The sequence below is a fragment of the Phocoena sinus genome, chromosome 3 (genome assembly GCF_008692025.1).
Source record: "Phocoena sinus isolate mPhoSin1 chromosome 3, mPhoSin1.pri, whole genome shotgun sequence".
Lineage (NCBI taxonomy): Eukaryota > Metazoa > Chordata > Mammalia > Artiodactyla > Phocoenidae > Phocoena > Phocoena sinus.
The window spans coordinates 66,316,968-66,605,325 of record NC_045765.1 but is presented as its reverse complement, the minus strand read 5'-3'; the positions used below and the strand labels follow the sequence as shown (position 1 = coordinate 66,605,325).

The following is a 288,358-nucleotide window of genomic DNA, read 5'->3' as shown; positions in this document are numbered from 1 at the left end:
AAAATACATTAATAGGAGATCCAGCCTCCTTTATTCTCAAGTATCTAAGTATTCAGCCTAATCAGAAAGCCTGAACAATTTCACACACACACACACACACACACACACACACACACACACACTACTTTCACTGGATAAAAACATGTAGAAGGGTTCAAGTCCTGCCACTGTAAGAGTCCAAAGTCAAAGAAGACCAAAGGTACAAGTTTGCCGAGTTATATTATTGTGATTGTACTGTTATTCTAATTATCATCATCATCATTATTTTACTGTTGCTGTTGTGATGTTAGATATTAAGAAGATATAAAAAGAGTAGTTGTTGACAGGAGTTGAAAAAATAAGTTCCATTATTCTTCTTTGCCATATTTAGTTCTCTGAGCCAGGTAGCCTTTGAATGGACAATACCTGAAGGAAGAAATGTAATTTATTATTTTAGATAAATAGAGGGCCTAGGAATAGGGAAGTGGTTTTGCAGTGATGGGAACTACAGAATGAGAGAGGTTTAAAAAAAAGATGCAAGGAACTGTAATCAGGGAGCCAGACAAGGCATGGACTCCAACCTAGAGGGAAATCAAGACAGAGCCCCAGGAGCCAGTGAGAGCTCGTCTCAGATCATAGAAGCTAATCCTTAAGGTAAGACTAGGGAAGGGGTCTCTGTTAATGATGAATGTCCCATTCTGCCATCCTGACTAGGCCTATGAACGTGGGCATGTGCAGGGAATGACGGAGAGATTTTTCTTCATCCTTTTCGCATTTGCAAACACAGCTTTTCTTGGCTTACACATTAGTAATCCATAGTCCACTGAATACTGTATTGGTATTTGACCCAAGCCCCTAACCATATTCGTGATACGCAACACCAATTATGGGGTTACTGGGAACACTAAATGTTCATTTTTCTCAATTGACGCCACATCTACTTTTGAAGTAAGAAAAATGTTGAGAACAAAAACAAGGGCCCTTTCTGAAACTAACAATGAAGGGCATTCTCATGAGGACAAAAGCAGATGGAAGTGAAACTTGGCTGATAATCTGCTCTCAGCTTATTTTAAGGTGCTATCCTTGAGCATTTCAAATGAAGAGTTGACTTTTTCACAGCTCTTTGAAAATCGTTACTGGACTCTATTCAGTCCCTATTAATTCGCCATGTAGCATTTTCACCTCTGCAGTAGTAATCTACACTGAACATATTGAAGTATCAATATATGCTATGCATTTGTTTATGTACAATTGCTACAAAATAAAGTTTATAAAAACCTGGGTTTTTTTCTTTTAGATTAAACATGCTATCTAGTGCTTCAGCCACACAACCCTTCTAAAATGACTTTATCCTTCAAAACTTGAAAACAAGTATATCTAGCCTTTCCTAGCAATGAGAAAATTCATTGAACACATAATAAAAAATTTTTTAAAAAGTCTGCTACCACTAATGACATATAATCTACTTCATAGCTTTCTTCAAACAGTTCTGAAATTTAATGGGATATAAATACATATACATAAATAAATGAACAAATAAATAATTAAATAGAAGTTAGCAATATAAATGAATAAACAGATAACGTATAAAATAGACACTGTCTGCATGTTATGGGAAAACCAGGGCGATAGCTTAGATTCTGTGGCACTGCGTGTGATTACAAGAACTCAGGTTTTGAGTGCACACAAGATGTTTGAGGAGGATGGAGAAGGATCAGCTTTACTAGTATGCAGAATGGACCACAGCCCTTGAGGGGAGATTCTGGGTGTGTGAGGAAGCCTTTGTTCTCAAAGAATTATCCACCCATTTGCTGCTGGTACTTAGGATAACACTGCAAATAGACTCATTGGGTTTCAGGCAAGATTTTTATTTATTTTTTTAATGTTTTGCTCATACTACACTGACCGTGTTTGCAAAGAGAAATTGCACATAGTTAAACAACATGCACATGGTTAGACAGTCAAATTGCTTAGAAAGGCTTATGCTGAAAAGTAGCTACTCTGTGCACTGCTCATCTCTTAGATCTAACCCCAGGGAGAACGAAATTTTAACAGTTGCCCTTTTTAGTTCTCTTGATTTTTTAAATTAAATAATCGACCTCACTCTTGCCTATTTGGTCAATGTTGACAACCTCTATTCTGTTCCTGCTGTCGTAAGTGCTGATTTCGCTCAGTCCCCACCACCACCCATCTTGATAGCTACAACAGGATTCCTGGCCCACTAGTTAGTTACAACCCGGGAGGGCAGAGCGATCACTCATTTTTCCCCAGGCCTTCCACTTCTTCTTATTTTTAGCCCCTCTTCTCTTCCTGACCTTAGTCTTCCCTGCTGCACGGTCACCTCCTACACAGCTGCAGCCTCCTGTGCATGTTTTCTAAGCTTGGCGTCACCAGCCAGCACTCCTCCATCCACTCTCCTCTCCCAGAAATAGACCAGGCTTTTCTCTGCCTCTTGTTCTACCCTGTTGTCTTTACCACTATGGGCTTTTATTATGGTCGTGTTTACTACCACTTTAACAGGAGGTAAGAAGGGGAGGAAGGAGGGAAGGAAGAAAGAGGAGATGCATGTATTTTGAATGGGCATTTCAGCCAGGGGTTCTCATAGCAGGATATATGCATTTTTCTAATGATGGGTCCATGCATTCAATCCATTTTTTCAAAGAGGTCTGTGATACCCCAAATTTTAAGCTTAAGGTTCTTTCCTCACAGAGTTAAAATGCCTAACATGACCAAATATTCAAGGAGAGGAAAAAAAACATTTAACTATGTTACTTTCAAAGTGTAGATTTCATACTCACTACATCATTAATCATATTGGTTTCTTATTCAACATACAGATTCTTGGCCTTACTGAATTAAATAATCTGGACGCGGGCCCCTCAAATCTGCATGCTTAACAAGCTTGTGATATAATTTAATATTAATACTAATTTATTTTATTTATAAGTGAGTTGATGTAATTTAATATTAATAATAGAAACACATGATTTATAACATTTATGTACTTGCTATACATAAACATTTAATATGTATTATTTTAAGGCAAAATAATAGATGGTAGGTCTCTTATCAAGGTTTGGAATGTAGAATTGAAAGAGAAACATGTACCTTCATTATGTGCCTTTTAACATAATATGCTATATGACTGGAACTCTTGATTGATCTCATTGAAATATTTGTAAACTTAAATATTTTTTCAAGCAGCAACTGATTACATACGTAATCCATCAAATGCTGAGGCAGCTGAAATTTGCATTCAGTAATCACACACCATAACTTCTGCTAATTACCACGTTCTCAGCCTCCTTTCATAATTTCTACAAGTTTATAAATATCAGAAATTGAGCTTGGTTTTTCATAATTTTTCAACAAGAATTTTTAAACTACTTCATATGATTTTTTTCTCCTCCGTTTTCAAATTAACTTTACAGTGGCAAGATTTTTAGTTCCAGAATTTTGTCAGGTATAAAAGTCAGGCTAAAAGGTCAGTCATTCTCAGGTACATTCGATTTCATTTTCTAAATCATCTTAATGTTCTAAGCTGCTTAATCCTCAAACTGTCCATGCAGCTTCCCTTCTAAAATGCAGCCGTTGAACAGAAGGAAAGAACAATGCCAAAATGACAGCATAAAGATTCAGAGGGATGGTTTGCATAAAACTCTAATTGGCACTTTATATGACATTTTAAAGGCATTAAGTATTTCAAAGTCATTAAGAAAATTGTTATTATTGCACAAGTCATTTTAAAAGAATAAATTTACCCACTAGGCTATTAACTCCTCAGTATGAATATCCTTTGAACAGTGAATAATCCATAGTGATGTTCTTACACTTTCATACTGTAATTAGAATTAATAACTTAAATTTTACAAATATTGTCTCTAAATAAAATTAATACAATGTATCTTGTGAAGTTGTTCCTTTTTAGACTTGGACATCAGCATTTTCATGAGCATGATGTATTTCCTTCCCATATGCTTTATTATTTTTGAGTTAGAGAGGAATAAATAAACAAATGATCATTTTTAGGGCAATCTGTAATCCTGACAAGTATAAAGTTCTGTCAGTGTTTCCCTTCTTTCAAAGGTGATTCCACAGAGTTGCTCATTGTTTGTCTCCCATTTTCATTTAGAATACTTCTCTGTTCCAGCTTCATCGGCTAATTGAGTACTCACCACACCACAGATGCGATGTGTACAGAAATGCATTCAAGAAAAGATTAAACCAGGAGGTTGCCAATTTGCAGTTGGACTTTAACCTGCTTGCTTTTAATAATGCTTGAATATACATCCTAATTTATAGACTTGGTGTGAATAGTATTAAAACTTCCTGACTATTCCCTTGCACTTTGAATGTTCACTGACCTGTGAAGATAGCCAAGTGGATAAACTTATACTTAGACCCAGCAAATCAGAGGGCTATTAGAAATTGAGCTAATCTCAATTTTTTCTTTTAACTTCATGTTACATATGTATTGATTTTTTTTAAACTAAGAAGACCTGAAAATAAAAATGACACACTTAAACTGACTTTCAATTCTTTCTTAATGAATTGACAGTGATGGAGTCATTAATGTATATCCTAGTCTGCCTGTTTTTACATCCTCAATTTCACATTTTCTGGTAGTCACATGAGTTATACTTGGCTTGAGCCCCAGAAGGCAAAAGAGAGCCTCTGAAGGCAGAAGGCACCAAAGAAGAGGGGCTCTAAGGGCTGAGATGTCAGTTCCTGCCATTCCATCCATCTTGCTCTGTGTATTCTTTCATTTGGACCTTCCTTGAAGAGTGTGGTCAGCCATGTCCAATGTTGCCACAAAGAACAAGGAAGATTAATGCTAAAGGTTTTTCTGGTTTGGGTTTTTTTGCTTGAGGCAATTAGAAGCCACAGATAACCTTGTGAAATCAAGTCCTGTAGAGAGGTAAGGACATAATTCAGATGCCTGCTGGGTGAATAGTGAAGGGGAGGTGAGGAAGTGGGAAACAGTGGTGGAGGTGGGCTCATCTGTCAGGAAGCTTAGCAACCATTGCTAGAAAGTGAGCTCCTGGGGCCCCTTACCAGGGAGCCTCCTAGAGTTGTGCAGTGTACAATCTGAACCAAGTCAGGCAGGGACCTAGTACCCGTAGCTTTTATTCTTTGCCACACTGAACACAGAACATAACTGACCCTTCATGAACGAACTTAATGAATGTTCCTTGAATGACATCCAAGAAAAATGTACCCAAAAGAAGGAAGAAAAGATTCTTTACCAAGAATCTAGTGATGAAAATGAAAAGAAAATCATGTTTCTGTTTTGAAGATTATACCAAGAATCAATTCAATTTTATTTTGAGAATTAGGCAGAGTCAGAAGGAAACATAATGATAGTAATAATAGCACAGCCTTATGTTGGCATAAAGCTTGACTGCTCATGAACCTTTTTTTTTTCATATTCGCTGTTTATTTCTTTATGGAAAAGTGCAGCATAGGAAATTTAGGAAAGAACTCTAACCTAAAGAACGTTAAAAGTGAAACAAAAGGTAGGAAAAGAGAAGGTAGGGAAAGTTCTTAAAACAGATTTCCAACAATATTAACTCATGGTGTTGTGTAGTAAAAAGAAAGATTGAATTGACACCCAGGAATAACCCTGGGAGCAGAATGGATCAGAGAAGCATAGCGTATATAGCCTATGAAATCGTCCTATGTCATCACAATTTCATGTTAGTCTGAAACATGAAACAGCTCTGTGTAGCCTCCTATGCTCCCCGTTTAAAGCTGGACAAGAAAGCAGAAATTTGGGGAGGAATTCAGAGAAGAGCTATAAAGCTTATTAATGACTAAACGACTAGGACCTACTGTGACATTTTCAAAGAAATAAACTTTCTGTAAATCCTTATTCATTGTTTCAGAATTCATGATGATTGAAGTAATGTAACTGCATGGGAGAGGGGCTGATACCAATCATTCCAATGATGATTATTCTATAAAAGAAATATCCAGACTTGGCTGGAAGATCTTTGTAGCAGCAGATCTTCATCAAATGTTCTTTGGTTTACCTAGTTTAGCTTCCTTGGGGAAGCACAGAATCTTGTGGTGGTTAATGACTGCAGCGGGGATAGAATAAAAAGAAATGGGCCGACTCACTTAGACTAAGTAAGCAACGGAGGAGTTAGTTTAAACAGAGGTTGTCAGAGGGGGATTTGGAATCTACTTCTCTGGAGAGTTTTAAAAATAGGCCAGGCACTCATCTCCCTGGGATGGCCTCCGCCTGCAGAGTAGCTAGAGGACAGCTACAGCCCTCTTGCGTTCCCTGCCACCTCTACCCATAGCAAGGCGACAATATCTGAGGGGGCCTCCGGGCAGGGGAGCCTGCAGTAATCCAGGCTCGTTTCTAACTAGAGTCCTTTCTTACCACATGGCCACATGGAACGACAAGTATATAAGTGAGGGTGAGGTCTGAATGTTCCCTGAACCACACTCTGTTAGCATTACCGAGACAGGGAGTTCTGTCCGCCAGCACCGTCGGCTGAAAAGCATGAAGGACACCAGTTTGTACTGAATGGCAGTGCTCTGTTGGATTTCATTTGTTCCACTGTTGTGTGTGTGTGAAGATACAGTAAGTTACACTAATTGGAAAGGAATTTCTGTTAAAAATCTGGAAAACATCTGGGGAAAGAACCTTCATGTTTCTCGTGAGGTTAGGTTCTTATGTCAAGCGTTTGATTCTGACATTAGATCCTAACATTTAGCATTTGAATTTCCTTGGGTCTGAGACTTAATCCGGATTGTTGTCTCTTGCTAGCAGATGGGGGTTTTCCTCTTAGAAAATGAGCTCCCTTCCAGTCCCCTAGAGCTACTGGGTCACGGCCAGCTTCTCACAAGAGCTGAAGAGACAGCAGAGCTGACAGGCACAGGCAGAGTTAGCTTTAAATGCCATGCACCCCATCATTTGGTGGGTGGGTATTGTTGCTAACTGTGCTTCCCCTTAAATAAAGAAAGTGGTGAGTTGCCAAAAAAAACAAGGATGTTCCATCTTAAGGATTAGGCTGAATTCTTTCCAGAGAAGCACCTTTTTTTTTTTTTTTAAGATGAATTTTATCCTAAAATATTTTCCAAATTTATTCAGGCACTCTATCCAAGGAAAATAAGCATTGTGCCGTGTAACTATAATCTTTAGAATTAGCACAACCTTCTCTTAACAAAGGTCTATCTTTATTCATCAAGTGGTCTCTGATGGCCTGTGTGGGGTGAGGTGACTGCCAAGGTCACAGCTATGCAGGCTGCCCAAAGGAGACACTGGATCTGGTGACCTACCACCTAGTCAATTTACAAACAGGTGGTAAAAATAGGATTTTGTTCTCTTTTAATTGTTCTTTCCTCAATGCCCCTCATAACTGCTGCTTTTCTGACAGGGCAATTTTGTTTTCTTTAGGAAAAGGAGTCTTCCCTTTACCTCCCAAATGCTAAGTTGATGCCCTTCCCCAGAAGTCTTCCCATTAATTAAGTTGGCCTGAAGGTCATAAACCGTGATCGATTTGGAGGCTGGTTGCTGCAAGGTGCTAATTAACACCCCCAAAGAGGAACAGTGTCAACAATCAATAGAGAAGAATAGAGCACTGGTAGACTTATGGCTTTGATTTTGAAAAGGTATGGGAATGCCCTGTGATGTTTTCCCCCATACTCCTTTTGAATGTTAATGCTTTCTTGAAGATGATTTCAGACACACTGCTAGGATACTGCCTCTACTCGCTGAAGCAGAATCCTCTGAAGAGTTGCTGAGGCAGAACCGAAATCATGGCTCGCCTCAGAGAAGCAGCTGTATTGGCCGCTAATGATGCCTCACACAGAAAGAGGATGCTCCTTTAACTCGGGGTGTTAATGGGAAGTTTCTAAGCCTGAAACAACAGCTTTAGCTCTGGGGTGTGCCATCAGCTGCTTGCAGCTTACCACTGTCTACTGCTTTAACACAGCTTGGTTGGGAAGAATGGAAACTAAAGAGGCTTGTAACTACCTGTAACTGTTCCACCAGGAAATGGATCAAGTGTTTGTTCAGCCAGATCCAGGTATTTCACCAAAATCTGTATCTCTGATGGGCTAATTAAACGTTTTTCTCTAACTTTAAATATATGCATGAGCCATGATCGCATGGATGCCTTCTGGATCCAAGTTCTGAATTTAGATCTAGCTGTCAGATAAAGTCTAATTAAATAGTTGCTAGGTAAAGTTAATGCGAGCGGGTGAAATGTAACGATGCCTTTATTTTTAAAGCATGCTTAAGTTTATAATGCTACAGATACTGGATAAAGAGTAGTAAAACGCTTTTTTCTTTGCTAAGCTGCAGTAAATTATTCTTGAAAGCTGTTTGCCCATTACAATATATTTTTTTCTGTTCACCTAAAACATCCAGCCTTCCAAAATGTAACAGGGATGTTCTAATTTGTTTACAAAGGATCACAACCCAACAACTCATAATGATGGTGCTGACCGTCCCTGCTGTCCCTGGGCGATGAGCAGTATGCAGCCCTAGCCTTTTGAGGTATCAGCAAGCACTCTCTTTCACTAGGAAACACACAAGGGAAAGAAAACTGAGTAGAACAGTAAGGTTTATCGTTTGAAGTTAAAAGTTCCGGTTTGCTAGTGGTGCCTTTTGATACCCCCATTTACTGACTGGGCTCTTGCACGGTATTTTTCTGTTGTTCTCAGCAAGGCTGCAACCTTGCCCTGCAGTGCCTTTAAAACTCTTTAAGCAGATGTTAGGAGGAAGATGAAGATAAGGAAGGAAAACTGAGGTTAGGACTCAGGCTGAAGACAAAGGTCTCCTGCTGACCAGCATGGTGAAACAGGTACAACAGGGTTTACTCGCAAACCCAAGCAAACGTGTCTGCAGGCTGACTTTGCAGGGATGGGCGGAGGAAACAGACTTTCTGGTGCAGTAGTGGGGGCTGGCAGCAGTTCTGAAACTGCCTGTTGACATTTGTAGCTGACCACATTCGCTTGTCTTTAAAATCATTATTTATGGACCTTCTACTAGCCTTGGTCTATTTTTTGAGTGTTCAAAATAATTTTACTCTTAACCATCCTGTGAATTCGGAAGCATCAGGGATGTTGTATTGGAACAGGAGTTCTGTATTTGGAAAAGAGGAATATGGAAGTAGCCATGTATTTATGTGAGCTGAGAAAATGGTGTGGGGGGAGTCATGGTTAAAACGCAGGAAGTACTTAGAAAGAGCCAGGAAGTCTTTACCTGAAGGTCTTGGCTGGCCACCAAGAGGGCCATGAATTCTTTGAATTTATAGGAAATATTTTGCATCTTTGCATATATATCCTGGAATGCAAGTTGCTGTTCACTGGATTCAGCCACAGAATTTCCAAAAGAGATGAGGTGGCTTTGGTGGAGGGCTCCCAATTGTGGGAGGAGATGTATAATAGGGTTGATGGGATGCTTAGACGTCTGGGGTGGCTGGGTGGGATGGAGGGTGGGGAGTGCCTCCAGACACTCCAGCTATACAAACAGCCATGCAGCTGAGGCTTCCTTTAGCTCAGAAAGTCGACAGTGATTCTTTTCTGCGTCAGTCTCAGGATATGTATTACTTCAATCATTAAAAGCCAGGTTAACATTTCAACAGCCAGTTTCAGAACGGCTGCAGGATAGTGCAGCCCTTTGAGGAAGGTCGTCCCTGACAGTCGTTGCAAATTCAGTCCCGCTTACGTAGCCAGTTCCCTTCCTGTTACAGTCTACAGATGGGTCTCACCACGCTGCCAGATAAATATAAACAAGGTACACAGGATGTCTCTGTGGGACAAAGTATCCTGTCCGTCATGTGTGAGTGTACACTGGACAAGCCTGTGAGTGTTCTTGTTCAATGGATGAACTACTTTTTACATCTACTTTTGAAATTATGTCAAGTCATATAACTAGGTTTGTGGCCTAGAAGTTTCAAAAATTAGGTACAGCAATTATGTGGTTTCGGAGTACTTAAAATACAGACTGCATTGTTTCACTGTACCTTGTATGCCATTAACAGCTGAGGGATGACGACTTCCTACTGATTCCGACATTCTTTTGGGGGACGCTACTCTTTTGAATTTTATGATTTGGGGTGGTTTACTTACAATCTCCATTCCTGCCTGGAAAATTAGAAATAAATCTCACTTTGCACAAAAATCAGTTAAAGAGAAAACAGTCGCTCATCATCACCTATTTCTTGAACACACACTATGTGCCAAGCAGGACTACACACGTACTGCATAGACTGCAGCTGTTATTGCAATTCATTGCGGGAGGGAGGGCGCCTGAGTTGAGGACCACAGAAGTGAGATGGTGAAATCAAATGCCTGTGTGTGGTTTCCCAGGACAAGGGGACAAATGCACTGAACTGATTCTGTTGCTGCCACTTGAAAAATAAGAAAAGAAACACGTCATTGTTTTAAGATAGATTTTCTCCAGATAAAGTATTTTTTCTTACCGTGAAATTGTAAAATAAGATGCTAATGAGATGAAAAGTCTGAACGACCCAAGCTTGAGATGGGTACGTGTTGACATTGATAGTTTCCATGTAAGACAATGGGATTTAGGATATTTTAAATGACTACCCTTCCCCACCAAAAAAGCAAGATAGGTAAGAAAGGATTGACCCCTTAAACATAGGGAGGGTGCTTAATTCTAGCTGATTTCTCTATTTTGGACCCATCAGCACTGAGGCCAAAGAAAATTTAAAAAAACAAACAACTACTTCGTAAATCATGAGCTTTATGACTATTAAAGTGTCATTGTGACCCAGACTATTTGTGATTCTTTGAAACAGGATCTATTTCAAACACAATGGTCTGACATCCCAGTTAGGCTGGATGACGTGGGCTTTTTTTCCCCTCCTCTGTATCAGCCAGCACCTCCAAGTTTGAATTCAGTTCCCTGGACTCTAAGGGGCCAGGGATTTGCTTCAACCTCTATTTAGAGAGCCAGTGACCCCAGAGCAGCAAGGAATTCCTCAAGGACCTTGTTGTTTAATAAGGGGAAGTTGACGAACACCGTGGAGACACGTCCTGTAATAGATGCTGCCACAGGATGCAGGTGAAATGCTGCTGGGGACAGAGCAGGAAGCCCTGGTGCCTTGCGTGAAGGGAGATACTGAGGCTCCACCAAGGAGGTGGGATTTGGTGTGGACCCCGAGGGAGGGAGAGAAAGCTGAAGGTGGGAATAGGGCGAGGAGGAGGGGATCAGGCAGAGAGCATCATGTCTCAAAGCTCAGAGGTGGGAAACCTGGAGGTGTTCAAAGTAGCAGGTGTCAGGTAGAGCTGCAGAGCAGACAGAGTCAGGATGCTTTCCTTAGGTGTCTGCAGATCAGTTACGTGTAAGTTTGTTTTTGTCCACTGGTCATTTTACTCAAAACCAAATGTGATTTGATCTTTGTTGTTTTTTGAACTTATTTTGAAAATATAGTAATACCTTAGAAAAATTCCACTGTCAGAGTATATGATCTAATTTGTGGTCCAGAAAACAAGGGTATTGGGTCCATAAGGGGGTTAATGGGTGGGTTAGGGTCTTGGACATGGGAGCACGTGGGTTTTCTGAGGGGAGGAGCGGTAAGACTTGAGCTTAGAATGATGAATCATGACGCAGTATAGAGGAAGTATGGGGAAAGAAAGAGAGGGCTTCTTTGCAAATTAACTAAAGTGAGTGGCCTATAGTGAGAAGGACCATGGCTGGGATGGACTGCTCACACAGGGCTTCGTGACTAATTCAGGGTGTATACACTTTGTGAACATCAGAGTCCAGGGAGCTTGGTTTGAGAAAAGGGATGTATTATATGACTTTTGAAAATGGCATCTTTTAACTAAGGTTTCCTTAGTCCATATTAAAATTAGACTCTATTTCCTGAGCACACACAAATGGACCCAGCAAAGGGAAGACAGGTATGCTGCGTGTTGGGGGAAGCCAGTCAGGATTAAAATACTGCCACGAGTAACTCCGGTCCTTCTTGTACTTAAAATAACTGCCTTTTATTTTTATTAACACTGATGATGGTTGTGTCAAAATCTTTCAAAATAATTTACTCGCCCAAATTCCGCTGTTCATCTAAAAGAAACATTTCATTTTTTAGGTAAAAGCAATCGTGAACATTTCCTAAGAATCATTTCTACCCAAAAGGGACATTTTACTCTAAGACAGACATTTACAAAATTTAGAGGTCTTTGAATATTTTTGTACTGTGGTGGCCAAGTGATGACATTTATTTCTATTTCTGCATCTTATTATACTGATGCTTCCTTTAACTTAAACATGCTGTTGAGCTTTCCAAATCTGTAAATTATTGATTAGCTGATTGCAGGTTTAAAATCAAGCAGGCTTTTCTAGGGATTTCGATCAGTCCCAGGCAAAATTGTGAAACAGTTGTCATTTCTTTCTGGATCTCTGGATCTCCATCTCCCTTTATAACCATCTCCTGCTCTTCTCATCTCTACCCAGTCTCCTTTATCCTTCCCCAGGACTCTCCTGCTGGACGATCTGCTCACAGTACCCATGTCTGCTTCCCACAAGTCCTTTCTAGCAGCCCCTCGTTCCCGGCAAGATATTCCTTCAATTTCCTTTCTATCTACCACATTTCTCCCTCCTTCAAATAGGAACAGTATTCAAAGACAAATCCCTACTAATGTGTTAATGTGTCACTTTCCTTGATAAAATACTGCAATTTAATAGAGACCTTTGATGATTTGACCAAATGAAGTTATTTTAATAGGAACTTGGGCACCACACAATATGCTGGGAAGGGAGAGGCTTACAGTTTATAAAGATTTGTAGAGTTCTCAAAATGCTTTCATCTCTAATTTCTCCTCAATTTGGTATATCCAAAAGGGGTTGATGGTAAAAGGGTCAGAGAATAAGAGTATATATTTATATTTTAGCAGGCCTCTCAAAACACATGACTAGGCTACAAAGAGGGTTAACCATATCCTTGCATCTGCCTTTTAATCAGCATAGGGTGGTAAAATTGCAAATTAAAACTGAGTTTTAAATCATTCTAGTCGTGGCTTCCCTGTGAAGAAGTGAGACCCCAGACTTATTTATAGGGAGATGTGGGTCATAATTTGAATTGAGATGACTAGGTTATTTACTGGATCTTCTTGGAATGGTTCCCCTCAGTGCAGCCCACAAATGAATTGTGTACCCATTCTAAAACCTGAGTTATGGGATGAGCCTAGAAATGATAAGATGTTGAGCTAGGAGACGAAGACTTGATACTTTGCCTCGTACAAAGGCCAAGGCTGGAGAAGACTGGTCCAGGGAGTCATGGCAGCGCTCACTGAGTGGAGACCAGTGGTGGGAAGGGAGGGACTGAACAGGTATTGCTATACTAGTCAGCCAGCTTACGGCTAGGGAGTCATTAACACAGGCTCACAAGGTTCTGTACCCAGTTCTCCACTGTTTCCATTGAACTTCACAGACCTAGCAATCTTTATGTTGTAAATGTACACAGTTAATGGTCCTCATTTTTCTTCTATTTCCCATTTGGATTAGGTAGTGTTTTCATAAAGAACTTCCTGAAAATGCATACCTGCCTCAGCTGTGTTGAGAACAGACAAAGACAAGGGCTCTGGCTTCATCTGGGCTGGAGGGAAAATGGACATAGAATGGGATTTTAGTAAGCCAGTGGGGATGGCAGGGACCAAAGAGAGGGGTCCTCAATAGGATATGAAAAGACAAGAGGGAACATGGTAGGTACTGCCTAGGCATCTATTCTTCCATCACTACATGGCTTTCTTTTGGCCCAGCCCTTGGAGAAAGTTTAGAGATTCCTTCTTTTCTCTGAAAAATATGATGGTGAGCCTAGAAATAAAGTTGCCCGTTGGCGTTGACTCTTTCTCCTTCCCTTTCTTTATTCTGCAGCTTCTTCAAGGTGCAGCCACCATGATCTCAGCAGGCTGATGATGGAAGAGAAGGAAACTGGGAGACCCTGTGCTCCAGCTTCCCTGGACGATGGATGGAGGACAGCCTATCCCTTCACCCCTAGTGCCCCTTGGGAACGTGTCATCAGATTCTAGCATGTCTCTGGAGCAGAAAACCACATTTGTTTTTGTGATTTTGTTGTTTATTTTCTTGGGCATCCTCATAGTCAGGTGCTTCCGGATCCTTCTGGACCCTTATCGGAGCATGCCAACCTCGACCTGGGCTGATGGACTTGAAGGCCTGGAGAAAGGGCAGTTTGACCATGCCCTTGCTTAGCAGGACAGGAGCAGGAACCCATCCTGAGGAGCAGAAATGCTTCATGTCTTGGCGCAGGACTCTCTTTAGTCAACGTTCTCAGCAACTCACATTTTATCCGTATCTGGTTCTAGAGCCACAATTCATTTATTCGGTGAACTTTGGAGGATATTGGAAATGGAGGTTTATATTCTTAACCCAAAATAGGAAGGTTTAAATTTCAATATTTACTCAATGAATGAATGTTGAATGTGTGTGATGGTGCAACTGAGAACATCTATAGTGACTTTGCCTAAAATGAAGCCCTACCGGACCTGACCAGAGAAAAAGACTAGAAATGATCTGAGCTGAATCTGATGGCAGGGCCAAAAGAGGCTTCCTTGTTCTAATCATGTCTCCCAGTTTGTTTCATTTTCATGGGAATCTGGGTCCTGGGCAGAGAATGAGGAAGAAGTTGCTGAGTGGACCCAAAGCAGGTACTTGTTTTCTCCTAAAGCAAAGAGCACTGAAAGGCAATAGGAATGCTTAGAAGAGGTGGTTGATCCTTGGAAAATATGGGTGAGGATGATATCATTTTACTTTTCAAATAAAACTGAATTCAAAGGCTTACAGAGGTTGAAAAACTATTTACCAGGCCAAGTACATTCTGGGTATTCATATTAATAACATGCATAGAGGTAACTATACATAACCTGAATTTACTTTCTTTGCACAACTGGTTGAAATAATAGGTTGCAAGTACTGCTTCAACGTTTTTTTTTAAATAAAAAGTTAATTGTTTAGAGGAGAAGACTTTTACAGTCTTAAGAGGAATGTGTGTTTATGACTGAATAGAAACCAAATAAAATTTTTCAAGAAACAGAAGCGTCTCCTCTCTTATTTCAGCGCTCGGGAGGCAGAGAGTGGCATCGAATACTGAGGGCTAACTGTTCTGAGAAAGAGAGCAAAGCCCACAAAATGTCATGTAATTCATCCCTCTCCCATTTCAGGAAGGGCTCCCACAAATTTTTCTGACACGTAAGACCTATTCTAAGCACTGTTTAAGTCCCCCCAAAAGAGAGATATGAAAACCTCTTATTCCAACTTCTGTACTGATAGGAAAAGCTTGCATCTAAACTCCTTAGGTTGTATTTATAGTCTATGTCTTCTAATTTTCTCCTCAGCTAGCCATCATTTTTTACATTAAAAAAAGTTAAAAAAAACCAACTATGCCTAAAAAGACAGCCCTTAGTAAACCAGCTCCCTTGTATCTCTCTCTCTCTCTCTCTCTTTTTTTTTTTTTAACATTTTGACGGTCCTTCTGCCCAGATTTCCCCCCTCCCCATGTTCCCTCTTGATTTTTTTCATTAAAAAAATAACAGCTTTATTAAAATATAATTCACATACCACAAAATTTAGCCTTTTAAAGTATACAATTCATTGGCTTTTAGTATATTCACAGAATTTTGTGTGACCATCATCACAATATAATTTCAGAATTCTATACGCACCAGCAGTCACTTCCCATCCCTCTTTCTCTCAGACCCAATAATTTCTAATCCACTAATTTCTAATCTATGGATTTGCCAATTCTGGACGTTTCGTACTATTGGAATCAAAGAGTACATGGCCTTTTGTGTCTGGCTTCTTTCACTTAGCATGTTTTTAAAGCAGGTTCATCCATGTTGTAAAATGATCAGTACTTCATTTCTCTGTATGGCCAAATAATGTCCCGTTGTTTGGTTATATTACATCTTGTTTATTCATCATAGATCATGGTAATCCGTTGGCCAGTCTAAAGAATGCTGCTATGAACATATCTGTACACAATTTTGTATGGATATGTGTTTTCAATTCTCTTGAGTAAATTCCTATGAGTGGATTTGCTAGGCCATATGTTAATTCTATGTTTAACTTTTTGAAGAACTGTGAGATTGTTTCCCAAAGCAGCTGCATTATTTTACATTCCCACTGGAAATGTATATACGTTTTGATTCTTTTCTTAACTCTTCCCAACTACTCATATTTCTTCTTCAGCTATAGAATTTATAACTGAACACATCACTTCAAGAATGAGCCAGGTTAAAAAGAGAACCACTTCACAGTTTCTTCATGCTACAAGTTAATTGATGCCTTCAAAGATCCTTTGCTTCTAGATCTAAAACAAAACACTGATGCTGATCTCTGATCATCCTGTGCTCTATTAAGTCACGTGAGTATTTTTTCTGTCTTACTATTACATCTGTCTTTAACCCACTAATTATAAAGTTATCTTTTTTCTTCAAGTGTACCATGTCGTGTAACCTTATTTAATTTTTTTCCTATTTTTATGGGGAGTCTATCCAAACCCATTCAGGTATTTATTGAGCACCTGCTTTGAGCCTGACATTTCTAGCACTGGAGAGATAGGAAAAGTGCAGGGCTAGTTCTTGCTCTTGAGTAACTTTCTACCTTATTGAAGAGCTGAGAAATGCAAGAAGACATGTGTCTGAATCATTGTTCAAATGACTGTGGCAACCTATGGTTCCTACACCATCAGCATCATCTGGGAGCTTAACAAAGATATACGCCCCCACACACACTAATTTTAGTATAAAAGGTGCATATGATCACAGTAAAATTGTAGAAACAATATGGAAAAATATAAAGTAAATAGCAAGAGTCAACATTCTGCCTCCTTAGTTCATTAGAATAGATCGCCTCAGTTTCTCTTCCCTAGAGATTGATTCTGTAGAGGTGGATCAGTGAACAAGTGCTTCAGGAGATAGAATATGGGAGAGACGGATGTGGGCCCAGATAGTCAAGGAAATGTACCAGGAAATAATGGCTCAGGTGAGGATGGTACATGTTTAAGCGCTTGGTATAAAGCTTTATGCAATGTAAGTTATTATTCTGAAATAAATTCTACCTTGACCTAAGAGGATGGACGTGTTTTAGATACGTGCTACGGAAGAGAGGAGGGAAAGCCACAGAAGAGGAGAAGGAGGTGTGGCTGTGGGGCTTTTAGGCAGGAGGGCAGCCTGGCTGAGAAGACAGCCAGAGGGGTAGCTGGAACTCACATACGCAGGATGAGGGTGGAGCTGAACATCCAAAGGTCCTAAGAGTCAAAATGAAAGTGATTTCTTTCTCAAGAATCCCTGTAGGTTCTTGAGAAAGAAAACGACACGAGGAGTGGTGGTCAAGGCCGGTTTCAGTACCCTCCCTCGGGGCCACGCTAGGATCTGCTTCTATAACGGGAACAGACTGAAATAGCCCTCCACGAGGCTTCTGAGAATACGACTGCCAGTAAGTGCCACAGGGCCTCCCAAAGCCTGCTCTTCTTTCGTTCCTCCCTTTATCCCCCTCTCTATTTTTGTTTTCCCTTCTCAGATTACTGCTCCTTCTTCAGCCACCCCCTCGCTGGGTCCCCCGTTCTCCACCCTCCATCGTTCTCCACGCTCCATCGTCCAGAGCAAGAGACCAGAACAGGTGGTAAAATGCTTTGGGCTGTTCAGGGTAAATTGATCCCTCCTGTGAGAAGTGCTAACTCTCTGTTTTAATTACTCAGGGCTAAGGTCACAGAAGCCCTCTCTTTCCTGGCTAAAGGAGTTACACTGCAGCATTTTGCCTACCTTACAGGATATTTATAATGAGTGCAGCTGCCCTCTATCATGTATATCTGCATCCCAGGATGACAAAAATTACTTTCCCAAGGTCACTGTAGAATAGAGCTGACTTCTGATTCAGAAAAATGTGGCAAACTCATTCTCAGTCTGGGCTCTGACTGGTTTGTTCTCCCAAGAGACCCCAAGTTCTAGATCAACATTTCTCCCTCCAAGAGACATCTTTATTAAAGCATCTTAAATACTGTAAAGTAAGTCGAATATGGGGTTTGAAGGAGATTAACTTGACTCCTGCTGTTAAACTAATGAACATTCCAAGTGAGATCATTCTTTTACTATATTTAAGGGTTAAAGCTGAAACAAAATAAGCAACAGCTTTTAGAGGCAGAAATTAGAGCACATACTTATGTATGCAGGAAAAAAATATGTATTCAAGTTCGTTTTTTATTGAATTCATTTCATAGTGTTTTTTAAAAATTGTTTAATTTTACTTATTTTTTATATGGCAAATTCTTAATAGCTATCAAATTTATACATATTAATGTATATGTCAATCCCAATCTCCCAATTTATCACACCACCACGCCCCTCCGCCACTTTCCCCCCTTGGTATCCATACGTTTGTTCTCTATATCTGTGTCTCTATTTCTGCCCTGCAAACCAGTTCATCTGTACCATTTTTCTAGGTTCCACATATATGTGTTAATATACGATATTTGTTTTTCTCTTTCTGACTTACTTCACTCTGTATGACAGTCTCTAGATCCATCCATGTCTCTACAAATGACCCAATTTCATTCATTTTTATGGCTGAGTAATATTCCATTGTATATATGTACCACATCTTCTTTATCCATTCATCTGTCAATGGGTATTTGGGTTGCTTCCGTGACCTGGCTATTTAAATAGTGATGCAATGAACACTAGGGTGCATGTGTCTTTCTGAATTATGGTTTTCTCAGGGTATATGCCCAGTAGTGGGATTGCTGGGTCATATGGTAGTTCTATTTTTAGTTTTTAAAGGAACCTCCATACTGTTCTCCATAATGACTGTATTGATTTACATTCCCACCAACAGTACAAGAGGGTTTCCTTTTCTCCACACCCTCTCCAGCATTGTTGTTTGTAGATTTTCTGATGATGATTATTCTAAGTGGTGTGAGGTGATACCTCATTGTAGTTTTGATTTGCATTTCTCTAATAATTAGTGATGTTGAGCAGCTTTTCACTTGCTTCTTGGCCATCTGTATGTCTTCTTAGGAGAAATGTCTATTTAGGTCTTCTGCCTATTTTTTGATTGGGCCGTTTGATTTTTAATATTGAGCTGCATGAGCTGTTTTGCATAATCTCCATAATCTGCATAATCTCCAATATTTTGGAGATTAATCTTTTGCCCGTTGATTCATTTGCAAATATTTTCTCCTGTTCTCAGGGTTGTCTTTTTGTCTAGTTTGTTGTTTCCTTTGCTTTGCAAAAGCTTTTACGTTTCATTAGGTCCCATTTGTTTATTTTTGTGTTTATTTCCATTACGCTAGGAGGTGGATCAAAAAAGATCTTGCTGTGATTTATGTCAGAGTATTCTTCCTATGTATTCCTCTCAGAGTTTTATAGTGTCTGGTCTTACATTTAGGTCTCTAATCCATTTTGAGTTTATTTTTATGTATGGTGTTAGGGAGTGTTCTAATTTCATTCTTTTACATGTAGCTGTCCAGTTTTCCCAGCACCACTTATTGAAGAGACTGTATTTTCTCCATTGTTTATCCTTGTCTCCTTTGTCATAGATTAGTTGACCTTAGGTATGTGGGTTTATCTCTGGGCTTTCTGTCCTGTTCCATTGATCTATATTTCTGTTTTTGTGCCAGTACCATATTATCTTGATTACTGTAGCTTTGTAGTATAGTCTGAAGTAAGGGAGTCTGATTCCTCCAGCTCTGTTTTTTTCCCTCAAGACTGCTTTGGCTATTCAGGGTCTTTTGTGTCTCTATACAACTTTTAAGAATTTTTGTTCTAGTTCTGTAAAAAATGCCATTGGTAATTTGATAGGGATTGCATTGAATCTGTAGGTTGCTTTGGGTAGTAGAGTCATTTTCACAATGTTGATTCTTCCAATCCGAGAACACGGTATATCTCTCCATCTGTTGGTATCATCTTTAATTTCTTTCATCACTGTCTTATAGTTTTCTGCATACAGGGCTTTTGTCTCCCTAGGTAGGGTTATTCCTAGGTATTTTATTCTTTTTGCTGCTGCAGTGGTAAATGGGAGTGCTTCCTTAATTTCTCTTTCAGATTTTTCATCATTAGTGTATAGGAATGTAAGAGATTTCTGTGCATTAATTTTGTATATTGCAACTTTACCAAATTCATTGATTAGCTCTAGTAGTTTTCTGGTGGCATCTTTAGGATTCTCTATGTATAGTATCATGTCATCTGCAAACAGTGACAGTTTTACTTCTTCTTTTCCAATTTGCATTACTTTTATTTCTTTTTCTTCTCTGATTGCTGTGGCTAGGACTTCCAAATCTATGTTGAATAATAATGGTGAGAGTGGACATCCTTGTCTTGTTCCTGATCTTAGAGGAAATGCTTTCAGTTCTTCACCATTGAGAATGATGTTTGCTGGGGGTTTGTTGTATATGGCCTTTATTATGTTGAGGTAGGTTCCCTTTATGCCCACTTTCTGGAGGGTTTTTATCATAAATGGGTGTTGAATTCTGTCAAAAGCCTTTTCTGCATCTATTGAGATGATCATATGGTTTTTCTTCTTCAATTTGTTAATATGGTGTATCACATTGATTTGCGTATATTGAAGAATTCTTGCATCCCTGGGATAAATCCCACTTGCTCATTGTGTGTGATCCTTTCAATGTGTTGTTGGATTCTGTTTGCTAGTATTTTGTTGAGGATTTTTGCATCTATATTCATCAATGATGTTGGTCTGTAATTTTCTTTTTTTGTAGTATCTTTGTCTGGTTTGGGGATCAGGGTGATGGTGGCCTCATTGGATGAGCTTGGGAGTGTTTCTTCCTCTGCAATTTTTTGGAAGGGTTTGAGAAGGATGGGTGTTAGCTCTTCTCTAAATGTTTGATAGAATTCACCTGTGAAGCCATCTGGCCCTGGACTTTTGTTTGTTGAAAGATTTTTAATCACAGTTTCAATTTCATTAGTTGTGATTGGTCTGTTAATATTTTCTATTTCTTCTTGGTTCAGTCTTGGAAGATTATATCTTTCTAAGAATTTGTCCATTTCTTCCAGGTTGTCCATTTTATTGGCATAGAGTTGCTTGTAGTAGTCTCTTAGGATGCTTTGTATTTCTGCAGTGTCAGTTGTTATTTCTCCTTTTTCATTTCTTATTCTGTTGATTTGAGTCTTCTCCCTTTTTTTCTTGATGAGTCTGGCTAATGGTTTATCAATTTTGTTTATCTTCTCAAAGAACCAGCTTTTACTTTTATTGATCTTTGCTATTGTTTTCTTTGTTTCTATTTCATTTATTTCTGCTCTGACATTTATGATTTCTTTCTTTCTACTAATTTTGGGTTTTCTTTGTTCTTCTTTCTGTAGTTCCTTTAGGTGTAAGGTTAGATTGTTTATTTGTGATTTTTCTTGTTTCTTGAGGTAGGCTTGTACTGCTATAAACTTCCCTCTTAGAACTGCTTTTGCTGCATCCCATAGGTTTTGAATCATTGTAAGTCGTCTCTAGGTACTTTTTGATTTCCTCTTTGATTTCTTCAGTGATATCTGGGATATTTAGTAATGTATTGTTTAGCCTCCATGTGTTTGTGTTTTAACGTTTTTTCTCATAGCATTGTGGTCAGAAAAGATGCTTGATATGATTTCAATTTTCTTAAGTTTACTGAGGCTTGATTTGTGACCCAAGATGTGATCTATTCTGGAGAATGTTCTGTGTACACTTGAGAAGAAAGTGTAATCTGCTGTTTTTGGATGGAATGTGCTATAAATATCAATTATATCTATCTGGTCTGTTGTGTCATTTAAAGCTTGTGTTTCCTAATTAATTTTCTGTTTGGATGATTTCTCCATTGGTGTAAGTGAGGTGTTAAAGTCCCACTATTATTGTGTTACTGTTGATTTCCTCTTTTATAGCTGTTAGCACTTGCCTTATGTACTGAGGTGCTCCTAAGTTGGGTGCATATATATTTATAACTGTTATATCTTCTTATTGGATTGATCGCTTGATCACTATGTTGTGTCCTTCCTTGTCTCTTGTAACATTCTTTATTTTAAAATCTATTTTATCTGATATGAGTATTGCTACTCCAGGTTTCTTTTGATTTCCATTTGCATGTAATATCTTTTTCCATCCCCTCACCTTCAGTCTGTATATGTCCCTAGGTCTGAAGTGGGTCTCTTGTAGACAGCATATATATGGGTCTTGTTTTTGTATCCATTCAGCAAGCCTGTTTCTTTTAGTTGGAGCATTTAAGCCATTCACGTTTAAGGTAGTTATCGATATGTATGCTCCTATGACCATTTTCTTAATTGTTTTGGGTTTGTTTTTGTAGGTCCTTTTCTTCTCTTGTGTTTCCCACTTAGAGAAGTTCCTTTAGCATTTGTTGTAGAGCTGGTTTGGTGGTGCTGAATTCTCTTAGCTTTTGCTTGTCAGTGAAGCTTTTGATTTCTCTGTTGAATCTGAATGAGATCCTTGCTGGGTAGAGTAATCTTGGTGGTAGGTTCTTCCCTTTCATGACTTTAAATATACCATGGTATTCCCTTCTGGCTTGTAGAGTTTCTGCTGAGAAATCAGCTGTTAATCTTATGGGAGTTCCCCTTGTATGTTATTTGTCATTTTTCCCTTGTTGCTTTCAATAATTTTTCTTTGTCTTTAATTTTTGTCAGTTTGATTACTATGTGTCTCAGCGTGTTTCTTCTTGGATTCATCCTGTATGGGACTCTCTGTGCTTCCTGGACTTGGGTGGCTATTTCCTTTCCCATGTTAATGAAGTTTTTGACTATAATCTCTTCAAATATTTTCTCGGGTCCTTTCTCTCCCTCTTCTCCTTCTGGGACTCCTATAATGTGAATGTTGTTGCATTTAATCTTGTCCCAGAGGTTTCTTAGGCTGTCTTCATTTCTTTTCATTCTTTTTTCTTTATTCTGTTCCATGGCAGTGAATTCCACCATTCTGTCTTCCAGGTCACTTATCCGTTCTTCTGCCTCAGTTATTCTGCTATTGATTCCTTCTAGTGTATTTTTCATTTCAGTTATTGTATTGTTCATCTCTGTTTATTTGTTCTTTAATTCTTCTAGGTCTTTGTTCTTTAATTCTTCTAGATCTTTGTTAAACTTTTTTTTTTTTTGCGGTACGCGGGCCTCTCACTGTTGTGGCCTCTCCCGTTGCGGAGCACAGGCTCCGGACGTGCAGGCTCAGCGGCCACGGCTCATGGGCCCAGCGGCTCCACAGCATGTGGGATCTTCCCAGACCAGGGCACGAACCCGTGTCTCCTGCATTTGCACGCGGACTCTTAACCACTGTGCCACCAGGGAAGCCCTGTTAAACATTTCTTTTATCTTCTCGATCTTTGCCTCCAGGGAAGCCCTGTTAAACATTTCTTTTATCTTCTCGATCTTTGCCTCCATTTTTTTTCTGAGGTCCTGAATCATCTTCACTGTCATTATTCTGAATTTTTTCTGGAAGCTTGCCTATCTCCACTTCATTTGGTTGCTTTTCTGGGGTTTTATCTTGTTCCTTCATCTGGTACATAGCCCTATGCCTTTTCATCTTGTCTATCATTCTGTGAATGTGGTTTTTGTTCCACAGGCTGTAAGATTATAGTTTTTCTTGCTTCTGCTGTCTGCCCTCTGGTGGATGACGCTATCTAAGAGGCTTGTCTCATTTCATAGTGTTTTACTGAAACAGTGAAGCTTTTATATTATATTGATAAATTTGGTTTGATGAGAAATTTTACTTGTCCACCATAAATCACCTAAAAAAAACTTGTAGTTTGAAGAGGTCAGCTTTCAGAATTGACATGTAAACATATTGAAACACAATTATTTTCAAAAAATATTTTAAGCTCCAAAGCATTGAATAAATTCCACCTGATTTTTGAGATCAGAGATGTATGTCTTCTGAGACAAATTATGCAAAGGGGGATGTCTCAATTATTGATTCATCACAAAGTGCAGAGCTGTGATCTCCAGAAAATATGCTCAAATCCCTATATGTGCATATATAATGTGGATCAAACTGGCCCACGCCAGAAGAGGTTAGTTATTTGCTTGTTTTGAGATGCAAAAGAAGGACCATCTAAACTTTGTGTCTCCTGTTACTTAAAAGAATAAATTAATTCTTTCCAGATAGGTGTCTACCTCTTCAGGAGCAAGTCCTCGCCATCCTTACAGCTTGCTCTGGCCTGATGAGTCAGCATCCAACCCTTCAGCCAGTCTGGGGCCCTTACCAAAGTCACTTTTTAGAATAGGATTCCCTGATGAATTTATAATAGAATGGAACTTTTGCTTCCAGTTTCCTGCCATAAACTACACTTATGTCTTGTCACAACAAACACCACAAGATATTCTTATATAATTCCATCCCATAGACTTTTCCAGTATCCTGATTGATGTGTCTATGCTTTAGCCTCAGAGAGATTCCCTTAAACCATCTTTCAAAGGGAATTTCCACTTCTTTTCTTCTAAGATTCCCATTATTTTCTTCTACGCCCTATTACATTCTTAGAGCTCTGAATTTTAGCCAGCTTTTAAGGAAGCAGTTCTTCCTGGATTCTTTGGGGTTTTCAAAGCTGGAAAGAAATGCTGCTGTCATCTATTTGACCCCCCCCTTACTTTTCATATAAAGAAATAGAGAGGCAAAGAGGTCAAATGGCATACCCATAGTCACATCTCCACCCATAGTTGTGTCATCTTACATATGTGGTGTGTGTGCACATGAATTCAAACAGAATGAGCAGTTAATAAATCTATGAAGTGAAAAATGTCCTTTTGCTAATTGACATGAGAGTTATTCTTAAATAATCTCTTTTTTCTTGGAGGGGGGAATACACTTGTGTGTTTCTTAAAAACAACCCTATGGGGCTTCCCTGGTGGCGCAGTGGTTGAGAGTCCGCCTGCCGATGCAGGGGACACAGGTTCGTGCCCCGGTCCGGGAAGATCCCACATGCCGCGGAGCAGCTGGGCCCGTGAGCCATGGGCCGCTGGGCCTGCACGCCTGGAGCCTGTGCTCCAGCCACAGCAGTCAGAGGCCCGCGTACTGCAAAAAAAAAAAAAAAAAAAAAAAACACAACCCTATGGACAACATATTTTCCTTTGGGATATTCCCAAGCTCCAGTTTAGGCGTCTGGACAACCAGAAGTATTTCCAGGTAGATTATAAAGGATTCCTTAGCAAAGATTCTCTTTCTCTAGACAAAGGATAATCAATCTAGGATAAGCCTTCAAAGTTTCTTTATTTCCAAATAGACCTTTGAGCTGTTTTTCTTAGCTGAAGAGACCCACCAAGGGAGATTACAACATAAAGTTCATAAACGCTTTGGATTTAGTCCTGTCTCTGGTTTATCAAAGAGATGTCTGGGTCCTCTTAGGACATAGATAGAACTTCAGAAGTTATACAATGAAGTATTTCAAGTTTGAAATATCCTTTTCTGTCATGCATTTTTTCCTAGTTTCCTCACTTCTTTCCTTCCCTCTGTTTTCTGATAAGTGGAGTTCTGGAAAGAGCTTAATACAACATTATATTCAGTACTTCTCTGGTATGTGAATATTTCTTCAATAGTCACAACAAACGGCTGCCTGACTTCTGCCTCAACATGCCTGACTTCTTAAGGAGTCCATTTTGAGCTTGTTCTGTTTTATATAAAATATTTTTTAACCTACTATAAACTTGTATTTTGGCAATTTTCACTAATTGGACACTTTTTTTTTCTTCTGCAGTGACAGATTTCTAATATTCTTTAACAGGACAACCCTCGAGATATAGCTATTGTTGAATGAAAATTCTCCATGGATCCCTCCTCGTTTTGCATGTCTTTCCAGCCAAGTCACTGACAGCATTTTTTTCTTTTCCAAGATGTTTGTTTAGAGATCATATCTCCTTTTCCCTAATAAGATGGTTAGGCAGATTTGCTTGTAGCCTATTATAAAATATTGGGATTTCCTAACTCGGGGTTCCTCTCCTATAAGGCAGCCCACTGTGTGTGCAAGCATTAACTGGTCTGATTTGCATTGCCCTGTGGGAACTGGGCTAAGAAACTGACACTGGGAAGTGTTGATACTCTGGGTACTATGATTGCTGTGAGTAATGAACTTCTACCAGCATCCATGAAACTATGTCAGGCTAACATGTCAGCTTGAAAGTATGGTCAAATTTCATCTCCTTCAGAGTTTTTGACAGTTACCATTATTCCCCGAGGATAAAAAACTCCACTTCCTTCAACCACCCTTCATCTTGTCATACGTTTTGAATCATCTCTTGTTCTTATCAAACATTCTGGATGCTCTTCAGTTTAACTATGTCCCTGCTGCATAGAAAGGAAAATAATAGCCCATATGTGGCTAAAATGAGTAAAATCAAATTATGATTTCATTCTGAAAAGCACATGTTATAAGGCAGCCCAAGATGAAACCATCTTTTTTGCCACCACATAACTGTTGACTCATACCAAATTCACAGTCAGCTGAAACTCTCAGGCATTTTTATCTATACCAAGGTAGAAATTTACCTATGCCATGTTATGTCAAATGTTATGTCAAATGTAAATTCCCATTCTGCTCTTGTACAGTTTTAAAATTTGCATCCCAGTCTAAGAATTTAACATTTCTCTTTCTTGATTTCATTGTATTCCATTTGGTCCATGATTCTAGGCTTTTTATAATCTGATTCCCTCACTATCATATTCATTGTGCTCACCATCTTTGTGTCATCCATACGTTGGTTCAGCAAGCCTTCTATATTTTTATCCACATTAATGCTAAAACTTTGAATATATCAGAGCCAAGTAGAGAGCCCTGGGCCATGCCACAGAGATCTCAATGCATTTTAGGAGTTCAGTTGGCAGGAGTAATCATAAGCAATTGTCCCCTATGGTAATCTCCACAGAGATGTTTAACTGAGGGGAAATCTGTGAAGCATGATGACTCATTCAAGTCTGCAGCAAAGCTTCAGAAGACAGTGAAGCCATCAAAATGATATTTGCATAACTTTCAGAGTGCAGCTGAAGTGCTATGGATCCAAATTGGCAAATGGGAGTCACACAAATGGCAACAAGAGACTCTACATTTACTAGAGCTTAAAACTCATAGGCAGCGAAAAGACTTTTAGCTACACCCACCTCTCTGCCCAGCACTGTAACTCTGGTTACACATAAAAATAATCATGCAATATCCACCGGAGAAAATTCTTCCTGGTGGCAGAGATCATCAATCATATATTAATCCACTTGAGATAGCACAGAATAGTGAAAGAGCACACATCTGGCAGCTTGGGTTCTTTACTGTCCTGCAAGGAGCTGGCTGAGAGGCTTTTTAAAGTCCATTCATTCCTCTAGGCCTCACTTTCTTTACTTGTAAATTGAGAAGTTTAGACTAGTTAATCTCCAAATACCTTTTAGTGCTAAAAAAAGCATTTATAGCTAGAAATTTGGGAACCATTTACTGAACACAAATATGAAAGAGACTTGAAGAACTTAGATAATATATCTCAGGTCCCATGGCCAGTGTGAGGCAAAGTGAGAATGTGAATTCAGTTTGCCATGGAACGCTTGCCTATCTACAGAATAGCCCCAGGAATCAAACCAATAGCAAAAACTATAAGTAAGACAAACTCTAGAAATAGAAATAAGGTTTTCTAGAAATACTAAATTGAATCAACATACTTCTGTTGTTGTTATTATTATTTTTAAGAAACCACCTGGAAAAAAGATTTTATGGGCCAAAAAGGGGCCTTTCACCGGACTGTGAGGTTGACTTAACATACTAAGTTTTGCTTTGTTTTGGATACTCAGCCTGTTTACATTTGGCCTCCAACCCTCATTCATTTTGTGACCTTGGGAAAGTGACTTAACTTTTTTTGTGTGTGGTACGAGGGCCTCTCACTGTTGTGGCCTCTCCCGTTGCGGAGCACAGGCTCCAGACATGCAGGCTCACTGGCCATGGCTCACGGGCCCAGCCGCTCTGCGACATGTGGGATCTTCCAGGACTGGGGCATGAACCCATGTCCCCAGAATCGGCAGGCAGACTCTCAACCACTCCACCACCAGGGAAGCCCAGGAAAGTGACTTAACTTTTGTATACCTCATTTCTCATCTGTAAAATGGGCGTGCTATTAATAACATCTTCCCCACCGGGGTTTTTACAAGAACTAAATGAGAAGATGAGACTAGTACCTGACTAACAAGCTTTTGACAAATATTGACTTGATAACGATTTCAATGCAGGAGGGATATTTTACATGTGTACCTCACTGAGACACTAAGTTGTGTAAATATGCACACCAAACACAAAACTCTGCCATTAAAAATTAGGCTATTAAGGGCAAATTTTATAAAACTGTGCTTTTGTGATTCCAAGTTCTGGATAAAATGAAGAAATATCCAGTTAAAGTAATGATTAATTTGAGCTCATTACCTAAAATAAAAGCTTTATCTTTGGAACTAGTTTAGACCTCTAGGCATTGAGAGACAAGTTTTCTCTTTTTCATTCCCAGAAGTGCTCTTTGATCATACAAATTTTTTGCTTTACATGAACCAACTTTGAAAATATTTGGAAGCAGAAAGGATTCACTCTCAGGTTTCTTATCATTGCTTAGCTGGTGACCTTGGTAAAGTCAATTGAGTTCCTTCATGTTCCCCATAAAATGGAAGTAATAAATGGGACTATTTGGCAAATAAATCAATGATCTTTTAAGTGTGCAAAATCTTGCCAAAACACATTAAATATCAAAATGTGTATATTTGAAAATAATTTCTTTTATGGCCCCAAAAGAAATAGATTAAGCACACATTTTATTGATAAAACAACACACATGGCACGTGAAATGCTACTTCATAGTCCCCGAGTAATGTATTTAATCCTGAAATATTGGAGAATTTTTTGTGGATGTTCTCTAGCAGTATAATCCCTGCCCCTTGCCAGCCTGCCACCCCCTTCTAAGATAAGTAGAGATTTTTGCAGCTATTTTTAGTTTTAAATTAGTTTTAAATAGGGAAAACACTAATCTTGTGATTACCCTCCTCACAGAATTCCAAGACTGAGTTTTCATGGAGGCGACTCTGTTCCTCTGAGTGGTCTGTAAGTGAAGTTTCAAAGAATACCCAGCTAGTGAGTCCAGGAATGAAACTATGTGTTTATTTAAATATCTCACCAAGGAGGGCAAAATATGAGAAGGATATGTCCTCTAAGTTTTGCAAAGGAATTCTTGGCAATAAATCTTGTTGACTCTTCAGAATTGGATAGGTCTGCTTAGTACGTTGGACAGTTTTCCAGGATATCAGGTTATTGGCCACAGCTTTTGGTGGTGAGGTTTCTATGGGGTAAACACCTTTTGGGAGAAATCTATGACTGGTGCATCCTATAGGATGTCATTGTGAGACTGCATAGACTAGCCCCTGTGGCCAGCTACTATCCTCCCCTAGAAACTTTTCTCAGAATGTAACTTCTCCCTTATGCCCTGGGAAACAGCTGCCTGTGCTCTTGGATTGTTCTATATTACTGAGTCATTCTCTATCTTTGCTTACCTTTCTGGGTAATTTAAATTTAAGAAGTGAAAGTGTCCAAATGCTACAAGATCACATTTTGCATTAAGCAATTAATTCATTCATCAACATACATTACTGAGTGCCTAATGGCTATCGGGCATTGTACTAGGGCCTCATTAAGTTTACAGAGATATATAAAAGTACCTACTCTTGAGGAAGAGACATTCTAGTTGGGAAGCAGAAAATGGTTCAACTTCTATTTATTACTTTTTGAAGAAGCTAACATTCTGATAAAATTTTGCCCAAGATGCCCCTTAAGTTTGATTTGTTTCAATTTACTTTCTAGAAACACTATTACTCTCCATTAGTTTTAAAATGAGTATAATTTAAAAACATTTCATAAAATTCAGTAAAATGCAACATATGAGTAAATGTTATTGAAATATATAAATGTCTTAAATGATGTCTTCAGATCTCAGAACTACCCAATGTTTTATTTCTGGAAGTATCTTTAAGATAGATTTAGAGAAAACACTTGGATTTAGGCCAAATGATGAACCATAAGTTCTAGGAAGCCAAATTAAATCAGTTAAATGATGAATAGAAAAAGTTATCCAGGTAATTCAGACCTCTTCTCCCCCTAAGGAAACAGTGCTAAAGTCTGTAAATGGAGAGAGGGTTGATACTCAGATCAGCCGATAGATAAATAGTATCCACAGTACCTGAAATCTCTGCTTAATCTGATGATAGGAATTATTTGTAATCATCTTTATTGACCACATATTTCCTAGTCAGCACACTGATTTAGACATAACAAATACTTAATAATTATTTGTTGCATAGAAGTGAATTTAATTGAGGTAAGTGCCCGAATACTTACTTATCCCTGTGGCCACTAAATACTGCCTGTGATAAACTTCCATACTTTTGACTCTTAAGGTCAAAAACATGAAAGACCTGTTAATGTCTTTTTCTTTCTTTCTATCCAACCCCTCCCATTTAAAAAATTATTAGTAAGTCCTCTATGAGGGAATTTTGTGTGTGTGTATGCAGCAATTTTCCTCAGGGCTAACTCTCATTTGGGGAATAAGTTTTACTTTCTAACCATCCTTTGAGCCCCATGTAAAGAACATATTTAAAAATAGAAATATATTGGTGATTTTGTCTCTTTTAAGCTTAACTCATCTTATACAAAATTTCTGCTTTTGAAAAGTTACCCTACAACCCTAGTTTGAAATGGAGTTTAGTATAATAAACATTTACTTAATAAACCATACCAGGACAGAAGAATTGGATGATGGATTATCATACATTTAAACATTCACTGGCAAAAACTAACCAACTCTTTTTCAATTTAACTTGACTGGATCTTTTTGGCTGGCTGCCCTTCTGTACTCAGCTGAACTGGCACTCCTCATATTTTAAAGAGACACATGGATTTCCAAACTTAATCTTTAAATTCCTAATAGCTTGGTCTCTGCTAAAATTCACTAATTCCCTTCTGCTTGTTCTAATGAAAGGAAAGGCTTAGCAAGGAGGGATGAAATTATTGTTTTTGTTAAAAAAAATCACTAACAAACCTTGAAAGGAATGTGGAGTCTTTTATTCAAGGAGACCAAAATGCATTGGATTATGGCTTATATTTTTTGCCCATTCATGCATCCATTTTTCTCATATTATAGATTCAAAAACCAAGGTTTCAATTTGCTATGTCATATTCCTTTGTTCAATCATTTTTTTGACAGAAATGCTTAGAGAGTTTCCTGCGTGGATGGCATTTTACTGGATGTACATTGAGTCAGATAGCATCATTGGCTTCAAAATGTTTAAAATCCAATAAGGATCACAAACATACAGCAGGTTACAGACTGAATGTGGGCAAAGAAGGATGGACTTCTGCTGGTTGGTCATAATGAAGGAGGTGACATTTATCTTAGGTCTTGAAGAATAGATGGAATTTCAATAAGCAAAATCAGAAGAAAGAGGAAGGGTGAATGATGTGGTATAAAAGGAACAAGACTGGAAAGTGACAGATCTGGGTTCTGGAAACTGCCAGAAATTCACTTCATGGGCTGTAGGACATCAGGTTCTTCATTCATAAAGTGAATAATTGGGTTAGGTGATCTCCGCCTTCCCTTACAGTCCTATCATCCTATGACCATGGAAAGACATAGAATTTGTATGGATGGTCTGGAATGAGCAGTAATCAAGATGAGCTGGTGTGTAGGGGTTCATGTTGGAAGAAACGGTAGTAGGATTTGGTCTTGAATATCAAACTGAGGAGACTACCTTCAACAATATTAACAATAATGACGTGGTCTACTATTAAACAGTATTAGATTTTTGTGTGGAAAAACAAAAACTTCTGAGTCTTCTCCACCCATCGGTTGTCATTCAGAAAAACATCCTGAATGACCTGATATTTACATTAGGTTTTGTTACTCATCCGTTTGTTCTTCCAGTTATGTATAATCGCTTCAGAAAAGTTTGGTTGCTTTTTGCTCTTCTCAGAGAGGAACTGGTCACACTGGTGGGTAAAATTCAGGTATTTGGGATCTTTAAGACACAATGTTGGCATCTCAAAGGAGGAGCCAACCCTCTTCAGTGGCATCAGGAACCCCTCCTTCTATCCTGTATTTACACAAATAACTGGGTTTTGTCAACAGATTGGTGGCTTTGGGGACTCATAAAGGATGTATTATTTCAGCTTATAAAATATTTGCAAAGGATAAATTTTTCTGAGTCAGGCTTATTCAAGTTAAAGTAATTGAAGAGCCCTTATGGAGATGCCACATGACCCCTCCCCCAGCTCCTCTTCAAAAAACGAATAAGATTTTTCCAGCTAAGCAGAGCTTCATCGTGCTATGCAATACCCTGTTATCCCAAGACATCACAGCTAATATGTGAAGGAGGAAAAAGCTGGGGGGCATAAGGTTAACAGCTGATCTTTCAGCAGAAACTCTGCAAGCCAGAAGGGAGTGTCAGGACATATTTAAAGTGATGAAGGAGAAAAACCTACAACCAAGATTACTCTACCCAGCAAGGATCTCATTCAGATTTGACAGAGAAATGAAAACCTTTACAAACAAGCAAAAGCTAAGAGAATTCAGCACCACAAAACCAGCTTTACAACAAATGCTAAAGGAACTTCTCTAGGCAGGAAGCACAAGAGAAGGAAAAGACCTACAATAACAAACCCAAAAGAATTAAGAAAAAGGTAATAGGAACATAGATATCGATAATTACCTTAAATGTAAATGGATTAAATGCTCCAACCAAAAAACATAGACTGGCTGAATGGATATAAAAACAAGACCCATATATATGCTGTCTACAGGAGACCCACCTCAGACCTAGGACACATACAGACTGAAAGTGAGGGGATGGAAAAAGATATTCCACGCAAATGGAAATCAAAAGAAAGCTGGAGTAGCAATTCTCACATCAGACAAAATAGACTTTAAAATAAAGACTATTACAAGAGACAAAGAAGGACACTACATAATGATCAAGGGATCAATCCAAGAAGAAGATATAACAGTTGTAAATATTTATGCACTGAACATAGGTGCACCTCAATACATAAGGCAAATACTAACAGCAATAAAAGGAGAAATCGACAGTAACACAATCATAGTAGGGAACTTTAACACCCCACTTTCACCAATGGACAGATCATCCAAAATGCAAATAAATAAGGAAACACAAGCTTTAAATGATACATTAAACAAGATGGACTTAATTTATATTTGTAGGACATTCCATCCAAAAACAACAGAATACACATTCTTCTCAAGTGCTCATGGAACATTCTCCAGGATAGATCATATCTTGGGTTAAAAATCAAGCCTTAGTAAATTTAAGAAAATTGAAATTGTATCAAGTATCTATTGTGACCACAACGCTATGAGACTAGATATCAATTACAGGAAAAAAATGTAAAAAAATACAAACACATGGAGGTTAAACAATATGCTACTAAATAACCAAGAGATCACTGAAGAAATCAAAGAGGAAATCAAAACATACCTAGAAAAAATGATAATGAAAACATGACGACCCAAAACCTATGGGATGCAGCAAAACCAGTTCTAAGAGGGAAGTTTATAGCAATACAATCCTAATTTAAGAAACAAGAAACATCTCAAATAAACAACCTAAACTTACACCTAAAGCAATTAAAGAAAGAAGGAATAAAACACCCAAAGTTAGCAGAAGGAAAGAAATCATAAAGATCATATCAGAAATAAATGAAAAAGAAATGAAGGAAATGATAACAAAGATCAATAAAACTAAAAGCTGGTTCTTTGAGAACATAAATAAAATTGATAAACCTTTAGCCAGACTCATCAAGAAAAAGAGGGAGAGGACTCAAATCAATAAAATTAGAAATGAAAAAGGAGATGTTGCAACAGACACTGCAGAAATACAAAGCCTCATAAGAGACTACTACAAACAGCTCTATGCCAATAAAATGGACAACCTGGAAGAAATGGACAAATTCTTTGAAAGGTATAAACTACCAAGACTGAACCAGGGAAAATGCAAAATATGAACAGACCAATCACAAGCAATGAAATTGAAACTGTGATTAAAAATCCTTCAACAAACAAAAGTCCAGGACCAGATGGCTTCACCGGTGAATTCTATCAAACATTCAGAGAAGAGCTAACACCCATCCTTCTCAAACTCTTCCAAAAAATTGCAGAGGAAGGAACACTCCCAAACTCATTCTATGAGGCCACCATCACACTGATACCAACACCAAACAAAGACACTACAAAAAAAGAAAACTACAGACCAATATCACTGATAAGTATAGAATGCAAGGATTCTTCAATATATGCAAGTCAATCAATGTGATACACCATATTAACAAATTGAAGGAGAAAAACCATATGATCATCTCAATAGATGCAGAGAAAACTTTCAACAAAATTCAACACCCATTTATGATAAAAACCCTGCAGAAAGTAGGCATAGAGGGAACTTCCCTCAACATAATAAAGGCCATATATGACAAACCCACAGCCAACATCATCCTCAATGGTGAAAAACTGAAACCATTTCCACTAACATCAGGTAGAAGACAAGTTTGCCCACTCTCACCACTATTATTCAACATAGTTTTGGAAGTGTTAGCCACAGCAATCAGAGAAGAAAAACAATCCAAATCGGAAAAGAAGAAGTAAAGCTGTCACCATTTGCAGATGACATGATACTGTACATAGAGAATCCTAAAGATGCTACCAGAAAACTACTCTAGCTAATCAATGAATCTGGTAAAGTAGCAGGATACAAAATTAATGTACAGAAGTCTCTTGCATTATACATTAATGATGAAAAATCTGAGAGTGAAATTAAGAAATCACTCCCATTTACCATTGCAACAAAAAGAATAAAATATCTAGGAATAAACCTACCTAGGGAGACAAAAGACCTGTATGCAGAAAACTATAAGACACTGATGAAAGAAATTAAAGATGCTACAAATAGAGGGAGATATATACCACGTTCTTGGATTGGAAGAATCAACATTGTGAAAATGACTACTACCCAAAGCAATCTACAGATTCAATGCAATCCCTATCAAACTACCACTGGCATTTTTCACAGAACTAGAACAAAAAATTTCACAATTTGTATGGAAACACAAAAGACCCCGAATAGCCAAAGTAATCTTGAGAAAGAAAAATAGAGTTGGAGGAATCAGGCTCCCTGACTTCAGACAATACTACAAAGCTACAGTAAAGAAAACAGTTTGGTACTGGCACAAAAACAGAAATATAGATCAATGGAACAGGATAGAAAGCCCAGAGATAAACCTACACACATATGGTCACCTTATCGTTGATAAAGGAGGCAAGAATATACAGTGGAGAAAAGAGAGCCTCTTCAATAAGTGGTACTGGGAAAATTGGACAGCTACATCTAAAAGAATGAAATTAGGACACTGCCTAACACCATACACAAAAATAAACTCAAAATGGATTAAAAACCTAAATGTAAGGCCAGACACTATGAAATTCTTAGAGGAAAACATAGGCAGAACACTCTATGACATAAATCACAGCAAGATCCTTTTTGACCCACCTCCTAGAGAAATGGAAATAAAAACAAAAATAAAGAAATGGGACCTTATGAAACTTAAAAGCTTTTGCATAGCAAAGGAAACCATTAACAAGACAAGAAGACAACCCTCAGAATGGGAGAAAGTATTTGCAAATGAAGCAACTGACAAAGGATTAATCTCCAAAATTTATAAGTGGCTCATGCAGTTCAATATCAAAAAAACAAAAACTCTATCCAAAAATGGGTAGAAGACCTAAATAGACATTTCTCCAAAGAAGATATACAGATTTCCAACAAACACATGAAAGAATGTTCAACATCATTAATCATTACAGAAATGCAAGCTGAAACTACAATGTGATATCATCTCACACCAGTCAGAATGGCCATCATCAAAAAATCTAGAAACAATATATGTTGGAGAGGGTGTGGAGAAAAGGGAACCCTCTTGCACTGTTAGTGGGAATGTAAATTGATACAGCCACTATGGAGAACAGTATGGAGGTTCCTTAAAAAACTAAATAGAACTACCATATGACCCAGCAATCCCACTACTGGGCATATACCCTGAGAAAACCATAATTCAGAAAGATTCACGTACCACAATGTTCATTGAAGCTCTATTTACCATAGCCAGGACATGGAAGCAACCTAAGTGTCCATCAACCAATGAACAGATATAGAAGATGTGGCACATATATACAATGGAATATTAGTCAGCCATAAAAAGAAACAAAATTGAGTTATTGTGTTGAGGTGGATGGACCTAGAGTCTGTCATACAGAGTGAAGTAAGTCAGAAAGAGAAAAACAAATACCGTATGCTAACACATATATATGGAGTCTAAAAAAAAAAAATGGTCATAAGAACCTGGGGCAAGACAGGAATAAAGACACAGACCTACTAGAGAATGGACTTCAGGATATGGGGAGGGGGAAGGGTAAGCTGGGACAAAGTGAGAGAGTGGCATGGACATATATACACTACCAAACATAAAATAGATAGCTAGTGGGAAGCAGCTGCATAGCACCGGGAGATCAGCTCAGTGCTTTATGACCACCTAGAGGGGTGGGATAGGGAGGGTGGGAGGGAGGGAGATGTAAGAGGGAAGAGATATGGGGAGGTATGTATATGTATAACTGATTCACTTTGTTATAAAGCAGAAACTAACACACCACTGTAAAGCAATTATACTCTAATAAAGATGTTTAAGAAAAAAAAATGCTGGGGGCTATAACAGTTTAGACTTTATCTGATGAGCAGAGAGAAGTAAGTTTTTAAAATTTTTGAGTAGGGAATGGTTTGATTTGAACCATTCACTAGGAAGAATGATTTGGAGAAAGAACGCAACATGGATGAGGGACATTGGAGGAGGGAGATTGTAGACAGGGAAACCTGCTAGGATACATTGTAAGAAGCTTGAACTAGAGGATAATAATAAGACTGAAATAGAAGATATTCAAGAAATATTGAGGAGGAAGACTAGAATAATCTAGAACAACACAGTTCAATAGAAATATAAAGTAATCCACAGATGTAATTTAAATTTTCATGTGTGCACATTAAAGTAAAACAAAAAGAAATAGGAGACATTAATTTTAATAATATATTTTACTTTGCACAATATATCCAAAATATTGTCATTTCACCATGGAATCAATGTAAAAAAGTATTAAAGAAATATTTTATGTTCTTGTTTACTGTACTAAGTGTTCAAAATGTAGTGTACACTTTGCACTTACGTCTCATCTCAATTCAACCTAGTCACATTTAAAGTGTTCAATAGCTCCCTGTGGTTAATGGCTGCCATATTGTTCAGTGCAGCTCTAGAATGACAACAAATCATACATGAACTGGAACATGGAAGAAGAGAGGAGAGAGAATCTGAGGACATGAGTCTAAAGGAAGAAGGAGAGAGGCTCCTTTATTAAAACTGGACATGTTAGAAGATGCTTGTGGTTGGGGAAAAAGAGTGGATCTAGAGGACGAACAAGTAATGAGTCCATCATTTTGACTTGAGGGTTCCAGTAAACAACTATAGGGAAATATGGAGCAGGCAGTTGGAAAGGCAGGGTTAAAATTCAGCATTGGAAGACAGAACTCAGAATGGAGATACAGACTTGGGAACTGGTTCTAAGGGAGTGACAAATGGAATGGTGATATTCAATGGGTTACCTAGCACAGGGAGAGGAAAGAGCCTTGAGAAATGCTGCAATTGGAGGGTACAAGAAGGACTGCAATTTGGTAAATGAAAAAGGGTCACAGCAGAAGCCTGGAAGGAGATCCAGGTCTGGCAAAGCCAGAGGGAGGGGCCAGTGCACTGGAGCCTACCCAGGATTCAGAAGGCACACTGGACTGGAGGGAAATGGAAGCACAATAAGAAAGTTTTAGTAAGAAAGGCATGTCTTAAGTTTGAGTTTCATTCTGCTATTCACTGACTTTAGAGAAACTACTGTCTGAATTTCCACTTTCTAATTGTAATAATAAAATAATAGAAGGTAAGACATATTACTTGCTTCCTCTCCTGCACCAAATACTGTGCTAAAAGCTTTACAAACATTATCTTATTTAGTTTTCACAAAAGCCCTTTGAAATAAATTTTAGGGATTATGCTATGATAGAGTATTATTAGACGATGATATGGCCAAGGGATCCATTTACAAATTATTCTAGACATCTTTCTTCTTAATGAAGCTCTCAAGAGGTAGACAGATGTGTATGGGGCATGGAAAATAGCAGATTGATAAATTTATTTCATGTACTTACATGTATTTTTTTATTCCCCCCAAAAAACACTGCTTATATCAGCTTAACAACATACTTTCTTAGGATACTGGGCACACTGATGCCAAAACACCAAGTTATTGTATGAGGGTTGATTCTGAAAACAACTTTGCTGTACTAATTTTGTCTAAACTCTCTTTGGTCAGAGATCTAAAAAATGTCCAAGACAGGGGAAAGACATTACACTTTAGTTAAACTCCGTTAAACTTGATCATTCTTACCTTGTGTTTGGCATAAACCTCCTGTGATCTAACTCAAGATCCCGCCTCCCCATATCTTCTTAAAGAGATTATTGATCTTCAAAAAACTGAGCCTAAAATAACATTGGTTTTTTCAAACCAATAATAGCCAACTTTTTGTGCAAGTTGCCAATTTGGAAATATGAGCTATGATTTTCATTCAACCATAGCAAAGTAGTCAGCACGTGTACTACGTACCAGGTATTCTATAAGATGATCGTGAATTAATTACTGTAATTATCCCAAGATTCTGTGAATTAGATGCTATTATTATCCCTATTTTATAGAGTAAGTCTAGGCAGAGGACATTTATGCTATCTGCTCAAAATCACACAATAAGTAAATTGGAGAGTGGGATTCAAAAATAGTGTGGCTTTAACCCATAAGTTATATTACATTTCAAATAGAGGAAATGGATGTCTGAAATGCACAGAAACTTTCTAAAAAGTTTAGGCTGCAATTTAAGAACCAGTTATAATTTCTTAATCAAAATCACAAGCTAATTGGAAATTCTGTCCTTTCGTTATATCAATGCTCATTTACTTAGCATCCATGATACAGCATAGCAATGGAAGACGTGGTCATGCATAATGATAACACAGAGTTCTTGCCCTTGAGTTATCTATAATCTAGTTGTGAAGACAAAACTGATGCACAGATCATTCAGAGAGCAATAAAAGCATGTAGTTAAATGCTAAGTCAAGTGGTGCGTAAAATCGTATACTAGACAGGCAAGAAGAGAGAGAAGGCAGAGGGCCAGTGGGCTGGGAAAGACTCTCAAAGGATTTTAAATGATAGAGAGAAGCTGGATGAGGAGACAGGATAGAAGGATATACCTGTCAAGAAGATCAAGATGAAGATAAATGGAAGCTCTTTAGCACTGAATAATATTCCATTGTCGGGATGTACCACAGTTTATTTATCTGTTTACCAACCGAAGGACATCTTAGTTGTTTCCAAGTTTTGACATCTGCTCAGCTTTTCTGCATACCTAAAACAGCTCTAAAAAATAAAATCTATGAAACATACCAAAAAAAAAAAAAAGATAAATGGGAGCTCAGGGAGGGGAATGAGCATGGTGTGACAGTTTTTATTCTTCATTGCTCTCTCATCTTCTTCATCTTCTCCCTCTATCTCCCTCTCTCTGTACACACACACACATTCATACATAGATACATGCTTATGGCTCTATGAGTGTGTATGTAGGTAAATAGACATAGGTTTACTTCCAAATAATACTTGTCTCCCACCAGTATTAAAATGTTTCTGATAAACTCAGAAACGTGATATGCTGCTGGATGATGACAATCTATAATTTTTAAATCTGCATTTTATGGCTAACCCATAAAATGAGAGGGCATGAGGAAGAAATGAGGTATTGGCTGCCCCTGACTAAATCCAACAAAACCATCCTCCTTTCAGAAATCAGGGACAGGTCAACACCTACAACAGGAAGATGTTTATATTAAAAAAAGGACTCTTTATATGGCAAAATTGATTGTTTTTGATTGACACCATACTTTAGTCTTACTTATACACATTTTTGGTTTATCATTGCTATGGGCAATAGAGAGAAAATTGCTCTGTAATATTATCCCTCTGTGTTTGACAATAAAATCTAAGAAAAATAAAATATTCCTCCAGTACAATGAGTTAGGTGACTGAGATGAAAATTCAGTTTTATAGGTTGAAGTAAAGTTGTGAATCATGGGTGCTATTACCAAAAAGCTAGGTTTCTAAGACCAGGGTAAGGAATTCTTATATAAAATTCACAATGTCTTCTGCTACCTTGATTGTGTAAAACAAAGGGACCAACATTTCTGTTCTGTTTGTTTGTAATTTTGACACATAGTAAATTGGATTGGATTTGCCACAGGATTTTTACAACTGGTAAAAATATATTACTTTATCTTTACCTCAAAACTGCTGTAGTTCACAGATTTGGACTTAAAAACTATCTTTTCCAACATCAGTTGAGTATGATATTCTTGTTGTTTTATTGTGTCTTTAACAACATCCATAAGCAGTTTGTGGACGAGTAGCCATAGCTGTATTCTGCAGATGTACTCAACTGGGCCAATGAAATCTGTGAGTTCACTGACATGGTATAACCAGGGGACAAAATTGATTCTCTCCTCCTTTCTTTTACAAAACCCATCATGAATTTATAGATGTGATAAAAGGCATCAGCAGTAGCATTATTTCTGGTTCCATCCATAGGAAGTCTATCTGTATGTGAGACTTCGTGTCCAGGTGTGTAACCAAGACAGTAGCTTCTTGGAGTAGGTACACATATTCTAGAATTCGAGTCATCTTTCCTTTAATGTTTAAGTAAAAAATTCATTGACTCCTCTTTTCACATATTGCTGTAAATGTGAACAATATGTGAAATCTCTTCTCAGCCTTTCACTTGCTGTTGGGCCCCTTTCTTCACTATTTCACTCTGCTTTACACCGTCTGAATCTCTCTACTAGCAAAATACCTTTGAGTCTAGGCTATGTGCCTAGCAGATTTTCTGGAAGGACTTCAGGTGTTAAAGGAGAGTTATATAAAATATGCAGCATACTTGACCGACTTTAACCTTCAATGTTAGACAGGTTTGTTCTTAAACTTGATCATTCCTACTGAGTTAATTTTTACTGGTTAAATACTTGACTTTGTCTGCAGTCTACTGTCATGTTGCTGGGTTCCCCTCTCTTCATTCAACTCTTTGTCTCTCTTCATCTTGCTAATCCTTAACACCCAAATTCCTGTTCACTTCTTCTCTAGAATAGTTTATGTATATCTTCAAGTAGAAGAATATTACCAAGTATGGTTACACTAGGCTCTGCTCTGAAGACCTAATCTTCATCATCAAAACACTCCTTGATACTATTTATGTGGTTAACTCATACGTTTAAAATGTTTTTCTAAAGAGTAATATATGCTGAAAATATTACAGAAGAAATGATATGTCTGGAGCTTGTTTCAAAATAATCTGAGAGAGAGAAGTAGGTAGAGGTAGACATGAAACAACAGTGACTATAGGTTATTGTGTCAGTATTGTTGTGTTGTGTCAATGTTGATCATGACTGTTGAAGTTGGGTGATGGATACAAGGGGTCCATTATATTTTTCACTCTACTTTTGTATATGTTTAAAATACTGTATAATAACAAGCTAAATTTTTTCTACCTGATATATATAAATATATATAATATATAATTTATATATCATCAGTTAAGATATACTATAGTATATAAAATATAATATATACTATATAATTAATAATTCTACTATATATAATTATAATACATATAATTAGTATAAACCAGTCTAAGAGATTAATAGACAAAAATTGGAGGATGAAAGCAAATACTGGATGAAAGACAAACTTAAAGGCACACTACAAATGTTTCAAGAAGAGTTGCAATGATAACAAACATATTAGTTTGTGCTACTAAACAACCAATGGATCACTGAAGAAATCAAAGAGGAAATCAAAAAATACTTAGAGACAAACGAAAATGAAAACACAATGATCCAAAATCTATGGGAGACAGTAAAAGCAGTTCTAATAGGGAAGTTTATAGCAATACAACCTTACCTTAGGGAACAAGAAAAATCTCAAATAAACAACCTAACCTTACACCTAAAGCAACTAGAGAAAGAAGAACAAACAAAACCCAAAGTTAGTAGAAGGAAAGAAATCATAAAGATCAGAACATAAATAAATGAAATAGAGATGAAGAAAACAATAGAAAAGATCAATGAAACTAAGAGCTGGCTCTTTGAAAAGATGAAGAAAATTGATAAACCTTTAGCCAGCTCATCAAGAAAAAAGGGAGAGGGCTCAAATCAATAAAATTAGAAATGAAAAAGACATTAAAACTGACACCACAGAAATACAAAGGATCATAGAGACTACTACAAGCAACTGTATGCCAATAAAATGGAAAACCTGGAAGAAATGGACAAATTCTTAGAAAGGTACAATCTCCTGAGACTGAACCAGGAAGAAATAGAAAATATGAACAGACCAATCACAAGGACTGAAATTGAAACTTCCAATGAACAAAAGGCCAGGACTAGATGGCTTCCCAGGAAAATTCTATTAAACATTTAGAGACGAGCTAACACCTATCATTCTGAAACTATTTCAAAAAATTACAGAGGAAGGAACATTCCCAAATTCATTCTATGAGGCCACCATCACTCTGATACCAAAATCAGACAAAGATACCACAAAAAAGAAAATTATAGGCCAATATCACTGATGAACATAGATGTAAAAATCCTCAAAATACTAGCAAACAGAATCCAACAACACATTAAAAGGATCATACACCATGATCAAGTGGGATTTATCCCAGGGATGCAAGGATTCTTTAATATTCACAAATTAATCAGGGTGATACACCACATTAACAAATTAAAGAATAAAAACCAAATGATCATCTCAATAGATGCAGGAAAAGCTTTCAACACAGTTCAACACCAATTTATGATAAAAACTCTCCAGAAAGTGGGCATAGAGAGAAAAATACCTCAACATAATAAAGGCCATATATGGCAAACCCACAGCTAACATCATTCTCAATGGTGAAAAGCTGAAAGTATTTCCTCTAAGATCAGGAATGAGACAAGGATGTTCACTCTCGCCACTTTTATTCAATATAGCTTTGGAAGTCTTAGTGACAGCAATCAGAAGAAAAAGAAATAAAAGGAATCCAAATTGGAAAAGAAGAAGTAAAATTGTCACTGTTTGCAGATGACATGATATTACACAAAGAAAATCGTAAAGGTGCTACCAGAAAACTACTAGAGCTTGTCAATGAATTCAGTAAACTTGCAGGATATAAAATTAATACATAGAAATCTGTTGTATTTCTGCACACTAACAACAAAAGATCAGAAAGAGAAATTAAGGAAACAATCCCATTTACCATCATATCAAAAAGAGTAAAATACCTAGGAATAAACATTCCTAAGGAGGCAAAAGACCTGTACTCAAAAAACTATAAGATACTGATAAAAGAAATCAAAGATGACACAAACAGATGGAGAGATATACCATATTCTTGGATTGGAAGAGTAAATATTGTCAAAATGACTATACTACCCAAGGCAATCTACAGATTCAATGCAGTCCCAATCAAATTATCAATGGCATGTTTCACAGAACGAGAACAAAAAAAACCCTTAAAATTTATATGGAAACACAAAAGACCTGGAATAGCCAAAGCAACCTTGAGAAAGAACAACAGAGCTGGAATAATCAGGCTCCCTGACTTCAGAATAGACTATAAAGCTACAGTAATCAAAACTGTATGGCACTGGCACAAAAACAGAAATATTGATCAACGGAACAGGATAGAAAGCCCAGAAATAAACCCACACACCTATGGTCAATTAATCTATGACAAAGGAGGCAAGAATATACAATGGAGAAGAGACAGTCTCTTCAATAAGTGGTGCTGGGAAAATTGGACAGTTACATGTAAAAGAATGAAATTAGAACATTCTCTAAACCATACACAAAAATAAACTCAGAATGGATTAAAGACCTAAATGTAAGACCAGATACTATGAAAACATAGGCAGAACACTCTTTGACATATAGTGCAACATATCTTTCTGCCTCTACCTCCTAGAGTAAGGAAAATAAAAACAAAGAAATGGGACCTAATTAAACTTAGAAGCTTTTGCACAGCAAAGGATATCAGAAGCAAAATGAAAAGACAAGCCACAGAATGGGAGAAAATATTTGCAAATGATGTGACCTACAAGGGATTAATCTCCAAAATATACAAGCAGCTCATACTGTTGAATACCAAAAAAACAAAAAACCCATAAACCCAATCAGAAAATGGGCAGTAGATCTAAATAGACTTTTTTCCAAAGAAGACATACAGATGGGCAAAAAGCAAATAAAAAGATGCTGAACGCTGCTAATTATTAGAGAAATGCAAATCAAAACTACAATGAGGCATTGCCTCACACTGGTCAGAACGACCATCATCAAAAAGTCTACAAACAATAAATGCTGGAGAAGGTGTGGAGAAAAGGGAACCCTCCTACACTGTTGGTGGGAATGTAAATTGGTACACCACTATGGAGAACAGTATGGAGGTTTCTTATAAAATGAAAAATGGAACTACCATATGATCCAGCAATCCCACTCCTGGGCATATACCTGGAGAAAGCCATAATTTGAAAAGATACATGTACCCCAATGTTCATAGCAGCATTATTTACAATAGCCAAGACATGGAATCAACATAAATGTCCATCGACAGAGGACTGGATACAGAAGATGTGATACATATGTACTATAAAATATTACTAAGCCATAAAGATGAAATAATGCTATTTGCAGCAACATGGATGGACCTAGAGATTATCATATTAAGTGAAGTAAGTCAGACAGAGAAAGACAAATATCATATGATAACACTTATATGTGGAATCTGAAAAAATGATACAAATGAAATTATTTACAAAGCAGAAAGAGACACACAGACGTAGAAAACAAATGTATGGTTACCTAAGGGAAAGGTGGGGGGAGGGATAAATTAGGAGTTTGGGATTAACATACACACACTTCTATATATAAAATAGAAAATCAACAAGGACTTACTGTATAGCACAGGGAACTCTACTCAATACTCTGTAATAACCTATATGGGAAAAGAATCTGAAAAAGAATAGATATATGTATATGTATGACTGAAACACTTTGCTGTACACCTGAAACTAACACAACCTTGTAAATCAACTGTACTCCAATATAAAAAAAATTTTGGAAAAGGCACACTAGAAATATTTTAAGAAGAGATGCAGTGATAACAAATGTATTATCTTCCAGTGCACAAGAAATTATAACAAAATTTAGTGGCTAAAAACAACAAATATTTATTATCCCAAAGTCCTGTGGGTCAGGAATCTGACCATGGATGGATCACGGTCTCTCACAGGGCTGCAAACAAGTTGTTGATTAGCACTTAAGTCATTTCAAGGTTTGACTAGGTAAGTATGTGCTTCCAAACTCATTTATGTAGCTCTTGGCCGGTCTCAGATCCTGACTGATTGTTGGCCAGAGACATTAGTTCCTTGCCCACGTGTGTCTCTCCACTGGGTAGCTCCACAACATGGCAGTGGTTTTCTTTAGAGAGTGATTAAGAGAGCAAATTTAAGGTAGAAGCCACAGTCTTTTTGTCACATAATTTCAGATGACATGCCATTGCTTCTGTTATATTCTGTTTGTTAGAAGCATGTCAATAATCCAGCCCAGAAGGGAGAGGATTACATAAAGTTAGAATACCAGGAGGTGGAGATCATTGCGGGCCGTAAAGGAGGCTGTCTACTACATTCTGCACTTTAGGCCCCAATAATTCACATTCTTCTCACATTCAACATGCATACACCCCCTCCAAGGTCCCCAGAGTCCCATTCCTTAACATCATCAGCTCAAAGTCCAGAATCTCATCATCTAAATCAGGTCCAGGTATGGATGAGGCTTCTCAGGTGTAGTTTCTGTTTTTTTTTTTTTCTTTTTTTTTTTTGCAGTACGCGGGCCTCTCACTGTTGTGGCCTCTCCCGTTGTGGAGCACAGGCTCCGGACGCGCAGGCTCAGGGGCCATGGTTCACGGGCCTAGCCGCTGCGCGGCATGTGGGATCTTCCCGGACCGGGGCACGAACCCATGTCCCCTGCATCGGCAGGCAGATTCTCAACCACTGCGCCACCAGGGAAGCCCTCAGGTGTAGTTTCTTAAATATAGTTTTTTGTGTGAAATTTTTCTCAACATACGGACCTGGGAAACTAAAGATCTAGGTTACCTGCTCCTCACACACTCAACATATAATGGTGAAATAGACCTATAGGATAGCCATTATACACATTCCTAGTCAGAAAAAGTGAAAAATGGGAGGCCACAAAGGAGAATTTGATGCAGTGTAATTCTGAAATCTAACTGGGAAAATGTTGGAAATTCCTTGATTAGGCCCAGCAATCATTCTCTGTGGCTTTTGACGATGCCCTCTGGACTTGTATTGGCTGGCTTGGTCTACCATAACAATACCACAGGCTTGGTTGCTTAAACAACAGAAATTTATTTTCTCAGAATTCTGCAGTCCAGAAGTCCAACATCAAGGGGCCAGCAGTGTTGATGTCTGGTGAGGCCTCTCTTCCTGGTCTGCAGACAGCTACCTTCTTGCCATGTCCTCACATGGTCTTTCCTCTCTGCATGTGCAGTGAGAGAGAGAGATCTGGGGTCTCTTCTTCTCAGAAAGATGCTGTTCCTGCCCGACTAGGACTCTACTTTCATGACCTCATTTAACCCTCATGGCCTCCTTAAAGGCCATATATCCAAATATAGTCATACTGAGGGTTATGGCTTCAACATATGAATTTTGTGAGATATAATTCAGTTCAGAACAGGGCTCTCAATTCAGCCTGCTGAGTCACCCTTCCTTTTTCATGAAAGATGTCACATTTGCTGATGAGTAGTTTTCCCAGCCTACTTTCTGATATCTTGGGGGACCTGTTTGCCTCTTTGTACTTTTAGATTGTCTGTGTCCTTTTCAACCCAAGGTGGCATGGTACATCTTTAATCTCAAAGGGACTTTTGTGTGACTGAATAATTCTCTGAGGCCCTACTTTTCATCTTACTAAGGTCCTAATAAAAGATTTTGCTGTCATATCCTCAGCTTCATCTCTAGACCAAGGGCATAATATTATGTCTTTGGTATTTTTGTCAAAAATGCACAACTGAATTTAATCATGAGGAAACATTAGGCAAACCCAAAATGAGAGACATTCTACAAAATAACCACCCGATATTCTTCAAAAGAGTCAAGGTAATGAAAGATGAAGAGAGCCTGAGGAGCCATCCCAGATTAAAGGAGACAAAAATGATGTGACAACTAAATACAGCATGGGGTCCTTTACTGGATTCTACTCCAAAAAATGGACATTAGGGGAAATCTGGCAAAATCTGAACAAAATATGTAGATTACTTAATAGTATAGTCATTTAAGGAAGCTGGATGAAAGTTATACAGGCATAGTACAATACTATTTTAGAAACTTTTTTATAAGTGTGATATTCAAGATAACAGGTTTTTTTAAAAAAAAAAACTTTAAATAATTTACCAAGGAGTAATTATACAGAGAAGATGTAAATTTTAAGAGTGTAGACTAGGAAGTAGTTAGTAGTAGAGGAACTGTCAGAAGAACAAGCTAACAGGTAAAACATATTACTTAGCCATTCCCAACTATTCCAAATTTTGAGGCCTCCAAATTGAACTAATTGTGGTCACGAAAATTTGGTCTATGTTGAGCATTGAATATCTCTGTTGATTTTGTTCATTTTATTTATGTTTTATAGATAGAAATGTAAAGATACAAAGATAGAAATCTCCCATCCCATCATTTAGATGTCAATTCAATATGTATAAAATTTGGGACAGATTACTTATTTGTAGATCATTTATCTTCATAGCTATTAAATAACAAGCCAATAAATATATAATATTACATATCCAAATAAGCAGTGATGGCATAGCAGAAAAATGTCTTATCTCTGTAGGTTTGAATGCTGGAATGCTGTTATGTTAGTGGAATGTCAATATGACAGTCTTATACGAAATGAGACAAAGTGAAACCAAGAATCCCCATATCTGGAACCAGGGCCACAAATCTAGCCTTAGGACTGGTTATTCCAGGGGCACTGAAGATGGAAACTTGTGTAGCATGTGGGTGGAGACAGAGGAAGAAAATGGAGCTCTCCAAATTAAATTGTCAACGGAATGTGTAACTGAGGCATAGTTTAAGTTTGTGCTGACATTCATCTCCAATCTGGTGAGTCTGCAAAACCAAAGGCATCTCTAGACAGTCTTGATTCAAAATTGAAGCCATATCATATGGGTTAGAGCAATACAGACTATCCAGTTTAGCCAAGTGGGAAAGCATGGGATATGAATATGTTAACTCCCAGAGAATAATAGTCAATAAAAAAAAGGGTATACAGGGATAGTGGAGTATAGAATAGTCATTAGCACAGTTTTTATCATCATATAGTTTCCGGTGCTGCCCAGTGATGTGAGGTTTGGAATGATAATTAATTCTGATCCTTGGTTTCAGCATAGTACACCCTACCTCATACAGTTACTATGCACATTAAATGAGGAAATGTATATGTCAAGAACAGGGCACAGAGAAAGCATTTGACAAATGGCAGCCTTTATTTATGTCATGATAATGATGATGATGATGATGATGTTAAGCCACGTCTAAGCAGACTGGTGTTCTGTGCAGAGGTGTCCCACAAAGACACTGGATAACAAAGCAGCTAAAAGGATGAAAGTTGAAAGCACTTTCATGACAATTTGTTAATATTCCATGAGTAAGGGCAAAAGTTATAGCTAAATAATCCTTGGAAGTTTCAGGGTTCCACTCAGACACTACAGATCCGTGGCTGAATCCAGAAAGACTATTTCTGGTCTCTCCACCCATAGGTAGAAGTGGAACTAATATGTTCATTTTATTGCTCAGTAAATGAAGATAATTCAGCTACAACTGTCTTTCTCAACAGCAGCACTATAGTTATTTTGGGTCAGAGAATTCTGAACCCTGGTTCCCTGAAGAATGAGTAGGTGGGAAGAATGAAGTAACTGGCAACTAAGGGACCCCGAATATGAATTTATTAGGCTTGTGTTTCAAAGGCATGGAATGAAGTTCAAAAATATAATACTATTTTCTACAATTAAAATATATCTTCTGACTTTGAGTCTTCATGCACACAAACAGAATCATAATTTATTTTAGGTAAACTCAGTGAAAATATGGTAATTTCTGATAATCCTAGTTTATAATGCAGGCACACGCTGGATAGAACTTCCTCTTTGGCTTTTCTCCCTTCTCTTCTCCCTGGATCTGAGCCTAAGTTGAAGGACTGGGGTGGGTTAATAAAGAAATTTGCTCCAAAGCCATGCAGTATATTGTTGGGAAGGAAGCCATTTGCTTCTTAGTTCTGATGTGTTTTGATCCTATGCAGATGTCCTTTGAGCTGTTACTAATCTGCTTCGATTTTCAGGCATATCTCATGTTTTACCACCTGCCAAAATGCACAATTTTACAGTCAGATTTTACAATCATTAGACTCTGCCCAGGGTTTATTTATTTAGAAGTTTGTGGCGTTGCCATGGTCTCTAGTTGTCACACTACATTTTCCTTAGCCCAACCTCTAGGCTTCTTTTGGTCTTCCTTTCCATGTCCTAGTTTTTCTCCCCCCATCTTGAGATTCAGGGTTCAGGGATACTCAGAGTCTCTCACTGCATCCCTAACACTGCCTCTGACCCATCTCTGCTCTATTATCTACAAACTCTACTCTCATTAAGGACACTGGCTTGGTGGCTACTCCTAGAGTTCAGACTGGACCTGTGAGGTATTCACTTCTATCATGATGGTGTCAGGAACTTCTCTATGCAGTAAGCCTCACCCAGGATGCAAGAGATGTGTCCCTTTTGTTATCAGAAATCAAAATTTAAATGACAATTTCACTGTATTTTTCTCCATCTTCAGGTGTGGGGTGAGAGATGGGGAAGGGGAGGGGCAGGGCACAGAAACAGACAAAAGTCTGTAGGTTCTTGCTTCTCTTCCAGATTTTCTCTCTTTTCCTGCACAGCTCAGATGGTTTTCTGTTCTGAGGGCAAGGGTAGAAGCATGCATGAGCTTTACCAGATTGTTTTTCCTTTCAAGACTTTTTGGTCATACATTACACCTGTATCAACGCTTTTGAACCTAGGAGGCAAGAATTTGGAGTCTTTGCTCTCCGGCCCTATCAGAGAATAGATCCTAGGTGAATGACAGCCCTATATCTCAAGACCCATCATGGAATGGGCACAGGAGGAAAAGATGAATTGGTATCAAGTGATTCCCCTGACAAGTGAATATTGTTCAGGTCTAATGCGGCTTCTAATAGAATTCCTTCCATTCATAGCTCTGCTAACAATAGCTTGCAGGGCACCCTGAAAAGCATTCTAGCATCTCATACACTCCTCTGATAGAGCACCACCAGCTCTCCTTGGAGGAGTATTCTGATTTCATTCATTCCACGTGCATTCCCCTCTCCGTCATCCAGTTCCTGTTGTTTCACAGACTGGAGACGTCCAATCTTCCCTTCATTTTCCTGGTTCTTATCCACAAGACATAAGGTCAATTTCAGCTGTCTCATGACATCTTTCCTAAGCATCTCTCTTCTTTAACTAGCTAAAACTTAATTCCTTCTGTTTTCAGTTGTTTAGGATTTGTTTCATGATTGTTACATATTTTCGCCTACAAGAATATGTCACTTGAATGTAGTGATCATGCCACATACTCTATTTATATGCTGTGAATTGTTTGTTATAGTGCTGGTACATAGTAGATGCTAAACACTGATTCATCATTCTACACTGGTTTAAAAAGAAATATGGAAGTCTAAGCAGTGTTGTCAATTGTTTTCTAAGTTTCAATAACAGTTTGATTTCTGTTTCCTGGAGACATAAAAGGCTTCTGAAAAACCAAAACTGAATAAAGCCAATTTCCTAAATTTTTACCTAATGATTTACAATGAAATAATGATCATAGATATGACAAGCATTTAAAATTTCCAAGGAAACAGTCTAGTTTGCTTCTGTGTATTTCATTACCATTTTTCATCATGTTATGCTGTTTTCTGAGTCAGTTATCCTTGCCATTTTAAAGTTCTCTTTACAAGACATGGGTACAAAAATATGTTTAATAAAGCAAAGAAAGGCCAGTATAGCATGAGTATAGAGATTGGAGGAACAATTAGATATGTTATTAATACCAACCATAATAATAATTTCTCAGAATGTCTTCCTTGTAGGTAAAAATAACTAAACATTCCAATGAATAGATGAAAATTATGTTCAATTATAAAAAGAACTATATAATTGTATTATTATTCTATTATTTTTGTCTTACTAATAAGACGTGATTTTGTCAGTATTACATCCGACTATTCATTCATTCAACAAATGATTATTAAATACTTACTACTTGCTAGGTATTGAGGTTACAATGATCTCTGCCATCACAGAACTTAAAAACTGTAGTTTCTAATCCTGTTGACCAATTTTCTATGTCAGAAAGGACTATAATTGGATGGATTCAGAGACTGTTATACAGAGTGAAGTAAGTCAGAAAGAGAAAAACAAATATTGTATATTAACACATGTATGTGGAACCTAGAAAAATGGTACAGATGAACTGGTTTGCAGGGCAGAAGTTGAGACACAGATGTAGAGAACAAACGTATGGACACCCAGGGGGGAAAACCGCAGTGAGGTGGGGATGGTGGTGTGATGAGTTGGGCGATTGGGATTGACATGTATACACTGATGTGTATAAAATTGATGACTAATAAGAATCTGCAGTATAAAAAAAACAAACAAAGAAAATACGTTTTTTCATGCTTTGCTCCTTTTTCTCTTGGTGCTTGACATATCAATATTGTATGTAGGTGTGTTTATATCTTGGTTAATTTTAATAAACAATATTGTGTGGCACTGATAGGACTCTTCCAAATTACTGTTTGTCCTTTTTAGCTCAAGCAAGTGTTGTAAACTTTGACTACTACTTTTGATCTTTTTTCCCCCAGATGTTATCTGTTAAAAGAAATGGCAATAAGACTCTAAAAAACTTCGAGAAAACAACAAAAAAAAGAAAGGACTATAATCAAAATAAGAATTTTTTTCAGGTATCTTGTAAACTCCCTAAATAGCTCTATATTTGTAAACATTTTTAGAAACTTTAAAAATATTTCATGAATATGCTTAAAAGTTAAAAGAGCAATAGAATTTCCTAAATATATGACTATTTTAAATTTTGGCTTAAAATATGTATTTGCTTTTTAACTTCTGGCCAAGCAGACACTTGTGATTTGTGTTGAAAGAGGCAACACAGTGACTTATACTTTTCAAAGATAATTGCCCCTATGGAAGACTCTAGAAGAGAAGAAATGATGCTCAGAAATTCAGGCTCACAGTCACCTGAATCAAGAGCTTTGTTTTAATATTAGCACTTAGAAGATAAACACTAGCAGCCTCCAAAGAGGTGAGGTTCACTGGATACCATATGACTTCAAGTGGGAGGACAGAGAAACTACTCAACTGTTGAGAAGCAGAGGCAAGTAAACATTTATGCCAGAAATGTACACATTTACCATCATAACATCACTCCTACTCAACTGCCTTGGTAGATAAATAGACATTCTAGAGTCCTCCCAGGAATATGGCATTTGTAGGATATTATTTTACTTTAAATATTTTTCAGTAGGATGTGAAAGAAAGTCTCTATACAGACAAATAAACCAGATATCTAATAACTCTTTGGATAATTTAACAGAGCCCTACCCAACATTCTTCATGGCCAGAGACTGTCATCTGACAAGGCTAGAATATTACCAGCATCTCTGCTTTTGTTGGTATGCTGTACTATGCTAATGTCTGTGGTGCTTTGTTGACCTGGGAGAATATTAGTAAATATTAGAAATGCATCGATACCCCATATTCATTTTGACAAATGAAATACAGTCCTGGAGGGAAAAACGGGCCTTTGCAGTTCCATCTTCCAGGCCACTACTGAAGGCATGGTGAACAGAATCCCATTACCTCTCTTTTTTCCTTTGCTAGAAATGGCACATAAATTGCCAGTCACCCTACTAAAATTCAAAAGTAACCCAACAATTAAAATGTACCTCTGTTTAGAAAATATTAGAGCCCAGTTGCTCAGCTTTTTTTCTACTTCAAAGCTGAACAATGTATTTTCAAACAGCATTCTCATTAGAGGAGATTTTTGTAAGCTTGCTTTGATTCTTTGCCTTTGATTCTTTGAATACTCAGTTGGTTCCTGCTCAGGTTATTTTAGTTTGTTTAGTAACGCTCACATTATGATTTTCTCAGTGTAGGCAAAAACTTCTATTAATTAAATCACATCAATCAATTGCATCCATCTCAATTACTTCTGAGACGTGATATACTAATAACTGTTCCCTTTAATAACTAAATTAAATGGGTCATGAGTGAAGGCTAAACCACTTGAAACATGACTGAGTGAGGAAAATTTACCACTGGAAGGGGACTAAAAAGTAGAGGGATTTTTCTTGAAAATATAAATGCTGGTTAGGTTCTTTGGTGGGAAGTATTAAAATATCAAGTTACAGGAGCCTCAACATGGCCAAGAATATTTCCTTCACTGCAGCCCCAGAAAAACAAAGGAGAAATTCCTAATTCACATGGGGTGGGGGGTATTCTGCATTTCTCATCTGATTTGAATGGAAACACAGGTAGTTTTTTTTCACCCAGGTCTTCACTTTTGCCAAAAATCTTAGATTGGAAGAAAAGCACACTGTAAGTCAGGGAAAAGGAAAAATATTTGAATAATCATTTTCCATTGTGTAAGTTGTTATGAGATTCTCTGTTTTTATAAGAGACACCACATAACATAAAGTGAATAGAAGAGAAATTGCCAAGGGTCTCAGAAGCCCACCCCAGAAAATGTAAAATGAGAAAAAAACCCTTGAAAACTCTCCTAATGTATCTCTCAGGATTGAAAGAACTATAAGTATTTTAGGTCTGCACTTCTGATCCCACTTTCCTTCTAGCCAGTCAACAGAATTCAATAATCAAATTCTCCGAAGGATGCCAAAGGGTCTGACATAATTCACAGGGACAGTTATTGGAGTTACTGCTGGGAAAAGGCAGAAACTATAGGTGCATCTTTGTTGAGTCTAGGTCTGATTCAAGACCAGAGGAAAGCCATAAATGCATCAGGCCAAGAAGACAATTGTATGTTTTCCCTTCCTGTAGAGACAACTGTAGGTCTATTAGACTTCCACAATGTCTCAAAGCAAGTTTCTGGATTTTATCTCCCATAAATTCCCTTCCTGAGACTCATAGAGCAGCCCACATTCAAGAACAAGGTGCTGTATAAAAACAAGATTTAATTAGGGAGCCAGGAGGTGGCAAAGATTTAGCATTATGCAATCAAATTAAATATTCTTCTGAAGCTTTTTGTTTTCTTAACAGCTTAGCAAAGTTACTCGGAATATAATAAATCCAATGGAGAATAAAACCAAGTGATTAATCGGTAGTGGCAAACTCTATGACCTTTTCAGAGGGTACTTGGTTGTCCATTTTTGTCTGAATCCATTCCAAGAAGAACTAACTTCAGCAATAATGTGGAAAATCATTTGATCCAGTGTGAAAAATTCAGGGTTTTGTTAGAAAGAATCAAATTGTGCTTTTATGTCTGAGAATCTAGGGAGTACTATTTCAGTGAGTTCTTTACCTTTAAAAATTTTAAGTGTCCACTGTGGACTAACTGGGAAAGCACTGGGGTCTAGTTCTAGCTTCATTCATTAATTTCTTTATTCATTTACTCACTCACATTACTCATTCTTTCTACAAATACTCGTTGGGAATTACTATGTACTAGGCACTAGTGATACCATATTGATCAAAACCAGCCTTTGTCCTTCAGAGCAAGGAGGAAACATGACACAAAATGATGACTATACTCTAAAGTTCTTTAAAGGGACATGATGCTATGACAGGACACCTCAACTAGTCTGGGCACCAATGGAAAGTCTCCTTGAGGAAGCAAGGTTTAAGTTGAGATCTGAAGGATAAGTAAGAAGAGTTCACTATGTGAAGAGGAGAGAAGAGCATTCCAGGTAGAGGGAATAACATATACAAAAGCCTTAGGCAGGAGAGAGCATGATGTTTTGGAAAAGGTAAAGAAAGCCTAATGTGATTGGAAGGAGCAACAACCCTCAGAGTTTAATTCTTGGTTTTTAAATATCATGTATCAGTAAGCAAAACCAGGACTCACTGGAAAAATGGCCAATTCCAGGGCTAGGGATGGGAAAGTACAAGATGAGGCAAAGAAATCTTGCTGTCAGAAAGTAAGGAAGTGCTCAGAATATAGAGGGGGTCTTGTCAAAATAACACTGTAGCAAAGCCAGCTTTAAGAAGCCAGAATGCAAGAGGGAGGAGATATGGGGATATATGTATAGCTGATTCACTTTGTTATAAAGCAAAAACTAACACACCATTGTAAAGCAATTATACTCCAATAAAGATGTTAAAAAAAAAAAAAAAGAAGCCAGGTCATGAAGCAACCTAAATGCCCACCAACAGACGAATGGATAAAGAAGATGTAGTACATATATACAACGGAATATTACTCAGCCATAAAAAGGCATGAAATTTGGTCATTTGTAGAGACGTGGGCGGACCTAGAGACTGTCATACAGAGTGAAGTAAGTCAGAAAAAGAAAACAAATATCCTATATTAATGCATATATGTGGAATCTAGAAAAATGGTATACATGAACTAGTTTGCAAGGCAGAAATAGAGACACAGATGTAGAGAACAAATATATGGACACCAAGGGGGGAAAGCTGGGGTGGGGGTGCATGGTGATGGGATGAATTGAGAGACTGGGATTGACATATATACACTAATATGTATAAAACAGATAACTAATAAGAACATGCTGTATAAAAAATTAAAATTAAAAAAAGAAGTTCCATTTGACCAATTTCTGGCAATTTGAGTATTAAAATAAGTAATAATAGTAGCATATTATAAAACAATGAATAAAATAGAAAATCATGAGTCCATACTGATACAATTATTATGCACAAATAAATGTAAAGTTTGGTAATGAATGAGATATTTACATAGTCTCAAATTACCTTCCTACAAAATATTTCTTAGTTACAAAGGGAAGAATACTTTACGATGGAGGATCTTGGCAGACACCACCTTGTTATCAAAATTAACAACAATAGTAATCATAAAAGTAGAAATTGTCTGCTATTTTAAAGTAATCAGTGAGAAGAAAACAGTTTCATTTCTCCAATATGCACAACCGTCATGAAGAAAAACTGGACCAATCCAAACGAAGGGACATTCTCCGACATAACTGGCCTGTGATCTTCAAGTTTCAAGATGATAAAAGCCAAGGAAAGCATGAGAAAATGTCCCAAGTTGAATGAGTCTAAAGAGAGGTGACAGCTAAACAATATTTAACTCCAAATTGGATCTCTGACTCTAAAGGATATTATTTGGATACTTTGTAAAAACTGAATGGGATGCAAGGGATGAATGTGATATGAAGATTTTGATGGTTGTGTAGTAAGTATGCAGGTGAATTCTCTGTTCTGAAAGAGTTCATGTGATTAGGTTAAGCCATTCAGATAATTTCTCTACCTTAAGGTCAATTGATTAGTAACCTTAACTATATCTGCAAAATCCCTTTTGTTGTAAAACAACACAATCATAGGAGTAACAACAGGGGGCAAAGATTGTGGGGGTCGTTTTAGAATTTTGCCCATCACAAGATGGAAGAGAGAAATGTATTTGAGTCTTCTATCAAACAATATATGTAAAGAAGGGAAGGTGAAAATCTGCTTCTCAGATTCATGAAATGGGCATTGGGAAATTCTGGACTATGACCTTTGAGACATCTTCAGCAGTGAAATTCTTTGATTTGCCTTTATTAGGCTGTAAGAGCAGGTGCAGTATGTTTCTGATTTACTGTTGCATTCCCAGCACTTAGCTTAAGGACTGGCACATAGTAGATGATCAAAAATGTTGAGGGTATGAAGAATAAACTATGAGTGAAGAATTAGCTATGGCAACCAAAGATTTATTTCCTTATTTGACTAACCAAAGTCTACAGTGCTGGAGGGAGGAACGCTTCCAAACTCATGCTATGAGGCCACCATCACCCTGATACCAAAACCAGAAAAAGATGTCACAAAGAAAGAAAACTACAGGCCAATATCACTGATGAACATAGATGAAAAAATCCTCAACAAAATACTAGCAAACAGAATCCAACAGCACATTAAAAGGATCATACACCATGATCAAGTAGGGTTTATCCCAGGAATGCAAGGATTCTTCCATATACACAAATCAATCAATGTGATAAACCATATTAACAAACTGAAGGAGAAAAACCATATGATCATCCCAATAGATGCAGAAAAAGCTTTCAACAAAATTGAACACCGATTTATGATGAAAGCCCTCTAGAAAGTAGGCATAGAGGGAATTTACCTCAACATAATAAAGGCCATATATGACAAACCCACAGCCAACATCGTCCTCAATGGTGAAAAACCAAAACCATTTCCACTAAGATCAGGAACAAGACAAGGTTGTCCACATTCACCACTATTATTCAACATAGTTTTGGAAGTTTTAGCCACAGCAATCAGAGAAGAAAAAGAAATAAAAGGAATCCAAATCAGAAAAGAAGTAAAGCTGTCACTGTTTGCAGATGACATGATACTATACATAGAGAATCCTAAAGATGCTACCAGAAATCTACTAGAGCTAATCAATGAATTGGGTAAAGTAGCAGGGTACAAAATTAATGCACAGAAATCTCTTGCATTCCTATACACTAATGATGAAAAATCTGAAAGAGAAATTAAGGAAACACTCCCATTCACCATTGCAACAAAAAGAATAAAATACCTAGGAATAAACCTACCTAAGGAGACAAAAGATCCATATGCAGAAAACTAAAAGACATTGATGAAAGAAATTAAAGATGATACCAACAGATGGAGAGATATACCATGTTCTTGGATTGGAAGAATCAATGTCATGAAAATGACTATACTACCCAAAGCAATCTACAGATTCAATGCAATCCCTATCAAACTACCAATGGCATTTTTCACAGAACTAGAACAAAAAATTTCAAAATTTGTATGGAAATACAAGACCCCAAATAGCCAAAGGAATCTTGAGAAAGAAAAACGGAGCTGGAGGAATCAGGCTCCTTGACTTCAGATTATACTACAAAACTACAGTAATCAAGACAGTATGGTACTGGCACAAAAACAGAAATATAGATCAATGGAACAGGATAGAAAGCCCAGAGATAAACCCACGCATGTATGGTCATCTTATTTTTGATAATGGAGGCAAGAATATATTATGGAGACAAGACAGCCTCTTCAATAAATGGTGCTGAGAAAACTGGACAGCTACATGTAAAAGAATGAAATTAGAACATTCCCTAACACCATACACAAAAATAAACTCAAAATGGATTAAAGACATAAATGAAAGGCCAGACACTATCAAACCCTTAGAGGAAAACATAGGCAGAACACTCTATGACATAAATCACAGCAAGATCCTTTTTTACCCACCTCCTAGGAAATGGAAATAAAACCAAAAATAAACAAATGGGACCTTATGAAACTTAAAAGCTTTTGCACAGCAAAGGAAACCATAAATAAGACAAAAAGACAACCCTCAGAATGGGAGAAAATGTTTGCAAATGAAGCAACTGACAAAGGATTAATCTCTAAAATATACAAGCAGCTCAGTATCAAAAAAACAAACAACCCAATCCAAAAACGGGCAGAAGACCTAAATAGACATTTCTCCAAAGAAGATATACACATTGTCAACAAACACATGAAAGAATGCTCAACATCATTAATCATTAGAGAAATTCAAATCAAAACTACAATGAGATATCATCTCACACTGGTCAGAATGGCCATCATCAAAAAATCTAGAAACAATAAATGCTGGAGAGGGTGTGGAGAAAAGGGAACCCTCTTGCACTGTTGGTGGGAATGTAAATTGATACAGCCACTATGGAGAACAGTATGGAGGTTCCTAAAAAAACTAAAAATAGAACTACCATATGACCCAGCAATCCCACTACTGGGCATATACCCTGAGAAAACCATAATTCAAAAAGAGTCATGTATCACAATGTTCATTGCAGCTCTATTTACAATAGCCAGGACAAGGAAGCAAGCTAGGTGTTCACTGACAGATGAATGGATAAAGAAGATGTGGCACATATATACAATGGAATATTACTCTGTCACAAAAAGAAATGAAATTGAGTTATTTGTAGTGAGGTGGATGGACATAGAATCTGTCATACAGAGTGAAGTAAGTCAGGAAGAGAAAAAAAAATACCCTATGCTAGCACATATATATGCAATCTTAAAAAAAAAAAAAAGGTCATGAAGAACCTAGGGGCAGGACAGGAATAAAGATGCAGATGTAGAGAATGGACTTGAGGACACGGGGAGGGGGAAGGGTAAGCTGGGACGAAGTTAGAGAGTGGCATGGACTTATATACACTACCAAATATAAAATAGATAGCTAGTGGGAAGCAGCTTCATAGCACAGGGAGATCAGCTCGGTGCTAGAGGAGGGTGGGAGGGAGATGCAAGAGGGAAGAGATATGGGAACATATGTATATGTATAGCTGATTCACTTTGTTATAAAGCAGAAACTAGCACACCACTGTAAAGCAATTATACTCCAATAAAGATGTTAAAAAAAAAAGTGAATGCAAAAAAAAAAAAGTGAAGCTTGAGGTTATACTAGCTAGTATTTGTTCTTGAAAAGATGTGAGGCACTGATATGTAGGGAAGGGGAATCGTACCTACTTCTCCAGTTTCCAGAAGTAAATGTGATTGCCAGTACTCTAAATATTCAGTGGGTGAATTAGAGTACTCTACTTCACAACCTAAAAATATCCATGATAACATTTTGAGTGGTAGTGGGCTATAGGAAATGTATTATAGCACAGTGGCGAAGAGAATAGATTTTAGTAACAAAAAGACATATATTTGAATTTCAGGCCCTCTAGTTACTAGCTGTGAGATCTGGGGTAAATTATTTAACTTCTCCAAGTCTTGGTTTCTTCATATGGGAAACAGCAATAATCATAATGGCTGTCACCACACTATTAAAATGAAATAATATAAATAGAACTAAGTCTGGCACAGTCTAAGATCTCAATCAATGATAGCTATGTTTATATTGTTATCATTTATACATTCTTAAGTTATGTATAAAAAAGAAGATGTGATATATTTTAATGATATTCCTAAGGTTCTGAGTCCATTCATCCTCATAATCAATACACATATAAATTTGTCATTTTATAGCAGCATTTTTCTCTTATGTGGGTATACTTTCTTTGGCAAAACAAACTAAATCAATATTTTGTAAATCAAATTACATTTGATAATGAGGGATGGGCATTACACTAAAGAAACATAATTTTTAAACTTTGTTGAAACATATAGTCTTTCAGAAATCTGAGGACAGCTCTGTGTCCTTTTTTTTGGCCAAATGCACAAATCCTTACATACATAAAACTTTGTGTACAGTTAAGGGGGCACAAGGACCTCCTCTAAAAAAAACTGAGGTTTTTAATGAGGTGAATAAATAATTAGTATTTCAAATAAACCAATCCTTAATCTATCTGTTGTAGAAATTCAAATTTTCACATAGAGACATTTAATGAAGTACCTCACATAGACTATTGATGTTTAATGTGGTCTGAAACATAGTCATGTGCCATAACGTTTGCCAAAAAAAAACCATTTTTATCCCAGGCTTATTAACTTTGTTGTACCTAGCAGTTTTGTATCCAGTGAACAGTCACTGGTGTACCATTAATATTAGTGTTGGGGGTAATACTAAATTATACAATCTGATTAATACTTTTCTTTTATGCTTTTTCTGTACCAAAGAGCCAGCAGCAAACACAATGGTCTTTTTTTTTTTCCAGAACAGTTTTTTTAAACTTTATATTTTCGGTAAGTCTCTCTTAGAAATTTCTGTAAAGTACTTATTTTTCTAGTATATCTTATCTAATAAATATTAAAAATATATCTAATGGGAGTAATAGAACATTTGAATCTTAAAATCAATCAGTAAGGTGATAAGTTTTCCACTAAATAACTTGACTTTGCTCCTATAGCCAATACTACATTAAAGTTAATGTAATAATGCAGTGTTTCAATGTTTGAAAATAACAAACATCAACAGACTTTAAAGACTTCCTTGCCAGCAAAATCTGTCATTTCTGCTAATAAAAACAAATCACAACAACTTCTGAATATACGTTTAAAGGTAAGTTTTGAAAGATACAAAAAATCTTGAGGAAATAGAGTTTAGCTACTAGCTAACTTTTACATTCTCATTTCTGAAGTTGTAAATTAACCACGGAAATATTTTACTTTAAGGAGAGGTTTTCAACCTAGGATAAGCTACAGTATCATCTCATTTGTGGTTTTGATCTCCTTTATATTTCCAGCTTCAACTAAGGGAGTCTGATGGTTTGCTTCATTTTTTTCTTCATAAGCAAATTCATGAAACCTCAGTGTGAGATTTACGGGTTTTTAAAAAATTGTCATTAGGTAAATTAATAGACAAATGAAAGTAGTTCCCATAGTGATAACCGAGCAACCACCTCCACTGGCAGGAGTTTTGTTTGGTTGCTGATCTGTTGCATCTGCCATGTGTGAAATGATAGGAAGATCATTCAGGAAATTCAATATACCCACAGGAAGAAGCCAAATATGTCAACTTATTTTGGGAACCATTCTATCATGAGGATACATTTGTTCTCGGAGCAGCCTCAGAACGCCTCCCTTTTATCAGACTGTGTCTTGATTAAAAGGACAGCTGATGTCTACTACATAGAGAATGGTTTTCTCTTGACAAATTGGTCTTATTGTCAATAAATATTTCATTGTTAAATATTTGGTTTTTGTCTGTTTTCAGCAGCACAGATTGAAAGATGGCTCCTGGAAGGCTCGGCACAGTCATCTGATAAATTACCACTAGTAAATCCTTATAATAATGCATAGGGCAATTTAATCTTATAAACAATATACTGCTGAAGAAGCAGACATGGGAATGTAACTGCTATTTCTTTACCTTTTTTATTTTTAAGTTTTAGACTTGCAGTATAGTTCACCAAAATTCATTTAGTAACTAAAATTTAGAAATCAATTTAGAAGCTATTGTTTTTACAAGAGCCTTTAGATGAAAGCAAATAATTGTATATTAATTGTAGTTAAAATTAAGAATGACAATTATTAAGGCACTTTGTTATGTTTTTTATTCTCTTGAATTATTTTCTTTCCTTTACTTATAATTTCTACCCAATTTTGGGATTTACAGTTCATGTAACTTCTTTCACTAATGCAAATCAGAATGGCCAAAATAATCCTTTGCAAATGGTGAGTAACAAGTGTGATATATTGAAAGTGGTAAGGTAGCTCCATCTTACCAGTTTCTGGGACTTCACACTCTTGCTGAATTGCTTTTAGATTCAGCAAGAATCTCACAAACTTTCTCATAGAATAATAAAATAATAATCAAAGTCTTACAAGGACAAGCAATAATTCACTTGTTGAGGTGTGTCTGGTAGATTGTGAGCATTTTTCTCCCTGTGTGGTATAGGCTGGGTGTTCCTAATTAACACTAAGAACACTGACAAAATTGCTTGCCTTTTTGAGTTGCTCTATTTAAACTTTTTCCCTTATTTTTTTACCGGCCATACGTTAACCTGACCAAGGTCAAATTTATTCCTTAAAATTAAAATAATAAATAAAACATTCTCCATGCTTTTTAGTTGTTTAAGCTTAACTGATTTTTGAATAATTTTCTTCTGTTGTCTAGGAAACACACAAATACTGTCCTGCGCTGAAATGGGCAGATTCTAAGAGGAATCGTTTCTCCACTGTGCTGATACTTCATGATGATGAATACTTCTAGAATGGCGAAACATTCCCTGCATTGAATAAGTACAGGTGGTGCTGACTGTCTTTCCTACTCGTCATTTACTTTCAACTCACATTCATGTCAAGTTCCAAAGTGTTGTTTTCTTGGTGAAGGATAATGAAGATGTGACTTACAGTCGTATTTAGACTCTCGTAATTGGAGTTGAGAACTCTTTCCTGCTACTCAGTGGCCTGATATAAGCTCTTTTGCAAGGAAAATGCATGTACTTTTCTCATATCTCCATTCTCTCCTGTCCTTATCCCAATTCTGAATCTTCTGACCTCTCTTTCAGTGTCCTATGTACTTTGGGAAGGGTATAGAAACCTCTCAAAATCCTTGTCCATTGTAAAAGTAACGCGCACGCGCACACACACACACACACACACTTTCAGTGCTCAGTAGTGCCTGGCACAGACTAAGTGTTCAATCAATTGAATGCAGTCAATAAATGGTAGAAAGAATAAAGGAATAATAATGAACTACATTAAATAAAGGAATAATAATGAACTACATTAAATAATAATGAACTGCATTAAAGGAATAATAATGAACTACATTAAATAAAGGAATAATAATGAACTACATTAAAATAATAATGAACTACACTGAAGGAAGATTTCAGTGAATTTTTGAGCTGATCAAGATGTTGTTTTGTTGCTGGTTCTATGACAGTAAAGATAAAGTTTCATCATTCTCAGGATAGAGAGATTAAAATGGATGTCTTTTCCAAAGTAAATAAACACATCATTAGACATAAAATTTTTTAAATAATTTCTAATCTATACCTACAAGATGATTGGTAATTTCATGAATGTAATAGGGTTAGTGAGTACAATGTATTTTAAGTAGAAATATTATATTCTGAAAATTAATGATATATAAACTACTACACGGTTACTGTTTATTTACTACATAGTATTATTTAAAATAGTGCTTCTCAGATTATATTTCAGATAAAAATACTAAGTGTTCTTACCCTTTAACTTTTTGTTTCTCCTGCTGGTATATACCTCAATGAGAAAGAATAAAAACACAAAAGTAGAGATATAGTGACCTTAAGGATTGTAATAGTAAATTAATCTTACCGAATATTTTTCTAGTCTAGATAACATGAAAAAATATGTAAAGCACTTATATGGCAACATCCTGTATTTGTAAGATATAATCATTCTTATTTCTAATAAAATAATCAAATAAGAAATGCATATGCGAATTATATACAAATTATGTGCAAACGTATGCCTGCATTGGCTAGTGTTAAAGCCTCCCAAATATATTTCATCCTTCCTCACTATGTAGTGGCCATGTGATTTGAATGGCATTGATCCCATCCCCAGTCCTAAGGGTGGGTTCTCATGGATCCTCTTCTGTTGCCATAGTAGTTGGTTTGAGGGTGGGTATATATATATATTTAAGATTTGAGTCAATCAACATTTCCCCAGCCAAAGTGATTCAATTATTTAGGATCACCCAGTTAAAACAAAACTTATGACTTTTGTTTTAAAGTTTTGGAAGGCGACTCTCTTTCTCTATCTCTAGCCATGAACAAAATCACCTGTAGTCACATTTACTACTGGCAGCCATTCTATGCCCACGAGGAAAGCAAGCCTTCAGAAGAAGCCAACACTGTTGATAGAAGAATGGTGAGATAGAAAGATACTATGTGCTGATACCATCACTGGTTAACCTTGAAGAACCTTTAATCTCTGGACCTCCTACTCACATGAGCCAGCAAATTCCCTTATGAGTTAACTACTGTGCGTTGCCTTTCCTATTACTTGTAACTGAACGTGTCCTTCACAATTAAATGTTCATCAGAACATGTTCATTCATTTGGCTGTGAGCCATGAAAAAAATCCTAGTGGGGAAGATGATTTTTCTGAGAAATGGCTTCTTAGGATTCTCTACTGTCACCTTGTTTGGTTTTACTTGTTTGAGTCTAGATTCTTTATTGGAAGTATAAAAAATCACTAAAGAGCTAAAAATATAATATTTAAATAAATTATATTTAATTTTACAGCTAACAAATCTATAAGAAATTTTAACAGAGACACAATTAGAGTTATAAAGGACATAGACTCTACAGAGCCTAGTGTAGCAAAGCATTAGGAGAAACATGAAGAATATTTAAAAATACTTTAAACTAAAAGAGAAATTTTTTGGTGAGTGTACCAATCTAACAAACATGTCTTGGAACTATTACTGTTTTTAACTATGTCTATCTCTAATATCTTACACTGTGATAAGAACATACATAATAATAAATGTTTTTAAATGAATGAATGATTTACTCTCAAGAAGTGAATAACTATAAATGAACAGTGGGTCAATCATAGAAGGAACATGAGTATGTCCTCAACAAGAGCACGGAATGTAAGCAAAAGAATGAATGAGGACTGTGCTGTAGGTTGAACAGTTGGGTTTCCTGGATAAAAATCAACAGTAATATGAAAAACATAAGTGCATGAATTAGACTTTGGTTCAAAGCAACAGAAACCAATGCTGGCAAAGAAAAGAAAAATGGAATTAATTGGCAGTATATTAGGGCTCATGAAATCAGCAGAGGTTGCAGTTAGGGTTGGTTAGGAATGGGCAGAAACCAAGGCCATTCCAGAGACTAAGAAGCAGGACTCATAATAGGGAAAATTCAGGTCAGGATGCAGCTATTGAAGGGAGGTGACAAGGTGGAAGTTGGTGGTGGCCTGAATGAAAGCCATTCCAGAGAATACTATGAATGGCTGGAGAAGACTGAAGAGAGGTGGAAAAATAAGCAAGTTTTTGGATGCATTTTTCTGTGAAGGGGAGCACACAAAGACATGAGGTCAGAGAGGTTTTCACGCCGCTACTCAGAATGTTTCTATGACAATGGGACTGAACCACTGGCTAGAGCACTCTTCCCTGCAAGGGTCCCTAGGCTGGTTTCTTCCCATCCTTCATGTTTCAGTTCTATGCTATCACCTGCTCCTAGTTGTACATCTTTGTTTTATTCTCTTTACAGCACTCGTTTCTGTCTGAAATTACCTTCTGAATTTTTTTATTGCCTCCACCAACTCAAGTATGAAGTTGCTAAGGGCAGCAACTTTGTCTTTCTTATTACCACTATATCACCAGCACCTAGAAAAATACCTGTCATGTAGCAGAACCTCAATAAATATTTGTGGAAGAATTAATGAGCAAATGGATAACTATAACTTCAACTGCTTCTTTTATTCTTATATCACTTGTTTGAGATTCAAAGTCCCAGGATCCAGTTGGTGAATAGCCAAGTTCAGATGCTATGCAGTCCTTTGTCTGGACAGGGTTTGTCCCTCCTTAGGTTATATGGTGGGTGCTGAGTACATGAATTTACTGTCCCTCTAAAACCAAGTATAAGGGGACAGAGACAATTCCCACAGAGACATTAGGGCTATTTGGGATCTCCAGATGACAAATGCTCATGTAATACAGAATTGTAAGGAGGGAAAAGGAATATTTACTTCCTGCCATAAAAAAGTCATAAATGAAAAGTTTACATTCCTGCTCATCAGCTAATTGCTTTCAATTTATTCCTGTTTCCTGACAAAAGACTTTAGGACCAAGGGGTAAGCAAGTCTCTCTGCTCACACAGATAAACATCCCTCTCCATTAAAACAGGCTGGAAGCCTGGAGATAATGAGACCCACTGTGCCAAGCAATCAGCAACACAGGGAAGAGGTCACAAAAATGACAAGAGAGCTGGCTAATTCTTGAGAGAAACAGAAGGAAAATCGTTGCAATCAGTTGAAAAATGTTTGGGTTGTTAAGGTTCATGGAATGAGCAATTCATGTACTTGTTTGTAAGATGTTATTGTGGTTTTTTTTCTCACCTTCATGACCTCCTTTTGTCCTCCCATATAGCTCAGACACACCCTGACTCCCAGCCACAAACACTGTCACCTTGTGTCCATTACAATGAAAACATAGCCAACTTCCCTAGGTCAACTCTGTGAAACGTGGTCATTTGTCTCCACAGGACGGTACCTCCACAGGAGGAATACCTATGAGGTACTTCTGTTTGCTTTCATTAATTTATTCTTTTTGGCGCTAGGGATCTGTTAAGTTAGAATACCCTTTGGGAAATCCAAGACTTTCTTCATTTGCTCTTTTTGCAATAGAACATTCATGGCTACTAGAATGACAACCTTGATGGAATGATGAACAGATCAGCTGAATTGATACTGAGAACAGGGACCGTATCAATTTTATTTATGCTCAGCACCACGCTTGGTACACAACGGGTCTTCAATATTCATTGAAGAAGTGAATGTACAATTGAAAGTGAGTGGACAGATAAAAGCCAAAGGTCTATTTCCCAAGCACAAACTCTAAAAACCTCCACTGCAGCTTTGTCTTCTCTCCTCAGCCATTCTACTTCATTGTAAATCTACTATCTGTTCTGTCTTGCTCTCTCCTCATTATATGTTTCTTTTTCTACCTTCCTTTCTGGTCTTATCTTATTTCAGCTCTGACCTAAGTTTGATAAGGCAACCTGATAAGTATTAGGATGAGAGCACATAAAGTACGTATAATCCTTGAGTCCTCCTTATATGCATATATATGATTTCTGATTCTAAGAAAAGATGCACTTCTGACAGACCACAGGTAAGTTTTCAAATTGTGTAGAGTAGTCTTTAAGAGCCCTGATGAGCTCACAGTATTTTTTGTTTTTTTGAGTTTAAAATACTTTTAATGGTGGAAATGCCAATGATTTATATATATTTCTAGAAGTTTTGTTTTAACACCCCCTCTTTTCCTCTAGACTAGGGGAATTGGTAGTTTTTCTAAAAATTCAGCCCAACTTTTTTTTTTTTTAGCTGAGAGAACATTTAATATTATATCGACCATAATTATTAAATGCAAAACAAGTTCAGATTTAAGAAATATAGTCAACAAACTGATAATACTTGTATAACTAAGCAATAGGCTATTCTTCAACTGGTTTCTTTATTCTACCAATAGTAGGATTTTTCCTTTCAAGAAGAACAGATCACTAAAATTCATGATGACTTTCAAATATTTGAATGTTTGGAACAATTGACTTTCAAATATTCCAAGACTGCACCGTCCCAGGATGGTATTTCCAAACTCGATGGCTTGGACTTATGAGCCTCATTCCCAGCATTAACTGCAATCTTACCATTCTCCTCCAATAAGACTACAATCTTACCACTGAAATAAATTTTTAATATCTTTTCACTTTTAGTCAATGACTCACATTTTTCTAAAATATTCAGCATTACTCTTTTTCCCACTATTTCTAAAAGTACATCTGATTCTGAACAAATAAAAGTATTTTGGATTAAAAAAAAGATGAATACTTTCACCAAAAAATAACTAAATTTTAGCATCCCTTTGGAAGCAAAACGACAGTCGAACTAATATCCGATATTTAACTTTATCTCAGGATTCTCAGTTCCTTAAAACACCTTGGAAAATGCTTTTAAAACAGAAGTCTTGCACTTAAAACCAGATGCCAGCTACGGTCTCTTTGTCCCTTAATATTTAAGATGTCTTTTTGCATCCCTACAGAACAATGTCCTCTCAAAGATTGTGCTTCACATTCCCTGACTAGCATTTTCATGGTTTCTGCTGGCTCTGAGCTCCTGCTTTGCTAAATTAATTAAATTTAGGAATCATATTGTATTTCACTTGTGTTGTCCTGCTTATACCTTAGTGAAAGTCAGGACTTTTATTTAATTTCTTCCCTAACAGACAACTCACATAGTATTAGTTTGCATTAAATATTTTAGGGAAAAAAATGGAAATTTTACTTAAATATTCCTTTTATTTTTAAATTTTTTTTAAACTTTTTTTTTTTTTTTTTTTTTTTTTTTTTTTGCGGTACGCGGGCCTCTCACTGTTGTGGCCTCTCCCGTTGCGGAGCAACAGGCTCCGGACGCGCAGGCTCAGCGGCCATGGCTCACGGGCCCAGCCGCTCCGCGGCATGTGGGATCCTCCCACACCGGGGCACGAACCCGTGTCCCCTGCATCGGCAGGCGGACTCTCAACCACTGCGCCACCAGGGAAGCCCGAATGCAATTTTTTTTTTTTTTTTTTTTTTTTTTTTTTTTTTTTTTTTTTATGCGTTACGCGGGCCTCTCACTGTTGTGGCCTCTCCCGTTGCGGAGGACAGGCTCCGGACGCGCAGGCTCAGCGGCCATGGCTCACGGGCCCCGCCGCTCCGCGGCATGTGGGATCTTCCCAGACCGGGGCACGAACCCGTGTCCCCTGCATCGGCAGGCGGACTCTCAACCACTGCGCCACCAGGGAAGCCCCTCAACTTTTAAAAAAACTTTATTAACCATATAAATGAGATTAACTGCAGGTTTCTTTAGACCCAATATCTAAAACCTTAGACAAAAACTCACTAATCCATATTATAACTGCTAACATCCCTCTTCCAATCAAGTGTGGTCATGGGAGTTGAGAGACATAAAACAATACAACTCCAAAATGAACTTAATTGATTAGACATAAAATAAGCCAGTAATTAGAATAAGAATGGCTACTATGCAGAAAATCCAGAATATGTCTACTCTAACCTAATATTAATTGTAGTTAACTATCTGATTCATCCTTTTTTTCTTTTTGCGGTTGTGGCCTCTCCCATTGCGGAGCACAGGCTCCGGACGCGCAGGCTCAGAGGCCATGGCTCACGGGCCCAGCCGCTCCGCGGCATGCAGGATCCTCCCGGACCGGGGCACGAACCCGCGTCCCCTGCATCGGCAGGCGGACTCTCAACCACTGCACCACCAGGGAAGCCCTGATTCATCCATTTTTAAAGAAAAATTCTATTTGTATTCCCACCAGTATTACCCACATCCTATATTTACTTTCCACTGTGGACTGACATACTAACATTAAATTACATTTAGACTCAGAAATGTTTATCACCTATCAATTTTTTCTTTTTTTTTCACACACACACTGTATTTTTCTTTTACAAGAGATAAATAGACTGACACCAAGCATTGTAAATGGATGACCACAATGAAAGCAACAATGATTGCAATTACCAAACACGAAACACACTCATACTATGTCATAATATTGACATTCAGTCCAGTAATCCTCCACTCTAACAGCGCCTTTACTTTGCAGTGAAAATTGATTTGTATATTTTTGGCCTCTGAGTCCTTGTGGGTTTTTTTTTTTATTCAAACAGAAAGTCACAAAAATTATAATCACCCTCATCAGTTCACTCAGTCCCATGTAATTAATTTTTTTTTTCATCTTGGTCTTTTGTTAACACTTTTATGAATTCATCAGTTTTCCATTAAAAGTTCTGAAAATGCTTATTCATTCAGTTCAGCAGTATAGTCAGTTACCAGAAACCTGTACTTGTCAGAGTCTTTTCCATGAATTCCTTGAAGATGAAACCCTTTTATAGGAACAACCAACTTTTAAAAATAAGATCGTTTCAACGACTTTCATTAATAAGCACTTTCCTTTAACTTAATCACACAAGGATAGTATCATTTATTTCATTACTTAGCCTGTTCAGTCAAAAATTCTATAGACCAATATGTCTAAAAATAAATCTGCTAATTTCTTCACCATCTTCTTCTGAAATCCTTCCCTATAGTGTTCATTTAAGGAGGAGTAATAGTGGAAAAGTCACTTTGTTTTCAAGGACTTTTTGAAAGCCTGTTTTTGTACCAGCCATATCTCCCCACCTCTTTTTGATCAGTGAGATGTAAGATAAGATTAATAAGCATTATAAATAATTAGTGCTTACACTGCCTTTCACCAGCCATTACTGAGATGACCTTCCTTTCATAAATTGTTATGAACCAACTGCATAGTGAACATCTGCACATTCCTCTAAAATGCACGAAAGTATAATCCACAGTGTGGGTTACTTTATAAGATGGGCTAAGGAAATGGAACAGAATATTAAAGCTGGAAGGGCTGACAGAAACAACTCAAGTGAGTCTTTCATAAATTAAAAGAAAAATGAAGTCATAGAGAGGTAAGACGATTTTCTGAATTCCACACAGGCTGCCACCTAGATGCAAGGCTAATACCCCAATCTTTATCTTTCCACACCTACCTAGTTAGTGCTGATTTTTCCACCCAGAACACCAGCTGCTCAGTAGTTCATAACTTTATTCATAGGGTTGTTTTACCAAGGATCTGGGTGACTTAAAGTTCTATTGAAGAAGTAAATGCTAATTACACTCTTTAAATGATAAGTTTCAACTATTCTCACTCTTATTACTGCTATTTGGTCTATACGCTCCATCCCTAGAAACAAACTCTGTGATTAGAAAAATTTCTGTCCAACCAACCTAATTTGTTTTGCGATGGGCTGTGTGATTAGGCTTGGGTAAGCCCAGGACATAAGAGATCAAAACCCAGGAGTGATTCTGATCTGTAGACTGCAAAGGTCCTATATGTACTTCCTGCCAGAGCAGGAAGTGGAATGAACACAAGCTGACCTGGGTCTACAAATGCTTCCAGGGAGAGATGTAGCAACTGTCTGGGAGAAAGTGGCTGGGGTCTTTCGAACAAACAATAAAGAAGAAGGAGCAGTGGCTGCAGATGAGTTGTGACAGTGAGCAGATCGCCAGCTAATCAGCACAATTTATCACTTCTGCAATCTTGGCTCAAGAAGGAAGCCTTCATTAGGATGTGGCCAGGTGAGATCTTCTGTCTGGGGTCTGTGGGTCCCAGAAAAGGAAGATTATCACAAGGAGAGGTGGTCTGCTGGGAAAACCACTGCTAGCCTGTAAACCAATCCATTTCTGTGAATGCACCCCTCTCAGACAGTGTGATTGTTTCCTTAGCACTGGCTCTGTATGTAAACATGTCATGGTCTGAGCACAAAACCACTGCTTCTGGCCCACTTTGAAAGCATTTTCCAGAAATGATGAATATGTAGTGAATTTTTATCTATACTCCTGCCTGGATCTGATTTGTGAGATGTTTTTAGAGGTTACTGTGGCTTTGTAATTGAAATTTTTTTCTCTGGGAAGTTAACTGTCCTTTCCACAGTCATTGTGGTTGCCTAGCAACAGGGGACAGCAGAGCAGTAACAGGGATTCTAAACCTCTAAGGAATGGGGATAGTCAATGTCTGCCCCATGCACAGGGTACCTCAGTGGGCCTGATTTGAGATGGGAGAATGTTATAGCAGGACATCTGTGGCCCCAGGGTATGAAACCCCAAAGAGAAGCAGGTGAGTTCCTAGCTCCTCCTGTTCCAAAAGAATTCATGGGAATTTATAGATAAAGTAGCCTTCACTCTGTGCTTCAAAGAAAACCTTTCCTTCATGTCTGAGGAAAACATCAGACAGACTTTTTCTCCTTTCCTGGAGAATGATCCCTTTCTTTGAACACTGATGTCTTCCCAGATCATAGGGCAGGGTCTGACATGCAGTAGGTGTTCAATAAATATTTGTTGAATGAATAAAATGTCCCTCACTTACTCGTCTCAAAATCACATACTCACCCCAACCATTATACTGGTGTGGAAAGGGGGAGCTGAGCCAGCCCTTTTTCAGAACCACTGGAATGAAATGTCAAGAAGAAACTAGGTCATTCCAACTATCCCCAAACAAAAACCCAAACCAACTCTGGCCACAAATATGGAAGTACAGTTCACCTTTATAATCAACCTATAGTTAATCACTAGGAAATTTGCATGTTGACAAAATATTCCTTTACGCTTAAAATGTGGAAATACCTTCCATTTAGAATTTTCTTTTAAGCCTTGAATGAGAGATGGTCTTGCCTTTTCTATAGAAAGAGCTGTATCCTAGAAAAAGGTGTCCTTGTTCGATTCAGCTCCTTCAGTTCTAAGCAGCAACAAACTGGTCCCAAGTGTCTGTTTGCCTACCCTACTTTCTCTCCCCACTCCTCTTCTCATGCCCTTGAGACAGACCTTCTCCATAGTTTATATAAACCAGATGGGAACTTGAGCCTATGTTGTCTAAGCCAGGGAGGGTTAGACCTTGGATGCAGCCAACCTAGGGAACAAAACAAAGCACTTTCCCAGGAAATCCTCTCCTAGAAAAACTGGATTCTCAATAGAACCAAACCAATTTTATTAAAATATTTATTAACATGGACTGATGACTGATTACTACTCCATCATAAAAAACAGGGTAAAAAGTTGGGAGAACAGATATAAAGATATTTCACTTAAAGGAAGGAAATATTTATGTTCTCGTTGAATACTGAAAAAAAAAAAAAGCAACTATAAGGCTTATATGTCATATTATTACCCTCTGCCAAAAGAAATTTAAAGATTTGTTTCAGCTTTTCTATGAACCCTGAAGAAAACACTGCAATAAAAACGTTTCATAAACACATTTGTTAATTCTAATTTGTTTTCTCAAGGCTAATAGGCTTTCTAAAGCTTTTGTTCCCTTAATTATGGTACAACATGACTTATACTGTGTATGCTGAGTTACTATGGTTACTCTGAGGCCATGACTTATGACCATTAAATATTATTGTCAGGCAGCCAAAGCTCCTTCACTTTTAAACCAGTAGTTTTGTTTCAGGTATTATTAAAAGAAGGTAGCTACAAACAGTACTTTTTTCTTGTCTATTTGTGGCACACCTGAATATGCACGTGTATTGTACTCACTTTTTTTGGCTTGCCTTCATTCAGTGACCAAATATTAATTTCTTGACGAGGTATAGTCCTTGTTTTCTGGGAGGTGTCACTGAGAAATGCAAAAACATAGGTAGACAAATAATTGTACACATCATGAAATATAATAAAAACTATAAAAGACAGACATCTAAAAACTGCTTGTGGACACAGAGGCAAGAAATAGTTCTGACTAATAGGACCAAAGAGGCTTCAGGGGAGGCAGCCTTTGAGTCCTGGTGTGAAGAATAGGTAAGATTTTAACAAACAGAGATGACAGCATGAACATTCTGGTCAGAGGAAACACCTAAGAAAAGGATAAACACATTCCTTGGAACTAGGGGTAGTGCATTTAGTGAAAATACCAGTTTTATGAGTTACATTGATAGAAGACAAAATCAGTTAGAAGGTAAAAGGGCCCACTTATTAAGGTTGTTATCTTGTTCAAAGCATTTGTTGTTTTGCCCAGCAACTGTAATGATCAAAAGTGTGTTTTCCATTTCATGATAAAGAGGTACTGTCAAGTAGAAAGCACCAAAGTACCAGGTTTTGCTGATCTAGGTATGATGCAAGAAAAGCAATTACAACTCTCAAAACCCCAGTGTGTCCTTCCACTAAGTGGGAATTTAATTAATTTTGTTCAAGAGTCACTGATTACTTTGTGAACATTTTAAATGGTTTCAATTTTTTTAAAGTAAGAGACATGTACAGAAATGAGAATAAAATAATACACTCCTCAGGGAGAGAGTAGGATAGAAAATAATAAAAGTACCCCAGTGTTGTAAAGTAAGACTTATTGGTTGGTAACAGCAGAATGAGACTTACTAAGATTGGAGGTTTATTCATTCAACAAATATTTATTGAGCATTCTAGCCCTCTTCAAGATGCTAAGGATAGGGTAACAAAAAAAACAGCAGAAAAAAATTCCCTATCTTCAAGGAATTTATATTTTCTGTTGGGAGGCCACACAATAAATATAATAAACAACCAAATTATATAATATGTTAGAAGGCGGTAAGTACTGCAGAGAAAAATCAAGCAAGGTGATTTGAAAGTATATAGGAGTGAGGAGTTCAATATTAAATGAAGCACACGTGGTGGGCATGCTTGAGAAAGGGATATTTGAGCAAAGAAAAGAAGGAAGTGGGAAAGAGCCAGGTGGACACGTGTGGATGAAGTGTTCCAGGCAGAGGTGATGGAAGCACAGTGAGGACGCCAGTGTGACTCCAGTGTTTGGGAAGGGAAGAAGGGTATGGAATGGAGTCCTACGGTTGGTGGGAAGGCTGAATGGCAGAGAAATCTGTAGGACCTTGTAGGTCCTTATATGGGCTTTGGCCTTTATTCTGAGTGAAATGGAATCCTTTATTGGATTTTTTAGCAAGGAGTGAAATAATTTTTCTATTTATTTATATTAATTAATTAATTTTTGGCTGTGTTGGGTCCTTGTTGCTGCACGTGGGCTTTCTCTAGTTGCAGCGAGTGGGGGCTACTCTTCATTGCGGCGCACGGGCTTCTCATTGCAGTGGCTTCTCTTATTGCGGGTGGCTCTCTCACTGCAGTGGCTTCTCTTATTGCGGCTCTAGGCACACGGGCTTCAGTAGTTGTGACTTGTAGGCTCTAGATTGCAGGCTCAGTAGCTATGGCGCATGGGCTTAGTCGCTCCGCGGCATGTGGGAATCTTCCTGGACCAGGGCCTGAACCTGTGTCTCCTGCATTGGCAGGAGGATTCTTAACCACTGCGCCACCAGGGAAGTCCCATCATTTTTCTTATGGATGAATTATATTGAAAATAGAAGGGAAGGGGCAAAGACGCAGCCAGAGAGAGCCATTTAGGAGGTTAATGCAACAGTCCAGGTAAGAGCTGGATGATAGCTTGAGGCTTGAACCATTTCGTTAACAATGAAGGTGGTGAAAATCGGCTGGGTACTGGATATATTATGATGGCAGAGCCCAGAATTTCCTGTTGGATTGGATTTGGGTTCTGAGACAAAACAGAAGGTCAAGGTTTTAGCCTAAGCAACAGGAAGGATGATGTCATCATCAACCGAGATGGGGAAGACTGTAAGTAGAGCAGATTTGGAGTAGGAATCAGAAGTTAGGTTTTAGAAATGTTGAAAGTGAGATGTCCATTAGACATCCTGGTGGAGATGTCAGGAAGACAACTGAAAGAATGCGTCTGGAATTCAAGGCAGAAGTCTGCCCTGGAAATATGTATTGGGGAGTGATCAGCATATTGATACTATTTAAATCCCTGAAGTTGGAGGAGTTCACCAAGGGAATGAATGTGAGTAGAGAAGAGAGGAAGCCCTGGAGCATGCCAATGTTGAGGGCTCAGGAAGAGGAGAAAGAACCATCAAAGGAAACTGAGAACGAGCAGCAAGTGGGATGGGAAGGAAGCCTGGGACCTTAGGATGTCCTGGGAGCCAAGTGAAGAAAGCATTTCAAGGAGGGGCTGTTGAACCATGTCAAAAGTTTTAAGATGAGTTGTGATACATGACCACTGGATACAGTAATATGGAGCTCACTAGTGAATTCAATAAGTGCAGTTTCTGTGGAATGGTACTTGTGAGAGTCTGAATGGAGTGGCTTTAACAAAAAATAGGAAGAAGAATTAGAGACAGTGAGAATATAGTTTTGCTTTAATGGGGGTCAGAGTAATCAAGCAGAAACTAAAGGGTTAAGAGGGCTCAAGACGCAATAAATAACAGCATGTTTGCAAACCATTGGAAATGATGCAGGAGAGAGAGAAAGAGAAATTGACTGAGAAAAAGTGTAGAAGATAAAGAATTCCCTGAGTCTGCTGTTTCATAGGATATTCTTTCCTCTCCTTCTTTTTTTTTTTTTTAGTTGAAATAAGATATTTTGCAGGTTTTCAGAACAGACTGTACTGTTTGGACTGCTTACTCTCAAGAGGACCTTTAAAGGCTATTTTATCTTCTTCAAGTAAAGTTTACATTCCCTAGTTTTGATTTCCTTTAGAAATGTTTAGAAAATGACATTGGGAGGAAACGCTTTAGAAAATATATCTTCAATGTTACAGCATAAAGATCTATTTGATGTGGGGTGTGTATGTGTGTGTATGAGTGTGTGCATGTCTGAAATAAAATTTTGGAATTCTGAACCCTTACTTTATTTCAGCACCACATCTGGAAGTTCAGAGTCAAATACACAACAAAGGAACAAAATTTCGGTAAGAAACAAAGTTTGCATGAATTCCTTTATTTTAAAAAAGCATTAGTTAGTGAAACTGTAACTTCTTTAATTAATGTTGATATTTTCCTAATATAGTTTCACTTTCACATTTTACTAGTAAACATTTGAAAAATAAAACATAGAATGTTCTTTTTCAAGTAGAAGGAGGTAAAGTGGTCAGAGTGCCAACGAAGGGATGCTGCTGGGCAGGAGGGAAGTTGGTGTGGGGTGCCTGTCCCCATTTGTACTTGTGATCCCACACTGCTCTCTGTGGCCCTACACTATCGCAGACATCCTAGGTTACGTCAAAGTATTTGCCTGTATGTGAGGAAATTCTGGAATCAGACATGATATAGATTGGGTGACTCATCTTATTTGGTTTGTTTAGGCTTGGGTTTAAATCACAGTCTATTCCCGATATTCTCAGCTCATTGTCTTTCAAGTCATCCTGGGACAGCTGGGTCCTTTCTACAAAAGCCTCTAGTCCCTCTCGAGGCCTCAAGTGACAACAGGGTAGGTTGGTGAGAAGTGTTGAAGCTGGGTGATAGGTTCATGGAGGCTCATTATACTAGTTTTCTACTTTTATGTAAGTTTGAGAATTTCCCTTTAAAAAGAAAAAAGTAAGCTCTCTATATGCCCTCGATTCAGTTTTAGTAAGTATCCCCTAGTCTCCACCCACAGAAATTTCTGGAATAACTTTTTCAGCTTTAATGCCGAGGCAGTGTGGTATAGAAGAAAGACTGTAGGACTAGGAATTAGGCCCAAGTTTGCCACCTGCAAGCTGTGTGATCATACCCAAGTCATTTAAACTCTCTGAGCCTTGTTCCTCATTCATAGAGTGAGGATGAGACTTTGTCTACTTCAAATAAGATGTTTGGGATGTGAAAATGGTTGTGAACATATCTACAAGTGTATAGGTATATAGCTACTCGGAATCGATTCAATTCAACCAGGCTCCCCTGTGGACCATGGGACCTCGCCTTTTGATTTCTCTACTTCTTTCTAGATTCAGCATTCTGCTTTTCTACTCTCATCCCACCCCCGCATCACCAGCTAAGAACATTTGATCTAGTGAGGTGCATATTCAGAATCTCACTTCCACACAATTATTTTTGTTCAAGGTTAACATCTCTTTTCTAAGAGTTCATTTAATCTGGCCCCAGACAGACTGGACATATATCTCAAACCAACAATAATTTTCAGGAAGAGGGTTTTTGGTGAAGAGGTATAAACCAAAGGGAAACCAACTTAGATTAGTAGAGTATAATTTTAATTAAAATTTTGTGTTCTAACTCTAGTGATAGTTTAATGTTATATTACTTTTTTTTCAGTGAGCTTTTGTTTTATATAGTGGATCTACTTACAACTCTGTTGGCCAAAGAAAGAGTGTCCCTCACTGGCACTATAAGAAAACATGTTTTCTCTGGTTAGTTGGAACCCTTGAGCTAGTAGTTAAATTGGAGTTTTGGAAAAGGGAGACTTCAGCTCACCGATCTCGGTTTACTGCCTTTCCTCTAACAATGCTAATCAATTAGTGCCCTAGAGGTAACCCTCTCCCAGGCTGCCTAAGACACTGAAAAGGACAAGGTGCCGATAACTACATTTAGGATTTCTGCCTAGGGCTCCCAATTAGCTTCCTGGAGTCCAGAATCTATCTCCTTTCAATTTACGTTTCACATAGGTGGGAGCCCTGGGGCTTGAAGTAACTTGTTCTGCTCTAGTTACTGAATTCTTACAATGCATTTAGCTCGAGGTAGAGGTTAGGATTAGGGCCCTGAAGGCCATAGGATAGTCATGATTAGTGCTGCCTCCTCACCCCACGACCCCTTTTAAGTCTTGGAACTGAAAGACTTCAGCAGAACAGATTCTGCTCAGTACCATGAGGAAGCCAATTGCCGGTGGATCTCAGATGCCTCTTTTAAATAGCTGTGGTGAGTTCTGGCAGAGAAGATTGGGATGAAGGATAAAAATCTCTTCAATTCTGTGAGGATATCGACCACCCAAGCAGAATGAAATACGCTCCACCTTTGTGGCACCCAGTCTCTGAATAATAACTTAACGTTTCGACTCTCCCAGTAAACTGTGCATTCTTCGAGCCTTTATTCATCTCTATGTCCCTGAGACAAAGCCCCTGATATCAAAACGGCATTAGAAATAGAACAAATGGACTAGGTGACTGAGAGATGCTGTCCCTCCGAATCCTTACAGCAGCAGACGGCGGTGGTTTCTAAGAATCATCACCGTTGTGTGGATACTTTTTTCTCCTCCTCTCCCTCCTCCCCTCTCTTCTGCTTCCTCCTCCATAAATATTATTATTGCTACTTTAGAAATTAAGAAATTTAGAGTCAGGGAGATTGAGGGAGAGTCCAGCTGTTGAGTGATGAATGAGTCATGCACTGACTACAGAGTAAGAACCTTAAGAGATATAATCCAGTGAGAATTTACTTAGATCCACTTTTCAGGTGCCAGGTTGTCCCTGTTTATCTAGACCTTATACCTTTGGAGGATTAGAATATTATTCGAACCGTTGCCTTTGCTCCATTTTAACATCCTCAGACAGTGAACAGCTAGTGCTTATAAATCCTCTCATTTGAAACTGTTTAGGAAATAAAAGTTCTATCGCAAGGAGGCGTGACCTGAACTGGATACCTGGCTCAGGGTTTCTCCCCTTGAACTATTCCTGAGAACTGTGACAAATAGAAATGAATGATGTAAAAACACCAGATGATCTTTGGTTATGTGGAGTGGCACATCCAAAAATGAGAGTGTGGGTATGGATTCATTAATGCTAGAATATGTATGAAGTATTTCACTCATTGTGCAAAAACTAGGCTTGTTATAAAACCTTGTAATCCATTTAGTGTTCAAGTTGTGATTCAGTGACGGCTTCATTAAAGAATTATTAACTGCCAAAAATATTAAAGCACTTTAAAATTTTAATTTGTAAGGTCAAACTCATAGCACACTATATAGGAAGTCAGCTTTATAAAACAACCTTAAATTAGCTAAAAAATATTACATTTGATAAACTGGGAAAGGCAAGCAATGCCTTAAATTGTGTCAAATTACATAACTTATGTTCTTCTAGTGCTTGGTATAATATAGCATTATTTTTTCAGGCAGTGTATATTTGGTCACATTTCTGATACTTCTAAACTTTAGCATTCTGAAATGGCTTTCAAAAGATTCTTCCCTTTGATGAGCAAACTTTCAAATCATTAGTGAATTACAGTTGTTAATATATCACTTGTGCTTTAAATGAACATTTTAAATGATTTAAAGGAGACGTTCCTATTTACCTTAAAATGAGATCAATATAGAATTACATTTCTGTGTATATTTAAATATAAAGATTTGTTGCCATTGAAAGAAATAGGTTATTTATTTTGCCACTCTAATAGGTAAGAAATATCTCAGAACTTTTTGTTTTGGATTTTGTTTCTTTTCTTTCTTTTCCTTTCTTCTTTCCTCCCTCTCTTCCTCTCTCCCTCCCTTCTATCCTTCCTTTTTCACTCTCCTCTCCTCTCCTCTCCTCTCCTTTCCTTAAACATACGTGACAAATTTAAGGTGTACAACTTGATGGGTTTTGACATATGTGTACACACGTGAAACTGACATCACAGTCAAGATAATGAAACTTTCCATCACTCCCAGAAATTTCTCACGCTCCTTTGTAATCCCTCTCACCCACTTCTTCCCACCTCATTTCCAAGGAAGCACAATCTGTTTCACGTCATTATATATATTATTTTGCATTTCCTTGAGCTTCATGTAAACAAAGTCATACAGTATGTACCCCTTTTACTGCCGTCTGTCACTCAGTAAAATTATCTTGACATTCACCCATGTTTTAGTGTGTATAAATAATTCATTTTTATTGCTAAACAGTATCCTGCTGAACTGAATGTACCAGTTTGTTTATGCCTCCACGCGCTGACTGACATTTAGGTTATTTCCAGTTTTTGACTCTTTACAAATAAAGCTGCTATAAATATTCATGTACAAATCTTTGTATGGACATATGCTTTCTTTTCTCTTGGGTAAATACCTAAGAATGAAATGGCTGAATCACATGGTAGGTGTATTTTTAACTTTCTTAAAAACTGTCAAACTATTTTCCAAAGTCATAGTATCATTTTACATTCCCACCAGCAGTGTATGAAAGTTTTAGTTCATCCACATTCTCTCCAAGGTCAGCCTTTTAAATTTAGCCATTCTAATAGGTGTGGTGGTATCTCATGGTGGTTTCAATTTGCATTTTCTTAATAATTAATGGTGTTTGAGCACCTTTTCATCTGTTTATCTGCCATCCTTATATCTCATTTGGAGAAGTATCTATTGAAAGGTTTTGTCCATTGTTAAGTTGTACTGTTTGTTTCTTATCATTGGGTTTTGAGAGTTCATGTGTGTTTTGCAGGTATTTTCTCCAGTCTATGGTTAGTCTTTTCATTTGCTCAATAGTGTCTTTAGAAGAGCAAAAATTATTAATTCTGATGAAGTCTAATTTATCAATTTGTACTGTCATGGATCATGCTTTTGCTATATGATCTAAGAAATCTTTGTCCAAGATCACAAATATTTTCTTTTTCCCTCCAGAAGTTTTATAGCTTTAGGTTTTACATTTAGATCTATGATTTACTTTCAGTAATTTTGCTTGATGATGACTAACAGCTGAGTCTATCACCAGGCATTTCCCTCTGATGAAGGCACTCCATTGCCCCAAAGTCATCCCCCTCCATGGGATCAACCTGCATCCAATAACTGGTTGATGCAGGGCTGCAAAACCTGACCCCCTTCCTTTGAGGACAATTCTAAAGAGCCAACCCAGCTCCAGGACTCCCCTATGGAATTGGCTGAGGCTGCTGTTGCATTCCTGCTTCTTTCCTTCCTTTATAGGTGTTGCCCCCAAGAACCATTTCCAGTAAGCCCTCTGTAGCCAGATCTCTCAGTCTGTGTCCCAGGGACTCTAACCCCATAGAATAACAAAATCAGAATAGGTCTAACTGAACGAATGAGGTTTTGGGAATGGAAATTCACAGGAAATGCAAAGCAGCCATTGTGCTGTCACTGAGGGCAAGACAAAAGACTCCCCTGGTGGCGGAGTGGTTAGGAGTCCACCTGCCAATGCAGGGAACATCGGTTCCAGCCCTGGTCCGGGAGGATCCCACATGCCGCGGAGCAGCTAGGCCCGTGTGCCACAGCTACTGAGACTGCACTCTGGAGCCCGTGAACCGCAGCTGCTGGGCCTGCGTGCCACACCTACTGAAGCCCGTGCGCCTAGGGCCCGTGCTCTGCAACAAGAGAAGACACTGCAGTGAGTGGCCCGCACACCGTGGTGAAGAGTGGCCCCCGCTTGCCGCAGCTGGAGGGGGCCCATGAGTAGCAACAAGGACCCAATGCAACCAAAAAAAGAAAAGTTGTAATGTTCATTTAATCTAAAATTTTTTTCCACAAAAGAACATGAATAGTATAGAAATTGAAACTTTACTTCTAGAGATATCTGCTAGTTATCTAGATAATATCTAACATTACAAACATTACTGTATCTGGGCAGGTAATGTTATCTCCCCAGATGTTAGGACTTGAGATGTTAGCTGGAGTTTCTACACACCGTTCAACCTCTCATATAACTACTTTCATATTGAGATCTTGCCATAAATAAGGGGCTGATCCAACATAATGCTTTCCTGCTCCCATCCCACTGCTGTCCCTATACAATCATCTCAAAGTTCACCTAGTTTAATAGTGTAAATTCTATAAGCAACAACTTCAACAGAGTTCAGGTCAAGCTGTACATAGAAAGGTAGTAGCAATGGAATCGTTGGTGAGAAATATATTTTTTCCTTTGGCTACTATCAAGAAAGGTCAAAACTTCATTAACATTTTGGAAGGTTATCCATTGTAATTGGCTAATGGCTTATCTTAATATTTTATTTTTCTGAGTAATTTATTTCTTCTTCACAATACCCATCCAAGATGGGAGGCAGAGGGACTCTATTCATCATAGTTACTAACGATGTTAGTAATCAGTTACTTAGTCATAGTTACTAATAAACTATTTACTATGGTAAATAGTTACCAATGAGTTATTCTGGATGGAAGTTTCACCTGGGAGTGCCCTTCTGCAATCCGGGCAGGCAGCAATGAGAGGAGGGGCCAATTGCACAGAGAGTGCTCAGCCCAGATGTTACACACACCACTTTTCCTTCTTTTTCATTGGTTAAAGAAGTTGCGTGGCCAAAAAGAACTTCAAAGGACTGGGCAAGTGAAATCGTACCATGTACCTAGGAGAATTTTCAGAAACGTATTGATGGACAAAGGTTACAGCAATATAAAATTAGGTATAAAAAAAAGAAAATAATTAAACCAAAGAAAGCAAAAGGTATAGATAGATACAAAATAAAAAGATTACCTCCAGAATTTCTCATTTTAATAATAAGTTCTATTTAACTTGAGAACAGAGGCCATAAAAAAGATCTTAGCTGTTTAAAATAAGATTGGCCAAAGAACTAGAAAGTGTCTTTTAGAAGATGATTCTTCATAAGCAATTAGACAAGATGACCCATTTTGTTTTCAATTCTTCTGATAGAGTAAATGTGTAAGAAACAAAAGGTCCTGTTTTCACATGCAAATGTATCCCTTTATTTTTTTTTTTTAAATGTCAACAGGCAAAGGAATTTAGAAAACATGTGGCACCGAATCAGACTGTTTACAGATAGGTTGTTTTTCAGAATTTCCCCAAGAGGCATCAGTGGTTTAAAGGACCTCTATAAACTGAAGCATTTGAGTGTCTGCAAATTTGTTTTGTCAGATGCCCATTATGTTTTTTCTCTATTTGGCTTCTTCAAATGGCAAAAATTTCCAAACAATAGGCATTATTTGGGGAAAGCATGGTAATTTGTTCTGTGTAGTGCTGACACTTTTTTTTCTGTGAGGTTGGAAACATTGAGAAGTTTGTGTGTATACACAAAAGGAAGGAAGTTTTGAAATGTGAAACGGAGACAGAATTTAAATGCATATATAACTATATAAAAGTTAAATATATTATATTAGTTGAATGTAAGGGTTACTCTGAATTAATATTGTGGATAAACTCAAATTTCATGTATAATTTGCTCATTTTCTGAAACCTGAATGTTTAGATCAGAGGAAGACAGGGCAATGGAGAAATGTGTTTTGGGGACCATGTAGTCAATCAGTCTGAGTATGAGAGCAAACTTCAATTGCTGTGGTCTGAAGAAAAATATTTCCCCTAACTTCCACATTTCCTTGAGAGACGATATCCTCCCAAGCGGCTAGGACAGTTATTCAATCTAGCCTTTCCCAAAGGAGTAAGTCTACCTTTGGGAGGCTCCCTTTGGATGCTTGGAGAGAAACTGGAAGAGAGTGGGGTGACTTGGGAGTAAGAAGCACAAGGATGCGGGCTCTCAGGCATAAAGCGTGGCTTCTGGCTTCCCTCAGTCTCGTCAGGCAGATTGGATAACATCAGCTTAATTTGTTTAGATAGATTTGTTAAACTGAAATTTGCTGCTGGGAATAATAGCCCCAAGTCCTCATGTCAATAGCTGAACTGTTTATGTTAGGTTAGGTAACAGAGTGAATCAGTTGTTTCAAAGTACGTCTAACAATTTGAATCAATGTGTGATGTGTTATCTGTACTTAATGAGGTTCAGAGAAATGGAGCTTTCTCCAAGTTTTGATTAGAGTTTACTTCTTCAAAAAGTTCACTCTCTTCTTGAACAAAGTTATGCATTAATGCACAAAGATGAAAAGATAATTGAGTCTCTGGAAATTCTATATCTCATAATAATACGTACCACTATTCCAGCCCATATAGGAAGAATTTATAAATATTCAAAGTAAGTATTAGAACATATTTATAGCATCTATTACAACATAATGTCCTTCATATATTAAGGTCTCATATAAATTGATAAGGAAAAGATTAGCCCTTAAATCGAAAATGGACAAAGGACACAAATTACAATTTATAAGAAGACAGGCAAATATCCAATAAGATGTCCAAGCTTGCAAGTATCCAATAAGATGTCCAAATAGAAAGCAAAGAAATAAAAATTTTAAAACTTAGATATCATGTTTACCTGTAATTTTGACAGATACAAAAAGTATTGAAAATATCATTATTGGCAAGGGTGTAAGAAAAGTCTGATTCTCATGTACTGTGGTGGGAGGATGAATTTGGGGGACGTAATCTTAAATATGTATCAAGTATATATTCTTTAAAATCCAGTAACCACTTTTTCCATTTACATTAATAAAAAACAAGTTCACAAAGATGCATAAATATGCTTATTACAGGGTTGTCCAATAGTATGGAAAATTGCATATACACATAGTAAAATTTATTGTGACCATTGAAAGTTATGGTAATTTTTAAAATTACAATTTGTGGAAAATGACATTCATTATTATTCAAACATAGTTACCTATGATATACTGCTAACTGAAAATGATTGTAATTTAACCATATATAACCATGTATAGTATGAATCAATGTTTTATATGTTATGCATCTTCAGGTACACACACACAAGTCTAGAAGATTATACACCAAATATGGTGTCCTAGTCTGTTCAGTCTGCCATAACAAAATACCACAGACTGGGTGGCTTAAAAAACAGACATTGTTTTCTCACAGTTCTGGAGATGGGAAAGTCAGAGATCAGGTGCTAGCATGACTGGGTCCTGGCTTGCAGATGGTTGCCTTGCTGCTATATCCTCACATGGGTGAAAGGGTGAAGGAAGGAAGGGAGGGAGGAAGGGAGGGGGAGGGAGAGAAGGTGACACAAGGAGAGAGCTCTCTGGTTTCTTCTTATAAGGTCATTAATCTCATCTTAAGGACACCACCCTGCTGACTTCATCTAAACCTAATGACCTCCCAGAGGCTCCATCTCCTAATACTATCACATTGGGAGTTAGAGCTTCAACGTATGAATTTGAGGGCACCTGGAACACACATTCAGTCCATAGTAACGTGTGGCGATCTCTGGGTGGTAGGATTCTGGATGATTTTCGCTTCCATTTTTATACCTTTTATATTGTCTGAATTTGAGGGACATAATATATTGAAAAGTCACAGCCCAGTGATGGTGCTCAATACATGTCTTTTTTTCCCCTTCTCCTCTCTCATCCTTATAATATTGAAGTCCACTTATCTGAACATCTCTCCTCCCTTTCTCAACCTTTTTCACATTATGAGTTCCTGGAGGGTTGGGAATTTGATGAATTCACCTTTATCTCCAGGATTTAGCTCTGGACCTTACATATGAAAGGCACTCAGTCAATATGTGAGAGATTCTCATGTGTTTGTTATTGAAGAGCTGGACACATTTGTCAGTTAGGGAAGAAAATGCTCTTGAATCATACATTTAGTGCAAACGAAGATTAAATTGTAAAATATTTTAAAATTAAATGTAGTTCAGAAACATTCTTTGGCAAGGAGTAAGCCCTGTTTTGCCTGCCTCAAATGCCTAAGAAAAATGCTATAAATTCTAGAATAGTCTGCTTTCCCTAGGGACTATTTCTACTTGGAATCTTTCTTAAAAAAGAAATATCTGTGTCCATGGTGGTGACTATATTCTGAATCCTATTAATTTTTCTCCTTTTGAATAAAGCAGCATTTGGCCTTGTGCCTTCAAATGTGTTCATACATTCTTTTCTGATAATCACATTACTGAAAATATACAAAAAGTCTCCCATAATACCTTTCTTTGTGACTGCTAAACATGTAATGCTGAGAGCTAAATGGTCTAATCTCAGAACTGCTTTGTGGTAAAAACAAACACAAACAAGCAGTCTAGTACCCATAGGTAACTTTCAAATTACTCAAGTTCTTAACCCTTAGTATACTAGGAAAATAGTCATCATCATTGACTACCTGAATTAAATAAACCCACCTAAATTTTTTATTTTTAAAATCATTTTCAAACAATTTACAGAAGAATAAAGACGTACGTTTAAAAAAAGAACCTCGTTAGAAATTTTGATCAGAATTTAAACACAGCAAATCTATTTGTTACCAAGTAAAACTTTTGGCACATAAACGTTATAAAATATGGCAGAATGCTGTCACACATCCCCTTAACAAAAGAGGAAAGTCCAAGTTCTTGTCACAAAATTCTGTGTGATATAGCCTGTCTTGTATGAGAATACCCTATTTCCTTTTTTGTCCTTAAAGGTATGTTTTTCACTTACTGATTCATGACTTTGAGGACATTCATCTAAGTCTCTCGGTAGTCATGACCTGAAGATGCATAGTCTATTTCACTTACATGATTAATTCCACCACTTAGAGCTGCACTGTTGAATAGAAATATGTAGTTTAAAAGCTATATATATAATTTAAAATTATCTAGTAGCCACATTAAAAATTTAAATAAACAGATAAAAGTAAATTGTCATAATATATCTTATCTATCCTAATATATTCAAAATACTGTCACTAATATGTAATCAGTACAAAAATATATTGAGATCTCTCATATTCTCATATATTGTTATACTAAGCCTTCAAAATCTCATATCTATTTTACACTTAAAACACATCTCAATTCAAACCAAACACTTTTCAAATACTCAAGGCCACATGTGGCTGGTGGCTACTGCATTGGACCATGCTGGTCAAGAATGCTACTGTTCACATTTACCTTCTGATTTGTGTAAGAATTGTGAAATGTATGTCTCTGCCGATTTTCTTGTCTTTGGGCATTATGGATGAAAAAAGAAAAATTCAGCATCCTCAACTACATCAATGAAAGAAAAAATGTGCTATAAAAATGATGTTTCGCCAAAAAAAAAAAAAAAAAAGATGTTTCGCTAGTGGAGCCCGTGTTGTGAGGGGGAAGGGAAGGAGATGGGGTGGGGTGACAACCGGGTGAATTTTCTGACTGAAGACCATGCTGTGATGGTGTAGCAAAGAGTCCCTCTGTGTAGGAAACAGACACTGAGAGGTTCAGGGTGATGGGGCATAAGGGCACAACATAACTCACATGGAAAAAGAAAAAGTTCTCTGTATTCCAACTGCTCTCTAAGTGTGTTATTTGTTTCAAAATTTAAAAAATTAAAATAAAGCAAATTTTAAAATTGGTGTCTCCCCTTTTGTACCTTGAAAGGTGACATCATGCTTTTGACAACACAATAAGAAATTGAAGGATGATTATTAATTTTACTAAGTCATAGTTAGAAATACTCAATGAATAATGATAAAAAATAATTCCTAGGATGATTAAGTAGCAATATATTTCAAATATAGGGAAAACAAGATCACTGAGATCCCAGAATATATCTTGGATTATATAAAAGGCTCCAATGGATCTGTATGATAATTATAAGATAGAATGAGTTTTATTCTATATAAAAGAAAAAAATATGTATATATGTGTGTGTGTGTATATATACATATACATAGTTTGTAAGACCTCTAAGAAAGAATAAAAGACATGAAATATAGATTTTTATGAAGAGAATGGCTTAAAAAAAGAAACTCAAAACTAATTTGGGTCTGATAAACTCTGATGGTATACTGAGGGTTAAATTTCACTAATTAAACAGTATGTGAGGAAAAATTTCAGAGATCCATTTTTTAAAAGTCCTTCTTTCCCTTTCCATAAGCATCTATTTCACATGACAGCTTTTCTGAACTTTTCTCCTCAAAAGTTCTTTGGAAAACTTTTTCCTTTAGCCCTGGTCCACATCCCTCTTGCTCTTCTTTAATCTCCCCCCTTTCATCTCAGAAGCCCCCAAAACCACATCTACCAAGAAAGTCAAGAAAAAGAAATGGAGCAGACCAAGTATAAACCCTATTCAGCAGGCAGAAGAGGGTACAGGCTGTGCCCTCTCCTACTACATTTTTGAATTTTTGCTCTTATACTTAATGATTTACTTTTCCAACAAGGAGTAACCAGGCTAGGTGTGGCTGCATGATGCCAAGGCCACCAGAAATTCTAAGAGTTTTTGTTCCTTATGATCAAGAGCTCAGGCTCTTTCCAAAGCTGTGAGCTCCCAGAAGCTACGCCACAGACACATAAAATCTAGAGCTTAAAAAGAAGATTAAAAACAAACAAACAAACTTTCTTCTGTGGGTCAGGCATTATGCTCAGTATTTTTCTGCATGACCACATTTAATCACCACAGCAGCCCTCAATGAGTTAGCATTTCTTCCATTTGTAGAGGGGAGGAAGTGGAGGCTCAGGATAATTAAACTACTCGCTTAAAGTCACTTGAACAAGTAATAATCAGTCAGATTTGCATTTGAAACCAAAAGAACCCATTCCAGTTAGTATTAAGGAGAAAATGGATTTCAGAGGATCCCTAGGAGAGTCAGAGCATCAGTCTTGGAGACTATACTCAGCTTCCCTTCCCTAGTGGAGGACCTATTACTGCCACCACAGGGCAAAGGCATCACAGCCCTACTACTACCCCTGAGTATAAGAGGTTACTTCTAAGTCTTCTGTCACTGCATCCTCTGAAAACAGAATGACCCTGTTGACCTGGCCAGATTCTATTCTATTTGGCACCTTTTTCATATCACTCTAATTTATACTGAATTCTTAGGCTGGTGTGTCTGATTGGGAGAGGCTAAGTCACATGCCTACGACGTGGTGCAAAGGAGGCTGGAAAAGGAGTTCCTGGTTTATACTTCAGAGAGATGGGATTCATGAGATGGGAAATACTGCAAACAGGGAAAGACATAGCATGACAAATGGCCACCGCAGAGTGCAAGATGAATTAGAAGTAATGATCTTCTCATTTCACAGGCGAGAAAACTGAGTCCCACTGAGTAAGCTCTGCCATCTTCTCTGATATTTTGGCCATGCCTCTTAGTAATATTTTGACTGGGAGACCTTAAAAGAAGTGGAAATTTACAGCAAAAAAGAGCTCTCTCATCTGTCCTGCGCTTACCTTATCACATTGGAATGTACTATGGAAATTGTGGCTGAACTTTTATCTGATCCAGAAAGATGCATAACACATTTCTCTTTCAGATCTTGGTAAAGAGGGCAGTCTGAGCAAACATCAGGCTGGGTTGGGGGAAGGGGAGATTGATCATGGAAAATGTTTCTCATGGAACATCAAGTTCAACTAAGGACTTCCCTGCTAGGTTTTGGGAACAGCATCATTAGAGTCTTTAAGTTTTTATCATTACAGTTAAATTTTTGGACTTTTTTTAGAAGTTTACTTATTTGGAGCCTAAAATTCACTGGCAGACAAAACATTACTTTCACTTTGAATAATGTCAATCATAAATCATTTGTTCTTTATTACACACAGAATAGCAAAAATTTATTCACAAAACTAAGTTTGAAAAACTTCAGTTTGGGCAATAAAATTCCATCACCTTACTCATAAGCTGACCTGAAAATCCTTCTTCCTACAGGCATGTGCATTAACTAAAATACTGGGATACAATGGGAGAATGAAAACATCGTTGGTCAACATGCCAAAGTATTCAAAATCTAAACTTATAAATGATGTGGAGAAAATAAGTAATCCTGTCACAAAAAACTCAGTTATACAAAGCATTAACTTTATAAACAGGGAAAGTCTTTGCATTATTACATGTCCCACTAAATCAAAATTTAATTTAAAACAACTAGTATTTTTTGAATTTTTTTTTAATTAAAGGAATCAAAATCTTTCCCTTCAGTAAGACTGCCTTACTATGTTTTTTCCTTTTCTTAAATTTCATAGTTTTTATTATGTGCAATCTTTTTTTTCCTTTTATTTCTTTCTCACAGCAGTCTTGTGACGCATAGGTAGAGTAGTTGAATTAATTTTAGTATTGACTAATTCCTTCACTCCATAATTTATCTGCTCTATACATTTGTTTTATAAGTTATTTAAAAATTCTTAATTGCGGTAAAATATGTGTAACATAAAATTGACCATTTTAACCATTTTTAATTTGTAGTTCAGTAGTGTAAGGCATGTTCACATTTTTGTGCAACTAATCTCCAGAAGGTTTTCATTTTGCAAAGCTGAAACTCAACACCTATCTATTAAATAATAAGTCCCCATTTCATCTTCTCCTTTATTTTTGTAAAAAATAAAAATCATTTTTCTGGGACCTAATTAAACTTGAAAGCTTCTGCACAGCAAAGGAAACCATAAACAAAATGAAAAGACAACCCACAGAATGGGAGAAAACATTTGCAAAAGAAGCGACTGACAAGGGATTAATCTCCAAAATACACAAAGAGCTCATACAGCTCAATATCAAAGAAACAAACAACCCAATCAAAAAACGGGCAGAAGATCTAAATAGACATCTCTCCAAAGAATACATACAGATGGCCAAAAAGCACATGAAAAGATGCTCAATATCATTAATTATTAGAGAAATTCAACTCAAAACTATAATGAAGTATAACCTCACACTAGTCAGAATGGCCATTATCAAAAAATCTACAAACAATAAATGTTGGAGAGGGTGTGGAGAAAAGGGAACCCTCCTACACCATTGGTGGGAATGTAAATTGGTACAACCATTATGGAGAACTGTATGGAGCTTCCTTAAAAAATGAAAAGTAGAACTACTATATGATCTTGCAATCCCACTCCTGGGCACATATCCACAGAAAACCATAATTCGAAAAGATACATGTGCGTAAATATTCATTGTAGCACTATTTACAATAGCCAGGACATGGAAGCAACCTAAATGTCCATTGGCAGAGGAATGGATAAAGAAGATGTGGTACATATATACAATGGAATATTATTCAGCCATAAAAAAGAACAAAATAATGTCATTTGCAGCAACATGGATGGACCTAGAGATTGTCATATTGAGTGAAGTAAATCAGACAGAGAAAGACAAATATCATATGATATCGCTTGTATGTGGAATCTAAAAATGGTACAAATGAACTTATTTACAAAACAGAAATAGAGTCAAAGATGTAGAAAACAAACTTATGGTTACTGGTGTTGGGGGGAAGGAGGAGAGGAGGGATAAATTGGGAGACTGGGATTGACATATACATAGTACTGTATATAGAATATATAACTAATAAAGACCCTCCTGTATAGCACAGGGAACTCTTCTCTCCATACTCTGTATGACCTATATGGGAAAAGAACCTAAAAAAGAGTGGATATATGTATATGTATAACTGATTCACTTTTCTGTATACCTGAAACTAACACAACATTGTAAATCAACTATACTCCAATTTAAAAAAATTTAATTAATAATAAAGAAAAGAAAGCAGCAAATGTTACAAACATTGAAGGAATTAGAACAATGGGTCAGGGTATTCACAGAGGGGAAAATTCTGTTTTAACGTCTCTGGAAACATACTACCAATGTTTTGATAGATGCCTATAGCACGGATAAAACGTAAGACAAATTGTTCATAAAATCACATAATATATAACATATTAATACCTGCAAACATCTGAAATACATTCAATAATTCTAATGTAAGTGCTAATCAATGAGGAATAATCTAAGGCCAGTCACAGTTCTCAAGATATTTGGCATACAACTTGATGGCATACAACCAAGAACCACAGGAAGTACCAAGTGCTATTTGTTTTTGTTTTAGAAACATCCAACACTGTCTAATTCAAAGTTACTCTCCCTGCTCCCGGTGATTTTAGAACAAACCCAGTCTAAATTGATTTACTGGGGAAGATCAATCCGCAGATATTCAGCAAGCAGAAAACACAATACTCATGGGCCCATACTGCCGGTACAGAAAAAAATGACAACATAAGACAATGTACACAAAGCTGCTGACTTTAGCCCTAGAGTTTCAAAGAGATCATCTGAAGAAATGAAGTCGTTACTAATGCTTAATTGCTAGTGTCAACTCTGATGTAAAAAAAATGCTTTTTTCCTCTGACAATAAAAAACGGGAAAGAAAAACATTTTAAGTACAGGATAAAAATCACGTGAAAGCTCTGTGAAAAGCTTACTTACCCCCGGTGTAAAGAGCTTCACATCAATTGCAAATAAATTGAAAAAGGTTATCAGTTATTTATGCTGTTTGTGGCAGACCCTGTTAGCTGCCTACCCAACCTCTCTTGTCATCTCTTCCTTGCTAATAAAATCTTTATTTGGTTGTTTATAATGAACTCAGGTACAAGAAGTAAATCATGATTTATACATAAAAAATAAAAAAATTATTTTTTAATAGCAAATTACCTTGCTATGTCCTTTCTCTATTTTTATTATGAAAGAAATATATTCTCATTATTAAAATCTTTACTTCACCGTCAGCAGGATGGGTTAGCACTAGTTGCTGTGTAGTTCAGTTACAAGAACCAGGCTTCCCTGGGAAGGTATGCTACTCGCTCTACTCTCCAGAAGGAAGAGCCATTTTGTTTCTTTTGAGTTTGGAGCAGGTCTCTAGGAAGAGAAGATTATTCGTTTATTCATCTGCATGATTTACAGTAGAGGTACCAAGAACATATTAATACTCACATTCATTAATATTTGGTCTTTTATTTTAGAATAAAAACTAAAGGTGCTGGAATACACTATTCCCTCTAAATAAGGAAGTCATAATTTGGGCTACATGAATAGCACTGAGAAAAACACTTAAAGCACCTTGAAAGTATAAGCAAAATAGTGTGCATGTGTGCTTATTGTGTGTGTGTGTGTGTGTGTGTACACAAGCATATACATTGGCATTTTTTTTCCCAGTAAGAGAATTGACATATATCATCAGGTAGTCCAAGAGATCTGTGATGCCCAAAGTTTTAAGAAATCCACCCATAAAATCAAAACGCTGGAGGGCTATTTTAAGTCACAGAACAAATTCTGTAATATAACATGATCCCAAATCCAGGTGTCCTGTAACCCAGTCCTTGTTTTACTGTTAACTTTAACTGAAATGATGGAAGATACGAACTATTTACTAGGTCCTTTTCTCCTCTTATACTATTGGTTCACAGTCTGTAAGGAGTTATAAATCAATATTGTTTGAGATAGATCTGGAATATTTGAAAACAGGTTAGGACTGCCTCTTACCTCTTTCTAACATCTACCAGAATCCTCATCAAAGAGAAAAGAACAAGGCCCCAAAGCACAGAGCAATATTTTATGAGTGAGAATAAAAATAAAAATATTAAATTAATCACCAAACTCTTGACATGCTTTTGATTTTTACATAAAACTAAATCCTAGGATTTTTGTATTGGAGATAAATTCTAAACTGAGAATCTGGTGAGGGTATTAATCCTGTATGTCTGGTTACTATTTATTTCTCCACTGCTCAGCACAGTACCTGGCAAATAGTGAGCCCTTAATATTTTTTGAACTTAAATGAACTGACTTGCTTTGAATTGAACTAAAATGACTTGGCCTGTTAAGAGTTTCAGGTAAGCCATTATTTAAAGTTATTTATGAAGCTATCATATGTCACAGGGCCATTTCTCTTTCTTTAACTTCCACACCAACAACCTTTTTATAAATTAAAATCTGAGTTAACAATTCCTTTCAAATACCTTTTTCGTTTGTTCTATGGGTGATGCTATAGAAATGGAAAAGGAGTTAAATCTTTCACAGGGTAAAAGGTTGACCTTTACAAGTGTGGGTTTTTTCCTAGAATAACTATCTTGGAGCTGTGCTAAAACAACTTGATACTGAATTCAGGTCCATCTTGGACTTAGTCCAATGGAATTCAGGGAATGTAGCTCTGGAATAGCCACCTGACAAAACAGTTAATGTATAATTTAACAGAGATCACTTAGATAGAGGGTCTCTACACTTTTAGATTTCATAAACTAGTAAAAATTTCCATCAAAAAATAATTAGGGTTAGTTTTCGTAAGACTGCCAATTTTTCAATTTTTTTCAAGAAAAAACAGTAAAACACAAAAATTCCCATGTACTATCACCATCATTTGTTAAATACACATCCTCTTAACACCAAAATATATAGAATGATCATAAGCTCAGAATAAAGGACAGTCATCAAAATGGAATAAATTTGGCTTCATGAAAAATTCACAATGTCCTTTTCAAAAGTTAGCATTTATCATTTTCCTGCTGACTGGTGAGAATGTTATCACAAACCAACACTGATCTATGGGCTGGCATTTGGGAACCACTAATAGCATTAAACCCCTTTGGCCTGAGATATCTTTGTTGCCCCCTCCATTATCCACCCTCCACCCTTCCCCCACTCTGCTCCTTTCCAGGGAGCTGGTCTCTCTGCACTTCTTGTTGAAGCTCTCTTGCCCTCTGATTTCTCATTGGGTTCAGCCCAAGGAAGATAGAGACAGAAGTACAGCGGGTGAAAGGAGAGGAGGGTCAGGCTTTTTATTCCACTGGTCCATCAACCACTACTGCCTGGGCACAGGTTGGCAGTGGCTGTATTTCTCTGCCCAAGGTCTCGGTTTATAGCATGGCCCACTCCCAAGCTCTCTTTCTAGATCCTGTGATAATGCTCTCCTATTACCTCTCCCCCTACCTCTTCAGGTCAAGGTAAGGCAAAAAGTATCTTTGCATGCAGGGTGTGTCTCACTATCCTTTGTTGACTTCCATAACCGTACCCATGCTCTTCCCGTCATCAAACTGCCCTCAATCACTCCTTTGGAATGACCATCTGTTTTCTTCTGCAACCTGACCAGTGTATTCTTCATTTAAAGATGAAAAAACTGAGGCCCCGAGAAGTGAAGCCCCAAAGTCACATAGCCCAAGACACACAGTCAGTGAGACTCAGGACAGGTAAGGAACGTGTCCTTCCAGAATCCAAGCAGAGATCCCCTTAGTCAGTGCTCATCTGTCATTCTCCCATGACCATCCCTTTCGGGGTCATATTGATGGGCACTTTCTACTTAGAAACCCTTTCCACTGGGCTTTGACAATAGTTGTACTTTGTTCAGGTTTTGAATTTAAATATCTTACTTAGTGATTAATGACACAACCCCAAACACAGAGGAATACTGTTTTCACTTGAATGGACTGGAATCAAGAGAACTGAGTTGTTAAATTGTTGCCTAAATAGAAATTGGCAATTTAACCTAAGAAACTATTGCAAATGCTAAGCACAGAAGGACATGAGAGTGATGAACTTTCCACTGTAAAATGAATTCTGATCACCAGAGACTGAGGGAGGAATGGAAAAATTCTGCCCGGAGGTAAGGGGCTAGCGTGGGCAACATGAGCAGGTCGTAGAGGGGTAGGGAAGTTTAGGGGCTTCGGTGCTTGTCAAGCACTGGGAAAGAGGAATGGACCACGGTAATAAATAGGGGAGACATCAAGCAGGAAGTTTGTTGCAAAATGCATTGAAAGCGTGTTTTACCTGGCGGGAAGTTACCGCACTACGGGGCAGGGGCTGCTGCTGGAACCCTGCACGATAGATGCTCCAGATTGCTAGAAACATTTAATTGTCTTCAACTGACTCACGTCAAATTGCTCTTGTGTAAAGGTGGAATTTGCCATAACCACATCATTGTTTAGCAATCTTGCTTTTAAAGAAACGCACCCACATATTTAACATATTAACTTTGTTCTAATTGCATACTTGACTGAATTTCTCACTGCTGTGGTTTGATCGTTTGCTGTTACAAAAGGGCCTCTACTGGAACTTTCTTTTACTAGGGTTTAAAAACAAGTTAGAAAGTTTTAATATCAAATGATTCTCCCTAAAAGAATTAGGAGAATAGAATTATTCAAAATAATATTAATTGAGCACTTCATCTGTCCAAGCATTTACCTGATTTACGTCATTTAATCCTCACATCAGCCCTGCCGTCATCACCCAACGCCACGGCCACCTCCTTGCCCTCTGCTACGCTGTCTGGCCCCTGGCCTTGGCAAGTGGACTTTCTCTGGGGCTCTGATCCTTGTCAGTGTTCTAAGCCGGATGCAGGGGAAGTATTGCTCAAAGGAGTCACTGTTACAGCCTCTCAGCGTGAAGGACCGCTCCATCTGGTGCAGTCCCCTTCTCTGACTGCTGAGCCTTCAATCAATCAACAGCTCTTTATTGAGCTCCTACTAAATGCTCAGCGCAGTGCCCAGTCTAGCCTCTGCATTCAGGCGCCTTTCTAAGTGCCGCACGTGGATTCAGAGGGATGTGGATGATCTGGATGAATCAGAGACCTTGAACCAGTCCTGAAGGGCGGAAGGGATTTGTTTGGCTGAGAAAGAGCAAGGTCATTGTAAGACAAAGAAATAATGACTTAAAAGTAAGGAAGGGGACAATGAAAAGGTACTGAGATGGGTTAGAGAAATAAGAAAAATTAACTTAAAACAAAGAGTAGATTTTCCTCCAGATTCTCAAATGAGGAAACATTGCAGCTAAAAGAAAATCTACTCTTACAATTTTCCATAAGGTTTGTCAATTAGTAGACTGTCAACTTTAACACACATGCATAGTAATCTAGTGTCTTTACTGTAACCAAAAAGTTTATAGAATTATTTTGTAATATTCTTTTACTTTGATCATCTTGGTTATCTTAGATACATGCACTTAGATTACTGACAGATATTTAGGTAGAAAATTTTAGGACAAAGGGTAGAAGTTAAAAACTGGAATACCCACTTGAAGTGCTGGAATTTACCATTTGGAAATCCACAGACACAGGTTCAATCCCCAAACACCTATATATATCATATGTTTTCAGTTTTGATTAATATAATTCACTCTTCCATTACTTTAACCACCAAGACAGTTTCATGTTCATAAGAAACATAAATCACTTTATGTACTGTGTGTCCACATGTGCCTGAGGGAAAATGAACTTCAGGGTATAAATCCTAACTTTCTGCTCTCGTACCACTGCATCCTGCAAAACTGGGGCAAGGACTGACTACACCTAACCGTTTAGAGTCCCTGAAAACACACACCTACCTCCAAAACTTCCAACGCCAGGTATTTACTTATTTGCGAGATTATTCTTGATTTAATCTGTAGTCCTTTGGTTAATGGAGGTTGTCTCCTATTAAAAAGTGCTTGACTTTGTTTAGGCCATTTTTACTCCAGTGTAGATACATTCATGGCTCTTCCCCTTAAAGGAGAGGGGGACAGAAAGGCAAGCCAGGGAGTGGAGAGTGACAGCTGGGGTAAAGGTGGAGACAGGCTTTGCATTCCTCACAGTTTGCTCAGGACCCTCCTTGTTCTATAACACGTGATGATTTCTTAAATCTACCTGTACAAAAAGTCCTATGTTATTTAATAACAGTCTCCAGTCAAGCCTGTTTCATTTGGCTTTGACTTGCAATGCTTTTGTCTTACTGGAAATGGTTGTCCTTCTTGTCAGGGAAAATTAGGGATGTTTGGAGAAAAAGACCTAGAGAAATAGATTAGATGATCTTGTTGGGTCTACTTTTAAAAACTTCCTCGAGGTCACACACTGGACAAGAAGATTCCCCCTAGAAATAGCAATCTAGGTCAGGGATCCTAAACCTTTTTGGAAAAGTTTGGACTTTTGACAATTTCTCCTTTATGCATAAAATGTTTTGTAGCATAAACTACCTGTAAGTATAAATATACAAGAATTTTGTTTTGAAGCTTTTGTTTTGAGATATTTTGGACTGACTGTTGAAATTATTGGAATCATATATGGGAGGCTGAGGGTCATTTGTTCATCCCAAATATCACTGTTCTAACCCAAGATGTTCACCCCCCAAAGGCTGACCTCGGGGAGATTATGCAGCCATGTGTGATTTAGGAGCCATGCTGTTTTTGAACAGAGCAACATTTATTTATATCAGGGGTCCTTGCCAGGGTCCTAAGGTTCAAAGGATGGCATGAACAATTATAGGAACTGAATAAATGCTTTGTTTTTAATGGCTGGTTCATTTACCACCAGATGGCTCTATTGTATCGTCAGGAAATGCACATATGTATAAAATTGGTGGGCTCCTAAACCAAAGGGGAAATAAAGCAGCAGGGGTTTTTTTGTTTTTTTTTTAATATGTAGGAACACAGTTCTTTTTTTCCTGTGGGGTTAATTGGAAGCAGCTGCAGCAGCCTGAACTTTCACAAGAAGACAGGACACATCCCAGGCAGCTATAGGAACCTCATAATCCTAGCACATATGAGGTTTTCCTTTGAAGTTTTCATATTGCTGTGTCTTTATTAATTAATTGTCTCAATGGCCAAAGAGTAGTCAGGAAGTGCTCTAGTCTCCGTAGTGCTGGTAACTGATATTCTCATACCAACTTTGCACATTTTTCTGCTTGTACGTGAGAAAGAGCAACTTAATTTTGAGAGGGAAAGTCTACACATCTGCTGATTTGAGTCATATTAGCCAGGTTCTGGGGAAGAATGATCTGATTCTGAACCATGTAGTATCTTTGCTTTAATTAAACTTGTGGTAAGAAGGTGACAATCAAAGGAACCAAGAGCTTCTCTGAATTCAAATGACTATGACCCCCAAGCTAGGTGAATGTTAAAAATGTAGGCGCTCTAGATGACATCTCTTTTTTTTTTTTTTTTTTAATTTTTTAAATTTATTTTTGACTGCGTTTATTTTTGGGTCTTCACTGCTGCACACGACTTTCTCTAGTTGCAGCGAGCAGGGGCTACTCTTCTTTGCGGTGTGCGGGCTTCTCCTTGAGGTGGCTTCTCTCGTTGCGGAGCACGGGCTCTAGAGCAGAAGCTCAGTAGTTGTGGCTCGCGGGCTCTAGAGCGCAGGCTCGGTAGTTGGGGCGCACGGGCTTTGTTGCTCCGCGGCATGTGGGATCTTCCCGGACCAGGGCTCGAACCCGTGGCCCCTGCATTGGCAGGCAGATTCTCAACCACTGCGCCACCAGGGAAGCCCTAGATGACATCTCTTATTGGGAATGTGAAATTTTGGTTCTAACCTCTTGAAGAAAAGCTCTGTATCAGGAATAAAAGTTGCAGACTAACCAAATTTCAACATGGATATTTTATTCTACCTTTCTAAAGCTGTTCATTGCTCATTAATATGCATTTTTTTTACTCTGCCTTTAGACTCTAAACTGTTAAATAACACTATTGTTTTTGTAACATTTCATTGTTTTATTGCTATGTTGAAGAAGAAAAGGAGATGATTTGTGTGAGTTTATTAAGACTGTCCTTAGTCCCCAGAGTTGTTTGAGATGCACTCAGGAAACTACCCATGTCAAAAAGTAATACTTGATTATTGTTTTAAAGAAAGAGTCCCTGGAAACCAGACAGATGGCGTTTACTTTGGCACGGCTCGAGGCCTTGGAGATTTGCCTGACGGAAGCAGAAGAAAAAGCTAAAGTCTTATCGGAACAGGTAATACCTGTCACTGGGATTGGAAATATATGTTCCTCAGAGTGCAGTAGAGCAAGGAAAATCTAAATACGTGTTGTAACCTCCGTACCTAATGACACACACACACATACACACACACACACACACCCATTTCATTCATTTTAGTTATAACAATAATTACTTTAATCTGTATGGAGTTTTCAGCCGTTAAAACTCCTCTTAGATTTATATTTTGATTTTCATTCGCCACAGCCCATGAGTTAGGAAAGCCATCTTTAAGCAAGTAGATTTCTGAATAAGTGAAACATGTTTGCATTATAAACAGGTAAGCCCCAAAGTAAGATAAAACCTATAGGAACTACACAGGAGCAACTTTCTCCAATTATGTGAAGAAAGAGAGTTTTTCAAATCCTGGCATCCCTCTTGGGCTGTGACACTCACAGAAGCAAAGCAAATCATAGGTGGAGTGTAGCCTCTACCGGCCGTCAGGTTGCCTTATATGTCATCTGCCTACACACCAGGTCTCCGATTGCGGAGACACGGAGTATGGCTCTCAGTAAAGCTCAGACCATTTCCCAACACGATTACACTTTGCAAACAGTATAGTGTACGTGGTACAAATCCTGCTGTTACCGTTGCCCTTGCCCCTGGGCATGGGGGCTTGGCAGAGGGCAAAGCTGCCAGGAGTGTGGGTCCTCCCACAGCACAGGGCATCAGTGCTCACTGTTGGTGGCAGTCAGTGGAGGAAAAGGACACAGACCCTGAGATTTTATAAACATTGATTGATTTGTCATGGATTGAGACATTTTGCAAATAAATTTTTAGAAACTTTTGAAAAACAATTTTGAGTTTTTAATAAGAAAGGTCTGTATAGCAAAAGTTGAGTGCATCAGAATTTTATAAGAATTTTTGCAGAGACGAGGGGGAAAGTGTGCTTGTGTTATGACAAAAAGAAGAGCATTTAACATGTATTGTAGGGATACATGTACAAATGGCCTCCATTTTTTTTTTCAGCTTACCAAAAAAGTACATCTCTTACTTTGGGATGTTTTTATTGCTGACTACCTAAATGGGATAGACGCAAGGGGTCACAGGGGCCTTCTGTCAATTAACAAAAGCGTGGTGCCCTAGGCCCAGACCCACTGGGGAAAGATTCCATCTCACCCATGTGCCATAACGCTGGCTTGCCAACTCATCTTTTCTTTAAAACAACAGAAAAAGCAAGCTTCAAACTGTGGCAAAATTTGAATTACAAAGAATATAATGATAAACATGAGGTACCATTTCAAAGCATAAAATCTAAGGATTTCAGAACACGCAAACTTGGAAGAAATTTTGAATGGCTAACTAAAAGAGGGCACCCTTGCTGGTATTAGGTTACACTAAGAAGATGTATGCTTATTTTGTAATTGAACGTCTTTTAATAATTTAAATCAGTAAAATTCAGTTCACCCAAAGAAGTCCTCATCCCTTTTGTTCTTTATAAAATGTTTTTCTCCAGTGCAAATAGCCCCTAATATTTAAGATTCTTAACTGGATGATCCCTTTATGTAACATCAAACAATTAGATACTTCTTTTCAGTGTTTAGCAGATTAATTACATAAAATGGAAACTGGATTTCACTCAACTTCTTTGTAACTACCGTGAGTAAGATGTTAGTTAGCAGTTTGAGGGAAGAAAGATAGATAAGCAGAGCTTTGCTACCCAAGTAGCTCACAACCAAAAGAATCACTGTAGGGGCTGGAGAGTGAAAATAGTAGGTATTTGTATGGTTCCCAGACAGACTGCAGCACAGTATCAAGTTGCAGGATCCGTGTATGTTATTTTCCTGAAGTATTGCCCCTGGAGTTGCCAAATTTGCATATAACCAAGGCAATTTAATTGGAAGTTGGCAATGGTGTGAGGAAAAGGAGAATATTATGTGCGAAGAAAAGCACATTACAGGCATTTTCAACGTTACATTTTTAATTAAGCTGAATATTTTATTAGATTTGGCTGTCTCCGCTGTTACTGTTGAAATAGGTTAATCAAATATAGACACTGTTCTCAGAGGATTTAATCCTGAAATTTTTGCTTTCTCCAGTGTTTCAGTTTAGTCTTATTCTTGAAGAGATAAAAACTGTAATGATACTCCCCTCCCCCCTATTTTTAAATTCAGTAGATGTTTTTAAAATGTGATGGCAGAAGGATAGGGAAAGGTAAGGGGAGCAAATAGCCTTTTTTAAAGCTAAGAAAGGAGAATATTTCTGAATGGGACACCTGTCTCAAACAATCAAACATTTGTCCACTGGGTGCCACTGTCTTCCTTACCAGGCTAGGCCACTTTGTGGTTGCAAACAGAGAAACTGTCTTTAGTGGTCCAGACAATGATATGTGTGTGTGTGTGTGTGTGTGTGTGTGTGTGTGTGTCTGTGTGTGTGTGTGTGTGTGTGTGTGTATGTGAAGGAGTATTTTTTTTCTGTTTATGTGTATACATGTTAAGGCTTTTTTTTTTTAAACTTCTTTATTGGAGTATAATTGCTTTACAATGGTGTGTTAATTTCTGCTTTATAACAAAGTGAATCAGCTATACATATACACATATCCCCATATCTCTTCCCTCTTGCATCTCCCTCCCTCCCACCATCCCTATCCCACCCCTCTAGGTGGTCACAAAGCACCGAGCTGATCTCCCTGTGCCATGCAGCTGCTTCCCACTAGCTATCTATTTTACATTTGGCACTGTATATATGTCCATGCCACTCTCTCACTTTGTCACAGCTTACCCTTCCCCCTCCCTGTGTCCTCAAGTCCATTCTCCAGTAGGTCTGCGCCTTTATTCCCCTCCTGCCCCTAGGTTCTTCACAACCATATATATACATTTTTTTTAGATTCCATATATATGTGTTAGCATACGGTATTTGTTTTTCTCTTTCTGACTTGCTTCACTCTGTATGACAGACTCAGGTCCATCCACCTCACCACAAATAACTTAATTTCGTTTCTTTTTATGGTTGAGTTAAGGCTTCTTTTAAATACCATTAATTTAGGATTTGTCACAAAGACAGTGGGAATGCTAGCTGGCTTTCACTGGTAATCCAAATCATTTTGTCAGATGGGCTGGCCTGGTGGGCTAGAAACAAGTGGGAAGAGGAGAAGAAATGTCGAGGACAAAGATTTGTGCTGGAACTAGGAGTGGAAGCTCATGGTATTGTCAACCAATGGGTCCTGCCTTTGCGAAAAGGCTAAATTTTGACATTAGCTGAATTCTTACCTCCTGGCTCTGCCTCTTAGTGATGCACATAGAACTAACCCAGATAGATGCCTCGGGGTTCATCTACACTAAACGCCTGTTGGTCCTGGGCCTCAGGTTACTTAAATTGAACCTTTCTAGGGTCCCTTCCAGCAAGGTCTCTGTTGACTCACTATGCAAAAGAAGGAACTTAGTGAGGAAAAAAGGAGAGTATGGCGCTTCCTCTGTGAGGTCACATACTTCTTTGTTGGATTCCCTTAGCTAACAATTATTCTTTATTTCTCTGCAGTCATGCCACTAGTGTCAAAATAAAAGAAATATGACATCAGGATAACTTGCAATTAATACTTTTAATCTGGGCTGTTCACAGCTCTAAGAAGTAAGTTTGCAGCAAGTCAGCTGGCCGGAGTGAGAAAGGGACATAGAATCCATCTCTTTTCCTGGGCAATAACTGTAGATAATTCAAAACATTGCCAAGTTTTGCTAATGAAAATACTTGATTATATTTCCTGCAGGTTAAGACCCGTGGGGGGAAATGCCTGGAAATTAGGTAGTAGAGAAAGGACTAGAAGGAGGCACAGGAAAGGAGGAAAAGAGTCAATAGGAGAAAAAAGAAGCGTGGAAATGTTTCAGGGGAAACTCAAAAAAAGGCAGTTTTTGCCTGTGTACTGGCTTCTATCCCCAGTGCACATGGGAGGGACAAAGAAAGGGCCTCCGGGAGTTGCAGTTGATGACCGTACGCAAGCTAAGAGATTACACAGTTTTTGTGCTAAGAGAGTATCAGGAGAAGCCACAGTGTCACAGTGGAGCACAGATCCAGAGAGCCACCAGCGCAGAGGGACGAGGGAGGCCAGTTCCTGAGACATTTCCTCTGGGAGCATCGTCGGCCCAGTGTGTCTCAGTCATCACCAGCCTCTGGTTCCCGGCTCCCAGCAGCAGACCTAGGAGAGCTCCGGCTTTGTTTCTGCTCCAGGACTTGCAAGCTTTATGACCTTGGGCAGTTCACTTAGTCTCTCTGAGTCACAGTGGTCTTATGCAGAAGAGGGTGAACACATTGGTTTCATAGGGCTGTAGTGAGGATTGAACGAGATGAGTGTAACCTGGTCCTTAGTAGGTTCTCAATTAATGTTAATTTATCTCTACCGCTGCTAGTGGTCATAACAGAACTGTATTTTCTGAGTCATATGTCATGGGCTTGTGTGTGTGTGTGTATGTGCGTGTGTGTGTATGTAAGTTTCCTTTTCTACTGATGTCTCTCAAAGTGTTTGAAAGATACTCAGATCGCAACACAGTGGTTCTTCTCCAGTGCTCACAATCTCAGAATCTTTCAACCAGGAAAGGTCCCCTTCCCACCCCAGCTCCCTTGCCCTAGCTGGCTTTTTTTTTTACCACCCAGCTTTCTCTTATCTTCTTCCTCAGCTCCTCATTTGGTAAAGGGACTTTAGTACTTTAACCTTCTTTCTGCTTCATCTCTTAAGTCTTCTATCTGTTTCTGCCCATTCTCTGATTTTGCCAAGATTGGGAGCTGAATTGCCCATTCAACTCCGGTGTCTGGTCTTTTCAGAGTTTGGAGGGGGGCGGGCGGAAACTGGGGAGTGAGGGGAATCTGTGGTCATTTTCTCACCAAGGAGGTGAATCCAGTAACAATTACGTAGTCAGAATTAGCTTCAGGCGTCTTTCGGATACCATACCTAGCGAAACATTAGTTATATATTAAGTGTGGCATATACGCTAGCTGCGAAAGAGATGTCATTATTTGAAGCAGGAGCTAGGAGGTGGGAAGCTCGGTGGGGAACTTGATCTTTTTTTCTACCAACTGTGTTTCCCAGGTAGGAATAAGACATAGACAAGACACAGCAAGGGGCCCCTGATGGTCTTTGGAGCATAAAAATAATTGTGCCCTTTTTGTTTTCATAAAGAGAGATTTATTGGTGACACTAAAGTGCAGAGAAATTTCAATGGAGAAGAACATGCTAGTTTTATTTCCCAACTTTTGAAAAAAGCACATGGGAGTCTTTTTCTTACTTCTTAGTCATAGCTCATATGCCAGTTAGGCATAGTTTCCCCCTCACCTGATGAGAGAGACATTTCCGAAAGCCCCAAATAAAACTAGTAACAGCAGCTTCCTGTATCCTCTCTCTTTACTGAACTGGATCAATTACGTTATATTCCAAGACGATTCCTTTCCCTTTCTTTTTTCCCCTGGGATCTCCCTAAGGTTCTCTTCCATCTTGAAGCATAGCAGAAGCAATAATGGAGACAAAGCATGAAAGGGGGTGTAGTGGGGTGGTGGCTAAGTTCACATCCTACAGGGATTCAGGCTTGGTACCAGACCCCTGCAGTGTATTGCCAATGGCAGGCAGAGTAGAGAAACTGACTTTCATTAAGCATCTACAGTGTTCCAGGCACTGTACTTCGATTGACAGACACTTCATCTGATCCACGCAAGAACCTTATTAGGGGCACTATTATTATAATCTCCATGAGGAAAATGAGACTCAAAAATGTTAAGCCATTTTCCCAAGATCATACAGTTAATAAACAGTGAGGCTGATATTTGAACATAAGTATTTTTAAAATTCAAAGACCCTGTTCTTAAGAACGTGTGGTCATAGGTCAAAGCCATTTAAAGAAGTTTCCTACTCAAGCAGCACTGAACAAAAAGAACTCACCCTGGTTCCCAAACTGGAACCTAGAGGCTTGTTAGACAGATTGCTAGGTCCCACCCCCAGAGTTTATGATTCAGTCCATCTGGGGTGGAGGTCAAGAATGTGCTTTTCTAACAAGTTCCCACTCTACACTGAAGTGAATTTCCAGCCCTAACCCAAACCAAATGGTGAAGAGGAACCATCACTCTTGCTTTGTGCCCCCCAGCTCCACCGTAACTAAGTGAATCAGTGAGGATTAATCTTGGGTACATAAAACAACAACCCAAATAAGAGTGGCCTAAACAAGTAATCGAGTAAGTCTGGACACAGGGAGCCCAGAATAGGCTCAGGAGCTCTGCAGCTCTCAGAGGCCTGGGCTTGGTCTCCGTGCATTCACAAACATAGCTCCCATCCTCAGGGTCCAAGAGGTACCTGCAGCTGCAGCCATTCATGAAGTCAAGTAGCATGAAGATGAAAAAGGCAAGTGCAAAATAGGGATGGACAACTGCCAGCTGAGCAGCCTCTTTGAAGAGCTTTTCTCCAAAACTCACCTAATGAATTCTTACATATGCCTGACCATGGTTAGTATCATGGGGGCTAGGAAATATGGATATTTAACTGGGCACATTGTCACCGCAAGAGTATAAGGGGTTTTTTATTTGTTTTTTTATTTTTTACTAAGAAGGGGAGAATGGATATTAGGTTAGCAAATACCTGCTTTGCTCATCCAACCCCTTCACCATACTGTTGCATGTAGTGCTTTGTCTCGTCAAGGTTCTTTTGCATGTAAATATCCAGTTTTCCTAGCACCATTTGTTGAAGAGACGATTTTTCCCCTTTGAATGGTCTTGAAAGCCTTGTCAAAAATCAATTACTCATAGATGCATGACTCTACGGACTCTCAATTCAATTCCAATGCTCTATAATGGAATGACTTCCAGCAGTTATTTCTGGTTGTAAATCTCAGGTGAATTTTTGAGCTGGAATTTAGAGTCAGTCTTCTGGGTCCTTTACCAATACTTTCTCTCAGTGTGAGAACTATCATGAACCCCTCTGACATATGCAATAGTTACTGGCGATTGAACGAAGCTTCTAACTGATCTTTTAACTTTAAGACTGAGAAAAGTAAGCAGAAAACCAGAAAGACAAAAGACTAGTATGTTTGACTCTAATAACCAACATTTATTCATCATTTGGTACCTAAGTCTCTAAAATAAACTCCCATTATTTGCGTCTTAGTGTTCAATCTATGTTTTCTTTAAGTTTAGGAATAGAAAGAATATAGATCTCCAGCAAATTTTTAGTTGCTGAATATGTGTGTAAGTAGCTAAAAGTGATTTGATACATATTGAGATTGCCACCAAAAATGTTCTGGTTCTTTTTCCATTGTTTAAATGCAACAGTGGATCCCTTGATGTCAAGTTTATTTGAAATAAGTAATGTGCCCTTGGTAGGAGTATTCATTTCTGCAAATGCTCAGAAATTATGCTTGATATGCCAATCTGAAATCATGAGTTTCTGTGAATGAGTTTTTGTTTTCCAATCCGTTTGGAAGTCTACTTTAATGCCACAAAATCACAAGCAGCTTGTTTGACTTGGAATGCGTTTCCTAATCACCATGAAACTAAGCAATTGAGAATTTTGTTAAACAATTTGGTTCTAGTTTATTTTATTGCAGAAGAGTTCCCTCTTAACACACACACACACACACACACACACACACACACACACACTCTCTCTCTCTCTCTCTCTCTCTCCTATCTAAGCAGTTGTCAATTTTAACCCTCTTACTGGATTGTTGCACACCAATTTGGAACCTCAGAGAACGTAAGGAAAGAATACAAGCTGGTGAAGAGATGTGTTGTTTTGAGTAGAGTTGAGCACAATGACAAATGGGCTTCTGTTGTCAGGGATGTGTGGACTTCTGGCCTGTTACATAACTAAAGACTTCCTTTTGCTTGTAAATGTCAAGATCAAACAGAGGTCAGTTTTAAATAGCTGACCCAGTGCTAATAAATGTGACTTTCTTGTCTAAGAAAAAGCAAATGCCTTGCCCCTTATAAGTCTTGGCTCTGGTGGTAAGAGCAAGTATCTTTTTGCATGGGCATAACCTACATTTTCTTCATAAAATTTTCTCAGAGACGGCCAACTAACTTTCACTTTGCTTAACCTCTACAAGGAAATTAGTAAATTAGGTGTACGCTTTTGTTGAATTATTCATTTATTCATTCAATAAAATATTTATTGAGCCCTTACTGTGAGCCAAGCGTTCTGCAAGGTACTCCTACGTATGTTAGCTTGTGTATTTTTCCCACTGGTCCTGGAAATTTGCATCCCCATTTTGCAAATGATGAAAGCTCTTTTGTGGGATTGTAGCCTGCTTGTCTGCTCTTTCTATACATTCTCCCTTAGTGACTTGCCTTTAGAGCACAATCCACCGAGAAGAACCAAGTTTTCATCATTAGTCCTGATCTTCCTCCTGACCCCTGACCTGGATATCCAACTGCCTATTGAATAGGCCCACCAAGGTTCTCAGAGGCAACTCAAACTCTACCTGTCCGTTAGCTTCCTGACCCAAATCTGTTCCTGCTCTCAAATCCCCTAGGCCAGGGAGAGGTGCCACCTGCACCCCCTGTGGCTTATATGAGAAATCTGTGCTGCTTTGATTCTTTCTTCTTCCTCACCCCACACATCCAATTGCTAAGTACTATGAATAATTTCTCTCAAACAGTTCTTCAGTCCATCTTCTTTTCTCTATCTCTACCACCATTACCCCTGTCCAGGCCACCAACTGCAGAAATTTCTCCCTACTTTACTTTCATTATGGTCCATGTTTGATGACTCCTCAACACTATAGCCAGAGTGAAGATTCTACAACGCAGACCTCCTATTTCTCCTCGCTTAAATCCTAAATTAGCCCCCTGTCAGGATCAAATATATACTTCTTAACAGATTTTATAATCCTCTGTGGTCTAATCCCCTACTTATTTCTCCAGTTTTATCTTATACCACGCCCAGCATATTACTATGACACCACTTTCAATTTCTTGAAAGGAATGTATTCTCTCTTACTTTCTTATCTATAAAAAAACCAAAAGGCCTTGTTCCTTACAGTCAAGTTTTAATTAATGCAACCCTTTCCCTCTACTTCTGCAGAGAATTGCTCTGCTCTGTTTCGACCACCTCCTCTCATCCCCTTTTCCATTAACCAGCAAAACCCAACAAACTTCTCCCTTCAGGTCTTCAATTAGATGCACTTACTCCAAAATGCTTTTCTTCCTCTTTGAAGTTTGAGTTAGATGTCCTTACTAGGTGCTCTCATAATCCTTCTCCCATTTTACCACCTTCCCCACCCCACCCCCAGTAACTGGAATGGTCTATATCTCCCATTACACCATATGTTCCATGGAATAGAAGTACAGACAGTGATTTCCCTGAGGTCTCAAATCAACTTAGGATTCAGCCAGTCATCTCTCTGATGTCAAAGCTATGCTCTTTCCATTATAACAACTGGAGTTGATCCTATAGGCAATGGGGAGCCATTAAAGGGTTTGAAGTGTATTCAGATTTGCCCTCAGACAGAAAACTCTGTGTCTACTGAGAACAGATTTATTAGGAGACCAGAGTCAGGCATATCATGTGTCAGGGCTTGCAAAATCCAGTTTAGAAATGATAAGTGCCTATTAGTAGTGAAGAGAAGAAAGAGACAAGAAATATTTACAAGATGGTTTGGTAATTAATTAAATGGAAAAGTAGTATTCAAGACTGATCCCAACCATCGCATCAAAAAGAATAAAATATCTAGGAATAAACCTACCAAAGGAGGCAAAACACCTGTACTCTGAAAACTATAATGAAGAAGATCAAGACAACAAAAACAGATGGAAATATATACTGTGTTCATGGATTAGAAGAATCAATATTGTTAAAATGACCATACTATCCAAGGCAATCTACAGATTCAATGCAATCCTTATCAAATTACCAATGGCATTTTTCACAGAACTAGGACGAAAAATTTTACATTTGTATGGAAACACATAAAGTCCCAAATAGGCAAAACAATCTTGAGAAAGAAGAACAGAGCTGGAGGAATCATGCTCCCTCACTTCAGACTGTACTAGAAAGCTACAGCAATCAAAACAGTATGGTTTGAAAGCCCAGAAATAAACCCACGCACTTATGGTCAGTTAACCTATGACAAAGGAGGCAAGAATATACAACAGGGAAAAGACAGTCTCTTCAATTAGTGGTGCTGGGAAAACTGGACAGCTTATGTGTAAAAGAACAAAATTAAAACATTCTCTAAAACCATATACAAAATTAAACACAAAGTGGATTAAAGACCTAAATGTAAGACCAGATTAATTTCCAAAATATACAAACAGCTCATACAGTTCAATATCAAAATAACCCAACCCAATCAAAAAATGAACAGAAGACCTAAATAGACATTCCTCCAAAGAAGACATACATATGGACAACAGTCACATTAAGAGATGCTCAACACTGCTAATTATTAGAGAAATGCAAATTCGGATCTCACACCGATCAGAACAGCCATCATCAGAAAGTCTACAAATAATAAATGCTGGAGAGAGCGTGGAGAAAAGGGAACCCTCCTACACTGTTGGTGGGAATGTAAATCGGTGCAACCATTATGGAGAAAAGAATGGAGGTTCCTTAAAGAACTAAAAATAGAGTTGCCATATGATCCAGCAATTTCACTCCAGGGCATATATCCAGAAAAGATGAAAACTCTAGTTCAAAAAGATACATGCACCCCCATGTCCATAGCAGCACTATTTCCAATAGCCAAGACATGGAAGCAACTTAAATGTCCATTGACAGATGAATAAGAAATAAAGAAGATGTGATATACATATACACACACATATATGATACATATGATATATAAGATGTGATATACATATATATATATGAATATTACTCAGCCATAAAATTGAATGAAATAATGCCATTTGCAGCAACACAGATGCACCTAGACATTATCAAACTAAGTGAAGTAAGTCAGATAGAGAAAGACAAATATCATATGATATCACTTATACGTGGAATCTTAAAAAAATGACGCAAATTAACTTATTTACGAAACAGAAATAGACTCAGAGACATTGCAAACAAACTTATGGTTAACAAAGGGGAAAGGGGAGGAAGGGATAAATATATATATATATACTTCAATTTAAAAAAAAAGACTGATCCCAAGTTTCAGGTGACCGGATGATCTGTGGTCACCCCAGTTATCTTATGTTTGAATCATTAGATGTTAAAGGTGACATTTCCTATGGAAGGCTCCATGTAGGCTCAATGTACCCCATGTATGCCCTGGACTCTTCTCGACGCTTTGTAATTTGGATTTCTTCATTTAAGTCTTCTGAATATTTCAGTCCTTTGATACATCAGACCCTTAACATACTTCTTAGAAATAGTTTTTCTTTTTCCCGTTTTTCAGGGCCTGGGGCTTCAAGAAGAAAATTTTAGATGGCCATGTATTTTGTATGAAGATCTCATTTATTAGCTTCAGGAACAGTTCAGTGCTTAAATCTAGAGTTGTATAAATATGAGTCTCTTGCAGTTACTGAATGGATGTATAGTGACAGGCTGTCCCTGATACCCTTTAGGGGATATCCAAGTCAAAACTATTTATGTAATAATACTAATAGTTTATTGAACTTTTCTACTATCATTCTTTCACATGTAGACAGAGAAGTTTTCTAGATGTTACACGAAAGACAACACAGATCAGGTATGAGAATCCAGCTGTCCTCTATTAAGTGGGACACTAAGGAGATTTGAGGAGAAAGAAAGACCCATGAAAGAAACTCAAGGATAGCAGAATGCATATAACACAAGCCAGAGAGTGGAGAGTCGGTTCTGTGAGTCCTACCAGCAGGGAAAGCCTTTGCCCTGTTCCACAAAAGTGCTCTGAGAATGTAACAGGGAAGAGCCAAATCTGACTACATGTTGGATATGTTTATTTTACTTTAACCTTTACTTACCGTTGCTCTTGTTCACTAAATGGATACTGTCTCTACATAATGGCCTGCCTCAGGGAACCCTGCTCCTCTGCCTGAATGTTAAACCAAAGTGTCTTTGTTCAGGGAAACATCCGGACCCTGTCCACCTGTAGATGGATGCAAGAAAAGAAAACAACACATCCCCTCCCGGAGGCTGGCCATTCCAGGGGATATTTGCAAAACTCATGGCCTTTTCACTTTACTTCCCCATCTCTTGCCCCTCTCTGTGCTATAAAAGAAACTGGCATCCAAACTCTGATAAGATGGTTATTCTGAGACTTTAGTCTGCTGTCTTCTCGGTCTGCCAGCTTTCCGAATAAAGTCGTATTCCTTGCCTCAACACCTCGTCTCTGATTTACTGGCCTGTCGTGCGGTGAGCAGAGCAAGCTTGGATTCGGTAGCAAGAATGGACCAGAACTTAAAGGGACTAGCTGTACCTGAGGAATGGGTCCTAGGCCTCTTCAGTTGTTGACTTTAATTTCTTAGAACCTGATACTATTGCTTTTTGACTTTTATAACCAAACATTTTATCTTTACATGCAAGTCAGTGATTAATTGCCTCACCTTTGTCCCACTTCTCTCTGGTATATTTATCTATTCATATGGCCCAGAGGACTTATCTGAAGATTAAAGACGTCTTAGAAATCTCTATGTCTGGATCCCTAACTTTATATTTCAACTATCGATTGACTTTTTGGTGAATATTTCTATTTTCAGTCAGAGCTTAAATGCTTCTTCATTACTCAGAGTTCCCTGCTTCCTCCCACTCCAATTTGGGGGTGTTATGGTTAAATTTGGTCCCTTCCAAATTCAAATGTTCAAGTTCTAACTCCTAGGACCTCAGAACATGACTTTATTTTTTGCAGATGTAATTAGTTAAAATGAGGACACGTTGGAATAAGATGGGCTCCTAATCCAATATGGCTGCATCCATATAAAAGTGGAAATTTGGACACAGACATACAGGGAGAAAATCATGTGAGGATGAAGTCAGAGACAAAGGCCATGCTTCTAGAAGCCAAGGAATGCCAAAGATTGCCAGCAAATTGCCCAAAGCCAGAGAAGAGGCATAGAACAGATTCCTCATCACAGTCCTCAGAAGGAACCAACCCTACTGACACTCGATCTTGAACTTCTAACCTCCAGAACAGTGAGACAATAAATTTATTTTTAAGCCACTCAGTTTGTGGTACTCTTTAAGAACAGCCCTAGCAAACTAAAACAGGGGGTAACCATGCTTCTAAATTAGGATGTGCATAAACCTAGGAACGGCTGGAAATAACTTGTTAAAGTAGAAATATTAGTAAATGTAAAAGTCTGTTTTGTCTAGGATGGGGGTAGCATGAGGAATGGGGGTAGCATGAGGAATTTGTTGTTTGTTTTTAGCTGTAAAATTGAAATGAGACCAAACCAGTTCTGTGATCTAAAAGTATCTTCAGACATAGGGGTTCCTGCCCATTCCACAGGTAGGATAGGTAATTTTTCCAGTGCTTGCCTCGGTCATTTATTGCCAAGGAATTTCATAGCCTGAGTCCAACATAGCTTGCAAAACTTTTAGCACAAAGGAAGCCTTTGTTTTTCAACAAAGTCACTACTCTCTGTAGCGTGAGCTCTACAAGGGTTGCCAAGACTCAATTTGTTTTTGAGTGGTTTTTGAGTGACATTGGAAACCTCGTCTACAATATTAATTGCTGTGTTTGTGGGCATGGGTTGTGGGGGAGATGATCTAAGAGAACCATCAATAAGAGGAGATAAACATAACAATTCACATTACTTAATGGGGTGGTTTTAATAATTGTCCTCTGTGATGGATTAGGTGGACTGTGAGAGAAAGAGGAGATTTAAATACACTTGTGGCTTAAACATATGGACGGGTGGTTCCATAAGAGAGGGAAGTCTGGGGAAGGTATAGAATATAAGGAGTTCATTCTGAATACATTAATTCTTTTTTAAATTTTATTTTATTTAAATATAGTTGATTTACAATGTTGTGTTAATTTCTGTTGTACAGCACAATGATTCAGTTATACATATCTATACAGTCTTTTCCATATTCTTTTCTATTATGGCTTATCCCGGGACATTGAATATAGTTCCCTGTGCTATACAGTAGGACTCTGTTGTTTATCCATTCTATATACGATAGTTTGCATCTGCTAATCCCAAATTCCCAATCCATCCCTCCCTCACCCCATCTCCCCGTCGGCAACCACAAGTCTGTTCTCTATATCTGTGGGTCTGTTACTGCCTTGTAGATAAGTTCACTTATGTCATATTTTAGATTCCACATATAAGTGATATCTTATGGTATTTGTCTTTCTCTTTCTGACTTATTCACTTAGTATGATAATCTCTAGGTCCATCCATGTTGCTGCAAATGGCATTATTTCATTCTTTTTTTATGAATATATTAATTCTTAGTTGCCTAGTAAATATTCAAGTGACAATATTAAGTAGGTTGTTGGATATATGTATCCAACAAACCAAGTGGTTGTATGTAAAAAAACTGGGAATCATAAACATGTGTATAACTAGTGTTTCAACCATGGCACCTAATGAGATCAGCTAGGACTTTCAGATTTTGATATTTAGAGGAGTGGAAGAGGAGGAAAATCTAGCCAAGGAAACAAAGAATCAGGAAGAAATCCAGAGACTCGTGTCCTCTAAGCAGTAAAAAGAGTGTTTCACAAGGCGTGGCATGCTCAAATGTGTAATATTTTACCGGGAGATTGAGTAATATGACCAGAAATGTGTCCACTGCATTTGGAAAAATGAGAATCATAGGCAACCTAGGGAAGATCAGTTTCAGGGGAGTAGTGGGGGGCAGAAGGCAATTGAAGACAGATTAAGAGAGGAAAATAATCCAGAGTAGCCCTCGTTACAGCCACTGGGAAAATTTTCTTTTTTTTTCGGTAGCATAAAAAGGAGTTAGGTTAGGAGAGAGGGAGAGAGAGAATTCTGAGAATCTAATTTAAGACTCAGAATTTAGGGGTGCCTCTACTTCTCAGTTAAATGAACCAATTAATTATCTTTTTTAATCTAAAGCAATTGGCGTTAGCTTTCTATAACACAACTGATATCGTCTTGATAAATAGAGAAATAAGTGACATACCCAAAACTAAAACTTAGTACAACCCCTACCAAAGGAATACCCTCTGGCCTTTTTCTTGATTGTGACCATGGAAGAAAAGGACAAAGAAGGCTCCCAGAGGTCAGAAACAGAATCAATCAGATCAGAAACCAGGACAGGCCTTAACATTGCTGACTAATATTGATAGAATGTGACATTGGCAATGGCCTATGACAACTGTGAGTTGTTTCCCTTTTTCCTTTTTTTAAAAAGGTAATAACACTGTGATTGTCCTGTTTTCCCTGTATTTTAGACATATGTGGGGGGGGACATTTAAATTTTGTCTTTAGGTGCCTATCATGATGAGTCTCAGCTGGATTTGATTTAGAGCGATACACACAAAATGTGAAGCCAGATGTAGGAACTCGAGATGACTTGGGGTTTTCTCCTTTAGAGAGGGGAAGTGCATTTTCGGATTAATGTAGAATAGATGCATCATATTATGCAGGAGCATTTGAGGAAAAGCACATCCTCACGAGCATGAGGATATAACCGTGCTGAACACCCAGAGGGTGAATTTTAATTGGCCTCTATTTTCATGTTTACCTTTTCTGGAGAATAGCTCCTTTAGGCTCCAATCTTTTAATAATCCTGGGGCTGTCAACCACAGTATTCCTGACTAGAGGGAATGGTCTTTAAGCATATGACTGAGGTCCAGTCAATTATGATATCCCATTTTCCTGACAATAAAGAACAATCCAGGAGTGGCCATACGAACATAGATGGGGCCAAAAATAAGTCCTTTTTCAACTTGTTACTGGAGGACAAATTGTCTTACTATTGAGGACCTGAACCTGGAAGGCAATAGGTAACATCTTCCCCAATGTGTGAAGAAATCTTGTCTGCACTGGGAAATCATGAAGCCAACACATAGGACCAAGATATAGAGGTTAAAAAGAGACAGAATACTATGATTTCTTTGGAGTCTGTGGAATCTAGTTGTGAGTGAAACAAAAATCTACTTCTGACTCCCCACTTATATAAGCCAATAATTTTTTTCTTAAAAAAAAAAAGAGTGAGAAGATTGTAAGAAAGTGACAACAGTGTGGGTAGGCGATCATTTTAAGAAGTTTGAGTGGGAAAAGAAGCATAGAAATGAGATGATGACTGGAGGAGGAAGTGGGGGAGTGTTCAATAGACAGCTTTTGTTTATGGGAATTACTATAACATGTTTATATGCTGAGCAGAATCATCCAGAAAGGGTGAGAATGAAGAAATGGATGGGGGGCGTGGGCTGTAGAAATTACAGGAGCAAAGGCTTTTGACAGACAGAGGAGATAAGATTCAAAGCCAAGCGAAAGGTTTGGCTTTTGATAGAGGAATATCTTCTCCATTTGTTCAGTAAGAATGCTTTTTCCTTCAACTACCAGAAACCCAATTAAAGTAACATGTTAAGGCCCGCTATCATCGCACATAAGATTAAGTCCAGAGATGGAGCAGTTCCAGGGCTGGTTAATTCTACAGCTCAAGAATGTCAGCAAGAACACAGGTGTTATCCATCCTTTGCTCTACCATCCTCAGTGTTGACTGTGTCTTACCACAATGTCTGCAACAATTCCAAGCATTACATGCAGTCAGAACATCCTGTGAAAAATAGTTGTTCTTCCTCATGTATGTCTTTTTTTAAAATCTGGTAAATTCCTTCCCCTCAGGCTCCAAGGGCCGCTACTGGATTGCAGGCTCATGCCTAAAATCATTTTTTATGCATGGGCATGAGACCAACAAGGCTGGCTGAGCAATTGTGATTCATTCCCTGGAGCTGGACAAGACCAGGTTTCCCTAAACACATGGCTGCTGGCTAATCCAAATTGGGTGTCTGGTAGTAAGGGATAAATGGGGAAACAACCAATGGGAAACAGATGAGCAGGGCCTGCTGCAGTAAGGTTTAAATGTTGGCTGATGAGAAGGTGAGGGAGTAGCCATCTGGCACCTAATTTTTCAGTGAATTATTGATGAGGTGATCATTTGGGGAGAGAGGGTTGAGGGTGGAATTTTGAAGGGAAAGAAAGCATGAAATGATACTTGAGGCAAGAGTAGAGAGTAATAAATAGTTATCTCAGAGAAGAGGAAAGCCAATTTACTGGTAGTAAAATATGGTATTTTGATGTCAGGGGAATGTAGAGTACCTGTCTGAGATTTGAGTTCATTAATTTAAAATTAAACCAATCCAATTTTGTTATTTTTTTCAAATAACATTCAGTGAATGGATGTAATGATGACAATTTTCTTACCCACTGAGAGCTAACTAGAAAGTCATTTTATTTTAAAGGAGGTGAAATTCACATAAATACAATTAACCATTTTAATGGATGCAATTCAGTGGCATCTAGCGTGTTCACAATGTTGTGTAACCACCACCTCTCTCGAGTTTCAACGTTTTTTCTTCATCCCAGAAGAATACTTTGTACCCATTAAGTAATGATTCCCCATAATCCCTACCACCCATCCCCTGACAACCGTTAATCTGCTTTCTGTCTCTATGGGTTTACCTATTCTGGATATTTCATACAAAAGGAATCATACAATATGTGACCTTTTGTGTCTGGCTTCTTTCACTTAGCACGATGTCTTCAATGTTCATTCAAGTTATAGCAAGTATCAGTACTTCATTCCTTTTTATGTCTGAATAAAATTTCATTGCATGTATACAACACAATTTGTTTATCTGTTCTTCTGTTAATGGACATTTGGTTTCCACATTTTAGCTATTAAGAATAATGCTGCTATGAGGGTAACCAGCTCACAGAGGCTGTGATGTCTTCAGATACTTTATTTTACAATTCGATAAATAATAAATATTGGGGTAGAACCCATATGAACGCTTACAGAAGTCTAGAGGAGGTGGAAGAAACGATAATAATAGCTACTAAGTATTTGATTTATTCCAGGCATTGTTCTAAGTGTTTCTCTTGTATAAACTCATATAAACCTCAAAACAAATGCATGAGGTAAGTACTATTCTTTTTATCCCCATTCCCATCTACAGATAGGAAAATCAAACTCAGAGAGTCTGAGCAACTTGTCCAAATCACAGAGATAGCACATAGAAAACTGGGACTTTTACCCAAAGGCTCTGACTCCACAGTCTGTGTCTTTAGCCATTACACTAAACTGTGTGATAAAATGGAAGGGTGCTCAGAGAAACCAGACTACATTTCCAAAGCATCATGTACCTGAGAGTTAGATGTGTTAGTGCCCATGTGGAGCACTGCAGGCCTCCCAGGTCACTGAGAGCTGAAAAGCAAAGCCAACAGTTCACAGCACATGTGTTCCCTCTGACCCTCCTGCTGCACTTTCATAATCGCCTGCACATAACACAATGGTTGCATAGAGAGCCAACTAGACAAATATTTGTTGAGTGACTGACGGTGTGGGTGGGTGGATGGATGGGTGGGTGGATGGGTGGATGGGTGGATGGATGGGTGGGTGGATGGGTGGATGGGTGGATGGATGGGTGGGTGGATGGGTGGATGGGTGGATGGATGGGTGGGTGGATGGATGGATGGATGGGTGGATGGATGGATGGATGGATGGGTGGATGGATGGATGGATGGATACCAGTATATATGATGTGCCCAACTTATTTCCATGGCAGACCAATCTCATAATGCTTCTCCATCTGGTAAACTGTCTTTAAATATTTGTTGCCCTTTTCAAGATGAGACAGTATGCTTTGCAATAATACTTGGAGTAATACGAAAGACATACTTAGAGATAAACCGCGCCTAAGAGCATGAGAGTTGGAATGAATACAAGGTTGTGTGTCCCTTTCCAGGAACTCTTTCAGAATTGTTGCTGAGCTATAGAGAAAAAGCACAATAAGCTTCCTGAATGAAAGAAGAAGCTAGTCCAGGGGCTCTCCAAGGGAGTTAAGGGAATAGGGACTATCAAACTACCACTCTCCTCAAGAGGAAACAGTAAAACAGTCACTTCTAGACATTTTTTGGTTATGGTTTAGCATAGATCTGCCATTGATCAGACGTCAACTAGAAATTCCTGCATTTCCCTTCAGCTCCTTCTACCTCACTGCTTAATGGTAAAGACCCAAGGGAGTCAGAACTCCTGCTCTTTCTAGACAGCTGTAGTCCCCCAAGAGTTAAGTTTCAAGAACCCTATGTAAACCACAATACAGATTTCAGGTTCAGCTGTACAAGTAAAGTGCAATGTTTAAACATAATAAAGATGACTGTTGAGATTGTTGCACCACAAATCTCTCTGCCTGCTGAACTATGTGGTCTCATCTCTTGCTCAGAAAGATCTTTATTATTAAAAATAAATAAAACCAACATTATTTCCTTAACTCTCTATACTAGTCATTTTTCATCTATGAGGAATGTTTCAAAAGCCATTTTCATATTTAATAGATATTGGTGGAAGGCAATTCATTTATAAGTCGGACTTTTAAAAGGAGCTTTAAAAAAAATCATTGTACTTCCATACACTTACAAGCAAATGTCTTTAGCTTTCAGCCTCTGAAGGAACAAAATCAAAGCTGCTTGAACAAGTTTCCTGGCTGGAGAAAAAACAAGAGGCTCTGGGCCGAAAGGAAGACAGTGGGGAACCATATGAAAAAATGGTCCTTGCAAAAGACCAGGTATGTTGTAGAAGAGAAATAATCTTTATTTCTAAAGATTACCTAAACTTATATGAACTGACAATTCTATAGTTATTTCTGGCTGGGTTGGAAGTCCATATTTAAGTTCAAGATGGTAAATAACAGTATTTGTATTTGCTCAATGTAACTGTATTCCCTGATGAATATTCACATAACAAATTAACTTTCTTGGTGATATTTTTAAAGTTTGCTTGACATGTATTCTTTTGAACCATATTAGCTGAATATTCTATTTATTTTGTACATGATATTGACTACATAAACGTTTTTTGGTTTTCAAGGTTGAACTTAATCAAGGAATAGCTTCTTTCTCTGTAGTGAAAGAAGTGGATCAGAAAATTTTTCATTGACTTTTAATAAATCACTTTATAAGAAATTACCAATCTCTGAATTTCTAGATATTTATGTATGTCATTACATAAATTTGTCTCTTGTTTGTTTACCATATTGGTTTGTATCTGCCTTTGGGATAGATAGATAATCTGTATCTATATGTAAATATGTATATTCACACAAAATATATCCATATATTCCAAAGGCAGATACAAATCCATTGGCTCCCACATATATGTATATAGGATAAAAGGTAGGTTAACATTACCTACAGTACAACAAGCAAACATTATTTTTCCCAATCACCTGCTAATTATTAATAATTCATGTACTCTGTTGTTGGATTCTTCCATATAGTGGAAGAGAGAGAGGGATGGGAGTGATGATTTCTTTCTTTCGTTTTTTTTGAGGGGAGGGGGAACGATGATTTCTTTAATGATAATTTTCAAAACATCTAGCTGAGATAATGCTGCCATTCATAAGATATGAGAACTGGTACATGTTTATATCTGGAACACTTTGAATGTGTAAAAGGAAGAGTTATGTACTTTGTTTCTAAACTTTGCTCCTTTTCAGTGTATTGAAAAATTACAAGCTGAAGTGAAAGCTTCCCAGGAGCAACTTGTAGCCTATGTAAGTGTTTTTCTCCTTTATTTATCCCTTAATTTATATCACTGTTATTCTGGAAATGAACACAAACTTTTCAGAAGTTATAACTATGGGTTCTCCACTGCAAACCAAATCACAAAGCTAAGAATCAGTATTTTTATTACCTCTACAAAGTTGCTTTCTATACATCCAATTCTGGTTTGTGTTGATCATAAAAATTACAAAACTGAGTTCTTATATATAATCAGATGGTCTAATCAGGTACTATCAGGATAAGAGAACTGAAAACTAAGGGTAGAAAGACAAGCAAGTCAGGCTAGTTTAGTGGGTGAACGGAAGTGGAAATTATACATACCTCACATATAGGCCTAGGGAAGTGCTTCTTAAACTTTAGTATATCAAGAAGTATCTGGAAAACTTTTAAGAACAAATTGCTTGGAGTTTTCTATATGCCTAGGATAGGACCTGAGAATATGTACTTCTAGGGGATGCTAGATTCAGATGCTGCACTGTTGCCCATCTTTACACCATATTTTGAGAAGCATTGTTTTATATATATTTATTTTGCCCCAGTCTTGTGATTTTTAGGCAAGTGCTCATATAAACAAATCAGATATGGAACTGTTCATTTTGTGCTACAAGTCCTCCCCTGAGAGAGAGACCCTCTGAAGTTCCAGGAAAAGTTTCATTTTTACTTTAGCCTGTCTTCACTCAGAGAACAACTAATGAGCATCTCCTGTCACAATAGCCTTGTGTATCCATGTGCATAAACCAGTGGTCATCACCCTGCCACTGTCCCTTCCCAAGGATCTGAACAACCCCGATGCCTTAAGTGTTTCCTCAAAGAGTCGATCGCCATCTTTTTAGTTATCTCCTCCATCCATATCCTGGGTGTTATGGGATGACTTCTTGATTAAGAACACTGGCCAGTCATGTTCAATGGCCAATCTGAACAACAACAAACTCAGACCCATCTGAGACCTGAGAGGCTGCAGCCCCAAAGTCCAACAGAAAAGACTGCAAAATAATAAATTCTGGTCACCATCCATTTGGGATTTGCAATGAGCTAATCTGGATAAAATCATGGTGTGGGATAGGGAGAGTGGGAAGGAGATGTAAGAGGGAGAGGCTATGGGGATATATGAATATGTAGAGCAGATTCACTTTGTTATAAAGCAGAAACTAACACACCATTGTAAAGCAGTTATACTCCAATAAAGATGTTAAAAAAAAAAAAAAAAGAATTCTCCTGTGAAGCCATCTGGTCCTGGGCTTTTGTTTGTTGGAAGATTTGTAATGACAGTTTCAATTTCAGTGCTTGTGATTGGTCTGTTTATATTTTGTATTTCTTCCTGGTTCAGTCTCAGAACATTGTGCTTTTCTAAGAATTTGTCCATTTCTTCCAGGTTGTCCATTTTATTGGCATATAGTTGCTTGCAGTAACCCCTCATGATTCTTTGTATTTCTGCAGGGTCAGTTGTTACTTCTTTTGCATTTCTAAATCTGTTGATTTGACTCTTCTTCCTTATTTTCTAGATGAGTCTGGCTAGTGGTTTATTAATTTTGTTCATCTTCTCAAAGAATCAACTTTTAGTTTTACTGATCTTTGCTATCATTTACTTCATTTCTTTTTCATTTATTTTTCATCTAATCTTTATGATTTCTTTCCTTCTGCTAACTTTGGGGTATTTTTCTTCTTCTTTAATTGCTTAGGGTGTAAGTTTAAGTTGTTTATCTGAGATTTTTCTTGTTTCTTGAGGTAGGATTGTATTGCCATAAACTTCCATCTTAGAGCTGCTTTTGTTGCATCCCATAGGTTTTGTGTCATTGTGTTTTCATTGTCATTTGTTTCCAGGTATTTTTTGATTTCCTCTTTGATTTCTTCAGTGACCTCTTGGTTATTTAGTAGCATATTGTTTAGCCTCCATGTGTTTGTATTTTTTTACAGTTTTTTTTCCTGTAATTGATATCTAGTCTCATAGCGTTGTGGTCAGAAAAGATACTTGATACGATTTCAATTTTCTTAAATTTACGAAGGCTTGATTTGTGACGCACGATATGATCTATCCTGGAGAATGTTCCATGAGCACTTGAGAAGAAAGTGTATTCTGTTGTTTTTGGATGGAACGCCCTATAAATATCAATTAAGTCCATCTTGTTTAATGTGTCATTTAAAGCTTGTGTTTTCTTATTTATTTTCACTTTGGATGATCTGTCCATTGGTGAAAGTTGGGTGTTAAAGTCCTCTACTATGATTGTGTTACTGTCGATTTCCACTTTTGTGGCTGTTAGCATTTGCCTACTGTAGTGAGGTGCTCTCATGTCGGGTGCATAAACATTTACAATTGTTATATCTTCTTGGACTGATCCCTTGATCATTATGTAGTGTCCTTCTTTGTCTCTTCTAATAGTCTTTATTTTAAAGTCTATTCTGTCTGATATAAGAATTGCTACTCCAGCTTTCTTTTGGTTTCCATTTGCATGAAATATCTTTTTCCATCCCCTTACTTTCAGTCTGTATGTGTCTCTAGGTCTGAAGTGGGTCTCTTGTAGACAGCAAATATATGGGTGTTGTTTTTGTATCCATTCAGCCAATCTGTGTCTTTTGGTTGGAGTAGTTATCCATTTATATTTAAGGTAATTATCACTATGTATGTTCCTATTACCATTTTCTTAATTGTTTTGGGTTTGTTATTGTAGGTCTTTTCCTTCTCTTGTGTTTCCTGCCTAGAGAAGTTCCTTTAGCATTTGTTGTAAAGCTTGTTTGGTGGTGTTGAATTCTCTTAGCTTTTGCTTGTCTGTAAAGGTTTTAATTTCTATGTCGAATCTGAATGAGATCCTTGCTGGGTAGAGTAATCTTTGTTGTAGTTTTTCCCTTTCATCTCTTTAAATATGTCCTGTCACTCCCTTCTGGCTTGCAGAGTTTCTTCTGAAAGATCAGCTGTTAACCTTATGGGGTTTCCCTTGTATGTTATTTGTTGCTTTTCTCTTGCTGCTTTTAAGATTTTTTTTTGTATTTAATTGTTGATAGTTTGATTAATATGTGTCTTGGTGTGTTTCTCCTTGGATTTATCCTGTATGGGACTCTCTGCTCTTCCTGGACTTGATTGACTATTTCCTTTCCCATATTAGGGAAGTTTTCAACCATAATCTCTTCAAATATTTTCTCAGACTCTTTCTTTTTCTCCTCTTATTCTGGGACCCCTATAATTCGAATTTTGGTGCATTTAATGTTTTGCCAGAGGTCTCTGAGACTGTCTTTAATTCTTTTCATTCTTTTTTTCTTTATTCTGGTCTGCGGTAGTTATTTCCACTATTTTATCTTCCAGGTCACTTATCTGTTCTTCTGCCTCAGTTATTCTGCTATTGATTCCTTCTAGAGAATTTTTAATTTCGTTTATTGTGTTGTTCATCATTGTTTGTTTGCTCTTTAGGTCTTCTAGGTCCTTGTTAAATGTTTCTTGTATTTTCTCCATTCTAGTTCCCAAATTTTGGATCATCTTTACTATCATTACTCTGCATTCTTTTTTAGGTAGACTGCCTATTTCCTCTTCATTTGTTTGGTCTGGTGGGTTTTTACCTTGCTCCTTCATCTGCTGTGTGTTTCTCTGTTTTCTCATTTTGCTTAACTTACTGTGTTTGGTGTCTCCCTTTTGCAGGCTGCATGTTCATAGTTCCCATTGTTTTTGGTGTCCGCCCCCAGTGGGTAAGTTTGATTCAGTAACTTGTATAGGCTTCCTGGTGGAGAGGACTGTTGCCTGTGTTCTGGTGGGGGGTCTAGATATTGTATTTCTGTTGGGCAGGGCTGCATCCGGTGGTGTTTTGTGGGGTGTCTTTGAACTTAGTATGACTTTAGGCAGACTCTGTTCTAATGGGTGGGGTTGTGTTCCTGTGTTGCTAGTTGTTCGGCATGGGGCATCCAGCACTGGAGCTTGCTTGCTGTTGGGTGGAGCTGGGTCTTAGTGTTGAGACCGAGATCTCTGGGAGAGCTCTCGCCAATTGATATTACATGGGGCTGGGAGGTCTCTGGTGGTCCAATGCCCTGAACTCGGCTCTCCCACCTCAGAGGCAAAGTGAATCAGCTATACATATACATATATCCCCATATCTCTTCCCTCTTGCGTCTCCCTCCCACCCTCCCTATCCCACCCCTCTAGGTGGTCACAAAGCACCGAGCTGACCTCCCTGTGTGATGCAGCTGCTTCCTACTAGCTATCTATTTTACATTTGGTAGTGTATATATGTCCATGCCACTCTCTTACTTCGTCCCAGCTTACACTTCTCCCTCCCCATAACCTCAAGTCCATTCTCTACATCTCTGTCAGTATTCCTGTCCTGCCCCTAGGTTCTTCATAACCAATTTTTTTTTCTTTTTTAGATTCCATATATATGTGTTAGCATATGGTATTTGTTTTTCTCTTTCTGACTTACTTCACTCTGTATGACAGACTCTAGGTCCATCCACCTCACTACAAATAAGTCAATTTTGTTTCCTTTTATGGCTGAGTAATATTTCATTGTATATATGTGCCACATCTTCTTTATCCATTCACCTGTCGATGGACACTTAGGTTGCTTCCATGTCCTGGCTATTGTACATAGAACTGCAATATACATAGTTCTTGACACAAATAGGTTTACCTGTGGAGTGAATGGACAAGCAACTGAGAGAACATATCTATCTGTATATGCTGGCTGCTTTTTTTTTTTTTTTTTTTTTTTGCGGTACGTGGGGCTCTCACTGCTGTGGTCCCTCCCACCGTGGAGCACAGGCTCCGGACGCCAGCAGCCATGGCTCACGGGCCCAGCCGCTCCTGCGGCATGTGGGATCCTCCCGCACCGGGGCACGAACCCGGGTCCCCTGCATCAGCAGGCGGACCCCCAACCACTGCGCCACCAGGGAAGCCCCTGGCTGCTTTTTAATGTTAATTTTTTAAAATAAAACAACAACAAACAAGAATGTCCCTCTAGTTTACAGCAAATCATCCAGAAATACCAAGAAATTATTTATTTATAACTTTATACTATTTTCAAAAGGGAAGAAACAAAATTTTAAAAAATGTATATCTTAAATGAACATAGCCTGGCATTTTATGAATATTAAACTTTATCTTTTCCCTTGATATAATTTTACTCTGTCATTAAACATTAAATATAATATTTAATTTAACCATATTATTTATATTCTAACTTCACAAAGAGTTTGAGGTTGCCCATAAGAAATACAAGTATAAAATAGCTGAATTTTTAAAAGCATATAAGTAAACATAATTACAAACATATATATTGAAATAAAATAGCAATAAAAGGAGAAAAAAATAGAATATTCATGTTTAAGTCATAAATTTCCATACGGTATAGTTGAAACAGAAATATAGCTTTGATCTTCCTAAAAGCCGAAAGTAAAGCAAGGAAAATGGTCAGATAAATAGTTCTTATCTTATTAGGGGTAGGAGATATTACTACTTATTTTCTAATGAGTTAACTCTGAAATAAGAGTTTATATTGGATTTTATATAGGGAATATTGAAATATATAGTGAAGGGGAAAAACCCATCAAAAATATCAGATCTGCAAATGCAGCAATGGGTTTGTTTTTCTGTTGTTGTTGTTGTTTTTTGTCTTGTCTTTTTTTTTTTATAATAGATCTTTAGTAATGAGGTTTATATAGCTGCTTGTGTAATTTCCATCAAAAGAAGCCCCGGGCATAACATGCAGATAAAGTAATCTTTACTCATTGCAATTGTAGTCTGATTGGACTGCATATTTTTTTAATCCCCAACTATTTATAATAATCCAGCAGGCAAATTCCACTGCATTCAAAGGCCAAGTAATTAATGCAGGGAAGGGGGGATGGCCAGAACAAGTTGTGTTAATTTAGAGAGTGCATGACTTACACAAAAGGGAAAATGAAGCCCCAGTTGACCAAATTATCCAGTTTTTCAGATGAAAGTCCAAGTTTTTTGTGAAATTTCCTCATTTATAAATGTTGGCAATTAATTCAAACAAAGTAGAGGGCTCTGTGTGGCAAACAAACACATTTATAGGTGGCCTAAATATGGACTTAATACTGGATTTTAATTTAGACGGCTGTTTTGTTACATCTATTCTATAATTTTAAAGATGTTCATTACAAAGGACATGAGTGTGTGATTACACATGAGGGGAGCTTGTTTTTATAGTTGTTGACTTTTTTAGTTAGGATACAGCTTGCTGTTGTAACAAAGGGACTCTAGAATTTCAGTGACAACACAACAGAAGTTTATTTCCTGCTCATTCCAGTAAGAGTCTATTGTGAATGTTCTTGTTGGTGGGCAGGTTTTCTCATTCATCATAACTCAGTGTCATTCAAGACTGAAGGACCCTTTGCCATCTTTGATGTGTAGATTCCCAGGTTACTTTGGGATCCTCTCTATTCCCATTGGCCAGAGGAGAAGAGATCATGGAGGTATTCACTTGGGAGGTTTATAATGGGCTGTATCTAGAAGTGGAGCGCCTCACCTCTGCTCATGTTCCATTGGCTAGAACTCAGTCATGAGGTCACATTAATTACAAGGAAGGCTGGGAAAGGCAGTTTAGCCATGCACCCAGGAAGAAGAGGGAAGCATGGATTTTGATGAGTGGATGTCAGATTCTGCTACACCAGTGTTTAAGTCATTCATCTTATCTTGGATCTATAGGTATCCACAACATGACCTCAGAGTGAGCAACGTCAGAAATAGTTTTATTTTAAGAATGACTATTATTATTAAACCAGGTAAAACTTGAGATTAAAAGTTATGCAATAAATTCCAGAGAATGAAAAGGGATGAAAGCGAATGTACAATATCCCTCCACATCTTGCTGCGTGATATTCAAAGGACAAAAATATCAAATTGCTTTAAAAAAAATACAAATCTGACAAGGCCCCCTTTTGTCATTGTTAGCAAGAAATTTGGTTTCAGGCATTTGGTAGGTAGAGTGGTCTTCCCTCCTTCTTGGGATCTGCCTAGGATTCCCAGGGATTTTACTATCCCAAAGTTGGGGGGCACTATTTTCTAGTGAAGTATGGCTGCCGTTCCCTCTGCCTATTGGCCCTTCAAAGACCAGTGGCCTTTTTGTTCAGTGCTAAGCCTTACCAGAAGATTTGTGGGAGCTTCTGGTCTGTGTACAGCAGTCAGGATTCATCCTTCCTTAACATTCCTGCCTATTTGAGGTCATATTAACCAAAGGACTTGGGTAGAAGTGGAGTATGGTCCCTGCCATCTGAAGCACCCCCAGTACCTCATCCTTTCTATTTTGAATGAACCAACTTCCTCCCCTTGAGTTGGTTTATTTTCATTTCCTTCCCAAAGCAATGAACTCCAGCCCCCACTACTTGAGATATTTGTAGATTCTTATATTAATGAGGTCAGGCCTCTCAACCACAAGCTTTCCAGATGCTCAACCCTCCATCAGCGAGTGTTAATTTCCTCTCCTTGCAGGACAGTGCTAGGTGGGTGGTGTCAGTCTTGGAGCAGGGGCAACTTCCCTTCAGGATGGTGAAGTCTCCAGTTTGGATTTATTTGAAATTTAACGGATTGTCTAAAGAGTTGGGTATAAATGTATGCTTTGATAGTTGAGGGAAAATATAGCCTATTTTGTAGTTTATTTTGTTGTTAAATGTGAAGTACTGAAATTATTAAGTAAAATAAACTCTGAGCTGTTAACTTTAGCTGTTAGCATTGAAACTGATTTTGACCAGTCACATGTTAGAGAACTTCTAATCCCCAATGATTGGTCTATCATCACTACTAGGTTTACTAGGCAGTAACATTCATAAGAGGAAATGTGAGCTCTCACACCAATCATCATGAGGTATAAGAGTCACTGTCAAGGTCTGAAAAGAAGAAAAGAGATGGGAAAAAGGCCTGTAACCTCCCCTCCTCAACCTCTCCTTCACAATACCCATACACCCCCCACACCCATCCCTGCCCCAGCAAATTCAGAAAATTGGTTAAATATTTAAGAAACGCTTGAGCATCAACTGCTTGTATAAGACATTTTTCCCTCTGAACATTCCAGACAGACTGTGGGGTGAGAGCGCTGTTTCCCTGGCTCACGAGCTGGGTGACCTTGAGTAGGTTGCTTGATTCCTGAGGCTCAAGTTCCACAACTTCAAATTGATGGTAATACGTGTATCTAGCTCACAGGGTTGTTGTGAAGATTAAATGAGTTAACACTTACCAAGTTCTTAGCACAGTACCTGCCACACAGTAAATCTTGTTTAAGTGTTGGCTAACTAATGCAACGAAACAAAATCAATAACAACAAAAACCAGCAAACATCCCTATGGCTTTGTTCATTGCTGACATTAACAGCATCAGTGGTGAAAGAACACTCTGAGAATTCTGCATCATGACTATCTGTGAAACGGGATAATCATAGAACCTGCCTCAGTAGGGTTATCGTGAGGACCAGATGAGATGATACAGGTAAAGGATACAGTGCCTGGAACACAGCCAACCCTCATTAATCTTGACATTAATTTTTTTTTAACTTATTTATTTATTTTTTGGCTGCGTTGGGTCTTCCTTGCTGCGCACAGGCTGTCTCTAGCTACAGTGAGCGGGAGCTACTCTTCCTTGAGGTGCGCAGGTTTCTCATTGCGGTGGCTTCTCTTTGTTGCGGAGCATGGGCTCTAGGAGTCCGGGCTTCAGTAGGTGTGGCACGCAGGCTCAGCAGTTGTGGCTCGCGGGCTCTAGAGTGCAGGCTCAGTAGTTGCAGCGCACGGGCTTAGTTGCTCCGCGGCATGTGGGATCTTCCCGGACCAGGGCTTGAACCCCTGTCTCCTGCATTGGCAGGCGGATTCTTAACCACTGTGCCACCAGGGAAGTCCCTTGATATTAATTTTACTGCTGCTACTTTATCCTGATCATCATTTGCAATAAGTGTTTTGACATTTTTCTAACAGTGTGAAAGCATATATTTTTCAGCACCAGATTCCCTTTTATTGAGTTTGACTCATAAGTACTTCACTGTCTTCACAATAAATACATGTCCCTGTTGAACCTGGAAAAGTACATATTCCTTTTGCACACTGGGAGAACTGAAGGACACTGTCTGCACCTGCCAGAGGAGGCGCAGAGGAACATGGGCATTTTTGCTCCCTGTCACCTGAGTAAAAACACAGTGATTGCATTAGGCAGCTGTCAGTGCCATGGGGAATGGAAAACTACTGCTGAGGAGCTGCAACTGGAAAAGATCATCTTTGATGCTAAGAGGCAATTCTGACCACACTCCTGTCCCTCTAAGTTCGCCTTCCTAACCTTTACTTACTCGGCCCCCTGGAGAATGTCATCTCACCTGATTCTATCCGATTCTTGCTTGACCCCATAAACAAACATCCCACCTGGGAGTTTTGATGACGCATATTCCCCATGTGTAGTACTAAATGAAATGCAGCTGACTTAGCCAAAGTTTTTTTGCCATTCGTTTTTGGATGCACGTCTCTGAAAACATGAGTGTGCTTGTGGTAGGGGAGCCAGCGGAGGGCAGAGGAGGGTCAGCTGGCACACACTTTTCCACGTCCCTAATTTGTTCTTCTGTCCTTTTCCTGCTTTAGCCTTCGCATTCTCAAATACCGTCAGGAATTCCTCTAGAATAGAAGCACCCTCAATTGAATTGAATAAGGGACCTCAGAATGGTCAAGAATTTATTTTTTAAGCAAGTACATTTTAATATCATTTCCTAGAAATCATTGGAGATGTCAGTCTCCTCTTTTGCAAAATGGAAAAGGGAAATTGTTTTTCATTTTAAATGTTAATAACTGCTTATGTGCAGATGTTTATCACTTGTAGTGTTTGAAATATAAATAATCCTGCTTTTTTGCCCAATCTCTTTCTCTCGTTTTAAGTCCCTTTATTGAGAACTGACATAAACCCCACTGGGAGACTGCAGGGAGAGAGAAGGGCTGAGGAGAGTTCTCTTGAGCCTCTATAAGTGAAAAGGTATTGTCATAGCCTTGGAACCTGTAACAATAATCAGCAACCATATAACGTAAATGATTTGGACAGACTTGTTTAGACGGGTGTGGTTTCTCAAAGGAGGATAACCAGTCAGAGAGTTGACAGATGGTTTAGGTATGAGTCATCTTAAAAATGAAGAAAACCTAAAATAATAGCTCTACACCTTTTGAACTTTGTTTCATGAAAAATTTATGGCAATTGTGTGGCAGGAACTAAGGAGAACTTGAGCTTCTCACAGAAAGAAGTCAGTCACAAGATTCCAGGAAGAGGCTAAGGAACGCAAAACCAAAAGATATCGTTATTAATTGTTCATTCTTCAACTATTTGTGCTGATCCTAACAAGCCAGTCTCTCATCCTTCAGGCTTATTGGGCGCAGGGAGACTTGATTGTTACTGCTAATGAATTGTCTTTCTTGATTGAATTGTTATTGTCTGTCTTTACGGAAGAACCAGTTAAGAGGAAGTGTTAGGAGGAGGAAGAACCCTGGAGATCAAACAGGGAGGCTGCTGTCCTGGAAGGGGAGAAAGCAGGGTGCACCAGGCTGTGGGTGGGAGTGGGAACAATGCAAACAGTCAGACTGGAAGTTCAGAAGAGGGACTGGGCAGAAATGAGAATAAGAAGCATTATTCTGCTTTGTGGAATTGCTAATGAGAATACTGCCAGATGTTGGCATTAAGCATTAAGAACAAGTTATGGCCAGTTTGAGCTCACCGGGAATGTTTCCTCCTGAACACTCTTCCACACCTGAAACATACCCATCCCTGGAGATAGAAAAGTAATTAAAGAGCTTTATCACAGTAACCCTTAAAACCCTTAGCTAGTCATTGCTGTAGACAAAAGTTACACTGGATGGAAACCTAGGACTGAGGTGGATTTCAGCCTGAAAAACTAGCATGTTAAATGCTCATAAATGTGTAGGCTTTTTTAGCATATTGGAATAGTTCAAAGTTTAGTTGGAGAGACTCAGTAACATTTTGAAGATAGTTCCATAACTTCCCCAAAAGTTTGTTGCCTGGGGTGTTTACTTTGCCTTTCGCTGTGGATCTCAAGATAAGACTTTAGACTTCAGAATGACTTCCTAGCAAATGGATCTTTTGCTGGTCAGTTTCAAGTGTGACCCTTTGGGCATTCACACCAGTAAAATTATATGCCACTTGGACCCCACTGCTCCCCCGTTCAGGTCCTATGTATCTGCATTGTTGAGGATAAACAATTGTATTCAAAATAAGTATGCCAAATTTGTTTTCTTAGGATACTTTGTGATTAGTCTTCATGGATGAATTTTTATTTGTTTCATTTTTATTTTCAAGAGCGTATGTTCTGGGAAAATTTTCTAGCCTAAAAATATAATTCTCTACAGCCCTCATGAATAAACATTATGACAGCAGGGTCTCTCTCTTTTTGCAATGACTATGTGTTGCCTTAAAAATGCACAGTAGTAAGGCTCCAGGCTGGTGTTTCTCAGTCTGAAACTGTAGGCTCGCACGTGTATTCTTAGGTCTATATGGTGTGTACATATACTGTATGCCTTGGGAGTTATTATAGACATCAGCTTCAATATATTTTAGAAAGTAACAATTGATATTTGTGACATTTCCTGTGGACTCCCACATGCCAGAGCAAACCAAACCCAAAGTAGGTAAAGATGAAATGTCAAAACATCAACCGAGGTACTACTTCTCTTCTGGATTTCATTTCGGAGTGATTTAAGAAACTCAAAACCTGGTCTCTTTGTTATGGGCAGTAGTCTGTTTGAGGATGGAGGGTGTTGGGGAAAGAATCAGGTTTGACATAAACAGTACATTTCAATGCATTCGCAGGTTCTTGCATGGGATTTTCTTTGACATCACAGAAACCATCTTCTTATGGGTGTTTCAGATTGCTCACTAAAGAGTTTCTTTATATCAGAAAGAAATAATCTTAAGAAATATATCTTAAGAAATAAGACCACCTAAACTTATTAGACTGATGGACTTGGCAAAGAGATCATGATTCAGAATTAGTGTTTTGCAGAGAGTACCTTAGAAATCAGCATACTGTCGTGTAGGCAAATATTTTATAATTAGTGTCAAATATCACAAAGTGTTCAGATTGCATCAGTGAAACTTCTTATACTCTGAGTGGTAGAGAGAATTTGTCAAACTGAACCCAAAAAGGAGGGCTTTTCTGTCAAAGAGATTTGCCAGGGCCCTAAAGCTAACCAGTATATTTGGGGCAAGCTTCTAGACAGTTCAGCATCAGTGGGGCCTCTAAGGTAGAGTCCTGTGATACCAATTGTATTCTTGTTTAACAGAAATACATTCCAACCAATTTAAACAGAATAGGAACTAAATGAAGATCATGAGTGACTTCCAAACTCTCTAGGAGGGCCAGAGGGCCAGACTTGGAAACTGAAGCTGGGAATGATACTTAAATTACAAAGAACTGCCCTGGTGGAACCATCCACCACCATGTTGCCCCAAATAGTACCTCTGATGCCAGCCCTGGAAGCTTCCTCTAGAACCTCTGCTTGTGTACAGGGTGTTTCTGCTATGAGTGGAGTGCACCCAAAAGTGTTCTGATCTGAATTCTGGCATGGATGCTTTTGACTGGTGGAGAGCAGGGCTCAAGCATGCACTGAGGATGCAAGGGAGGTGGCAAGTGAATTTTAGGCTTCTACCTTGAGAAGGTGAGGACTCATAGGTAGGGAAACCTCCAAGTTTAGGAAAAATGCTCAAAATGCTTGGAAGGCAAAAAAAAAAAACGTCATATTTCCACCATACCTACCAAACCCAGAATCTGGTTCCTGGGGTGCCTGACCAGGTAAGCTCTTGGTTCTCAGACAAAAATAAATCAAGGCAAATTTAACTGTAGCCTAGGAGGATACTAGAGATCTTAATGATTGACTTACTACTAGTTATTTGTTTCTTTAAATCTTGTCTGTTACATCAGGATTTAAATTTGTCAAACAAAGACAGCAGTGTGATACTATTAGCTATTTATACTAGCTTAGCAGTTATCTTTTTATTTATGTTTCATCATTTATTGGATGCTATGATAGCCCTTATTTTCTACCTGTTAGCAGATACAATTTCACACCAGCTAGCAGTTGTTAAGATTGCAGGTGCAGTGCCTTGGAGGAAATAGAGACACTAGGAAAGCGGTTCTCAATCTCAGTGAGTCTTAGGATCACCTGAAAAGGTTGTTTAAAATACAGGTAGAAGAGTTACCATATGACCCAGCAATTCTACTCCTAGGTATATGTCTGAGAGAATTGAAAACTTGTTCACACAAAAACTTGTAAACAAATATTCATAGCAGCATCATTGACAATACACAAAAGTGAAACAGTTCAAATATCCATCAGCTGATGCTATCCCATAAAAAAATGACTAAACAATGAAATTTTATTCAGCCATAAAAAGGAATGAAGTACTGATTCATGCTACAAGATGAATGAATCCTGAAAATACAATGCTAAGTGAAAGAAACCAAAAACAAAAATCCACATATTGTATGATTCCACTGATATGAAATGTACAGAGTAGGCAAATCCATCGAGATAGCAAATAGATTACTAGTTGCTATTGGCCTGAGGGAGGGGTAGGTGGTAGATGGGGAATGGGTGCTAATGGGAAGAAGTTTCTTTTTGTGTTGATTAAAAGTTTCTGTAATTAGATAGCAGTGAGAGTTGCACAACTTTGTGAATATATAAAAACCACTGAATTGTACACTTTAGAAGCATTAATATTATAGTATATGAATTATATTTCAATAAAAAAGAGAAAAGGTGCAAGTAGATTTCTCATTTTTTGCCAAAGAATCTAAATCCAGGTCTGGTATGGAGTCTGGAATCATATTTTAATGTGGATGCAGCTGGCCCTATGAAGAACACTGAGAAACAGTGAACCTGGGCCTTACACGTATAATCTAAACTATAACACTGTAGAAGTACTAATACAAATTCACAATTCTTCAAATTCATTATTTTACCTTAGAAAATGTACATAAAAATAGTATAGAATACTATCAGAAGAGTCTTCAGAATATAATATATGAAAAAAACACAATAGCTTTCTCCTAAATAATAATGTAAAGCCAATGGACTTAATGATTTTTAGTAAATATGATATTTGTATTTTTTACTTTTAACCCACTTGTATTCCAGAAAAAATAATCTGATACCTCTTAATATCACTTGGTAAAAGTCTAAAATATTCTCACTTGTATTAATTTAACAAAATTTTGTCATCATATAGGCTTGTGTGCTGGGTTGATGCACAAAAGAGCCAGCCCACCCTCTAGGACTTTGCCATCTAATGCAGTGGTTCTCAACCTTGGCTACACATTGAAATCGACTTGAGAGCTTTAAAAAACTCTGAATCTTGGGTTCCATCCCCAGAGACCCTGATTTCGTTGGTCTGGAGTGCAGACAGGGCATTAAGACTTTACAAATCTCCTTGGATCATTGTAATGTGCAAGCAAAGTCTAGAACACTGCTATAAGGCAGAGAAGGACAAATATGATATTGCTTACGTGTGGAATCTAAAAAAGGCATTCAAATGCACTTATCTACAAAATGGAAATAGAGTTACAGATGTAGAAAACAAACATGGTTACCAGGGGGTAAGGAGGGGAGGGATAAGTTGGGAGATTGGGATTGACATATACACACTACTATATATAAAGTAGATAACTAGTAAGGACCTACTGTATGGCACAGGGAACTCTACTCAATACTCTGTAATGACCTATATGGGAAAAGAATCTAAAAAAGAGTGAATATATGTATATGTATAACTGATTCACTTTGCTGTACACCCGAAACTAATACATTGTAAATCAACTACAATCCAATAAAAAAATTTTTTACAAAGGACCACTGCTATAAGAAAGAGATTGACCAAACACGGGTCATATCGCACGTTATCATAGTAATCAAAAATTACGATGGGGGAGCTCAGAGGAAGCATCCCTAACCCAGGCTAGAGATGGGGTTGCTCAGTAAAACCTTCATGTATGGGGTTGATACCTGAGCTGGGTATTAAATTATGAGGAGGAATTGGCCAAGTGAAAATGGGGGTGAGCATGAAAGAGATCCAGGCCGAGGAAGCAGACTGTGCAGAGGCAAGAAGAGGTGAAAGCCTAATTGTTATCTTGAGGAGAAGACTGAAGTAAAAGGCCAACAGACATGTCATAATTTTGTAAAGAATTTAGTAGTGCTGGGCTTTCCTGGTGAAGTTATTAGCTGTTGAAGTGAATCCTGGAATTATGTGTTTTGTAAAGTGTTTATTACAGGTCTACTCATATCAGTTGCAGAGCCACTTTTTCAGAAGTGCTTAAGCCCATGTCCCAGGTAAAGATCCTCTGTCATCCCTAAATTAACTAACCACTGAACAGCAGAGAGGACACAAATTAGGCAAATATTACTAGGAATCAAACTAAAAAGAAATGTCCTTATAGAGTAAGAGGTGCCTGTTTCTCTCTTATCCCTAAACGAACTTTGGGAGTTGCCAAGTTACCACCTAATTATGTCAACAGACCCAGGTTTAGGCTCCTGGCCCTGTACTCTCATTATCTTTAAAGTCTGATAGACAGACAAATACAGGTGGCTCTCTGGTAGAGTAAACAATCTATGTTATTTCCAGAGGAATAGTTGAGATTGTAGGGAGATTGCCTTTATCTGATGTGGTGGAGTCAGTGATACAATTATATATGTTCTCTTTTATAGAGTCTGTGTGGTCACTTCTATAATATGCTTTAAAGATCTGAAATGAAAGCTCACATCTCAGCAAACATTTAACACCACAGTGAATATGAGCATAGGAGCCAGGCCTCCTGATGGTTTTTGTTTGTTTGTTTACATATCTCTACTGCTAAATTGTATGTACTGCATCATGGCTTCTGAGATCCTTTCATAAAGAAGCTTTCTCTCTCCTTGGATCCCCACAATTTACAGGGAGATTCAAGAGCTGGTCCAAGGTTAGAGAGTCATTGTGTCTTACTTGGGACAGGCAGAAAGACATTAAGGCTCCAGTTCCTCAGCACAAATTAATTGTCCATTGTCTACATGGTGCCTGTATGTGTTTAAGCAGCCTTGGTCTCCATTTTCCGGGATAGCTTTATCCTTTTTTGTTTTCACAAAGGATTTTAAAGCACTTACAAACATATACACACCCTCTAATATTTTTCATTTAACCTTAGCATTTCATGTACAATCATCTTCATACACTTGCTGATTTGTATTATTTTAAATTTTTCCTATTTTGAGTAGCTAATGCTGCGAATGTTGTATGTAAAACTGAATGAAGATTATTTCTCTCAAAAATTTTCATCTACATTTATGACATTTCATTCATATTATTGACATTTCTAAGTAAGTCACTCTTTAAAAGTCATTTTGCTAGGCCCTTGCTCTGCAACTCCAAAATGTAACCAATGAATACCTGGCTAAAAGGTCAATAAGATAAAGGTATATGAATTTTTAAATTTCCTTCTTTTTCTTCCTACCTTCTCACTACTTATGTCAATATCATGTAATTTCTCTACTCCGTAACATAGAAAAACACATATGCACATGTAAATTTTTTAAAGTTGGTATGATTTTGTTTGCTTTTATAAAAATATGACCTTCCACATGTATCAGTTTCTAACCATATGTACCACCTTGGCTCCTTATCAATAAGTCATAGGCATCTTTATAATAATTCTTTTTAATGACCTACTCTTAAACTAGTGAAATTTATAACAAGAATTAGTCTAAATATATTCTAACATAAAAATGTCTCATTAGCTTTTAGATCATACTTCCCAGGCCCCCTGTTCACCATACGGCTAATATTTTTTCAAACATCCTTTTATCCTCCTATCCCCATAGTATATGCATATTACATGTGTCTCCACACACACACACACACACACACACACACACACCAAGTCCAAGGAGGCAAACTGTCACAGTAATGTTAAGCGATGACTAAGGGCTAGTGCTGTGCTGGTGAATGTTTAACTACCAGCTCTTGGGAGAGGGGGAGGAGCCCCAATTTATAGTGTTTGCCTATTTCAGTGGTTTACATTCATACTCCCACCCACTCTGGCCCTTTTTAAGATACCAATGTTAGATCATCCAGCTCCTAACTTTCCTGAAAGTTAACAACTTGCTCTCGTGAGCCTGTACGAGCTGGCTCCAGAATGCCACTGACCGAGGCCATAGTGCTAACAGTAGAAGGTGCTGTGGCTTGTGCAGGGCATCCTGAGGCTAGAGGAGTCATCTAAGGACCAGCCTCATTTTTAAGAAATCCAAAAATCTTCTCAGCCCCTTTTCTTGATCCAGTTCTACAGGAGGTTAGAGAACTGATCTTTCTAAGGATCCCGTGAACCTCTTCTAAACTCCCTAGGCATCTTTAATGCGGGATTGGGCAGCCAGGTTTTCCTGGACTTTATCTCCATTTTACCAGCATCGAAGCTATGAGTTTATCCTGCAGGAAGTCATAAAGTCCACCTCAGAACTACTGTCCCTGGCATGTGGAATTTAGAGTGACAGAGAAGAAGGAAACTTGGAAGATCAGGTACCTCCTAGGTGGTCCTTAAGCCCTCTGATGTTTAAAGAACCTTTCCTAATGGCTGACTACTTCCTCCATGGCAGCATGACCGTAACTGCCATGAGAGATTTCACATAAAAGACGGTATCCAGAAACCAGGGAACAGATGGGCTAACAAAAAATCCAGTCAATTATGAATCATACTATAAAACTTAATTTTGATATAACTATACATATTTCCCAAGCTCTAGCAGCTACCCTGGTTTCCAAAATGTAAATCAAGGGACAGTAAAGGGAAGATTTAAATAAATTAAAATCTAGAGACAAGTCAATAACTATTGCACTCTGGCATTTTCTAAGGCCACATTTGAATCAACTATCCTGATTCTTTTCCCCTAAGGACAAGAAACTTACCATTGCCACTCCACCAAGGACAATATTCTGAGCTTGGTAGGACCCTGCCTTATCACCTAATATCACCTAATCAAGAAACACTGAAAACTGCTTGCCCTTCTCAAAATGAAGAGGTTTTCACTTTGTCCCGTGGGTACATTGTTTAACCTTGGGACCCTGGCCCCATTCAGATTACATCCTTTGCAAAAAAAAAAAAAAAGCCCTTTCCATCTGTCATTCCCTTGATGCCCAAACTGAGAGAGATCAGAGTTAAAAGCTTTGCTTAAGACCTCACTCATTTATTTCCCAAATATTTAAAGGATGCCTATGCTAGGAAATAGCAGTAAACAAAATAGGCTAAATCCCTGCCTTCATGGAACTTATATTCTAGTGGGGTAAGAAAGGTAATAAGCAAACAAACCAGTAAATGTATAAAATGTCAGATGGTACAAAAAGGCTTAACAGGAAAATACAGTATGGGAATTGGGTAGATCCTAGGAGAGGGGGGTTATTTTATATAGAGCTACAGGGAAAGGTCTCACTGGTAAGATAATACCAAAGCAGAAAAGGGAGGGGGGGAGCTCTGGGAATGTCTGGGGAAGGACATTACACCAGAGGCTCCAGAAAAAGCAAAGCCCACATGCTTGGTTTTAGAGCACAGATCTCTGCAGATGAAGAGTTCTGAAGCATGACAGATAAGATGGCCCTCAAGCAGAGGTGCTGCTTCTGCAGGGCCAGACATTGCGACACATCCTCAGGCCCCTGAGGCACAGTGAGTGATATCTAGCTTCAGGGTTAGTCTGTGTCTGTGTTGCAGGCTGGATACCACCCTCAGAGTCAGGCCTCAAGGCAAGATTTCCAGGGAGAAAAGGAAACAGTATCCCTGAATGCTTCTCAAGAAGTGCCCCAACCCAATGAAATACCTTGCCTATCGGCTCTGCATTGCCAGAGAGAAATGCAGGCAAACCTGCCCCTCCCCTAATAGTGTCTACAAAGGCATTTGGTTGTTTTGTACGTGTTCTCTGAGTAGTTACTGAAAGCGCTGGTGCACTTGGTCATCTGACCATACAGGTGTTTCTCCCACACGTTGTAGGGGGAAAGTCCATCTCTTCGCATCTGTGGGTACAGTTGATACTGACAAAGCCTGGGGCTATTTGCAACCACACCTCTTTCCTCTACCATCTGCCCAGGTCTTCGGTCACAAAAAGGCCCTCTGCATTTTTGCTTTTTTTTTTTTGGAAATAGAACTTTTATTAAATATAGGCAAGTACACATTTACAGCAAGGAATTAAGAAATTAAAAGAAATCTCTTTTATTCCTTTTTCTTCTGTGATTGCTGAGGCTAAAACTTCCAAAACTATATTCAATAGTGGTGAGAATGGACAACCTTGTCTTGTTCCTGATCTTGGAGGAAATGGTTTCAGTTTTTCACCATTGAGAATGATGTTGGCTGTGGGTTTGTCATATATGGCCTTTATTATGTTGAGGTAAGTTCCCTTTATGCCTACTTTCGGGAGGGTTTTTATCATAAATGGGTGTTGAATTTTGTCGAAAGTTTTTCTGCATCTGTTGAGATGATCATATGGTTTTTCTCCTTCAATTTGTTAATACGGTTTATCAAATTGCTTGATTTGCGCATACTGAAGAATACTTGCATTCCTGGGATAAACCCCACTTTGTCATGGTGTATGATCCTTTTAATGTGCTGCTGGATTCTGTTTGCTAGTATTTTGTTGAGGATTTTTGCATCTATGTTCATCAGTGATACTGGCCTGTATTTTCTTTCTTTGTGACATCTTTGTCTGGCTTTGGTATCAGGGTGATGGTGGCCTCATAGAATGAGTTGGGGAGTGTTCCTCCCTCTGCTATATTTTGGAAGAGTTTAAGAAGGATAGATGTTAGCTCTTATCTAAATATTTGATAGAATTCACCTGTGAAGCCATCTGGTCCTGGGCTTTTGTCTGTTGGAAGATTTTTGATCACAGTTTCAATGTCAGTGCTTGTGATTGGTCTGTTTATATTTTCTATTTCTTCCTGGTTCAGTCTTGGAAGGTTGTGCTTTTCTAATAATTTGCCCATTTTTTCCAGGTTGTCCATTTTATTGGCATATAGTTGCTTGTAGTATTCTCTCATGATCCTTTGTATTTCAGTTGTTACTTCTCCTTTTCCATTTCTAATTCTATTGATTTGAGTCTCAGAAAAGAAGTAAAGCTGTCACTGTTTGCAGATAACATGATACTATACGTACAGAATCCTAAAGATGCTATCAGAAAACTACTAGAGCTAATCAATGAACTTGGTAAAGTAGCAGGATACAAAATTGATGCACAGAAATCTCTTGCATTCCTATATACTAATGATGAAAAATCTGAAAGAGAAATTAAGGAAACACTGCCATTTATCACTGCAATAAAGAGAATAAAATACCTAGGAATGAACCTACCTAAGGAGACAAAAGACCTGTATGCAGAAAACTATAAGACACTGATGAAAATAATTAAAGATGATACAAACAGATGGAGAGATATACCATGTTCTTGGATTGGAAGAATCAACAATGTGAAAATGACTATACTACCCAAAGCAATCTACAGATTCAATTCAGTCCCTATCAAACTACCAATGGCATTTTCCACAGAACTAAAATAAAAATTTTCACAATTTGCATGGAAACACAAAAGACCCCGAATAGCCATGCACTCTTGAGAACAAAAAACGGAGCTGGAGGAATCAGGCTCCCTGACCTCAGACTATACTACAAAGCTACAGTAAACAAGACAGTATGGTACTGGCACAAAACCAGAAATATAGATCAATGGAACAGGATAGAAAGCCCAGAGATAAACCCATGCACATATGGTCACCTTAGTTTTGATAAAGGAGGCAAGAATATACAATGGAGAAAAGACAGCCTCTTCAATAAGTGGTGCTGGGAAAACTGGACAGCTACATGTAAAAGAATGAAATTAGAACACTCCTTCACACCATACACAAAAATAAACTCAAAATGGACTAAAGACCTAAATGTAAGGCCAGACACTATAAAACTCTTAGAGGAAAACATAGGCAGAACACTCTATGACATAAATCACAGCAAGATCCTTTTTGACCCACCTCCTAGAGAAATGGAAATAAAACCAAAAATAAACAAATGGGACCTTATGAAACTTCAAAGCTTTTGCACAGCAAAGGAAACCATAAACAAGACGATAAAACAACACTCAGATGGGAGAAAATATTTGCAAATGAAGCAACTGACAAAGGATTAATCTCCAAAATTTACAAGCAGCCCATGCAGCTCAATATCAAAAAAACAAACAACCCAATCCAAAAATGGGCAGAAGACTTAAATAGACATGTCTCCAAAGAAGATATACAGATTGCCAACAAACACATGAAAGGATGCTGAACATCACTAATTAGTAGAGAAATGAAAATCAAAACTACAATGAGGTATCACCTCACACCAGTCAGAATGGCCATCATCAAAAAATCTACAAACAGTAAATGCTGGAGAGGGCGTGGAGAAAAGGGAACCTTCTTGCACTGTTGGTGGGAATATAAATTGATACAGCCACTATGGAGAACAGTATGGAAGTTCTTTTAAAAACTAAAAATAGAACTACCATACGACCCAGCAATCCCTCTACTGGGCATATATCCCGAGAAAACCATACTTCAGAAAGAGTCATGTACCACAATGTTCACTGCAGCACTATTTACAATAGCCAGGACATGGAAGCAACCTAAGTATCCATCGACAGATGAACAGATAAAGAAGATGTGGCACATATATACCATGGGATATTACTCAGCCATTAAAAGAAATGAAATCAAGTTATTTGTAGTGAGGTGGGTGGACCTAGAGTCCGTCATACAGAGTGAAGTAAGTCAGAAAGAGAAAAACAAATACCGTATGCTAACACATATATATGGAATCTAAAAAAAAAAAAAAAAAAAAAAAATGATTCTGAAGAACCTAGGGGCAAGACAGGAATTAAGACACAGACGTAGAGAATGGACTTGAGGACACGGGGAGGGGGAAGGATAAGCTGGGACGAAGTGAGAGAGTGGCATGGACATATAAACACTACCAAATGTAAAATAGATAGCCAGTGGGAAGCAGCTGCATAGCACAGGGAGATCAGCTCGGTGCTTTGTGACCACCTAGAGGGGTGGGATAGGGAGGGTGGGAGGGAGACATAAGAGGGAGAAGATATGGGAATATGTGTATGTGTATAGCTGATTTACTTTGTTATAAAGTAGAAATTAACACACCATTGTAAATCAAGTATACTTCAATAAAGATGTTAAAAAGAAAAGAAATCTCTGACTATAAGCCTCTGCTTGAATGGTTGTTTCTTGTATAAGTAAAAATCACAATATCCTAAAAGTGGGGCCTCTGCTTTTTATTACTGAGTGCAAGGTTGACCCGTACGCCCTTGGTATAGTCCAGAAGTCTCCATATGCCACCTTGTTAGAATTCACATTTTAATATGTCCTTAAATGTTAAATATATTCTGCTCCTCTCTCTACTTATTTTCTCAGTTCAATTCCCCACACTGAAGATTATTTTACTAGTGAACTAGCCTCTCTCCACGTATGGGTTAAAGTCTACAAAGCTGTACTGAGCCAACTTTCCCCCATGTTAATCAATAACTTCTATTCTCAAGCCTTGTTGAGGTCTCTGCCTTACTTCTAAAACAGCCAGTAAGAACATGATGCTGTCTTTGGAAGGAGCCATCCCCAAATCTCCATTCGCCTCTGACCTCTAGGGTCACCCTGAGCGTCCTTCTTATATGTTCCAAGGAGATCACAGGATTTTCCCCAATGCTCCTTTACAATCACGTTTCAGAGTTTTTATTAAAATTGGTGAAAGGCTTTCTGTTCCAACCGTGCCCACACAAAAGAATCATTATTGATTTGACATTTAATTGCCAGCTAGCCAATTTTTTCTTTGCTGATGGAAATCATGGGCATTTCCAAAATGCTCAGTCCTCATGCCACCCAGCGTACCAGGCCAGTGAGGTTTTCGTATCAGCATGTACCTCCAACCCAACAGCAGGATTCCTAACCATGAACATACACAGGAAGGAAATGAGAGCCAATAAATGGAAGCCTTAAGACTTCTATTACCACCCCTCACTCTTTGAGAAATGGTAGTAACACCTAAAAGAGCCTATCTTCAGGGACACGACCAAGGCTGAAAGCTGGGCTTCACTTAAGAAAACACTTAGCAGCTCTAGTTTTCTTTGAAACATTAACAATAATATCAACAAGTTCTTTCCTAGCCACTCAAAGGGAGGGATAGAGCAAATAACATAACCTTCAGTTTTGACTGAGAAAGGGACTGGAATTGCTCAATGTCCCATGAAATTTATTTGAATGGATCCTGTTTAAATGTGCCAGCTGGGGAAAATATTATTTATAAAAGCAAACAAGCAATATTCAAAAAGGAAGCAGGACCTGTGAAATAATGTGGAAAAATTTTCTTTCAAAACTCCTGTTCTTAACGTTTTCCTCATTGGGGGATCATATAAATTAAACAGGTTTTGTTTGAGCATTTCCAAAACTCCCCAAATCTTTCACTGAATGAAGTTCTTTCTGAGCACTTTTCTCATGGAATTTCACAGACCTAAGGACAAAGATACAGTTGCCCAGATTTTAGAGAGCATTAATTTCAACATTGTCTTAGACAGAACAAGATGAAATCAGAGTCTGTGTTAAAAAACCAGTTGTGATTCATGGAGATGGGAGCCTTGTGTGTTCTATAGAATGCGGGGTCACCGCGTAACTCACCCACCTTCTCTCATCCTGCCCCATGGGAGATGCTGTCCTCCAGTCAGCGTCACTCCCTCTTGGAAAAGAAAATGTTCAGGAAGTCACACAGCTCCTTACAAAGTAGCTTATTTTTTCACCACCTACATTAAAATAAACGAGGTTGTATTGGTGCCATATCTTTGAATTCAAACATATTTGTTCCAAGAGAAACAATGAAAGTTTTTATTAAATGGCTTTAATATGGGAGAGGACAAATTTGGTAGTTTTCAAGCACATGAGCTGACTTTTAAGATAATATGGATATTTTGACAGGAATACCACGATAGAACTGTCCAGTTCTTTGACCAGTTTTTGGTACTCTTATAAAACTAAAAATTAAAGCATCTTCGTTAAGTATTGGTCTGAAGAGCCATGTGAAGGACTAAGAATGGATAGTCACTTGGAAAGGGATTGCTAATAGAACTACTTCTGTTTTATCTATTAAAACTCATTCCCAATTTACAATGAATATAAAAACAAGTTACCCACACTGGCATCAGAGTAACAGTTCAGAGACACAGCCCAGAAGCCAGCAGGTCATATTTGTGGTATCCGTCTCCAAAACAGTTGGAAATAAACTGTATAGCTTATAAAACTCTGAGCAGAAACATGTGCAGTCATCTCCTCGTCAGTCATACATGGTGACTCCTAGGGACAGCAGGAGCCTTGGAGGCCATCTGGTTGAAAGCCCATAAGCAGCTGAAATGTCTCAGCAGCAGCCCAGTGCTTGAGGGATGACCAGATATGCCCCATTAGGCATGCTTCTGGCTCCCAGAAGTTCACCAGCCCTTCAACTCACAGCCCAGGAGGCTACAGCTGTCCTCAGTTTGTTACACCTAGGTTTCTGACAGAATGGCCCACAGCCTCAGGTTCTTTTGGCAGGGCCTTCAACTAATCCAAAACTACGAATCCTTTCTTCCATTTTTTGCCAAAGATGTACAATTCCATACACATTCACTTAATAAAGAATTGAAGATTTTTTTTACTAGTTAAATAGAAGATGAGTTAGTATGCATTACTAATATTTGATGTTCATAAACTAAACTTAACACATTGTTAGAATTTCAGGAAGAAGGTATTTTATAAGTAGTCTGAGGCAACTCTTGCAATACTGGAAAGCTACTGGTATACATGTAAACAACTAGTATGCTTTGTTCTCAGGACCTCATCAACCTTGTGGTTGATTTTTGCTTTGTAATTATAAATTAATGTTAATTTTGCTTTATAATTTTCAATTTAATTTACTGAGGATTTTTTGGTTAGTGAGGATCATTTGGTTAAAGCTTATTTGGTTATGATCTGTTAATGAATATTTGCATTAATGATGTTTTTAGCTTATATCTTTCACATATTAGAATATGTGATGTTTTTAGCTTGTATCTTTCACATATTAGAATATGTGCATATTAGCTTATATCTTTCACATATTAGAATATGTGCATATTGAGGTGTAAATAGGAATCATCCACGTCGCTAATGCTAGAGAAGATGTGTACAACCCACATACCACCACCTCAGCCCACCTCCATCAAATGGCTAAGTACACACACCTTGTTGGTAGGTGTACTAATTGAATTTGTGCAGATTAAGTGAGTTGCAACACACTATCAAGGTAAGTGTGATAAAATAAATGTATCATTTTTTGGTGTAGAGGGCACTGTTTTATAGAACATGTGTATAAGCTCAAACTACAAATTGTTTACTTTTTTCTTCTATCGTCATCACTGAGTTCTTATCAATTGAAAAGGAGGAATGAACCAAGTAGATGGACTAGAACTTTTGGCTTCCCTCCATCCCCCTTCACTGAAGCAGGCCCTGATTTTTTTTTGTTAAGTGAAAGAACCACTGCTTTAAATCACAATATATTCTGAAATGTATTAAAGTCAGAGAGGTACAAACATAAGCCTTTTATTTTTTACTGGGGACACAGTTGGATTGCCAAAGAAACCATTTTAGCATAGATGAAAATAAACAAGTGACAAAATTCTTATCTCCTTTTGGCTGTCCTATGCCCAGTCTGTGTGTTTTCTGAACCACAGATAAAATGGGCTGTCCATTTATCTTTTAAGAGTACTTCAAGACTTTAGTGAAAATTTGGCTTCAAGACAATCTGGAATTTATGTCTTCGAGAAACAACTGTCTCCAATTTCTCTGTGGTTTCAACCTGGTCATTCTTCTTCTTGCTGAGTTTTGACCCATAGTGATCTTGAACTGAATTCTGTAATGAACTTAGAAATAAGTCCCTTTTACTAGAGAACAAGAATAAAAACCACATCTCAAGTTCTACCTCCAATGTCCTGATGACATGGTGATAATTTTAATAAAGTAATTTTTTAAAAGAACCATGTTTTGATCAGTATACCTTTCTATGAATAATTTGAAATCAACTATTAAAACATTTATACTTGTTTTTAAAATATGATCAAGCAAGATGAAACAGAATGCTGAATAAAACGTTAGTGAAGTGGAGGAAATAAGCCACTTATGTTCCCTCCAAGGCCTGTGGTCCAAGATGTTGGCAGTGGAAGAAGCAAGATATGTGGAGGACTGGGCAGGCTTCACAAAGTCAGCCATGAAAATTCCCAAAGTGCAGAGCCTTTTTCAGAAGAGTTGAGTTGTGCCTTCATTTCTTCTAGGAAGAGTAAAAGGAATACAGGTTTTATTGCAGGCACCAAATACACATTTGGTCTGTCAAGACCTTGGATCTTGGTAGTAAACTTCAAAGGCAGTTTCTAATGCTTTATTCTAGCATCTGCTTTTTGGGGGCCCCATATAACATTCACTGTGGCCTTTGGGAATAAAGCCTGAAAGAAGAGACTGTTGCCCTGGAGTCTTTCCCACTTCAGATATTCTTGATAGCAGCACAGAAAAAACTCAGTTTCAGTTTAGAAAATTAGTTTATTTTTATCATTCTAATGGTGAATGATTAGCCCAAAGTCTTAGAGATGTCTGACATTTTAAAACTTTTTGATTTAGACTGGCATGTTTTATTGTCTTTAAATAAGGAACCTTTCTGTTCTTAAATATTTAATCAGTGTAAAAGCACTAGGCATGGTCAGCAGAAGAACTCTTTGTGCTATTGACTGTCATTAATGCTGGCAAGTCTCCCCTGCACCAGACACAGCTGTGCAATGTACAAGGACTGTATTGAAACACTAGACCAACATATAAACATCAAAACAATAAAGGAACTCTTGCCTCCAACTTGATCTTTCTGTCAGATAGTAACTTCCTACTCGTTTGGAGCAGTCCTAACAGTTCCCAGACAGAAAAATAAGAGGCATACATATACCTGGACTCTCCCTGTGTAAAATCTTTGATCAAGGTCAGAAACTTCCCACACATTTATTTACTAACAATTTGCAGCTCTGATTCATCAATTCATTTGTAAAATCTCCATCCAGTCTTTTAAAGAAATTTATCCTTCACTTTCTATGCACGTACTCTGGAAAAAAGGCTAGACTTCTCTTGAATAATTAGGAACCATTGGGAAGAATACATTACACTTGAGAAGAGCAGTGAGTCATGGCCCTTATTTATTGGCTCTATTATTAAGTAACAGGAATGGACTAAAGAGTCGATGTTTTGATCCATTTGGAATCAGAACCATCTAACTTTCCTTCCCTGTCATCACACTGTCCTTGAGAGTTGTATGAGGAATAAGATAAAGGTTCACTTAAGGTAACCTCTGGATTTTTCAAGCACATTTGAGTAAACTGTTACACTTCTAAAATATTCAAACAAAAAGGCAGAACAAGGGGTCCATCAGAAATAGTGTGATTTTTGTTTTCTAATTACTTTTTATCTGTTCATTTAATAAATACTTATTCATCGTCTATTTTGTGCCAGGCTCTGTGCACCCAGAACAGTGAACAACATAAAGATTGCCTCTGCCTTATGGCACTTTCAAGCTGGTGGATGACATAATCAAGTTCAAAGGCACTTGCTATGCAGTATGAAAAATGCTAAGACAGGGTAAATACACATCTTTGTGACAACACCTGAGAAGGGTCCTTAACTGAGCCTGAGAGCAGGTGAGGGGGTTTCCCAGAAGAAATGACATATAAATTGAGACACAAAGTGTGCGTAAGAGTACAGGTGAGAGAGACTATCAAGCAAAGGAGTATAATGTTCATTTCTTCAAAAATGAGCATGGGCAGGGGACTTCCCTTGTGGCGCAGTGGTTAAGGGTCCGCCTGCCAATGCAGGGGACTGGGGTTCAAGCCCTGGTCCAGGAAGATCCCACATGCCGTGGAGCATGTAAGTCCCTGCGCCACAACTACTGAGCCTGCGCTCTAGAGCCCGGGAGCCACAACTACTGAGCCCATGTGCCGCAGCTACTGAAGCCTGTGCACCTAGAGCCCGTGCTCCGCAACAAGCCACCACAATGAGAAGCCCGCGCACCGCAACGCAGAGTAGCCCCCGCTCGCCGCAACTAGAGAAAGCCTGCGCGCAGCAACGAAGACCCAACGCAACCAAAAATAAATAAATGAATAAATAAATTTTTAAAAATGAGCATGGGCATATTTTGGAACAGAAAGGTGTCCAGAAATAAGTTTAAAGAGGTAGGTATTGCTAAGAGCAGATGGTAGCCACTGAACAGTTGTAGATATAATTAGATTGGTATTTTAGAAATATCAAACTGAGGGCAATGTAGAAAGTGAAGTGGAGAGGATAAGCCCAGGAGACCTACTGCAGGAACCTGGGTGGGAGGTACCTCCCATGGACAGAGACAACAGGGAAGGAAAAAGGAAAGTAGACAGTGAGAACTGGAGATGTGCAGAGGGAACAGGGGAGAACGCTGTCAGATGCAAAAGCTTGGGGAGGGAGTGGAAGGTGGTGCCGCTCACGAAGGGGGAAAGCTGTTGAAGAGCAGGCGGGGGAAAGAGAATTAATTTGGTCTTGAACACACCGCCTTTGATTTGCCTATGGGACATGAAAAGTACACTTGGTGAGAAGTAAGTTGAAACTGCGGATCTGAAGTGAAAAGTGAGAGCAGGGTTGGAAACAGTTTCAAGTACAAGTAAACAAAATGGGCAATTTAGATCCTCCTTGACATGATTTTCTCAGAATTGTCTTATGGTAATTAACTTTATAAACATTTTCTGGAATCTGCAAAGAAGAAAACACAAACTACCTCCCATCTTTGTCCTTCAAATATCTGGGACAGCACTATAATTTCTAATGAATTTATTTTTAAATCATTGCTGGTAACCAAAGAGAAAAGATAGCAAGGAACAAAAGAAATTGCTATAGGAGGAGCTGGGCGAAGGACAGCTAACACCATGAAATGTATTTTTAAAATCCCCACAGTGAAAATTTTCTGATTTCATAAAATATTTGCAATAAAAATTAGATTCATGAAGAAATAGAATATTTTACTGGGTTTTTATCTTTTTTTTTTTTTTAAAGGTTACTTTACTTCTCAGATAAATAATTTCCAGAATCAGGGCTTCATGTCTTTGTTGATTTCTATAGAGGCATTAAATACACTGAAATGTAGTTGCAGTATCGTTTTCCCAACTGTAACCCCCATAACTGTATACTGATGGCAAGATAGACACAGACAAGGATCAGTGACAAGTGAGAATAACATAGTGGTGGTTTAACCAGAGTCATGAAGAAAAAAATGTACTTTTTTTGCAACAAATTATCCATTTTCCTGGAAAAAATTGAAGCGGAATGAAAAATAAAATGTGAACACCTATTTCTTACCTACCTTTTAGTCATTCCAAATTCATCTCTCAAAGTCAGTTTTTAAAGCAATGTACATGTTTAGATCATGATACATTCTGTATAGCAAAGAAACAAAAATAGCCAAGCGCTCACATGTGCGAGTTATACAGCTGCCTTTGCAGTCTCTAGAAAACAGAGATTTCCTCTAGTGTGCTTATGTGTTTTGTCCTGTTAATTTTTTGTCAATGGATACGTTCTTGTCCTTACCAGGCCTCTAAGACTAGTAAAGAAAGTGATCTCTGGCAGGGATTTCCATTAATTACTGTGGAAGACTGAAAAAAAGAGTGATTATATATTACTTTGCTAAGGCTGCCATAACAAAATACTACTGATTGGGTGATTTAGAACACAGAAATGTATTTTCTCATAGTTCTGGAGGCTAAAAGTCCAAGATCAAAGTGTTGTCAGGGTTGGTCTCTCCTGAAATCTTTCTTCCTGACTTGAAGACAGCTACCTTCTTGCTGTGTCCACACATGGCCCTTCTTTGTTATGGGTGCCTGTTCTTCTTCTAAGGACACCACTCAGAGTGGGTTAGGGGCCACTCTGAAGGTCTTATTTTAGCTTAAGCACTTCTTTAAAGACCTCACCTCCAAATGTAACACAGTTACATACTGAGGGTTAAGACTTCAACATATGATCTTCTGGGGGGTGGGGAAGGGTGGGGGACACAGTTCAGCCCATAACACCATGCTTGCCTCAAATTCATAGTCAGAGGGCTTGGGAGGCAAAAGGAAATGGGCACTGTTTCCTCCTACTCCTATGACTTTGTAATCCACAAATGAACTAAAAAAATTCTTCTTTATGGAAAAGTGAAAATTTTAAGTTATCTAAATACAGAATGTTAAATGATAGTTTAAGGACATAGTTTGGCAACCCATGGAAATCATAACTGAGTATCTGTTAATCCACTGTCTTCAGTAAACTCACCTAGCAAGCTTGGCACAGAGGCAAAACCTGAGGTCTGGTGAGTTGTTTACAGTTAATTCTGAGGGATGCCGCTTCTAAATCTGTACAAGCTGTAGCTCATGGTATTTTTGTTGTTTGTTTTTAAGGGCTAGCGTCTTTCTAAATATAATTGACAGTTTGGAAGATAAATCTGAAGAGCAAAATAAATTTTCTCCCCTAAAATTTCAATTATTTCTTCTGTCTCAACGTTTTTGAATTACTTATGCTGTCAAGAATTAAGAAATACTATATTTTTTAAAGTTCATAAGCATTTAGCACTAACTATAGTAAAAAAAAAAGAAATGAATTTAAAATCAAATATGTAGTTATATAAAAATAAATTATGCTGTAGAATATTTAAAATGCTGTGTGTGTATATATTCACACATATATGTATGTGTATACATATACATCTCCAATTATAGAATTAGCAAACAACCTTTCATGTGAGATAGTTTTGTAGTCTGAACTTTCTCACATAACTTTATTCCCATCAAAATCAACATGCATATTGTGTGCATGAGTTTTTTTAGATAGTTGTTATTAGAAATCAGATAATGCCAAAAAGGAAATGATTTTTTGAGGTAGTAATCACTGAATATAACATATTGATTTTTAAGAGTCTTGGAAATAAAATAATAACCACATAAAAGTGATTCCTAATGGTAGAATTTCAAATATTATGACATAGTGGTGAAAAATATATCCTTGATATTCTTCCTTAGTCAGTGACACTGTCAAACTTCAAGTTTTTTTTTTTAATATTTCTGAAGATTTATCTTCATTAAAAAAGGATATTGAATTAGTAAAAATAGGCATTATCAAATAACTAGAAACTTACTCCTCCCATATTAGAATTAACTCCCTTAGCAGACTTTTGGGCAAAGAAGTAACCTGCCAATGACAATCACCCAGGACTTTGAGCCTTTAAAGAAGACATATCAGATGCAGGAAATCTCCCAAGCTGCTGTGAAGATGTTGAAACGTTGGGTTATAACAATCCACCCACCCCATTAAAAAAAACCTTGAATACATAGTCCAGATTGAAACTAAAAAAGAAAAAAAAAAAAGAGGAAATTCTCAGATGCCAGACATCCAGTGTAACTCAAAGTGAAAATGCTGAGTTGAAGCTGATGTCAAGAGGCTCAACAGAAATTAGGAACAAGTTATTGATTAATGGCTGGGGACTTGGATTACTGTCAGAAGGGAAACTAGACCATGGGACCCTGGGAGCAGAGTGCTGGAACTGACCTTCATGCATAAAGCTAGGGGCTAGGAAAAACTATTCCACAAATGAAATGGAAACAAGAAATTTCTGGAATAACTAGGAGGAAGTTTGTTATCTACTTACAGTTGTATGTTGAAATATAATCAACCACAAGAAACTGAAAACCTAAGCCTGCTCTGTTGAAGAATAGAGGTCTGACTTCATGTGATACACAAGGCCCTATGTCCCCAAGCTGAGAAATTAACATTAAAAATCTACCAAAGACCAGGGCAAATATGACTGCCACAGAGATGAACCCCAAGAAAGAAGATATTATAATAAAAAAAATGATGACCTCTCTGAATAAAGTAACCACCATAAGAGTGAGTTGGCAAACAAACAGAGGATTTGTGTAGCACACTGGGAATGGGGATAATGAAGCAATTTTAAAAGGATTTCAAATCATTTACAATGTTCAAAATAGAAAGGAAGAAAACCATAAAACAAAGGTGAGGTGGTATGAAAAAGAACAGGAAGATTAGAAAAATTACCTAACAGAAATTCGAAAAATGAAAAATGTAGTAATTATAAGTTTTAAAAGCTCAAAAGAACAAATTTAACATTAAACTAACATAGAGAGACTAAATGAATTAGAAGAGAGAAGATTCTCTTGGATCACACAGAATCCTGCACAGAAGGACAAATAAATAAAAAACATGAAAGAGAATTTAAGACATATGGAAAAAAGAATGAAAAAAGCTAAGAATTCCTAGAGAGAGAAGAAATATTCAAAGTAATAATGAATATGGATATTTAGCATATAAGAAACATACACATCTCCAAGTTGAAGAATTTAAAGTTTCCAGTAGAAAAATGAAAGTAAGTTCACATATAGACACATTGTAGTACAATGTCGAAAAGTAATAATGTGACCTTTTGACAAATCAATGTCAAAAAAGAGAAAATCTTAAAAGCCACCAGAGAGAAAAGATACATGCCTGTAAAGAAAAAAACTGATAGCAGACTTCTCATCAACAATGATGACTGGCAGAAAACACTGGAAAAAATATCTTTATAGAGCTGAGAGAAAATAATATTTACCCCCAAATTCCATACACAACTAAATTATCACTCAAATAAAAGTGAACTAAAATAATTAGATAAACGGAGTCAAAAGATTATACTATTTTCCCATGGAAAGAACTTCTAAAATTCTTCATCAAGCAGGAAATTGAACCAAGAAGCACAGTAGCTGGATGCAAAAACAAATGGTGAACAAAAAAGTAGGTAACAGATTTTGGCAAATATAATTTACTGTTGACCACTTTAAAATGTTTTTGAATAGATTAATTTAGAGAGCCTAAAAAGTGAGGTAGGACCCACTGTAGACTCCCCAGATGCCTAAAATGGAAGAAATTAATAATATTAAGTGTTGGCAAGAATAAGGAGCAACTGAAACACGTAAACACTTATGTGGGCAGGTAAATGAACACAATGACTCTGAAAACTGAATTTGGGCACACTTTGTGACCCAGCTACTCTGTTCTGTTAGAACATTCCCAACATAAATGAAAATTTAACCAGAAGAAATGTACTAGAATGTTCACAGGATCTCTATTTATAATATCTCCACTATAAACTATAAAATAGGAGAATGAATAAATCATTTATATGTTCACACAGTAGAATATTAAACAGCAAGAAGAATGAACAAAATTAAGCCACCATACAACAATACACATGAGCCTCACAAAAATAATCCTGAGTGAAATAAGCCAGGCACAATAAGGTATATCCTGTGTGATTATGTTTAGTCACAGTATAAAATCAGACAAAATCAATCATGATGTCGGAAGTTCAAATAGTAGTTACCTAGGAAGTGCCTGAAAAAGGGTATGAGGGGAGTTTCTAGAGTGCTGGTGATATTCTGTATCTCAGGCTGGAGGCTGATTAGTTACATGGATGCATTCAATTTGTGAAACTTCATTGAGCAACACACTAATGATATGTATACTTTTCTGCACGTAGTATGCTGCAAAAAAACAAAAAATTAAAACAAACAAAAAAACTAAAGGACAGGCACCGCTACAGATTACTTATTAATGAGAAATGGGGAAAAGTGACATTTACAATGGTGCTATCTGGAAAACACCACCCTGGCCAAGTGATCCACCCTAGCATCGTGAGTAATATGACAACATGTTATTATGTACCTCCTGATACGAGCTATAAAACATAATCTATATAGTCTTCTGGTCCAAAACTTTAACCTAATCATAAGAAAAAAATAGTCAAGTGAATCCAGACTGTCAGACATTCTACAAGACAACTATGCTGAACTCTTCAAAAATGTGAAGATTATGAAAGAAAATAAAAGGCAGGGAATGCTCCAGATTAAAGTAAACTAAAGAAACATGACAACAAAAGGCATTGAGCATATGATCCTTGGAATGATGTTGAATTTAAAAAGAAAAATGTACAAGGGCTATTTTTCAGAGCCATTGGAGAAATTGGAAAGTGGACTGGATATTGTATCAATATGAATTTTGGTGGTGTAATGATGGCATTGTGGTCATATAGAAGAATGTTGTTTTCTTAGGAGGTGCTTGCTGAAATACAGGCATACCTCAGAAATATTGTGGGTTTGGTTCCAGACCACAGCAATAAAGCAAATATCAAAATAAAGCAAGTCACACGTATTTTTTCATTTCTCAGTGCAGACAAAAGTTATATACTGTAGTCTGTTAAAAAACAATGTATAGGGACTTCCCTGGTGGTTGAGGGGTTACGACTCCATGCTTCCAATGCAGGTGGTGCCGGTTCGATCCCTGGTCGGGAACTAAGACCCCACAGGTCGCGTGGCACAGTGCCCCCCCCAAAAATGTATATACCTTAATTTAAAAGTACTTTAGTGCTAAAAATGCTAACCATCAACTGAACATAATCAGTGAGTCATAATCTTTTTATTGGTAGAGGGTCTTGCCTCCATGTCGATGGCTGCTGCCTGATCAGGGTGGTTGCTGTTGAAGGTTGGGGTGGATGTGACAATTTCTTAAAGTAAGACAAGAGTGAAGCTTGCCACATCAAGTGACTCCTCTTTTTACAAACGATTTCTCCATAGTATCCAGTGCTGTTTGGTAGCATTTTACCCACTGTAGAACTTCTCTCAAAATTGGAGTCAATCTTCTCAAAACTTGCTGCTGCTTTATCAACTAAGTTTAGGTAATATTCTAAATCCTTTGTTGTCATTTCAACAGTGTTCACGGCATCTTCACCAGCAGTAGTTTCCATCTCAAGAAACCACTTTCTTTGCTCATCCATAAGAAGGAACTCCTCATCTGTTAAAATTTTATCTTGAGATTGCAGCAATTCAGTCACATCTTCAGGCTCTACTTCTAATGCTAGTTCTCTTGCTATTTTGACTACATCTGCAGTTACTTCCTCCACTGAAGTCTTGAACCCCTCAAAGTTATTGATGAGGGTTGGAATTAACTTCTTCCAAACTCCTGTTAATGTTGATACTTGTGCCTCTTTCCATGCATCATGAATGTTCTTAATGGCATGTAGAGTGGTGGATCCTTTCCAGAAGGTTTTCAATTGACTTTGCTCAGATCCATCAGAGGAATTGCTATATATGGCACCTACAGATTTATGAAATCTATTTCTTAAATAATAAGACTTGAAAGTCAAAATGACTCCTTGATCCATGGGCTGCAGAATGGATGTTGTGTTACCAGGCATGAAAACAACATGAATCTCATGTTCATCTCCCTCAGAGCTCTTAGGTGACCAGATACATGGTCAAGGAGCAGTAATATTTTGAAAGAAATCTTTTTGTCTGAGCAGTAGGTCTCAACAGTGGGCTTAAAATATTCAGTAAACAATGATGTAAACAGATGTGCAGTCATCCAGGCTTTGTGGTTCCATTTCTAGAGTACAGGTAGCATAGATTTAGCATAATTCTTAAGGGTTTAAGATTTTCAGAATGGTAAATGAGCACTGGCTTCAATTTCAAGTCACCAGCCGCATTAGCCTCTAACAAGAGTGTCAGCCTGTCCTTTGAAGCTTTGAAGTCAGGAATTAACTTCTCCTCTCTAGCTGTGAAAGTCCTAGATGACATCTACTTCCAATAGAAAGCTGTTTTGTTTACACTGAAAATCTGTTGTGTAATGTAACCACCTTCATTCATTATGTTAGCTAGATCTTCTGGATAACTTGCTGCAGCTTCTACATCGGCACTTGCTGCTTCACCATGCATTCTGACGTTATGGAGACAGCTTCTCTCCTTTTCCTTAAACCTCGTGAAGCAATCTCTGCTAGCCTCAAAGTTTTCTTCTGCATCTTCCTCACCTCTCTGAGCCTTTATAGAATTGAAGAGAGTCAGGGTCTTGCTCTGGATTAGGCTTTAGCTTAAAGGAATGTTACGGCTGGTTTGATCTTCTATGCAGATCGCTAAAAGTTTCACCCTATCAGTAAAAAAGCTGTTTCACTTTCTTATCATTAGTGTATTCACTGGAGTCACACTTTTAATTTCCATCAAGAACTTTTCCTTTGCATTCACAACTTGGCTATTATTTGGCACAAGAGCCCTACCTTTCTGCCTACATTAGCTTTCCACGTGGCTTCCTTACTAAGCTTAATCATTTCTAGCTTTTGATTTAAAGTGAGAGATATGTGACTCTTACTTTCACTTGAGCACTTAGAGGCCGTTGTAGAGTTATTCACTGGCCTAATTTCAATATTGTTGTGTCTCATGGAATAGGGACGCCCAAGGACAGGGAGAGAGATGGGGGAATGGCCAGTAAATGGAGCAGTCAGAACACAAACAACATTTATCAAGTTTGCTTGGTGGGCACAGTTAGTGGCACCCCAAAACAATTATAAGGATAATGTCAAAGATCACTGATCATAGATCACCACAGCAAATATAATAATAATGAAAGAGTTTGACATACTGTGAGAATTATCAAAATGTGACACAGAGATACTAAACGAGCAAATGCTGTTGGAAAAATGGCACCAATAGACTTGCTTGACACAGGGTTGCCAAAATCCTTCATTCTATAAAAAATGCAGTATCTGTGAAGTGCAGTAAAGCAAAGCACAATAAAACGAGGCCTGTATGTAGGAGTAATATGCCATGATGTCGGCAACATACTTGAGAGAGAGAGAGAGAGAGATAAAGCAAAAGTTGCAAAATGTTAACAATTTCTGAATCTAAGTGAAGGGTACATGGTGCTTATTGTATTGTGTTGGTCTTTCAACTTTTCTGTAGGTTTGACATTTGTCAAAATAAAAAGTTGGTGATGGAGTAAACTTAGATGCAATTACCATTTTATACAACTTGAACATGAAATGTTGTAGGCATTGGAAGGAGATCTGAGTTTAAACATTTTAATGTCCAATCTTTGACAGAGATGGCAAGAATATACAATAGGAAAAAGACAGTCTCTTCAGCAAGTGGTGGTGGGAAAGTTGGACAGCCTCATGTAAATCAACGAAGTTAGAACACACCCACCCACCATACACAAAAATAAACTCAAAATGGCTTAAAGGCTTAAACATAAGACATGACACCATAAAACTCCTAGGAGAGATCATAGGCAAAACATTCACTGACATAAATCATACCAATGTTTTCTTAGGTCAGTCTCCCAAGGCAATAGAAACAAAAAGAAAAATAAACAAATGGGACATAATCAAACTTACAAGTTTTTTGCAAAGGAAACCACAAACAAAATGAAAAGACAACCTACAGAATGGGAGAAAATATTTGCAAATGATGTGACGAACAAGGGCTTAATCTCCAAAATATACAAACAGCTCATACAACTCAACAATAAAAAAACAAACAACCCAATCGAAAAATGGACAGAAGACCTAAATAGACATTTCTCCAAAGAAGAAATACAGATGGCCAATAGGCACATGAAAAGATGCTCAACATCACTAATGATTAGAGAAATGCAAATCAAAACTACAATGAGGTATCACCTCACACCAGTTAGAATGGCCATCATTAAAAAGTCTACAAATAACAAATGCTGGAGATGGTGTGGAGAAAAGGGAACCCTCCTACACTGCTGGTGGGAATGTAAATTGGTGCAGCCACTATGGAAAACAGTATGGAGCTTCCTCAGAAAACTAAAAATAGAATTACCATATGGTCTAGCAATCCCACTCCTAGGCACATATCCAGATAAAACTATAATTCAAAAAGATACATGCACCCCTATGCTCATAGCAGCACTATTCACAACAGCCAAGACATGGAAATAACCTAAACGTCCATCAATAGATGAATGGATAAAGATGTGTTACATATATACGGTGGAATACTACTCAGTCATAAAAATGAACAAAATAATGCCATTTGCAGCAACACGGATGCAACTAGAGATTATCATACTAAGTGAAGTAAGTCAGAAAGAGAAAGACAAATATCATATGATATCACTTATAAATGGAATCTAAAATATGACACAAATGAACCTATCTATGAAACAGAAACAGATTCACAGACATAGAGAACAAAGTGGTGGTTGCCAAGAGGGGGGAGGTTGGGGGGAGGGATGGAGTTGAAGGTTGGGATTAGCAGATGTATATTTTTATATATAGAATAGATAAACAACAAGGTCCTACTGCTTAACACAGAGAACTATATTCAATATCCATAAGCTGGGAAGAAGTGAGACAGTGGCATGGACATACATACACTACCAAATGTAAAACAGATAGCTACTGGGAAGCAGCCACATAGCACAGGGAAATCAGCTCGGTGCTTTGTGACCACCTAGAAGGGTGGGATAGGGAGGGTGGGAGGGAGGCACAAGAGGGAGGAGATATGGGGATACATGTATATGTATAGCTGATTCACTTTGTTATAAAGCAGAAACTAACACACCATTGTAAAGCAATTTTACTCCAATAAAGATGATAAAAAATATCCTATGATAAACCATAATAGAAAAGAATATTTTAAAAAAGAATATGTATGTGTATAACTGAGTCACTTTGCTGTGCAGCAGAAATTAACACAACATTGTAAATCAACTATTCTTCAATTAAAAAATTGATAAAAGAAACTTTTAATGTTCTTATAACATTTGGAATAGGATGTAAAGGTACCGATTAATTTTAGACTTTGTTAGTTCAGGTAAATGTGTTTTAAAAAGTAATAAGGGTTAACATGAAAATGTAGGAAATAGAGTATATAACTGCCAAACTACTAATGAGAATAAATGAGAAAATTCTGAGAGACAAAAATGAGAAAGAAAAAAGGAATAAATAAGCTTGATCAATCCAGCATAAGACCTGAAAGGGAACAAGAAAAAAGAGAAAATAAACAAAGTATTAAAAAATGTTAAATAAGGTGACAGAAATAAGTCCAAATATGAATGACAATAAAGGTATACATATTAACTTCGGCACTAAAAATCAGAGATGAACAGACTGGATTAAAAATATAAAAATCCAGCTCTGTGGAATTCACCTGATGTACACTTAAAGCAAAATAGCATGGAATGAAATGAAATAAAGATTTATTTATTTATTTACTTATTTATACTAAACAAAGATAAAACTACAACCACAGCTAGCATAATAATAATAATATGAAACAAAATAGAACTAAAGGCAAGAGTTTTAATAGTGATATAAAGAGACTCTACATAATGATAAAAAATTTCTACCAAGAAGACATTAACACTCAATGAACATGAATACTCTTTCGACGTGATCAAGAAGTATTTGTGTGTGCTGACAGAATTATAAGAAGAAAGAGAGAAATGCACTATTACAGCTGGATATTTCAATACACTTCTTTCAGCAACAATGGATAAATCAGAAAAATTAGAAGAAAGCGTACAGAACATTTTTTTTTAAATGCAACTGACACATTTTTTCTAACATGTAGAATCCTGCATCCATTAATTAGCAAAAATACATTATTTTCAGGGATACATAAAACATTTTCCAAAACTAGTTATTCCTCAAAAGATTCAGTTATCACATAGACCATGATCTCTTATTGAAACAGAATTAAATTTGAATTTATTAATAAAGAGATACTTAAAAATGCATTTGAAACTGAACATACAAACACAGACATGCGCACACACACTCACTCACTCCTGATTAACCTATGAGTTTAGAAAAATCACAGCAGACATCATGAAATACTTAGAAAAATAGTACAATGAGAATGTTATCAATACTTTTAAAAATCTTGTGAATAAAAGAGTGATACTTAGAAGGAAAATCATAATCTTACTGTATTTATTTCTCAAAAACTGAAAATAAGTTTATTTAACTGCTAATTTTAAAATGCTAAATAAAGAATAAAAGAGTAAATACAAATAAATGGAAGGAGTGAAATAAATAGAAAAAAAAATGAACTCCTACGTGTCATTTTTTAAAAACGAAAAAGACCAAATCAGCAAGGTATGAAAAACAAAACTATGGAAACATAGAACTTACAAGTGAAGCTGAACGGCCAATAAATATGTGAAAATATCTTTAATCTCACTAGTAATCAGGAAAAGAGAAATTAATACAAGGATACAATTTCACACTCATCTGATTGGATAAAATCAAAGAAGTATCCAATATTGGAGAGGACGTGTGAAATAGAAAGTCTCACAGAATGCTGGCAGGAGTTTTCAGTAGTGCATTCACTCTGGAGTCATCAGGCAATACCTAATATAGCTGAAAATGCACATGTCCTGTATCCCTATAATTCCACTTCTGGGTATATTCCCTGAAGAAATTATGGCACCAGGATAATCACTGAAAACTATTATAGATATAGACATAGATATGCTATGATAGATAGTAGAATAGCATTAATGTGAAATTTTTTAAAAAATATGAAACAATAAAGGCATAAAAACATGTCTATAGTAAAAATACTTTTAAGAGAATCAATGGAACAAAGTAGAATAATAAAAAAATTTAATCTGAAAGAATCACCAAAGAAAAGTAGTAGCTGCTTGTAGGGGGAAAAGAAATTTGGGAAATAGAACTGGAGATTGGAACAAAGTGGATTTCAAATTTACTAGTAATGTATATAAATGATGCATTCAACAACATGGTAACTCATACTGCCTCTGAACTAAATCACCAAAAACCAAAGTACATATTTATGTTCTGTTCTTTTCTAGATAAAACCAACCAGACAAAACGAGAGTACCTCAGAACCTGGGAATCCTTGAATTATCTTAGGGAGAACATGTGTCATCTTAGTTGTGCTAGCAGGTCCTGTCCAAGCCCCAAGCTACCGTGGGCTCTCGAGAGGCTTGAGCCTCCTGATAGTTGAAATGGTAGCCAAAATAGCCCATCTTTTAAAGCAATTATTCCCAACTTAGCCAAAGAAAGGGATGATTCTTCAGGCTGATAGCAATTGAAGGAAAAATTTAATTATGGCCACATTAAAAAGGGTTGGCCCTATTTTTAAGAGATAATCTTATTCTTTGGCTGCCCCCATGTAGTTCTCACTCAAAATACAGCTTGGAGTAAAATTCAAGTGTTAACATCTTCATATGCCCCTTCTTTCTCTCTCATTTCACAGTCCCACCTTGTTCACTTACACTGATGGTTGATAGCAGATAATCAGCTAATTACTTCTCTCATGACATACAATTTATACCTCTATTCTAGTAGTTTAATTATTTGAATTATTATACCAAAATTGTATTTTGTTAAAATTATTTTAAGCGGTCATCTCTTTCAAAATTATTTAAGCTTCTAATTCACTGTCCTAGTATCCAGTTTTGGGCACACTCAGTGCTCAATAAATACATAATGATTTGAACTTTGATTTGTTTCTTCTGGTCTCTGTTTATACTACATTATAAAGACAAAATAATAAACTTCTTGAGAGCAGGAACATTATCTTCTGTGTACTCTGCTTATACGTTTTACTATTCCTTATTTATATACCCGTAGCAATTGGTTCATATTGCTTGAATGATTGTTTAGGTAGAAGGATACTTTAAATTTATTTTTCCTTACCAAAGCAAAACTCTCTATTTATGGACCTCCAGAGACTTCCAATGCTTGAAACTAGTACTTTTCTGCAGATGACTTATTATTTGTGCTCCTAGAATAAACCTATTAATAAAAAAGCTAATTTTCAAGCTATGTAAGATCAAATCACTGCCGTTGAGCAGAATAGTGTTAGAATGAACTGTGTAAAAACAGTTAAGTTGAATTCTTTGTCTCTCAGGAACGTTCTTCATTTCCAACCAAGACAGAGACCTTGAAACTTTCTCTTTGATCACACACCAAAAAACTTACACATATTTTACCATCCATCCAAAGGAAGTAATTTGAGATCGAGTGAAGAAAATGAAAATCACAATACCAAAAAGTGAAACTTTAATATCACTTTATTATAGTGCTTAAATGAACTTTATAAATCATACAATTTTGTTTTATACTATAACACGTTGTAATCACAGCGTCTCTGCAGGCAAAGATTTCAAATTGAAAAACAATCCAAAATCATCACGAGGAGAATGTTTTAAAGGGAGCAACTGTTTTGTGCAAACAACTAGCTCTCCTGAGTACAGTCAGGCAATCCCTTCTCTGAGGGATTGCCTGCTAATGGCTTAAGCCTCCAGTTAAGGTAATGCAGCTGTGAGTGTCTTGAACCGATAAAAACATTATCATTTAATGAGTGAAGAAAATATGACAGCACAATCATGAAATGCGGGTAAATGTGTTGTTCAGTGCTCCAGTAGCCTACAGGGGCCACTGTGTATTTTTCTTTCACAAAGTAGAGAAAAGCAGAGTTTAAATTATTGGAAAACTTGATATAAAATTTAAAAATGACATAGTTCCAACATTTTTTCTATCTTGTCAGCCAAAGTCTGTCAACTGCCTCAAAAGCATATGCAACTTGACAGGAGAGATAAAAATAATGATCATTCTAACAGGCATGCTTTTAAAAATATGTTTAGTTCTTTCTACTTGGTCCTATGGTATGTATTAGGTATGCATACATCCCATCTCATTTAATAAGAAATTCAGAGGGATTCTCAATTAGGTGGTACATTTGCTTAAACTGCAATAGTAAAGAGAAAATTGGTCTCACATACCAGGAAATATTTCATATTTTTTAGCAGTCAATCTAGAATCTGCAAATTTTCCCAAATTCACGCTAATATTTTCCCCTTTGGAATCTCTTCTCATAAAGTTCCTTTTGCCCAATGTCTATGGCTAAATTCCTAATCAGCTTTTAGTCAAGTCCCCGACGAGCCCTTCACCAAGCAGTTTTCCTTTCCTTTGAATGATGGTTCTCTCTTATGACCCTCCTCAGATAATGCCCTGAGTTATAGTGATTCTAGAGAAATCTCTCTCCCCTTCTTAGAAGGTAAATGCTTTGTGCACAGGGATTATGATTTAGCTATGTTTTAAGAGCCACCCTGAAAAATGGCACCATTACTATCAAAACAAGTACTCATTGTTTAATACTGAATAATAAGAATGAGGCCAGAATCCATACTGAATTTCTGAAATGTGAATTCTAGAAGCATTAGTTATACACATATATTTTATCTACCTGACTCACCCCCATGTAGGTAAGAAACCCCATTCACGCTTCTGTTTCATTTCCCTGATACCCAATAGACTTTCAAACTTTGCAGCAGTTGATAGCCGCAGGGAAAACAGTATTTGCACTTGGTTGCCCCTAGAGCACCTAGCACAGGGTCACACATATAGGTGACAGGTAGCAGATACTGATGAGCGCAGAACAGTTACAGATCGTAGGGGGCTTTAGTTTCACTTAGAAAAAGTTATGATTACTTAGAGAGTTCTAGGTTGCTTAATTGAAAATTAAAAGATGTTACTGAAGACTTTTAATTGGGGATACTGAGAAAGTATCCCATAGTCATCAAAAGACATTAATTTTCAAGACACATTCTAATCACCATAGTAAACATGAATGTACCCAGGAAATAAAATCCAGAGTTGACAGTAGTTATTTTCTGAAGGTGGGAATATGTACAAAATTTCTTTCTGGGGATTAATGGATGAGCTGTCAGGAATGTGAAGTCTTCCCAAGGGCTCTCTTAAAACTCCCTTTATATGGTCCACTGTGACTTTTTTAAGGCTAAGCTCTGCTATAATGATTACTTGCTGATCTTCCCTCTCTCTTGTCAGTAGTGAGAAGAGGTAAAAAGAAAATGAGACTAAGAAAATGAGCCCTAGAAGTGCTTAGATCAAATCTCCTAGTTTCCAATTCCTGTAGCCACTGTTCCTTCGTGCCCCAAACTCTAGAACCCAACATTGTGAAAGCAGTGTTCACTTTGTAGCCTCCACCACAATGTCGTCACCAGAACTTGTATGGCACAAAGGTCCTATTGCTATGGTAACTTAACCTCAAACACACTGACGCCTGGGCCTTTTCTAGTGAGGATAAAATCCTCTTCCAGAGAGGCTGAATAATGCCAAGTAGCAGCTCCCCAGGAAGCCACTGGTGTGCTCTTTGGGAAATGTTTCCCACCTGAGCTCTGGATTTTTCAGATACTTCATGCTCACAGGTCTTCTTCTGTGTGGGAGGCACATACTCTTTTAATTCTACTGTTAAGCTAAGGAGACCGTGATAACTTAAAAAGAAGTACAAACAGTTCTTGGAATCCTAAGACAGTAATAAGGCTGCCCATCACATGTACTTACAGTGAACACTCGGCAAAAACCTAAGTGTTCAATTATAGTACAACCCTACAATGGTAAGTTAGAAGGCTATTCAAAGTGTTGCATTTATACAACATGTAAAAACATGGGGAAGTGCTCGCCATACAGTGTTAAAACAGAGCGATACAAAACTGCATCACTGATATGTTACCAATGCTATACATACACAGACACTTGAAAAACATGGGTTTGAACTGTGCCAGACCACTTCTACACAGGTATTTTTCAACAGTAAATACTACAGTGCTACATGATCCATGGTTGGTTGAACCCAGATGAGGAACTGCAGATACAGAGAACTGTGGATACGGAGGGCCAACTATAAGTTTTATGCAGATTTTGTGTGTGTGTGTGTGTGTGTGTGTGTGTGTGTGTGTGTGTGTGTGTGTGTGTGGTACGCGGGCCTCTCACTGTTGTGGCCTCTCCCGTTGCAGAGCACAGGCTCCAGACGCGCAGGCTCAGCGGCCATGGCTCACGGGCCTAGCCGCTCCGCGGCATGTGGGATCTTCCCGGACCGGGGCACGAACCCGTGTCCCCTGCATCGGCAGGCGGACTCTCAACCACTGCGCCACCAGGGAAGCCCTTATGCAGATTTTTGACTGCATAGAGGGTCAGCACCACTAACCCCTGGATTGTTCAAAGGTCAACTGTATGTGAATGTGCATAAGGGGAAAAAAAGCCAGGAAGAAATATACCAACATTTTGACAATATTACTATCTTATAGTATTTAAAATGATTTCTATTTCATCAAATTTTTTGCTCTTTAAATTTTACAATTAATATGTGTTAACTTTTAAGTCACAAAAGGAAAATAATCATTGGTTTTTAAAATGATACACTTAAATCTGATTATGTAAAGGAAATTATGGAGAAAAGAAAAGTATCAAGGATCACTGCCCCGAGTTGCAGAGTAGTGATTAAGAGATTGGGCTTTGGAATAAGACTGTATGGCCTCATGGCCTTAAATTAACTTCTCTGAGCTTGTGTTCCTTGTCAGTTGGATGGGGATACTATATTTCTTCAAATCGAAGATTCCATGGATTGTAAAATACATACACCAGCATTTTATGTGCCAATAAGATTCTTCAAATGCTACCAATACTCCATTTTAAGACACATTCTTATTTTGGAATGTGAGATAAACATGTCAGAGAACTGATGAATTATAGTAATAATTGTACCTACTTTCATAAGCTTTTGTGAGGATTGAATAATATAACCCATGTAAAGTTCTTGGGAAAGTCCATTACACTTAATAAATGCTTAACAAATGTGAGGTATATGGCAGACTCACTTGAGGTGACTAAGACAAACCCTGAGGGTGAAGGTAGAGATCTCAGCTTGAGAGGCCTGAGAAGGGCATGTAGATGGACATTTGAAACAAGAGCAAATGTGGCTGAGCAGTAAGGAAGAGTGACTCTCGTCATGGAGACCTGAGGCCAGAGCATCTTGCCCTTGTTCAACTAAGTTTGAGAGCCACAGGTAGAAAAAGCCTACAAAAAACACGTTAGTGAGGATGTATAGCAAAGGAACCCTCATACACTGTTGGTAGGTTATAAATTGGTGCAGCCACTATGACAAAGGGTATGGAGTTTCCTTCAAAAATTAAAAATAGAATTACCATGTGATCCAGCAATATCACTCCTGGGGAAAAAATCCAGAAAAAATGAAAACACTAATTTGGAAAGATATATGCACTCTAATGTTCATAGTAGCACTATTTCTATCAATAGACAATTGGATTAAGGAAACGTGAGATACACACACACACACACACACACACAAACCTACAATATAGAATATTACTCAGCCATACAAAAGAATGAAATACTGCCATTTGCAGCAATGTGGATGGACCTAGATAATATTATGTTTAATGAAATAAGTCAGACAAAGACAAATACTATATGATATCTAAAAAATAATACAAATTAATATATATGCAAAACAGACTCACAGATATAGAAAACAAACTTGTTTGTTTTCTATATTTATCTCTGTCTCTTGAGTAACCACAGGACACAAAGAGTCCTACGGTTACATGGGCGTAGTGGAGATGGAACCACAAGGAAAAACCACATTTGCAATCTCTTTTCGTAAGGACTTTCTAAACAAGTGAACAAAAGAAAGACATACATGCAGCATTATTTGCAATTCACATGCCTATAACAGTATACATTATAGTAGAACTGAATAAAGATGAATGCAAAGATGGAAGGAAGGTGGGGACAAATAAGGGGTATGGAATTAACAGTCAAACTACTACATATAAAATAGACAAGCAACAAGGATATATACTGTAATAGCACAGGGAATTATACCCTTTATCTTGTAATAACCTATAATGGAGTAGAATCTGAAAAAATACTGAATCACTGTGCTATACACATAAACTAACACAATATTATAAATCAACTATACTTCAAAAAATAAATGAATCAATAAATAAGAAAACGGAGCCATTGTTTTAGAAAGCAATATTACATTAGGGTCTTAACACTTGAAATTCTCAAATAACTGGGTAAGAAGTTAATGTTGAGGGTTGAGGAGAGAAAAAGAGGAAGAGGAAGAAAGTTTGAGGTTGAGTGGCTTAAGTATTACAGTCATCAAATTATCTCATTTATCTCTGTCTCTTGAGTAACCACAGGACACAAAGAGTCCTACGGTTACATGGGCGTAGTGGAGATGGAACCACAAGGAAAAACCACATTTGCAATCTCTTTTCGTAAGGACTTTCTAAACAAGTGAACAAAAGAAAGACATACATGCAGCATTATTTGCAATTCACATGCCTGTAACAGTATACATTATAGTAGAACTGAATAAAGATGAATGCAAAAATGGGACATGCTAAAACAAAATTTTATTAAATTATTTCACATTTCCTGAACTGCAACAAGCCTCGAGGAAATTAATGCTTTTCTTCAAGTGTTTTTTTTTTAAAAAGACCTATTGTGACTGAACATAAAGTATGCATACTTATCTTTGCTTAAGAGCAGCAATAATGAGAGTTATTAAAAGCATTAAAAAGCAATATGTTTTATATTGGTCACTTAAAGAATAAATCTATTATGTCTTTATTTATTCATATATAAAGTACTCACCAAATATTTACTTATGTCGGTGCTTAAGTTAGATGAATGCAAAAGTGCTGGCAAAAGCTACAGCTAGGAAATGAGGTAAAGAACGTTGACCAAGTGGGGGAAATCTGGTGGAATGAGTCAACCAGAACTCTGACCAATGAACCTTTTCAGGTTTGGTATAGAACAAATCTCGTATAGAAACAGACTTGGCCTGGAAAGGGCCCAGAAAATTGAAATACTCTATGATGCCAGGAATCGCAGGGAGGCCAAAGGGAAAAAGGAACTGTTGACAGAAAGATTTTTCCTTTAGTTTTTATCTGTCCTTAGCAGGCAAATCTGTTTTAGAGTACAGGACAGTGGTGCTGTGAGGTCTGTAATAGACTTCAAGCTTATGAATTTTGAAGCTCAAGAGAACAAAGCCCATCATTATGGGACATATTATCATTTAGGAAGAGCTAAGTCCTTTGGATTTATCCTCCAAGTTCCCAAAGAGCATGATTTATTCTTTTCAGAAGAGAGATTCATCAAAGTACATCAGGTGGGGTCGGAGGGAATGATCGATAGTTAACACTCTGTATGGGTGTTAATTTTAAAAGGGTGATTTTTTAAAGAAGCATTTGTGCTTGCCATTTTTTTTTTTTTGTTTTAGTTTTTAGAACAAAATCTTTTCGGTTTTCATAAAATGAAAGACTTTCCTGAAACCTAGAGTAGAAGGGGTTTCATGCATCTTCCAGTCTTGCATTGGTCCATGGAATCCTTCTGGAGGAAGAGAGGCATGTTGAGGTCATGCCAAGCTACCTCTTGACATATGTTCACCGTCCTCCCTTAACTGCTCTGTCTTAGAACAAAAAGTGTTGTCCAACCTGTGTGTGGGTGACTCCTACTTTCAATTAGCAATAAAAGTCTCATAGTGGGTCACTGCCCCCGATGTGGAACAGTAAGCATGTCTTTGTGTGGGCAGTTATAACCTTGGGACCAGAGGGCACAAACTTGTATTTCTGCAGGGGCCAGGCAGGTTGTATAAATGGCGCAGTGAAGTCAGGGTGAAAAAAATCAATTGAGCAAGTGCAATGATGAATGTTGACTGACACTTGGCCTCAATGTAGGAGAGAAAGGGAGTGAAGGAGGCTGTGATGACTGTAGGCAGGCAGGCTCCATTTTAAAGGGGCAGCTGCCATTCGGCTCCCACTGATTGCTGTCTGAGGAATATGGGCCTGAGTGCCAGCTCCTCTGAATTTTCACGTGATGCTGGCTTCTTGGGCATGCCACCTGTGGAGGCATGCCAGCCCGGCACTTAGACGGGTCCACACTTGCTCTCATGCTCTGCTGTCACTGTCATAAAATTCTTAATCATTTTTGAACAAGGGTGGCTGCATTTTCATTTTGGCCTAGACTCCCCAAATGATGTGGCCAGTCCTGTTTTCAAAAGAAACTGTGCATCCATACTTTTCTGTGGTATATTCCAATTTTTAAATATTGTCAATTAATTCAAATTTTAAAAGGTAGTGAATGGTACACATTTGCAAGCTAACTTGTCTAGCAGCAGGCAACAGATTTTAACCCTGTGGATCGTCCCAGTGATTATCCTGGAATCTTAGAACTTGGAGCTGTGAGCTTTTTGTTGCAACCTGGCCAACCCCCTTACCCTCCGGATGAAGCAAGAGTCACAAGAAATAAAAACAGCACCACTGGCTGTCACATATAACATCCGCTATCCTAGGCCTGTTAGGAGCAGCAGTTCCTGGACATGTTTCCCAAGCACAAGGCATCTGAGTTTTATGGCATCTGTGACAGTGTGTGCTTCCTGCTTCAACATTTTAATTTTGTGGATGGTGGATCTGCTAAGAAAGCTTCTTTCAAATTTATGTATTTTCTCCAGTGATTGGGAGCCACTGTTGATTTTATTATGATTTACCCAGTGATTATCCAAGTACCATCTCTTGACCTAGGCAGGGGTCTATACATTTCTAGGGCCTAGTCAGCTGTAGGAACTATACTATCAGATCACATCCAAGGGCTGCAGTCTTTTTTTTTTTTTTTTTTTTTTTTTTTTTGGTGGTACGCGGGCCTCTCACTGCTGTGGCCTCTCCCGTTGTGGAGCACAGGCTCCGGATGCACAGGCTCCGCGGCCATGGCTTATGGGCCCAGCCGCTCCGTGGCATGTGGGATCCTCCCGGACCGGGGCACGAACCCGCGTCCCCTGCATCGGCAGGCAGACTCTCAACCACTGCGCCACCAGGGAAGCCCAAAGGGCTGCAGTCTTTTATGTGGACAATTGCTTTCTTTTCTCCTTTTTTCAATCCACCACCTGTGGTAACACGTTATGGGATGTAAGAGGGGGGAAAAATAGCATGTACAAATGTATAATCATATTCTAGTATGAGTGTTTTAATCTCCTTAATCATTAGTACATTAGAAAGGTATGCATTCTTGGGTTACTGGACATTGTAAGGACTGGCTATTTTTATGAATTTTAATTTTGTGTTGAACCCAGCCCTATTTTTTAAGAATGTGAAATAAAAACCACAGTCTCTCTTCAGGAGTCCCCCAGTTTCAATGTCTTTTTTTTTTCTGGCCCCATTTCTGTGTCTTTCTCTCTGCCCTGTTCTTTGGCATCCTGTGGCCTCAGAGAACTCTGGTAGGCTATTAGCAATTGAATATGCGCTTTGACGGATCCTGGAGCAGGCAATGATTACATTTCTAATAGTGCAATTTTATACCTGAAGCTGCTACTGTAATCATTTCATTCCTGTGTGCCTCAAAGTTTCATTTTCAAAGTCGATTAAACTTTCTAATGGAGTAGTAGGATTTAGACACAACTTAATTGAAAAATACTGTGTTGGATAAGACAGGTGTTAACAGGAGTGGATTTGACAGACTATAAAGGGAAATGTCAAAGCCAAACAGACAACCTGTGTCTTGGATATAATGGAGCCCTAGTCCCAGCCAGATTAAGGGTTTGATTTAATTGAAGCAGTTTTTCTTTGGAATGCTCACCCTGCCCTGTGAGGGTGTCTGTTCTTCCCCAGGTCACTCCAAGTGGTTAGCTGAGCTTTTACGCCCAGTGCTAGACTGGACTGGATTTCCCTCTTGCAGAGACAAAGGCTGGATTGGAAAGATCTGTGGCAGACAAGTGTGATGCTTTGGGGACGCAGCAGGATGTGGATGGCGTGGCTGCTCTTTGTGGATTCATGGTGGCAACCAGCTGGGCCACCGGGCCAACACTGCCCCGTGTTTGCTCCTTTGTTGTTTTGTACCATGTGGTGCCAGCAGTGCTCTGGCAGCTGATACCGTCAGCAGGTGCCCCTAAGATACCCAGTAGCCCTGGGAAGACAGGAGGAAATAATGTTTGTGGTCACATAGGGCCTCGTGCCACCATTTCACAGGGCATTTGGCTTTTGTTACTTGTTTATTATTTTTAAACCAAAGGGCGCCACCCTTCTCTCTGTGGTACATTGAAGACAGCAAGATTCCATTGCTTTTCTCTGTTCTTAAGAAGGGTCATGTGTGAAAGATAAATAACCCCAACATAATAAGAGGGAGCTGGATTGACTTGAAACAGACACACTTGTAATAAAACACGTGAATACCACCATCCAAGCAAAGCAGGAAAAGGTGGAGTTTTCACTTTAAGAAATAGCTGCTATCATCCAAAACACTATGTGACGGGTATAGGATGTCTCGGTGTATACAGTGTGGTGTTCCTCAAGGATGCGTGATGTTCACAGGCAGAATGTGAGATAGACTGACTGCCTTTGGGATCTGGCCCCCATAAGCAGACTTAAGTCATTGTATACATGACCAGCAAACTCTTCCTACTTATCTACATGTTTCAGCCTTGTTCTATTAGTGAAAAACACTATAGCCCAAAATAAGAGTACCCTGCAGGCACATTTGTGACAGGCATTGACTTCTTCTGGGGAGGTAATAGCTTGAGGTTGAGAGCAGTTTCAATCACCCACAGTTCAACTCCATCTCCATATTTACTTCAAAATACTGGATCTATGGAACAGAGTCATTTTTCAGTCAAAACCTCATCTATCAAAGGAGGGTATTTTTGCCTCTAGATTTCAGGAAAATGATCAGTTCTGAGAGAGGAAATGCTTTAGATCAAAAGAATATAATCAAGTATTTAGAATGACTTACCCAATGTAAACTATCCCGAAGAAAGAGTGATATTGTTATATACTTCACATAGAAAACCTTCTTAATGTACATTCTTATAAATTATTTAAAATCTGAAAGTGGTCCGGGATATTTAATTTCATTCAATCAGTCTAACATATTTTCATTTACTCCACACCTTTGGATCAGATGTGGAGACGGGCCATTCTGGAGAGAGCTGAGGAGTGAGTGGGAGATGACAGTGGAAAATAGTGAGAGGGTGGGCAACTCTTGCAAGAAGTCTGGTTGTGATACAAAGAGCTCAGACAGCTCAATACCAAAAAAAAAAATAATAGCCCAATCAAAAAATAGGCAGAAGTCCTAAATAGACATTTCTCCAAGGAAGACATACAGATGGCTAACAGGCACATGAAAAGATGCTTAGCATCACTAATTATTAGAGAAATGCAAGTCAAAACGGCAGTGAGGTACCACCTCACACCGGTCAGAATGGTCATCACCAAAAAGTTTACAAACAGGGCTTCCCTGGTGGTGCAGTGGTTGAGAGTCCGCCTGCCGATGCAGGGGACACGGGTTCATGCCCCGGTCCAGGAGGATCCCACATGACGCGGAGTGGCTGGGCCCGTGAGCCATGGCCACTGAGCCTGCACGTCTGGAGCCTGCGCTCCACAATGGGAGAGGCCACAGCAGTGAGAGGCCCGTGTACCACATAAAAAAAAAAAAAAAAAAGTCTACGAACAATAAATGCTGGAGAGGGTGTGGAGAAAAAGGAACCCTCCTACACTGTCGGTGGGAATGTAAATAGGTGCAGCCACTATGGAGAACAGTATGGAAGTTCCTTAAAAAAGCTAAAAATAGAGCCACCATATCATCCAGTGATCCCATTCCTGGGCATATATCCAGAAAAGCCAAAAACTCTAATTCAAAAAGATACATGCACCACAATGTTTGGAGCGGCACTATTTACAATAGGCAAGACATAGAAGCAACCTAAATGCTTGGCGATACATGAATGGATAAAGAAGATGTGGCACATATATACAATGGAATATTACTCAGCCATAAAAAAGGATGAAATAATGCCATTTGCAGCAACATGGATGAACCTAGAGATTACCATACCAAGTGACGTGAGAAAGAGAAAGACAAATATCACGATATCACTTATATGCACAATCTAAAAAAATGATACAAATGAACTTATTTACAAACAGAGATAGACTCAGACATGGAGAGCAGACTTGCAGTTGCCAGTGGGGTAGGGAAGCCGGGAAGGGATAGATTGGGAGCTTGGGATTGACCGATACACACTACTGTACATAAAATGGATGGACAATAGGGACCTGCTGTATAGTGTATAGCACAGGGAACTGTATTCAGTGTCTTATAATAACCTATAATGGAAAAGAATCTGAAAAAGACTATCTATCTATGTATCTAATCTGAGTCACTTTGCTGTACACCTGGAACTGGCACAACATTGTGGATCAACTACACTTCAATTAAAGAAAAAGAAAGGTCTGATTGTGAAAGTAAAGAGAGGGTGATAGCTGGAGGGGGATGTGAGATGAATAAGGTGGCTGATTTGTCAATTTGTTTTGAAGAAAGTCTTATGCATATTTACAGCTGTTAAGAATAAGCCTGAGGGGGGCAGTATGAAGATGTGGGAGAAGGGATGATATGATCAGAGAGAAAAGTCCCTGAGAAAGTAAGAGGCAAAGAAAGCCAGATCATATATGGGCAAAGGGGGAGGAATGAGCCACATGCAGAAGGAGGGCACCTCTTCCACTGCGACTGCGAGGGAAGGAGGATAGGGTGGAGTCCAAAGCAATAACTCTATGGCCTTTGGGGCCTGAATTTGAAGAGCTCCTGTCTCAGTTGTTTACCTGAGTGAGTTTCATTATTTTTCCCTGTGCAGTAGGTGAGCAAGGTCAACAGTTGAGAGTGAGAGGAGGTTAAGTAGTTTAGGAGATTTGTCAGCATGAATGAAGGCCTGACCAGGCCACTGTTGGGAATGAGAGGAAGCTGCAAGAGAGGCTCAGAAGAATAGCTGGGCCCTTTTGAGAACTCAGGTGAGACTAGAAACCAAGATGATAAAGCGTCATTAGAAGCAAGATTGTGAAGATTTCCTCCCACAGAACTCAGCAGCACCAATGTTGGTTCCAGAGGGATAAGAATCAAGGGCAGCCTGTGAGGAAGGTGGCAACAGAAGGATGATAGAGGAAAATTGTGCCAGATACTGAGAAGAGAGATGAAGTGACAGGACAAAAAAGTCACAGTGGTTAGACTTGACTGATCTCAGGGAGGTCGTAACTGAGATCATTTCTACAAGCCCCCTTAGTGAACAAATAAGGAAACTGAGGCTCAGGGAGGTTATGCTTAATCACTGATTTTTCTGAAGACTAATGTCATCAAACAAATCATTATAATGTATTTTCCAGTTTCCCATATGAACTTTGTAATAAATGAGGATTTCATTGTGGGGCCAAACCTTGGCTTCAAATGGATAAACAGAAACAACAGTATGTAATAAAAGAAAAAAAAACTATAAATCTTGGTAATATTTTAATATACAAAAATTATGCTGACTCAACAGGAACATATATGCGTTATGCATATTAACATATGTACGAAAGGCTTCCATATAGCTCAACGTACCCAGGGAATAAAATTTAATTCTTATGCATCATAAACTTGTCCTGAAATTAATGTTCCAGTTACTTTCCCTAGAATATAACCTCTGTAGAAGCCAGGACTTTGTCTTTCCTACAATGGTATCCCCAGAACCTAGAATAGGACCTGGATGAGTAGGTATTCAATAACATTTGTTGAAGAAATAAATACATGAAACAGGGCTGACTCTTCCCCTTGACCTCTTAACAGCACCTTAAAGTCAAAACTGGATTCATTTCGTGCCCATTCTCACCCCACACACTCCCACCCCCACGAAAGAATCTGATCTTTCTTTGTATTACCTAATTCAGTTAAAGGTGTTTCCATCCACCTAGTCAATAAAATGAAAAAACAGGAAACCATCCATGATTCCTCCCTCATTCCCATTTCTAGGACTAGTTGGTTCCCATATCCTGTCAATTTTGTCTTGCAAAAGTTTGATCAATACTTTCCCCTCTCAGCATTCCTGCAGTCCTGCTCTGTGCAGGTCTTTGTCATTTCTCAACTAGATTATTGTGTTGGTTCTCTATTTAGGTTTGCTGACCCAAATTTTTCTCCCATTGGTCCAGTGTTATTTCTAAATGCCCATCCACTGGCTAAAAATATGACCCATTATTTTCTTCAGAATAAATTTCCTTAGCATGGCCTTTCAGAGTTTCACAGTCTAAACCGTTGCTATGCTTGAGGTTTTGTCTCTTTCCACTTTGCACATTTGCCATTCAGGACGGACCCATACTTTTTTTTTTTTTTTAACATATTCTTTCCTCATATAGATGTCCAAAAATTCCGCTACCACAGCGCATATGGGCTGCACTAACTTTCCCCTTTCAAACTCAGCTAGAGCAGACCCTATTGCCTCTCCTTAGACTAAAGCTTGGGCTCAACTCTCCAACCCATACTTTCTAATTTTATGGCTTTTCTCAGGCTTCCTCTGCTTAGAAACTCCTGCCTCCTAGCCCATCTCATAAAATTATAATTATCCTTCACACTTTTCCTCTATTATTAATTCATCTTCCAATAAGCTTCTTCACTTGAAGTTAAAATGGTGACTTCTTAGTTACACCTTTGCTACTAATAGTATTTCTCAAAAAAAACCCTCCAATTTTAAAAAGATATGGAACAATATTAGTGTAGGAGTTTAATAGAAAATAGCAAAATTAAATTAATATTTAAACATTATATAATAACGGACATAAAATGTAAGCAGATAAAACCTTTTACTTCCCTTGTAATTAGATTAAGTCAAAATAACTATAAAAAACTGTAAGATGTCATTTTACACCTTTCTGGTTGGCAAAATATAAAAGTTTGATTTAAAAAACAGGATACGCTAGGAGATATGCACTCTTAAACACCTTGTAAGAATGTGAGTTGGTACGCCTTTTCTTTTTTTTTTTACATCTTTATTGGAGTATAATTGCTTTACAATGGTGTGTTAGTTTCTGCTTTATAACAAAGTGAATCAGTTATACATATGTTCCCGTATCTCTTCCCTCTTGCGTCTCCCTCCCTCCCACCCTCCCTATCCCACCCCTCCAGGCGGGCACAAAGCACCCTTTTGTGATAACATCTTTCAAATTTGTAAATGTAGATATCAATTGGCATTGATAAGATTGTTTCTTTTGTGGGCCTGTTTGTTTCTAACTCCTCAGTTGCCCCCATTTTCATTGTCTCATTAGAAATTCAGATTCAAACAGGAGTGGAATCCTAACAGGAATGGGTAGATTTTTTAGTAAATAAATCTTGTTCCCTTTGGTTGTATGCCATGAATTTGTTTCTTCTGGACAATGTGGCTTGTTTTTCTGGAAAAGAAAACTTATGAAGGGTTCAAGTGAACAAGCTGTCTACAGCCAGAGGATTTGGAATGTCTGGTTAGGAAATGTGAAGCAGTATTTGTCTTCAGGCAACGTGCATTCGTACATATGGGCTGACCTTATCGGAGAATATTTGAAGGAAGTGGCTGTAAGGCTAGAGACATTTCTGCTGCTGTATGCCTATCAGTGACAGCAGCACAGGGTAGCTTGGAGAGCAAAGTGCCCTCATCCCCCAAGCCACCCCGGATAAAACCATGAGCTAACTTAACACTGTACTTTCTATGAAAGCACAGGCCTAGACCGGTGCCCTGGTCACACCCAGCCATCTGGATTGGCCCCAAAGCCTCTTGTCTAGAAATTCTGGAGCCACTACTGAGGCTCATTAAGACCTGAGTTTTACATCTCTACCAACATCGTGGGAGGATCAAGCCATAGGAAGTAATAAGAAGTGAGGGAGGGAGGTCTGGCCTTTTTGGTTGTGTTTTATTTTTAACCTGACTTGAAAAGGACAAAGGTATTTTCACTCAGGAGGATAACGTATACCTGTAATTGGTCTTCCTTTAATAACCCCACTAAATAACAAATTTCTTTCATTCTTTTTCATCTTAAGTTGATTTTCCTTTTCTATATATTAGATGGCCAAACTGTTGAGTGACAGCTGTTTTCTTGTCTTTGCTACTCCTAAGCATGGACCTGGTTCTTTCTCATGGTTGCAGTCTAGGAAGCATTTCTGCATCCTCCTTGAACTGTCCTGTAGTAAACCCTCAACATAATCATAGACTCCCAAGTTCTTTTATTCTGAGGGTCATGAAACAACTTCACAACAGATGGACTACAGAGGAGGTCAGCATTTGTCCAACTTGAGAGTGAAATCTGAATTCCCTAGTCCCCTGAGTCTGTTTCCATATCCGTACTTTCCCTTTCTCAATCCACATTTTCCTCCCATCCTTTGGCTATTCATACCTGACCCTATTTCCTCTAGCATTCATCCTTTCTTCCTGGAAAGCCTGGGTTGCTTTCCTTTCCAGAGTCATTGTGGCATAAGAACCCAGACCTGGAGCTAACTTTTGGGGTTCAAAATCCACCTCTGCCACTTAGTAGCTATGTCCTCTTACCTAAGCTCTGCCACTCGCCTTGGCCAATCTTCTCTGCCTCAGTTTCCTCAACTGCAAAATAAGGATGCTAATAAGAGTCTCTACCATGTAGAATTCTTATGAGATTCTCATGAGTTAATATAAGTAAAGTGCTTAGAATAGTGCCTGACATAGAGAAAACACTGAATAAGTGTCAACTCTCATTATTACTGCAGAGACACTTAGTTCATTTGGGGAAGAAAGGTGGTGTCCATTGTAGAAACTGGAAAAACTTTAGTTATGTAAATTTCACATGGAAGCTAGAACATACAATAGAGCAATTCACCACCTACCCTGAGATAAAGGCTTCTGTGTAAACATTAGAAATACTTATTTCCTACCTCGAATTTATTTGAAATTAGTAAGTACAGATTGCCTTATTGTGCCTTAATACTTGAGCTGGAATTTCTACCTACTATTTCACCCTCATGGCACTCCCAGCCCAGCCACAGCCTAGGGCACAGCCACAGGGGCTGGACGCTGGCTGCATCTGGCTTATTGCTAGGGGCCCACTCTGATCTAGGGCAGTCATAGCCCTGGCTCACCTCTGTTTTGGAGAATTTCTGGAAGATAGTCAGCCTCATGAATACAAGAATACAGAAAGAGCTGGTTTTCCTGGGATGTTGTGATTTCAGTACCCCTAAGAGAACATTTCTCTACTGCCTAGTATACCTAATCTCCATCATTAGAGATTCATTCTCTTGGCCTTAAGTTTCTTCAGCTTGTAAAAATCAAAATGTCACCAAATGATTAATTTATACCTGACTTGGGTTAGAGACACACAAGACCCATGACAGGTGGGAGAGATACAAGATGCAGGGAGAGGAAACAAATCTTCAACTTCTCAGTGATACATTTTCCTAAAGCCAGTCCTGCTTCCTAGCCTGAATCAAGACCGACAGCTCAGGATGTTCTAAGCTAAGAAAAATTTCTTGTGAAGAAGAATCTCTCAAGACAGGACTCAGAAAAGCCAAGTAAGACCCTTCGAATCTTGAGTCACAATAAGGTCACTTGAATTTATCATACTTGGCCACACATCTGCACTCAGAAAATAGCAACAAGAGTAAAAAAGGGAATCTATCTGCCTTTTCTGATAACATTTGCCGATTGACTGTGAAGCAATAGTTTATGGCTTTAAGGATTATACAGTGTGGGATCAGTGCTGCCGCCTAAGTCTGCCAGTTCTGTGATGTGGTTTCATGATCACGTTTAATCCCCTTACCTTTGGCAGGTGTAGAGCCATCAGGAACATTGAGTATAGCTGGGTAGGTTATTCTGTGAACAAGGCCACCCAGCTGACTGGCAAGTGTGGACTAGTATCCAGCTACATCCTGCTCGCCTAGCTGAGCACCTTGACTCGGTAAAGGATCCCCTAGAGGAACGGGTACTTTAAAAATTCTCTCAAAAGATACTCTCATGGCTAACACAAAGATGCACCTATCTCCATGGGGCACCTTTTAGTAATTCCCACAAAGGTGCTCCATGGGATGCAGCAGCAATATCAGAGGACATTTTGAGCTGCCTAGAATTCTAATCCCCTTACCTAAGAGGGGGAATTCTCCATTATGTAGGTCTTCAAAAAAAGGAGAGCCACCGGGCCAAGCAGGCCAGATTACCTTCCAGGTTCCCTTGCAGCCAGAGTGAAGGAATACAAGCAACCAGATGCACATTCCCTGCACTGTGAATTGGGAGTTGAAGATGCACAGAAAAAGTCAGGGGCAGGAGCAAATTTCAGTTTCCAAAGCAGCAGAGGCAGGGGTAGCGGGAGCTGCAGCGAGCATCCCTCATTCAGGGCCGTAATGAAGGACCTGCAGGCTGCGCTGCCTGCAACTCTAAACTAGTTCTGTCGAGTGTTTGCTGTTCCGGCTGCTGCAAAGTCTCCCTTGTGACCAATATGTTTCCCAGTTTGATTCTCCAAGTTTCTCGGCAGTAAATTTGTTTTGTATTTAAATTGGTCTCAGTGGTTTACAAATAAGAACCATATGCAGCAGGGATCAGCACAGACTGCTTTGGTTCTCGTACCTCTCTATCTTTTAGAGCTAAAAGTTATCCTAGAAAGGTTATCAGACAGGACTCTTCTCCTTCTTACCACCACACACATAGGTATACCTACTTCTTCTGGGTTAACACCCATCTGGTTTTAGATCCCATTCTCGCACCATCTCAGGAATCTTAGAATATCAACTATTCACTTCTTTCTTGTATATTTAAACTCACCCTCTCGCTAGATCCTTCCTGTTAACATTTGGATATGACCACATAGCACCCAGTTATGTAAAATGATTTGCCCTGAGCCCACAGGCCTGTCTAGCTATTGGTGTATCTCACACAATTTATTTACCAACAGGGGTGCCAGAGAACTCTGTGTAACAATAACAGATTCTAGGTCTGCCATGAGATTCTAAAGGTTGTAAATATTTATAGTAATAAGTATTTGGTGAATTAGGATCTCTAGAAGTAGGACCCATGATGCCTATTTTAAACTTTTCCTGCTAGAACTCAATGTAATTTTGAAGCCTAAGGAATTATATCTTAATTTCTAGAAAAATTTTCCACCATTTTTACCTCAGATACTGCCTCTCCTTCATTCTCTCTTCTTTCTTTCTGGAAAACGTGTTAGACTTACCTTGGAGATTCTCCTCCCTACCCTATGTTTCTTAAATGCTCTTCCATATCTCCCATCTCTTCATTTCTGTAGGTTCTCATGAATCCCCAGATTGTCTACCAATGTCTTAATTCTCTTGTCTTTTAACACATACATTTTTCAATGATCATAGTTTTTATTTTCAAATTTTTGCTTGGTTCTTTTGCATACTTTTTCTTTTTCTCTATAATCCCTTATTTTTATCATAAGAGCCTCAAAATTATTTTTGAACATTAAAACCCCTTTACTTCCTCTATTGTCAATAGTTCCTGGGTGTGAGTTCTTCTATTCGTTGTGTATACTGACATCCTCTCACTCATTGCAGTAAGTCAACTTTTGTGCCTTGTGATTTTGGTCTGTGAGCTTATCTTCAGTGGGAATAGCTTCCATGGGAGCTCCAAACATTCAGTTCCAAGCTGGTCTCTCTTAGAACACTTCATGTTTCATTATTTCTGAACCGTTTTAAAAAGTATTTTTGGCTAACAGTTTCTGTATGACAAGTATGAATCAGAATCACACACCATACATGACATGGATTTGAGATTCATATTTCTCCAGGATGATTCTTTGCCACACATTTCCTCCATTCTTGCATTGTCCCTGAATTGGTAGGTGGTATCTTTGTAGCCATTTTTCCCAACTGAAAAGCCTCTTCCTAGCTCAAGGGAATATGCAGGGGAAGGACAGCCCTGTTCCAGTTCCTAACTGTATACACAAGGCCTACAAAGCTTGACTCCCATTCCTAACTGACCATGACAACTCCCACCCCTAAAGGTTTATGTCTGCTCACAATATCCCTGCAGGCTGCTTCATTTCCACTCCTGTTCATGATTACTTGCTTTGAGTTTCCTTTGCACTTTTAAGACCCAGATATTTTACTTTCCAGATTTGGAGCCATATATATATATGTTTTTAGACCTGTAATGTATTTTTCTGTGTTACCATATGACTTGAGTGGAAAGGATGAGTCCCCAAATCAATTCTATCTGTCATATTGATCCATAGTCTGGATTGCCATTTTAACAAACTCACTAGGCACTTCTTATAGACACTAAAGTTTGGAAATCATACATCAAGTTTGGAAGTCACTGCATGATGGAATTCAATACTTTCTCTTTCACTACTACCCCCTCCCCAAACCACCCACAAACACAGAGCCAATCACTCAATCAAATATTACTTCCTAAATATTTTTGTCTTCCTATTACTCCTCAGTTCATTTGGACCATTGAAATGCTTTTATAACTGAAATCCCTGTATCTAGACTTTCTCCCTTAAAATTCTACTCACCTCAGGCCATGAGGGTGATCTATCTATAGCATGCATTTGCCCAAGTCTAAAATACTTCCACTCTCTGGAAAATAAAGCCCAAACTTCCCAGAACTGTATAACAGATCATGCATAATCTAGCCTTTATCACTCTTGCTTTTTATCTTGATATCGTGAGCTTGACCTCATGAAGATTCCTACATAGACAATGTTTATGAATCTCAGTCTTGAGCATACTCGGATGACCTTGTCTACATACCTCTTTCTTCACTTATCTCACTCCTATTTATGTTTCAAGACTCAGCTAAGGCAATATCTCCTCTAGGGAACCTTATCTGACCCTCCAGGCAGGGTTAGGTGTCCCTCCTCTGTGCTCCCAAAGGACCCTATACATACTCTGCCATAAAACATTATATTGAAACTTTGTTATATATTTGTTTATTTCACAAGACAACAGCTTCCAAAGAGAAGGGATTATGCTTTAGCTTTGTATTTCTAGCATCTAGTTTTGAGGCTGGCACATAGTAGATATGTTTGTTGAACTAAATTATTATTGAGGATCTCACAAAGCCAGCTCTTTCTAATGAGCTTGATTCTTTCTTAAAATTTTATCTACTTTGGAAAATTTTAACCTGGTCAGAAAAACATATCCTCAAAAGTCATAGACTAAAAAGTTTTCTAGTCGTTTATGCACTTGGAAAATTGGGATTAGTCCAGTAGAAACATTCAACCCTTGATAATATGCTCACTTGGCTCCCACAGGTTGATAGAAATGTCACCTCTAGTATAATTTCTTATCTAATTTACAGATTTTCCCTAATTTACTCTGTCATAGAAGATAGCAATAACAATCCCATTGGAAAATAAGAGAGAAGTAATTAGATACCATCTTTTCTCTCTTTAAAATTATGCACAGTGTGACTCCAGTTTCAGATAGAAAAAAAAATAAACAGAAATAAATGATCAAAGACTGTCTAGGAACTATACTCCACATTAAGCTTCTCAGTCAACTTAAGATTCCCCCTTTTCATATATTGGAATAGCTTGGCATTACCTTGGAGTACTTTGAGGTCCCATAAAGTACTTTTCCCCCTATAATGCACCAAAATTAAGCTAGCCAGCAAAGATCTTTGAGGTGTTTTGTGCCGCAAAAATGACATTTCTTTTTCTTCTCTAGTGTGTGTGTGTGTGTGTGTGTGTGTGTGTGTGAATGTGTGTTAAGTGCACACAGGGATTATCAAGGGATTTAGAACATTTAAGAAGCACAGGTTCCTTTTTTAAAAAATCTTGAATTACTTTTAAAAAAGAAAAAGAAGATATAATTTTAAAGCTAAAAAAATGGAGATTTTCCTGAAGTGTCCTTTTCATTGTGTCTGTTCCCCACCTCACCCTGAATATTCGAGGCTCAAATCATTTAAACAGAATGAGTTAATTCATCCATATGTAAACCCTGAGGTGGTTTAAAAAATTCCATTTGTCATTAGAGAGTGAATATCAAGGCACTCGCCTCAGATTTCTGTGTTGTTGACAGACTCGGGAACAGAACTTAAAATTTTCCTGCTAGATTTCTTTGAAGCTTATGAAAGTTGATGAAATAACTTTGAACAATGCAATGAGTGTGAAAGCAGGTGTGGGAATTTTCCTCAGCTGCTATGACCTGCAAAGAGTTTCAAGGGAGTTCAGAAATCAGAGGGACTGAGGTGTTTTGCACCAAGTCTGGGAGCGAGGGAGTGCTGGAGCTCTGAATGGCTCGGTGCCCTTTGGTACTTTGATTACTATCTCTTCATATTTACCCTAAGAACGGAAGCTGATGTACTTCACAAATTCCTTAAGTGCACTGCCATAGGATAGTGTGATTTCCAGAACCAGAGATTCTTTTGCTCCAACTAGTTCCTTTCTTTCTACAGCTGAAACTGGTAAACTAAAGAAAAAATAGACGTTTTGTGGACCAAGCCCCCATGGAAACCTCCCCATCTGCAGCTTACTGTGATTGCTGCTCTCCCAATTCCCAAACTCACATTCCTGCCTGCCCTTGGATATATGAGCACACAAATGTCCACAGGAAACTCATACTGCCTTTGTGGCCAGCACTTGGCTCTTGTCTATAGGTACTCCTCCAGTCAACCTATACAGATATGCATATCAGAACCAACCAGAAAGCTTAAAAACCAGATTATCAACCCCATACCCAAACTCTTTCCAATTCTGATTGAGTAGAAGTAGAGAGAAGCTTGAGCCGATGTATTTCTTTTCAAAATTCCTCAGATGGCTCGGATACGCAGATGTCGACGTATAGAGCAGAAGGGGAAGCCTTAACAGCCCCTTTTTGAAAGGGCAGTTGAAAGAGAAAGGTTCAGCATTGAATTAGCTTGTCTGATAATCATCTGCTCCTCTGTGCTGCTTTTCTGACAACCACTAAATATCTATCAAAATTTACCTATTTCTTAGGCTACTGCATTCTCGAGTTATATCTGCCTGATGATCCCAGGCCTGTTTGTCAGTGGGGTTTTACATTTCCTAACAAAAGAGTTGTAAGTCATATTGACAGTATCATTGGACTTTCCTTTATTAAAAAGGAGGGAGGCCCTATGTCAGACATAAAATAAATGCCTGATTTAGAAATCTTTGATAGAAATCTTACCAAAATCATTTAATAATATCTGAGATGGCTTCTAAATGACTTCCCAATTTGGGACCAATGTTCTTGGTTGACAACAAAAACAAAAAGTAAACATTTTTAGTAAATGAAAATGCAATTTGTAATTAAAATTTTCAGTTCATCTAGGAAAGACAAGTGCTTACCGTACTACTATGATCGCTACTGCAAGAAATGTCTTCAACACAAAGACAAGAGGTACAAGCAACATGTGTCCTTCAGTGGTTGAATGGACAAACAAAATCTGATACATACATTCAATGGAATATTATTCAGCCTTTAACAGGAAGGAAATCCTGCCACATGCTACAACATGGATGAAACTTGAGGACACTATGCTAAGTGAAACAAGCCAATAAGAAAAAGACAAATACTGTATAATTCCACTTATGTGAGGTATGAGAGTAGGCAAATTCACAGAAACAGAAAGTAGGAGGGGGAAATGGTGAGTTGTTATATAATGGGTATAAGAGTCTCAGCTCTGCAAAATAAAACAGTTCTGGAGATTAGTTGCACAACAATGTGCATAGATTTAGCACTACTGAACTGTATGCTTAGAAGTGGTTGTGATAATAAATTTTATGCCACGTGCTTTTTATGACAATTAAAAAGGGAAAAAATTGCCTTCAGTTGAAAAGCCAAGTGCATTTGTGACTCAGTAATTGATATTGTCAGTTTAGATAAGGCACTATAGAATTGAAATTAGAGAAAGTAGCTGTCAGCTTTAACTTCAACACATGATATTTGAGCAAAATTAGGGAGCATATTATTCATCTATCCATTCTTTTAGATGGTTAAAAAGTATTTACTTGTTGTGCATCTCCTAAACTTTAGTTTCATAAAGGCTTGGCTGGCACTGAGTCAGCCTCATTCTTATCTAGAGGGGATTAGATTCAGTCCAGGGTGTTCCAAGGATGTATTTCTGGGGAGATGACATTTCCAGATCTGGGTGGTCTCCTGTCAAGTCAGTGTTGTTCCCCCTATTACTAAGGATGACCTGGAAGTTCAAATCTAAAGAAGTATTGATCAAATATTTCTCCTGTGGGTTTTCTGGGTCAGGACCAGAACAGAAAACTCACCATTTGTCTAACATGAGAAATCTTCAACTTGTTCCTGATGAACAACACATCTGATTATCCCTAAATCTTACAATCAGTCTCAGACTCTGGAGAGTGTGACACCAGAAGTCAATAGGGAGAGATGAGGCAAGTAGCTTTAAGCCCAGTACACATGTTCCCCTCCCTATGCATTATCCTCGCCCATCTCAGAAACAAAGGTGTGTTGATGGGAACAGGCTTAGAGGTCTACCAGATAGGACTTTGAGATCTACTTAAAGACTCCTGTTTGGAAGTTTAGATTCATATGCTATCTTTTCACTGCTAGCTTTCTTAACAGAATTAGAGAAAACACCTTGCAAGAGACGGAAATAAGAGAGACAGACTCTTGAGTCCAAAAAACCAAGGAACAATCCATATCTGGTGACTTGTCTTAAAACAAAGACATTTGTCTAGACTTGTTGGAATATGCAATCTGAAACTTGCAAATACCTACATAGCAAAAGTTCCAATGACTGTCACACCTTCCCTCCCCCACAACCCTTGACTCTTTGCATACTATTCACAATGCCTCTTTCAGTGGGGTTATGCCTTTGCAACATCATCTTGAATGCACAAAAGTCGATTCATATACAGCATCAGATTCTGAAATTAAACTTTTGTTCTAAGGACTATTGAAAGTAACTACACATAATCCAAATATCCTTATCTCACCACCTGTGAAATGTGGCTTCATGACATAAACAAGACAGCTTCTCTAAATAGTGGAGGACAAGACCAAATAAACTGGGCGGGTACCTTCAAGATGGTGGTGGCGTAAGACATGGATATCACCTTCCTCCCCACAAATACATCAAAAATACATCTACATGTGGAACAACTCCTACAGAACACCTACTGAACGCTGGCAGAAGACCTCAGACTTCCCAAAAGGCAAGAAACTCCCCACATTCCTGGGTAGGGCAAAAGAAAAAGCAGAGACAAAAGAGTACGGACGGGACCTGCACCTCTGGGAGTGAGCTGTGAAGGAGGAAAAGTTTCCACACACTAGGAAGCCCCTTCACTGGCACACATGGGGGCTGGGTGGGACAGGGAAGCTTCGGAGCCACGGAGGAGAGCGCAGCAACAGGGATGCGGAGGGCTAAGCGGAGAGATTCCCGCACAGAGGATCGGTGCTGACCAGCACTCACCAGCCTGAGAGGCTTGCCTGCTCACCCGCCGGGGTGGATGGTGGGTGGGAGCTGAGACTTGGGCATCGGAGGTTGGATCCCAGGGAGAGGAGTGGGGTTGGCGGCGTGAACACTGCCTGAAGGGGGCTAGTGCGCCACAGCTAGCTGGGAGGGGGTCCGGGAAAAACCTGGAACTGCCTAAGAGGCAAGAGACCATTGTTTTGGGGTGCGCGAGGAGAGGGGATTCAGAGCATCGCCTAAATGAGCTCCAGAGACGGTCGCGAGCTGTGTCTATTAGCGCAGACACAAGAGACAGGCATGAAATGCTAAGGCTGCTGCTGCAGCCACCAAGAAGCCTGTGTGCAAGCACAGGTCACTCTCCACACCTCTCCTCCCAGGAGCCTGTGCAGCCCATGACTGCCAGGGTCCCGTGATCTAGGGACAACTTCCCCGGAAGAACACACAGCATGCCTCAGGCTGCTGCAACGTCACACTGGCCTCTGCTGCCTCAGGCTCACCTCGCATTCCATACCCCACCCTCCCCCGCCCCGACCCCCCCCCGGCCTGAGTGAGCCAGAGCCCCCAAATCAGCTGCTACTTTAACCCCGTCCTGTCCAGGCAGGAAGAGATGCCCTCAGGCGACCTACATGCAGAGGCGGGGCCAAATCCAAAGCTGGACCCCAGGAGCTGTGCAAACAAAGAGGAGAAAGCAAAATCTCTCCCAGCAGCGTTAGGAGCTGTGGATTAAATCTCCACAATCAACTTGATGTACCCTGCATCTGTGGAATACCGGAATAGACAACGAATCATCCCAAAATTGAGGTGTTGGACTTTGGGAGCAACTGTATTGGGGTTTGCTTTCTGCATCTAATTTCTTTCTGGTTTTATGTTTATCGTAGTTTAGTATTTAGAGTTTATTATCATTGGTAGATTTGATTAGTGATTTGGTTACTATCTTCCTTTGTTTTACATATATATATTTTTTTCCCTTTTTCTCTTTTTGTGAGTGTGTATGTGTATGCTTCTTTGTGTGTTTTTGTCTGTATAGCTGTGCTTTTACCATTTGTCCTAGGGTTCCGTCTGTTGGGTTTTGTTTTTGTTTTTCATAATTTTTAGCACTTGTTATCATGGGTGGATTTGTTTATTGGTTTGGTTGCACTCTTCTTTCTTTCTTTCAATTACTTTTTTAGTTTTAATAATATATTTTTTAATTTTAATAACGTTATTTTATTTTATTCTTTACCTTCTTTCTTTTTTGTTCTCCCTTTTCTTCTGAGCCATGTGGCTGACAGGGTCTCAGTGCTCCGGCCAGGCTCTGGCTGGAGCCTCTTAGTTGGTAGCGCTGAGTTCAGGACATTTGTCCACCAGAGACCTCCCAACCCCACATAATATCAAACAACGAAAGCTCTCCCAGAGATCTCCATCTCAATGCTAAGACACAGCTCAACTCAATGACCAGCAAGCTCCAGTGCTGGACACCCTAAGCCAAACAACTAGCAAGACAGGAACACAACCCCACCCATTAGCAGAGAAGCTAAAATCATAAGTTCACAGACACCCCAAAACACACCACTGGACAAGGTCCTGCCCACCAGAAAGACAAGATCCAGCCTCATCCACCAGAATACAGACATTAGTCCCCTCCACCAAGAAGCCTACACAACCCACTGAACAAACCTTAGCCACTGGGGGCAGACACCAAAAACAACAGGAACTATGAACCTGCAGCCTGTGAAAAGGAGACCCCAAACACAGTAAGTTAAGCAAAATGAGAAGACAGAGAAATATTTAGCAGATGAAGGAACAAGGTAAAAACCCAACAGACCAAACAAGTGAAGAGGAAATAGGCAGTCTACCTGAAAAAGAATTCAGAGTAATGACAGTAAAGATGACCCCAAATCTTGGAAATAGAATGGAGAAATTACAAGAAACATTTAACAAGGACCTAGAGAACTAAAGAGCAAACAAACAATGATGAACAGCACATAAATGAAACTTAAAATTCTCTAGAAGGAATCAATAGCAGAAAAACTGAGGCAGAAGAATGGATAAGTGATCTGGAAGATAAAATAGTGGAAACAACTACCACAGAGCAGAATAAAGAAAAGAGAATGAAAAGAATTGAGGACAGTCTCAGAGATTTCTGGGACAACATTAAATGCACCAACACTCGAATTATAGGGGTCCCAGAAGAAGAAGAGAAAAAGAAAGGGACTGAGAAAATATATGAAGAGGTTATAGTTGAAAACTTCCATAATATGGGAAAGGAAATAGTCAATCAAGTCCAGAAAGTGCAAAGAGTCCCATACAGGATAAATCCAAGGAGAAACACGCCAAGACACACATTAATCAAACTATCAAAAATTAAATACAAAGAAAAAATATTAAAAGCAGCAAGGGAAAAGCAACAAATAATAAACAAGGGAATCCCCATAAGGTTAACAGCTGATTTCAAAGCAGAAACTCTGCAAGTCAGAAGGGACTGGCAGGACTATTTAAAGTCATGAAAAGGAAAAGCCTACAACCAAGATTACTCTACCAGCAAGGATCTCATTCAGATGCAATGGAGAAATTGAAACCTTTACAGACAAGCAAAAGCTAAGAAAAGTCAGCACCACCAAACCAGCTTTATAGCAAATGCTAAAGGAAATTCTCTAGCCAGGAAACACAAGAGAAAGAAAAGATATACAAAAACAAACCCAAAACAATTAAGAAAATGGCAATAGGAACATACATATCAATAATTACCTAAAACGTAAGTGGATTAAATGCTCCAACCAAAAGACACAGACTGGTTGAATGGATACAAAAATAAGACTGTATATATGCTGTATACAAGAGACCCACTTCAGACCTAGGGACACATACAGGCTGCTGGGATGGAAAAAGCTATTCCATGCAAAAGGAAATAAAAAGAAAACTGGAGTATCAATTCTCATATCAGACAAAATAGACTTTAAAATAAAGACTATTATAAGTGACAAAGAAAGACACTGCATAATGATCAAGGGATCACTCCAAGAAGAAGATATAACAATTTTAAATATTTATGCGCCCAACATAGAAGCACCTCACTACATTAGGCAAATGCTAACAGCCATAAAAGGGGGAATCAACAGTAACACAATCATAATAGGGGACTTTAACACCCCACTTTCACCAATGGACAGATCATCCAACATGAAAATAAGGAAATGCAAGCTTTTAATGACACATTAAACAAGATGGATTTAATTGATGTTTATAGGATATTCCATCCAAAAACAACAGAATACACTTTCTTCGCAAGTGCTCATGGAACAGTCTCCAGGATAGATCCTACCTTGGTTCACAAATCAAGGCTTGGTAAATTTAAGAAAATTGAAATCGTATCAAGTAATTACAGGAAAAAACCTGTAAAAAAATACAAATACATGGAGGCTAAACAATACACTACTAAATAACCAAGCGATCACTGAAGAAATCAAAGAGGAAGTAAAAAAATACCTAGAAATAAATGACAATGAAAACATGATGACCCAAAACCTATGGGATGCAACAAGAGCAGCTCTAAGAGGGAAGTTTATAGCAATACAACCCTACCCCGAGAAACAAGAAACATCTCAAATAAATAACCTAAATTTACACCTAAAGCAGTTAGAGAAAAAAGAACTAATAAAACCCAAAGACAGCAGAAGGAAAGAAATCATAAAGATCAGATCAGAAATAAATGAAAAAGAAAGGAAGGAAACAATAGCAAAGATCGATAAAACTACAAGCTGGTTCTTTGAGAAGATAAACAAAATTGTTAAACCATTAGCCAGACTCATCAAGAAAAAAAGGGAGAAGACTCAAATCAATAGATTTAGAAATGAAAAAGGAAAGTAACAACTGACACTGCAAAAATACAAAGGATCGTGAGAGATTACTACAAGCAACTAAATGCCAATAAAATGAACAACCTGGAAGAAACGGACAAATTCTTAGAAAAGCACAACCTTCCGAGACTGAACTAGGAAGAAACAGAAAATATAAACAGACCAATCACAAACACTGAAATTGAAACTGTGATTAAAAATCTTCCAACAAGGGCTTCCTTGGTGGTGCAGTGGTTGAGAGTCCGCCTGCCGATGCAGGGGACACGAGTTCGTGCCCCGGTCGGGGAAGATCGCACATGCCACGGAGTGGCTGGGCCCGTGACCCATGGCTGCTGAGCCTGCACGTCTGGAGCTCTGCAACGGGAGAGGCCACATCAGTGAGAGGCCCACGTACCGCAATTTAAAAAAAAAAAAATCTTCCAACAAACAAAAGCCAGGACCAGATGCCTTCACAGGTGAATTCTATCAAACATTTAGAGAAGAGCTAACACCTATCCTTCTCAAACTCTTCCAAAATATAGAAGAGGAGGAACACTCCAAAACTCATTCTATGAGGCCACCATCACCCTGATACCAAAAACAGAAAAAGATGTCACAAAGAAAGAAAACTACAGGCCATTAGCACTGATGAACATAGATGCAAAAATCCTAAACAAAATACTAGCAAACAGAATCCAACAGCACATTAAAAGGTTCATACACCATGATCAAGTGGGGTTTATCCCAGGAACACAAGGATTCTTCCATATACACAAATCAATCAATGTGATAAACCATATTAACAAACTGAAGGAAAAAAACCATATGATAATCTCAATAGATGCAGAAAAAGCTTTTGACAACATTCAACACCCATTTATGATAAAAACCCTCCAGAAAGTGGGCATAGAGGGAACTTACCTCAACATAATAAAGGCCATACACGACAAACCCACAGCCATCATAGGTCTCAATGGTGAAAAACTGAAACCAGTTCCACTAAGATGAGGAACAGGACAAGGTTGCTCACTGTCACCACTATTATTTAACATAGTTTTGGAAGTTTTAGCCACAGCAATCAGAGAAGAAAAAGAAATAAAAGAATCCAAATCAGAAAAGAAGGAAAAGTGTGACTGCTCGCAGATGACATGACACTATACATACAGAATCCTAAAGATGCCACCAGAAAACTACTAGAGCTAATCAATGCATTTGGTAAAGTAGCAGGATACAAAATTAATGCACAGAAACCTCTTGCATTCCTATACACTAATGATGAAAAATCTGAAAGAGAAATTAAGGAAACACTTCCATTTACCCTTGCAACAAAAAGAATAAAATATCTAGGAATAAACCTACCTAAGGAGACAGAAGACCTGTATGCAGAAAACTATAAAACACTGATGAAAGAAATTAAAGACAAGACAAACAGATGGAGAGATATACCATGTTCTTGGATTGGAAGAATCAACATTGTGAAAATGACTAGAGTACCAAAGCAATCTACAGATTCAATGCAATCCCTATCAAACTACCAATGGCATTCTTCACAGAACTAAAACAAAAAATTTCAGAATTTGTATGGAAACACAAAGACCCCGTATAGCCATGCAGTCTTGAGAAAGAAAAACGGAGCTGGTGGATTCAGGCTCCCTGACTTTAGACTATACTACAAAGTTACACTAATCAAGACAGTATGGTACTGGCACAAAAACAGAAAGATAGATCAATGGAACAGGATAGAAAGCCCAGAGATAAACCCATGTAACTATGGTCACCTTAGCTTTGAAAAAGGAGGTAAGAATATTCAATGGAGAAAAGACAGCTTCTTCAATAAGTGGTGCTGGGAAAACTGGACAGCTACATGTAAAAGAATGAAATTAGAACACTCCCTTACACCGTACACAAAAATAAACTCAAAATGGATTAAAGACCTAAATGTAAGGCCAGACACTATCAAACTCTTAGAGGAAAACAGGCAGAACACTCTTTGACATAAATCACAGCAAGAACCTTTTTGATCCACCTCCTAGAGAAATGGAAATAAAAACAAATATTAACAAATGTCACCTAATGAAACTTAAAATCTTTTGCACAGCAAAGGAAACCATAAACAAGACCAAAAGACAACCCTCAGAATGGGAGAAGATATTTCCAAATGAAGCAACTGACCAAGGATTAATCTCCAAAATATACAAGCAGCTCATGCAGTTCAATATTTAAAAAAAAAACCCAATCCAAAAATGGGCATAAGACCTAAATAGACATTTCTCCAAAGAAGATATACTGATTGCCAACAAACACATGAAAGGATGCTCAACATCACCAATCACTAGAGAAATACAAATCAAAACTGCAATGAGGTTTCACCTCACACCAGTCAGAATGGCCATCATCAAAAAATCTACAAACAGTAAATGCTGGAGAGGGTGTGGAGAAAACGGAACCCTCTTGCACGGCTGGTGGGTATGTAAATTGATACAGCCACTATGGAGAACAGTATGGATGTTCCTGAAAAAACTAAAAATAGAACTACCATACGACCCAGCGATCCCACTACTGGGCATATACCCTGAGATACCATAATTCAAAAGGAGTCATGTACCACAATGTTCACTGCAGCTCTATTTACAATAGCTAGGACATGGCAGCAACCTAAGTGTCCATCGACAGATGAATGCATAAAGAAGATGTGGTACATATATACAATGGAATATTGCTCAACCATAAAAAGAAACGAAATTGAGTTATTTGTAGTGAGGTGGATGGACCTAGAGACTGTCTTACAGAGTGAAGTAAGTGAGAAAGAGAAAAACAAATACCGTATGCTAACACATATATATGGAATCTAAAAAAGAAAAAAAAATGGTTCTGAGGAACCTAGGGGCAGGACAGGAATAAAGACGCAGGTGTAGAGAATGGACTTGAGGACACAGGGAGGGGAAAATGTAAGCTGGGATGGAGTGAGAGAGTGGCATGGACATATATACACTACCAAATGTAAAATAGATAGCTAGTGGGAATCAGCTGCATAGTACAAGGAGATCAGCTCAGTGCTTTGTGGCCAACAGTGCTTTGTGGCCAACTATCCCTCCTGGGATAAGGAGGGTGGAAGGGAGACACAAGAGGGAGGAGCTATGGGGATATATGTATAAGTATAGCTGATTCACTTTGTTTTACAGCAGAAACAAACACACCATTGTAAAGCAATTATACTCCAATAAAGATGTTAAAAAAAAAAAAAGCCTTCTGGGTTAAATCGTGCACACACACACACACACACACACACACAAAAGACCCCAAAATTTTAACTAAAATCATAGCTGGATTATGAGGAGTGAAACTGAATTGAGGTTGTAAATGTTGCTTAATGTTTCCCCCAATGTTCAGCCACCTTCACAGAGCAGGACTGACACCTTTTAGTATGGAAGTTTTCAGGTGTGGCAAACCACTGCTATTTCTTGGGTCATCTTTAAAGATTTATGGTACAGGTTGCCCCAGTGGTCAAGAGCAGAAACTGCAAGAAAGCCCTATGGGAGAGACTAAGCGAATGATCACCAGATGGAAAGGCTTTCGAAAAACAAAGACAAATTTTGTTGCAGTATTGGAAACACGGTTTTCTTGTCATCAAATGGACACAGACAACAGTGTCACCAATACGAGATAAAATGTCATCTGTCACACATGCATCATCAGTACACATTCATAAGGTATCAGGAACGTGAACAGAATTGAGGAGGGCACTACAAAATGTCTTTGCAGTGAGACCCCCAAAGTGAGCTTGCCTTGCAGCACTTGGACAAATGAACCCTAAAGCAGTTCAGTTTTGATCACTGGGTTATATCTACAGTCATCAAGACTGTATATTTGTAATTTATTTGAATATCAACTGTTTGCTTTGTTCCTGTAGCATCTTTGAAGAATTCGATTTTTCTAACTGAAGGCCAGGACACAGTTTTAGTGGCACTTGATATCCCCTCTGAGTCTTTTTTTACAATATGACTTCCTATTTATTACAGTGGATAGCTGAGAAGAAACTGAGAGGAGGAAAATCAAGAAAAGAGAATGTTTAGGAAGCAATAATAACTGAACTGTTAAACACTGTCTGAGGTTTTAGATAAACGTAGTTGGTCTCAGCGTATGTGAACTATGTACCGTTGATTCTGTTGTCACTTCCCAACATCTGCTTCAGCAATTTATTCTCCTCACTTGAATTTATATTGTCAGATTAGTTTAATATTCAAGTGAATCCTCCCTTTCAAGTAAAAGAGTTAAAAAGACAAATCACGTCTTGAGCTAGGAGTCAAGCTGGATGCTTTAGCTCCTGGTGATTTCTCCATATGCATTTAAATGTCTTTAGTCAAATTAACTGTCAAACATGGCTTGCAATGAACCTGACTGGAAACTTTAAATTTTTTTAGGGAGAAACTTGAGATTCTTGCCTCTTATGAAATTATTTTTATTTCCAGACATATACCAGATTAAAGGTATTGAAAAATTAAAGAATGGACAAACTGCTCATTTAATTGCACCTAGAGAATATTTGACTAATAGATATCACTGTAAAGCCCTTTGCTCAATAATTCATTGCAAGAACCAACATCTCAGAAGTTCTACTTATAAAGAATAAATATCCTAAAATAATAATATCACTATCAATATTAACTAAACATTCACCCATACACTCAGTCTCTTACTTTTAACATCGTAAACATTTTTATATGAGATCAGATCCATTTCACCTTAAACTTAAAAATTTCTGCTCTAAAACTGTTTCAATTTTGCATTAAGAAAGCAGCAGTTTTTTAAAAACATTGTATTTCATGGGAAAGTAACACACATCACAGAGAACTTCCTACTTTGCTGCTTTCTCTAGTTTCTCTTAAACACTGTACAAAGCTATTTCATGCTATATGAGAATCATTTCTCCTATGATAATTTTCATCTCTTCTACTTAGATTTCCTTATGATTTGTTAAGCTGTTTTGAGACCAGCTCCTGTCCTCACTAAGCCTATATCCCCTATAATTTCACTGCTCTTAGGGAAGAGTGGTGTTTCTGAAGGAGAGGGATATTTCTTGGGAAGGTTAACTTAATTAGGTTCTTTATCACACAGAAAAACTCTTCAAGGTGAGTTAAGCAACTTGGTGCTTCAGGATCTTAATTTTTCAGTCCTCGAACACATGCTTGTGCTTTATGATTCAAGATAAGCCACAGATGGCCAATAGCTACAAATTTTTTCCCAGAAGGCAGCCTTAGTCCTAAGTTCCAAAGGAGTGCTGAGCACAGAAAAACAAAACAAATATCTGCCCAGTAATAAAGTCATTGCAGAGAAAAAGCTCTTCATTATTTTAATAATCATGTTGGAGGAGATAGGTAGCGCTGTCATAAGGCAGATATAGGAATTCTTTTTCACCACCTGTATATCCTGTCCTCTGATTTCTGTGCTCTTCCATTATGGATGTTTGCCTATGTTACCAACACCTGTAGAGGTGGGGCTGAGAAGCTGAAATTTCTTCACATACATCTTTGGCCCTTTGGGCTTTCTCTGTCGCCAGGGAGGGTTGGACTGAAAAACAGGCTTCCTAGCAGGCTCTGTTAGGTGTGTGACTTAGGTACACTTCTCCCGCCATTCTCAGGGTGTGATTTGAGATGGTAAGCCCAAAAAGTAGATTTGGCTTTAGCAAACACTGGCTACGTTTTCTTTTCACAAGACCTATTGAACACTCTATTTTGTTCTGTGCTGTGCTCAGCTAATATAATATAAAATATAATATATAATTAATATATAATATTAATATAATATAATATAAAATTATATTATATAATTTAATATAAATTATATAATATAAAAACCTATTTATCGCACTGTAGGTTCTTTCTCAAAAATCTCGGCTGCAACCATTGTAAAGCAATTATACTCCAATAAAGAAGTTAAAAAAAAATCTCGGTTGTCAGCCCAATTCATGTTTACTGGGTAAGAATGTTGAGGCAGGGTTACACTCACGTAAAGAAAGAACGTACAAGCAGTACCCGTTAATCTCAGGAATGGATTTGTTTTGAGTACTGATATTCTGATGCTATATGAAAGCAAGTTGGCCGGTAGATATTGGTGCAGCTTATTTTTTTGAAGTTAGCAGGATCTCAATTAGCTAAAAATTATTCTATCAAGTGTAACCCTCATATGTATCATATAGAATGACCTGAATCCAGTAATTCCTGTTAAAAGAGGGCTTTAAGGGAAGGCTGCCTGCCTATCACAACCACCCATGCTATAGAGGCCTTGCCATCACGCTTCAATACTACTCTTTTATCACCAACTCTGTTATATTGACTTTCTACTTTTACTCACTCTGTAACTATCCAAGGTTACCTTTACGAACCTAACAAAGTAATGGTGCTATTGATTAATGAAGCCTCATGTTACCATTGAAAATAAAAATCAGCATCTGGAATCGAAAGACCTTGATTCAAGTCAATTTAGCTACTTCCTTACTAGACGCCATGATTAGATCTACTCAAGCTCTCTGGGACCTCAGCTCTCTCCTCTGCAAAATAGAGACGCTAACGTAGATGACAATTAGGTTTCATCAATGAGCAGCGGCTATTGGGGCTGCAGGTTAAAGCTGACGAAGCCACAGGTGCAACCTGGTGTGAAGGGATCCCCACATCCAAGGCTTGCCATAGAGCACTAAGAAACATCCATGGAACATATTCATCATCCCTGGGCTTTTAAAATATTCACCTGAGGCAGTATAAACATAAAACAAAACAACAGATGTGAAACTGATTGTTTAAGCCAAGTTTTATCCAAATGCTGCTCTCACTTTTAATAGTTTCATTATTAATGATGGGTTGTTAGAAGAGAAGTGAAAGGAGAAAACTAGCTATACCTTCTGTATTCAAACCATTCTCTTATATGTCCTTGGTAGTGAGCATTTTATCAGCAGTCCTCTGGAGACGAAACCTACCTGTTATGTATGCTCTCTAAGTGAATGACGGTGGGCTGGATGGGGTAGATTTCAGACAAAATGGGAAGAAGCTGTGCTCTGGCAGGCCCAAGACAGAGATTCCACAGGAAGCAAGAGGCAGGGCCTTAGAGCACTCCTCATATCGTTCCAGGAAGGCAGCCACCTACTTTGCCTAGGCGTCGGGCCACCTCTGGCAGGAGATTGGATCAAGGCTATTTGCATGTCTGTTTCAGGACATTAAGTTTTGTCTACCCATACAAAGTAAGGAGGAGATCAATGCAATCAGGCAGAAAACGTAATTTAGAAGAAGAAAAAGGAGGAGGAAAAGAAGAAAGAAAAGACAAAATTTTGCTTTCAATGAAGTATAAATTTTATTTTTGGTAAAGTGTGACAGAGTCATCTGTAAAGAAGATACTTTAGTGTTTTAGTGGCCAGTTTAGAGTTTCCCTGCCGTGTTTCAAGGAATAAGGACAAAAACCAGAAAGACATACCCACTACATTGCAAACATAGCATTGGGTACTGTCATTTATGTGTTATGTCATTTAATCCCCACCAACTCTTTGAAATGGGATCTAGAGCCTGAAGATGTCATGCGTCTGGCCTAATTTCTCACGGCCAATATTTGACAAAGCCCAGCTTTAGAATCCGAGGCCATGATTCAAAGTGTGTAGAAAGACCAAGAAATTTTAAACAGTGCTGGCAACTCTGTGTTGAAACTCTTCTATAAATAGTTGCCTGATTATTCCTAATTCCCACTGACTTGGTATAATGCAAGCTATTCAGCAATGTGATACGGATAAATATTTCCTTTTCAAAACACTGCACAAATACATGATTTCCTCCCTCTGTCCACCCTGTAGGAGAAGTAGGAAAAGAGCAAGGTAATAGGAATTTACCTCTAAGCTATAAAGCCTTCCTATCCTTTCAGTAATCACTGAGGGGAGCTCCTGCTTACTAGGGAGACCATAACAGACTCCATTAGATTCAAGTACAACACTTGGGTTGCCTGGCTAGAGAATGCCAAAAAAGCAAAGGAAAATATTATTGTTACTGAAATCATTTGATGTCTATGACTAATAAAACACATGTTGGCAAACGGAATTTTTAGAAATGCCCAAAGGACTTGGTTAAAGCTATGAATTAAGAGCATACAGTAGTTCTGTCTGGAGAAAATTTAAAAAAGAAAAAAAAGACAATGCTGTTAAACTGTTTTAAACTTTATCTGAATAACCAAAAAGTCCAAACAGAAATCTTAAGCAACCAATCTAGGTCCTTTATTCAACTTTAAATTTAAATTTCCCCTCCCCTTTCTCTTACAGCTGAATAAGAAAGTTTATACATTTTGAGTCACATTATTCTTGAATTCTGAGGGACCCACAGGCCTTCTTGCCCAACATCTCACAAATACCAGAATTATCTCGAAAGTATCTCTGACAGCTGTATCCACCTTAGAGACTATGAGGGTTGAGGTGTCCATTCATGCAAGTGCTGTGTCCCTGGAGGGCTAGGGGTGGAAGGAATTGGGGGTAAGCCAGACCTCCAGTTACTTCTTGAACCAGGTCTCAGAGGTTACTCTGGGTCTGCCTGAAGATGTCCACCCAGGCAGGCTGTGCCCGAGTCTGCCCAGAGCAGGAGGTCTTTGCCTCATCCTATCTTGTTATGGATTCAAGCTCTAACTGCTGGAGGGTGCTTTCTCATGCTGTGCCACAATCTGCCTCCTTGTGTTTCCTCCACATTGTTTCTTATGCTCTCTCTGGAACAATACTGTTTGACTCAACTTCCTCTCCTCTTGAGTACCCCTTAGATAACTGAAGTCAACTGTCATAACTCCTCTATATACTGTCTTCTCCAAACTAAATATCCTCAGCTTCTTTCTCAGATCATAAGGCAAATAGACAAATATTATAACAATAATAAGAGACATAAAACAATAAGAGAAAGACAAAAAGGTGGTCTGGAAACAGGAATTTTCTAAAAGAGTTGTCTTTTTCGTAAGAGGGAAGAGATATGGGAACATATGTATATGTATAACTGATTCACTTTGTTATAAAGCAGAAACTAACACACCATTGTAAAGCAATTATACTCCAATGAAGATGTAAAAAAAAAAAAAAGAGTTGTCTTTTTAACTGAAAAGCTGAAAATTTTAAGTGATACCGAGGAGCGCTATATCTTTCCACTGAGTTCCTGTGTGCTATCCCTTAAGTCATCCCGTCAGGATGGAAATGTAGCTCGTTAAGGGTTTTACTTAATGACACCATGCCAGCTCCTAGGGATCAGCCAGCAATTCTCACCAACTTGCATTTATTTTTGCTTTATTTAGTATCAATGTCTACTCTGAGAAAAGTTTCTGGAAGAATATTTACCTGCATACGAATAGATGTGACACGTTTTCAGAATTTGAATACCACCTATTAAGAATTAAGGGAGGGGCAATGTAAGGAAACTAAATCCTTAGTTCTTTCTCCTCCCAAAATTTTATCATGTAAAATTTCCACATACAGAAAAGTTGACATAATTTTATAGTAAACACCTATATCCCTCATAGCTAGACACTACAATTGACACTTTGCTATCTTCACTTTATCACGTATCTATCAGTTTCTCTATCCATCCATCAGCCCGTCTTACCTTCCTACACGTTTCAGTGTAAATCGTGCTCATCAGTACACCAAATCCCTGACACTTCAGCCTGTATATCATTATCAGTTCTTTTTTGAGACTTTTCATTAGCACTCTGTTCTGAATCCCTCTTGCCATCCTTTCCCTCGTTCCCTCCACTTTCTCAATTTTCGTTTCTACATCCTTCCTCCCACTTTCCATCCCCAATGTCCTAAGTGGTAAAAGCAAAGTGTGAAAAATCTGAGCGTGGAGCCGTCTTGAAGCAGCATCAGGAAAGGCCCCTCACAGGTGTGATCGCCATAGACCTGGGATAGATGAGGTCTGCATGAACAAGCTAATGCAAACCAATTTACAAGACAGAGAAGTACAGATTAGCAAGACAATTTAATTTACTGTGAGAAACACAGCTACCAAATACTTAGGCACCTGCATCTCTTCATCAGCTCAGTCTCTCCCTGAACTAAGCTGCATGACAGGCCAAATGGTGAAGGGTTTAGGTGAACAGAGACACAGAGAAAGACAGTGAGTAAGAAGGTCTTAGTGACATGGAGCAGAGATCTTATCAGCACTGTTTTAACAGCTGGCCAGCACGGTGTCTAACACCAAAGGGGTGCTTCATAATTAGTACAATGATAAAATGAGCACATGAATGCTAACTGCCCCTCTAGCGGAACGTCTGTGGCTCAGGGCGCCTCTCACCTGGACGGGCTGAGTAAATTCTGCCCACTTCCACCCCTCTGACGCTCTTTAATGAAGTTCCATGACCACCATTCTCCTTTGAATAATGCATTTTCTTTTATCCGGGCATATGCCATTAATTAAGCTTTCATGAAGTCCTGTCTTGCTGTCTTTAAAATGAGAGGTCTGTGACTATCTAATCCCATCTTTGATAAACTGATTTTATTGGCTTTACTCTCAAAACAGGGAGTGATTCCCTGCTACCTGAGTCTACTGTTTTTAAAGATCGGGGAACACCATCTTCCCTGGTGAGCAAAAACTATTCCTTTCCTTATCTCAAGATTTATGTCTGATAAGAAATGTTAGTCGTTTATTTTCTGGGCTTCCTAATTACCAGCCCACAAAGACTTGGCAAGGTGAGCTCTTCAGTGGAAAGGCAGCAACACAAAAATGCAAACGCAGCCCTTTTCACAACAGACAGCTTCTCTGTAGTTGCAGAGAAATCCAAGTTTGATAAATCAAATCCAACGTGAGAACCATAAATGGAGCTTTCTAGTCATATAGTTTCAATGGGAATCCTTTGGTTATGTAACAACTTCTTAATGTAGTTCCTTCAAAGGTCTCGATGTCATAAATCAGATTATTTTATAGCAAGGAATTCCTGTCCTTGCTATCTCAATTGCTTGAAAACCCTCTTACCGCTGACCACTTTCTCTAAATAGATACCATAGTAAATATTTATAAACATCAGCATTTCGTGGTAGCATCACATGTTTTAGAGTTTATTTGAATGCAAACCATTATGCTGTTAGGGCAAAAGTGACAGGATCAAGGTGGTGATTATTTCATGTGAGTCTACGTACAGACTGGAAAAAAAATCAGATGGTTTCAGGTTTTGGCACTTCAATGGTAAAATGCAGACTGCCAACTAGAGTTCTTTTCTAATTGCCTCTATATATTAGCAGTCAAAACACAAGGCTCAGATCCAGATAAAAACCATTCAATAGGGTGAACGATACTATGATGCAGAGAGTAGGCTTTTATTGTTGGTGATTCCAGGTCTCTGACAGGAGCACACGTACCTCAGACAGGACTCAGTCTAGATGAACAGGGAGCATTTCATCTAAGCCGGCTTTCAAAGGCCCTGTTTGTTCAGACATCATTAGTTCTTTTTATTCCTTTGATGCATGTGTCTCTAGTGACGGAAACTCTTATTTTTTTAAGAAACTAAAGCACAAAAGGAAACTGGAAAAGCTACAAACTGATTTGGCAACAGCTAAGCAAGAGGCTGCCATCACAGTCCTGGAACTCAATGAGAAGATAAAGACTCTATGTGAGGGAAAGCCAGCCCCTAGAGGTCAGTATTACCATGTGACAGTCACACACTGGCCCTTGGTCCTAGGTGATGCATACAGCTTTTCTGGCAACAAAGCAGAAAGCAAGGCCACAGTGCCAGGCAGTGTGCTGGTCTGACCCGACCTCCATTCTGCATGATTAGAGACAGCACGCAAACTCCTAACTCCAGGCTGGTTGTGATTTCACAGTGTGAGAGGCAGGGGATGAATAAGCGGTTCCTTAAAGAAGAGTCTCTGAGACTGAAGAGGGGACTGAAACTGGTCTGATAAGTGTCTTGCTGGGTGGCCGTGAGGGAAGAGCAGGGCCCAAGGAGGAGACCTCAGGCCCCCAGGGATGGGGCTCTGAAGTGGGGCAAGGAGAGGGGCTTGTCTAAAAGTGTAGACGGGCCGATAGACTGACTAAGACGGGCATGGGGAAGGAAAGAAATTTGTGTTTTAACAATAGGCTAACGAGCTAGAAACAAACGGGGAAGCCTGGTTGGGAATGAAATCTGGGTGGTTCAGAAAAACTTAATAGCCACTCTGGTTTGGATTTTTAAAAAAGTTTTCTCTCAGAGATGATTACAACCCTGGGGGAGAAAACCCCTCGGACTGTTATCATCAGCAATAATATGAGTTCACATTTAATACTACATGGCAGGCATCTTGCTCAGTATTTCATGTGCGTTTAATTCTCAGAATAACCTCTGAAGCAAGTACATTTACGGATTCCACAAGAATAAGCACCGGCTTAGAGATGTGGATTATTACCTTGCCCCAGGACAGACGTGTGTGGCAACCTGGGCAATCACCCCAGGGCGCCTGCGCAGCTCTGGTGCAGTGAGGCTATTTCTCTGCTCTGCGGCAGCGATAGCAAACCTCATTCTGCCGGGTGGATCTCTAGCAAAACTATGATTCCTTGGGATGAATGTCTTCCTTTGATGTGCAGCACTCTTGTAAAGCCAGGAACAAGCAATTGTTCTTACTCCCGCTTCCTTTATTACTCATAAGTAATTATGAAAAAAGAGGAGGAATGTGGAAAGAGTGGAGGAGGAGAAAGTAGGTGACATGGTGGCTGCAGAAAGGGAGACACTCCCAGCATCCTGACCACATGGGAAACTGTTTAATATGAGTTTGGTTTTAATTTTCAATTTTGAATAGCACTTCCCCGAGATTGAAATGGCATGCAACACCATCACTTTGAAACGCAGCCTTTTCTCTTCCCACAGAACAACATAAAGACAGTTTAATTTGCTTTCACCACCTTGAAATCTAAAAGAATAAAACCCAGTAGAGAATATTATGCATTTAAAGGTCTTTATTCTAAGGCATCACGGCCATATTTCAAATTGGTTGCATAAGAAGAAGCTGATGATGATTGTACGGCACATTGGAGAAAGTTCTCCAGCTCACCTGAGAGAGGTTTCAACTTCTCAACTGTATTTTGAATCTAGTGGAAAAAAAGATTTTATTGCAAGGTATCTACTTCTCATTACTCTCTCTTTTTTTTTTTTTTTTTTTTTTTTTTGCGGTACGCGGGCCTCTCACTGTTGTGGCCTCTCCGCAACGCACAGGCTCCGGACGCGCAGGCCCAGTGGCCATGGCTCAAGGGCCTAGCCGCTCCGCGGCATGTGGGATCTTCCCGGACCGGGGCACGAACCCGTGTCCCCTGCATTGGCAGGCGGACTCTCAACCACTGCACCACCAGGGAAGCCCTCATTACTCTCATTTTTGACAAAAATAATATCATTTGCTATCTAATGATGATTTTGTCCCTTTGAGAGTTTGATGGGTCAAAATTAAAATAGTACTGAGGCACGAGGACCCTAATGGTTGTGGAGGGAGGTTAGAAAACATTAAATCCCACCTTTGCTTCTTTGTCCATGTTTTTCTCTATATTTCTGTTTAAAAGGGAAAAAAACTACCTACCTGTACAGGAAAAAACAAAACAAAACAAAAACCCTAATGTATTATGAACAGATATAAATAAAGTCAAGTACTCCAAGGTCAATTATGGATGAAAGCAGGGACTCCCTTTTCAACCCATGTGTTGCTTCTTTTATTTGGTGGAGAACCTGAGTCAGTGGACTGACATACAGCAGGAAGGTCTTAAACCAAATATTTGCACAATCTTACTCTCCCATGGGTCTCATGCAGCCTCACCCTGCATTCAATAACCCAGGAGACTGTCAAGGCCGTTGTGGCCCCAGAGTAATATGAGCTCTCATTCTCAGAGACTTTGGTCACCTTGCCCTACCTCTCAATTGATTTGAAAGTAAAGTCTGAAAAGATGTAGGTAACTTTAACACACAATGAATCCCATTTAACTGCTGGACAATTAGGGTTGACCCAGCTCCCGCACATAGTCCTTGACCAGAACACCACTCCTTCCCTAGTTAGTCCTGTGTCCTTTTATAAAATGCTTGTTTTTGGTTTTTAGACATCTGTTTGTAATTGGCAGATGCCCCCAGCTATAACAGCTTAAGGAGAAAGGGTGATTTATTGGCACAACTGTAAACAAACTGACAAAGTGCATGCCATCAGCCTTAGAGTCCCATAGATTCAGGGTCTCAGATCCCATCAGGGCACCTGTGCCTCTCCACTCTGCCTCTCTCTGCATTGAGACTTTCATTCCCTCAAGTGGGATGTCAGGAGAGTCTGGACACATGGCCACAATTAATTAAGGGCTGCCCTCCTTATCTCTCCTCCAGAGAGAAAAAAAAGCATTTTTCCACCAGCTCCAGTTAGAAAAAGTACAAGAAAATACTCTGTCCTGGTTTGGGTTGGGTACTCATCCAGGGCCATGAATCAATCTTTGTAGCCAGGGGTGGGGAAGTATGGTTGGACAAGCCTGGTCATGCACCAGCCGCCGGGCGGAGGGGCACGGGGAAATAACAGGGGGAAAGGAGGATGTTGTGACTAGCGGCTCCCAGAAGCACAGAGCTGGACTGGGAGAAGAATACTTCCTTAAAGCAAGGGATAGCCCATTGCAGGAAAGAAAGAGTGAGGCACAAAATCAATATGCCCGATCCACTTTCAGCTGGTAATCAAGTTAAAATATAATAAAATGCTTAATGAGTCACCCATCCATGTGTATTTGCACTTTTTAAGTAGATTCTTCTTGATGAACAAAAGACCTTCATGATCCAAGAAATAAATGTCCAGCAGTATAACTTCTGACCCCACAGTAGATGGAGAGTGAACCACTTTGGGAAAGGAGACCCCTTCCAGCCTCCATCAAGGTACATCGTGGTTGTCTACTCTGAAAGCCGATCTTATTGTAACAATTGAAAATGCAAGAGGGGAGAAAGTGTTGATTCTAATTGACATGCTATCTGGATTAACATGAAGCTACTTCTCTGCTATAGTTACAAACCAGTGCCTATAGTTATAACAAGCAGATTAAAGAGATGGATGCAAATAAATTAGAATTTCTTTTTATGCAAATGTGCACAATTTCTCCCTGTTTGGTTCATTTTCTAAGTAAGACTATTTATAAGGTTGCCATTCAACCTCTGATCAGAGGAATGTCCTGGAATACTAGAAATACTTTTAAGCATGTTCAAATTGATGAAACAGTGAGCTACCAAATTTTTTTTAACACAGAAAAACTATTTCGTTGGCTATGTACTTAAATTACCTCCAAGGAAATAAATGATTTTAGTCAATGGCAAGTTCAACCAAAAAGCAAAACACCTTTATTATAAAACTGGCACTGCAGGAAACTTACTTACAGCCTATCCTTGTTTGTTGATTTTACTTTGTACAAATAATCACAGCCCAGGGCAGATTCCTTGCCTCATCTCCACAACCTGCATCTGAAGTGCTCACAGTTTAATTCACTCACAGAATTCAGTGAAACGCCTATTATACCCGTTCAAAGCTTGAGTCCACCTTTTGGTAAACATTAGTAGGCAGGAACCTAAGGTTAGATTTCAAAACCATCTCTGCTCCCTTTGGTTTTGGAGCACAAAGTTACTTTGTAAAGGACCTTGGTGACTAAGTCCTGTTGTTGGCACATAAGCATCAAGTCACCTGCTAAGATGAAAGCTTGGATCTTTGACCAGAACGTCCGGGACCTGGTTTATAGACTTCAAGCTAGCATACTAAAGGGAATGCACTCTTCTGGATTTTATTTTCCTTTTAGTTCTTTTCTCTTAATATGCACAGCTGGTATATCAAATAACATATATCTAATTCCCACAGGCAAGTTCCCATTGTCCCACTGAAAGCCGTATCAACTTTAAGTCATCTCTTGGTTTTACTCTCATTAAGAAGACTCTCCCAGGTAGTACAGGTACATCCCTGGGCATTACCCAGGGCTCATGGTCTGAATAGAGCCAAACACACTTTCGACGGAGGCTTGTAATAGGATTGACTTTTCAGTGACACAAAATTATTTTTAAACACTATCCCATTAATTTTAAGAATCATACTTGCTGTCCTACACAATTATGAAAGTCAGGAGATATATCTCTTTGCCAAAACCCCAGAGCCAACTCTAACTAGCATTCTAAAGAGTATCTTTTTATCATGATGTCCATCCCCAGGAACTCAGCCCAAACCTTCTCTCCCTCTTTTTATTCTCCTCCTGCAAACCTCCTTGGGATCAAAACTCCTACTGCAACTAGATGTTAAGAAAACAGGGATTTGAGGGGGATAAAAATGTTCTGGGGGCTTCCCTGGTGGCACAGTGGTTGAGAGTCCGCCTGCCGATGCAGGGGACACGGGTTCGTGCCCCGGTCCGGGAAGATCCCACATGCTGCGGAGCGGCTGGGACCATGAGCCATGGCCGCTGAGCCTGCGCGTCCAGAGCCTGTGCTCTGCAATGGGAGAGGCCGCAACAGTGAGAGGCCCGCGTACCGCAAAAAAAAAAAAAAAAAAAAAATTTTCTGGAATGAGATAGTGGCAACACTTGCACAGACATTGTCAATACAGTAAGACCACTGAGTTGCGCACTTTAAAATGGTTAACAGGGTGAATTTTATGTTATGTGAATTTTATCTCAGTTAGAAAAAAAAAAACAGTGATTAAAATAATCCTCACAAAGATGTAACACCCTGTCAAGTGTATTTTAATGAGAATGCTTCGGGCCTAAATAAAATCTTGCCTTGGTAGAATTCCAAGCTTTTAGAGAGCGGTCATGTTAATATTTATTGGAGTAAGGCTAGTCTTGAATAGTTGTCCATGTGTGTCTAGTCTTTTAAACAATGTCATCCTCTCCTACTGTCTCTCAGCACAGCTCTTGGAAAGGCTGCTATTCCTCAAAGTAGGAACCAATTTCTTGACCAACAGTTCTGCGTACAACCTTCTTTTGCCATTGAACAGATTTTTTTTTTTTTTAACCTGTCTACCTAGAGTTTTCTAAGAAAGTAACAAGGAGGGCCCCGGGATCTCACTGTTTCAACTGCTGGGACTTTGTCAAAAGCACTGCTCACCACCCATGGCATCAGATTGCGTGAAGCTCAGTGTGACATTTGATCAAAGCACAAACAGGCAGCCTGCACTTTCCTGTTGCTGCCAACTGTGTTACTGCCTTGATGGAAAGTGACAAGAACTCAGGGAAACAAAAGGTGGAGATTTTCCCACCCACATAATTATCCTTACATTTGCAGAAAAGAGTTTTCTTTTAGGCACTCCTACTGAATCCTTAGATACAGAAACTGTTCCACGGTGGGATATTTTATATTTAGGCCAATAAACACCAGAAATTAAAATTAGGAAAAATGAGAGAATGTAGGAATAATAACTTCAAGGTGTGCTTTTTAAGTATAACAAGTTCCTAAGGAGTTTTAGTATTTACCTCATAGAAATAGTTTATATTTATCTTTATAATCCCTAGTCTTATTCAGAGATTACCCGTCAGGTTGCCTCTTCCTTTGTCCACTGAAGTCTTCCTGAAATAGAGCTGTTTCCTGGAATAGAACCCCAAAGGCAAAGTCTTCTCACTGATTTCAGAAGTTCCCTCAAGGATAAACAACTCCTCCAGGAGTCCCTGAAAAACTTAGGAATTTATTGCAAGGAGATCCCAAGAAATGTTACTTATTCAATATGTACAAATTGAGGATGGTTCTTAATTTCAAAAGGACATTCCAGAGGCCTCTAGGCCTAAAAATAACTCACATAAAAACTAGTCGTCACTCAGGACTTTGTTGGTTGCAAGTGACAGAAACCAAAATGAAACTGGTTTAAACAGAAATGTATGAGCTGCTAAGGCTGGCAGTGAGGCCGAGCAGGGTTTCTGGACTGTTCATTTGGCTCTTCTTTGCCTATTGGCCCCATTTGAGCTATTGCAGGCACAGATCAGGAAAGGTCCCCTGGCTGCCCTGGCTTATCAATCTTTGGTGAACATCAGTTTCTGCCTGCTCAGAACTACTTCCCCCTTCTTTTAGTAACGGAAACATGGTTTTCCTTTGGGGAACTATGCCTCTCCTGCTCTCTGCAGTCCAGGGGGACTGTCAATCAGCGTCCCTTTCCTATTTAACCTAGGAAAAGGCTTGTGACTAGCTGAGCCAATCACACTTGCTTTTTTTCTGGAACTTGAATCTTGAGCTGAGTTGAATGAGGGAGGGTAGAAAAAAGCTAGAGCTAATTCATTCCGAAGGTTGGGCCCTGCCGCCTGAAGAAATTGTCTATTTTGATACCCATATTCTAGAGGCTGACTCCACAAGGTCAGGCTGTTAAGCTTTCCTTCATCACTGAGAGCTTTCTCATAACCTTACAATAAACTCTCTTTTTGCTTAAAGTAGTCTGCATTGGCTTATAATACTTGCAACCAAAGAACCTTAATTTGTACCCAACTAAAGGGAACAGGACTTCTTTCTCACAGAATCTATACAGAAATCTCAAGGAAGCCGTTTGACTGACTCTACTTGCATCGCCCTTGGATCAACTGCTATGGCCAGGGCAATGGGATTTTATCACACCTGGGTCATGTGCCAGAGGTCAAGGGCTAGGGGACACTATCAGATAAAAGAAGATGGGAGAATTTTCTGGACAGAAGCCAAAAATAAAACCCAAATACTTTTCACTGTCCCCTTTAATCTATTTTAGTTAAAGCTCATAAACTTGGAGAATACGGCCATGCGATGAAGATCAGTTTTATCTTGTGAGGAAAGTAAAAAATTTCTCTTCTTTCTCTCCCTATCATTTTCAAAGTGCATATTTAAGCCCTTTCTTTGCAAAAAGTCTGGAAATCTATTTATTTTATAATTAGCAAAGGGTAAGAAGATCCATTCTGAAATTTTTAGTTGAGGTCCAGTATTTGCTAGCTATATCAGCTGTGGGAATTCAATGATGTCAGGGTCCCCTCCCTCCTTTGTTTGTAAGACTAATTTTGGAATTATACTGTTATCAGGAAATGGTGCTCCCTTCCTTCTGTCCATCCCTTAGGAATAGTTTTTTTTTTTTTTTTTTTTTTAAAGTCTCCTGGCTTCTGTATCCAGAGAGTTTGGATGAAAGGGCAAGCACCAGCTAAATGTCAGACAAGGCACATGGGAATTGGAGCTTGATCAATTTCAAAGATTTCTTACTTAACCGTGGCAAGTGCTATGATCACCAGAAGAGCATGTGCTATTTGGAAATACTGCTAAAAAACCCAGACCAGAGGCGAGAAGGAAGATGTTTCCTTCTAAGAAATGTGTAGAGAAATAGCACTCTTTTGTCACACACAGCAGATGGAGATTTGTCAACAGAAGATAAACTGGAGAGTTTGAGGTTGCAAACAACTGTCAGTCAGCTGTAGATACCGGTGCAGCCATTCCTGATACCAACCTCTTGGTGCCAAAGTACAAAAAGGGAACAATGTCTCTCCTGTATTCCCCAGAAACCACAATGTTATTTTATTTAATGACTCAGTGTTTCCTGATAGGAGGTTGAAGTTAGAGGCTAGATACACTGGTCATATGCAAAAATTTGGAGGAATGAGTGGATACTTGTGGGGGGCTTGAGCTCATCAAATCAAATTTAGAAAGGATGCCTAGGACCAGATTGTTCTGGAGAGTGGAAAACTTCTCTTTGAAGACACAGGATTTCTTTCTGGCTAGTGGGATTGGGTTCAATTTATACTCTTATGTATATATTAGATACATATGTGCAGTGTAGCAGTCTGGAAGAATATTTGTTTTTAAAGATATACTGCCTTGGACTAGATTACCCTACTATGCCTTTAATTTTTTTCAATTAAATAAAGCCACAATTTAATACTGGACAAAGAACATAGAACTAAGAAGAAATAAAGAGCTAATGTAAGAGGCACAGCATTATTCCTGATTTGCTTACTATGCATTGGATCCAGGAGGTGTGTTAACCATGCTGGCATAATAATCAGTGCCTGCAAGATCTGAAAACATTATTGCTCTTCTGCAGATGCTTTCCTTCATCCCAGAAATTATCACTGAGAATGTTGCTGTGATTTTCCAGTAAGACCTGAAGTCCTGCCATGACAAGCTGTCATTTCAACCTGGGCACACTGTTAGAACATCTGTTCTGCAAAGATAGACAGTCTAGACATCGTCCAAAGGCCCCTTTTTTCCTGGGTCATTTCTAGTGAATAAAGAAGGAACCCTGCTCCTATTCCAGGGAATTTTGTATAGAACTTGTCAAACAAAGTAGAGAGGAGCCCTCGGCCACAAACAGAAATTGTATTCTCATAAAGTGATCATTTATAACTCCAAAAGGTGAATCTCTGAGGTCAAGGAAATAAAAGGATGCAAAAGAGATGGTGGAGAGATACCCATATGCTTCATGCATAGATGAAAACAAGAATTCTTATGAGTCCTCAAAGGCAGAACAAGCATTAAAAGACTCAGGTCAGTAGGATAAAACTTACTTAGTTCTATAGAATCATAATATTACCTTAAATCTTAAAAGCTCCTAAATTTAAAAAATAATTGAAAGGCAAAATTTTTATCACACTGAACTGTCTATGACAGGATTTTGACCTCAACTGTTTAACAAATCATCCCTTCCAGGCCCGTATCCCAGTTGACCAGAGTAACAATTTTGATAGCTCTTTAGGGTGAATAGGTTTTTCTAATTCAAGATGAGTGCCAAGAGCTCTCATCTTATGCCATGTTGCTAAGTAAATTTCTGACAAAAGGTAGTTTCAATATGCTTTTACTTTTTGTAATGTATGCCACCACCAGACACTATTCACTTTCATTTATAGTAATATATAATGTTAATTAATTCATATATAACTGTTTTTAAAAGATTACCTGCAGTTTTAAAATGAGAACTCTTTTTTTCTTTTCTTTTTTTCTTTTTTTTTTTTTGCGGTACGCGGGCCTCTCACTGTTGTGGCCTCTCCCGTTGCGGAGCACAGGCTCCAGACGCGCAGGCCCAGCGGCCATGGCTCACGGGCCCAGCCGCTCCGCGGCACGTGTGATCCTCCCGGACCGGGGCATGAACCCGTGTCCCCTGCATCCGCAGGCGGACCCTCAACCACTGCGCCACCAGGGAAGCCCGAGAACTCTTTTAAAGTACACTTTTCATTTCAAAGTTTTAATGTCTCATATATTTATAGTGATTATATTATTAGAACTAAAAATCAAAACGCTGCCTGAGTTCTAACATATAAATTTACATCCATACTCAAAAATATTTGAAACCAGGACCATGCTACAGAATCCTAGATGTATTATCATGATACTGATAGTTAAACAGGATTGCATGAGAGAGTGGAAATGCCACATTTACCTAATTGATGTTATTTGTGGATCTGAGCAGATAAGAGCCTTGGGATCTTAGAAGTGAAGGTTAGTGGAATATAATTAACACCCCAAATCCAAGAGGACGTCGGGGGACAATGAGGAAAATACAGAGCTGACTACTCTGAAAGTAAGAATCAGTGCTTATCTTTTTAAATTGTATCATCAGAAGAGAAAATATTAGAAGCAGACCTTGTATAATCCATCTATCTTAATGCTATAAACATCTTGAGATGCAAGTGGCTGATCTTTCCTTTTTTATAACCATAACTTTTCCATGTAAGTCCCAAGAGTCAGTAATTGAATTTGAGAAAAGATGTCCTTTTGAGGTTGCTTTGATCTAAAGCCAAAGGGAATTAATTTATTTAGCAGAAACTGTGGGTTCTAAACAAAGATGTATATGTGGGAATACTGGCAAACAAAATAAAGTACCTTAATTTCTTTGCCAATAAAGCAGTATCAAGATGCTAAAAATTCACTTCAGAATAAATTCTTAAGAAAACAGAAACTGGTTGAAGGTTTTCTTTTTTCCTTCCCCATCAGCACATGCTAATGAACACTCTAATTTATATTATATAAAAAGGCTTTGGTCCTTCTTGAAAAACATTCCCAAAGAAAAATAAAAGACTAACTAGTCTTTTATTGCCTCAATTACATCATTTCCTTCTGCTTAAGGCAATAAATTAATATTCTTATCCTTTTTAAATGACTGATTTCACACTTCTTTCTACATTAGTGAAAGTTTATGTATATTATTCCTTGATTTATTACATGCATCTACTGTTAAACACATTGCTTATGAAAGTTAAGCAAGAATAAAAATCGATTGAATTTCAAATCGAGGGAGGGTAAAAAACATAATACATGAAGATTACACTAGAGAAATAAAATCCACATGAAACAGATGAAGTCCAAACGTAACTGAAAATTTATTTTAGCATCTTTATTGGAGTATAATTGCTTTACAATTTTGTTAGTGTCTGCTGTGTAACAAAGTGAATCAGCTATATGTATACATATATCCCCATATCCCCTCCCTCTTGCATCTCCCTCCCACCCTCCCTATCCCACCCCTCTAGGTGGTCACAAAGCACCAAGCTGATCTCCCTGTGCTATGCAGCTGCTTCCCACAATCTATTTTACATTTGGTAGTGTATATAAGTCCATGCCACTCTCTCACTTCGTCCCAGGTTACCCTTCCCCCTCCCCCTCCCCGTCTCCTCTAGGCCATTCTCTACGTCTGTGTCTTTACTCCTCTCCTGCCCCTAGGTTCATCAGAACTATTTTCTTTTTTTAGATTCCATATATATGTATTAGCATATGGTATTTGTTTTTCTCTTTCTGACTTATTCCATTCGATGACAGACTCTAGGTCCATCTACCTCACTACAAATAAGTCAATTTTGTTTCTTTTTATTGAGTAATATTCCATTGTACATATGTGTCACATCTGCTTTACACATTCATCCGTTGATGGACACTTAGGTTGCTTCCATGTCCAGGCTATTGTAAACAGTGCTGCAGTGAACATTGTGATACATGTCTCTTTTTGAATTATAGTTTTCTCAGGACATATGCACAGTAGTGGGATTGCTGGGTCATATGGTAGTTCTAATTTTAGTTTTTTAAGGAACCTCCATACTGTTCTGCATAGTGGCTGTAACAATTTATATTCCTACCAACAGTGCAAGAGGGTTCCCTTTTCTCCACAACTTCTGCAGCAATTATTGTTTGTAGATTTTTTGATGATGGTCATTCTGACCAGTATGAGGTAATACCACATTGTAGCTTTGATTTGAATTTCTCTAATGATTAGTGATGTTGAGCATCCTTTCATGTGTTTGCTGGCAATCTGTGTATCTTCTTTGAGAAATGTCTATTTAGGTCTTCTGCCCATTTTTGGATTGGGTTGTTTCTTTTTTGATACTGAGCTGCATGAGCTGCTTGTAAATTTTGGAGATTAATCCTCTGTCAGTTGCTTCATTTGCAAATATTTTCTCCCATTCTGAGGGGTGCCTTTTCGTCTTATTTATGGTTTCCTTTGCCGTGCAAAAGCTTTTAAGTTTCATTAGGTCCCATTTGTTAATTGTTTTTTAATTTCCATTTCTCTAGGAGGTGGGTCAAAAAGGATCTTGCTGTGATTTATGTCAAAGAGTGTTCTGCCTGTGGTTTCCTCTAAGAGTTTTATAATATCTAGCCTAACATTTAGGGCTTTAATCCATTTTGAGCTTATTTTTGTGTATGGTGCTATGGAGTGTTCTAATTTCATTTTTTTTACATGTAACTGTCCAGTTTTCCCAGCACCAATTAATGAAGAGGCTGTCTTCTCTCCATTGTATATTTTTGCTTCCTTTATCAAAGCTAAGGTGACCATATGTGCATGGGTTTATCTCTGGGCTTTCTATCCTGTTCCATTGATCTATATTTCTGTTTTTGTGCCAGTACCATACTGTCTTGATTACTGTAGCTTTGTAGTATAGTCTGAAGTCAGGGATCCTGATTCCTCCAGCTCAGTTTTTCTTTCTCAAGATTGCTTTGGCTGTTCAGGGTCTTTTGTATTTCCATACAAATTGTGAAATTTTTTGTTTTAGTTCTGTGAAGAATGCCTTTGGTAGTTTGATAGGGATTGCACTGAATCTGTAGACTGCTTTGGATAGTATAGTTATTTTCACAATGTTGATTCTTCCAATCCAAGAACATGGTATATCTCTCCATCTGTTTGTCTTGTCTTTAATTTCTTTCATCAGTGTCTTATAGTTTTCTGCATACAGGTCTTTTTTCTCCTCAGGTAGGTTTATTCCTAGGTATTTTATTCTTTTTGTTGCAATGGTAAATGGGAGAATTTTCTTAATTTCTCTTTCAGATTTTTCATCATTAGTATATAGGAATGCAAGAGATTTCTGTGCATTAATTTTGTATCCTGCTACTTTACCAAATTCATTGATTAGCTTTATTAGTTTTCTGGTGGCATCTTTAGGATTCTCAATGTATAGTATTATGTCATCTGCAGATGGTGAAAGTTTTACATCTTCTTTTCCGATTTGGACTCCTTTTATTTCTTTTTCTTCTCTGATTGCCATGACTAAAACTTCCAAAGCTATGTTGAATAATAGTGGTGAGAGTGGGTAACCCTGTGTTGTTCCTGATCTTACTGGAAATGGTTTCAGTTTTTCACCACTGAGAATGATGTTGGCTGTGGGTCTGACATATATGGCCTTTATTATGTTGAGGTAAATTCCCTGTATGCCTACTTTCTGGAGGGTTTTTATCATAAATCGGTGTTGAATTTTGTCGAAAGCTTTTTCTGCATCGATTGAAATGATCATATGGTTTTTCTCCTTCAGTTTGTTAATATGGTTTATCAAATTGATTGATTTGCATATATTGAATAGTTGCATTCCTGGGATAAACACTACTTGATCATGGTGTATGATCCTTTCAATGTGCTGTTGGATTCTGTTTGCTAGTATTTTGTTGAGGATTTTCTCATCTATGTTCATCATTGACACTGGCCTGTAGTTTTCTCTTTTTGTGACATCTTCATCTGGTTTTGGTATCGGGGTGATGGTGGCCTCATAGAATGAGTTTGGGAGTGTTCCTCCCTCTGCTATATTTTGGAAGAGTTTGATAAAGATAGGTGTTAGCTCTTCTCTAAATGTTTGATAGAATTCACCTATGAAGCCATCTGGCCCTGGGCTTTTGTTTGTTGGAAGATTTTTAATCACAGTTTCAATTTCAGTGCTTGTGATTGGTCTGTTCATAGTTTCTATTTCTTCCTGGTTCAGTCTTGGAATCTTGTACTTTTCTAAGAATTTTTCCATTTCTTCCAGGTTGTCCATTTATTGGCATATAGTTGCTTGTAGTAATCTCTCATGATCATTTGTATTTCTGCAGTTTCAGTTGTTACTTCTCCTTTTTCATTTCTAAGTCTGCTGATCTGAGTCTTCTCCCTTTTTTTTTGATGAGTCTGGCTAATGGTTTATGATTTCGCTTATCTTCTCAAAGAACCAGCTTTTAATTTTATTGATCTTTGCTATTGTTTCCTTAATTTCTTTTTCATTTATTTCTGATCTGATCTTTATGATTTCTTTCCTTCTGCTAACTTTGTGTTTTTTTTTTTTTTTTTTTTTTTGGTGATTCTTCTTTCTCTAATTGCTTTAGGTGTAAGGTTAGGTTGTTTATTTGAGATTTTTCTTGTTTCTTGAGGTTTCTAAAATCCTGAGGATTTTATTACATATTATTATAAACTTCCCTCTTAGAGATGTTTTGCTGCCTCCATAGGTTTTGGGTCATCATTGTCATTTGTTTCTAGGTATTTTTTGATTTCCTCTTTGATTTTTTCAGTGATCTCTTGGTTACTTAGTAGCATATTGTTTAGCCTCTATGTGTTTGTATTTTCTACAGTTTTTTTTCCTGTAATTGATATCTAGTCTCATATCATTGTGGTTGGAAAAGATACTTGATACGATTTCAATTTTCTTAAATTTACCAAGGCTTGATTTGTAACCCAAGATATGATCTATCCTGGAGAATGTTCCATGATCACTTGAGAAGAAAGTGTATTCTGTTGTTTTTTATGGAATGTCCTATAAGTATCAATTAAGTCATCTTGTTTAATGTGTCATTTAAAGTTTGTGTTTCCCTATTTATTTTCATTGCGGATGATCTGTCCATTGGTGAAAGTGGGGTTTTAAAGTCTCCTACTATTATTGTACTACTGTCGATTTCCCCTTTTATGGCTGTTAACATTTGCATTATGTAGTGAGGTGCTCCTATGTTGGGTGCACAAATATTTACAATTGTTACATCTTCTTCTTGGATTGATCCCTTGATCATTATACAGTGTCCTTCTTTGTCTCTCATAATAATTCTTATTTTAAAGTCTATTTTGTCTGATATGAGAACTGCTACTCCAGCTTTCTTTTGATTTCCATTTGCATGGAATATCTTTTTCCATCCCTTCACTTTCAGTCTATATCTGTCCCTAGGCGTGAAGTGGGTCTCTTGTAGGCAGCATATATATGGGTCTTGTTTTTGTACTCATTCAGCCAGTCTGTGTCTTTTGGTTAGAGTATTTAATCCATTTACATTTAACATAATTATCGATATGTATGTTCCTATTACCATTTTCTTAATTGTTTTGTGTTTGTTCTTGTAGGTCTTTTCCTTCTTGTGTCTCCTGCCTAGAGAACTTCCTTTAACATTTGTTGTAAAAATGGTTTGGTGGTGTTGAATTCTTTAACTTTTGCTTCTCTGGAAAGGTTTTAATTTCTCCATTGCATCTGAATGAGATCCTTGCTGGGTAGAGTAATCTTGGTTGTCGTTTTTTCCCTTTCATCTCTTTAAATATGTTATGCCACTCCCTTCTGGCTTGCAGGGTTTCTGCTGAAAGATCAGCTGTTAACCTTATGGGGATTCCCTTGCTTGTTATTTGTTGCTTTTCCCTTGCTGCCTTTAATATATTTTCTTTGTATTTAATTTTTGATAGTTTGATTAATATACGTCTTGGTGTGTTTTTCCTTGGATTTATCCTGCATGGGACTCTCTGCATTTCCTGGACTTGACTGACTGTTTCCTTTCCCATGTTAGGGAAATTTTCAACTATAATCTCTTCAAATATTTTCTCAGACTGTTTCTTTTTCTCTTCTTCTGGGACCCTATAATTCAAATGTTGGTGCATTTAATGTTGTCCCAGAGGTCTCTGAGACTGCCTCCATTCTTTTTCTTTTTTTTTGCGTTTTTTTTCAGTCTACACATTTAATCATCATTACAATCAATAAACTCTTCTTATGAGCACACCTCCAGGAAATGGTTTTCAAGAAATTAATTTTTCAAAAGATGAACTTAAAAACATGGAAATTCCATAAAATAATATGGCCTATATTGTTTTGTAAAGTTACATCGAGTTCCTGTACGAGTAAAAGGAAATAAACGAACACACCACTTCTCTGCTTGCTTTGGCGCTTACCTTTAAGTCTTTGGAGGCTGGAGTATTACAGCAACAATTCCATTGAAAAAAACAAAGCACCCACCGCATGCATAATTCATACCAAATGTCTTCCCTAATTGTTCTGAGAACTCTCAGTGCTTGTAGAATGGATGTATTTCCAGATCATTTGCCAGAGAGATGGACACAAATCCCCAGACTGAAACTTCAGATTTTTTCTACATTACACGGTAAACCCAAAATAACACCTGGAAACCTGTGGGTTGTTTCAGAGCAACGGTGGAAGCCTGTTTCTCTGTAACATACTAATGTGGGTATGAAGAGAAAGTTACATAAAGGTGTTCGTGTGTATGTTTCTCTGCCTCCCAGTATTTTGTTTGTTTGTTTTGTTTCTTTTGCAGTACGCGGGCCTCTCACTGTTGTGGCCTGTCCCGTTGTGGAGCACAGGCTCTGGACACACAGGCTCAGCAGCCATGGCTCACAGGCCTAGCCACTCCGCGGCATGTGGGATCTTCCTGGACCGGGCCACGAACCCGTGTCCCCTGCATCGGCAGGCAGACTCTCAACAACTGCGCCACCAGGGAAGCCTGACTCCCAGTGTTTTTATCCTTCCCTCAGTCTGCCTTTTCATCCTTTAATCTTTGCCTATCTCTTCCTCCTCACAAATCATGGTATAGAGACATTTTTATCATATGTCTTAGACACTGAATATTGTTTTGTCATATCTTTTGGGCTTTAAAAAAAGGTCCCCCATTTGTCCTGCCCACTGCATCCCAGATCAAGCTCGGATTTCCCCAGCCACACTTCAGGAAAGGGCTCAAGCTACATTTGCGTGAAAAAGAACCAGAAACAGCAGAAGAAACTCTCATTCCTTCACAGACCTTCCCCCTTCCCTCTTCGGTACTGTGTGGCCAACAGGTACACCTCTGATGATTCTTTCCTGCTGGCTTCAGGTTTTACAGTCCTTGTTTTCTGGAATTCCTCTGTCAGTCTCTTCTGTAACCGATGGCTTTGACTTCCAGGCCAGGTTTTACACAGGAATGTTCCCCCAGGGTGCAGGACTTCTGGAGCCATGTCCAGAACGGACAAGCACAAGCTAATGAGCCTGTCATGGTCGAGGCCCCAGATCCCTGTGGCATTGGGTGCCATGTCACTCAGAATCACATCTGCTCTCCCAACAGGAAGCACTTCTCAGATCCTCTGGAAGTTTCTTGGGTCAGTCACATCAGCAGGGCACAGAAAAGTTGCTCCTTCCAGGGGGAATATGTGAAGGAGATCTACCCCAAGCACAAAGCCAACAGGAGCACTGGGATCTGTGCCTGTAGCGTTGACACTGTGCACAGCCACCTGGCTCCATGCGCCAGGAGCGGCACCACAGTCTAACACCCGGAGGCCAGGCCGCAGAATCCAGTGCCTCTCGTTCACCTCCAGGAGCTTGAAGGCACTTCGACACCTGTAACTGTCCACCTTCACAGCCTTCACAAACGGGTCCCTCAAATGCTGCATCAGCCACAGGTGCTCAGCGCCAGTCCGGCCCTTGAAGCAACTCCCACCGGTGTGGAACCTTTGACGCTGAAAGGAAGACCATACCAGCTTCAAGGACCTGGCCGTGAACACCGACCTGCTCCAGCTGCTGCCAACACCTACCTCAATTCTTTTCATTCTTTTTTCTTTATTCTCCTCTGAGGTAGTTATTTCCACTATTTTATCTTCCAGGTCCCTTATCTGCTCTTCTGCCTCAGTTATTCTGCTATTGATTCCTTCTAGAGAATTTTTAATTTCATTTATTGTGTTGTTCATCATTGTTTGTTTGCTCTTTAGTTCTTCTAGGTCCTTGTTAAACATTTCTTGTATTTTCTACATTCTATTTCCAAGATTTTGATTCATCTTTACTATCATTACTCTGAATTCTTTTTCAGGTAGACTGCCTATTTCCTCTTCATTTGTTTGGTCTGGTGGGTTTTTACCTTGCTCCTTCATCTGCTGCGCATTTCTCTGTCTTCTCATTTTGCTTAACTTACTGTGTTTGGGGTCTCCTTCTCACAGGCTGCAGGTTCGTAGTTCCTATTGTTTTTGGTGCCTGCCCCTAGTGGGTGAGGTTGGTTCAGTGGCTTGTGTAGGCTTCCTGGTGGAGGGGACTAGTGCCTGTGTTCTGGTGTGTGAGCCTGGATCTTATCCTTCTGGTGGGCAGGGCCACGTATGGTGGTGTGTTTTTGGTGTCTGTGAAATTAGTATAACTTTAGGCAGCCTCTCTGCTAATGGGTGGGGTTGTGTTCCTGTCTTGCTAGTTGTTTGGCATGGGGCATCCAGCACTGGAGCTTGCTTGCCTTTGGGTGGAGCTGGCTCTTAGTGTTGACACAGTGATCTCTGGGAGAGCTCTTGCCAGTTGATATTACATGGAGCTGGTAGGTCTCTGGTGGTCCAGTGTCCTGAACTCAGCTCTCCCACCTCGGAGGCTCAGGCCTGACACCCGGCCTGAGCACCAAGACCCTGTCAGTCACATGGCTCAGAAGAAAAGGAAGAAAAAAAAGGAAATATAAAAAACAAACAGATAGAATCCTAAACCAAATGGTAAAAGCAAAACTTTCTACCTGTCAGACTGGCTTCTGTTCAAGATTTCCAAGCTGTTGTAATTCTGAAAGTCATTCTCATCTCTGCTCTTCTCCAGTCCTTCTGAAAATTATGAACCAGGAACTAATCTAGATCCATGGATTTCAGTAGTAAAAAGCAGTCCAAAATGTCTGGCTTCATGGAGTTTATACAGGAACTGAATTAGCTGGCACTTTTCATCTTGGACTCCCCAGCCTCCAGAACTGTTCTTCCTAAAGCCAGGCCACCTGCAGCAGCAACTTCTTCTCGTCATGGCCCTTTAAAATTAGATTTTCAATGCTGCTTCCATGAAACTCTTGGCTTAGCTGGGCAGTGTGGCTGGGGATCCGACTCTGGCCTCCACCATCCACTCAGGGATAATTGAAATGTTACAGCCATGTGCAACTACTAGAAATTTCCCCCAAAGTGCCACTCTGCTTGGTTCGTGAAGGCTTTGCACCAGCTATTTCCTCTTTGTAAGATGCTTTAACCCTTTACCTCTCTGCCAACCCTATCCCCTTCGTGTCTTCTGATCCTTCTTCAGAAAGTCTTTTGCAACCACTTCCATGACCACTACCATCTCCCCACCCACTCACTAGCCTTTCCATGAATCTTGTACATACCACAGTCATAACATCTATTATATAAATATCTCTTTATCTTTCTTTACTAACGGACCTAGAGTTTCCTTGAAGAGAAACAGAGATGGCATCTTACTTTTTCTTTGTATCCACAGCCTAGCACAGTGCCTGATACTTAATGGTCATGAAATGTTGGATGGATGGACAGTAAATAAAATTTAATGGAATTCTGTCCTAATGTTCTGTTGCCTAATATGGTTATGAACTCCTACGCATTGGAGAAAGTTTGCTTATAAAATTAAAAATTTAAAGCCAACCTGAGTGGCAGATTTACCAGGGAACAGATTGCCAGAATATCTGTAGGACCACTAGCACAAATGCTGGCTCCCTGGTAGAAGGAGATTATCAAATCCTAGGATTGATTTAAAGCATTACTGATTCTTCTACACTGTATTGTAACAAGCTGATATTGATTTATCTCCAACTATATTATTTTATGACTTTTCACTTCACCATTTCAACTCATACTATGGTAAATACATACATTTAGATGGCATAAAATCTAGGACTCAGGGTTCAGGTCCAAGCATTATCATTAAACTGGCCAATCCTGAAAAACTAAACTGAACATTAGATCCAAAGTCCTTTCTATTCTACTCTCTAAACTGGCTGGCCTCCCTGCCCTACTTAGCACTTTGGGCCAGCACCCGGCATCCTTGTGTTGGCTGCAGTCTATGCCTTCTGACTCCACGCATCATGCATACCACTTCCTGAACTCCTCCTGACCTCCACTGGCCCTATCAATGACCAACAGTTTAATGATTATTTATTTGGTTCCAGTACTCAAGGTGACTCTTAAGTTCTCACTCATTCTGTGATTAATCAATATGTCTCTTGATGTACAGCTGTTGCCAGCTGCTTTAAGTAATATCCTGCCTAATCCCTGTCCAGCTTGTAGGATTCTCTCCCCTGTAACCTGATAATCCCATCAAGTTGGTTTAGTTCCAAAAGATACCAAGATCTCTTAAGAATTCAACCTTCAGTGGTCTGGTTCAAGTCAACTGTTGCTTACTTTCATTTAGGTCTTGATTATCTAACCCCTGGTCCTTAACAAATATTCTTGTTGGTTTTATTCTGTAGCCATCTCAGTGCCTTACATTAAAGGCAGGTTAATTATGCAAGAATATAGTTTTGGTAATGTCACTTTCATAGTGAGAAATACTTTAATGGCTTCTCATTGTCTGTGACATAAAGGTCATATATTTTAGCCTGACATTCAGAGCTCTCCATGAACTGGACTCAACATATCTTTGTAGATTTATTTCTTAAAACCTCCTTTTACCTACTCATATTCCCTCTCTCCATCACTTGCCTGACAAAATATCTGATAGAAACCCTCTATCTCTGTTCTTCATATCCGCTGACAAAATAACAAAACCTGCCTGATTGGTTTGTATGACTACAGACCTCAGATGAGCATGAAACTTTTCCCAGCAGAAGAGCTGCGATTTTTTTTCCGGTAAGTTGCTTTCTCCCTCTCCTAGACAACTATTCTGTACCCTCCTGTCTCTTCTCAAATTTCCCTCTCCTCCTCCACACTTACACCCAGCTGATGACCTCACCTGTAACTCACTGAGAATACGCAGGTCATCAAATGGAGACTCTCACCTTTCCACTACTGATGGAATTTAATTCTTGCTTCATGTGGTCACCTGTTCTTCTGATTGCCTTCTGTTACCAGTGGAGAAAGTGTCCCTCCTCTCATTCAAGGTTCCATCCTCCTACTAGTGCTCCAGACCCCGCGGTTCTCACCTTCTTAGGTAAGTCACTTATTTATCCGACCTTACACTTGCATCATATACTCTTTCCTAGCTCATTCCTATCTGCATGGGAACATGCTGGTATCTCACATCCCTGCAAAAACTTCTTTGATTCCTCATCACTCAGTACCATTTTCCCACTCTTATTCTAAAGTAAACAGCTCCAGACTGTCTTGACTTCCTCACCTCCCTCCCATTTGCTGTTTAATCCACCTCAATCTTGTTTTTCCCACCCCATTTAGATGATGGTATTCCACTGAAAGTACTCTAACCAAGGTCCCCAACTATCTTCATGATGTCAGACCCAATGTAAACTTTCCTGTGTTCATCTTACTTCAGTTCATAGCATCACACCACACAGATGATCACTGCTTTGTTCCTGACACATTTCCACTCTTGGCTATGTCAAACCACAGAGTCCTAGTTTTTCTTCTTCCTTATTGGTTACTTCTCTAATGTGTTGAATTCTACTTTATAGAACCTCTGAAGATTTTCTAGACCTAGTCCAGAGCCCCCTCTTTCTCTCAATTTTCAGTTTTTCCCTGGATTGTCTCCTTCATTCTCATGGCCTTAAATATCACTTATCATCTAATAATTCCTAAATTTGTATCTCCAGTCCAACTCTCTCCCTTTAACTCCAGATTCATCTGTTTGCAACCTAACCATGCTTGAAAGATGGTCTTACACTATCTTCTCCCATCTTAGGCTGTGGCACCACCATTTACCCCGTTACTCAAGATAAATAAATTGGTAAAAAGAAAAGTTACAAATTGGGATAAGTGCAGTGAAGAAGCTACACGGAATTTTATGATATAAAATAGAAGTTGGAGTAGGGTAGAGAACACTTTGATGAGGTAGATCAGCAAAAGCCTCTTTAAGAAGGAGATGACAGGGCTTCCCTGGTGGCACAGTGGTTGAGAGTCCGCCTGCTGATGCAGGGGACGCGGGTTCGTGCCCCGCTCTGGGAAGATCCCACATGCCGCGGAGCGGCTGGGCCCGTGAGCCATGGCCGCTGAGCCTGCACTTCCGGAGCCTGTGCTCCGCAACGGGAGAGGCCACAACTGTGAGAGGTCCGCGTACCGCAAAAAAAAAAAAAAAAAAAAAAAAAAGGAGATGACATTTCAACTGAAACATGAATTATGAGTAGTAGTCAAGCATATAGAGAGGAAGAGGACAAGCACACTCCAAAAGGAAAGAGCAAGTATAAAGCTATTTCAGGGAAACTATTTCATGTATGTTCACAATAGTAACAAATCTAATATCCCTTAAGTGGAGTAAGTAAATGAAGGAGAAAGTGCAGGGGATGAGTGTGTAAAGAGGGGCAGGGACTAGATCAAATGTAGTATTTCAATAGTCCAGGTGAGAGGAAGTGGTGGTATGGACCACAGAAGTAGAATTGGAGAAAATGGATTTAATTTAAAAGTGTTACTGTAGTAGAATACACATAACAGAATATTTATCATTTTAACCATTTGTAGGTATACAGTTCAGTGGTATTTAACGTATTCACAATGTTGTATAACCATCACCACTATTGATAACCAAAATTTTTCATCATCTCCAACAAAAATTCTGTACCCATTGAACAATAACTCCCCTTCCTTCCAGCCCCTGGTAATCTCTATTCTACTTTCTGTCTTTATGAATTTGTCCATTATATGTACTTCATATAAGTGGAATCATATTTATCCCTCTGTTTCTGGCTTATTTCACTAAACACAATGTTTTGAAAGTCCACCCATGCTGCAGCATATATTAAAATTTCATTTCTTTTAATAGCTGAACACTATTCCATTGTATTGTATGCCATATGTATATGCATATGCCTTTTCTTAATCTAAAATAGATTTAATCTTTATTTTAGAAAAAGAATTAGTGACACATGGTGATAAACTGGATGTGGGGGTGAAGGAAGGAGATGAAGGTAACAAAGATGAGTCCTGGGATTCGTGAAAAGAAGTGGCAGGAGATTAATTTAATAAAATGGAGAAAATTTGAGAAGGATATTCATTTATCCCAATCAAACTGAATTAGAATTCATAACCTCCTGGATGGAGGAGGACTCTTGACGGATGAGACCCCCCATTGGGTCTTAAATGATAAGTACGAGTGTTAACCATGTTGAGAGATATGCATGAGACGGGGTGGCCGCAAAAGAAAATTCAAAAAGAATGGACCAAATGATAAAAGTCATGAAGATCTTTGTTTTGTTTCTGTTTCTGGAACATCCTCTCCTAAATGTTTCCTGATCTTCAAGTCCAAGGTGAAATGCCCAGCTCTTCAGAACCCCTTAAGCACTTATCTGTGCTCTTTTAATGGTGTTTATCAGCTTTTAGCTTATCTAACAATTTTTGTCCATCTCTTCCCTATTATACCATAAGCTCTTTAAGGACATGCATTACATCTTTAGCATATTTGTGTCTTCCAACAATATCCAGTATTGCTGCCTTGCATAAAGAAAACTGTCAATAAATGTTGGTTTTCAGCAGAGAATCATCATCAGGAATGATGATGATTTATAGCCAAGAGGCTATAAAGAATGTTGGTTACAATAGTTATTATCTGAAGATTTTTAATTTGCATTCTTTTTTTCAGAATTAAGCTGTACAATTATCTGATGCCATTACATTTTTGGAGCAATGGAGGAAACCCCTAAGTTAAAGAATAAATATCATAGAACCTCACTATCTCAAAAGAAAAGCTAGGGCTTCTCTGGTGGTGCAGTGGTTGAGAGTCCGCCTGCTGATGCAGGGGACACGGGTTCGTGTCCCGGTCTGGGAAGATCCCACATGTCACGGAGCAGCTAGGCCCGTGAGCCATGGTCACTGAACCTGCGCGTCCGGAGCCTGTGCTCCGCAACGAGAGAGGCCACAACAGTGAGAGGCCCACATACCGCAAATAAATAAATAAAGAGAAAAAAAGAAAAGCTAGACAATCCTGAGATAATTAAGGGGCTGTTTTTTGTTGTTGTCATTGCTCTGTTTCGTTACTATGCAAATCTAATCATTAGAAAGATTAATTCCTGGGTAGAACTAGCAGTAGAGAAAGGTACAGATGTAGTCATTTCCAACTTGTATAAAAATTGGTTTAGTATCTAAGATGCTGACATTAGTTGAGATGCAGCTTAGATTTCCAAATACCTTAATCTACGTGAATTTAAAATGTACTTCCTAAAAAAATAAAAAATAAAAAAAAATAAAATGTACTTCCTTAATAAACAGAAGTACTTGCAAGTGTGTATATAGATTTCAAATACATAGGTAGTATGGAGAGAGTTGAAATTTTATCTTCACTAACTCTAATAGTTCACTTGGCAACTAGCAACGTGATCCTCTGACATCATCTTATTATTATTGTCCAGTTTTATGTGGTATTGTTTTACATGATGTTCTAAAGAGAACCTAGATTACTGTGGATTTTTAAAAAAAGACTTAGAAATCTTTATTATAGTTGTACAAATGTGAAAATAAAGATTTTAAAAGTCAAGAGTCTGGTTAAATATAAGCCCATAGCTCAGGGTAAGGAAGAGAAAGAGTCTAGAGTAGGTTTATGTGAAAATAGAACGGAAAATAATGCTCTCCATTGTTTTGAGTGACAAAGAATTGGCAGGAATCCCAATACCACAAGAGACAAGATTAATATTAAGTATATCTGTCAACATCCTGTTTGAAAATCTCAGCCAGGATCTGGAAACATTCAAAGTGGGTTTTGCCTAGGAATGAGTCATAGCCTCTGTAACAGAAAGCCCTAAAATATCAGTATAGGATGTTAAAAGTAAAACAGACTTCAGTGATCATACTGTCCAACTCCCATGTTTTACAGATGAGAAAACTGGGGCCCAGAAAACCTCTCCACTCTGCAATACTGGGAGGCACCAGGAAGTAATGGACAAAATATGGACCTTGGAACCATGCAGAATTAGGTTCGGATCCCAGTTTGGTCATCCAGACAAGTCCCTTACTATCTCTGAGCCTCAATTTCCTCAGCTGTAATATGGGAATAGCTACTTTGCAGGGTGGTTGTAAGATTATGAATAATGTACATAAAGTATCTGGCACAGAGAGAATCAACAAATGCCAGGTCTTATTATCCAAAATCCTGGGTTCATGGCAGAACAAGGATGCCCATCTCAATCCAAGTGTGTCTTCAATATACCTTTAGAGATTCCCCAGTCAGTAAATCTCTTCTCAAAAACAGAGTGAACAGAGAGGGTGGTAACCCTTCTATAAATACTCAGGCCTTTAGTAATCTGGAAATATCAAGTGAGTCCGTCAATACTGTATAAAGTGCTGAATGGAACTTCTAAAATTTTCCAGGACTTCAATATAGCAAAGGATAGTTCAACACAAGGGGTAGAAATCTAATAACTTTGGGATAACACCTCTAAATACAACTGAAGGAATCTTTCTGAACTTAAGCTTTTATACTTAAATATGTGTGAGAATGGGGTGTCAATGTTGCAGGTATGTATGCGAAAGTACGTTTTGGCAATTATACAATGGTCTATCTTTTAAAATTTAACTATAGTTGATTTACAATATTGTGTTAGTGTCAGGTGTACAGCTTCAGATCCTTTTCCATTATAGATTATTACAAGATATTGAATATAGTTCCCTGTGCTATAGAGGAAACCCTTGTTGTTTATCTATTTTATATATTGTGGTATGCACCTGTTAATTCCATACTCCTAATTTATCCCTCCCCCTTCTCTTTTCCCTCTGGTAGTCATAAGTTTGTTTTCTATGTCTGTGAGTCTGTTTCTGTTTTGTAAGTAAGTTGATTTGTATTGTGTTTTTAGTTTCCACATATAAGTGATATCACATGATATTTGTCTTTCTTTGCCTGACTTACTTCACTTAGTATGATAATATCTAGGTCGTCCATGTAGCTGCAAATGGCATTATTTCTTTTTTTATGGCTAAGTTATATTCCATTGTATATATATACCGCATCTTCTTTATCCACTCGTATGATAATGTACATTTAGGTTGCTTCCCTGTCTTGGCTATTGTGAATAGTGCTGCCTTGAACATTGGGGTGAATATATCTTTTTGAACTAGAGTTTTCATCTTTTCCAGTTATATGCTCGGGAGTGAGATTTCAGGATCACATGGTAACTTTATTTTTATTTTTTTAAGGAATCTCCATACTGTTCTCCATAGTGGCTGCACCAGTTTACATTCCCACCAACAATGTAGGAGGCTTCCCTTTTCTCCACACCCTCTCCAGCATTTATTATTTGTAGACTTTTTGATGATGGCCATTCTGACCAGTATAAGGTGATACCTCATTGTAGTTTTGATTTAATGGTCTATTTTTTTTAATTCAACAAAATTGCATTAGATTTATCTAACATTTAAGTTGGAAAAAATCCAAACCTTCAAAGATTGAATGAATTATACAGAGAGGTAAAGAAAGATTCCTAAAGGCTTTATGATTTGTAAAAGAGTGAGACAGCAGAAACATTTATTTGTCCTAATTAGGACATTTATTTGTCCTAATTAGCTATCTTTACTGTATATGTACATGACATGGAAACATAGGCCCTACAACTTACAGGACAGACTTAAAAACTACAGGCAATCTGATTGCTCAGATCCTTTAGTCCTGTCTAATCTTAACTCACTTATATGGACACAGTCATCAGCCATGACATGTTAAATGAGGATGGACAATTTAAGTTTCTACAACCAGGCATCTGCTCTGCTATATATCTTCTTAGTATTGTCCCTTTGAAACTAATATGAATGTCCTACACTGAAGCAGAATTAAGTCTATAAGGAAATACCCTGTAACTAGCTTCTCTTAGTTACTACTTATGTTGTCTATATGGCAATATAGAACTGGAGAGCTGTGAAACGTAGAGGATATACAGGATTTGGGAACTAGAAAGGATCTTAACAAGGCCACAAATTAGCCTACAGGCTAAATCTAGCCAACCAAAGTGTTTTAATTGTTCTTTAAAGTATTGGCCCATGCTATATGTTAGATATTTTGCATTAGCTGCAACCATTTCACAATCAGATTTCCTATTACAAGCAGGATTTCCAGCTTCTCTTGAAAAGTTGGACACTCAGGGAATCCTGAGTCTGAATTCTTTCCTGGCAACTTTTGGTTAGAGCTGAACAGTGCCAGCCCCCTTTCCAGTAGCCCCATCTCCTGTCTCTCCCAATAGGTTAGCCAGGCCAACTCTACCCACGGTCCTTAACTTCACAGCTCCTGATTTAGTCTAAACGATATTTGACAGAAGAGAAAAACCAAAGCCCAGAGAGATCAAAAGACTGAAGCTAGCTCCAGAACCCAGATGTCCCAGTCAACTATGGCTCTCCCATTTGAGAAGTCTTTAATGAGTATTAGTTTGTTAACTACTTCTTAAAAGATGAATAAACACAAAAATATAGTCTAGAGCAAGATTTATAAGAAAGGAAACATTTAGGTAAAAAGCTGTGCCACCTCAGACAAAATATTACTGATTATCAGTGGCTACTTAGCTTGATATTAGGTTACAAATGTATTCTTAGAATAAGGCCTAATTATTATCAGGCAATTGGCTCTGTATGGTTTTTTTTTAAATAAAAATCTCTAAATTGGCTTTATTTGGATTTCAAATGTTAATATACTAAAAAGTCACCTGGAGAATTAGTGGAATTTAAATTCCTAGGCCCTTTCTAAAGACATTCTGATTTAGTACGTCTGTGTTGAGATGTAGGAATTTGCATTTCTGATGATATCACAAGTGATTTATTACATTTACTCATTAGACTTTTACTTCTTCTGTTCTGATCTTAAGCTCTAGATCTTAAACATGGTATTCTGTTCCTCTTTATTCACAGAACAGAAGTTTCCTGTGGTCCCTGATTCTTTTCGTTCTTTTTCTATGTTCTCTGCTTTGTGGTTTATGGGGGAAAATACAAAAACAAAGAGACATCATGACTGGTGCAGTGTGAAGGCTCTAAATGTAACTACCTAAATGTAATCGCTCAATCTGAATGCTTTTACCACAGTGACTAGGTTACTAATATACAATATTGCCTACCCACTCTACTGCTCCTCTTTCCAAAGAATGGTTTCTCTGAATTGAAAAAAAAAGATTCAATTCAAATTGGAAAAAGTTTTCCTTTATGAACAAAGTCTACCAGAAGATTTTATAACTTTAGTTTGAAACTTCAAGTCAACTTCTTTTGTGTTTCTTCCCTAAAACTTGTGTTCTTTCAAGGTTTTATACTTTATCTTCTACACCTTTTAAGCAGATGTTTAATATAATCAAACAAACACTTTTACACAGTAGTTCCCTCACATATGACCATTATTTGTTTTCACCTAATTGAACTGGATCTCATGTGCTATATTATATCAGAAGCCATTTAAGCTTACCTTATTTAAACAAATTTTAAAGAGAAAAATTCTATATTAAGTCCAAAAAAAGTAAAAAAACAAAACACAAACGAAAAATTCATTTCTTAGAGGGAAGAGATTGCAGAAAAGGAATATGTCTGTCCACAATCAATCCATATGGAAACTGCAGAAATAACACCACATCACAGAAGATAAAGAAGAGGAAGAAGAAAAACTTCATCAAAGCATTGAGCTGAATTCCCAGTAGAATAGTTCTGAATGTGAAAGTTAAGGCTCTCAGGTTATGAGTGCTTACAATAGAGTAATTCTTGATGTAAAAGCAGGCATATATCATTAGGCCACTCTTATAGCAAGAGGTAAGGTCTTGAGGATTTTTAATATTATCTGTGGAAACAAAACTTCTGTATATATAGAATAATACAGTTTTAGAAAAAAAGGCATATATAGTGTTTTCTTTTTTCAGTTTTTCTCCTAGGACTTAGCCTTTGGAGAATTTTCTCATTCCCTTTTTACCTTTCAAAAATTTACCTTAGAATCGGTGTTCTACTTTATGAAAATACTTTTTTAAAACATCATTTGAGAATGTGAAAATATTTAATGTATTTTACTTCAAAAGTAAATTTTATTTCAATAGAGCACAAGTTAATGTGCTGCAGAAGTAATTAACTGATAGGATTCTATCTAGTAATTAAGACCCTCCCTATTCACAAAAGGGAAACAGACTCACAGACTTTGAAAACAAATTTATGGTTACCAAAGGGGAAACGTGGGAGGGGGGATAAATCAGGAGCTTGGGATGAACATACACACACTACTATATATAAGATAGATAACCAACAAGGACCTACCATATAGCATAGGGAACTCTACTCAATATTCTGTGATAACCTATATGAGAAAAGCATCTAAAAAAGAATGAATATATGTATATGTATAACTGAATCACTTTGCTGTACACCTGAAACTAACACAACATTGTAAATCAACTATGCTCCAATAAAATAAAATAAAATAAAAAAATACCCTCCCTGATATCAAAGGAGAAGCTTAACGTACTGGGTAGTATAACAGTAATAAGTTACAAGAGTTAACTTCCAACTTTATCATTAACACGGGAATTTCGGAACTGGATAGCTTAAAAACATGTTAGAGAATATTTTAATGGCCTGAAAGAGTTCCTAATATGGTCCAAGTATCAGTTAGTAGAGGAGAGCTGACTTAAGTTACTTGATTCCGAGTTCCCTATGTAATAGTTTGTTTATACATGCAGTAATTTAAGGGGAAAAAAACCCCCTGAAATCATGCCCTACTTTAGGCAGCAATAAGTAGCCTGTTTTGCAGGAATGAGGAGGTAGAGGAACAAGGGGCAAGTAGGATAGAGAGACAGGAGATGGGCTTGAACACAGCCCAGCAAGCAAGAAGCTTGTTTGACCCTATGAAATACCCCGGATACGGAAGGACCGGTCTTCTAGGGGAGCCTATTCCCAACTCCGCACAGCACTCTCCATCCTGCTGACAGGGTCAGGGAGGGAAGGTAGAAAGCTGGAGGTCACTCTGACTGAAATGGTTCCAGGGTAAATCTGTAGCAGTTCAGTACTTAGGACAGAATTATGGTGTGGCTCTAGGGCACATGGGTCATATCTAATGAGGAGAGATTGGCACTGTGAGCAGGGGTCCCTGGCCTCAGTTTTGCTTTCTTTGTGGTGCCTGCTCTGGATTCCAGGGCAGTGATAAAAGAGAGTAGTTTCCTTAGAGTCAACTAGCTTTTTAGGAAGAAAATACAAAGTTTATGAATGAGGAGTGAGTCACAGACATGTTTTGAAATTTGCTTCCCAAAGTTATAGAATGCTGATAATTTTAAGCTCCAGAGTAAAAGTTAGGAATTACGTCTTTATCTCTCTGTTCTGCATTTTGGGGACATAGAGGGACTTCTTTCCAATAAAACAAAAGAAATGTTTAATACATAGGTGAAGAGAGAACCACTCTAAACAGACCTTTGCCTGAGGGGAGGAAGGTGTGCAAAGAGAGTGGTGGAAAGGTTAAGGTACCTTCAGAAGCAGAAAAACAGGCCCTGCGCTGAGGCTGCTGACCAGGCGCCGTCAGAACACACATGTTTGCAGGAGAGGAAATGTTCGGAGAGAGTTTCTGGGATGACAGGGATGCTGGCTTAGTCATAAAGCTGCAGTGTCAACAAGACGAGGGCCTGTTCCTGAACTTAAAGGACATAAACACAGCCTCTCAGCTGGCAGACATAAACGTAAAAGTTGTTCACACAAAACACACGTGCATGCTCACACACACACACGCTCACACAGAATGAGAAAAAGGATCAATGAGAAAAAGGAGCCTTAAACTGCTGTCCCTTCAAACCCGATCACCCAGCAGGGCATCTGCTCTCTGCTCATTTGTGAGCTTGCAGGAACTCAGGTTAAAGACTCAGGCCTGATCTTGATCTTGCAGGGCCAGACTCCCTATTTGTAGTATCTTTTTAAATATAGAAAATTCTCAAAACAACCTGCATGTTTATCTGTGAATATTTACCCAAACACCCTGGATGTATGGATGTCCCATAGAACGGCATAAAAGGGGCAGGGGCTCTGAACTCCGTGTGGGATGGCAGATCTCCTTGATGGTTATCCTCAAGTTCATGTTTCCACTGACATTTAAGTAATGGCTTCGGATCGCCAGCGAAAACCCCCCAGCAGGTCCAAAAAGCATCCTGCATCCACAGATGTTTAGTATAACATGCAGGTATATCCATTATTTGTCAGAGACATTTTAACATTTGCCTTGAATATCTAGGTCTCAGGAGAAAGAGTGGAGAGTGCAGAGAAACAGAAGAACAGGGATCCAAATCCCCCAGCTCTGCTAATCTAATATCTGGCTGTGCCTTGGTTTCTTCATTGCTATAAAACTGGAATAGTGCTGTAAGATTTTGTTGCAAAAAATCATCTGAAAACTCCTGCATCATGAGTGCTCCTTTCCTTCTTTTTCTTGAAGGTGTCTCTTTTAGAAATGCGACATCCTAGACTCAGATGTATAAGCACAACGGAATTGTGTGTATTCTATTAGTTGTAAGAGTCACTGAGGCCAGTTCAGATTCAAGGAGAGAGGAATTCGATTCCACCTCTTGAAGGGGTGTGGCCGGTTCACATTTCAGAGAGCATGTGGGACAGGACATATTGCTGTGGTCATCTCGGGAAAATACTGTCAGCCACAAGTGGCTTGCTTGCATGACCCAATTTTGAAGGTCAAACACTGATTATAGCCTGTTGCGAATTTTTTGTAACAAATTCCAGTTTCTTCTGAGTCAGACAAATGCTTACAGTAGACTAGATCAAAGGATTTTTGGACTCAGGAAAACAAAAGAAAAAAAACACATTAAATATTATAAAACATTCTCACAAATGCACCTATGACTCAGATAAATTGACAAGGTTCCTGAGCCATGACCTCATGGACAGAATTGCCTGGCTTCCTTCAGGATTAACTAACAAGTAAGAGGGGCAGCCCAAACTCTTATATTCAATTAGGTTTTCTTTAAGATCATTTTTTAATTAAAACAGTGCTATATAAAGTTGATATTACTTTGTAGCTCAAGTCTTACTAAATAATAGTCTCTTCTGGAAAAGGACTGATTTGAGGAAAAAGACTGTAAATTCTGGGTTCAGAATAAATCTTGTTTTCCCCAGAGAAAACACAATTTGGTTTTTAAAAAGTTTAAGTATTTAGAAATTATTTTTTAACCAGAAATGTAAAATAGTCTAAACAATGAGACATGGCTTAAATCATAATCAGTTGTATTCCCCACAATAAAATTGAGCATCTACTTGCAGTAAACAAAAAAAACTGTGTTCCTTTCTTCCATGAAGCTTAGGTAAAGAAACTCATTCCATGTTATTTCATTGAAATATTCCTCAAGAAATTAAACTGTTTTGTTAAATCATAATATTGCTAGGTAATGACATGAAAAAGAATTCTGTTTCACACGGCAAAAATCAGTCAATCCAAAAATCATGATGGCAAGAATAGTCATCAGTGTTCTGCAGTTATTTTGGATAAACCTAGGCCAAAGAAGGAATGCTTAGGAGGTTATGATCAAGACTATCTCCCATTTGTATTTTTACTACTGATTAGTAAGAATTTTTGCTAATGACAAAAATATGTATGTGAGATAATGGGCATCTCGTAAATTATATCCCCTATGAATTTGACTGATTAGAAAAGTGAATATAAATAGCCTGAAAATTAATAAAGAAAATTGAAGAGTTATTATTTAGATATGAAAAGCAAACACAATTAAAATTAAACCAAAATTAGTTAAATAATTACTGAAGGACTGAGAGAAGAGAAGAAGTTGTTTTTCTGCTGCAGAGAAAGCTTAGGGGATGAACATTACCTCCAAGAATCTTCCTCTATGCTTTAAATCAGTCAGGCCTTCTTTCCCTTTATCTGTTCCCATTCCATGCATTGCTACTGGTTCACCTCAAACCCCACCCCCCTGCAGCTATTGCAACATCCCAATCCTATTTTAACTTAGTCCCTTACTCACCTACCTACCATAGCCCAGATCATGTGCTTCCTTCCTATTTTGGCCCTTGATTTTGTTCTAATTTTTATCATTTCCTTATTATCATATTTATAAGCTTCGTCAAACCGACTAAGTAGTCTACATTCAGGACCAGTTGGTCAACAACAGAGAGTCAAAGGAGACATGAGTATCCTTGTTTTCTCAACATGAAAACATGTCAAGTGAAATGAGGTACAAATAAGAGTAGCAGGGTGGGCAGGATAAAATCTGTGAAATCCCCTCAAGGTATTCTTTTTATAAAGGTCCTTGGAGCACATTCCTGCTCTAAGGCCAAAGTCTCAAGTAAGCAGCATTAACCAGGCACCATCCCTAGCCTTAGTCCAGCAAAACCAAAAAACTTTCCGTTTTCCCCAACCTCTGTCTTCACACACATCTTGCCCAGGGATTTGGAGCCTCAGTGTTGCGACACATATAGATAATGGTCTTAAATGGTTTAGATAAGGTGGTCAGGAAGCTGGCAGATAATTTACTCCTCAGATAGGTGAATACTAGTATAGGGAAGCAAAAGCTTTTGCTCTATACTCTTATGTTCAGCTCCTAGAGCCTGCAAATTAAACCTTCAAAGGACAAATTAACAGGAAAAAAATGCATACACATGTATTTGATGTTAATATTTTTACATGACACAGGAGATTTACAGGAAAGAGGTGAAAACCTCAAAGAACTGGCTAGGCCTGAGAGCTTATATACCATTTGAACAAAGGGGTTGGGCTTTTTAGAGTTGATAAATTGTTGGAAGGTAAATATGTGGGGGAAATTAATGGAAGATAAGGGTCATTTAGTAAGGTTTGTTGGTACAGATTCATCTCAGCATCAACTCCCTGTCTCCAGTGATAAGAATGGCACAGGGAGGGCACCTTTCTCATGGGAAATTCATGCTTTTTGCTTTTAGGCAGAAAGGGGAAGGGTAGAGAGCCCTTCCTGCATCTGTTTCTCAGTTCCCTTCAGCTCAAAATAATCAATAAGCCAAAGCACCATATTTTGGGGTGACATTTTCTGATCCCTTTCACCAGTTAAAGCCTGAAAAGTTCTGTCTGATCATTCATTCACTATCTTTTAAGAGTGTTTTTTTAAAGAATGATGCTGGGATCTTCTGTATCAAAATTACTTTGGATGAGAGACACAAATTCAGACTCCTGAGCCTACCCCAGATCAGATGAATTGGAATACCTGGGGTGGCCCCGGAATTCACAGGTCTAACAAGCTTCCAAGCAATTTTCAGATTTTGGGGGTTTTTGTGCACAGGGCTGGTTTCATGCACAGTGAGAAACGGCTCCAGCTGTGTGGCCACCTCCTTTCCATGGGGATTGAGTGCCAGAGTTCACTACAATCCTTGGTAGCCCCCTTCACTCACTCACATTTACCTGACTGGCCCATGTAGGAACTTGTATTTTCAACCCCTGATTGAGAGCCTTCTGGGTTTTGTGATGAGGGAGGACCAGCAGCCTCTGAAAAATCAGACTTGCTAACAAATGATTCTGGAAAACTCTTCTGCTTAACTGTCTTCAGTTCAGAAAAAACTTCAAGTTAGAAATGCAGCAACTCTAATATGGCAGGTGGCTACTTTCAGTCTCTCGGAACTTGGGGGAAGCTTATGGCCTGTCTCTCTAAGTGCACCAAAGAGCTGTCAGCAAGCAGTCCAAGAACTGATTCCCAAAGCTCTGTCCTTGTTTGATGGCTGAACAAAGGAATCAATACAATATATCTTTATGTCACCTCTTCTGAGGCTGCTAGAAGTCATCAGGGAATTTAAGAGGCGAAACTAGGACAGTTTCCCAAGACTATGTTAATTCTGACCCTTGGGAAACAGAAGTCAGGGGAAAAATGCTTGAAAATTAACAATAGTCTACTTTAAGTCAATGACCCACAATGAAACTGCTACATACATCCACATAATCAGATCATAGATTGACAAGCATTCTTACACATAGCTGGTTGTTTCTACCAAAAATATAGTACCTAACAAATATTTTATTAATAATATTAACTAAAATTTTAAGCAAGATTAAAAATTAACCATCCTATTGCCCCAACAAAATGTTTTTTCATATCAGCTCTCTTTCTACATAAATATATTTATACACATACATATTTTTATGATCAAAATATTATATTTTGTGCTCTGCTATTTTAATAAGATCTTTCAAATTTTATTACTAGGGGATCCCAAAATGATGAATAAATTGTATATATAAGAGAATAATTGTTGAAGAATATAAATCTTTAACAATAATAACTAAATAATCTAAAGAGAACATAACAGCAGAAGCTATAGAACAGTTTTTTCCATTCTTGGATCTCGGTCCTGACAGTCACAGCACGCTTGTTTAAAAAAACTTCCTGTCCTCATTCAAACAGTTTATTAAATGTTCTTCAACTAACTTTCACAGATGTTCCTTACTACATCATCACCCCCGGTTTTCACATACCTCCTATCTGTATGCATTCATGAAACATATATCATACTTGGCAGTGAAAGTCAAGTGATATATCCATTGTTGGATTGGTCTTCAGCAGAGCATTCGATACCCTGCACAGATCGCTGCCTGCCATAGCTATAGACAATTCTCTGAGTTTATATGACATCACAGAGGGAATAATCTACTGGGCAATCAGCAGCGGTATTTTTACAAATGATGACACCAGTTATTCTGGGCAGGTCAAGCCAATGAAGTAGCCTAGTGCTTCAGTGATTGATTTCAGTGTGTGGGTCAAAAATCTTACTTACCTGAGGTTGTTCTAGAGCATGTGAACTTATTACCACTATTTAACTTTATCGCCCCTATCAGTCAAGACTTATGGGATTGCAAATGTCAGGAACACAAATTAAACTTGCTTAAACAAAAAAGAGGATGGATAGACTTCTGTACAAAACATCTGAGGCATGACTAGTTCTAGATGCTTGAATAATGTCAGTGGGAGCCAGGACTCTGTCTCTTGTCTTCCAGCCCTGCTTTCCTCCACAGTGAGTTCATTCTTACGCATGTTCTTTCCCTTGCTAGATTGAGAAGGACACCAGTGGTTCCACACTTACACTGTACACTCTTTGCAACCCCAGTGGGATAAGAACTCTTAGAGCAATCTCACCTAAGTTCTGCAGTTCACTGTCTTGGAATTTTTTGAATGAATCATTGTGATTGGGTGATGTCAAGTTGTGGATGGGCATGCTTGGTTCATACAGGCACCAGTAGAGCCTTGAGTAAGGTCAGCTGCACCCAAGTCATATAGCCTGAGAGCAAAACCGGGAGATTACGCAGACCAAACTGGAATAGTATTGCTAAGAATAGGACTACCTGACAGAAAGAGACAAAAAAATAGCTGTCTACTACAAACAGAAATGCTAAAAACTTGATCTCAGATTTGGTCTTATGTGACCAAATTATAAACCAATAGTTTTTAAAAGAAATAAAATCCAAAGAAACAGAAACTTCTATTGAAAACTGTTTTGTATGAGGATGTAATATACAGCATAGGAATATGGTCAATAATATTGTAATAACTTTGTATAGGGACACATAGTTACTAGACTTATCCTGGAGATCATTTCATAATACATGCAAGTGTCAAATCACTACGTAGTACATCTGAAACTAACACAATATTGTACATCAACTATATTTCAATTAAGAAATAGAGTAGCAGAACCCTCACAAAAAAAAGGAGCAAAAAGCATAAATAAACAATGCCAACAAAAAAGAAACCTGTTTTGTTCTAAGGAGACAGCTAGTTATTAATATCAAATGTACATGGGGCTTCCCTGGTGGCGCAGTGGTTGAGAGTCCGCCTGCCGATGCAGGGGACACGGGTTCGTGCCCCGTTCCGGGAAGATCCCACATGCCGCGGAGCGGCTGCGCCCGTGCGCCATGGCCGCTGAGCCTGCGCGTCCGGAGCCTGTGCTCCGCAACGGGAGAGGCCACGGCAGTGAGAGGCCCGCGTACGCAAAAAAAAAAAAAAAAAAAAAAAAAAAATGTACATGAATGAATTTCATCATGATAAACAGTAGCTATGATAGGTAGAATAATGACCCCCCACCTAAATGCCCTCATCCTAAACCCTGGAACCTGTGAATATGTTACCTTACGTAGAAAAAGAGACTTTGCAGATGAATTTAATGTTAAGGACCCTGAGATGGGGAGAGCATCCCGGATTATCCAAGTGGACCTAATGTGATCGCAGGAGTCCTTAAAAGTGGAGAACCTTGCCTGGCTGTGGTCAGAAGCTGTGATCATGAGTGAAGGGAGAAATGCAACATTATTGCTTTGAAGGTAGAGACAGAGGAAGGAAACCAGGAGCCAAGGAATGTGGGCAGACTGTGGAAAATGGAAAAGGCAAGACATGGATCTAAAGCATCCAGAAGGAATGTAGCCCTGCCATCATATTGATTTTAACCTGGTGAGATTTATGGTGGACTTCTGACCTACAGAATTGTAAGAGAGTAAATGCATGTTGTTTAAGCTGCATTTGTGGTAATTCATTAGAGCAGCAATAGCAGCTATTTTGGCCCTATCTTACATCGTGTGGTCTCAATTATCAGGACATGATCAGTTCAGACCATTTGGAACAGCTCAGACCAAAGAACCTCATTTTGGCAGAGACATTTAATGCTCACTGAATACAGATGTATCACTCCTGGCCTCTGTGCAGTTAGGTAGGGTCAATATCATTTTCTCTTGTCAATGGATTATGAGCTTAAGTAACATATGTAAAGTCCCAGACAGATACAACAAAATGCCCCTGCACACCTTCCCCCCAGCTCTTTTTGTTCTCTGCCTGGGAGAACTGCAAGGCTCGTGCTGCGATGGTGGTGTCACAAGACGCAAACATCCTGGATCCCTGAGACTCTGCTGGGGAGGAGCTGCCTGCAGAACCACTGGACTTAACAACAGATTTTGTATGAGTGAAAGATAAATTTTTATGTTTTAGACTACTGAAATTTCCAGGTTTGTTTCTGTAGCCTAACAAAGTCTATCCTGACTAGTGCACTTGCTTAGAATAAGACTATCCCAAGAGGCAAAGAATCCAAGCTATCAAGTTTAACAAAGAAACTACTTTCTAACCCTCTCTTATTAACCTATTAAATTATATCTTCTATGCCTCAATTTCCCTGTACATGCAATTGAGAGATATGTAATTTTATATAGCACTTGAGGAAAGATTCAATATTATATAAATGACTATTCCTTTCATTTCTGCTGTTTATATCATAAAATGATGAATTTTAATTTAGAAAATAAAAACAAGTTTTGCATTTTATTAATAAATAATTTTTCAGTTTTCTGCCATGAACAGGTAATGATAATGCAGACATTATGCTTTCATGTCAAGCTTATATGATAGAAATGTAATTCTATGATGAAAATTGTACTTTTCTACCAATATTTTACATTTAAGACATTTGCCAAGATATTAATGAACCTTAATAAAACAGTCTTCTTATGGCCATCAAAAGGTACAAGAGACAAGGAAAAGTAAACTCACAGTCTGTAAAGCTTTCCTTAGAGAATTGGAATGCAAAAAAGTAAACCAAAAGCATAGTCTATTTTAAATAGAGTAATGACTTAATATTTTCCATCTAATCATCCAAGGTGATAATAACAGCTCGAGTAGAGCTACAGATTGCTCAATTTCTCTTCTCCATTTGATGGAAGAGAAAACTGAGGACCACAAAAATTAAATAATTTATTTCACTAGCCAATGGGAGAGAGCAAATATAAGTGTAGGTAGAAAGCAGCTATTTTGCTAGGGGTGAGCTAGATTTACATGATAAAAAATACCATCTATTTATTGTGGTAAAATATGCAAAACACAAAATTCACCATTTTAACCATTTTCATATGTACAGTTTGGTGGCATTACATACTTTCACATTGTTATACAACCATCATCACCACTGTCTCTCTCCAGAACTTTCCCCTCATCCCAAACTGAAACTCTGTACCCACTAAACAATAACTCCTCTCCCCTAGCCCTCAGTAACAACTATTCTATTTTCTGTCTCTACAAATTTGACTAATTTATATACCTCCTACAATGCAATCACACAATATTTGTTCTTTTGTGCCTGGCTTATTTCACTAAGCATAATACTGTATCTTCAAGATTCATTCATATCACAGCATGTTACCAATTTCCTTCCTTTTTACAGCTGAGTAATATTCCATTGTATGTATATACCACATTTTGTTTAGCCATGCATCTGTCCATAGACATTAGGGTTGTTTCCTCATTTGGGCTATTTGGTAATTTAATGTTTCACTTTTTGAGGAATTGCCATAGTGTTTTGCACAGAAACTGTACCATCTTCCATTCTCACTAGGCAATGTGCAAAGGTTCCAATTTCTCCCTCTGTACCCTTGCCAACTTTTGGTGTAATGGTTTCTCAGATTTTAGGGGTGTTTCTTCTTTGATTTCATAATAGCCATTCTAAGGGATGTAGTAGTTTTGGAAAAAATCACATCGTTTTACTACTGAGAAGCCTACCACTGCCTTTTTATTTTAATGTGCCATCCCTTTTGAATTTGGAAATGTCTGAACTACGACTTACAAGAGGAATCATACCAAGAACAAAGTCCAACTAGCCCACAAGTTTGCAGTCATTTTAATCCTTTTAAAGCAACACAAAAAAATAAATAAAAATAATTCATTTAAGGGCAAATTTTTTTCAAATTTTCTCCTTTAGAACAAATTGAAGTATTTTACCTAACTTGAGACCTCAGATTTAATTTATCCCAAGAAATTCATATTGAAAAAAATTTTTGCATACTATAATTTTTTAGCCATTATAATTCAGTGTATCACAGTATTTTTAGGTATATGACAAAACCTTTTAACTATTTACTTTCTTAAGAGACTGATACAGATAGATGTTAAAGTCTGACAACTATTTCACTTTTCTACCTTAAACTGACTTTATCTTAATCAGCTATTTCAAGTAATTAAAAATTTTACCTCAGTTTTATTTCAAGAGGTTTCAAGTTCCATTACGTATACCGTCAGCAGCTGAAACTAGTAGACACAACATGAACAATGAAATCACCAAGAATCTTTGGTATGGTGGTGACACTTCTCTAAATGGCACAACCAAGAAAATTTTTAAGAATTCTTAGCCCTTTCATAATCAGTTGAATTAATATAAAGTGACAAGCCTGATATTTGATTCAGTAACCCTCAGCATCCTGCCTTTCTAGACACAATAGGAACGGTGTAAAACTCTGCAGACAGGGTAATCGGGTTGTAATAAATAGGAAGTATAGTTGTGAAGGAGTACAGATTATTGTCTACTCAAGGTTGGTGCTTTCTCAGAAGAGAATCACAACTCAGAGTGGTTTAATGCCATAATTTTGCTCTCCTTTAGAAGAGTCACACCACAGGATGCGTCATCTTATACACATGCTGACTGTCCATATCTCACAGCTTATTCAGCTCTGGGACACACGACTTTATGGTTCTTTCCCAGGATGGATGATTATTTTGAGGAGGGAAATACTCAAAACATACTAACAGTCATGTAACTGTTAAGTTACATGACTAGTCTAAATGACTAGTCTAAGCCTAGTCATTTCCCCTGGTCATGTAACTTAACAGCACTCTAACTTGGGCCAAACCAGTTTCTCCATTAAAAACTTGAGATGTTTTTACCATGAACTAAATGAAATAAAGTTTATAATGAAAAGTTTTCTTAATCTTAATATTTACAGAAGTATAATGGAATATTATTCTTAAGACTACGTTACCAGTCATTCTTGTCTCATCTTTCACTTTCCCAAAACACGATACAAACTTCAACTAAATTAGCTCAGAAATAAATTTCAGCACCACTTCTTCCCGATAAAATATAGGTGCATTAGTGCTATCATATCACTTTCTCAGTGAAAACTTAGAACTACCACATCAGTTTCTGATCTGAATTTTTGTAGTGGTAGAAAAATAATGTTTTGAAACACCCTCTGATATAATTTCTAATCTCAGCAATTTAGTTTTATTTTTATTTCTCCCTTGAATTTCCTTTTGCCATTAAGTATAGGCTTTGAGACTGAGGGTTACTCCTCAGGATAGGGCAGAGTAGCAATTATATAGTACAAAGAATAATTGTTTAACTTTGGCATTCAAACTGAGATTTCCAAGTTCTATAGGGAGATAATAGTTCTGAAAATCAGGCTTTGATAAGGAAGAATAATAATTTTTTCAGACTCTCAAAATCATATTTTTTATAGGTTGAATCACATGAAATTGCTAATATTTAACCATTTTTTACCTACAAAAGTGGAAATTTATTATTATTCAACCTATAGTATATATCAAAAACCCAACCTTGGAGAAGTGGCCCTAGATTGCGTTATAGAGAAGGAAGGGAGATCATGCAATTTGATGCAAAACAAAAACAAAAACAAAACCTAATTCCTTAATATTGCTGGGAGGAGGAAACAAAGAAGAAAAAGAGAGAAAAGGTCTGTCAAGACAGAGACACAGTCAAACCTCTGGGAGGAAGCAATGGGCAGCGGTATAAACACCCTGTTAAATTGTGGGCTAATTCACCACTTTACCACATAGAGCTTGAGGAGTTTGCCCTTCGAAATAGCCCATGCTGGCTGGCCAGAAGTAGGAGCACTTCTGGTTCCCAGGTGTCACACATACACACCATCAAGGAGATATGCAAGTCAGTGTGTGTCCTAGGGTAGAGGGTAGGGGCAAAAGCTGAGACCTGAAGAGGTCTAGGGTTGGGACAAGGAGATGGCATGAAAACCTAGAGAAGATGGGCTATGTCAGAAACCAGGGCCTTCCGTGTGCAGTTCCAGAGCAACATCTAAAAAGCAGGTGAAAACAGCCAGAGCTCAACAGACACCAATCAGCAAAGAACACAGGCAAACCTTGGGACAGTACTGACCACAGGGGACCACACAAGTACCAGGCATCTTTCTGCCAAACCCTAGCAGTATGGTGTATGAACTTCTTAATGAACTTATCATGGAAAATTATAGGAGAAGTTGGGTGAAAAGACCCCAGAGCTGACTAACCTAAATCCGGTTGGGATTGAGAAGTTACTGTTTTAAACTGCAAGGATGTGGTCACCCTATGTGGGCAAGTTCACCTTTCCCCCCTGCTACCAAGAGAAAAAAGGAGACCAATAAAAAGAAAAAGTCAGTAAATTTTGAGGTATGCCACACTAGATTTGGATAAACATGTTCTTTGAAATGGATTGCATTTAGGAAACATTTTTTTCTATTTTTAACATTTGCAACTTTTAAATTTGCTACCTAATTTGCAGTCTTTTGTACCCTTAGTATATGATGGTCCCAATCTCAACAGCTATAAAACTGTAACGTTAAACAATTTGTCCATTGTTGCTGGCTAGTTAATGAAAGAACTAGAAGCAGCACTCGTATTTTCTGACACCTGGTCTCTTTCTAATAAAGAGAAGGTTTTTGTTTTAAGTTTTAGTTGTAAAGTACCTAAGACAGTGATGCACTGAAATTTACTGACCTGGTAAATGACATCTTTAATTTTTTAAGTTTTCTGGTCAAGATAGAGAAATAGAAAAGTTCAAAACCTGATAGAATGGCTTATATATACTTCTTTACTTCTCAGAGAAGACCAGAATCGCAATTCAGCTCTAAGATGTTTTTTATTGCCTCTCCTATGAAAAAGCATCAATATTAGGATCCAATTGCAGTATTTTCAAAATGTGTTCATTTTAATTTGGCACAGTTTCCTCATTTCCTCTGTGTCTGCCAAGTCAAGCGCCTGCGTGAAAGAGACATGTCATGCCTGAGGTTACGGGCTAGATAGACCCCTCCTGTCTTGTTTGTACATCTGCAAAATGATATGTGCCTTTATGACTTTCCAGGTGATGTATTACAAAATCCTCTAACTGCCTTTAAACTGGGTCACTGTGTAGTGGATCCCCAGAAACCCTTGGCATGCTCACTAAATAGAAAATGCAAAAGTTCAACAGGCAAGAATGGGTGGCATTATATAGGCTTCCTAAATAATCACAAAGGACTCATGTTCAAATGAAACCAATGCTCTACACTTCTCAGGTTTGATGGTTAGTGTATCCATCTTTATTAGAGAGTGATCGATGTAGAATGAGGTAATATAAAAGGAAACTTCCAGCTGTGCTTCTGAATGGTTGGGTGTGTGATAGGGAAATCCAGACAATAATAAACCCCCAGGGTTGTGCTAGTCATTGTTCAGAACTGAATAAATATGCCGTTTAAATAGTTGTATGCAGGACCTCCAACCATTCCCATTGTTTTCCCATTTGCATTAAACCTGGGGGGTTCTTTTCCCATGCAGGAGTCATAAGAAAGGTGGTATCCAATAGTAAACGGTGGACCACTGACTGTCCAGACCACAATATTTCACATGACCCCATGCACAGGCTAATAGCAGTATTCTGCCAAAGTTTGACCCATAGGGAATAGACCTTTGAGGTTGTTTAAAAGTGGCAGGCTGTGAGAGAGAAGCCTATTTCTTTTCTCGGAGTCTAATTTAGCTGGAAAATGGAGACAGGCAGAATGTGAGTTTCCTGTAGCTTCCTGCATTATGTAATTTTATTAGACACAAACAAACTTGCTCTCAGTGACTTATATTAGTCAACTGGAATATTTATTTTTATGTAAAATGTGACCTTTAAGCTGTATATGGCGCATCATCCACTAAGAACACAAAATAGCTCCCAACAATGTCCCTCCACGGTCAGTCCAATCATCAGATCCAAGAGCAGAGATCACTTTCTTAAATTTCACAAGGCATACCCTGAGACCGACAGCACTGCTAAGAGTCCCAACATTGTGGAGCACCACTGTGGGCCACGTAATGGTGCAAACCCTGGAGATCAGAAACCAGGTGACACCCTGTCTCAGTCCCCAAGGAGTTCACAGGCCAGAGGAGGGGTCAGAGATTTAGACGGGCAAATACTAACAATAATCCACAGTGCGTTGACGGCTGTCGAAAACCTGCTGCTACCGTATAAATTTGGGAGGTCCTCGTGATTCTGGACGTGTTACCGCTTACTTATAGTCGAAGTGGACCCTAAAACTATACCCTCCCCTATAACTTGATCACGGGGAACTAAAACAGAACATAATGTATTCCTCTCAGCACCGTCAGTTGGTGTGCTCCATAATTTATATGTATTTATTGATAGAAATAGAGATATAGAGGGAGCATTTTCTTCTTCACGGTCCACAGAAGGGATGTGACAACATACAGTAAAACTGAGAAAGAGGGAGGGAATGAATACCACAGTTCCTTATTTTTACCTTATTTCAAGCCCTTCACCCATTAGTTTAAGACCTACACCCACTTCGTTACACACCCACCACCTCAACCTCTCACCAAAAAAAAGTTTTTGTCAGCAAATAATATCCAGCAGGAAATGTCACTGACCTGAGACGGTGTCTTCAGGCTGTTCTTCCAGGAGCCCCCTTGTAAAGCATAATTGCACACCCTCATTAACAGCATACAACAATGGCTTATAAAGCTGTTTTCCTCTTATCTCCAGTGTGAACACGTTCCTGGGTTTAAGAAAAAGAGAGGTGATATTTCACTGTTTTCTTTTTCTTAACTGAAGTATAGTTGATTTATAATGTTGTGTTAATTTCTGCTGTATAGCAAAGTGATTCAGTTATACATATATATACATTCTTCTTAAAATTCTTCTCCATTATGGTTTATCACAGGATATTGAATATAGTTCCCTGTGCTGTACAGTAGGACCCTGTTGTTAACTCTTTAAGTGTGGTGGTTAAAGGTTATACCAAAGGGCTTTTGAAACTTAAGTATCCCAGGAAGCCAAGGGCTTCTGCCTTTACAGAAACCAGGGGAGAAAACTAGCTCCTAGGTAATGAAAATCTTCTTGAAAGGGATGCGGGCAGTCAGTCTCTTGTCTTAAATGGATTCCTTTTGGTGATAAGGAAGCATTCCTTGGAGCCATCATATCTGAGACACCCAGGATTGCTCCGGAGGAGGGACTCTCCACTCTCTGTTTAGATTTTTGTAAGCAACTGAAATTTCTGCTATAGTTTTTCCTCTTCTGTTCAGCTCTCAGTGAGCTCCAGATGCTTTCAGTGGGACTTCCTAAGGTTTGCTATGTGCTACCCTGTAACCAGGTTTACCTTCTACCACAGAAGAACCACAGCCAGCTGCAGATTGCCCCATGTGTTGACACCCTGTTACTTAGGTCAAGGTAGTCTTTTAGATTTAACACTGATTTAACACTATGCTCTGCTTGTAGCCCTGATCAATACCAGGTTCCATCATCAAAAGTTAAACAGTCCAAACGCTCTCTCACGCTGTATTGACAGCTAGCCATGGTTGTTCAGCAGCAGAGGGAGTGTTCTGTTTTACACATGAACTTTCTAAGGACCGCATGATGCAAGGACACGATCAGTGTTTTTAGAGTCAAACAGATATAAACTTGAATCCCATTCAGTAATTTTCTTCTGTGACCTGGGGTAGTTCTGCAAAAGCAGGTATTACGGTGCCTATGCTACCGATCAAGAAGATGAAGCCCAAAGAAGTTAAAGTAGGACACACAATGAGTAAATGGCCCAGGGAGAATTCAAATGCAGATGCCTCTTTACCATATTTCCTTCAAAATTGGGTCTCTGCCTCAATGGGGCATGAATGTCCCACTTGTTTGGATTAATATCTGTTATAAACCTGCATTTGCCTCTTTACTGTTGGCCTCCTTAGTAACAAAGTAGTTCTACATCTTGAGGCCTCCTTGACCACAAAAGGGAAAGAAAACATCGTGAGTGCACTGGAAAAGAGATTTTCAGGTTCACTTCTAGCTAGACTGCTGCTTTCTGTTAGTAATGTGAGGGGTGGGGGGGCAGATTTTTAAACCCAGCTGTAGTTATTGTGGTTAAATCTGATGTGGAGATTAAGTTTATTTTGGAGAATTTTAAAACACATGACTTCAGACTCCCTGGAGAAAGAGAGGAAGGAGCCTTAGAAGAATTTTCTCCTGGACAACTCTGGAGATCTTAAGAGCTGTTAACAGGGATAGGCCTTTTAGATTGGGATCTACTCTCAACTGTCTGGGACAAAACCAGACAAAATTGCCTAAAGACTAGACAGTTCTTCCAACCAGTGGCTCACTCATAATAGTACATGTGCTGGAGGGCAAAATGGAGTTAAGAGGCTTGGCAAGACACATCCTTCATGACTGCTTGACTTAATCCCAGGTGGAGGAAAATGGAAAAGGCAACCAGGAAAGGGGCTGAGGGGACATATACCCACACCCCAAAATTTGAGTTTGTTTTGACCTCTATCTGATGGTGCATATGTATGAACGTGGATAGAGAATGGGAAAGAGGGGTAAGAAATTAAAATAATTGGAGGAGGGATAGAATTATGTATCTTGATAAATGTTCCCAAACCAAAATAACTGCTCCTTGGAAATTATAGCAGATATAATAAGTAGGAGGGAAGATTGATCTGGTGGTAATGAATATCATGGAGGAAACGAGTTTCACATTTTTTCAGATCTGGAGAGCTGATTGGTCCAAGATGTTTATAATTGGAGAAACTCACATCCTCACTTAATAAATCTTGCCTTACAGAGCCAGAGATGGAAATTTCTTCTACCCTCTCTGCCCTCACTAGTACAGCTCTATAATTTCTTATCTGAAACTTGGGGGCCAAATATGTTTCAGAATGCAGACTTTTTCAAATGTGAAAGGTAATTCCAACAGGTGTGGGGATAATATTCATACTCAAATATATTAATAGTTACAGTGAATGGGATGTATAAATACTATAAATAGCTTCCTATCAGTTCAGATCAGATTTTGATGCCAGGTGAATTCAGAACAGGTCAGATGAGATTTTGCCACCAGGTGAGCTAGGAAAAACTTTCATTTTCCAGAGCTGTTAGGATTTTGGAAATAGAGCTATGGGATTGTGAAACTGTACAAATGAAAACTTCTACTTGACCATTCTGCTAAATAGAAACATCAAGTGATTTACAGGAAGATGGTGAACTTTGATTTGGGGAATGTGATTAGAAACAGTAGGTAGACATTAATAATGATAATTAACATTTCTTGCACATGTGCCAGGCATTAGTCTAAGATTTCAACATGAATTAACCCACATAAGTCTCTTATAATTCTATGAGATACTGTGTTGATGTACTGAGAGGCCTAGTTACAAATGAAGAAACTGCAGCACAGAAAGTTTAAGTAACCCTGCACAGCACACAGAGCAAATGATCAGAGGGGCCCTAATTCGAACACAGATTGCTCCCTTCTCTGAATATTTATACTACAGTTTTATATTCTACACAAAGAAGACAGTTCTTATATATCATTCTATTCACATTCCTCTCACTTGTAGGAAACTAAGGGGTGTATTTTACATTTAAAGTTACTATAATGTTTCTCAAGATGCTTGCTTTCATCCTGAAATGTCTTTTGTATTAGGGCATTTGTAATTCTTTATCTTGAAAGTGAGTCAATTAACAGATTACTGACACAAACAAGTTTACTGTGAGTAATGTAAGAGGAATTGAGGGTTTACATTTTTCCTTGATGGTAGAGACTGATTTCTAGTCACTGTTTTATCCCTAAGGTCTATCTTAGATGTTTGTGTATAATAGACACTTTGTTAGATGAATCAATGAGTTCAAATCTCCAAACCCCCCCAAACCAAATGACTCCCACTCAAAAATGACAACTTGTGTTATTCCATTTACTTACATTTTTCTCTTCATTGATGTTAATGCATTAGAATTTTTACTGTGATCAAAACTTTATGTTGATTGGTTTTTATATAAAAGTATAGCATTAATGGATGGGAGGTAAACCACTTTGCATTTGGTCGAATGTAGATATTATTTTAGCTGGGCTCCACTGACTCCTGGCCAGGCTGATACGTATATGTATTTACAGTGTACATATGCACATGGAATGTGTGACACATCCAGATAGCATCAGGTCTCACACAAGCAGCACTTGGGAAATGGTGCTGCCTATCCAGTTTCACCACTCCAAATACTGGATTGCTACAGTCAGGTGTTTCCACCTGGTTTCCATGCCTGTCTCTGACAACATCTGAAGAGTTCCTTGACTCAGAACTTTGTAAAGATGAAAGGATTGGGAGTGCCAGAAACCATCCTATAAGCTATACTATATATAGTTTTCTAAATTTACCTTGAGCAAACTGTTCAGTTTCTCCTATTAATTTTCAATCCTACTCATTAAGGAATTTGTGGATGAAAAAACAATTCCTTCCTGACCCTGGCCATATTTTGCACCATTGCCATGGCTCCACAGGATTCTCCTATGTCTTGCACTGTTCTAGCTTCAGACTTAAATGGTAGAATCACTTTTTTCAGGGCTTCTGTACTCACACAGAGAATTCTCAGTCTGTCTATCTGCAGTTGTTCAAAGTTCTCTCTCAAAGCACAAAGTTTATTTCATTGAGGTTCTGTAGCAGATTCTACTCTGCTACTGTATAGGACAGTGCTGGGACTTTAGAGAGTCACTTTTTTCCAAAGCATCCTCTGCAAAATTACCCGTAACTGCTCATTCTTATAGCTTTTCCCTCTGCTATGGTGCCGTGCTAGATCTCCCTCTCTCCTTCCTTCTCTCCCTTTGTCCCTCTGTACTTCTATCTATTCTGTACTGCAGGGGCCAGATGGGCTATCTTGACAGACAGTGCAGCTTTAAGGTGGGGTAAGTCCAGACAAAGGACTCCCCATTGAATAGTAGTCATTTACCCTATTTCTTCCCGTTTCACATTATCTACTTCTTCTCTGGATATTCTTGGACCACACAGACATATGCGTACACATGCAGGGATACACACACCTGCACTCCTATCCCATCCCTGCTGCGAGATGATAATTTGAAGATTTAAGCTGTTATTGGCTTTACAAACATTTATTAAACCAGCCATTAACACAGAATCATTTTTAAGAGCTTATTTTTCAATTTTAATTGAAATTCTTCCTTGGCAACTTTCTTATTTCCCCCATATGGGAGACTCATTCATATGTAACTTTGTGGTTTATCATCAATAGGGTTCATAAACTCCGGGAAGCTGAAGAAAACTAAAAAAGTATTACCCAAGTTATTTCTGCTCACCCTTTGGCTGTTTTTCTATAAGAAAAGATTGACAAGTAGTTTGGGGGGCTACTAATTAAGGAGGGAGATACTAAATAAGCCATTCACTCCTACCATTCATCTGCCAAAGAAGATTGAGTCATAATCACCATCGTCGCCTCCAATTTCACGCAACAAGATCTGACACTTACCATGTACCCACTACCGAGGAATATAGATGTAGAATGGGCTGTTATACCAGGTTTAAGAAACTTAAACACCAACTTGTAAACTAACAACACATTAAGTCCCAAAATAGTTTAGAATATATGCCCAGAAGTCCCTAATACAATCATAGAATCCTAGAGTCAGGAAAGTTTTTCATTGATTATATAGACTGACATTTTTGTTTTATAAATGAAGAGGCTGACACACAGAGAGGCTGATTTGTCCAAGATTTTAGGAAATTATTGCAGTGGCCACCCAAGTAGTGTAGGCCCTGAGCCCTCCCTCCCTCCCTGTGCATCTTTTCGGAGCTGCCCTCTCTTTCCATGCTGAATCATAAAATTCACTTTTTGGCTCTTATACACTATTAATTTATCCAAGGGTATATTTTAGAATGTACGAATATATATTTTTTCTAGTCTGTGATGTATATATGTAGACATTTCAGAAATGTTGACATTCCTGGCATTACACATCACTGTGTGCTAAAAAGTACATGCCACTACAAAGGTTTCTTCTTATTTATTTAGATTTTAAAAGTCTCTTCAAATGATAAACAAATATCAAAGCCAAATATGGTTTTTTTTGGGGGGATGGGTATTTTTATTTATTACTTGTTTATTTATTTATACTATTGGAGTACAGTTGCTTTACAATGTCGTGTTAGTTTCTGCTGTACAGCAAAGTGAATCAGTTATACGTATACACATATCCCCTCTTTTTTATACTGCCTTCCCATTTAGGTCACCACAGAGCACTGAGTAGAGTTCCCTGTGCTGTACAGCAGGCTCTCATTAGTTCTCTAGTTTATACATAGTAGAGTATACATGTCAACCCCAGTCTCCCAGTTCCTCCCGCTGCCCCGCCCCCAACCTTGGTAACCATAAGTTTGTTCTCTACTTCTGTGACTATTTCTGTCCAAGCCAAATGCGAACCTACTAATTCTGCATGAGTTCTTTAGCCAAAAAATAATTAACTCAATTTCCCCAATATCAAAATGTCACCATGCATAACTTCTTCATCTTTTTCAAAGCCAATAAATTCCATCCAAAACAACCAGTTTCTTATTCTGCTAGAATTTTAATACCGGTGTGGCTATTACTAGATGTTTCCTATAAATCTGATTTTTATGATTTGCTTTATTTTAAGCTGTTTTCCAGACAATGATTATTTAATTTATTGGAACTCTTGCTAGGGAAATAGCTGCAATATGAAACTCATAATAATTAGGAAAGGTCTTTATTTCTTCATTATTCATTCATTCATTTGCTGGTCTGCCTCACTTCCTTTCACTTCTGTCAGAAAATCACTGTCATAAATTGTGTTGCTTTAAATGCATTACAATGTTATAAGCTTAAAAGTCAATTGTATAGCCCACCCACTGGTTCAGAGATGAGATTTTTGTAATTAAATATGAGCCAGTGAGGGATATTTGCTGAGGCTTATGGGAAAGAAAATCCTCCGACTTTTCTGTGTTGATATAGGTAGACGCTCTCTTTGACATTGGACAGAAGGAGGTTTATCCCTGGAAGACAGTGGCAATCATCTGGCTACCAGAATACTACCAGGCTTAGGAAGAAGCTGACATTATAAAGAAAAAGCAGAGAGGCCAAAAGATCTCCAGTTACATTCCTGGGACTACTAGTTTAAGTCTTGCCTGAAACTAGTCCTATCTCAATACATTCCTTCTATTACATAAGCCAGTTAGAGTTGGGCTTTCAGGTTTTTTGCAACAAAAATAGTACTGAATGCCACATTACTATTGGCATTTTGTATAACAATTTTATTCACTATGGCAGACACTATTAGTCACCGACACACACACACACACAAAAAAAGTGCTATTCTTCTTCCTTCTTAATGGAATCCCAGTTTTATTAGTAATTAGGTAGATAATGTGTTTCAAAGGTCCTCCCCACCCACCCTAAAATGTTACGGTTTATTAGTCTTAACCAATAACGGGGATTCTATTTCTGCATCAAGGGCTGCTTTAGGAATGTGATATGATCATAGACAAAGACAGGTAAGGTAAATCTGCTGTGGGCATCATGGAAGACTTCCTAACTCTTAAAAAGACTTTCTTTTGTCTTCCAACTTTTAGACAATGCCCTGTAAAGAACAGCTACCTTGCAAATAGGAGGGAGAAACAAGAGAATCTAGGAGAAGCCAACCTGGCTTCTATGAGCCACAGAATTAGCTAACTTTGGAATTCCCCAGACTTCACTGCAATAATAAACTCCCCATTGTCTAAGTTGCTGCGAGTCACATGTCCTGTTATTCCAAGCTGAAATCACCCTGACTGATATATTCACAGACGATATTGATTCTTTGAAGCTAATCTCAAGTCAAAATCACCTTACACAATTGACTAAATCCAATCTGAGTCTTTAGAAAAACAGAAACTTTTACAATTTTAGGCACACTTTCTCATTTGAAGGTTCACTTTAAGTGGTTTAAAGAATAGAAGTTACCAAATAATACATAATACAGATTAAATTTAAATAATTTCTATATCTTAAACCAGAGACAAAATGAGAACTTGGCCTGCTGAAAATGAACGTTTCACTAAGCATTTGTTTATCCAGGTGGTTAGAACCTAGAGACACTGGGAGGGTCCTCTTGGAAAGTGGCCAGAACAAATGCCCACAAGTCTTAATGGTAATCCTGCTGCCAATTCCTAGGATTCCTGTTATCTTAGCATTTTTCTGATCAGGAATTAATAATAGATGAAAACAAAAAAGAATGAGACACCTGGCTTGTTATTTTATTCTTGTAAAGCCAGGAATATTCCATAATCAATTGAGAAGTGCTCAGAAAATGACCCCTATGGATATGTTGTGACCCCAGATCAGGAGGATATGCTAATGGGCCAAGGCTTGCATGGATTTACATGAATACCTGACAGCAGAGGGGGAGTGGAGTGATGAAATTGAAAAGTGGCCTGCATATTTCAGATCTGGTCCTATATAAGGATTCTAGTGGCATCAGTCATAATAACAGAAACAAAACATAAAGATTTACTCTGCTTTGTTATGATTGCTAAACAAGTGCTTAGTAAAATGACATAAAGTAAGTGCTCTATAAATGTTCATTCTTTCCCCACTTCCCTTCCCCCCGCCCCTTTTCCTTCTCTTACAAGCATGGAGGAGGGGGCTATGGAAAAAAGAAAAAAGTGAAATCAGAGTTATGGAAGTTCTTTGACATCTCTAAAAATTATAAATATTATTTTTCCAAAGTTTATGTACAATACATCCAAAATATATACAAAATTTCCTAGTATCAGGATGGAAGCATTTTGCTAAGTGTTTCACTAGTCTCCTAGACAATTTTTTGTGCTTCTCTAAAGTGCCTTGGACTTAAGCCCAACCTGAAAATAACTCCTTTACCATTAGCTTTGATCCTGTTCTCAAGGCATATAATTTACATGACAGCATAGGTGACTAATGAGAAAACATCTATGAATTTGCACGAAATATCAGAAGATTTCCTAAATAAAGAACAGCTTGTTTGAGTTCCCTCTTGGGGAATCTCTCCAATGCTTTTGAATTATCTTTTGTAATTTCAAGATGAAATTACATCTTGAAATTTCAAAAAAATAAAATCAAGCTGATAAAATTGGAATGGCATTCCACTGGGAGGAGGAATTGAAAGAATCATGCCCCACAGGCTGTCCTCAGGAACAGGGCATTTTTATGCTGCCGGTTTAACTTAACAGAGGCACGTCTGGTCCCCACCCATCCCCGAGTCAGGTACCGTTAACTGCTAATAACTTACTATTGTCTAATTTCTGTGAAATTTAAACTAACACCAATTGCACAAAATAAAAGTGAAAGAGAAAGTTAATAAAAATAAAGGTAGGTACAATTACTTGTATAGGAGGTAAGACTGATAAGCAGTATTTGTTGCTGTTATTCCTCTCAAGTGTACAAGGGCCTCCCTCCTTTGATATTTTCTTACCCATTTCAATTCTACTATTGCTTCTCATGCACTTAAACCACTTTTATGGTTCGTTCCCTAAAACGCACTTTTCACTTGGTCTCTTCTTAATTGGACCCCGTAGATTCCAGCAATAAATGTCCAAGTGCTCAGGTGTACCACTCTAAAGCCCATATGTATCACCTGATAAGCTGTCCCCAGCAGCTTGTTAGTTCCTTTTGGCCATAAAGGACTAAACCTGAGGGGCAAATAGTGGAGTTTGGAAAAGCCCTTGATAAAATAGTACCTCACAGAGATTTAAAAACTAATTTTTGAATAAGAATTACAAGGCCACAGAGGTGAAAGACATTGCAGGAACGTCTTGCCTGACCTCATGGGTATGGAGACAATTAGTCAGAGTTAAGCATTCTTTAGAGGTTTGAATCTACAGGACTTTGTGACAAGATGGATGGAAGAGGATGGGAGTAAAGGAGAAATCTAAAGTAACTCTCGGGTTTCCGTCCTTAGCAAGTAGATGCATGGTGATGCCATTCTACTCAGCTAGGAAACACTGGAAGGAGATCAGTTTTGTACGTTAGAGACTGAGTTCAGCTGGGGACATATTTTATCTGAGATGTTTATGAGATATCTCAAGAGAGGAGTCCAAGGTCCAGAGCTCATGGGTGACCTAGCGTTGTAAATTTGGGCATCCTTCACAGAAACAGATTACAACTATGGCCACAGGAGTAAATGAAATTATCTATAGAGAGAAAGAAGAAAGTTTAAGACCAGGAACGTAAGGATCTCCCTGCAGTAATTGCTCTGAGGAGAAGTCCACAAAATGAGACCAAAGGAGTATTCAGAAAGTTTGGAGGAAAACAGAACATCATATTATAGAAGTCAAGTGAAGAGTGCTTTAAGGGGGGCTGTCAACAGTGGCAAGTGCTCAGAGGTCATTCAAGATGAACACTGAAGCAAGTCCACTGGATTCAGTGACATTAGTAACTTCAGCAAATCCTAGCTTAGTAATGTCATTAAAAGCAAAAGCTAGAGTGCTTTTAATGTGTTAACGTGAGGCAGGTATGCGGAAAGGGAGTCACAGTATAGACAACCTTTCCAAGAGATGTATCTGTGAAGGGGGTAATACAGTGGTAGAGCAACAGCTGAAGAGGCTTCAAGTAGTAAAAAGATTTTATTTCCTTTCTAAGATGGTAGCAACTGAGTTACATTTAAATGCTAATCGCTTGGAGCCAGTAAAAAGTTAACATTGACAAGGAAGAGGGACTAACAAGGGCATAAGATTCCATAGGATACGGGAGGGCCTGGAATCCAGACCTCTATCCATCTGGGAACTCTGAGTTTCCCTTAGTTGAAATCCAAGTCCCCTGGCTAAGCAGCTTCTGGGCCTCCGATACTGGGGTGGAGGAGGATAAGGAATTGGATCAGAAATTGAGGGTGATCAGATACCAAGGATGGGAGATTCTTGCTAAAGTAACTTAGCAGGAGGCTTGCTACAACTGGACTCTTGAGGACAAGGCTCAAGGATGACGTCTAGTCAAGAAAACGGCCCAGAGGAGCCTGACTAAAGTTTGGTCAAGGAGAGTCTTTGCCACTGTAGTATTTTTTTTGCAATTTATTACACCTTATGCATAGATTCCTTAACTCCAGTCAAGAAGTACTGAGGCCAGACCTAGCACCGTATCTAGGGGACTTGAAAAATTCAATGGTGCCATCACAGTCATCCCAGGGCTAATCAATCAAAAGGGAGAAAATGAGGGGCAAGGTGAGAGGGAAGAAAGAGAGCTGTGTGCTGTGAAGCAGAGCTGTGCAAGTCGCTCAAAATTTTGCATAGGAAAATGATTGCACCCAAGGGTCCTGTTGTCACAGACATGTAATGGCAGTGTCAAGTCAGTGACACTAAAATGACTTCTGCCTCCTCTCCACAAACCCCGTTCCCCTACATAGTTTACACAAGCAAAGTCCTGGTCAACAAAAATGACGACTCCTTTAGCCCATCTTTCTCCACAGCTAGTTTTCATTAGCAAAAAATAACCCTGCCAATACTATTATTATTACAGCATCATTTTATTTCTCAATGCCATACAACACCAGAAACTATATTATCTTTTGAAAATTAACACAAAGTAAATTGGCATTCCTCATTTGATAAGGACTTAGGCTCATATAACCCCGGTGCACCCAGGAAGAAAAGCAGGACAGTCTAACTGCTGGTCACTCTAGTGCAACACGTGGTTCAAATGATGGAAATCATCTTTATTTTATTCCTCCAAGTGACTTTCAGTCCATATGGATTCACTTCAGAAGAATCCATATGGATTCCACTTCAGATAAGCATAGATATTGTCCTTCATCTATTGTCTCTTCCTTTTCTTCCTTTCTCACAAACTCCTGGGTCTCCCGTTCCCTTGAATTTTCTGTTTCCCTACCAGGAGTCATATTTACCTTTCAGCCTCTGGCCAGGTTGTCCGTCATTGTGTTCATCCATTATTATCTTCTGAGGAGCCAGACCTATGGGAGGGGACTTCAGGTCTGCTCAAAGGAAGAGGTGAGAGAGATTCCAAAACACCTTTCTTCTGCTTAGATTGATTTCCTCTTGGCGTAACTCAGGTGCACTGTTATGCTGACAATGCTCATGTGTCTTATCAAAGAACCCCTCTGCAGAACAGTCTGCTGTGATCTGAGACCCTGAAGTGGGTGGGAAGGAACCATGCCCCGAAAGGGAGTGACGGAGTAAGTTAACTTATGCTGTCCTACCCTCGCCCTAGTAAAACCTTTGCCCTACTGGTGTAGGTAGGAGGTGGAACACAGCATTACATTCTTCCCACCCAGCAATTTCTGGCCACTGGGTGTTCCCCCCTCCATCCTGTCCCAGCCTATATTCATTTTGTGGTACCATCTTTGAGACATCCTCACTTGCTTTCCCATACAAATAACTCTCCCTCACCTCCCAAGCTAGTGCCAAGGTATTCACATGTCTTTCTGCGACAATGTTCTTATCAGTTTTCTTGGACATATCACAACTCCAGCAAGCTCCAAGAAGAAAACCCTGGATTCAGATCTGCAGAGGGGATTCACTTGCTCCCTATATGGCCATGATGGCTGTTAAACACTTATGGAAGCTGGGGGTCACCATGCTTCCACTCCAAGGTTTGATCTCTCCCTTCCCTTCCCTTCCCTTCCCTTCCTGTGACTCACTCCTCATGGGAAGGAAAAGAGAGACTCCTCTCCACATCAGCTTTTGAGGAAATGGATCCATCCATGCCCTGGGAAACAGAAGCAAAAACAAAAACTCCCAGACACTCACCATTTTCTCTGGGTATTCTGGAGATAATTTAGCCACGTTAGAACTGGCAAGATGAGATTTAAGACAATTAGAGGAGGAACAGGGCTGCGAGGACCACGGATGCATTGGGTCAGCTAGTTACATTTGCAGGCAGAGCCCTTTCGGGTAAACAGGGAGCGACACAACGAGCACATCAGATGTGACGTCTCTCCTCTAGCTGTGTGCACAACAACCTTGTGAAGAAGGGGCTTGCCTAGGGGACTCCTGGCCTGCCTCTTAGGATTTCACCAAAAGCTTTGTTCGCTACGTCTACTGTAGGTCAGCAGAGATTCAAGTGCGAAAACCAGCTGATCATCAGAACTACCCAGGGAGCTTCATAAAAATATAGATTCCCAGACATCCTCCTAGATTCACCTGAGCAGAGTTTCAGCAGTGAGGCCCTGGATTCTCCATATTGACAGGGCTTGCCAGGTGCCAACTTGGAAAACCATTTTTTTTTTTTAAAGACATTTTTATTGCCAAGGTAAACCCACATATACCAAAATCTGTTTTCAGAATTTACCTTTTCAAAAGGGAGAAGAATGAGAATGGTTATCCCAGGCTTTAGATTAATATATAATGTATTTATAGTAAGAGGAGAAATCTTATGGACATATATATATATACATATATGCAAATATATACAAAAAACTAAAAATGTGGAAATATTAGCATCATTAGACTATGTTCAGTGATGATATGGTATTGCTATTATAATTTCCTTGTAATTTTTTGTATGTTTTAAATAGTCAAAGTAAAAATACACTTCCAAGTGAAGGTTACTCAGTATTATGCATTTGTCCTAATCCATTTAATCATTCCCGTAATGATCGATGCTGAGGTAGTATCTAGTTCACAATTTAAACCCTCAGAGCTTTGGGGAAAAGCTCACTTTTATGAGCTAACATCATCAGGAAGTACAGCATCCCTTCATTTTCTACACAGTGAACTAATTTCAAGTTTGCCCTCTTAAGATGCCAGGAGGGAAAGAAGTTCTAATATGTCCCTCAGAGATCTGTTCTTGCCTGAGTTAGGTTACAGTTCGTGGATTTTCCAGACTGTGGAGGACGTGGTGACTACAGAAAGAAGGTCATATTTGTCAGTAAAATACTTTTTTTCTGCAAGAATTCAGCAGACATGTCCACCACCTAGTGCCCATGGTGCTTCCAAGAGGCAGTGTGGAACTTGGAAACAGTCCTTCACTTAGTGGAGTACAGAAGATAACCACTGCCCACAAGAAAATCAACCTCCATGTTGGTTTCCAAGTAGTTTTTCCTTTCACCTGCTTTAGTTTTGCCCCTGACAGGATGATTTCCTTATTCATTGTTCTTTAAATTGCTTTTGATCTGCATCAAAAAAGGAGGCCTGGATCAGGCTCACAATGCTATGTTCTTCCTTCTGAAGCCCAAGCCCTGGTGAGCTTTGCAGAGTGTTCAGAAGAGCCTGAAAATCCTGGAGGGTCCTCTTCCTGGGGATCAGGATTCAAAAAAGTTTGTACCTTTTACTGACAATCTGTGGATGGCAGGAGTTGACCTAAAGGCTTCTTGAGGTTTCTATATATTGCTGGTGCTGTTGGCTGAGGGCATGACTCTGTGCGCTGTGGCCACCAGTCTGCCTCAGTGGGTCCCTTTTTGAGGATCCCACTCTGCAATCAGAGCCTGGCAGCACTCATCCCACCACTGCAGAAAGTAAGATATGTCCACCTGGCCCAGATCCTGTGGTGGTTGTTTTTTGTGCTCAGCTTGAGGCTGAGAATAGTCTTCCAACTGCAGTAGTCAGTCTGTTCTTGGTGATCCTGGCGTTCTTCTTGGTATTGGGGCCGGAAAGGATACTGAGTATCTGGGTCTCCTCCTATAGTCAGCAGTACTGGCACATAATTCCCAAGTGTTAGAGTAGAGGAGAGTTCTCTCCTCCCTGCACAGCTTGCATGGGCTGCATCATGACACTTTGTCCTTGGATCACACAAGGGACAGAGGATACGTGGGATGGGAGAAAGGTAGAAATGGTTGGTTCCTGCTGAAAGAACTGGAGGAAGGAAAATGATGAGATCTGCCTGGGAGAGTGCATAGGTCAATCTCGTGCTGCAAAGCTGTCAGACCAGGTCTCCCATTTGGGCCATCCACCAAGGAATTCACAGGCTCACTTCTGCTCTGCCCAGGGTACAGAGATCTTGGGTCCTGAAACCACATTTGAATTCTCGATTCTGGAATGCCTGTTTGGCTAGTGTTTTCCTGTTTGCAGTATCAAGGAATTGGTTTCTCTCGAAGGCTTGAACTAGAATGTTTGATTGAGATCTTGGGACGGATGTCTGGTCTCGTGTGGCTCCTTTTGGTAAGTATTCTTGAGTATAAGGCTAAGGCTGGTTCTGTCCATGGATTTGGTCTTCTCCTAAGGAGGAGCTGAACCCCAATCGTCTCTGTCTTGCTCTGTGGTTTTTAAACCAAATCTGAATTTTAAATTCTGGAATGCCAATTTCCTTGGCCATTTGTTTCCTGTTTGCTTTTTCAGGGTAAGGGTCATGTTCAAGCCACGCTTGCAGGATATTCTTTTGACCCTAGTTGTAAATAATCTTGCCTTGCCAGGTTTCTTTTTGTAATAGTATGTCACTTGTAGTGCTGGTCAAATCCAGATTCTGCAAAGGTGAATGGACAACTCGGAAAACCATTTTTATAGCTTATAGAATCTAAGCCATAGATCTGGAAGAGATCTACTCTAACTTTTCCACTTTTCTATTAAAAAAAAATTAAACTCGGAAAAGTTAATTGCAATGTTGTACAATCATAACAGCTTGTTTTCTTTAAAAATTGCAGTAGTGAAAAATTTTGTTTGAAGAAAAAAATGTGCCTGGTGAAAAAACCAAGGGACCAGCCTAGTGATATACCAATTGAAACCTCTGGACTTATCATTGCCATGGTGATTTTGTATCATTTAGGCACTTAACTTTCATTCATTTATTCACTTAACAAATGAGTATCTACTATGGGCCAAGGCTGTTTTAGGAAAAGAAGATGCAGTAGTGAAGCTACTCTGCCCTCACCGAGCTTTTATTCTAGTGGAGAAGAGAGACTAGCGACAAGATAAAAATAAAATATAGAGTAGTCAGATGTAGCCTGTCAGTAAAACCAAAGTGGGGAACAGGGATTTGAAGTGTTCAGCAATGGGGGTTGGGTTGAAATTTCAGACACGATGGCCAGAGAAGGCTTCATTATATGAAGGTGACTTTGGAGAGAAAAGACCTGAAGGAATTGAGGGAATTGGCCATGTGTAGATCAGGGGTACAATTATCAGGCAGAGGAAAGAGCACATGCAAAGGCCCTGGGGTGGGAATATGCTGGGTCTGGTAGGAATAGCGAAGATGTTGGTGGGAATGTAGCAGGGTGAATGAGGAGAGGAGGGTGCATAGCAGGTGTGTCAGCGAGGCACAGGGGGGCCAGATCACACGGGTCGGTGTAAGCACTTGGGTTTTTAGTCTACATGAAATGAAAAACTATTGAAGAATTTTGGACAAGAGAGTGTTTATACCCAACCTATGTTTTAATGGAACCTCTCTGGGCAGAGTTGAAGGCAGACTGAAAGGGAAGTAGCAGAAGCAGTGTGGCCAGATATGAAGCTATTGCAGTACTTCAACTACATGTTCTGGGTGAGAGAGCATTAACCATCTCCATAAAAGCTAAGCATGGATATCACAGTGTGTTTATGCTTCAGAGTGACAAAGGAAGGAGACTGGAAATCTGCAGTTCCCTCAGCCTGCTTGGCTCCCACACATGTCTCACGGTGAGAGCATCCTGCCAGCACAGGAGTGACAGTAGTGGTTAGTGAGTAGTGCTTTTCATTCTACCTGGTATCCAAACACTAAACAAGTCCTCAAAGCATCCGTATCAGCAGACCCCACATGCTGGCTCTGGGGACTGACGCAGGAACAGCATCTGCTTGAGGCCAAGGAGCTTGAAGCAACAAGTGCTTCCTACACAGTCTCTCTCACTCCTTGCTTTTCCTAAGTGTTTTTTTTTTCATCAAGTGTTCTATAGGCTCTCTGATCCCTTTGCTCTCCAGAGCACTCCCCCATGTCATCAGGGCTACAGCCTTTCCATCAAGGTTGCAACTAAGTATGTTGTCCTTCCAAAGCACTTATTAAAACAGACAGATATTTTTAAGCTCTTAGGTATGGGACTGTTGGGCTGTTGCTGGGTGAAAATGTCTATTTGCTCCAGTCTACAATTGCACCTCAAATTTTTCCTCTAAAACACAATCCTGTTATAAGACAGGTCATCATTATGATATGGGGAGTTTTGTGATACATATCAAAACTTCCTAGCAAATATCAGACTGTTTTTTAATTATTTTAACTGAATAAACTTATTTGCCAGGTAAATCTGTTCTTATAATGCTACTTGGTTTTTTCCTGTCAACAAATTTGCCAACTTCAAATGTATTCTAAGTGTTCAAATAAAAATATTGATGGAGGAGGATACACAAGTCTGCAGGATGTAAGGCAAATCTGATTTTCAAGAGGTGAAACATTTGTGCTACAAGAATGCAAAATATAAGTGAATCATTTTATTGCAGAGAATTACCATTCTCAAATGTTCATTGCAACAGTCTAGAGAAGGAGAGAAAATTAGGAAGATTTTTGTCATTTTGGATTTTATCCAAGTAATGAGAGGGATATATTTACAAGGACGTGCCAATTTTCAAGTCCAAGTATGGCAACAGATGAAATTGTACTCCCTCATGGTTACTGTGAAATATACACAGCTTTCAAAACCAGCATGAAGGTGAGTCAGAGTGATGGGCATTTGAGCAGAGGAGGAAGCTGACATAGTCTTTTAGGCCAAACAGTAATCCTGGGTGCCTCTGAGGGGAGCGAGGTATTTAATCACCTCACCAGTGGGAGTCTTTCTTATTGAGTAAATACCTGGCAGCCTCAGCAGTCAGCTTGAAAGGCAGAGAGAAAAGTAAATGCCCACAGGTGAGTACCCAGTGGAGGTGCTTGTTTAAGCTAAATCCTGTGTGTCCTCTAGGGCCTAACTCAGCGTTGCCTCTCCTACGCAACTGTGGAACTGTGACTGGAACCAGCAGGCATCTGATTTATTCTCTATGTGCAGGGTCCCAGTTACCGAACTGATTATTGAATGAATGAATGAATGAATGAATGAATGAAAAAGATGACCATGAAGGATGCTTGAGATCTAACTGGGAAGAAGTGTGTTTCCCACTGTTAGAGGTATTGGAATCAGATGCTCGATCAGTGGTTCTTAGCATTTCTCTGTTCAATGAACATTTTTGGGTGGTGATATCAGTAAAGGGATCAAAAGGGGAACACCCCTTTTTAGAAAGAAATATTTATAAAAATTTTAAAAAGCTTTCCAGCCATTTGTTGGCCACTTTTCACACTACACCTCTTTCCTCTGATTAGCTGTAAGTTGTACCCTGCTCTCCTCCAGTCTGTCCATGACAGCCTTCCACCTGTCAGACAGCTCTATAACAAAATGTAGCTGCACTTGTGGCAAAATGCAAATTTCATTCTTTGATTACAATTGGCAGCCGACCCAGGAAGAGCTTGAGGGACACCAATGTCTGCAAGCCACTTAGAAAATCATCATTTAGGGATGCTGCAGAAATAATTCCTGTACAGGTGAGATCAGAGCACCCCCAAAGTGTACATTCCAACTCTAAGTCCCTAAGCTTCTCAAAGTACAATTACCTCTGCTGTTGTCAATTTAGTCATTTTTGACATGATTCTTATGTGACCCTGTGCTAAGAGCATGAAGGTTTTGAGGGTATAAAGAATGGGAAGCTGCAAATGGCCAAAGGCATTTTGTCCTTCAAGGGTGACTTAGAAACCTGAACGTAGCCTGGCCCAGCTGGAAGAAGGCTCCTATTGTCTGTCCTCTTTCTAAACCTGCACAACTATCACCACCCCTTCTCCTGCCTCCTCTTTGCCGTGACCCTAAACCCGCAGTCTCATTCCTGCTTCCCACCTTTGTAAGGCAGAAAGAGGGGAAATCCTGAAAAATAATGTATGCTTGTAAAAACCTCTACAATAGTAGCAATTGTGATGACGTCATACCCTGACTGTCGCTAGTCAGGTTTGTCCCCTCTGTCTGACAGAGAGAAGATTCTCTCTTGTCTCTGGGTCTCCTACTGCCTCTGGGTATAAGGTTAAACCTGAGATTATCTGGTCAGCAGACAGAATCCTCCACATCTCAGGCAGCCATGGCCTTGGCAAGACTATCTGAGCTTCTAGCAAAAGGCCATGGAAGACAACAGGTGTTTGAGATCTGGGGGCATGTAGAGCTGTCAGGACCTTAGGGTCCTGACATAGGACCCTAAGGACATCCCTTAGGGTGTATGTAATAGGACATCCTGTATGTAATAGGACATCCCTTCCTATTACAGATGAGGGAGTTTGGAGTAGGGAAGAGCAGTGCAGACAAGATTATGTGAAGTTTAGTGGCAGAGTCTGAAAAACTTACTGGAGTGGCCTTGGGCTGTTTCCAATACAAATAGGATGTGAATCCTGGAGTCCCTCACTTTATTGAAAAGTTTAAAACAGTTTAATTATTCATACATGTTTAGAAACGGAACAAAAATATTTTTCTTATATGTGTAAAGAGATCATTTAATGGTAAAATATACTTGTATGAGAAATCTCCTTTTTGGCACACCCATTCTTTAGCTTGTCTCCTTATCGGCATTTTCATGTAATACATGAAAACGTTACAGTAGAATTAAAGGTCTCATGCCATCTCTCCTTTTTTCAGCCTCACGTTTCTTCTCTACACTTTTTCCAATTATCTTCTCCCTGTGCTATGGGCAGAATTGTGTCCCCCACAAAAATCCATATGTTGAAGCCCTAACCCCCCAATGTACTAGTATTTGGAGATGGTGCCTTTGGGAGGTAATTAGGTTAGATGAGGTCATGAGGGCAGGGCCCTCTGAATGAGGTTAGTGCCCTCATAAGAAGAACCTGTGATCTCTTTCTCTACCATGTGCAGACACAGCAAGAAGGCAGCTGTCTGTAAATCAGGCTGAGAGTCCTCACCAGAACCCAACCACACTGGCACCCTGATCTAGGGCTTCCAAGCTCTAGATCTATGACAATAAATTTCTGTTCTTTAAGATACCCAGTCTACAGTATTTTGTTGTGGTAGCCTGAGCTAACCAAGACACCCTGACTTTCTTTCTCTCATTGTCATTCTACTTTCTCCCTCTACTACACTCTTCCGAGAGGGCAGAGACAGAGGGTATAGACCTGGTGACTGTGATTGCCTATGTAAGGCCACCCTGCTGCATTTTTACCCCTTTATCATTAGAATTGAGTGAAAAAAGTATCTTACCTATATTGCATTATTTTTTTAAAAAACAAATAAAAAAATATTTTTGACCAGTTTGCCTTTGGGAATGATGCTAAACTCCTTTCTTCCCTGTGCAATTGGTAGAAAATAACTTCTCCTAAAAAGAGAGGGAAAACTGGGGAAAGAAAATATTGAAGGAGAGGTCAACGAGAAAGGAGAATCTGACAGACGTAGACAAGGAGAGATGCTTCTGATGCCCCATTTGTCCCTGAGCCTCACGGTGCCCAGACCTCTCTATCCTGCCTGCCATTCCTTTCCTTAACATCTTCCCACTGCTGCTTGCTGCCATTTCCCTTCTATTCTTTCCTCTCCTGTTGAAACTCACTTCAACCCCTAAGAACCCATCTTCCCAAGCCCAGATTTCCATGCCTCTACCTTCTAGAGTAACAGAAGACATGATCTCTGTGCTAATAGTTGAGGACCAGCAATCCTCCCTCCCAAATAACAACTGTACATGTTAACAAGAGCCATCGGCAGGGAACACATCCACCTTTGTTTCAAAGACTGCTCATCCAAACCTAAGTGTCCATCGATAGATGAATGGATAAAGAAGACTGGCACATATATACAGTGGAATATTACTCAGCCATAAAAAGAAATAAAATTGAGTTGTTTGTAGTGAGGTGGATGGACCTAGAGACTGTCATACAGAGTGAAGTAAGTCAGAAAGAGAAAAACAAATACCGTATGCTAACACATATATATGGAATCTAAAAAAAAATTTGTTCTGACGAACCTAGGGGCAGAACAGGAATAAAGACACAGACGTAGAGAATGGACTTGAGGACACAAGGAGGGGGAAGGGTAAGCTGGGACGAAGTGAGACAGTGGCATATATACACTCCCAAATGTAAAACAGATAGCTAGTGGGAAGCAGCTGCATAGCACAGGGAGATCAGCTTCGTGCTCTGTGACCACCTAGAGGGGTGGGATAGGGAGGTGGGAGGGAGACACAAGAGGGAGGAGATATGGGGATATATGTATGCATATGGCTGATTCACTTTGTTATACAGCAGAAACTAACACACCATTGTAAAGCAACTATACTCCAATAAAGATGTTAAAAAAAAAAAGAGTGCTCATCCAAAAGGAAACTCCAGCTCAGCACTATCCAATAGAACTATAATGAGAGCCACAAATGATACTTGAAATTTTTTAGTAGCCACATTTTTAAGAAGTAAAGACAAACAAGTAAAATTGATTTAAAAAATATATTTTAGTGCAATGTATATCTAAAATATATCATTTTAATACAATCAATTTTTAAGCCTAATGAGATATTTCACGTTATTTTCAAACTGTCTTCCAAATCAAATGTGTATTTTATACCTGCAGCACATCTCAATTCAAACCAGCCACATTCAGTTGGTTAATGGCAGCATGTCGTGAGTGGCTACTGTATTGGGCAGCACAGCTGTAGTCAGAGAAAAGGAAAGGTGAGGCCCCGCATATCAGCAAATGAGGAAGCCCCCCACATCCTATGGACTCTCTATTCTGGGCTTGAAAGCTCAGGCCTCTTGAAGAGGGCACAAATTAAATGCTTCTTTGCGATTTGAGATTTTTTTCATTGCTTTTTAAGAAAGATACCCAAACTACCATCTCTTTATATATTATCATTAGAATCTCATATGTTCAGAACAAAGATTTCTCCATAGATTCTTGAAACGTAGTACATTGCTGACAGTAATTTCTAAAAGCAGAGAACAGCCTGATCTCTCCTCTCATCACTTTTGTGAAGCCAAAGCACTGTGTCCAGTGTGCAATGCAATGCTCAAGCTTTCACCCCGTGACTTCTCGAGAAAATGATGGCCACAAATTAGTTTTATTTGCTGAGAAATGGGTGATTCCCTGCCTGCACGGGCTATCACAACAAAGCTGCCCCAGCTTTAACAGGTGTATAGGTACACGATAGTAGCAGCCCTTTGTACCCTGGACTTAACGTTATGTTTCTTTCAGGTGCCGCTGTGGGTTTGCTTTCACTGCGGTTTGAGTAGAGGCTGGACCTTCAATTACAGCAATTAGCTGTAGACACCATGTGTCAAGTTCATTCATATGCTATTAGCTCAATTAATCCTACCATGGTACCCAAGCCCTTGATGTCCCTTACTTTTTTATAGCTGAAGTCTGCCTTTTATACAATGTAGAGAAATTATTTTAATGGTAGAAATTTCAGGATGAGTGATGTGGAGGGTGGTACTGCTAAAATCTAGTAGAATGAGGTTTCCTTTCAGTAGTTAAATTTTTTTGACCATCTAGTGATATTTGTTTTCAAGGATTTCCTGCTTCCAGTCACTGATCTTTTATCTCTTTGACACAGCCTCTCTCTCCTTCCTTACTCAGACCTTTATCCTTATCTGAGGGGTTACCTTATAGAAATTGATAAAGATAAGTTTTTATATTCAGGAGGCATTTGTGATTTTATTGACATGCTGAAAAGTATTCAGACCTAAAAGAAATTAATCTCTATACCCTGCTACAGAGTTTTCCTGATCACCTCAAATTACACCCCTGCCAACTCTAAAGCTGACTTGGGTTAAGAAACTAGTCTTTTCTCATTATCACTTTTCCCAAAAGGGACAATGGCAAATTTTTTTTTCCCCAGTCAAATTAAAATTCACATTGAAGTGTATTTCTACTTGATTGTAGCTCTTGTGAAGAATTATGAAGAAAAGATAACACGAAATCTGGGATGGCTACTGTTTGTAGATTGGATTTTCAAGGACAGCTCATTCCCATGGTTAATTGAAAGTTAAATGCGTATAAACAAGAGTTGGCAAAGACTGATTCTCCTCCCTCTCCAGAGGCTTCTAAGGTTTCTTTTCACGAGCACCCAGAGTCCTTCCCCACACTGGCAGATTCCGTTCTCAGTATATCTGGCCAGATGACGCAACATCTGTGTTCTCTTTTAAGAACGTGAGAAATGAAACTTTTTCATCTTCCCTTTCTTTGAGTTCTGGGAAATCCAATTAAAACTGTTCAGATTTTCCTTTTCTTGTTTGCTTTAGAAGACAGCTCACTGGAAGAGGGCTGTGGTGGTCTCCTGCCTGTGGAAGAAGGTGACCGAAAAATCAACCTGATTGTGGAGTTGTCGACCCAGGTTTCCCATCAGACTGAGAAGATCACTCAGCTGGAAGAAATTTTAGAAGAAAAGGAAAGGAAGATTCAGCAGCTGGAAGCCGAGCGGGACGCCCATCCTTTCCCAGAGGTCAAAGACTCTCCAGAATGTTTACAAGAGGCCAATTTTCTTTAATTTTCTTTAATAATAGCATCACTCCTGTGGTCTATGACGAGGATATTCAAAGATTCTCAGTAAAAAAAAAAACAATAAAAGTTTATTAAGTGTCATCAAGGTAAAGTCCAGAGCCCAAGCAGACTCACTGGCAAACTCAAGTTCAAGTTCACGGGTTTGACCTATTCTATAAGGTTCATATCGGAAGGAAACAAAACAAAGGGAAGTCCTCAGACGCAAACACTGAATGTTTCTCCTTTAGACATGTCACATAATCCACACAGCTGTAGAATACTTTGTTTTCAGACATTCCTGATAACAGAGGGAGAGGAAAAAACACAAAGCTAGAGAGATGGTCAAAGAACTTAGCATTACCCTCTTACCAGAGGTTTGTCACACTGCAAGGGAAGGGTGGCATGAATCCCATTTTATTATGCAGCTCAACTGTGAACAGAAAGCAGTCATGGAGGGTGAGCTTCAAACTGGGGAATGTTGGGGTACTGAGAGCAGAATCATTGCCAACAGATTAAATAGCCATGAGGTCTGTCTTTTCATATCCTGTAGAATATATTCCTCAATGGCATGTATTTTATTAGCACTTAGCAAGGGTAGAAATGAAGTAAAACCAAACCAATCAAAAGAAATAAAGATTGGATGAATCAGAGCCGCAGTCCTTTGGGAGAAGTGTCCTGGGACAACATCTCTTTGGGAAAACACATAACACTGATTTTTCCCTTACGAGCAACATTAAGACCAAAGCAAAATACACCATTACAATTGTACCGAGGAGCTGTGGATGGCACAAAATAACATCAGGAAAAATAGAGGATGGGCAAAGGAAAGCTGCCCTGTAATTAATGGAGTAGAAGACCTCATATCATATCCTTCTCCCACTCATCCCCTTCAAATGAACTATTTCTCATCCAAAAAGACCAGCTAGGTACTAACTTTAAGACCTTGGTGCTTAATTCTTACTCTCTCTGTACTGCAGGACTCAGGCAAACAGCTATAGCTATCCCATGAGTCTGACTGTATTGCTACTTTTCGATTTAATTCAATCAGTTCAACAACTACTCATCAGAACTCTTCTATCTACCAGGCACAATAGTAGATGTTAGCAATATCATAGAAAACATGAAAATCACAACTTTTATCATTCAGGAATTCACAGACACAGTTAAAGAGTCTCCTTAAAACAAAGTTTTTAAACCTGACTTTTTTTTTTTTAAGGAAGTATTGAGTTTTGGACTCATAATAGCTTTGCAATATTGACTCTAGAGGTTCACTACAAAATAAAACCATGGTTTTACCAGTAGGTTCTATGTTCCTATAAAGCTAGAATCTTCCCATATCTGTACATAACCTCAGAATTTCACCTGAAATGTCTGCAAGTATGTACAGGTGCAGTCCATTATCAGAAATGAAACCAACTTACAACTCTGTGATCATGAATACACACCTACGCCAGAAAGTGACTTGAAGCACTTTTCCACGGTTCCAAAAGAAGCTTTTCCATGGAGTCTACATCAGTCCCTCACTTCAGAAATCCCTTCTCTCCGGTCCCTCCTTCTCACCTCTTCAAACCTTATGATCCCCTTTGTCTTTCCTGTTTCTCTGGTACTGATGAGGGTACCTTGTTCCAGTCTTGAAGTTCTGCCCATTGCATCTGACACCATGGTAAGAATGAAAGTTGCCATGTTTTTACTGCATATTACTGTGAGAAGGCTTTAAATCTTTCAGTTTGGTAAGAGTGGACTATCTCCAAGACAAACTATTCCCTGCAATTTTCTTGTGTTATTTTGATCATCAAGTCTCCATTTCTTTATTTTACCAAAGATTATCTTAATCCCATGGGATACTGAGGCTGAGAAAGATGAAAAGCAGGGAGGGGGAGGGGAAAAAGAAAAAACCTCATCACACCCCAAATAGGAGGGTGTTCACTTCTAGATCAATTTCCCCTGGCTAATGCCTTGGCCAACCCTCAGCATGAAAGTAGCTTTACAGCGGAGATAAAATAACAGACAGAGCTGGAGCTGCTGTTAATAATTAATAGAGCCTGTCACCTCTACATATCTAAGGACCAGCCACTGAAGAAGAAAGCATCGAGAGTCATATTACCCTGCAAACCCACCTTTACAAGAAACTGATCTTGACTCAGGTCTAGGTTATCGTCAAATCAGAATCGGGGAGGAGATTTGGTCCAAAGGTGAACAGACTAATCTCTGTTACTGACACCTAAGCAAGAAGAATTCTTTAGATATCCAGGTTTTATGAGGAGGTGGGAGGTGAGAAGAGTTGTTACTGGCCTCTGGCCTCTGAGACATTTATAAGTACAAAATTTCTCATTCCCTGCTGAACATTTATGCCATTGTGTGCCCCCCAAATTTCATTTCCATTTTCTGCCATTCCTCCAGAGAACTGGGTAGTAAACTTCAGATTGTGCCAAATACCTGGTTCAGACAAACTACAAATCAGATTATAGCCCACACTGTAAAGCCAAAGTCTCATTTTCTAAGAGCCAGTTGGATTGCTGAAACAGTTTACTGATCTTTAAAATATCTGTTGTAAATATCACAAGACAGCACGCTGATGCCCTTATTCTTAAAGAAAATTTAGGCAATCATCAGGTAATACACCTGGTTCAAAATAATTGGAAATTAAAAATTTTAACTATTTAACAAGTAACAAAAGCCATTCTCTAATAGTCTAAAAACATTTACAGAAATATATGCAGAGTTTTAATTCTCCTTTTTCACCAGTCATTAACTTTTCTCAGGGAGGAAGTTAAGTTGAACGTGTGGTATGGCTAATCAATTTAAATAAATGTTGGATTTTTTAACAATTTAATTTCATTATTATGTGCATGACAAGCTGAAATCATAGTAATAGACCTGTTAAAGACTAGCAGAAAAGTAAGTCACTGGAGAAACTGACCCGGAAATGTGAAGCAGGTGCCTTAGGTTTCAATGAAGCTCAGCAAAAGCAAAGAAACTATAATATTTTTGCCTAAATGCATTTCTGGGAAAGAATGAATTCAGTCAAGTTTTTGTTATCTCTTACACTCTCTGCTTATCCCCAAACCCAATCATCTGCTTCTACGTTACACTGAAGTAAAGAAGTATTACACTGAAGTATTTATTTGCTTTAATGCAATAAATAGAGAAGTGCTGATGAACGTTGCCGGCCTAAGTCAAAATAATATTTATTTGGCAATTATCAAGTATGGGGACTGCAGAGACAAAACTATTCCAAAAGAAATAAGAAAAGAAACATATTTAAAGGACTTAGAAAATCAGCTTGAGATTCAAAAATTCGACTCTCATAATTTGAAAAAATTAGACAAAAAAAGAAAAAAGTAATTTCTAAAGGCTAAATTATTACTATAATTTCTCCCCTACTATTACAACAAAATCTTTTGTTAAGATTTCCCATACACGAGAGAACATTTTTTGCTAGTTCAAGTAGGAAATAACCTTTTTAAAATAAAGTACTAGTACACTGGGACAAAGTTCACAGCAAAAGATAGGGCTGGCCGTGAGATTTCCCATACCTAATGAAATTAGGTCTTTTACGGTAACACAAACAAACAAAAAAACCACTAAAAACAGTTCTCATCAGGTTCCCAGAGCAATTGAGCATCTGAGTTAGATACTCAGTACATTCCCAAAAACATGAACCTGTGGCAAGAGGACATTTAATGAATTGTCTGACCATTTCCATCCCAAAGGTTTAAGTTTGCTTTTTATTTAACAAGAATGACCCTTAGTGCTCAAATCCAATAATACCCAATCTCTTGTTCTTGGGTGAAAAAACTCACATGATGTATTGTCTAATAACTCTTGAATCCATTTTCTTAAAAGTCACAAATAAGCTTAAACAAAAGTTTATTGTCTGATGTCACATTTTTCAAAGAATGATGTTATCACAGGCAAAAGATGACAGCTGAAGGGGAGAGAAGGAGCTAGCCTAGCACCAGCTCTTTGTCATATGGGATCCAAACAATAATAACAGTGAGGTCTAGTTAAAAGAAAAAAGCTGATAATATAATCTTTGGCCCTGTACTAAAAAGATGTGCCTTATTTTTTAATATAAATTTATTTTATTTTATTTTTGGCTGCATTGAGTCTTTGTTGCTGTGTGCAGGCTTTCTCTGGTTGTGGCGAGCAGGGGCTACTCTTCGTTGCGGTGCATAGGCTTCTCATGGCGTTGGCTTCTCTTGTTGCGGAGCATGGGCTCTAGGCGTGCGAGCTTTAGTAGTTGTGGCACATGGGCTCAGTAGTTGTGGCTTATGGACTCTAGAGTGCAGGCTCAATAGTTGTGGCACATAGGCTTAGTTGCTCCGCGGCATGTGGGATCCTCCCGGACCAAGACCCAAACTCGCGTCCCCTGCATTGGCAGGCAGATTCCCAACCACTGTGCTACCAGGGAAACCAAGGTGTGCCTTATTGCGTAGCTCCTATTTGAATGATGTTGGTATGGTAACAGTGAAAGAAACAATAAACAACTATAGTGGATGCCCTATTATCTTGCTAGGGACCTGCATTTGCTAGCCGACAGTTATGTATATAGGAGTATAACTAATATTTACATAGCAATTTATAGTTATCTAAACATTTTCAAATAGATTATTTTATTTAATTTTCATGAGATAGGTTTTAGGTAGGTAATTAATCCCAAGCTTATAACTAGGAAATGCCAGAACAGGGGCCTGCGGGCCCCAGGCCAGTATAACTTTCACAACGCTCACCACCCCTATGCAGTTATATAACAAAGACATTCATTGTCTACACATCTTTCTCATGTCAGCCTGCATTGCCATTTAAAGGAAAAACAATTTTCCATGGGTACCTTCTTTCTCAAGTTTATTCCACAAGAAGAGTCAAAAAGCTGTCCAGATTCAACTGATCATATTAATTGGTTTGGTCAAAACTGTGTTTTGGCTTTGGTTTGCTCATTGTGTTTTATTTTAAAGTAACTGCTTTTAAGAAGAGTGGGGCCGCACTCTACAGTGTGCCCTGGGTCCCACCATTTCCTATTGTCTTATACCAGGCTGCTTAAGACATTTATCTTAACTACCTTGCCCTGTAGATAAATGGTTTGGAATTCCTGCCTGGAATACAATGGGTATGCCAGGTCCAGTTTGGTATGTTGTTACCATAAATTTAAATGTCTTGAGTTTTTGATTTACAGTCATATATATATATATATATATATATATTCAACATAAGAAATTTTTCGATAAAAAATTTTAGACAAAATGAGTACATTACATCCTACATTCAATTGTTAATGAAAACATTTTCAAATAGATTATTTTATTTCATTTTACATTCAGTGGTAATGCATATTCCCGTATGCATGACAGAGGCAGCACAAAGACCTAAAGAAAGTAACCAAGAGTTCACTGCAGCTTCCTCATCAGTTCAGGACAGTTTCTAAATCTCTGGGGTTTTTTTAATCAATTTTTTTGGAGTATAGTTGCTTTACAATGCTGTGTTAGTTTCTGCTGTACAGCAGTGAATCAGCTATACATTATACTATATCCCTCGTTTGTGGATTTCCTTCCTATTTATGTCACCACAGAGCATTGAGTAGAGTTCCCTGTGCTATGCAGTAGGTTCTCATTAGTTATCTATCTTATACATAGCAGTGTATATATGTCAACCCCAAACTCCCAATTCATCCCACCCCCCTCTTCCCCCCTTGCTAGCCATACATTTGTTCTCTATTTCTTTTGTAATGTGTGTGCTGTGTAGAAGGGAATTCTGACAGAAAAATGTCATTTGACCCACACCACAAAGCTCAAGTAAGTAGGTAAATGATGACTAACAGAACTGGTATTTTCTAAAGGAAGAAATCCAACACACAGACGTTCTACTTATTTCATCTACAAAACTCCCCTTTGCATCCAGTGGCATCAGTTCTATTTCATGCAGATGGAGAAGCAAAGACAATTAAGGGACATCTGTAAAGATTGTTTGTTCTATTTCTAGTTACTTTTTTCTCCTATTTAGATGAAAACTTAGGCATTAGGTCTCCTTAGCACATTTAGCATATTTAGTAGTAATGCCTTAAATTTATAAAGTAGAATTAAAAATTATGCCTCTGGGGCTTCCCTGGTGGCACAGCGATTGAGAGTCCGCCTGCCGATGCAGGGGACACGGGTTCGTGCCCCGGTCCGAGAAGATCCCACATGCCGCGGAGCGTCTGGGCCCATGAGCCATGGCCGCTGAGCCTGCGTATCCGGAGCCTCTGCTCCGCAAGGGGAGAGGCCACAACAGTGAGAGGCCCACGTACCGCAAAAATAAATAAATAAAAATTATGCCTCTGCTTGACTGACAACCCTGTGTTTCCTATTTACAGATGGGAAAACTGAGCTCCAAACGTTGGAGCTAGACTTGTAGAGTCCAGAACAGGGGTCAGCAAACTACAGCTACAGGCCAAAACAGGATTGCCACCTGTTTTTGTGTGGCTGGTGAGCTTAGGGTAGTTTTTACATTTTTAAAAGTTTGAACAAAAAAAATCATATTCATAACACAAAAATTATATGAAATTCACATTTCATTGTCTATAAGGTAAGTTTTATCCGAATACAGCCATGCTCATTGTGTAGGTATTGTCTCTGGGCTGTCTTCCTGCTATGGTGGCAAGGTTGAATAGTTGTAACAGAGACCTATAGCCAGCAAGCCGAAATATCTAGGCCTTCATGAAAAAAATTGCTGACCCCTTGTCTAGAGCAAATTAGATGAATTGCCTGAAGTCATACAGCTAGTAAGTTTCAGAACTAGGCTTGAGTGTGATGTTCTTACTCCAGTTTGACTCCTTATGATACAGACACGTTTACACAGATTTATTCTCAAATTGGCATCACAAGGAAAATATGTTACCCAGGGATCACCAAATCTCACCAGGTTATGGTTAAAAAATAAGCTCATGTCTTTTATTACTCTGTAACAGAATGCTTTTTCAGATTATTAACACATTTTTCTCCCTGTATTTATCTCATTCTATTCCCACATTAAAAATGTAGCTTGCTCTCTGTTCTCGTCTAGAACCCAAGAGTTTTGTATAAAAGCAAACGGAGAAGGTAACCATGAGAGACTTTCTTTCTATGCTTTTGTTTCCAAAGCTTAAGTCCATTGCAGAAAGAAGGGTTGAGAAAGTCTCTGAGGGGAGTGTGAGGAGACAGGGAGGGATTCCCTCCACCCCTCAGGGGAGATCAAGAGAGGCATGTGTGCCCCATCAGCAGCAAGAACCTGTCCCTTCTCCCTGCCCTTGCTTTAGGGATGCAGCAGGATCTCAAAGGGATCAGCCACATGGAACACCAGGCAGGTTGGATTCTGAGGACCAGGATTTCAAGCCCTGCCATGAGTTTCATATCCACGTGTGTCTTCAATGTGAACAAGCAGCAGACTTGAGGGGACCAAGCTGACTGGGAAGACAGGGCACTCAGCATCAGCAAATGACAGAGAAGTGTCTCAGAACCAAGAATCCTGGCATGAAGCCAGGGGAAGGGAAGACTCAAAATGAGTCAGACTTCCTGCCTCCTTCGTGGGATAGGGACTCAGAGTCACTATTCAAATAATTTATAGAAAATAAAGAAAGGAATTTGTGCAGACTTGAGTTTGCAGATTGAGACTCACATGAGCCCTACTGTTTAAAGTCTCCATTAAAAATGCAAATCACAAAGACTCCACACGTCCACCCAAAAATTCTTGCTGGGGCCAAACTTCCATTGGGTTCTGCTCCCCAAGAAACTTATGGAAATCCCACCTTGCTAGTGACTCAGCACCTCAATCTGCTGTTCTCACCCCTAACTGTAGGTACAATTAATTATAATCATTAAACACGGAACAGGGAACTTCCAATCTGAACTGCTCATCACTTTCCCAGATCAAGGAAATGAAAGAGTTAAATGTTTTGTTTATTGCCAGCTAGTACTAGTTATACTAAAAGGTTTGTTTTAAGATGAGTTTGGTGGAATTTTCCCCAAAATGAAGTTGATTAGAATTTGCCCTAAAGTTAGGTAACTTGGTAAAGCACATGTCTTATATATATTAGATGCTCATGGATGATTCCTAATTCTTCCTGATGATCTAGGTAGTGTTGGAACAAAGGGAATATTATGGCAGCTTTATAAAATAAACAATTTAATTTTGCTCCCAGTTTGAGAGCTCATTATGAGACTCTTCATTCTGTTACATTTTTTTTTAAAGAATTTTACAGAATTATAGTCAGTTGGATAATGAAATGGCACTGACATACCTTTCACCTTGAAAGCAATACACACATGATTGAGATAACTATCATTTCAAATGCATTTGAAAATGTGCAATTCTTTCCCATAGCCAATAAGAGACTTTAATAAGTAATGTATATATAATGTAATATCTAGAGTAACCACTGAAAATGCTATACAAAGAGAGGCAGATGAATCAAAATAGATTTTTTAAAAATGCCCAAATAACCCAAAAGAAAGCAGAAAAACAGAAAATAGAGAAATAAGTAAACAAACAGAAAATTTAAAAATAAAATAGCAGTGTTAAACCCTAACATAGTAACAGTTCCATATAAATATAAATGATATAAATATACCATTAAAACACAGGAAATGGAAGAGCAGATTTAGAATATGACTGAACTATCTGCTGCCTCTGAGAAAACCATTTCAAATATAATAATATAGGCAGGTTGAAAACTTAAAAATGTAAAAAGATATATTATACAAACACTGCTCAAAGGAAAGAAGTAGTGGCTATATTAATATCAGATAAAGTAGACTTCAGAGCAAGGAAAATTACCAGAGATAGAGAGGGACATTATATTGTAATAAAAGAGTCCACCAAGAAGATATAGCAAAGCTATATATATTGGCATATACAACAGAGCTGCAAAATATGTGAAATAAAACATGATAGAACTGAAAGGGAAACAGACAAATTCACAATTGTAGTTAAATAGTTTAAAACCCCTCTCTCCACAATTGATAGAACAAGAAAGAAAATCAGCAATGATATAGAAGAACTCAACAACACCATTAACCAACAGTATCTAATCAACACTCACAGAACACTCCATTTAACAAGAGAAGAATAAAAATTCTAAAAAAAATCAATAAAAGAGATGGTTTTTTGAATAGATCAATATAATTGACAACTTCCACAAGTCTGACAAAGAAAAAAGAAAGGAGACACAGCCTGTTATATCAGGAACAAAACAGTTCCTGAGAAGTATAATAAGAGAATCTGCACACTGAAATTTGACGATTTAGAAGAAATGAACCAATTCCTTAAAAAAGCTCAGACCACTACAACTCAGTCTATATAAAATAGGTAATTTGAATAGTGCTACAAATATTAAGGAAAATGAATAATTTTAAAACAAAAAATAAATCCCCAGGCCCAACAATTTTACCAGTGAATTCTAAATATTTAAAAGTATTAATACTAATTTTACATAATCTCTTCCAGAATATAGAAGAGAAATGTATTAGACAGGGTTCTCCAGAGAAACAGAACCAGTAGTGTGTGTGTGTGTGTGTGTGTGTGTATGTGTGTGTGTGTGTGTGTGTATAGATAGATAGATGTGTGTGTGTGTGCATGCATTCATGGAGACAGAGAGAGCAAGCAAGGGAGAGAGATTTATTTTAAGGAATTGGCACATGTGAGTATAGGGACTGGTAAGTCCAAACTCTGCACAGTAGGCTGGAGACCCACAGAAGAATCAATGTTGTAGTTTAATCTGCACAGTAGGCTGGAGACCCACAGAAGAATCAATGTTGTAGTTTAAGTTCAAAGGCAGTGTGTTGACAGAATTCCCCTTCCTTCAAGGGAAGTCAGTCTTTTTCTATTAAGGTCTTCAACTGCTTAGATGGGACCCACCCATACCATAGAGGGTAATCTGCTTTCAAAGTCAGCTGATTTAAATGTTAATTTCATTTAAAAAATATTTTCACAGAAATATCTAGAATAATGTTTAACCAAACATCTGGGTACCATGGCCTAGCCAAGTTGACACACAAAATTAATTATCACGAGAATACTTTCCAACTTATTTTATAAAGTTAGTGTTACCTTGATGTCAAAACCAGATAAAGAAAAATAAGACCAATATCCCTCATAAATATAGACTCAAAAAATTTTAACAAGATTTTAGCAATACAGTATTCAGCAATAATGAGAAATAATTATACATCATGACCTAGAGAGGTTTATTCCAGAGATACAAGACTAGTGCAATACTCAAAACTAAATCCATGTAATCTACCACATTAACAAGCTAAAGAAGAAAAATCACATAACACATCAACAGATATACAAAAAGCATTTGACAAAATTCAATACCCTTTCATAATTTTAAAATTCTCAGAGAAATAGTGATAGAGAAAAATTTGTTCAACTTATTCCCTCATGAACTTATTGTCTTGATGAAGAGCACCTACAAAAACTTACAGGTAACATTACAGTTAATGAGAAAAGACTGAATATTTTCCCCTTAATATTGAGAACAAAGCAGGGATGTCCAGTCTCACCACTCTTACTCAGCACAGTGCTGGAAGTCATAGCCAGTGCAATAAGGCAAGAAAAGGAAATAAAAGGCATACAGGTTGGAAAGGAAAAAATAAAACTGTCCCAAATTACAAATTTGTAGAAAATCCCAAGGATCTAGAAAAATACTTATAGGAATAATAAGTGAGTTCAGCAAGGTCTCAGGATACAAGATTAAAATACAAAAATTAATTGTATTTCTATGCAGTAGCAATGAATATGTAATTAAAACACTGCAATAAAAAATGCATTACCATTTACAATGACCTTATTTCTTTAAGTAAAAAAATGCTAGTGTAAATCTAATAAAACATGTATAGGGCTTGTATACTGAATATTGTAAAATGATAATAAAAGAAATCAAAGATCTAAATAAACGGAGAGGCATATTGTGTTCACAGATTGGAAGACTCAACATAGTAAAGATATCAACTCTCCACAAAATAATATAAAGTTTTAACATAATTCCTATAAAATCTGAGAAATATTTTTGTATATATAGAAAAGATTATTCTAAAATTTGTGTGTAAAAGCAAAGGAACAAGAATAGCTAAACAATTTGGAAATATTTGAGGTAATAATGACTGAGAACTTTCAAAGTTAATGATAGACAACAAATCACAGATCCAGGAAGCTCAGAATATACCAAGCAGGTTAAATGCAAAACACACACACTTATGCATATCATATTCGAACTTCAAAAAGCAGATACAGAGAAAATCTTTAATAAAGCCAGAGGGAAAAAATCACCTTACCTATAAAGAAATAAGGATAAGAATTATAGTGGACTTCTTGTCAGAAACCATGCAAGTACAAAGAAAAATATTTAAAGTGTTGAAAGAAAAAAGCCATCAACCTAGAATTTTATATCAGTGACATAATTCTTCAAAGATTAAAGGAGAAATAAAGACTTTCTCAGAACAGCAAAATTATAGAGATGGAGAACAGATTAGTGGTTGCCAGATGTTAAGGGTCAGGGAGGAAAGTGCATGTGGTTATAATAGGGCAACACGAAGATCCTTATGGTGATGGAAATGTTCTGTGCCTTGACTGAATCAATGTCAATATCCTGGTTGTGATATTATACTTCAATTTTGCAAGGCATCACCATTGGGGAGATTGGGTAAAGAATGTACAGAATCTCTGTATTATTTCTTACAACAGCGTGTGAATCTATAATGATCTCGAATAAAAAATTTAATAGGAAAAAAACTCAGTCTGTTTAGGATTGTTTCTTCTTTATCCTTATCCTGGGGTTGATGCTAATAAGCTCTGAGAGGATGTAAGCAGATGGCACCCCTGCAGCAGTGGACAGTACATGTCTATTTATGTGTCAGGCCCAGGCTGGCTTCCTGCTCCAGGTGTGACTCATCCTATCTTATTCCCATGGTGTTTGGAGGGGCTGCTACCTTGACCTGGCTCCCACGTAGCATCTGTTGTCCATCTGCTAACATGTGGCCTCAGTCCCCTGGTCGTGATGTAACCCCTCAGTCCTGCCACAGGACCTACCCAGTGGCTCTCCTCAGCTTACGTCCGTGACCTGCTCTTGGGAGAGTTTGGAAATGCCTTTGCTCGTAAGTTCAAGTGTGCATAAAACTGAGAAAGTGTCTGTGGCTCCTCCTCCCTAAGTACATTGTGCCACCAGCTTTCATCAATACCTGCCACCTGCCACATCAGAATGGCATGGGAGGGAGGGGCCATTTCCCTTAGAATTGCTGACCCATGGTCCAAATCCTAGTCGTACGTTTCTATTTTCCAAACTGCACACTTAACAGGGGGTTTCCTCATGTCCACATTCTCACAGACTTGACCACAAGAGAAACTGGTTCTTCAAGGATGCTTGTAAATTTTTCTGTCTTCTATCTAAACCAGCGATTTTGAACCTAAGAACAAAGAATATGCCACCTTTGTTATTCAGGTTTCATAACGTCTTCCCTTCCCTAAAGCAATGTGCAACTTATGTCTAGCTTATTTGGGCTGAAGGGAAAAATCTTTGGGTAACCAAGTGAAGAGAAAAGATTTAAACAGCCTGACAAAAAGGACAAAGCACATCAATTAATATATTGGGGAGTCCACCCCCCAAAAAGTACGTTGGGGTGAGGGGTTACATCACTACAGTAAAGTATCACTGTGTTGTGTGAAGGGTACATCAGTAATGCTCCCAACGTACCATCCCTCCCACAGCATGCAGGGCCTCAGCTACTGGGCTGCCGCTGTGAACACTGCAGACAATTTGTTTCCAAAGATAATTCAAACCTGCCATGACCTTAAGACTCAGGAGCCTCTTTGGAAATACTTACTAATGTGAATGTTTTCATGTTTCTTAAAGAAAAAGGAAGAAATACATGACAGAAAAAAAAGAAAAGTTCAGGAAAACCTTGAACAGAAAACCTGAAGGAAATGGACCTTTTGCAAACCCTTGTCTTAATTTTATCTTGACAATGAAGCTTCCCTTTTCCTTTCCTCTGTGCTGCCTCCAACTTCCTGATACCTTTCACTGAACTGAAGCCCTGTTTCCACACAGACCCTTGTGATGTCTTCTTGCTGCACAATACAAAGGTCCTTTTTAAAAGCTCTGTGCTGGCAGTATACTTGTTTGGTACTTACCAGCTGCTTGCTAAGTCTCTTCACATCTTGGTGCGCAGAGCACTATAGATAATAAACGCTGTGAATTCCTTATAAATACCCAAGCCAACGTCCCCTTGGTCAAAGATTTTAAACACAAGAAAATCCTTTGTGTGAACAGGAAACTGATTTGTGTACTTACTGTTAACTAGACAAAAAACTTGCAAGTGAATTGCATTTGTTCTCTTGGCAGCTCTGTTTGCATAAAGAGGTTTAACTGGAAGATTAAAACAAATTCTATCTTAAAATATTGAGCTATAAAATCAGACACCTGCTCAGAGTTCAAAGAACCATGGTCTTATTACATGTTGTATAAGCATCTAGAAAATTTTACACAGAAAACGGTTCATAGTAACAAACCTGGACATCGTAGGCAAATCCTGCCCAAGTCCAAGGTTTCCTGGGCTGGCAGAAAGAAAAGAGAAGGCTAGATGTATCAGCTTCCTCAAGGAAAGCCAGCTAGACTGATGGCGTGGAGTGCTTTGGAAACTTGCACAGTATCGTTGACACGAAGAACTGCTGAGTTCTAAAGGGCCGGGAAAACATGAAGCCACTTTTGGATTCTATGACAGAAAGGTTTTGCTAATTCCAGAATAATTATGGTTATGAGGAAGAATGCTGCTTCCTGGCCTATATGGTGATTACCCTTTATTTTCCATTAAAGATAAGCGTGGACCAAGAGAACAAAAGTAGGTGGGAAACATATAAGAAATTTTAGAAAGGCTATGGGTTGTTCAAGCTTTCACCAAGACTAAAACTTCCTGGAAAACTACCCACACACAAGCTAATATTAATATGACCCAGGGGTGCAGAGGGTGATGCAGGGAGAAGCCCATTCATCTAGGTGTCAAATAAATGACCTAATGATGCACGGTATGAATAGACCACCTCTTAGAGGATAGCTGGCTTTTCTTTTTTAACCTGAAGAAGGAAATGATCCTCCTGGGCTCTGTCCGTGTCCTGAAGCTGCTCTGGGGCCCCTGCCAAGGATTGCTTGCCAGGCCCCTATCGTGTTTTTGATCTCATCCAATCCTTCTGCCTTATGCTCTCACTTCTTTTCTCTTTAATGTTAGGTGATAGAAGTGACCTGCACTCCCTGGCTGCCTGCTTAGAGCAGGGAAGATCGCCTTGGGCCAATGTGAAAAATCAGTTGTTGGCTTTGTCTTCAAGACACAGAGACACATAAAAATCCACTAAAAGGAGACCTTCAAGATGGTGGAAGAGTAAGATGTGGTGATCACCTTTCTCCCCACAAATACAACAGAAATACATCTACATGTGGAATAACTCCTACAGAACACCTACTGAACGCTGGTGGAAGACCTCAGACCTCCCAAAAGCCAAGAAACTCCCCACGTACCTGGGTAGGGCAAAAGAAAAAAGAATAAACAGAGACAAAAGAATAGGGATAGGACCTGCACCAGTGGGAGGGAGCTGTGAAGGAGGAAAGGTTTCCACACACTAGGAAGCCCCTTTGCTGGCGGAGACTGCGGGTGGCGGAGGGGGAAGCTTCAGAGCCGCGGAGGAGAGCACAGCAACATGGTTGCGGAGGGTAAAGCAGAGAGACTCCCGCACAGAGGATGAGTGCCGACCAGCACTCACCAGTCAGAGAGGCTTGTCTGCTCCCCTGCCGGGACAGGTGGGGACTGAGAGCTGAGGCTTAGGCTTCGGAGGTCAGATCCCAGGGAGAGGACTGGGGTTGGCTGCGTGAACACAGCCTGAAGGGGGGCTAGTGCGCCACAGTTACCTGGGAGGGAGTAGGGGGAAAAGTCTGGAACTGCCAAAGAGGCAAGAGACCATTGTTTCAGGGTGCACTAGGAAAGGGGATTCAGAGCACTGCCTAAATGACCTCCAGAGATGGGCACAAGCCACGGCTATCAGCATGGAGAGCAGAGGGGCAGGAGATGTTAAGGCTGCTGCTGCAGCCACCAAGAAGCCTGTGTGCAAGCAGAGGTCACTATCCACACCTCCCCTCCCAGGAGCCTGTGCAGCCCGTGACTGCCAGGGTCCTGTGACCCATGGACAACTTCCCCGGGAGAACGCATAGTGTGCCTCAGTCTGGTGCAACGTCATGCCGGCCTCTGCCACGGCAGGCTCGCCTCGCATTCCGTACCCCTCCCTTCCCCGGGCCTGGATGAGCCAGAGCCACCTAATCAGCTGCTACTTTAACTCCGTTCTGTCTGAGCGAAGAACAGACGCCCTCAGGTGACCTACACACAAAGGCAGGGCCAGATTCAAAGCTGAACCCCAGGAGCTGCATGAACAAAGAAGAGAAAGGGAAATCTCTCCCAGCAGTCTCAGGAACAGCAGATTAAATCTCCACAACCAACTTGATGTACCCTGCATCTCCAGAATACCTGAATAGACAATGAATCGTCCCAAAATTGAGGCGGTGGACTTTGGGAGCAATGATATATTTTTTTTTCCTATTTCTCTTTTTGTGAGTGTGTATGTGAATGCTTCTTTGTGTGATTTTGCCTGTATAGCTTTGCTTTTGCCATTTGTCCTGGGTTCTGTCTGTATTTTTTTTTTTTTAGCATAGTTTTTAGCACTTGTTATCATTGGTGGATTTGTTTTTTGCTTTGGTTGTGCTCTTCTCTCTCTTTTTCTCTTTTTTTAATGACTTTTAAATTTTTTTATTTTTAATAATTATTTTTTAATTTAATAACTTTATTTTATTTTCTTTTGTTCTTCCTTTCTTTCTTTTCCCTTTTGTTCTGAGCTGTGTGACTGACAGGGTCTTGGGGCTCTGACTGGCTGTCATGCCTATGCCTCTAAGGTGGAAGAGCCAAATTCAGGATATTGGTCTACCAGAGATCTCTCAGCTCCACATGATACAAAATGGCGAAAGCTCTCCCAGAGATTTCCATCTCAATGGCAAGACCCAGCTCCACTCAACGACCAGCGAGCTACAGTCCTGGACATCCTATGCCAAACAACTAGCAAGACAGGAACACAACCCCACCCATTAGCACACAGGCTGCTTAAAATCATAATAAGGTCACAGACATCCAAAAACACACCATCTGACGCAGACCTGCCCACCAGAAAGACAAGATCCAGCCTCATCCACCAGAATACAGACATTAGTCCCCTCCACCAGGAAGCCTACACAACCCACTGAAACAACTTTAGCCACTGGGGGCACACACCAAAAATGATAAGAACTACGAACCTGCAGCCTGAGAAAAGGGGACACCAAACACAGTAAGTTAGGCAAAATGAGAAGACAGAGAAACACACAGCAGATGAAGGAGCAAGGTAAAAACCCACCAGACCACACAAATGAAGAGGAAAAAGGTAGTCTCCCTGAAAAAGAATTCAGAGTAATGATAGCAAAGATGAATCAAAATCTTGGAAAAAGAATAGAGAAAATACAAGAAACGTTTAACAAGGACCTAGAAGAACTAAAGAGCAAACAAACAATGATGAACAACACAATAAATGAAATCAAAAGTTCTCTAGAAGGAATCGATAGCAGAATAACTGAGGCAGAAGAACGGATAAGTGATCTGGAAGATAAAATAGTGGACATAACTACTGCAGAGCAGAATAAAGATAAAAGAATAAGAGAATTGAGGACAGTCTCAGAGACCTCTGGGACAACATTAAATGAAACAACATTCAAATTACAGGGGTCCCAGATGAAGAAGACAAAAAGAAAAGGACTGAGAAAATATTTGAAGACATTATAGTTGAAAACTTCCCTAACATGGGAAAGGAAATAGTCAATCAAGTCCAGAAAGTGCAGAGAGTCCCATACAGGATAAATCCAAGGAGAAACACGCCAAGACACATATTAATCAAACTATCAAAAATTAAATACAAAGAAAAAATATTAAAAGCAGCAAGGGAAAAGCAACAAATAACCTACAAGGGAATCCCCATAAGGTTAACAGCTGATCTTTCAGCAGAAACTCTGCAAGCCAAAGCAAAATGGCAGGACACAGTTAAAGGGATGAAAGGGGAAAACCTACAACCAAGATTACTCTACCCAGTAAGGATCTCATTCAGATTCGACGGAGAAATTAAAAACTTTACAGACAAGCAAAAGCTAAGAGAATTCAGCACCACCAAACAAGCTTTACAACAAATGATAAAGGAACTTCTTTAGACAGGAAACACAAGAGAAGGAGAAGACCTACAATAACAAACCCAAAACAATTAAGAAAATGGTAACAGGAACATACATATTGATAATTACCTTAAATGTAAATGGATTAAATGCTCCAACCAAAAGACACAGATTGGCTGAATGGATACAAAAACAAGACCCGTATACATACTGTCTACAAGAGACCCACTTCAGACTTAGGGACACATACAGACTGAAAGTGAGGGGATGGAAAAAGATATTCTATGCAAATGGAAATCACAAGAAAGCTGGAGTAGCAATTCTCATATCAGACAAAGTAGTCTTTAAAATAAAGACTATTACAAGAGACAAAGAAGGACACTACATAATGATCAAGGGATCAATCCAAGAGGAAGTATAACAATTGTAAATATTTATGCACCGAACATAGGAGCACCTCAATACATAAGGCAAATGCTAACAGCCATAAAAGGGGAAATTGACAGTAACACAGTCCTAGTAGGGGACTTTAACACCCCACTTTCACCAATGGACAGATCATCCAAAACGAAAATAAATAAGAAAACACAAACTTTAAATGATACATTAAACAAGATGGACTTAATTGATATTTATAGGACATTCCATCCAAAAACAACAGAATACACTTTCTTCTCGAGTGCTCATGGAACACTCTCCAGGATAGATCATATCTTGGATCACAAATCAAGCCTTGGTAAATTTAAGAAAATTCAAATCATATCAAGTATCTTTTCCGACCACAACGCTATGAGACAACAGATCAGTTACAGGATAAAATCTAAAAACTACAAACACATGGAGGCTAAATAATACACCACTTAATAACCAAGAGATCACTGAAGAAATCAAAGAGGAAATCAAAAAATACCTAGAAACAAATGACAATGAAAACACCATGGCCCAAAACCTATGGGATGCAGCAAAAGCAGTTGTAAGAGGAAAGTTTATAGCAATACATTCCTACCTTAAGAAACAAGAAACATCTCAAATTAACAACATAACCTTACACCTAAAGCAATTAGAGAAAGAAGAAAAAAATACCACAAAGTTAGCAGAAGGAAAGAAATCAAAGATCAGATGAGAAATAAATGAAAAAGAAATGAAGCAATAGCAAAGATCAATAAAACTAAAAGCTGGTTCTTTGAGAAGATAAAAAAAATTGATAAACTATTAGCAAGACTCATCAAGATGAAAAGGGAGAAGACTCAAATCAATAGAATTAGAAATGAAAAAGGAGAAGTAACAACTGACACTGCAGAAATACAAAAGACCATGAGAGATTACTACAAGCAACCATATGCCAAAAAAATGAAAAACCTGGAAGAAATGGACAAATTCTTAGAGAAGCACAATGTTCCAAGACTGAACCAGGAAGAAATAGAAAATATAAACAGACCAATCACAAGCACTGAAATTGAGACTGTGATTAAAAATCTTCCAACAGACAAAAGCCCTGGACCAGATGGTTCACAGGCAAATTCTACCAAATATTTAGAGAAGAGCTAACACCTATCCTTCTCAAAGTCTTCCAAAATATAGCAGAGGGAGGAATACTCCCAAACTCATTCTACGAGGCCACCATCACCCTCACACCAAAACCAGACAAAGATGTCACAAAGAAAGAAAACTACAGGCCAATATCACTGATGAACATAGATGCAAAAATCCTCAAGTAAATACTAGCAAACAGAATCCAAAAGCACATTAAAAGGATTATACACCATGATCAAGTGGGGTTTATTCCAGGAATGCAAGGATTCTTCAATATACAAAAATCAATCAATGTGATATACCATATTAACAAATTGAAAGAGAAAAACCATATGATCATCTTAATAGAAGCAGAAAAAGCTTTTGACAAAATTCCACACCCATTTATGATAAAAACCCTCCAGAAAGTAGGCATAGAAGGAACTTACCTCAACATAATAAAGGTCATATATGACAAAGCCACAGCCAACATCATTCTCAGTGGTGAACTCAAACCATGTCCACTAAGATCAGGAACAACACAAGGTTGCCCACTCTCACCACTATAATGCAACAAAGTTTTGGAAGCTTTAGCCACAGCAATCAGAGAAGAAAAAGAAATAAAAGGAATCCAAATCAGAAAAGAAGAAGTAAAGCTGTCATTGTTTGCAGATGACATGATACTATACATAGAGAATCCTAAAGATGCTACCAGAAAACTACTAGAGCTAATCAATGAATTTGGTAAAGTAGCAGGACACAAAATTAATGCACAGA

The 288,358-nt window shown here is 38.5% G+C and overlaps 3 protein-coding genes across 3 annotated transcripts; 2 read left to right on the top strand and 1 right to left on the bottom strand.

Moving 5' to 3' along the window:
* The first annotated feature begins 4,866 nt into the window (after positions 1–4,866).
* Positions 4,867–15,016, top strand: CTXN3 (cortexin 3). The gene is made up of 3 exons (XM_032628502.1): positions 4,867–4,925; positions 7,388–7,602; positions 13,841–15,016. The coding sequence occupies exon 3, from the start codon at positions 13,931–13,933 to the stop codon at positions 14,174–14,176; it is 246 nt and encodes an 81-aa protein (XP_032484393.1). The 5' UTR covers positions 4,867–4,925; positions 7,388–7,602; positions 13,841–13,930; the 3' UTR covers positions 14,177–15,016.
* A 57,248-nt stretch (positions 15,017–72,264) lies between these two features.
* CCDC192 (coiled-coil domain containing 192) lies at positions 72,265–268,843 on the top strand. Its single transcript, XM_032627983.1, has 7 exons — positions 72,265–72,326; positions 76,886–76,937; positions 100,038–100,145; positions 119,639–119,770; positions 120,701–120,757; positions 201,994–202,126; positions 268,599–268,843. The coding sequence occupies exons 1-7, from the start codon at positions 72,265–72,267 to the stop codon at positions 268,841–268,843; spliced, it is 789 nt and encodes a 262-aa protein (XP_032483874.1).
* On the bottom strand, positions 218,634–219,422 carry LOC116750521 (rRNA methyltransferase 2, mitochondrial-like). The gene is given in 1 exon segment (XM_032625251.1): positions 218,634–219,422. A coding segment is annotated over 1 exon segment (789 nt).
* Positions 268,844–288,358: the final 19,515 nt, after the last annotated feature.

Excerpts from the sequence above, each read along its gene's own strand:
- CTXN3 (XM_032628502.1), top strand. The coding sequence starts at position 13,931 with ATGGATGGAGGACAGCCTATCCCTTCACCCCTAGTGCCCCTTGGGAAC.
- CCDC192 (XM_032627983.1), top strand. The coding sequence starts at position 72,265 with ATGGGAGAATGTTATAGCAGGACATCTGTGGCCCCAGGGTATGAAACC. Across the intron at positions 100,146-119,638 it reads CTAAAGTCTTATCGGAACAG|CTTTCAGCCTCTGAAGGAAC; the intron begins GTAATACCTGTC and ends AAATGTCTTTAG. Across the intron at positions 119,771-120,700 it reads TGGTCCTTGCAAAAGACCAG|TGTATTGAAAAATTACAAGC; the intron begins GTATGTTGTAGA and ends GCTCCTTTTCAG.